Source organism: Prionailurus viverrinus, chromosome A1 (genome assembly GCF_022837055.1).
Source record: "Prionailurus viverrinus isolate Anna chromosome A1, UM_Priviv_1.0, whole genome shotgun sequence".
NCBI classification, from domain to species: domain Eukaryota; kingdom Metazoa; phylum Chordata; class Mammalia; order Carnivora; family Felidae; genus Prionailurus; species Prionailurus viverrinus.
Genome location: NC_062561.1, coordinates 25,637,156 through 25,881,410, shown reverse-complemented (window position 1 = coordinate 25,881,410; position 244,255 = coordinate 25,637,156). Strand labels below are relative to the sequence as shown.

At 40.4% G+C, this 244,255-nt stretch overlaps 2 protein-coding genes and 1 long non-coding RNA gene across 3 annotated transcripts; 2 read left to right on the top strand and 1 right to left on the bottom strand.

The window, feature by feature from the left end:
• The first annotated feature begins 11,406 nt into the window (after positions 1-11,406).
• LOC125173458 (uncharacterized) lies at positions 11,407-28,026 on the top strand. The gene is made up of 3 exons (XR_007155028.1): positions 11,407-11,491; positions 19,416-19,517; positions 27,799-28,026. It is a non-coding gene; the product is annotated as an uncharacterized LOC125173458 (long non-coding RNA).
• Positions 28,027-75,785: 47,759 nt separating this feature from the next.
• GTF2F2 (general transcription factor IIF subunit 2) lies at positions 75,786-231,489 on the top strand. Its single transcript, XM_047872605.1, has 8 exons — positions 75,786-76,084; positions 89,674-89,747; positions 99,717-99,735; positions 101,084-101,228; positions 161,122-161,203; positions 203,711-203,810; positions 216,952-217,095; positions 230,820-231,489. The coding sequence occupies exons 1-8, from the start codon at positions 76,019-76,021 to the stop codon at positions 230,937-230,939; spliced, it is 750 nt and encodes a 249-aa protein (XP_047728561.1). The 5' UTR covers positions 75,786-76,018; the 3' UTR covers positions 230,940-231,489.
• Positions 143,790-144,569, bottom strand: KCTD4 (potassium channel tetramerization domain containing 4). Its single transcript, XM_047872592.1, has one exon. The coding sequence runs from the start codon at positions 144,567-144,569 to the stop codon at positions 143,790-143,792; it is 780 nt and encodes a 259-aa protein (XP_047728548.1).
• Positions 231,490-244,255: the final 12,766 nt, after the last annotated feature.

Genomic DNA, 244,255 nt, shown 5'->3' with positions numbered 1-244,255 from the left:
AGCCAAACAGAAGGTCTTTGTGTCTTAAGGGTGGACAGGAGACAAAGGAGCAGAAGGCTTGCCTTCCTGGTTGAAGGTTGTTTGAGCTTCGAGGGAGAGCGAGCCCTCATATTTGGATCCTGATATTGAAAGCTCAGGATCTGGGCCTTCTGATGGTCTTTACTTGGGGGGGTGAAGGGTGACTCAGCTATCTACCCTCTCCTTGGGGACAGGGAAAACTGAGTACTCCCCACCCTGTCCCCAGGCCAGGGTATATGAATGCTAGAGCTGGGTATTGAAATTAAAAGAAAATTTTTTTTTAATGTTTACTTATTTTTGACACAAAGAGAGCATGAGCAGGGGAGGGGCAGAGAGAGAGGGGGACGGGGATCCCAAGTGAGCTCCGCACTGACAGCAGCGAGCCGGACGCGAGTCTCGAACTCACGAACCGCGAGATTATGACCTGAGCGGAAGTCGGTTGCTCAACTGACTGAGCCACCCAGGAGCCCCTGAAATTGAAAAATGTTTTATCTCCTAAAAAATAATAATTTCTAGGGAGGACTTGGCTTGGGTCAGCAGCCCACCCTTGGATCAATGAGCTGTAGCTGGAATGGAGGAGACACTTCTGTTCTAATCTGTGTTAGGTGCTCACTAGGCTGGATTGGTTTGAGGATGTCAATTCAAAATAACATGGCAGCTTCTTCAATAAACATGGGGGGGGGGGGCAGTTGTAGAAGAAGGACCAATGTTGAGCAGTCAGTCCCATATGTCCACTACAGGCCTTCACAGGTGTCTTTTTGTCTACTTCCCCCTTAAATACGGTTGTTCCTCATAGGTGTCCTCTCTTCCCATTCTGCTTATTCTCCTATGATTTTGCTTTTTGTCTCGATACCCATGACCCTCAAAGCTAAATCTCCAGGCAGACTGCTTTCTTTAATTCAAAATCCCCTGCTTGCTGGACATATCCATGTGATGCTCCTAGGCCCTACATGACCAAATAGAATTCATTATTGGCTTTAAATTGAAATATGCTTGTAGAAGCAAAGAATATCTCTGGGAGAATACACAAGAGACCAGTAGGTGTAGCTTCCATGCTCTGATTCCCTCTTCCATGCTTCCATTCCCTCTTTTTTTTTTTTTTTTTTTTTTGAAAGAGAGAGCAGAAGAAAGGGAGAGAGAGAAAACCCCAAGCAGGCTCCTCACTGTCAGCATAGAGTCTGATGCGGGGCTCGAATTCACAAACTGTGAGATCATGACCTGAGTGGAAATGAAGAGTTGGACACTTAACTGACTGAGCCACCCAGGGACCCCTAGATTCCCTCTTTCTGTGAACAGGCACCACCATCAATGAAGTCTCCCGATCCAGACCCCAGGAGTCATTCTTGAACTTAGTTATGAACATAACAGCATTAGAACAACCTTTGTAATTCATAAATTGGATTATGTTTCTCCCCTACTTAAAGTCTTTCAGTGACTCCCTAGCCTTCAGACTCAAGTGCCCTGTCTTCGGACTAGCTCACGAAGCCTCTGCTGCAGATGGGGGTATGTCTGTGCCTCCCTCCCAGCCTCTTTTTGTGCATCTCTGCTCACTCACACACCCCACCTTCTGCCCAGGGAACAACCTGGTCCTTGCAAGAGGTGCCTACCAACTCAGCCAATGGTGCTGTGCTGGATTGACTCTACTACTGACCCCTTCTCAGGTTTTCCCACCAGCACTGTCTTTGTACCTGCTTCTGACCACAGAGTAGCAAGCATATGAGCCCAGATAAAGGTGGGTGTTACTACATTTTGTACTCCAGTTTATTTTGAAGACAGAATCCCCTGCTTAATGGAATATTGTCTTTATTTCATCCTTCATCTTTGAGGGACCGGTTCTTTGAACATCCAGCTCAAAAAGGCGCTCCGGTTTCACAGCTTCCCCGGCTTCCCCAGCTGGTGGGTCCCTCCCTCTGTCATGGTCCCATTTGCTTTTTTTATTACCGGGAGCTATTCAGCTGTTTTGCCCCTTCCCCACACCGCATGGCGAACTCTGTGAAGGCAATATCCTCTTCTTTCTTAGTACTATTTCTAGGGCCTAGCCAAAACGTAATGGATACCCTGTAAGTTGGTGAGAAGGAAGGAGAGAAGGATGGGTACGTGAATCCATGGAAAAAGACAATTTTTCCTTCCTAGATACTAACAGGAAAACATTGGGGGGTGGCGGGGGGGGAGCGGTTCCTACAGGATAAGGTAGAGCTAGAAATGTTAGAGATGCCACAAGGAGGCACTAGAATTCCACCTGGGCTCCCTCTGTCAAGAAAAGCCAGCTCCGATGACAGTGTCTTGACCTGGACTGGTGCCTTGTAACAGATGCCTGCCTGGTTGAGCCAAAATGGTCCAAGAGAGATGATTCGAAATGAGGAGCATGGGGGAAATCAACACAAGAAGGCTACAGCGCTGTCATGGCAGAGAGATGAATTGGTCACTCTAAAGGGACTCTAATGTGGAAGAATTCCCCCTCCACCTCTGGCCAACGTCCCCTCTGCCCCCAGGGAGCCAGATCCAGACAAGAGCGTATTGTTCCCTTACCCCAGTTTTCCTCCTCCACTAATTAAGCAAAATGCTCACGCTCATAATATAGGGATATCTATCTACCGCCACAATAGGTCCCCATTGAATCCTTTCTTCCTCATTCAATGATAGATTGCAACTGTCGCAAATATTATTACCATTTCCCCCTTTCCTTCCCAAGAGGTCACTGAAACTTTCATCTCAGACCTTCAGACCCTAGATTTCTGTGTAGGCTGGCGAGAGAGGGAAAAAAAAAAAAATCCTTTGAAATTTCACATATATCTAACTCTTGCAAGGGACTGGGATATGTAACCATGGAAACCAGAGCATGCCTGTAACCATGGAGACCCATTTAAACCAGCTGGGCCATTACCGCCTAGAAGCTGGTGGGGCTTGGCTGTTAGAAGGATAGTTAATATGGTCGAGTGATTTCAATTGTTTAGGTGAGAATTTTACAGAAATTTTAAGCAATTTCTAGGTAGTGCCAATACTTTAAAATGTTCGAGAAAAAGCCTCTGTTAGACTAATTTCTAAAGGATCCTCCAAATGTCTTCTCCGCCCTCTTACCACACCTCCAGAGCCATCACTTAATCAGACATTCATTCGGCAAACACATGCTAATCACCATGGTGTGCTGGGCACTCTGCTGGATCCCACCATATATGTGTCCCAGATAATATACTCTGTCTGTTCCATCAGCTTTAATGCTAAGCCAAGTCCTTGAATAAAGGGTCTTTTTATCAAAAGCCTTCTTTACCAGAATGCATCAGAATTTGGCTTTGTGGGAAGGCTGGGTGGCTCAGTCAGTTAAGCACCAGAGTTCAGCTCAGGTCGTGATCTCAAGGTTCGTGGGTTTGAGCCCCACATCAGGCTCTCTGCTTTCAGCGCTGAGTGCACTTCCTATCCTCTCTGTCCCTTGCTCGCTTTCTCTCTCTCAAAAATAAATGAACATTGGGCGCCTGGGTGGCCCAGTCGGTTAAGTGTCTGACCTCGGCTCAGGTCATGACCTCACAGTTCGTGAGTTTGAGCCCTGCATTGGGCTGTCTGCTGTCAGCACGGACCCCCCTTCCGACCGATCCTCTGTCCCCCTCTCTCTCTGCCCCTTCCCCACTTGCTCTCCCCCATAAGTAAATAAATAAACAAACAAACAAGCATTGTGTTTCCAGTGAGATGTGAACTAGCCTTTTGTCACTTGGAGGAAACTTCCACTAGCCATTGTCACAGAAGTGCTTCACAAAGCCAGATCCTTCTGTCTGTCCTATGTCTTTTGTTCTTGCCCTGCACCACGGATAACCCCATCGCTGCCTGGCAACCACAGCTTCTAGAGCCTGGTGACAGTTTGGTTTGTGAGCTGCTTCGTGGTGTGTTTTGTACCCCATTGTGGTTAAAAGACAGAGCCGGAGTCAAATCACTTGTTCCTGCCAGCTTACCGGTGTGTGACCCTAGGCAAGTCACTGGAATTCTCGGAACCTCAAGTGTCCTCTCTAGGAAGAGAAAACAAAGCCTGTCCCTTTAGGTTGTTTGGGGACAAGGTCACACAGGCTAACAGTTTTGTCTCCTGGTCTTAGCTGCATCCCCCAGTATCACTCAGCAAACTTTTAAACTTTCACGTTCTTCAGTCCCTATTTTACTCAACAGCCGGTCCACATCTTTACAACCTCCAACCGTGCACCAGAGACCTTTTGGCTCAGCAGATAGCGATGGTGACAATGCCAGCAGTAACAACAGCTATTACACGCCGCCTGTTGTACACCTGTTCTAAGCCCTTCGCATATTGTAACTCATTTGATTCTCACAGCTATCCATTGCGGATTCTTGTCCTATCCGTTAGGCAGATGAGGAAACTGAGGCACATGGTGTTTGGGCGTTTGCTTCTCAGGGTCATAAGCTAGTGAACGGCAGGAAGAGAACGTGAACTCCAGCCGTGCCTCCGGAGTCTGCCCTCTCCACCATTATGTGGTAGCTGCCCTCTCTCCAGTGACTGTGTCAAGCCCTGGCTCACTGGGAATAGAGTCCATGGGCACAGACCTCAGATGTCTCCTGTTCAACCCCTGCACTCACCACACTACCCACATCTTCCTCAGCACCTGTCCCGACAGCCTTCCTCAATGTTTCTGAGGAAAGGATCAGCCTTCCTCTAATCGTCCACCCGCCCCGCCTCAAGTTCCTTGCTCCCCTGATTATTCCCCTTTTCCTGACCCCCAATCCTTCCTCTCATCTGGCGCTTGCCTCTCAGTGGGTGGGTCAGTCCAAGGCTCTCTTATCTTATTAACAAAGAAAGAAAATGTGTCTCTCTCTGCTTGTCATCCTCTCCTTATACAGCCAAGCTCCTGGAAAGTTTCTACCTCGTCTAGGCTTCCTGACTCAACGCTCTACTGAAACTGCTCTCCCAGTGGCCCGTCAAACTTCTAGAATAAAGCACCTTGTTAAGGTGCTGATCCTGTTCATCCCTTGTTATATTCCTTACATCTGGAGGTCTTTAACCTCTGTCACCTCTCTCTGGGGACTGTCCATGTCATGTCTGTATATTTAGCCATAACTTTTTCTGAGTCTCAGAGCAGTTAATGAAAATGAAGATGGATCATTGTGACCTAGAGGATCCTCAGGCTCCTCATGGTCGACGGCCCACTGCCATCCACCCAGGAGGCCATCCCCAAACCGGAAGTCGTCCTCCAGTCCTCGCCTCTCACCCATCTCACCAGGACCTCTTACATGTATATCTTAAATAGCTCTTCTTTCTGTTCCTCGTCTCATCCCCTCCACCATTGCCTTGGGCCGGGTCCTCATCCTTCGCCGCCATATTAAAGTCACCTCCCTACCTTATGCCTCAAGTATAATGATATCAGCAAGGTCTTTCTAATATCAATCCATTGCTCAAAGTTCCTCAAGGATCCTCAATGACAATGTAATGAAAACGAATTCCTTATGCCTAACAAGGGAGGCCCTTCATGACCCTTCCTCTCTCCAATCTCATCGGTTGTCTCTCTGCGCCCCTAACCTCTGCCTTTCTAGCTCTGTGGCTACAATGCTGAACTCCAAATGTAGTAATGGCCCCAGGCATTTCACGCACACTTCCTTGCTTGGCGCATTCCACCCCTTCTTTCTAGAACTGCTTTCTCAGTTTGTTTATCACCACCATCAACATGAGAAAGCACCTGCCAAATGCTGTCAATAACTGAACAAAAAGAGTTGACCATGCAGCAGACTAGCGCCACAGGGATGCATTAGTACAGATACCCATGTGTATGACCTAACCCAGTGGCACAGAGACATCCCCAATTCACATACCAGGTGACGGGTTGTACTCAATGATTTCTAGGGTCTCTTCAAATTCTGACATTCTGTGAACAGAGGCATGAAACCAAGACATCCAGTCAAATCAACCACCACACGAGCGCCTATTATGTGCAAGTTGTTTCACTAAATGCTATCATAAGTGGGTAAGAATAAACCCCGGTATTTAGATCAAAGATAAATCTAATTAAAGGCCATTTACATGTGAGATCGGGGTGGTCAAACAGGGAAAGACAAAGGAGGGAGCTCATTCCAGTGTTCGGCTAACACTTGTTAGGGCCCAGCTCCGTCAGGTTCCATGTCAGGAGCTGGGGCATAACAACAAAACCATGTGCTTGCTGCCCTCAGTGCCTGGCCTGGTGAGGCAGACAGACATCCAGACATCAAACGCAAAAGGCAGGGGGGAAATGGTGTGATTGCTTCTTCCTAGAGAGAGAGAGAGAGAACACAGGATGGGGCATAGACCAGAAATAAATTTCCCAGGCGTGGCATTTGGTATGGCTCTTAAGGGGCTAATGAGTTTTTTCAAGTGGGGAAGGGAGAGTTCCACAGCGAGAGAACAGAATGAACAGGAGAAGCACATAGAGTTCGCAGCTGTGGCGCCTTGGAAACCATTGATTTTCTCCAGGACGCGCACAGCAACAGCTGAGCAACTTGCTCCGAACTCCAGGGGCTCCTCCTCTGGGGCCCGAGTGGAGGGGTAGCGTGTAGTCCTGTGTGGCTGGAGAACACAACATTGGTTGCAAAGCAAGGAAATACAGCAGGGTCACAAAAAAGCCAACACAAATTTCTCGGGTATGCAGAAGGAAAAGCAATTTTGAATTTAATCTCTCACTGATCTAGCCTTCCTTCTCTGCCCTACCCACACCTTTGCCAAGAACAGAAGTAACTAAGTAGGTAATACAATAATTTCACCATCCATGTAGGTAACATGTGTCTCTCAGTAGCTCACCTTGCCCTCTGCTTCTCTATCCAACAGAGCGCTGAGGGCTATGGTTTTTACAACCCCATGATGTCCAAAAAGAGTTGGGGTCTTTTTTTTTTTTTAATTTTTTGATACATTGATTTATTTTTGAGAGACAGAGAGAGATAGAACACAAGTGAGGGAGGGGCAGAGAGAGAAGGAGACACAGAATCCGAAGCAGGCTCCAGGCTCTGAGCTGTCAGCACAGAGCCCGACGCGGGGCTCGAGCCCACAAACTGCAAGATCATGACCTGAGCTGAAGTCGGACGCTCAACTGACTGAGCCACCCTGGTGCCCCAAGAGTTGGAGTCTTAAGAAGCTATGATAGCACCTCTTTCCGCTTGGGTGCTGCCTGCCATGCTGACATTTGAGGCTGAAAGTCCATGGTTACTCTGGTCTAACTTAGCCGGACCCAGCCAGCCAGCAGCACTCTCGACTCTGGGCCCCCCACACTCAGAGGTCTGGGATTTCCAATCAAGTCTGGCTTGGGTGCTCTTCCCTGCACAGGTCTTCGCTGTAGAACAACCTCCTCACCACATCTTGAGCTCCTCAGCTAAACTCTACATTTCACCTGTGCCACACTGGAATCAAGGACATCTCTGGCCATTAACCCTCAGAGATCCCCTCTCCTTAAGCAAGATGAATAGTTGCACCCAGGAACAATTTAAAATATTTACATTTCTTAAATGTTTATTTACTTATTTTGAGAGAGAGAGAGAGCATGAGCAGGGGAGGGGCAGAGAGAGAGGAAGAGAGAGAATCCCAAGGAGAGATGTCAACACAGAGCCGGATGCGGGGCTCAATCCCACGAACCACGAGATCATGACCTGAGCCAAAACCAAGAGTCAGACGCTCAACTGACTGAGCCACACAGGCGCCCCGCAACTCAAAATATTTCAAAGCCCTTGAAGAGATATCTGCACCCTCATGTTCATAGCGTTTTTCACTACAGCCAAGATGTGGAAGGGACCCAAGTGTCCATGGATGGATGAATGAATAAGGAAAATGTGGTATGTACATACAATGGCATGTAATTCAGCCTTTAAAAGGAAGAAGATCCTGTCAGGTGCTGCAAAATGAATAAACATTTAGGGTATCGTGCTAAGTAAGACAAATGCAAACGGACAAATACTCTAGGTTTCTACTTACACGAGCTCTCTAGAGCAGTCAGATTCACAGAAAGAGAAAGGGGCTGGAGGAAGAAGGAAAAGGGGAGTTTTCTTTAATAGATACAGAGTTTCAGATTTGCAAGACTAGTAAATTCTGGAGATCTGCTGTACAACGATGTGAGTACTTAATACTATGGAACTACACTTAAAAAGGTTAAGATGCTAGGGGCACCTGGGTGGCTCAGTCGGTTAAGTGTCCGACTTCGGCTCAGGTCATGATCTCGCGGTTTGTGAGCTCGAGCCCCACGTCGGGCTCTGTGCTGACACCTCAGAGCCTGGAGCCTGCTTCCGATTCTGTGTCTCCCTCTCTCTGCTCCTCCCCTGTTTGCCCTCTGTCTCTCAATAATAAATAAACGTTAAAAAAAAAATTTTTTTTTTAAAGGCTAAGATGCTAAATTTTATGTTATGTGGGGTTTTTTTTTACCACAATAAAAAAATCCCAAAATATTTTTTAAAAATTTAATGTTTATTTATTTTTGAGAGAGAGACACACACAAAGCACAAATGGGGGAGGGGGCGAGAGAGAGAGAGAGAGAGAGAGAGAGAGAGGGAGACACAGAATCCCCAAGCAGGCTTTACCAGGAACGGTGAGATATGACCTGAGTCAAAGTCGGATGCTTAACCGACTGAGCCATGCAGGTGCCCCCAAACCAAAACATTTTAAAAACCAGTAAAGCGTAAGCACCACACAATCCAAATGGACACTGGTGTTTACTAACCGGATCAGGCAATCAGAATGGGCTGTGAACCACCAGGACAGCTCCACCAGCGCAGACTGGCACAGGAGCGCCCTCGAAGGCCTCCGGCCCCCGCAACTTACCTACATTCCATCTCCTGTCCAAACCCATTCCCGCCCACCCTCCTCTCCTAATCTCCCGCTCCTCTTGTTCTCCTCTCCATAATTTCTCATGCCCGAGAAGACTTTTCTTTCATTTATCGCTCATAGTTTTTAGGTGCAAGGCACAGAACCAACTCTGGCAGAGTGAAGGGGCAAAGGGACTCATCAGAAGGCACTGGAGAGCCAGCAGGATCCCTGGGAGAGCCAGAACCAGGCGCCGAGGCTCTGCAGTGGGGAACAACGCTCACAACAAGGCTTTAGAAACACTGCTGTTGCTATGGACACTGGACCCCGCAGGTTCCTCCACTGACAACACTGGACACCGTATGCAGCCAAGGTCCCTGTCATCACCCAACACCAGAACACCTGCTTCTTCCAAGTCCCAGCTTCCTAATCAATGTCAAAGTACATGTATATATCTGACTGGCACATGCCTCACTTATATTCAAGGGAAGCTAGGAAAGCAAATATCTGTGATAGTCTCGTTTCTTTTTTTTAAAGTTTATTTATTTATTTTGGAGAGACACAGAGAGAGCACAAGCAGGGGAGGGGCAGAGACAGAGGGGGACAGAGGATCCGAAGCGGGCCTCCGCTCTCTGACAGCAGAGAGCTCAGTGCAGCGCTTGAACCCACAAACTGTGAGATCATGACCTGAGCTGAAGTCAGAGGCTTAACCAACTGAGTCACCCAGGTGCCCTGTGTCTGATATTTTCTGATTCCATAGCGGGTGTGGTCTCTGGTCAAATAGAGAAAAGGGCTTCAAAGTTTGTACAATCAGTATGACTATCATGCTATAGACTCCCCTCACATCTTATTTTCCTACTTTATGGTATTATTTGCCCCTCTGTCCTGGAAATTAGGCTTGCCAGGCTTAGCAAATAAAAATACAAGATGCGGGGCGCCTGGGTGGCGCAGTCGGTTAAGCGTCCGACTTCAGCCAGGTCATGATCTCGCGGTCCGTGAGTTCGAGACCCGCGTCAGGCTCTGGGCTGATGGCTCAGAGCCTGGAGCCTGTTTCCGATTCTGTGTCTCCCTCTCTCTCTGCCCCTCCCCCGTTCATGTTCTGTCTCTCTCTGTCCCAAAAATAAATAAACGTTCAAAAAAAGAAAATTTTAAAAAATAAATAAAAAAAAATACAAGATGCCCAGTTAAATTTGAATTTCAGACAAACAAATAATTTTTTAGTGTCAGTATGTCCCGTACAGTATTTGGAACACACTTATGTTTAAAAACTTTTCATCGTTTGCCTGAAATTTAACAGGGCAACCTGCATTTTATCTAGCAACCCTCCTTGGGGTTCTTTTCTACATGACGCTACACTTTTCTACACTATACCAGGGCCTGGTTCCTAGGTATGCTAAAGATGTTAACGTGCAAAATCCATATTCAAGACAGGCCTGACTGCCTAACCCTGGTTTTAAATGCCAAAAAATGGAAATTACCCAGCCTTTCTCTTTGCACCCATAACAGATTTTCATCTCCTTCAAATCAGATACATGCCTAGAACCAACTAAGGGGAAAATTATGTCCTTGGGAAAGCAAAGGAGAGAAGCACATTAATATTCTAAAAACAATCACCCTGTTGCAGTAAGCAAAGGTGGAGTAAGCAGTGCAGAAAGATGGGCTCTCTCAAATTCTAGGACCTAAGTTGGCTCTGACTCGCATTTAACAGGGCTTTAATAGGAGGTGAAACTATAAAGCAATGAAACTGGTCTTCATGTGCTGTGTATGGAAATGCGTCTTGTGACTCAATGCTTACTGCAGCTCTCACCTCCCACGTGGCAAGGTGGATCCGTTACCCAACTGTCAATTTGTTCCTTTGATGTGCAAAGGCAAATGATTTTCAAAGCCACCACATTTCCATTTCCATATATTACAGAAAATTACGGGACGATTTTGTAACGTTACCTAAAATCATAGATAACGCAAATAAGGGGCACAACTTTGTCAAATTCTTCTAAAGCAACACACACAAAGCTCCTTCACTTGGGTCTCACTGAAAGAAAAAATTAGACCTTCCCAAACCAATATCAGCTTTCTCTGGGCTGCCAGCTGAACCACAGTGGGATAGTTCCAAGCCCCCCAAAAATAAATGGTGTATCTGAGGGCTGATGCACATGTTACAATATATTTTACTAGCCAGCCTGGGTCCTTGGGAAGAGAACTGATTTACGCATTTGCTTAAATTAAACCTTTTTTGCGATTCCTCTATTTCGGAGTTTTTTGCACGTTGTTCCCTCCTCCTAGAACCCTCTTCCTTGCTTCTTCTAGTGAATCCCTTAGACCTCTGCCTCGGGAAAAAGTCAATCTTCTGACCCCTCAGACCGGATCAGGACCCCTCTTTATAGTTTCCCAGTTTGCTCTACCCTTGTATCACAGTTTATCAGGATATAGTTCTGAGAGTTGGGGGGTAGTGTCTTATCTCCTTGTCTTCCTCAGCAATGACAGTTTTAGCTGCTCATATACCAGCCCCAGACCATTTTTCCCAGCCTCCCTTGCAGCTAGGTGTGGCCATGTGACTAGCGTCTAAGCTAATAAGAAAAGTTCACCTTCGAGTGAAGTCTCCCCTTTCCTTTTTCTCTCTCTCACAGGCTGGAAGGCAAGTAGGTGAATGGTCTTCACCTTTGCAGGGATAAAGGGATGACAAGAACTTGAGTCTCCATCACCAAGAGCCATCAGACCAGCCCTTGGCTGACGGTCAGGATTATTACTTGAGAAGTTAAACTATTTTCTTATTTAAGTCACTGTTTTGTGTCTCTTATTAAAGCAGCTAGCTATAACCAGCAAATGCAGAGTTGAACCCAGGGCCACTTGACCCCAGAGACCAAAACCTGAACCACCACAATATGATGTTTTTTTGTTTTTTTCTTTAAGTGTTTATTTAGTTTTGAAAGAGAGAGAGAAAGAGAGAGAGCACACACGCATGAGCAGCGAGGGGCAGAGAGAAAGGGGGACAGAGGATCCAAAGCAGGCCCCCCGCTGACCGCAGTGAGCCCAATGCGGGGCTCAAACTCACAAACTGTGAGATCGTGACCCGAGCCAAAGTCTGCTCAACGGACTGAGCCACCCAGGCACCACAACAACATGGTGTTTTTCCACACCACCTATATACCTTATAATCATCTATCATACACCTTATGTTATATATCACAGATCATATAGTGGAACACTTTGACAGAGGTGGTTCTCACTTCCTGAATTTATATTAGATCCCAAAGTGAATAAAAGATGGTACTGTATTTTTTTTTAATGTTTTTATTTATTTTTGAGACAGAGTGAGACAGGGCATGAGCAGGGGAGGGGCAGAGAGAGAGGGAGACACAGAATCCGAAGCAGGCTCCAGGCTCTGAGCTGTCAGCAGAGAGCCCGACGCGGGGCTTGAACTCATGGACCGCGAGATCATGACCTGAGCTGAAGTCAGACGCTTAACCGACTGAGCCACCCAGGCGCCCCAAAAGACGGTACTTTATTTTTTTTTTTTCAACGTTTATTCATTTTTGGGACAGAGAGAGACAGAGCATGAACGGGGGAGGGGCAGAGAGAGAGGGAGACACAGAATTGGAAACAGGCTCCAGGCTCCGAGCCATCAGCCCAGAGCCCGACGCGGGGCCCGAACCCACGGACCGCAAGATCGCGACCTGGCTGAAGTCGGACGCCCAACCGACTGCGCCACCCAGGCGCCCCGTAAAAAGATGGTACTTTAAAAGACTATAGATAAGCAATTTGGCTCCCCACATGCCAGGCAGCAGGCCATTCCTCCAGTTAGGAGAGACGGGAAAGCCAGCCACGACCAAGAGTCTTCATGTCTCTTATGGGTCAATATTGCCAAAGGATGTCTTGTCCCTCTGCCATTAACATGAGTTGATGGCCTCAGAGGTGAAGAACCCTTACCCAGGGAGGAGACTAGTTAGCTTTCACTGCATAATTTTGAACTTAATTTTTTTCTACGCCACACATAACTTTATGTAAATGCAAATCGTATGTGCTTTTATCATCTCTACTCTGTTTCCTCCTTCCTGTCTTCTTCTTCCTCCCCTCCGACACCAGACAGTCCCACAACAACTCACCCGACAACTATGCGTGCTCTCATATTTTCCTCCATGCTCACAAAATTGGAAATAGAGATTTGAAGGGCTTTTTAACTTTTTTTTTCCTTGCAAAAGTGGAATATATGTGTGTACATTATAGACACTTTTCTGCACCGTTCTCTTCTCACTCAACAACACTTCATGGAAATCTCTCCAAGTCCGTTGATTTAGATTTAATTCAGCCTTGTTAATGCCTGGATAATAACCGATGGTGTTGTATACTATAAATTATTCAGTCACGGGCTTTGTTTCCAGCTTTTTGTCACAGCAAGGAATGCTGCAATAGCATCCATGTACTTGTGTCTCCGTGAACTCGTGGTTTTGCCTCTGTGGGATATTCCCAGGTATAGGCTTTCACAAGATATATGAATTTTTAATTTTAATGAGTATTGTTTTCAGTTGCAATTGCTCGCTTCCCTAGAGCCATCTTTTTTTTCCCTCCCCTCCCTACAGGTCTCTTTCCCCACTTGCCTGTTATATCCTTCCTTTCTTTTATTTTCTGTAACTAAAAGGCTGACATGTTTATTTTAGGTCAAATCTAATAGGCTAAAATGTAAACGACTTGTGCTAATCTACGAAAATACAATAAGTATTATTTCTAAAATTCATCAGCATATTAAAAGGCTCAAAAGGGAGAATCCCTCCTCTGCAAGGGACAGAGTGATTAAGAATGTAGCTATAGGTATGGGCTGCCTGGGTGGCTCAGTTGGTTGGCTGAGCATCTGACTCTTGATTTTGGCTCAGTTGGTTGATTGAGCATCTGACTCTTGATTTTGGCTCAGTTGGTTGGTTGAGCATCTGACTCTTGATTTTGGCTCAGTTGGTTGGTTGAGCATCTGACTCTTGATTTTGGCTCAGGTCGTGAGATAGAGGCTTGAATCAGACTCCACCCTGAATGTGAAGCCTGGTTGGGATTCCCTCTCTCCCTCTCTCTCTGCCCCCCATGCCCCCTTTCTCTCTCTCTCAAAATAAATAAATAAGCATAAAAAAAAAAGAATGTGGCTCTAGGTATGTAACGTGATACTCATTTTTCCTCTCTTTCTATATTTAATCAAGATACGTGTTCACAAATGCCCAATTACTATGACAACTAAATATTATCGGTAGCAAACTAAGCAGTAATCTGCCAATGTTTCTTAGGTAATTCGTTATATGGGGTATTGCTTTCCTAAGGCATAACCTTTCCCCCAAATCCCACTCCCAGGACTATTAATGCCTTTGACAAGTATTTGTGAAGTTACTGCTACATGCTAGGCACTGTGCTAAATCATGGGCACATAGCAGTGAATAAGATCCTACTGGGACAAGATCCCACTCTTACAGAGCTTATCTTCTAGCTGAAGAGAAAGATGTTAAACAACTAATTACACATGTGTTTGGATAATATTTTTTTAAGTTTTTATTTATTCATTTAAGTAATCTCTACACCCAATGTGGGGCTCGAACTCACAACCCCAAGATCAAGGGTCGCATGCTCTTCCCATTGAGCCAGCCAGGCGCCCCTGAATAATATTTTTATTCTGATAAAATATACATAACATAAAAATTATTTAAGCCACTATATTGTGTCTCGTATTAAAGTTGCCTGTATCCAATGAATACAGATTTAAACATTTTTAAGTATACAGTTCAGTGGCATTAGGTACATCCACATGGCTGTGCAACCGTCAGCAACTTCCAGCTCCAAGTAACTGTTTTCATCTTGCAAAACTGTAACCCTGTACCCATTAACTACTAACCCCATCCCCTCCTCCCCAGCCCTTGGCAACCACCATCCTGCTTTTTGTCTCTATGAATTTGAGTGCACTCGTGGAAGTGCATCATACAGTGTGTCTTTTTGTGAGTGGCTTACTTCACTTATTATAATCCTGTCAAGGTTCTTCTAGGTTGTAGCATGTGACAGAATTGCCTTTTTTTTTTTAAGGCTAAACAAATCTTATTCTCTGTACAGACCATATTGTGTTTATCTGTTCAGTAGTGGACACCTGTGTTGCTTCCACCTTTGGATACTTTTAAACTTTCTTTTCTTGTCTTCTCTTTTTAAACTTTCCTTTCCTTTCCTTTCCTTTCTAAGAAGCTTAAGCTTCTCACTAGACTGGTAAAGATTGGAAAATTATTTCTCCCATATAACTTTCACTACTCATTCCCAGACGGAGTAAATATGTGTGTGTGTGTGTGTGTGTGTGTGTGTGTGTTAATACTATTTTAAAAATATTAACCAGGGGGCACCTGGGTGGCTCAGTCAGTTAAGTGTCCGACTCTTCGTTTTGGCTCAGGTCATGATCTCACAGTTCTTGAGTTTGAGCCCCACGTCAGCTCTGTGCTGACGGCTCAGAGCCTGGAGCCTGCTAAGGATTCTGTGTCTCCCTCTCTCTCTGCCCCTCCCCTGCTGTCACTCTGTCTCTCTCCATCTCTCAAAAATGAATAAAATTAAAAGAAATAATAATAAAAGAAATAAAATAGTGAAACTGTGTTCATTGTCCCAGAGGAGGTGTGGCAGGGCAAAAAGCTTTTCCAAGGGTTTCTCTGGCTGCTGTTGCCCAAGAACCTAGGTACTTAAGGAAATAGAACCAGATAGGACTCTAGGTATCTTAACAGTCAGCTTCATGGACAGATAACAGTAAGACAAAATGGTCACCCTCTAATAACTTCTTTTCCTCCTCTTCTCCCTTCAATTACAGAAACTTACTCCTGGGGGGCCTGGGTGGCTCACTCGGTTAGGCATCCGACTTCGGCTCAGGTCATGATCTCACGGTTTGTGGGTTTGAGCCTCATGTCGGGCTCTGTGCTGACAGCTCAGAGCCTGGAGCCTGCTTCGGATTCTGTCTCTCTCTTCAGATTCTGTTCCTCCCCCACTCATGCTCTGTCTCTCAAAAATAAATAAACGTTTAAAAAAATTTTTTTAAAGAGAAACTTAATCCTACATCTCTATAGAACCCTTTGGGACCCCAAATTGACAAAGTATATTTCTACCACCATGATTGAATGTATAAATTAAATTACATTTCTTGCTCACCTAAGCTGTGGACTAGGATCTCTGCACAGTGAATGGTGTAATTACGGTGCTGTTACATGCTGTCAGAGAAGGGCTATTTTCTAGCTCCAAACTCATATCCAATGAGATTCTAGGACAGGGACCTCATATGGGGGCGGGGGGGGGGGGAAGCAGATGAGCAGGGTGGGCTCCCTTAAATTTGAGCTAAGATCTCAAGGATGAACATGAAGCAACTTGACCAAGGCTATGGGCCAGGAAGTGGCGTCTTACCTTCAGTGCTGCTGGCCCACAAAATTCCCGTGTCCTCTTCCTCAAAAAGCAGGCCCCACCTTTGCTTTGTTACCAGGGAAACTTGTCCAGCACTCCCCCTTGCCATAACCCTATTTTCCCCATTCTTTTTTATTTTTAATGTTTATTTTTGAGAGAGACAGAGAGAGAGAGTGAGAGAGAATGTGCAGGGGAGGGGCAGAGAGAGAGAGGGAGACACAGAATCCAAAGCAGGCTCCAGGCTCTGAGCTGGCAGCACAGAGCCTGATGGAGGGCTCGAACCCACGAACTGCAAGATCATGACCTGAACTGAAGTCGTACACTTAACCAAGTGAGCCACCAAAGCGCCCCCTAATTCTTATTAGTATTGCTGAGGCATCGGAAACTCCATGTGGACGTAGTCATTTTCTAGGAGCTTTAAATTTTTTTTTAATATTTTTATTTGTTTTTGAGACAGAGAGAGACAGAGCATGAGCAGGGGAGGGGCAGAGAGAAAGGGAGACACAGAATCCGAAGCAGGCTCCAGGCTCTGAGCTGTCAGCACAGAGCCCAACGCAGGGCCTGAACTCACGGTCTGTGAGATCATGACCTGAGCCAAAGTCAGACGCCCAACCAACTGAGCCACCCAGGCGCCCCTTTAGGAGCTTTATATTGAGAATTCTCTAGACATTTTAAGATACTATCTTAGTGATCTTTGCAGCTTATCTTCTTTTTTTTTTTTTTAATTTTTTTTTTTTTACGTTTTTATTTATTGTTGAGACAGAGAGAGACAGAGCATGAACGGGGGAGGGGCAGAGAGAGAGGGAGACACAGAATCAGAAGCAGGCTCCAGGCTCCGAGCCATCAGCCCAGAGCCCGATGCGGGGCTTGAACTCACGGACCGCGAGATCGTGACCTGAGCTGAAGTCGGACTCTCAACCGACTGAGCCACCCAGGCGCCCCTGCAGCTTATCTTCTGAACATCTGAGCATTCTTCGTACAGCACAGGCATTATCAGCTCACATGTGTTTTTCCTAGCAATCTTCATATTCAATCCTAACACTCTATCCCTTATCAGAGAACCGTCATGTTGAGAAGCAAATAAAAGAAAACTATTTTTCCCCACATCATTAATTACTCCATTTTTAAGCAGACACAAACACTTTTCCTCTTTGGATTTGGGAACAGCTACTATGGTGGCCAGCTGGGACTCCTGGGGGCTTTGAGAGCGTTGATCATCACCAGACTAAAGCTTTGTTCTTTTTTAGACTTTTCATAAGACTAAATTAAAGGCCCACTCAGATATCTTTCCCCTAGTTAGAATAGGCACAAAATTTGGTGACGAATTTCTCATATACCCACCAATGATTCTTTTTTCCAGTTACTTTAATTTTAGTCAATTTCTACTGAAATATAAGCAAATTATAATTTATTTAGTCTAAATCTATTTTCCAGCTCCAAACTCATAGCCAATTATCTATTACATCTCCCTTAAATATCTCACAGGCATCTAAAGAGGACAAAAAGGGGCACGTGGGGGGCTCAGTCAGTTGAGCGTCCAACTTCGGCTCAGGTCATTATCTCGTGGTCGGTGAGTTCCAACCCTGTGTCAGGCTCTGTGCTGACAGCTCAGAGCCTGGAGCCCACTTTGGATTCTGCGTCATTGTCTTTGCCCCTTCCCTGCTCGCCCTCGGTCTCTCTCTCTCTTTCAAAAATAAATAAGTGTTAAAAAAAAAAAATTTTTTTTAATTAAAAGGAAACAACATTTCTACACTCAGGATTCTGACACCAAATGCGTGGGGTTTTCTCCACACCCAGAACTTTCCTAATTCTCTATGGACACCAGCTAAGTGTCCTACAACTCAATTCAGATCTGACACTCTCCATCCAGAGTGAGCCTCCGATGCCACAGGTTAAGGGCTGCCCCACAAGACTGCTCCCTCCTCAGACACCAAACAAAAGTTCTAGGCTGCTACCTGTACTTCTGACTGAGGGATTCTCCTGACCCTCTTCTCAGGTTTGATGACCGGCCAGAATGGTTTGCGGAACTCAGAGAGACATTTCACTGTTCGCTGTTACTGGCTTGGTATGGAGGGATACAACCCAGGAACAGCCAAAGGGACGAGATGCATAGGACATGGTGTGGGGGAGGAATGTATGGGGGCAGAGGTTCGGGGCCCTCTCTGGGCATGCCAGCCTCTCAGTATCTCCCTGTACTTACTCACCAGCCCAGAAGCTCTCCGAATCCTGTTGTTCAGGGTTTTTTGTGGAGGCCTCATTGCATTGGCGTGATTGATTAATTCTTTTTTTTTTGGGGGGGGTGTACGGGGAGCTTTGAAAGTTCCAACCCTCTGGCAATCAGCCCCCGTCCTCTAAGTGTTATTGTGAATAACCTCCTCTCACCCTATGTATGACTCAGGAAGCTACAAGGGTTTTAGAAGCTCTGTGCCAGGAACTGGGAGGAGAGACCAAATGTGTATTTCTTTTTATGTCACAACATCTCAAGGTAATCATGTCCCAAACTGAAGATTCGTGATCTTTCTTCCAAAATTGTTTTTAAATGTTTATTTCTTCTGAGAGAGAGAGGGAGCGCACGCTCACCAGCAGGGCAGAGAGAGGGGGAAGGAGGATCTGAAGTGGGCTCTGTGATGGGGTGCCTGGGTGGCTCAGTCGGTTAAGCGGCTCAGGTCATGATCTCGCGGTCCATGAGTTCGAGCCCCGCGTCGGGATCTGTGCCAACAGCTCAGAGCCTGGAGCCTGTTTCAGATTCTGTGTCTCCCTCTCTCTGACCCTCCCCCATTCATGCTCTGTCTCTCTCTGTCTCAAAAATAAATAAATGTTAAAAAAAAAAATTAAAAAAAAATTGAAGTGGGCTCTGTGCTGACAGCAGAGAGCCCAATGCGGAGCCTGAACTCATGAACCGTGAGATCATGACCTGAGCCAAAGTCAGATGCTTAACCCACTGAGCCACCCAGGCACCCCTCCTTCTCCCCAAATTACTCAATATTGTCAATATCCACCCACCCAGTATTATCTGGACCCTGGGAGGCATTTACACACGCCATCCTCCTGGTCTAGAATGCTTCTCCCTACTCAATACCTGATTGGCTTCCCCTCATCTTTCAGACTTCAGCTGAAATGTCACTTTGTCAAAGAAGGCTGCCCTTTCCCGATCTAAAGACCCTTTCCCAGTCTAAATGATATTCTCACATGTTCCCTACACTTCTTGATAATACTTATCTCAGTTTTTAATAATGTTTGATGATGATTTGTTTATTCTCTGGCTCCACAGCTAGTATGAAGTTGTGAAGATACCGTGGTTCTGACTCTTCCTATGAGTGCCCAGCACAGCACCTGCTGCTAAGTGGCCACCCTGTGTTTCCTGGAAAAATGAGTAAGTTGTCTATATATATATCTGCATTAAAAAAAAATTTTTTTTTAATGTTTATTTATTTTTGAGAGGGAGACACAGAGGATGAGCGGGGAAGAGGCAGAGAGAGAGGGAGACACAGAATCCGAAGCAGGCTCCAGGATCTGAGCTATCAGCACAGAGCCCAACACGGGGCTCGAACCCACAAACTGTGAGATCATGACCTGAGCCAAAGTCAGATGCTTAACCAACTGAGCCACCCACGTGCCCCTATATCTGTGTTTTTTAAAGTAAACTCCCCAGAAATTGTTCTCCTAGATGATAAGATATGTTTCCTCCCAGAATGGTTGTGTGGTCAAATAAATTTGATAAATAACGAGTTAACGTTAAGCAGGTTTCTATACTGCAGGATTTCACAGAGTCTATAACTTTTACACAACATTATGAATATAGTACTTCAGAGGGGAAATGAATATGAGGTTTCTCCAACAAGTCAAATTATAGAACCCTTATTTCACAGACTTTCAAGATGAGTGTTCTGTGGACCATATCAGGGGAAGTTCTAGCAAACAGTAATTTACCTTAATAAATATTCTTTTTAGGGGCACCTGGGTGGCTCAGTCAGTTAAGCGTCCGACTTCAGCTCAAGTCATGATCTCACTGTTCGTGAGTTCGAGCCCACGTTGGGCTCTACACTGAAAGCATGGAGTCTGCTTGTGATTTCTCTCTCCCTCCCTCTCTCTCTGCCCCTCCCCAGCTTGCTCTCTCTCTCTCTCTCAAAAAATAAACATTAAAAAAATTTTTAGTAATAGAAAATAAATAAAATATTCTCTTTAAAAAGTATAGAACTGTGAGCTCATAAATGAAGGTTGTTTTAAGTTGCTAGGTTTGTGCTAATTTGTTACATAGCAATAGAAAACTACTACATGCATGAAAAGGGAATAATAATAATACCAGAAAGCTTTCATGTCAGACATGCTGCCGGATTGCATGTGGAGCTACATCTGTCTCCACGTCAAGGTATTTTTATATATGCAGATAATGTGGAAGATTCTGGAAGAGACTGTAATACTGCATAGTAAAGAGCTCAGTTTGGAAATTTAAGTGACCAGATTTAAATCATGACTCCACTTCTTACAAGTTGTTTGATATTCCATAAATTACATAATATCTAGGGATATTGTGAAAAGTAAATGGAATATACATACCTATTAGAATGGCCAAAATCCGGAACACGGATAAAACCGAACATTGGCAAGGATTTGGAGCAACAAGAGCTCTCCTTCATTGCTAGCGGAAATGCAAAATGGTACAGCCACTTTGGAAGACAGTTTGATTGTTTCTTACAAAATGAAACATTTTTACCATGCAATCCAGTGATTGCACCTCTTGGTATCTACACAAAAGAATCGAAAATGTCTACACCAAAACCTGTACATGGATGTTTTTAGCAGCTCTATTTGTATTGCTGAAACTGAGAAGCAAGGTGTCCTTCAGTAAGGTGACTGGGCAAATAAACTGGGGTCCATCCAGATACTGGAATACTGGCCAGCGCTAAAAATAAATGAGCTATCAAGCCATGAAAAGACATGGAGGAACCTTAAATATATATTACTGGGTGGAGGAAGCCGATCCGAAGAGGCTACATACTGTATGATCCCAACTATATGATATTCTGGAAAAGACAATATTGTGGAGACAATAAAAGGATCAGTGGCTGCCAGAGTTGAGAGTGTGGGAATTGATGAATATACAGAGCAGAGAGGATGTTTAGAGCAATAAAAATACTCTGCTCTCTGGGACGCCCAGGTGCTCAGTCAGTTGAACATGTGACTCTTGGTTTCGGCTCAGGTCATGATCCCAGGGTCATGAACTCAAACCCCGTGTTGGGCTCCTTGCTGAGCATAGAACCTTAAGATTCTCGCTCTCCCTCTGCCTCTCTCCCCCACTTGTGCTCTCTCTCTCTCTCTCTCTCAAAATAAAAAAAAGCAAATAAATACTCTACACTGTATGATATTATAACAATAGATATATGTCATTAGACATTTGTCTAAACCCATAGAAAGTACAATAGACTGGAGCAAGGTGGACATCTTCAGTACCATTCTGCTTCTTGGGTCTATTTTTGTCCTGCTGAGGAATAACAAAGAACATTAACATTTAGTGGGTTAGTGGAAGAAGAGGAGTCCGTGAAAGTATCTGAATAAGAACAAACAGAGGAAAAGCAGTTAAAATTTTTTTCTTAACTTTGGAAGAGAGAATTTTTTTTTTTCAACATTTATTTATTTTTGGGACAGAGAGAGACACAGCATGAACAGGGGAGGGGCAGAGAGAGAGGGAGACACAGATACGGAAACAGGCTCCAGGCTCTGGGCCATCAGCCCAGAGCCTGACGCGGGGCTCGAACTCCCGGACCGCGAGATCGTGACCTGGCTGAAGTCGGACGCTTAACCGACTGCGCCACCCAGGCGCCCCGGAAGAGAGAATTTTAAAGAGGGAGTAATTACTATGTCTAGTGCTACACTGAGTGCACCAATGTGTCCTTTGCATTTGGAAATTGCAGCATTACTTTCAGTAAGAGGAAATCACAAAGAGATTAGAAAATACTTAGAGATAAATGAAAATGAAAACAAATTTGAGCTTGCATATTTGTTGCAAGGGGAATTAATAGCTTTAAACACCTTTTAGAAAGAAGAAACCTAATAAGCTAGGCTTTCACCTCATGACACTGGGAAAAGAAGGGCAAATGAAACCCAAAACAAGCAGAGAAAGGAAATGATCAGAATTAGAACAGAAACTAATTAAGTAGACAATAGAAAAACAATAGAGAAAAGCAATGAACTCAAAAATTGGTTCTTTGAAAACATCAACATAATTGACAAATCTTTAGCTAGAGTGGCCAAGGGAAAAGAATGGAGATTCAAATTACTCGAATCAGAAATGAGAGCGCTTGGGTGGTTGGATCAGTTAAGCTTCCAACTCTTGATTTCAGCTCAGGTCATTATCTCCTGGTTGTGAGATAGAGCCCCATGTTGGTGCTTGAGATTCTCTCTCTCTCCCTGTTCCTCTGCCACTCCCCAGCTTGCACTCAAGAAAGAGAGAGAAAGAGAAAGAAAGAAAGAAAGAAAGAAAGAAAGAAAGAAAGAAAGAAAAAAGAAAGAAAGAAAGGCATTATGGGGCACTTGGTTACCTTCGTTGGAAGACCATGCAACCCTTGATCTCAGGGTTGTGAGTTCAAGCTTCACGTTGGGCATAGTTCTTTCTTTTTTTTTGGTTCTATGACCAGGTTGCAGAAACTAACATTCTTTCTTTCTTCCTTTCTTTCTTCCTTTTTTTCTTCCTTCCTTCCTTCCTTCCTTCCTTCCTTCTTTTCTTCCTTTTTTCTTTCTTACTTTCTTTTCATTTTAAGTGGGCTCCACACCCAACATGGGGCTTGAACACACAACGCAGAGATCAAGAGTTACGTGCTCTGCCAACTGAGCCAGCCAGGCACCCCTAGGATGCAGAAACTTGAACATAGTTGGATAATAAAAGACCAATGAAGAGGAGAGGTTGAGGACACAAGAGGAGAAAGAGGAACAGGAGGTGGCATGGGGTGGGATGGTATCCAGAAGGAAAAGTCAATGCCCTGCCTGCCCTCAGCCACAAGGACCAGCTGCAAGAAGACAAATGGCCTCTACCTGGAAGGTCCACAGGGAGGCCACGGCTCCAGGAAGAGTCAGGTTTCTGGTAAGGCAAGAAGGTGCCGGGCGTACAGACTGAGACTGTGTTTTCGGATAAATAGATGTCTCAGAGGACATAGAGAGAATGATTAAAACAGAGGCCAGAAGTAGCAGCAGGTGGACGTACACTTGGGTCTCGGTCATCATCGAAACCAAACAGAGCTATAATTCATGTCCACTCTGGGCAGAGTGCTATTCTCCACATCTTTCTCTTTCCCCGATACTCCAGACTAGGTTGAGTGACCCTGGCCTACACATATACTACCCTGCAATACTTCTATGATAGAGCTTAATCGCATTGTATCATAATTGCATGTTTACTTTCTTATCTCCCCTACTAGACCATGACAGTAATTAGTATAATCTTTACATAACGGCTTTTGTAGTTTTCTTTTCTCGCTTATTTTTTTAGATCTCCAGGTCAGTAATTATAAAGAAGAACTTTTAAAAAGCTCTTACTGTAGAAAATTTTAAATATATACAAAAGTATAGGGAATAGTATAATGACCCTTCTCATCACCCCGATGTAACAATTATCAATTCATGACCATTCTTCCTTCATTTATGCTCTCATCGACTCCCCTACCCTGATTATTTGAAGCGTATCAGGGACGTCGTATTTCGTCTGAAATGTTTTAGTGTCTGTTTCTAAAAGATAATTCTCTTTTTAAAAACATAACCACATGGGGGCGCCTGGGTGGCTTAGTCCGTTGAGCGTTGACTCTGGATTTCTGCTCAGGTCATGGTCCCAGGGTTGTGGGATTGAGCCTCGCGTGGAGCTCCTCACTGAGCATGGAGTCTGCTTAATATTCTTTCTCTCTCTCTCTCTCCTTCTGACCCTCTACCCTGCTCATGCTCTATCTCTCTCTAAAATAAAATAAAATACTGGGGCGCCTGGGTGGCTCAGTCGGTTAAGCGTCCGACTTCAGCCAGGTCACGATCTCGTGGTCTGGGAGTTCGAGCCCCGCGGCAGGCTCTGGGCTGATGGCTCAGAGCCTGGAGCCTGTTTCCGATTCTGTGTCTCCCTCTCTCTCTGCCCCTCCCCCGTTCATGCTCTGTCTCTCTCTGTCCCAAAAATAAATAAACGTTGAAAAATAAAATTAAAAAAATAAAATAAAATAATAAAATAAACATAACCAAATGTTATTACTATATGTATATTAAAATTAGTAAATTCTTAACTTCACCAAATATCAGATGAATGTTTGAATTTCCTCATTTGACTCATAAAAAATTGTAAACTTTTTAAAAATCTGTATTTATTTGTTTTAAAATATGACTCTCTCATTTTTTTTTTTAACGTTTATTTGTGGGGTGCCTCGGTGGCTCAGTTGGTTGAGCGACCGACTTCGGCTCAGGTGGTGATCTCGCAGTTCATGGGTTCAAGCCCCGCGTCGGGCTCTGTGCTGACAGCTCAGAGCCTGGAGCCTGCTTCGGGTTCTGTGTCTCCCTCTCTCTCTGCCCCTCCCTCTTCACGCTCACTCGCGCGCTCTCTCTCTCGGTCTCAAAAGTGAATAAAGATTTTAAAAACATTCTATAAATGTTTATTCATTTTTGAGAGAGAAAGAGTGAGAGAGAGCACACACTCGTGAGTGGGGGAGGGGCAGAGAGAGAAGGAAACAGAGGCTCCAAAGCAGGCAGCAGAGAGCCTGATGCAGGGCTTGAACTCATGAACACTAGATCATGACTCGAGCTGAAGTCGGGTGCTTAGCCGACTGAGCCACCATTTTATGGTATAAAAAATACCTGTATTTTTATTATGTTTTTTAAGATTTTATTTTTAAGTAATCTCTACACCCATTGTGAGGCTCAAACCCACTACCCTGGGACCAAGACTCACATGCTCCACCAACTGAGCCATCCAGGCACCCCTTAAGCATCTTTTTAATATAGAAATTCCCTCTCCTCTGCTTATTTCTCCATGCAATTTATCTTTTGAGAATATTGGACAATTTATCCTAAAGCGTTTCCCACTTAATGGATTTTGCTTATTGCATTTCCATGGTGTTTTACATATTCCTAAAGAGGATTTTTTTAAAACATAGTTTACCCTGTTAAATTATACAGCTTAATTCTCATATTCAATTGTGAACATGTTGTTTTAGAACTCTGTGTCTACAAATAATGAGAGCCAACCCAAGCTGTCCTAAGCAAAAAGATGGAACTTTGAAAGTAGCAAACTAGCAAAGGCTGCTGGCTCCCTCCCCTCCTCTGGCCCTGCCCTAATACAAATGGGTTATGATAATGACTGAACAATTTCATATATTTGCTAAAATTTATTTATTTATTTTTAATTTTTTTAAAATGTTTATTTTTGAGACCGAGAGAGACACAGCATGAGCAGGGAAGGGGCAGAGAGAGAGGAAGACACAGAATGTGAAGCAGGCTCCAGGCTCTGAGCTGTTGGTACAGAGCCCAACGTGGGGCTTGAACTCACGAACTGTGAGATCATGACCTGAGCCAAAGTCGGATGTTTAACCGACTGAGCCACCCAGGCGCCCCTATTTGCTAAAATTTAAAAGGCTTGTGTTCTAGGGGTGCCTGGGTGGTTCAGTCGATTAAGAGTCCAACTCGATTTCGGCTCAGGTAATGACCTCATAGTTTGAGGGATCAAGTCCCACGTGGGGCTCTGCACTGACAACGGAGGAGCCTGCTTGGGATTCCCTCTTCCTTTCTCTCTGCCCTTCCCCGACCCCTCTTTCTCAAAATAAATAAATAAACTTTAAAAAAATAAAAAATAAATCAAAGGCTTACATTCTAACAGGGAAAGAGAAATAATAAGTAAAATATATAGAATGTTTGATGGTAAAAATGCTACAAAAAAAGTGTATGAATCTGGATATTACAAAGGCTATGGAAGAGAGCTTTTTCCTCATCTCTTTCAGAGAGAGAGAAAGGGATTGTGATCTGGTGCTGGGGGCAGGCTGCAGGGGGGCTCTTTTCTTTCTTCCCGTGATTAAAATCTAGAGCTAAGCCAAGATGATTCCTAGCATGTTGAGAAAGGGAAGCAGGGTTGGCCAGAAACCAACCAGAGGTCAATGAGGATATACTTATACTTGTCTTATGTGGGGAGAAGATAAAGATCTAATTCATGTAAGAAAGTGATACAACTCAACAGTAAAAACAAACAAACAAACAAACAATCCAATTTAAAAAATGGGCAGAAAAATAACAGATAATAAAGAATAACATGTTCTAGATATGATGATGATTGAACAATTCTATAAATTAACTAAAACTAAAAGAACTCACATGATAATGCAGGGAAATAGGCAATAAAAAATAAAGAATATGTTTGATGGTAATAAATATGCTATATTTATTATAGCTATAGCTATTATTAATGCTATAGAGGAAAATAAAAATAAAGCAGGGAGAGGAATGGAGAGGGTTTGGAGAAGCTACAAGTTTCGAGGGTGTGGGCAGGAGCCGTTGGAAGAGGAAGACTGGCTTTGTGGAACTGAGGGAAGATTATTCCAAGCAAAAAATAAGAAAACAACCCAACAAGCAAAAACCAAAATACTATAAACAAATGAGCTGAAGAAATCAGAAAACAAGCAACAGGTCATACCCACGGAAACCCGAAGAAAGCAATAAAAATAAAAGCAGAAATTAAGCAGAGAAGATCAACGAATCACACAGTAGAGAATATCAATGAAGCTAAAAGCTGTTTTTTAAAAAATAACTGGAGGGGCACCTGGGTGGCTCAGTCGGTTGGGCGTCCAACTTCGGCTCAGGTCATGAACTCGCAGTTCGTGAGTTCGAGCCCCGTGTCGGGCTCTGTGCTGACAGCTCAGAGCCTTCCTGGAGCCTGTTTCAGATTCTGTGTCTCCCTCTCTCTCTGACCCTCCCCCATTCATGCTCTGTCTCCTTCTGTCTCAAAAATAAATAAACGTTTAAAAAAATAAATAAATAACTGGAAAAACTAATGAAGAAAACATCAGACAAGAAACAATTACAGACTAGAAAACAATAATAGAGTTTAAAGTAATAAAAAAATAAAATGAGTATTGGCAACCTGGATAAAAGAGATACGTTCTGAAAAAAAAAAAAACAACACAACAAAACATAAAATGCCAAAATGGATACAAGAAGGAAAAGAAACACAGAGACTACTAATAAAGAAATTGACATGATTATTAAGGACATCCTCAAACTTGCCCCCAACAAAAAGGCCCCGCTCCTAATGATTTTACTATTGAGTTTTGACAATTCTCAAGGAACAGAAAACAACTATACAAATCATGCCAGAAAACAGAATTAGAGGGATAACCTCATTTCTTGAAGCTGGTGTTTCTTTGACTTCAAACCCAAACAGTGTCAGGACAAGAAAAAGAAATTATGAGCCTTTTCACTTCTAAGTATGAATGCAAAAATCTAAAGAGACTATTAACGATCTGAACCCACCAGTATATTACAAATAAGAATCATCATGACCAAGTACTTATCCTAAGAAGGCAAAAACAGGGCAACATTAAACTATCAGTGAGTGACTACCTGGCATATCATAATGCTTTGTAAATATTAGTTATTTTTTGGCTATTAATGACGGTGCGCATATAAACTTGTACAATTGTTGTCAGGTGAACTGGGGAGATCCTGGGCCCTGGGGCCTCTAGCCAGACAGAGCCAAAGGACTCGCGGACGGTTTTTGGTCAAGGGAACCGATTCAAGGACAAACACACAGCACAGCGCATGAGTGACACAAGCAGGCAAGTTCATTAAAGCAAAAAAGCACACTCTCGAGATATGAGAGCCGGCGAACTAGAGAGGGAGGCGGGGAGCGGGAAGGACCGAGGGAGACCTAGGGAGCATGCGCAGGTGCGCAGGCGCGCAAGCGGGCGGAAGAGCATGAGCGAGCTGCACACAAGGTGGGGATGTTTCTATCTTTTATTGACAGTTGTTAACTAGCGGGCGGAATACGTATTACTTGGGCGGCAAGCAGCGTTTCAAGCTTTTTCCTCCTAATTTGGTCAGAGGTTGCTTGTCGTGGCACCTGCCATCTTAGTTCTGCCTGGGTAGATCCGGCTTCTTGGGGAGAGCTGTCAGCACCCGCCTCTGACCTTCCCGATAGCTGGCCATGACTTCCTCGTGCTGGCCTCCAGGTATCGTGTTAGAACCTGACTAACTGCCTACTCTAACACAATGACTTTAGAAAACGATTTGATATTGTCTTGTAAAGTTGAACATGTGTAGTGGGTAACTTCCAGCTCCGCAATTCCACTCCCAAGAAATACACCCTAAGGATCGTTACTTATATGCAGTTGTAGATATATATAATATTCTTTGTGGGTTTTTTGGTGAAATATTGAAACAAGAAAGAAAAAAAAGGAAGCAACTTACGACTCTATCCATAGGAAAAGAGATAAATCACGTGTGCAGTAATCACACAATGGCCTGCTATTCAGCTGTGGCTTGGAGATAAGCAAACGGAGGTGGAAGGGTTGAAGATGAAAGAGAAAAGTAGTCACAACTGTAACCAAACCAACGCGTGTTGGCTCCTTGGTGAGTCATAGAAACTGCACCAGGTCAGTCGTCCCTTAAAGGAAACTTTATTTGCAGCAAATAAGGAGTCCAAGCTTCCAAATAAGGTTTTCCTTGTGCGACAACTCACTTGGTGCAGTTTCTGTGACTCACCAAGGTGTAAACGCCTGTTGGTTCGGTTACAAATTTGGTGACCCAGATGGGACAGCTGTCCTGAGGTTCTGCCCTCCAGTTCCCTGGGTTCTGACAGACGGAGCAGCAGGCAGCAGAAGCTTGCTTGGGCTAAACGGTTCAAGCTATCAGGACCAGAGGCAGATTCCTTGGAGGAGATTCACCCTTTTTTGGTGCTTGTGACCACTGGCGTGCCATTCTGTCCTCATTTGAAATCCAGATCTCATTTGAAACTCTGATTATATTTACCTGAAGGATTTCTGTTGGGATAAATTATGCCAGGTCCGGGGCAGAGATCTTAGAAGTAAAACTAAAGCTCTCTCACAAAGTCTGGGCAAGACAGCAGAACAGTCAGAATACACTGGGTAAACAGGGCCTTTCTGGTAAACACTCTGGGAGATTGAACACTGATTAGGGTCCAGTGTTGAGTCTAGACATCCCCAAGTGACAAAGGATCACACGACCCAGCCATTCGGAGGGTTGGATGCTCCAGCCTGGCGAAATGGGAGTGATCTAACAGACTGATCTAGGATCTGGGAGATTGAAGAAATCACTCTCCCACTTGGTTGTTTGGTTTGTTTGTTGTTGTTCTGTTTGTTGTTGTTCCCTGTTTAAATCCACCCTGGGGGTGCCTGGGTGGCTTAATCCGTTAAGCATTTAAGTGGTTAAGCGGCAGACTCTTGATTTTGGCTCAGGTCATGATCTCACAGTTCGTGAGTTCAAGTTCCGCATCTGGCTCTGTGCTGGCAGTGCAGAGGCTGCTTGGGATTCTCTCTCATTCCCTCTGTCTGCCCCTTCCCTGCTCATGTGCATGCACGCTCTCTCTCAAAATGAATAAATAAAATTTAAAAAATTATTGGGCCAAGTTTGTTAAAACTGGACTTGTTTTCCAAACACATTAATACTCGTTTTGGCTATCTTTGATGGAAATGAGGGTGATTTTAGAGAAAAATTATGTTCCAATAATATATCTTTGTGGATGTTAGATTTAATTCTGATTGTCTTAGTGTTTGTTGTTTGCCTATAAACCTGGATCCTGAATTCTGGTTTCCTTGAATATCTGACTATGGCTCTCCAAACTAAGGTTTCCAGTTTTCTTTCATTCTCTTGACTTGGAATCAAGTCAAGACTTGAACTAAAACTGTCCCCCCCCCCCTTTTTTCCTGAAGCCCTGCAAACTGAAGCTAGGCAAGTAAAGCCCTATTTATGAAGCTCCAGCCTTAGCATTTCCTGATTTTGACAAGCTGTTTGATTTGTCTGTACATGAAAGGCAAGGAATAGCTGTAGGGGTTTTATCCCAAATGCTGGGGCCCTTAAAGAGAATGGTAACTTCTTTTTCTGAACAATTGGACATGGTGGCCAAGAGGAGCTGTGGCAGCCAGTGCCTCTTGATAAAAGAAGCGAAACAAACAAAAACTCCCCTAGAAGTCAGCCTATGCCTGTTTGGACCATGTTTCCAGGGTTTTTTTTTTTTTTTTTTTAACCTAGGAACTATCCCAAAACAAAATGTTACAATCTCAGGCCATGCTGACAGATAGATACTCCCAGATACAGCTGCCACCCTACCCCCCAATCAGGAAGTACTTGATCACATTCACTCTGGCTACAAAGATCTCCAGAGTGAACCTCTGTCCACTGCAGAGGAAATCTGACTTCTAGACAGCAGCGGTGTTGTGGATAATGGACTAGGAAAGGCAAGATATGCTGTCGTATTCCTAAAGGCTCTCATGGAGGCCAAAAGACTGGGCCCACACACCTCAACCCAAAAGGCAGAAATAATTGCACCAACCAGAGCATTAGAATTGAGTGAAACAGGGGCGCTTGAGTGGTTCAGTTGGTTCAGTGTCCGACTTTTGACTTTGGCTCAGGTCACAAATCTTATGGTTTGTGAGTTCGAGCCTCTCATCGGGCTCTGTGCTGACAGTGCAGAGTCTGCTTGGGATTCTCTCTCTCCCTCTTTCTCTGCCCCTCTCCCCCCACTCAAAGTAAGTAAATAAACTTTAAAAAAAAATAAAAGAAAGGAACTGAAATTAAGGTCAGCCAAGCCTCCAGGTGTCTTTCTCCATCTGTCACCTCTGCTTCTCCATGTAGATTTGTTATACGCTTTTCTCTCCGTGGACTTCATTCCTCTGCATCCTCTGCAGGTTCACAGTGAAAATGGCTGCCTCACAGTTGTTAAACTTAAAGTTGCAGTTCCAGACACATAATGAGTATGACCTAATTCTTCCTGGGTCCCAATTAAAAATTTCCAGAAAAGAGAATTTTACAGGGTGTCAAACACTAGCTCTAAAATCTGTGGATCCTGTGATACAAATATAGCTGCCAGAGGTCCATTTTTGTGTCCACCAAGAAAAAAAAAATCACTGAAAATTTAATCAAACGGGCATTTAAAAAAATTTTGTTTTTGAGAGAGAGAGAGAGCTTGAGCGGAGGGGGCACAGAGAGAGAAGGGCCAGAGGATAAGAAGCAGGTTCTGTGCTGACAGCAGTGAGCTCAAACTCACGAACTGAGCCGTGAGATCATGGCTTGAGCCAAGGTCAAATGCTCAACCAGCTGAGCCACCCAGGCACCCTGAATCAGATAGCCTTTTGGTTAGGCGGTTAGGATTGCAACTCTGGAGACGAAGATATAGGTAGGAACCTGACTTTTTCTGAGGAGGACAGAGAGGGGCAGGGTTATAAAGGCAGAAGTTCACAAGTGCAGTTCTCATTTAGGCCCTCTGTGCAGAACACAGACGGAAAATATGTGACCTGGGATTGACTGAGTTAACATTCAAACGAGGGATTGAAATTTGTCGAATCCTCTTGGCTCCTTTTGGAGTGAAGAATGCTAACAATTCAGGTGTCCTGGTGAGGAGGAGTTAAGTCCAGGCCGAGGGCTTGCAGCTGGCACAACATTTATGGTTCCTCCGATGAGGGTGGGCATAAATTCTTCTTGGTTTATGGCCTCCCGACTGTATTTCTAAAGAAACTCTCTTATGTAGGCTTGCTTCCTCCTATTACGCCTGAGACAGGTGGATCAAGGTGGCAGTTCCCAAAAGAGGGGAATCCTTGTGAGCTGGGCAGGTATCTACTTGCAAAAGACCGACGTTAGAATCAAACTAACATTCACATACAGGTCAAAGGACAAGGACACTCTGACTCCCAAAACCTGGGTTTCCAAGCAGAGTCATTTTTTTCTACAGCCCCATCCAATTTGTTATTTAAAGTGATCCAGAAAAATTTGCCAGGTAGAGTGTAGGGAGAGCAGTCTCGATGGAAGAAACAACACTGTTAGAAATAAGGAGGCATTGGGGCGCCTGGGTGGCTCAGTCGGTTGAGCGGCTGACTTCGGCTCAGGTCATGATCTCACAGTCTGTGAGTTCGAGCCCCACGTCGGGCTCTGTGCTGACAGCTCAGAGCCTGGAGCCTGTTTCAGATTCTGTGTCTCCCTCTCTCTGACCCTCCCCCGTTCATGCTCTGTCTCTCTCTGTCTCAAAAATAAATAAACGTTAAAAAAAAAAAAAAAAAAAAGAAAGAAGGAAGCATTAACATGGGCATAAGTTATATGGACTGGCAGGCCCCTGTTGTGGCTGTTACATGGCTTCCATATCAAGATCCCAAATGGGGGAAGAAAAGCAGGCAGAGTAGGTGGTATTAGATTGTGAAAAGCTTTGTATGCCAGACCTTTGAATTTTATCTTGAAAACAGAGGGAGCCACTGAAGGTTCTAGAACACATGATGTCATGTGTCATCTACAGCTTAGAAAAATAAATGCAGAGGGTGAAGCCTTAGTGTTGTTACTAATGCTAAACTACTGAAAACAATCATGGTTGCTGATGGAAATTATTTCTTGAATTTATTCTGGTTTTCAATTTAATGTATATGTATCTGCAAGTATCTCCAGGATAAACCAGAGAATTTGTTAAGCAATCGCTGACCTCGGCCAGTAAATACGCAGTTTATTCACAGAATCCTCCTCCTCACCACCTGCAGAACAGAAGGCACAACACTGCACCTTCACCCTCAGCGTGGTTGGAGGACATTATAAATAAAGATCCCATGGAGAAGGTTCATCGTATCCCCCAGGAAGTCAGCGTATTGTGAATTCCAGGCAGCCGATTTATGGACTATGAGTAGGAGATGCTCTGAAAGTAAGTGATATTAATGTGAAAATGTTGGGGTTTGGCGTGAACAGTAAAGAAAGAATTCTTGAGGCATCTTTGGTGCAAAAGGGTGGTTTTATTAAAGCACGGGGACACGACCCTTGGACAGAAAGAGCTGCACTGTGGTTGTGAGGAGTGGCTGGTTATGTACTTCCAAGTTGGGAGGGAGTTAGGGATAGCGTAAGTCTCTGAAGAATTTGAAAGTAAGGTTTCCAGGACCTTGAGGGGGTTAGCTATTATTGTTAGGAAAAGGTCACTTACTACTGTCTAGTAAAACCTGAGTCAAGAGACCCTTCAGATGTATATCAGGGAGCCATATACTTGGGGGATGATTGCTCACCTGTATCTCGGGGAGTAGAGATAAAGGAAGTTCCCAAAGGAATTTTTATATGTTAAGAGAGATTTACAGGATCCTGGCGGTTGGGCTAATCTTAAGCTAAGTTTGCCTTTTGGCTTTAGCAAAGTCTTAACATGAAGGCAGTTGAGTTCCCAGAAGATCACTCTGCCTGTCTCAGAACTTGTCAAAGGGCTGTAAGTTGTAAGGACGTTTAATTCTTTTTATCTTTGTTCTCCACATCAATATGAACGAGCCATACCGCAAATGAGATGTTCTTTCTAACTGTGCTGCACTTCTCTCTGAATGCCAGTATTTCATCCTAATCCATTTATGAAGGCAAGCTGTTCTCTCTCTGCTGCTCATCTTCCCACACTTCCGTATTTAACTAACATCTGGTTTCAGTAAGGTTTCACAGCCCATTGACTTTTGACTGGTTGATCACGCTCCCATAGGGATAATACTGCCCCTTGTAGGTATGAACTCTTCTTATAGTTTATTCTTATTTCAACTAATATCACAATTTATGTGCAGCCGGTTGCCGAAGCAGAACTTGATTTAATTGTGTGATTCTAAGTAGCTGATGCGTAGCCAAGGTTCATCAAAGGGAAAATAACCAGAGCAAAGCCAACACATTGGTGGTTGGCGGACAAATAGGGCAATTAAGACCCCTCTATGCCGTTTTGCCACTTCTGCGTGTGAAGCCGGGAATGCACCTCTTATTTCTCTTTCCTGGTTCCCATATTTCCTCCCGTCGTAGGCAGGAGGGCAGCTTATGGCCCCTGCGTAGTGAAGACAGTCAAGACATGCAGATGTATTTTACAAATAGAAATAATAACAGCCCTCCTTCCCTCCTCACTGAGTTATTGTGAAGATCCACTGAGAAGTCGTTGCAATTCCTTTGTAAGCTGTAAGGGGCAAAACTCTGCTGCCGCAGCCTTGCCTAAAACCCTCCAATCTCTCCCCTTCAGGCCCTTGAAATGAAGTCCAGAGTCTGTATGTACATGGCTTAAAGATTCTTCCTGAGCAGGCTCACCTCTGCAGCTGCCCCCTGTCTCTGAGCCACCTCCTGCTCTAGGCTTCACCCTGTTCAGATCCCCCACTGGCTGTGCCCCACAGGCCTTCACTCAGGCCGCACTCTTTCTTCCTGGCTCCTCCCTTTCACCCTCATGTGGGCTGGTGCACCTCCCTTTAGCAACATCGGCTTCTGCAAGGAAGCATTTCTTTTTTTTTTTTTTTTAACGTTTATTTATTTTTGAGACAGAGAGAGACAGAGCATGAACGGGGGAGGGTCAGAGAGAGAGAGGGAGACACAGAATCTGAAACAGGCTCCAGGCTCTCAGCTGTCAGCACAGAGCCCGACACCGGGCTTGAACTCATGAACCGCGAGATCATGACCTGAGCCGAAGTCGGACGCTTAACCGACTGAGCCGCCCAGGCGCCCCTCCAAGGAAGCATTTCTCAACAGCAGCACAATTGACAACCGGGCCGAATAGTTTTTATCGTGGGGGGCTGTCACCCTAGTCTTTTCTGGCTTAAAACCATCTCTTTCATTGTCCTCCCACCGCGTGAAGGGTGAAACATTCTCGGAAATCTGATTCCATGCTTACTCATGACTAGCAGCGGCTCACAAGTTCTTCACTTATTGAGTAAATCGTAAGTTCGCTTCTGAACAAATAAATATCCTGAAGGTTTCTTTTGTCTTGTGCCTCAGAAGAAGAAAGTGGGACCAAATGAGCTGGCTGTGGATAAGATTGCAGACAGCAGAGCTGAGCAGGAGTGGAGGAGGAGGGACGGGGATGCTGTCTCTGATCCTCCCTCTGCCTAGATCCACAGTTTCCTGCCTCAGCTGGGTAGGGGCTGGATTTCGCATTCTTTTAAGGACACTTGAAAATTTCCCAGTATTTACCCATAGAAAAAAGGAGCAATGTCCCCTTACTCTAAAATCTCCCCCAAATTTCTTTTTTTTTTTTTAATTTTTATTTATTATTGAGAGCCAGAGAGACACAGAGCGTGAGCAGGGGAGGGGCACAGAGAGGGGGAGACACAGAATCCGAAGCAGGCTCCAGGCTCCGAACTGTCAGTACAGAGCCCGACACGGGGCTCGAACCCACAAACTGTGAAATCATGACCTGAGCCGAAGTCAGTTGCCTAACCAACTGAGCCACCCAGGTGCCCCACCCCCCAAACTTTCTGGTTATTTAAAACCTCCCTCCTCTCCCAACTTGGGGGAGGAAGGTGAGGGAAGACAAACCCATGGTACATCATCCCCTCTTTCTTCTTCCTCTGCCTTTCCTCTTAGAAGCAAATGGACTTTTGTTTTCCCTTCCCTCCCTACCTGGAAGGGATTCCCCCCCTCCCCCTCCCCCACTCATGTCCTCCTCCTTCGCACATTCTCTGTTTCCCCTTCCCAGCAGGCATCGTGGCAGCAGACCTGCAGTTGAAGAATCCTGCTCGTGATGGAGTGGCAGAAGCACTTAAGTCAAGCACTTAATTCAAAGTACTTAACTCAAACGTACTACTCCTTTATTCGTTCGTCAGATAATAGTTAGTCGTCTATTTCCTTGTTTGTGTTCCTAGAGGGCAGGGTTGTGCTTGCCTTGTGAACCATTGCATCCCCAGCACTCAGCATGATGCTGCGTAACATATTACCTGGAATATAATAGCTTAAAATAATGCACATTTATTATCTCACAGTTTCCACGGATCAGGACTCTTGGCGTGGCATAGCTGGCTCCTCTGCCGAGGGTTTCACAAAGCTGCAACCACAGTGGCACCGCCATGAGATGGGGTCTCATTTGAGGCTCCAGGTTCTCTTCGGACCTTCTATGGTTGTTGGCAGAATTCATTTCCTTGCAGTTCTAGAACTCCTAATGACCTGCTTCCAAGCCAGCAAGAGACTGTTGCTGACACTTTCAGGGCTTTCATCTGATTCAGATCCACCCAGGATAATTTCCTTTTTGCTTAACTCAAAATCAACGGATTTGCAAAATCCTTTCAACTTTGCCACAATACACAACTTCAGCAAAGGAGTAACATTCATCATAGTCACAGATCCTGCCCACCTTCAAAGGGAAGGATTACACAAGGGTATGGGTCATTGGAGGTTATCTTAGAATTTTACCCAAATCTTGCACTCCAAAATATTGGTTGAGTGAGTGTGTGAAAGAAGGCAGGCAGGCAGGCATCCTGTTTGTCTTCACAATAACTCTGGGTGTAGGTAGTATCACCTTTACCTTATGGAGAAAGACATTCAATTCAGAGGCAGCAAATGATTTGCCTTCGTTCAAAGACGTGAAATTGCAGGATGAGGCTCCAGACTGAAGCCTGTCTGAGTCCTTACCCTTTATGCAGCAAAACACTCTCTGAAACCTCAGTCCTGCCACCCTGTCTCTGGCCAGAGCCCTGACACCAGCAGGGCCAACCTCTCTGCTTCTATTCACCTGGCAAGAGCAGGCCTTGAGGTGGAGACAGAGGCTCACGGGGCCAGGACACTTCCCGTCCTTGCCATAGAAGGATTCCCTGGGCATCCGTCAGCCCAACAGACTCCAGAGGCCAGTGTGGGCCACGCCAGGGGTTCTGTGCACTGAGGGAGAGCAAAGATCAGTTTGCTCCTACCCAGAGGTTTTGGCCCCAGTCCATGCCCAGACCTTGGCACGTGTAGGTTCTTTTTGTTCCAGCATTCTCCAGGGGCGGAGAATGGGAAGCTGGTGAGGGATGTTTTCTGCACTGCCTCCTCCCTCTCAGAGGCCTAGTAAGCTGTTCCCCTTGCTCTAGTGGGAACGGAGTGTGAACAGTGATGTCCAGACCACAGAGGACAAGAATCTGGGGAATCCCTGGGAGAAGCTATGGGGTTAGTTCAGACAGCAACGATATACAGTGTTTTATACAAGTGAAGAATTTGTGCAGTGCGTGGCTGGCTCAGTTAAAAGAACATGCGACCCTTGACCTTGGGGTTGTGAACTTGAGCCCCCTGTTGGGTGTAGAGATTAAGCAAACGTAAAACTTGTTAGAAAACAGCAACATATTAGGCTTCTCTTTTCATCTGCTTCCCATTCACTCCTTTGCCCTTTCCCTCTGACTGTGCACCAGATATTCAATACCTTCTCTGTGTCAGGGCCACCGTGGCTTATTTTCTTCCCTGCCTCTTAATTTTTCCTAGTCTACTTGTGATCTTTAATAAGCAGTACCCTTTCATCTGTCTTTGTGTCGCCAGACTTCACATTTTTACCACATGGAAACACCGTATTATAAAATCTCTCCACTATAGTAAAATCTGCATAATGCATAGGCAATCATATCCCGCCTTGTGGAACCTCACAGCACGCCAGGCATAAATCCAAGGTGGAAGATGTTTGTTTGTATATTTTCATAATCCACTTTAGGCTTTAATTACAATGAGACAATAAAAGAAAGATAGGAAGGCATTGCTCTTGTGGCTGGCACCTTTGTTATTCACTTCATGTTGACAATTCCCATTGAAATTCAAGCATTCCTCCTCCTTAGCCACTGTGCCTCAGTCTACGGAGAGCATTCAAAACAAATTATCTGCAACCTTATGAATATCCAGCTCATTCTGTCCCACTTCCTTCTCCTGAGACACAAAACAAAATAAACCTTTAGGATATTTATGTGCTCAGAGGCAAATTTATAATTTACTCAAAGGTGAACAACTTTTGCAAGCAGCTGCTACTCATGAGTAAACATGAAATCAAATTTCAGAGAGGAAATTTTTACATTCCACACAAATAAACCTCCTAACTGCTACTTACATAAAGCCAGACAGAATGGTAAAGGGGCTTCCCGAACAGGGCTGGATAGTCCAAAAGAAGCTTTTATTGATGAAATACAAACATTTGGAGCCAGAGAGCCTGTTTGTCCTATCCACTAAACCTATTTCCAACCACGGCTCCATCCTACTGATTTCCTTCCACCATCCAACTTGATTCAAACTGAAAGGGGGAGCTGCATATACAAAAGCATGGAGGCCTGGAAAACCTTTCATTTGTGGAAATGAAAGCAATTAATTCCACCTTTGAAAGATGGTGGGGACACCATTATCAAAGGCCTCCGTTAAGAAGTTTGCTCTCTCCCAGGGGCACCTGGGTGGCTCAGTCGGTTGAACGTATGACTTTGGCTCAGGTCATGGTCTCACGATTCGTGAGTTCGAGCCCCACATCGGGCTCTGTGCTGACCACTCAGAGCCTGGAGCCTATTTCAGATTCTGTGTCTCCCTCTCTCTGCCCCTCCCCTGCTCATTCTCTCTCTCTCTCTCTTTCTCTGTCAAAAATAAATAAAAACATTAAAAAGAAGAAAGAAGAAGTTTGCTTTCTCCCAGAGACCCTCTGAATGGGTTCAATGGTAGATCTCCAAAAAGATATGCTCACACCCTAACCCCTAGAATCTATGAATGCTATCCTATTTAAAAAGACAAGGGACTCGGGTGCCTGGGTTGTTCAGTCAGTTAAGCCTCTGACTTCAGCTTAGGTCATGATCTCACAGTTTGTGAGTTCGAGCCCTGCATCAGGCTCTCTCTTTGCTGTCAGCAAGGAGCCAGCTTTGGAATCTCTGTCTCCTTCTTTCTGCCCCTCCCGCGTCTTTGCATGCTAGGAAGTTCAGGGGCGCCTGGGTGGCTTAGTTGGTTAAGCGCCCAATTTTGGCTCAGGTCAAGATTTTACTGCTCGTGATTTCGATTCCTTCATCAGGCTCTGTGCTGACAGCTCGGAGCTCAGAGCCTGAAGCCTGCTTAGGATTCTGTCTTCGTCTCTCTCTGCCCCTCCCCTGCTCATGCTCATGCCCATGCTCATGCTCTGTCTCTCTCTCGCTCTCTCCAAAGTAAATAAACATGAGAAAAAGAAAGATAAGGGGCACCTAGGTGGCTCAGTGGGTTAAGCATCAAAGTCTTGATTTTGGCAGCTCATGATCTCACAGTTTCCTGAGTTCGAGCCCCACACGGGGCTCTGTGCTGACCTTGCGGGGACTGCTTGGGGATTCTCCTTTGCTCTCTGCCCCTCCCCCACCTGCACTGTCTCTCACAAGATAAACTTAAAAAAAAAAAAAAGTCTTTGCCACTATAATTGATTTAAGTATCTTGAGGTGAGATCATGCTGTGTCATCCAGGTGGGGCCTAAATCCGAAGACTTGTGTCCTTAAAAGCCACAAAAGAGGAGAGGGCCGCGTGAAAGTGAAAGCAGAGGTTGGGACGGTGTGGCACAGGCCAAGGGAGCCGGCAGTCATCAGAAGGAGGAAGAAGCAAGGAATGGAGTCTCCCCAGAACCTCCGGGTGGTGTGCCAACACCTTGAGGTCTTCTGGCCTCCAGAACTGTGAGAGAATACATGTCTGTCGTTGTAAGCCACCCGGCTTCGGGTCACTTGTTACTTCAGCCTAGGACAGATCCACCTGTCCACACCCTGGGCTGCGTGGAGATCTACTCTTCGCCCTTCAGACTTAGTTCAGGTGCTGTGCTGTCTGTGGAGGCTCCCCTGGGCGGCCTGGATAGAGTCAGGCCCTCCCTGCCCTCAGCTCGCGGCTGTCACCCTCTGCCTGGTGTTTCTCCTGTGGCTCTTGTTTCACTGCCTGGTGACACCCAGCCGTCCTTGGCCTGCTCTTCAGCACGACACCGAAACCCTTCAGGGACAAGTCACCCCTCACCCCTTTCACTTGCTCACATGGGTCTTGAAGTGAGAGTAAAAACGGATTTAGATCTGTTACCTAAAACAGCACCTAGAGCAAGCCCTCGGCCGTGCTTCGTCATCCGTCCGCGGCCGCCTCCCCTCACCTTCTCCCCCTCTGGCCGTCAGAAACGGGCTTCCCTGGTTTCTCTTCACTGTGTTGAAACAACTCACGGGAGCTGTGCAGCCGCCTTCCTGGGAGAAAGGCCAGAACGAATTGACTCACAACATCTCTAATAAGAGGTTAAACACATATTCTGAGGCACAATTAAAACAAAGGGGAATTTTGTGAACTCTAGGAAATGGTACATTCGTTTCCAAAATCCCTTTCTTTTTTTTTTTTTTTTTTTAATTTTTTTTTTCAACGTTTATTTATTTTTGGGACAGAGAGGGACAGAGAGAGACAGAGCATGAACGAGGGAGGGGCAGAGAGAGAGGGAGACACAGAATCGGAAACAGGCTCCAGGCTCTGAGCCATCAGCCCAGAGCCTGACGCGGGGCTCGAACTCACGGGCGCGAGATCGTGACCTGGCTGAAGTCGGACGCTTAACCGACTGCGCCACCCAGGCGCCCCCTTACCAAAATCCCTTTCTACTTGCACTGCGTCTGGCATTTAGCTCCCTGTCCTTCCCCATCCCAGGCTTGTCGTCACTGGCTTCTGGGTCTTCCTGTCGGGCTCCCCATCCCCCCTGCCAACTTGTAGCTCTCCCCTCTGTAGTGCAGAAGGTTCCGGTCCGTGTCAGGGCTTATTCTGAAACATGGGCTCGGCGAAGCCAGAAGCCCATCCTCTCTGGGGAGTTACTCACCTGAACATCATGTCAGACGATAATCGCCCCTCACCAGAAGCAGCCATCCATGTACATGAATCAAACACCCACAGTGCCTTCCTTAATAGGTCAAGTGAAAGACATTTTCTCCATCTCCCAAAACATGTCAATTTCATAATCAGAAAAATAACCAACAAAAACTAGATAGCGTGTGTCAAAGCGTGAATATCCTACTCAGAAAGAAATCAGTGTGCTTAAGAGACGGGCTGACTGTCTCTCTTTTAGGGAGTTTGCCACGATCTATCAGTGTTTGAATATGCTTTCTCTTAGACCTAGAAATCCTCCTCCTAAGACTGCCACAGAAAAATCTCTCCGAAGTGTACTTGGGCACATGTTCAAGATGCTGGTGTAATAGCAAAATACCTGGGAGAGATTGTTTACCAAATATTAAATCAGGAAATAGTTAAATATACAGCACAGGGAAGATAGTCAGTGGTATTGTAATAGCATTGTACGGTGACGGATGGTAGCTATCACGTAATGTACAAAGTTGTCACATCATCATGTTGTACACCTGAAACGAATGCAACATTTTGTGTCAGCCATACTTCAATAAAAAAGAAAGAAAGAAAGAAAGAAAGAAAGAAAGAAAGAAAGAAAGAAGGGACGAATGACAGTACACATACAAAGAGGGCAGCAGCTGTTACAAAGAACCCCTTAGGTGGGTATATTCTGACCCAAAAGGATGTTTAAGGTACATTGTGGAGCGTTTGGTTTTTTCTTCACTCATCAGGCTTGTGAATTCACCTACACTACACTCAGGTGTATAAATAGAGTGTTATATTATTATATCCCATTATAGATCTGATCTGATGAGCTCTCATCATTTGGGGTAGCAAGGGTAAAAATTTAGTCCAAAACCACAATTGTAACCCAATCCAGTGATACCTTTACTCTTTAGTTACTCTTTCTCTGCTTGGGTAACTCAGGCAAATGCTCAGACCTACTTCTCTCCAAGGGGAGTCTGGGTCTATGGGGAGGGATGAGGGTCCTGGCATGAGGGTCAAGGGGCCTGGCTTCTTGGTGGCTCTCGTGGGGTCTCATAGAGTGTTTGCAGAGGTGTGGTGTGTTCATTCCTAATCCCTGGACCCTCTTCGGGCATCAAACCCCTTCCTTCCAATTTGTACCTTCATTGCAGCCACAGTGATCTTTCCACAACTACAAGTCTAATTTTGCCATCTCTTTGTATAGGAAAACTTAACCACCGCCCTCCCCTGTTGCCTTAGGAGAAAGACACAAACCTGAACACCATCTAAGAGCCCTTGCATGTGTCACCTCTCACTCTCCTGCCTCAACCGGTACAACCCCCCACCCACACCCCAGTGCGCATGAGCCTTCTTTCAGTTCCTTGAATATGTAAGGCCTTTGTACCTGCCATCTTCCCTTCTCTTTGTTAATTCCTATCATTCCTTCAGATCCTTTCCTGAGATTCATCTTCCTTGAACTCCTTGATGTCCTCAATTCTCTGGCTTAGGTGCCACAGTGCCTCTCTCTGCAAAGCCCTGATCACAATTGTGATTTTATATTTGTGACACGTACGGTACCTAAAACACATCAGACGCTCTATCAATATTAGTTTCTCCTCCTTCCTGATTTATAATTTAGGCCTACACACCAGGTTGGTGCTCCCTGAGGGAAGACCTGTTATCCTGCCAGACATTTCTTACTGTAGATGAATAAATTGAAATCTGAGTTTATAAAACAGTTTGTGAATTTTGGTTAGAATGAATCAGCTTCCCAAAGCTCAGTTGCACATGAGACTGCAATGTCGTGGTAGTATCCTGGGGCCGTGTAGCAAATTACCACACACTTGGATGCTTAAAACAACAGACATTTATCCTCTCACAGTTCTGGAGGCCAGAAGACCAACATCAATGTATCAGCAGGGCATGCTTTCCCTGGAGGCTTTAAGGGAGGATTCTTCCTTGCCCCCTCCCAGCTTCTTGTAGTTCTTGGCTTGAAGACACATCACTACAATCTCTACCCCCATCATCACGTGGTGTTCTCCTGGTGGGTCTGTGTCCAAACTTCCATTTTCTTATAAGGACATCAGTCGTTAGATTACCACAATCCATAATCACCATAATCCAGATGACTTCACTTTGATTTAACTAATTATGTCTGCAAAGACCTTATTTCCAAATAAGGTCACATTCTGAGGTTCCGTGTGAATCTGATTTAGAAGACATTATTCAACCCAGTACACACATCCATATGTCTCATTTTTAGGCTTTTTAACATGCTTAAAACCAAAGGAGTAAAGATTCCTTTCCCTAGGCCCAGCACATGTGAGATAATAGGAAATAATAAAGTCATATAATAAACCCCCAAACAAACTTAACTCTTCTTTAATAATTAAAAAAAAATTTTTTTTTTATTTATTTGAGAGAGAGAGCAGGAAAGGGGCAGAGGGAGGGAGAGAGAGAATCCCAAGCAGGCTCCATGCTCAGAGCAAAGCCCAATGCAGGGCTTGATGTCATGAACCATGGGATCATGATCTGAGCCAAAATCAAGAGTCGGATGCTCAACCTACTGAGCCACCCAGGTGCCCCTGCACTCTCCTTTAGAAGTAATGGCCATAGCATTTTGTTGACATGGAAGAATGTTTATGAAACATTGCTCAGTGTTTGTTCTCCTGTGTCAAGGCTGTACATCCACTCCCGCTACACTCAGATCTATAAATATAATGTTATTTTATTATGTCCTATTAATGTATCTGGTCTAATGAACTCTCACCTGCTGCCACTGTGATATATAAAAAAAGAAAGCACTGAAAGAAAAACATTGAAAAATAAATCAAAAGAGAAAACATCTTCCAACAGCAGACTTTCCTTCCTTTGTGTGAGTTGAATGTTCATTGTCTAATTCCTATGACTTGAGTTTTCCTGTTCGCTTTAGATACAACTTTTTACGACAAGCATATGTGTATTTAATATTTTATATTTGATCAATGATAAGCTTTTTCTTACAAACCCCTGAGACTAGTATTTTCTTACTTGCATTGCTAAAGAGAAAATCAAAGCACAGAGAGGTGGTGTAGCTTGGGTAGAGCTTGGCTAGAGTGATCTACCTGAACAGCCAGGTTCTGAGTCACTTGTCCCGCTCTACAGAGGTGAGGGCTCTTCCCCGCGTCAGGCTCTGGGCTGATGGCTCAGAGTCTGGAGCCTGTTTCCGATTCTGTGTCTCCCTCTCTCTCTGCCCCTCCCCCGTTCATGCTCTGTCTCTCTCTGTCCCAAAAATAAATAAACGTTGAAAAAAAATTAAAAAAAAAAAAAAGAGGTGAGGGCTCTTACTGCTGACATAAGAATGACTTCTGGACCCTTGAAACTTCAACCAAATCATTATCATCATCATCTTCTTCTTCTTCTTCTTCTTCTTGTTCTTCTTCTTCTTCCTCCTCCTCCTCTTCTTCTTCTTCTTCTTCTTCTTCTTCTTCTTCTCTTTCTTCTTTTTTTAATTTTTTTAATGCTTATTTATTTTTTAGAGAGAGAAAGACAGAGTGTGAGTGGGGGAGGGGCACAGAGAGAGGGAGGCACAGAATCCGAAGCAGGCTCCAGGCTGTCAACACAGAGCCCAACGCGGGGCTTGAACTCACAAACTGTGAGATCATGACCTGAGCCGAAGTCAGATGCTTAACCGACTGAGCCACCCAGGCACCCCAATATTTCTTCTTAACAGACTCCTAAGGACAGTTTTAAAGCCTGGTGTTTTCTTAGCACACTGTTTCTTATCATTCTTATTATTCAACTGCTCAAGATAAAAGGAGAGTTATGGGACATACCAAGCAGTAACAAAGGTCTGATTCTAGATTGAATCTTGGTATGGAGAAATTAACTGAAAAGGGCATATCTGGAATAATTAGGGGAATCTGAATGTGGACTGGGTGTTAGATAATGTTAAGGAATTGTTATTATTTTTAAGGTGCTGATGTTATTTCAGCCACATAGGAAAATGTTCTTAAACTTTTAGCAATGTATACTGAAATTAAGAAATTATTTTTATTCATTTATTTTTTATTTTAAGGCTCCATACCCAAAGTGGGGCTTGAACTCATGACCCTCAGATCAAGAGTCATGAGCTCTAGCAACTGAGCCAGCCAGGTGCCCCAGAAATAATTCTTTCCTCCTTTTTTTTTTTTTTAAAGTAAGCTGTAGGCCCAACCTGGGGTTTGATCTCACAACCTCAAGATCAAGAGTCACATGCTCTATTGACTGAGCCAGCTAGGCACCCCACAAAGAAATTATTTTTAAGCAACATTTTGAAGTTAAAACTTAAATGTTAACAATGCTACGCTTAAGGAGTTGGAGAAGAGGCAAATTTTACCTATACTTTTATGTACTTCTCAGTTTGAATTCTTTGCAACATATGTGATACATATGTAAAACTATTCCCTCAAGAAACATCCAAATAAATCTAGATTGACATTTTATTTTATTTTATTTTGATGCTTTTTTTAAATTTATTTTTGAGACAGAGAGAGACAGAGTATGAGCAGGGGAGGGGCAGAGAGAGAGGGAGACACAGAATCTGAAGCAGGCTCCAGGCTCTGAGCTGTCAGCCCAGAGCCCAACGCGGGGCTCCAACTCACAGACCGTGAGATCATGACCTGAGCTGAAGTCAGACGCTTAACGGACTGAGCCACCCAGGCACCCCTAGATCGACATTTTAAAAACAACTGGCTTGTATCCTTCGAAAATGTTGAGGTTATGGAAGATAAAAGACAGACTGAGGAGCTATTCCAGTTAAGGGAGACTAAATTGGTTTGACAACTAAATGCAACTTGTGAGTCTGAATTACATCCAGACCAGAAAAAAAAATATTTTTAGTGTACTATTGAAAAAACGTTATTGGGGGGGCGCCTGGGTTGCTCAGTTGGTTAAGCATCTGGCTTCAGCTCAGGTCATGGTTTCATGGTTCGTGAGTTCGAGCCCCACATTGGGCTCTCTGCAGTCGACATGGAGCCTGCTTCGGATCCTGTCCTCTTCTCTCTCTGCCCTGACTCCACTTGTTCCTTCCTCTCTCTCTTTCTCTCTCAAAATAAGTTAAACTTAAAAAAAAAAAAAAAAAAAAAAAACAAACCATTATTGGAACAATAGGAAAAAGACAAAGTCTGTAGATTAGAGGATAGTGTGGTATCAGTTTCAAATTTCCAACTCTGATCATTGTACTGTAATTGTGTAAATAATGTCCTTGTTCTCCGAAAATACACATCAAAGGGGCATCATGTCGGCAACTTACTCTTTAATGGATCAGAGAAAAAAAATTGTGTGGAGAGAGGGGTTACAGAGAGAGAAAGAGACACAGGAAGGGATAAAAGATAAAGCAAATGTGGTAAAATTTTAACAACTGGGGGTCTAGATAAAGAATACACCAGAATTCTTTGTTCCATTACTGTGACTTTCTGTGATTAAAAACGTTACTCCCGGGGTGCCTGGGTGGCGCAGTCGGTTAAGCGTCCGACTTCAGCCAGGTCACGATCTCGCGGTCCGTGAGTTCGAGCCCCACGTCAAGCTCTGGGCTGATGGCTCAGAGCCTGGAGCCTGTTTCCGATTCTGTGTCTCCCTCTCTCTCTGCCCCTCCCCCATTCATGCTCTGTCTCTCTCTGTCCCAAAAATAAATAAACGTTGAAAAAAAAAATTAAAAAAAAAAAAAAAACGTTACTCCCAATTTTCCTTCTCTATCTTCAGAAAAGATTGGAAAGTCGCTTCCTCATCTGGTAATAGATATAAATAATAGTAATTATTTCTTGGCCATGTGATGATTAAATTAGGTAATGTACATAAAGGGCCTAGGATGTTACAAGACAAAAATTGAACTTCTGAAGTAGTTTAGAATCCTCTCTAACTAGTTTAAGTACAAACAGATTTATTGAGGAGTAGAAAGAGCTCCCAGAACTGTTGAGAGGGGAAATACAAAACCAAACCCAAAAAACCAAAAAACCTAGACCCACAAACCAAACCACACTAACCAAAGAACTGGTCTGCCAAGATGGCTGCTGCTCCTGCGGCCATTAGGAAGCTGCAACTTAGGGGCACCTGGTGGCTCAGTCGGTTAAGTGTCCAACTCTTGGTTTCAGCTCAGGTCATGATCTCATGGTTTCGTGAGTTTGAGCCCTGAGTTGGGTCCAGGCTGACAGCACGGAGCCTGCTTGAGACTCTTTCTCTCCCTCTCTCTCTGCCCCTCCCCTGCTCTCACTCCCTCTCTAAATAAATACATACATACATACATACATACATACATACATACATAAAAGCTGCAAACTCATGAAGCTACAAGCACAGCTGCTATCTGACTATACTGCCTCCACTATCATTCAAACCAGCCAAGAGATGATTCATAGCCTGCCTGTTTCTCCATGGTCTTCATTCCAAGTGAACATTTTATTTGTGTTCATCTGATTAGGGAAGCCTAAAATGTATCTAGATCCTAACTGCAAAGGATTCTGGGAATATGGTTCTTTGTTTCCCAGGCTTGTGGTATAGACAGCCATACCAGCAGTTGGTTGGAAAGGGTGTGGAAAGTACAACTGAAGCTACCTAACTAACCTCTGAAACTTCTCATTCTTGAATTTCCACACCACAAAATACCTGCATAACCTAACTCTGTCTCCTTCTCCCTACAGTTAGAAGCCCAAAGCCACATGAGTCCCTGCATCTATCCCTAGAGGATTTTTATTCCTCTTCTAGTTTAATCACATACCGTCTTGATATCCTGTAACCCGGGAACTAAATTAAAATTCAATCAGGGCAGCTGGGTGGCTCAGTCGTTGAGCATCTGACTTCATCTCAGGTCATGATCTCACAGTTCATGAGTTCAAGCCCCATGTCGGGTGAGCTCATGCCCCACTTCGGGTGAGCCATGCTTTCTCTCTCTCTCTCTCTCTCTCTCTCTCTCTCTCTCTCTCTCTCTCTCATTCGCTCTCATTCTCTCTGCCCCTTGCTCACTTGCACCCTCTCTCTCTCAAAAATAAAATAAAATAAAATAAAATAAAATAAAATAAAATAAAAATTTAACCCAAACCAAAACATTTATAAAGCAAAAAGGGAAATTGGTGGCAGGAGAGGAAGTGGGACAGGACAGTGGAGGGAAAACCATGTTAATAGGTATGAAAATATATACCTAACAGATAGAGTTAACAGATAAACTGGCTGAATGCTTAGTGGCCAAATGTTAAAATAAATACTTTGACAAAGGCAAGACCAAAGCTAAATATTACCAGCATAGGATGGACTTCTTGGACATAAGAATCAATCTGAAATATTATCAACATGTTTATTTTTATAAACTTTGGTGACCCTCTTGAGAGTTATCACAGGGCAGAACAACATTCTCAGGTCCTGGGTACCTCTCATGGTCACCATACACACATTAGGAATAGTAACTCATCACTTGCTTTCTCAACAATAGCCAAACTACGGAAAGAGCCCAAGTGTCCATTCACTGATGAACGGATAAAGATGTAGTGTATATATATATATATATATATATATATATATACACGATTGGATATTACTAACCATCAAAAAGAATGAAATCTTGGGGCATCTGGGTGACTCAGTCAGTTAAGCCTCCGACTTCTGCTCAGATCACAATATTGTGGTTCATGAGTTCGAGCCCCATATCTGGCTGTTTGCTGTCAGCACAGAGCCTGCAGTGCTTTGGATCCTCTATCTCCCTCTCTCTCTGCCCCTCCCCTACTCACAATCTCTCTCTCTCCCTCAAAAATAAACATTAAAAAAAACGAAATCTTGCCATTTGCAATGATGTGGATGGAGCTAGGGTATATTAGGCCAAGTGGAATAGTCAGAGAAAGACAAATACCATATGATTTCACTCACATGTGGAATTTAGGAAACAAAACAGATGAGCATACGGGAAGGGAAAAAAGGAGAGAGAGAGAAGCAACCCAGAGGGAACAAACTGAGGGTTGATGGAGGGAGGTGGGTGGGGTGGGGGAGGACTAAATGGGTGATGGGCACTAAAGAGGGCACTTGTTGGGATGAGCACGGGGTGTTGTATGGAAGTGATGAATCACTGAATTCTACTCCTGAAACCAGTGTTACACTACATGTTAATTAACTAGAATTTGAATAAAAATTTGGAAGGGAAAAAATAAATCATCACTTGCTTTCAACTGTAGTCGGAAGAGCAGCAAGAATCTTTTCTAGCTTTACCAGTAATCTTTGCCTGATGGGATATTACCACTGAAGTGGAAGCTGTCCTTCTCTAATCACAATTGACTCAAGTAAAGGCTTCTTTGCAACTCCTGGTCTTGAAGCACAGTAGATCATGACAATGCACTTTGCCTAAAGCAGCCTCACAAACTGAAGTCCTTTGTACTGTTTGGATATGCGTTCTGCATATTTTTAGAAGTAGAATTAAGATTGTAGTAGTGATTTATGCTCTTCTGTTTCTAATATTTCAGTACGCACTTTCAGCTTCAAACAATCCCTTGAGAAAATTCTGTCCTTAAATATTGGAAGTAGAAATTTTTTAGTGGAAAGTATAGTTCATTTGAGTAGTGAGAACAAAATGTGTTTTCTCCACCCACTTTCTTCTCTTCCTCATACTTTTTCTGTTCGTTATTATTCATGGATCACAAATGATTGTCACGCTCCATGTGATTTTGGAGGTCTTTTGCTTGTGAAATTTTGAGGTGGCAAAGTTGATATTCTATTTTAAAATTAAAATGCAAAGGGTGCCTGGATGGTTCAGTCGGTTAAGCATCCTACTCTTGACATCAGCTCAAGTCATGATCTCGTGGTCATGAGATTGGGCCCGAGTTGGGCTCTGCACTGAGTGTGGAATCTGCTTGCGATTTTCTCTCTCTCTCTCTGTGTCTCTCTTCCACTCCCCCATTCTCTCTCTTTTTCTCTGTCTTTCACAATAAGTAAATAAATACTGAAAAATAAAATTAAAATGCAGCCTCACAGGGGCGCCTGGGTGGCGCAGTCGGTTAAGCGTCCGACTTCAGCCAGGTCGTGATCTCGCGGTCCGTGAGTTCGAGCCCCGCGTCGGGCTCTGGGCTGATGGCTCAGAGCCTGGAGCCTGTTTCCGATTCTGTGTCTCCCTCTCTCTCTGCCCCTCCCCCGTTCATGCTCTGTCTCTCTCTGTCCCAAAAATAAATAAACGTTGAAAAAAAAAATTAAAAAAAAAAATGCAGCCTCACAAAATGTGAAGAAATCTCTAGTAGAACTTAAAGCAAACAAACAAGAACCATGGCCTAAACTTAATTAAATACAAAAAAATTATATACATTCTTAAAGGAAACACATCCTACTGCCTGCCATTATGCATCAGCCCATTATAAGGGGAATGTGAGAAAGTGGCAGTAAAGACAGAAGACAGTGAGACAGGTGTGGGAGTGGCAGCTGGCCAGACATCTATCCATGGGGAACTAGATGCTGGGGAGCAGTGAGGTGCTGAGCTTGCACTTGAGAGTGCCTCCTTCAGTTTTGAGCCCTGAGCCCCTTGCTTGCCTCACCCTAGGTTAGCACTTCTGAGTATCCATTAGTATGCAGGCAGCAAGGACATAAGTTGTGAGACGGTGGTCCTCTGTGGAGTTGTTGTGGGCCGCGGTGACCCTACAGCCGAGGCTCGGGATGCACTACCGGGAAAGTGTGTAGAACAAAGGACTTTGCAGAAATTCAGGGACTGAGAAGGTGGAGTGAGCCAATGCTCCCCAAGAGCACGTATTTCTCTTATTATTCCTTCTAGCAGCTCTGCACCTTCTGTTCCCGTACGGACTAGTCTGAAGCCACACGTAGAGTTGTCACTGTGTGATTTTCAACACCCTCTCTCCTGTGTTGGGCCCCTTCTATCTCATGGGTTTCTTCTTATTGGTGTACTACTAGAGAATTTTAGAGAATATCCTCTAATAGCTTTCTGAGAAAAGGTGCATGGCAGGTTCCTTTCTGAGACTTTATACGGCTGAAATGTGTTTTATTTCATCATGAAGTCGTATTAATCATTTGGCTGGGAATAGAACTCTGTATTAAAAATCATGTCCTAGGGGCGCCTGGGTGGCTCAGTCAGTTAAACATCTGACTTCAGCGCAGGTCATGATCTCCCAGTTCGTGGGTTCAAGCCCCACATTGGGCTTTCTGCTGTCAGCACAGCAGATCCTCTGTCCACCCTCTCTTTCTGCCCCTCCCCCACTGGTTCCCTCTCTCACAAAATAAATAACAAATAAAATAAAATACAAATTATGTCCCCCCAAAAAGAAAAGAATGTCCTTATGGTATGTTGAAAGCAATGCTCTTCTGTTTCCAATGTGGTTGTTGAAAACCCAGAAAGCATTTTTGTGTCTTATGTTTTATTTCTGGCCTATTCTCCATCCCAGCTTTCTCCAGAATCTATTATTATTTTTTGTTAGAATTTACTCTTGATATGTACCATTTCATATTTACTTTGCTGTCCTCTTTAAAAAAAAGTTACTTGTTTAAGTCTGTTTTTCATGTTGGGGACTTTAATCAAATACTTGGTAATCCCAAGGTATCCATTCGTGATAAAGAGTGGAGCACTAAAAATCTGACTGCCTTCATTCTGGCCACAATGTGGTGACAGTGACCAGGGTTACTCTTTTACTTGAAACAAAGACTCGCATACAAATGTTCATACCACTTTATTTTTTAAATGTTTTTTATTATTATTATTTTTGAGGGAGAGACAGAGCGCAAGTGGGGGAGGGGCAGAGGGAGAGGGAGACGCAGAATCTGAAGCAGGCTCCAGGCTGAACTGTCAGCACAGAGCCTGACGGGGGGTGGGGGGCAGAACTCATGAACTGCGAGATCATGACCTGAGCCGAAGTGTGATGCTCAACCGACTGAGCCACCCAGGTGCCCCTAGCACTTTATTTTTAATATCCCAAATGTCCATCAGTCAGTACATGGATAAACAAATTGTGGTATATCCATATATTATAATGGGATCCTACTTGGAGATATAACAGGGCAAATTAGTAATATATGCAACAATTTTGATGAATCTCAAAATTATTATCATGAATGAAAGAAGTGAGATGAAACCTGTCAGAATGGCGAAAATTAACAACTCAGGCAACAACAGATGTTGGCGAGGATGTGGAGAAAGGGGAACCCTCTTGCACCGCTGGTAGGAATGCAAACTGGTGCAGTCACTCTGGAAACCAGTGTGGAGGTTCCTCAAAAAGTTAAAAATAGAACTATCCTACCACCCAGCAAGTGCACTACTAGGGATTTATCCAAAGGATACAAAAATGTTGATTGCACTCCAAACATTTGCACTCCAATGTTTATAGCAGTGCTATTGGTAATAGCCAAAGTATGGAAAGAGCCTAAATACAAAGTATGGAAAGAGCCTGTCCATGGACTGATGAGTGGATAAAGAAGATGTGGTATATATATATTATATATTATATATATATTATACATATATATGTATATATCCATATATACAATGTATATATACATATATACATAATATATTATACATATATATGTATATATCCATATATAATGTATATATACATTATATAATATAATAATATAATTATATATATAATGTATATATGTATAATGTATATATACATTATACATATATACATATAATATATTATACATATATTATACATATATATGTATATATCCATATATAATGTATATATACATTATATAATATATAATAATATAATATATATAATATATATATAATGGAATATTACTCAGCAATCAAAAATGAAATCTTGCCATTTCCAACAAGGTGGTTGGAACCAGAGTGTATTATGCTAAGCTAAATAAATGAGAGAAAGATAAGTATCATATGATTTCACTCCTATGTGGAATTTAAGATACAAAACAGATGAACATAAGGGAAAGGGAGCAAAAATAGTATAAAAACAGAGATAAATCATAAGAGACTCTTAAATACAGAGAACAAGCTGAGGATTGCTGGAGGGATGTTGGGTGGGGGGATGGGCTAATGGGGTGATGGACATTAAGGAGGGCACTTGTTGGGATGAGCACTGGGTGTTATATGTAGGGGATGAATCACTAAATTCTATTCCTGAAGGTATATATATAATTAAATAAATCAAAAAAAGAAAAAGAAAGAAAGAAGTGAGACTGGAAAAAGTACATATTATGTAATTCCAAGTATATAAAATTCTACAAAGTACAAATTAATGGAGTGGGAATTTGGGAGAAGAAATAGGAAACCTGTAGTTTGATTAGTATATGATTAGTCCTTCAGTAAAGCTCCCTGCTCCTAGTGTTCCCCACCTGGTCTATATTCTAGTTTTAGAAACCTTTCTAAAAAAAAATCTTGGGGCGCCTGGGGGGGCTCAGTTGGTTGGGCGTCCAACTTTATCTCGGGTCATGACCTCAGGGTTCCTGAGTTCGAGCCCCATGTCGGGCTCTGTGCTGACAGCTCAAAGCCTGGAGCCTGCTTCAGATTCTGTCGCCTCTCTCTGCCCCTCCCCCACTCATGCTCGGTCTCTCTGTCTCTCTCAAAAATAAACATTAAAAAAAATTTTTTTTAATCTTTCTAAATTACAAATTTTACCATGGTTCTCATGTACTTATGTTATGCCCAGAATTCGTGATCCCCAAAGACCACTAGGGAGCCGAGTCCGATGCCAAAGCAAAAGAGCCTTTATTCGAGCTAGCTCGAGCTCAATCCCCTACCTGCCCCAAAGCAGCGGTGAGATATCAGGGAGAGAGAGCGAGTTTCAAAAGGACAAAGGTTTTGTGGGGCCTAGGGGCAATTGGTGAGGTAATGGCTATGGCCTCAGCCGATTGGCTGGGGAAGGGTCCGAGTCCTGTTAGGCAGGTGAGGGGGGGGTGGTTACTCAAGGGGAGGAGGTGTGGTTAAGGTGAAGGACACAGAACAAGACAGAGTCGACCGGCGTAGGCCCGCCCTTTCACTTAAATCCATTTGTTTTTGTTACAACACAAAAGAGTAATTGTGAGTTGCCCTAAGACTTGAAAATAAGAGCTTACCTCCACATGGAATGGATGTGATTAGCAATTTGTTCTAGGATCCTCATATATTGCCCTGAGAGGAAGATCGAGCCCATCATCTCAGAGTGCCCACCTTTGGAAAATCACAGGTGCAGAAAGCCACCTTGGCTAATAGATGTGTTTTGTAACCCTGGATATATTGCAGATGAAAAGGTGAGTGGCAATCACTGTTTAAAGCGGTTTGTGCAAAAGGGGAGAGGAGTGGAACCAAGAAGAGGTGAACAAGTGACATGTGAGGTCAGTAACGAGCTTGTTTTTTCACATGACAGAAAACGGCTGGACAGAGTGAGGTTTTTCAGTAGCGAAGAGTGAAAGGTAATAATAGTGATTGTACTGTTCACTGTGATGTGTACCAGAGACAGCCTCAAGCTGATTAGTTCCTTCAAGAATTACCTGAGCTGCGTAGAAAAAGGTCATGCACCTTCTTGGGGCAGCCCAGATCCAGTAACTGACGAAGGGTGTCTTAGCCTGGACTGTTATAACAAATGCCGTAGACTGTGGGGGCTTGAACAACAGATGATTATCTTCTCATAGTTCTGGAAGTCGAAGTCCAAGGTCAGTGTGCCACCACAGGTGCTTGGTGAGAGCTCTCATCCTCACTTGTACATGACTGCCTTCTCGTGTGTCAGTGGGGAAGGAAAGAGCTGTGGTCTTTTCTTCTTTTTATAAGGACACACTAATCCCATCATGGGGCCCCACCCTTGTGACCACATCTAAACCTAATTGCCTCCCAAAGCCTCAGCTCCAAATACCATCCAATGCTGGCGATCTAGGCTTCAACATAGGAATTTGGGGAGGACACAAACACTCAATCCGTAAGGGGTTGGGGGGAAGGCCTGGCCATGCCAGCCCCGTTTGGGACGATCCTGGAGCGCCACGCTAGCCTGGGAATTCATCTGAGGGCTGGCTGCAGTCGTTGTTGGAGCGCATCTATTCACAACTAGATGTCTCCCTATACTCAGCCTGCTTTCTTCTGCAGGTGCTGATCCTAAGGGCTCCTTAATAGACAAGCTGGCAGTGAAACTCCTAAAGTTGGCCTGGGGGAACCTCCCCTGGGTCATGAACTTAGCCCTGCTTTGCAATTTACATGTTTTCATGATCTCCTCTAATCCTCATGAACAACATTATGAGGTATCATTATTTTTCTGCTTTAAGGATAAGGAAACTGAGGGTCAGAGAGCGGACTTGCCCAGGGTCAGATGTTAGAAACAGGGCTGGAAAATAAGCGTCGTCTACCGACTCTGACGTTTAACAGGGTGAGTAGCTCTGCAGAAAAGAAGGAAAGGAAAGGGAAGGGAAGGGGGAAGGGGGAAGGGAAGGGAAGGGAGAAAAAGAGGGAGGAAGGAAGGAAGCAAGGAAAAAGAAGGAATAAACAACAAAACAGGCCTTTGTCACAGGCCAGGTCAGAGACTTTGGTACCCACAGCCTAACTATTCATGGTATTTTCTGTAACAAAGCTGCACTGTCATTTCTGAGGCTGTACTCATTTAGATGCCAACGTGTTCACAAGTTACGCTCCAGGGCCAAAGGCACTCCAAACATTAAAGAGACCAGTAGAATCTTAAAATGTTGGCTGCCTTAATGAGTTTTCAGGTTTTCTCTCTGGGAAAGTAACAGGCAAAACTGCTGTAATTCTTTCCAAGCAATATGGTACCTAGGACATAGAGATGCCAGTAGTCTCCTTAGCAACCAGGAGTTGCTAGAAGATGAAATCCTGATCTTTATTCATGCAGCAGATCACATGGGGTCAGGTACTATTTATCGCTCCAGCAGAAACCACAAGTCACTGGGATTTTAATTGCATCCTTAAGATCAGTAAGAAAAGAAGTAAATGGGAGAAATGAGAAGAGTTACTAATGAGCATGTAGTGAACATAAAACATTCAGTTAGCTTCTTTGAAGCATGTGCTTTTGTTAAGTGTGCTTCAGAAGCCATTGCTTACACACACACACACACACACACACACACACACACACACAGAGGCTTTAGGGCTTCAAACACTGCCTTCTCTTCATTAAAATTCTAAACTCACAAACCGAGCTCATTATGTGAATGTTTGGTTTGGCAGGATTTTCCAGCTACATACCACTTGACCATTATATGTTTGCCTCATCTAGCATTGCTTTTAACAAACTTGCCTCCCAAAAGACCATAATATTGAGCAATCCTGGAGCCGAACTGCAGCTAAAGGATACAAATCAATGTTATCCCTTTTCATTAAAATAGCCTTGTTGAGGTAGCAGGTGGTGACTGGTCATAAAACCAACTGCTGAGTCCTTGACAGATGGGGTCTAAATTACATTTTTCGTTGTCTTTCTGAGTTCAATTCCATGTATTTATTTAACAAATATTTATTGCTGTGTTCTTGATATTAATATGTATCAGGCACTCATTAAGACTTAAAAGTACTATACACAATGGCATAATTAGCTTACCAAAATTTCTCCACCAACAAATAAACGAGCCCTATTGATTAATCACGTTTATGTAAATTTACAGGACTAGAGAGTTTACAGCAGAATAGCACCCTGTTTCTCATATGCATAAAAGGAGTAATAGTATTTTCAAGAGTCCCAGAGAGAGCGATTTTATAAAGTTGACAAAGTATCTTGTCTTACAAATCAATTTTTCCCTTCAACCTTTGAAAGGAGCCGCTTTTGAAATCTGACCTCTGAAGGAAAGGAAATGACATTTAAAAATAATAGCTGTAGCTTTTTCTTTACTGGCTGCTAAATGAAGGAGCCAGACCAAAGGCAGGCAGCCTAAGGCACCAAGGACCACTGAACAGGAATAAGAGGTTAGTCCTAAGGGTACTATACTTCTCTCTTTCCTCTTATTTTCTTTTCCTTTTATATATTCTTTTATTTACTTCCCCCATTTTCTTTTCTCCTGCCCAAGTTCCTATTAATGGAATTTAAAAGATAAAAATCCTTCTAGCTCCATGGCCAGTGGCAAATATTTTAGACAACCTCTGTCACCTTTTCTAGCATGCCCCATGGGTTATTGTTACAGATGCAACGTGGGAAGACACAATAGTGGGTGCTTGACATGCTGTCAGAATCTGTTTCCAAAACACTGTGAAATTTCCCAGGGATTTGTGGAGCAATTTTGAAAGTCAAGTCAGAGAACCTTGGAATTCGTATGCAGGCAATTTGTACCAAGTTGTCAGCACCAGCAGTGGATGTTTTAATGTATGTGCACATAATTCTCCCATTTTAGGTAAGTAAAGTTCTGATCTTAAAGGAATATTCCCCCCCATTCTCTCTGGCACCTGTCTTCCTGTTTGAATGATTCTGTAACTACTATCGCATAATGATAGCAGAGAAGCCAGAGAAAAATAATTCTACCTGTCAAGGAATTAGATTTTAAAAATATAAAGCTCCAGAGCTGGAAGGGAATTGCAAGTTATTCACTGTTGTATTCCCAGTGCAATGCATATTCAAGGAATATTTATTGAAGAACTGAATGTATGAATTAACCATCCCCACTCCCACCCCCATCCTCAGAGTTTCATGTGCATATGAATCACCTGGAGATGTGAAAGTGCAGATTCTGATTCAGTAGGCCTGGGGTGGGGCTCTAAATTCTGCGTTTGTTTTTTTTTTTTTTTTTTTTTTTTTAAGATTTTATTTCTGAGTCATCTCTACACCTAGCGTGGACCTCAAACTTGCTCTACCAACTGAGCCGGCCAGGTGCCCCTAAATTCTGCATTTCTAACAAAGCTCTTAAGTGATGTGACCTTGTTCTTTGGAGGGCCACTTTGACTAGCCAGGTTCTAAACCCTAGATTTCAAACTTCCCCTTGGTTTTTCCATCTTAAAACATAGACAACTGAATTTTCCTTCAGTAGCAGCTATTTTGTTTTTTAGACTGGCAATGTAAACATTGGATTGTGCTATAATTGGCCTGGTTGCACTACACATGAGCATTTTGGGGACTGTAAACGAAATAAACAGACTTCTCTAGTTGCTAAGAAGCACGGTGAAGAGTTTTTCATCGCTTCCATTCATGAAGTTGTCATTTCTTTCATACTCAACAAAATCATGGCTGATTTAGGTTTCCCTAGGCGCCTACTGCTAGAGGCACACTTATTTTCCCAGCGATGACCTCGTTCGCATTTTGGGTGTTAAGAAGGGATCCGGAAGGGAGCACGGGGCTGTGGGTGTTTTTACCAACATCGATGCATCTGCACGTTGAGAGGAGGAGCCTGTATTAGTGATCTATTGCTGTTTGCCTCTGCTTAATGGTATCTGGGGCCGCAGCTGGAGGATGCAAAGACCTGGAGGCTGAAACCATCTACAGGCCTGATGGAGGTGGGAGGAGCCGCCTCAGGGAGGCCCACTTGGGCTGCTGGCTACTTGGTGTCGCTGCACCTGAGCCTCTTTATACAGGAGCATGTCGACCCGGGACACATTCACCAGGCTGCTGGAGCGTCAACATGGCGCTTAGCTTCCCCCGGAATGAGGTTGCTGACCGAGACAAACACAGACCTCTCCCCTTTTTCCTGAACCTGCCAACAAGGCAGGCCCTCCAACATGATCCTTCGACTTCCTATTCTTTGCCTCATATTTGATTAGGTAAAATTAGAACTGCTTTGTTCCTTTGTAAGCAGCTCATCAGAAAAAAACTTTTCCTCTTTGGATAACTAACTGAGGCTTCTGCTGGCAAATAAACCACACCCAGACTGTAAATCTGTAACTTGTTACCCCTCCGTATAAAAGTCTAAGATAAAACCATCTTGCTGAGACGCTCCCGATCTTCAGCTTTAGTTTCCACTATTGCAATAGCCTGAATAAAATAATTGGGAAAGAGAGAGGGAGAGGGAGGAGCAGGTGGAAGGCTATTCTTGTTATGACCTAGTCATGGAAATCATAGAACTACTTCACTTCCACCACATTCTATTTGTTTGAAGTGAGTCGATGGGTGTGGCCTATATGCTATATGGAGGAGGAGCCTACTAGGCTTCACATTTTGTAGGAAGGAATATCAAAGAATTGGAATATAAGAAAGAAAAAGAAAAGGAAGGAAGGAAGATGTATTTTAAAACCACCCCAGAATATCAAAGAATTGGAATATAAGAAAAGGAAGGAAGGGAGGGAGGGAGGAAGGAAGGAAGGAAGGAAGGAAGGAAAGATGTATTTTAAAACCACCCCAGAGTTGTAGCCAATGGCAGTAGTGGGAGTTGTCCAAGAAGGAAGGAAGGAAGAAGGAAGGAAGGAAGGAAGATGTATTTTAAAACCACCAGAGTTGTAGCCAATGGCAGCAGTGGGAGTTGTCCAAGAAGGTAGGTAGTAACTCACACCGAATAGTAGATTAGTCAGGGATTCTCTCAATGTAAGTTACAGTTTTAATTTTTCTTGCCTGGTGGAACTTAAATAACACATAGAAAGTTCATCTAAATTCAAATAGTACTATAGCAGGTGCAACACATTTCTTCTAGTCTGCCGCTTCACACAAGAGGATATTGGTTACATCTGTCTGGATATGGAAAGGAATTTTTATCCTAGCATTTGTCTCTCCACCACCTGCGAACCCCACCACCACAACCAATACAGAAAGTCAGGACTGTTAAGTGCATTTTGTAAATCATCAGTGACCCACACTTTATACTGACAAGAGAGAGAAGGGTTTTAGTCATTGAAGAAACATTTGTTGGAATTGAAGACTCACATAGTTAACCAACATAATGAATAAGCTGAATCAAAAGATTTGCAGTAATTATTTCATTTAGAAGATGTCAGAAGAAGAGAAAAAATCTACTGAAAACAAATTTTCTTTAGAGTGAAATAAATGCTCAATTATAACTCTTGTAATACTAATGGTCAATTCTTCTTCTGGGTTCTTAATGGCTATTGGATTTGCGATTTACAAAGAGAATGTCTGACCCCAGGGAAAGCAGTTAACATCCCTTTCACCACAAAGTATTCATTGCTTAAGGTTTCTGAAAACTGAATGGAATTGTAAATGGATCACTGTAATAAAATCAATTTTAAAATGTGATTTACATAATACCCTTTGGATTCAGGTAGTAGGCAAATTCTGATTATCTCATTAATGAGAGGTACATAGAAACAAAAGAATATACAATGATAAGTAACTGCTAAGGGTTTTTTTCCCCAGCTGTAGTTAAATCTAAGCATTGAAGCCAGAAAAATAGATAGCAATGGAACAGAAATATCACTACCTACAGTCTCCTCTCAGAAGTCATTCCATATTGATCAGTTCTGTCCTCCCAAGTATAGTTTGTTTACCAGTCCTGAGGAATTACGGAAATGTGTCCACATGGGCCAGCTAGTTACAGAACAAAGACTTGCGACCCAGCCTCCTGTATCCCCACACAGAGCTGAACTTGTGTGCACCCCAAATGGGCACTTAATTCTCTTAGTTTAGCAATCACAGAAGAAAGGTGGTGCCTTTCTTTCTGGATGCTGGACAGACAAGTTCTGTAGAAATCCATTATATCTAGGAATAAAAACAATGAGGCAATCAGCCGGTTGCAAATTTGGGGTTTCCAATTTTCACGGGCCATGTAGCTCTTCTTGACAAGTGATCAAAGGATGTTGTGGGAAAAATTAAACAACAGCAACAAAAAACTATGGCTTTGGGAATGAGAGACAAAGAGGATGTGAGCCGGGGAATCAGAGTATTGCAGATGGAGTGCAAGCTGCTCTCCCTGGGGCCCTCTTCCAGTGCTCAGGATCTATTCTTTTAATCCAAATACCCATTGGCCTTTTACACAGCCTTCACATGATGAAAACCTCACTCACTGGCCTTCACTCAGATCTGTGCCAGAATCAAGTTTTGATCTTTCATCTCATGGGAATGATGCTGGAATTTTTTCCCAAAGAATAAATGACAAGATTTGAATATAACAATTTTGTAATCCTAATGAAATGCTGGGTCTACGAATAATCAATCATCAATGGCTGCCAACATCACAAAAAGAAAGAAACCTAGACATGATGCATCTCATGCTGACAGTGCACAAGAGTGCATATGAAGGAAATAGTCTTCACTTCCACCAACATAGAACCTAGGTCTGATTATACTTCAAAATCTAAGTACCAATTTGTAGGAAATCAAAGGGAAGGAGGCACATCAGAAATGACACCCTGAGGATACAATCAGCAAAATACAGAATGCAGAAAAGTATACAGGAAAATGAATCTAATTTTAAAAATTTGTTTAAAGTCTATTTATTTTTTAGTAGTCTGTACACCAACATGGGGCTTGAGCTCACGACCCTGAGATCAAGATTCACATGCTCTTCCTGACTGAGACAGCCAGGTGCCCCCCCCCCCTTTTTTTAATAGCAATGAGAGAGAAAGAGACAAAGTGGAAACTAGAAGATATCTCAACCAATCACAATGCGTGTGACCCTTGGATCCCAATCGGAACTATAAAATTTTTTTATTTTTTTAAATATTTTAGGTGTTTTTAAAACTTGTGGTAAAATACATATAACATAAAATTTACCCTCTTAACCATTTTCAAGTGTATATTTCAGTGACATTAAGTACATGCATATTGTTGTGCAACCATCACCACCATCCATCTCCAGGAATCTTTCATCTTGCAAATCAGATTATTCTTTGCTCATTAAAGAGTAATCCCTCATTCCCTCCTCCTTTAACTGCTGGCAACCACCATTTTACCTTTTTTTCTACCATGTTTTTATGAAGTTGACTACTCTAGATACCTCATATAAGTGGAATCACACATACTTGTCCTTTTGTGACTTGCTTATTTCACTTAACGTAATGTCCGCAAGGTTCATCCATGTTGTAGCACGTGTCAGAATTTCCTTCCTTTTTTTTAAAGCTGAATAATATTCCACTGTGTGTGTGTGTGTGTGTGTGTGTGTGTGTGTGTGTGTCTGTGTGTCTGTGTGTGTATACCACATTTTGTTTATCCTTTCTTCCTCCCATGGACACTTGTGTGTGTTGCTTCCACCTTTTGGCTATTGTGAATAATGTTGCTCCGAAAAAAAAAAAAATATTTTTAAGCTCTAGACAAAAGGAGGTATAAACCTTCTTCCCCTTTCCCTTTTCCTGCTGGTTGGAACATGCAGACATCGTGGTCCACCGTGTAGAAAAGGGGAGCACTTCAGTGATGGTGAAATAGTAAAATGGAAGCACCCTTGGCCCCCAGCCCCTCCATGGAACAGAGCCATTATCAACTCAGCTGTTTATATGAGACAGAAGTGAAGGTTGCTTTGACAAAGCTGTGGCAAGAGCTCTCCTTACAGAAAGCAGCCTTCAACTGAACTTTTCTCAACTCTACCCACTGATGGGTGGGTGTGGGGACTGTGCTTGGTTTAGCTAACATTTTCACCTAACCCTGCCTGTGAAAATTAGCCTGCCCATGATGTTTGTGTACTGGGAGTAAAAGTCTGATGCATTCATAGGGAAACCCCTAGATTTTGCTCTCGGCAGGAATGTGGACATGATTCCTCATCGATATTCAGCACGTGTGGCTTCTCTGGCTTTGAAATCTGGGCATTAGTGAGGATCCATCTGTTTAATATGGTATTTTAGGACTTACTGTTATTTGTGATTTTTACCTGGGTCCTTTGACCAAGTATTTCCATGCTGTTTCTTCGCTACAATTTTATTTAATATATAAAATGTGATATAAAAGTTTTGGTAAATTCTATATGAAAACAAATTGGATTTCATGACAGCGACCACAAATTAAATTTTCCAATGCTTTATTTAACACTTTACTTCCAGACTAATCCCTAATGGACAATTCAATTGACTTACTGACAATGAGGGCTTCTTGTAGGCCACAGCAGCCATATGTTACATCATACATAAGATACTTAACAGAAGCAATTCAACTGCTTTGTGTCATCTGGTCGGGCAAAATACATCCAGAGCCTTGTCTGATCTCCCAGAAGGAACGATACTGTGTGCGTGCTGACAGGTGTGTTTTGTTTCCTTGTACTGAGTTATCACTTGTCAGATGGTCCTATTCTGCTACGCAGCGAGGAATCACAAAGCCCTGTCAACTCTACCTCTTGAATCTATCTATATGTGTCCAATTCATTTACCTCTCTTCGTCTCCACTGCCACCTTCCTAATCCAAACCACTGTCCTCTTCCACTTGCATTAGTGCAATAATGTCTGAACTGGTATCTTAATTTCCTTTCTGCCCCCCCCCTTTTTTTTTGCACATCTACTAGAGGAATCTTTTTTTTTTTTTTTAATGTTTATTTATTTTTGAGAGAGACAGAGATGGAGTGTGAGCGGGGGAGGGGCAGAGAGAGAGGGAGACACAGAATCCAAAGCAGGCTCCAGACTCTGAGCTGTCAGCACAGAGCCCAACGCGGGGCTGGAACCCAAGAACGGTGAGATCATGACCTGAGCCAAAGTCGGACACCCAGCCTACTGAGCCCCCCAGGTGCCCCTGGAGGAATGTTTTTAAACACGTAAACTGAGGAGCCTCTGGCGGGTTCAGTTGGAACAGTATGCAACTCTTAATCTCAGGGTTGTGAGTTGGAGCCCCATGTTGAATATAGACATTATTTTTAAAAATAAACTTGGGGTGCCTGGGTGGCTCAGTTGGTTAAGTGTCTGACTCTTGATGTTGGCTCAGGTCATGATCTTCTAATTCGTGAGTTCTACATGAGTTTGAACCCAGATCAGGCTCTGCACTCATGTGGAGCCTGCTTGGGATTCTTTGTCTCTCCCTCTGTCTGCTTCTGCCCTGTTATCACTCTCTCAAATAAATAAACTTTATTTATTAAAAAAATTTTTTTAATGTTTATTTTTGAGAGGGAGAGAGAGAATAAGTGGAGGAGGGACAGAGAGAGGGAGACAGAGAATCGGAAGCAGGCTCTAGACTGTCAGTGTAAAGACCTACCTGGGGCTTGAACCCATGAACTGTGAGATCATGATCTGAGCCGAAGTCAGAAGCGCAACCGACTGAGCCATCAAAATAAATAAATAAACTTAAAAAAAAAAAAAACTTAAAAAAATATGTAAATCTGATTATTTTGTACTCAAGTTTTAAAATCTCTTGCCAGTTTATTTTTTCATTTTTTAAAATATTTTTAAATGTTTTTATTTATTTTTGAGAGAGAGAGAGAGAGAGAGAGAGAGCGAGAGAGCGAGCAGGGGAGGGGCAGAGGATCTGAAGCAGGCTCTGCACTGACAGCAGAGAGCCTGATATGGAGCTCAAACTCCCAAACCGTGAGATCATGACCTGGGCCGAAGTCAGCCGCTTAACCGACTGAGCCCCCCAGGTGTCCCTCTTCTGCCAGTTTATATTTGATCGGAAAAAGGCCTCCGGGGCCTTGCATCATCTGTTTACCGCCCCCCCCCCCCCATTGCCTCTTCAACTGATGGCACTGGCACTGCCTCCCCATTCAGTCATTGAACCCTGCCCATGGGCATGCTCTCTGTTCCACAGACACAAACAGGTCCTTCTCCCTTGAGGGTTTACAGAGCTACCCCCTTTTTCCAGAGCACTAAACAATTAAATGTGTTACACACCAACCTAATAAAAACCCCAAACTCATCACTTCCTATTTTACTATCATGTATGCTCTTGAAGTTATTTACGTCTAATGAATCCATATGGTGAAATTCTGTACGATGGCATGCTTCAATGTGTCTCATCCGACTCTACAACTACAAATCAGGCAAACACAACCAACTGGGGCTTTTCCTGGGGCTTAGTAGAAGCCACCTGTGAAACATCCACCAGCACACCACTGCCTGTCATAAATCTTTTGTGTTTCCTTCCCATTATTTGACCCAGTATAATTAATGCAGTTACCAAATAGTTTTCACATCATAGGGTTAAATCCTTTTGATTTGTTTTCTCATTTAGTCAAGTAAGAACCTTACGAGGCAGGTATAGTCACCCCATTTTATAAGCTAGGAAATAGGTGTAGAGATGATGAAAGAAGTAGGCTACCATGCAGCAGGGCTATGACTTGAAAATATGTTTGACTCCAAAGCCATGCTTAACAATATGGAAGCTATTTTAGGGAGCGTTTCTTTTTGATCGTGCATGATGGAAAAAAGAAGGAAGGAATCTCCCAGGGAGGAGGGGTGAACTGATGTGGGCAAGAAAACGGATGAGGCAGAGGGAAGCACTGGGGGAATTTAGAGATGGGGTTTTACAGCCTTGGTGTGAAACCAAAGCAAAATGATCTACCTATGACATCACTAACATATGGGAAATCTAATTAATTGCCACATTTCAAAATTCATTTGTAAATTTTGAATGAAAAGCTTTTTAAAATAATGTTTTCTCGGTTTTTAATGTTTATTTATTTTTGAAAGTGAGAGAGCACGCACGCACACACTCGAGAGGGAGGGGCGGAGAGAGAGCAGGAGAGGATCCCAAGCAGGCTCCACACCATCAGCAGTGACCCTAATGCAGGGCTCAAACTCACAAACCATGAGATCATGACCTGAGCCAAAGTTGGATGTTCAACCGACTGAGCCACCTAGGTGCCCCTGAATGAAATCTTTATATTAATAACTGATATATAGTAAGTCTAGCTTTCTGAGAAGAATTCTATGGTGGTGTTCTTGCCATGCTAGAATGTTTCTGAGTATGAACAGACTCTCTGGCCTAAAAAGCTACTGGGCCCATGTGGGATGGCCAAGGACAAAATCTGAGAGTGGACTTATAAGCAGAAAGAGTTAGGGTCCGCAGAAAAAGGAAGTGGAGACATCACTTTTGTGACACAAGTCATTTTAGGTCCCCAACTGTTTCTGTTAAATATGCCCTGCCGTCTCTACTTGCTCTGGCACACTTCTTGCAGAACATTCTAGTAGATGTCAAAATTACAAAGAAATGCAAAAACCTCACCCAAAGCAATCTACATATTCAACGCAATCCCTATCAAAGTAACACCAGCATTCTTCACAGAGCTATAACAAATAATACTAAAATTTGTATGGAACCAGAAAAGACCCGAATAGCCAAAGCAATCTTGAAAAAGAAAACCAAAGCAGGAGGCATCACAATCCCAGACTTCAAGCTATACTACAAAGCTGTAATCATCAAGACAGTATGGTATGGGCACCAACGTATGGGCAACTAATCTTTGACAAAGCAGGAAAGAATATCCAATGGAATAAAGACAGTCTTTTCAGCAAGTGGTGCTGGGAAAACTAGACAGCGACATGCAGAAAAATGAACCTGGACCACTTTCTTACACCATATGCAAAAATAAACTCAAAGTGGGTGAAAGACCTCAACGTAAGATAGGAAGCCATCCAAATCCTCGAGGAGAAAGCAGGCAAAAACCTCTTTGATCTTGCCCGCAGCAATTTCTTGCTCAACATGTCTCTGGAGGCAAGGGAAACAAAAGCAAAAATGAACTACTGGGACCTGATCAAAATAAAAAGCTTCTGCACAGCTAAGGAAACAATCAGCAAAACTAAAACAACCGACAGAATGGGAGGAGATATTTGCAAATGACAGATAAAGGATTAGTACCCAAAATGTACAAAGAACTTCTCAAACTCAACACCCAAAAACCAAATAATCCAGTGAAGAAATGGGCAAAAGACATGAATAGACATTTCTCCAAAGAAGACATCCAGATGGCCAACCGATACATGAAAAAGTTATCAACATCACTCATCATCAGGGAATACAAATCAAAACCACAATGAGATACCACCTTACACCTGTCAGAATGGCTAACATTAACAACTCAGGCAACAACAGATGTTGGCGAGGATGCGGAGAAAGAGGATCTCTTTTTCATTGTTGGTGGGAATGCAAGCTGGTGCAGCCAGTATGGAGGTTTCTCAAAAAACTAAAAATAGAGCTACCCTACGACCCAGCAATTGCACTACTAGGCATTTACCCAAGGGATACAGGTATGCTGTTTCGAAGGGACACATGCACCCCCATGTTTGTAGCAGCACTATCGACAATAGCCAAAGTATGGAAACAGCCCCAATGTCCATCGATGGATGAATGGATAAAGAAGATGTGGTGTATATATACAATGGAGTATTACTCGGCAATCAAAAAGAATGAAATCTTGCCATTTGCAGCTACGTGGATGGAACTGGAGGGTATTATGCTAGGTGAAATTAGTCAGAGAAAGACAAAAATCATATGACTTCACTCCTATGAGGACTTTAAGAGACAAAACAGATGAACATAAGGGAAGGGAAACAAAAATAATACAAAAACAGGGAGGAGGACAAAACAAAAGAGACTCATAAATATGAAGAACAAACTGAGGGTTGCTGGAGGGGTTGTGGGAGGGGAGATGGGCTAAACGGGTAAGGGGCATTAAGGAATTTACTCCTGAAATCATTGCTTCACTATATACTAACTAATTTGGATGTAAATCTTAAAAAATAAATAAAGTTAAATTATATAAAAAAAAAGAAATGCTAAAACCTCAGTAGTTAAGAATTTTAATGTTACAAAACAAATGTAAAAAATGAACAGTCTCTACAGAGCCAGAAAATAGCCTAACCACACGAATGACAACTAATCGATGGTAAAACTCCCAGTGCTGTTTCAAAAATAAATAAGGCCCTGCATTCCTTGTCTGAGAAAAGGAGTCCAAGAACCCCATCCAGTTTATACTGCTCTCAGAGTGTGTCCATAGCCCCAGGGTTTCCTCTGCTTCATTAAAATGTTAAAGTCTCCGCCCAAGGGGGAAACACAAGCTCTATTGTCATTAACACAGGATGCTCAAGTACGCCTGCACGAGCTAATGCCTGCCTTTACAAATCTCCCCTTTCTGAATGAATATTCATCCCGAACCTAAATAAAAAGAACCTGCTCACCCCTCCCCGCCCCCACTTGGGGAGTCACGGCTTTGAAAGTTACTCTCCTTGATCTCCATATTTGTTGCAAATAGAGCACTTTGTGTGAAAACTCCACCTGATACGGTGTCTACCTCTAACTCATCAAGGCGCTCAGGATAGTTTGGTTACAAAACTCAGCTACAGTTAATATTCTCATTCCCTCAACCCACTCGTTGCATTTCCTCTAATGACTATGCTGCTTATACTCCAGCGGCTACAAGATAGAATTGTGGTGTTCTGAATTACAAGCCCTGGGGGAGTTCCCTGCTGACTTCTTGGAAAAATTTCAACCAGCAGTGAGTTGAGTCCTCTCTCCTTGGCTTGCATCTGTGCCTTAAAAGATTTAATGAGAACTTGACGAGTCAATCATCTGGGAGAGCAGCGAATTTTGGAGTTAAGGGTACCTGGGTGGCTTAATCGGTTAAGGGTCCGACTCTTGGTTTGGGTTCAGGTCATAATCTCATAGTTTGTGAGAACGAGCTGTTAGTGTACAGCCTGCTTGGGATTCTCTCTCTCCTTCTTTCTCTTTGCTCCTACCCTGCTCAAGAGTATGCTCTTTCTCTCTCTCTCGCAAACAAATAAATAAACTTAAAAAAAAAGTTATCTTTTGGGGCACTGTATACAGAACCCTGTATCTATGATGGTCAGGTTTTTTTTTTTAAGATTTATTTTATTTATTTATTTTTAAAGTTTATTTTATTTATCTTGAGGGAGAGTGTGTGCCTGTGAGTTGGGGAGGGGCACAGAGAGAAGGAGAGAGAATCTCAAGCAGGCTCTGTGCTGTCAGTGCAGAGCCGGACCCAGGAGCTGGATCTCACCAACCGCAAAATCATGACCTGAACCGAGGTTGACTCAGATGCTCAACCAGCTGAGCCACCCAGGCGCCCCTTAGGATTTTATTTTTAAGTAATCTCTACGCCCAAGGTGGGGTTCAAGCTCACAACCCCAAGATCAAGAGTCACAAGCTCGGGCGCCTGGGCGGCTCAGTTGGTCAGGCGTCGACTCTTGATTTCACTCAGCTCAGGTCTTGGTCTCGGGGTTGTGAGTTTGAGCCCTTCCTTGGGCTCTGCGTTGGGCGTGAAGCCCACTTAAAAAAACAAAGTCACACACTCCACTGACTGAGACAACCAGGCGCCCCTGTGATGGTCAGTTTTATGTGTCAACTTGAGTGGGCCTCAGGTTGCCCAGATGTCTGGTCGAACGTTCTTCTGGGGGTGTCTGTCAGGATGTTATTGAATGGATTCACATTTGAATCAGTAGACCACGTAAAATACATTGTCCTTCCCCTGTGAGTGGGCCTGATCCAATCCACTGATGGCCTAAATTAAAAAAAAAAGATCAGGAGGGGAGAATTCTCTTTCTCTGCCTGTCTTCAAACTGGGACATTAGACGCAGACTGGTACTTACACCATCAGTCCTCCTGTCTCTCAGGCCTTTGGTCTCAGACTGGAAGTTTACCATCAACTCTGCTCATTTCCAACTTGCCAGCTGCAGGTCTTAGAACTTCTCAGCTACATAATCACATGTGCTGATTCTGTAGAGTGGGTCTCTGTCTCTCTCTGCATTAAAAAAAAATTTTTTTTTGAATGTTTATTTAGTTTTGACAGAGAGAGACAGAGCATGAGTGGGGGGTGGGCAGAGAGAGAGGGAGACAATGAATCCGAAGCAAGCTCCAGGCTCTAAGCTGTCAGCACAGAGCCCAACGCGGGGCTCGAATTCAAGGACCGCGAGATCATGACCTGAGCTGAAGTCGGACAATTAACCGACTGAGCCACCCAGGTGCCCCTCTCTCTGCATTTATATAATTCAAATAAAATTGCAGGCCCAAGATGGAGTCACTTTGCCAGGCCAAGTTATCAAACCAGGGTTTAATACACAACCTACCTGCAGTTTCGACCTCCCTCAGAAATGTAGTTTTAACTGATCAGTCAGGAATTTTTTGGTTGGCACCAATGAGGTAACTGTGGTGTCTAACTGGTGTCTCTTGATCAATTGGATGGTGGCCCCCACATGTGAGGCGACGATCAATCAGGTGGAAACCAGTGGGATGGGAGGTCAAGAATTCCCCTGAAACCCAACAAAGGAGATAGAATACACCAGAAGGGAGGGCGGACAGGACAGCAGAGGAGAGGCTGTCTACAAGGAGGCAGTGGGAGGGGGTGGCGGAGGAGGGAAGGTGAAGAGGCTTGGCGACCGAATGGAATTTTCCCTGTTTGGGTGACTGTGCCTGGTTTAAGTAGCCCATTGGTCAGTTAGGGCCTATGGATCTTTTGGGGTGGGTCGCCTGATGGGCGTGTCTGTATTCAGCCAGGTGGTCACTCTGGCTCCTTCCGCATTCCATTGCTCAAGCCTGTTTGCCTAAAAGTGGCCTCCACAGCAATCTCTCTGTCCCCCAAAGGAGGATCAGGTCTTCACCTAATAAGACCTCCTGCGCTTCCCTCTAAGGAGAAGTGAACTTGCCTGGAACAATTCTTTTTTTCTTTTGCCAAAAACGTCCTTGTTCTACCCTCCTTCCTATAAAAACCTTCCATTTTGTGCAACTCCTGGGAGCTCTTCTCTACTTGCTAGATGTGATGCTGCTCATGCTGAATTCATGAATTGCTTAGTAAAGCTGATTTTTTAAAAAAATTTTTTTTTCAACGTTTATTTATTTTTGGGACAGAGAGAGACAGAGCATGAATGGGGGAGAGGCAGAGAGAGAAGGAGACACAGAATCGGAAACAGGCTCCAGGCTCCGAGCCATCAGCCCAGAGCCTGACGCGGGGCTCGAACTCATGACCCCGAGATCGTGACCTGGCTGAAGTCGGACGCTTAACGGACTGCGCCACCCAGGCGCCCCGAAAAGCTGATTTTTTTTTTTAACCGTGTGTGTGCACGCTTGTGTGTTTCTCTGGAAAACCTCGACTAATGCAGATTTTGGTATTGAGAGTGGTTCAAGAGGAACTGTATGTTAAGGATGAATTTTCTTTCTTTTTTTTTTTTTTTTTAATTCAAATCCGAGTTAGTTAACATATAGTGTAATAATGATTTCAGGAATAGAATTTAGGGATTCATCACTTACATATAACACCCATTGCTCATCCCAACAAGTGCCCTCCTTAATGCCCATCACCCATTTAGCCCCTCCCCCACCCCAAGCCCCGCCAGAAACCCTCAGTTTGTTCTCTGTATTTCAGAGTCTCTTATGGTTTGTCTCCCTCTCTGTTCTTATATTAGTTTTGCTTCCCTTCCTTTATGTTCATCTGTTTTGTACCTTGAATTCCACATATGAGTGATATCATGATATTTATCTTTCTCTGATGGATTTATTTTGCTTAGCATTATTCACTCTAGTTCCATCCACGTTATTGCAAATGGCAAGATTTCATTCTTTTTGATTGCCGAGTAATATACATATGTATATATACCACAATCTTCTTTATCCATTCATCGGTGAATGGACTTTTGGGCTCTTTCCATAATTTGGCTATTGTTGATAGTGCTGCTCTAAACGTTGTGGTCCACGTGCCCCTTCGAATCAGCACTCCTGTAAGGGATGAATTTTCTGAATTGGTTCTGGGTTTCCAGAATTGGGTCTCTAATCTGATTAGATTTAAAGATGCTAATGACTCTATTCACAGTAGTAAAGAGAGCACTGATAGTCCATTGTGTCACTGGGCTATGTTGATACATAAAATAACTACCTGTGCTATGCCTAACTGACCACTTATAAGAAGCAAGGATCTGGGTGACTGTGACTTTTGGAAAAGTAGCAAACATAAAGAGATTGGCTGGTTGCTCCTAATGTTGCTGGACAAAGTGGTGATAGAAAAGGGCAAGCAAGCTCAGGGATTTGAACTCTCTCAGCTCAAGCACTGCATACGTAACCCGAAAGCTAAAAAGTTAAAGACCTTTATCTCCTGTAGCTGCTGGGCTAAGATGGCTAGAAATCAAACACAGATGCTCCTTCTGGGACTCAGTTACAGCACAGGTTGAACTCCCAGCCTCAAAGGGTGTCTACTGTTAAAGTAAGGGCATTGGTTAGGAAAAAATGAAATCCTGTGTGTTGGAATGGGGATGTGTGGGAAAACCCTGATGAAGCTGGGAACGTTGAAGTCCTAAATTCTGCTGAATCTTCGTTGTCAGTAGAAGTGGCCTTCCCCCCCACTGCCCGTAGAAGCAACCCCCCAACCTCAAGTGGTAGAATGCCCTAAATTCCCTAACCTCCTCTGAGAAAACTAAGGAAGAAATTCTAATAGCTTTGCGTAAGGCAGTTGTCTTGCTCCACAATCCTAATTCTCCTCCACTCACCACCTCTCTTTGCTCCCAGACCTGTAACTAGACACAAGTTTCAAAAGACCCCAAGGGTGAGGAACAAAATGTGACTGAGGAGGAAGTGCACTATACTTCAAAAGAACTACTTAAGTTTTTTTTTTTTTTAATGTTTATTTTATTTTTGAGAGAGAGAGAGAGAGAGAGAGAGAGAGTGACAAAGCATGAGCAGGGGAGGGGCAGAGAGAGAGGGAGACACAGAATTTGAGGCAGGCTCCAGGCTCTGAGCTGCCAGCACAGAGCCCGACGTGGGGCTTGAACTCACAGACTGCAAGATCTGAGCCGAAGTTGGCCGCTTAACCGACTAAGCCGCACAGACACCGTAAACTACTTACGTCTTACAGACACCACAAACTACTTATGTTTTATACAAGTAGAAATCCAGGGCACATGTGTGTTTGAGAGTGGATATTAAGGATGTGGGATCATGAAGGAAGGAGCACAAAGTTAGATCAGGCCAAAATTATTGCTGTCTGGCATATAATGGGCCCTCAGGAGGGAGAAAAATCTCACTGTGATACCTGATACCCTGCTGGTCACCACAGTGAATCTGTGAATCTGGTTCGCAGTGTTAGAGGCAGTTAGTTAGGTTCTAACAGGATGGCTGGAGGCCAGCAAAGGGGGAGTCAGGGTCATTATCATGAAAATCAGATACCTTTCCTGACAGCACTCTCTAAAACAAAACCACAGGGGCACCTGGGTGTCTTGAGTTGGTTAAGCATCTGACTCTTGATTTCAGCTCAGGTCACAATCTCACAGGTTTGTGAATTTGCAGTTCTGTGCTGACAGCACAGAGCTTGCTTGGGATTCTCTCTCTCTCCCTCTCTCTCTGCCCCTCCCCACACTGGTGCACGCTCTTGTGCGCGTGTGCTCTCTCTCTTTCTCTCTTCCTAAAATAAATAAACATTAAAATAAAAAAAAAAGAGCCACACGAAGCCGAATCAAACCAGACAGGCCTGAGAGGAGGAAGACCAGAGACCCTAATCAAGTAAGGGAGAAAAGGTGTAAAACCCTGCTCCCAAAGAAGTCCATCCACTTGGTAATATTCCATCCCCTTGGTAACAACTGTCAATGAAAGATAGGGACCCAAATCCCAGGGCACACAGCTCTCCCTTGAGCTCCCCTGCTCTCACATCTCGAGAGTGGACTCTCATTTTATTTATTTTTAAAGTTTATTTATTTATTTTGAGAGAGAGAGTGAGATCATGAGAGGGGGAGAGGTAGAGAGAGAGAGAGAGAGAGAGAGAGAGAGAGAGAGAGAGAGAGAGAATGCCAAGCAGGCTCCTCATCAGCAAAGAGCTTGACTTGGGGCTGGATCTCATGAACCATGAACTCAAATCAAGAGTCGGAAGCTTAGCCAACTGAACCCCAGCAGGTGCTCCTGGACTCTCTAATCAACTCTTCATTTGCACAGTTCAACTACTGTTTCTGGTCTGGTCCTGATTTCTTTTTTGCAAAGAGACTAAGAGCCTCCAACAACATCCCAGGGACAGGCTGGAGGGGAGGCTTCAGTGCCTGGTGATCTCCCCAGTCCACCTGGCAATGACAGAGCCCATGTCCTCCTTTTCTCTCACAGCTCATCAGCATCCCTTTTCAAGCTGGGAGTTTGAAAAGGAGAGATGAAACTTTAATCCTTGGGGATGCCTGAGTGGCTCAGTCAGTTAAGTGTCCAACTCTTGACTTTGGCTCAGGTTGTGATCTCACACTTGGTAGGATTGAGCCCCCCATAGGGCTCGGCACTGACAGTGCGGAGCCTATTTGGGATTCTCTCTCTCTCTCTCTCTCTCTGCTCCTCCCTCTCTCTCTGCCCCTTCCTCTCTCTCTGCCCCTTCTTCTTTCTCTCAAAATAAATAAACTTAAAGAAAAAAAAGCTGGGGCACCTGGGTGGCGCAGTCGGTTAAGCGTCCGACTTCAGCCAGGTCACGATCTCGCAGTCCGTGAGTTCGAGCCCCGCGTCGGGCTCTGGGCTGATGGCTCGGAGCCTGGAGCCTGTTTCCGATTCTGTGTCTCCCTCTCTCTCTGCCCCTCCCCTGTTCATGCTCTGTCTCTCTCTGTCCCAAAAATAAATAAACGTTGAAAAAAAAAATTAAAAAAAAAAAAGAAAAAAAAAGAAAAAAAAGCTTATTTCTTGTTCAACAGTGTATGGGGAATGGGGTGCTAAATAGTTTTTTTTACCCTTCCCTATGTAATCACTGTTTGTTTGTTTGTTTGTTTGTTTGTTTGTTTAGCTCTACACCCAACCTGGGGCTTGAGCTCACAACCCAGAGATCATGAGTTGCATGCCCTACTGATTGAGCCAGGCAGGTGCCCCGCCCTATGTAATCATTTCAAATTCTTGCACTTTTTTCTTCTCTCGCCATTTCTTCTTTTCCCATTTGTTCTCCCTCATTCCCTGTACATGCACCCATCCACACACACAAACTCATATTAAGTCTTCCTGTGACCCATAGATCAAGGTCTTAATCCTTTTAAGTCCATTACTAGGGTGTTCCAGGCTCCATTTTCTCATGGTCTCATATCTCAATCTATTCCTTCTATTTGATCAAGATCAAAGCTGCAGGTCTCTTGACCCTTTATATGTTTTAAGACCCTTTTGTAAGCTGTGACACAAGAATGTAACCTTCCTTTTCAACCCATGCCTGGTCTCCCATCTTTCCTATTAGTTTTCCCAGCTGATTACAGAAACCTGATAACTTTTCCTGGCTCTGTGCTGCACAGACACAGAATTTCCTCAATTGTGCACATGGCTCTGATGCATGATTCAATATATTACTTGCCATTCTTACAGTGTTTTACTGTTTGTTTCTCTTTCAGCAAATGTTCATTCGGCTAAAGCCTATTGAAATCTGACAATGTGTCAGGCATTGTGTTAGCTGTTGTGGATATAAAATGAATAAAACATTATTTCCACCTAGGAGGAGTTCATAGTCTAGAAAGCAAAGGCAGCATGTAAACATGTATACATAGTGCAGGGTGATAAGTATCACACTGTGATGTGAAGAAAAACCAACTTCCTCTGGGGAAGTTAATAAAAGGTTTCATAGGAAGTGACATTTCCATAAGTCTTGAAACCCAAGTAGGAGTTTGCCAATCAGAGGACACTGGTGAGAGTGAGCGTAAGGGAAGAATAGGGCATCTATTTATGAGTAAAGGGCATTCAGTGTGCAGAGGCTATGAAATAGTTGAGGAAGAAGATCCTGACCTGTTTGGGAGGTCTGATGATTGCATGTGGTTGGATGTGTGATAGATCGAGTGGCACAGATCAAATAAGGAGGGTCTTTGTAAACAGGATTGAATTTTATGCTAGAGGCGAGAAGACAGAGAGGAAACTCTTTAAGCCGGGTATTTAACAATCAGGTTTATCTTACATGTCTACTGTAATTGACCTAATTATTTAGACTTGGGGTTTTGAAATCTAAAAGAGCCGCTCTCTGCTTGTTTAATTGGAAGTGCTCAGGGTAGCCTCTCACTTGAGACACTCTTACTTTATTTTATTTTTTGCGGGTCTACAAACAATGTTTTCAGTATACCCAAGGCTACACAGTCCTATCACAGTGCCCACGTGTGCTAATTAACTTATTCTTTTTATTACTCCGACCCTGGCCTCCAAAAATGTTTCTTTTTCCTTGACCAGGGTTGGACATAAATTTACAGCCTTTGTCTCTTTGAACCCCATTTTTCTGTTTTGATGCTGTCTTTCTTCACTTATGCTGACCTGGTCTTTAAATGTATTGTGGACATTTTGTCTCCTCCCACCCTGTGTCTTCATCACTCAGACACAACCAGCTACCGTAGCCACGCCCACTCAAGAAGGTGCCTAATCAGCAAGTTTGTCCACACCGGCGCGCCGTATTGGCGGTGGCAGTGCGCAGGCGCAGTTCCCGCCTCCCAGCGGCGTGTTTCTTTTTCCGGGGATTCCCAATATCCTGGCGGGTGGACTCGGCTTCTTCAGTCAGCGCCTGGCCGCGGCGTACCGGGTTCTCCAGTCCTTCGTGCCGCAGGACCCCAGCTTCCCGGGCCGCTGCTCTGGCCGGTTCGCCTCTGCCGTCAACAGACCCATGGCCGAACGTGGGGAACTCGATTTGACCGGCGCCAAACAGAACACCGGAGTGTGGCTCGTCAAGGTGTGTGCGCGCGGCTCCGGCTTGCGCTCCTGCTAGTTTAAGTAGTTTAAATGACTTGAGACTGTCCCACTCCGTCCGCCTTTTAAAGTTCTCTACAGCCGTCTCGTTAGAGCCACACACATCTTCGGAGGCAGGAGTCGTTGTGCTAGTTTGCAGACGAGGAAGTTAATTGAGGGACTTTTTCGGTGTCTTTGCGACTTTGGAGTCCGAACCTGCCTGGTACAGATTCCTTTTCCCACCATGTCGTTTTTATGGGGTCCTGTCCTGGTGTTCTCCGACTTGAGTGGTGTATTGTACCCCAGACTGAAGAATTTCTGTATCTTCTTTGGGTGAAAGTGATTTTAGTCACGAGTCTGCATAGAGAGGTTGAGTGAAAGCTTCTGTACAGTTTTCTCGTCCAGAAAGTAGAACGGGTCCCTGTTGGCCCTTAACGTGTTCTTTTAGGTTGATGGCCCTTATTGGAGTTCCCAGGAGAGCTGAGAGAGCTCTGAACTCACGGAAGCAGAGGCCATTGAATTGGAGTGTTCTTCTAGAGCACCGCCGTCAATAAGTGTTTTGTTTTTTTTTAACAGCAGTCTTGATTAGCCCCGAGTGAGCACAGTATTTGTGCTTTCCTTTTCCTTTTTTTTTTTTTTTTTTTTTAAGATTATTTATTTTGAGAGAGCGAGAGCGCGCGTGCAAGCAGGGGAGGGGCAGAGAGAGTGGGAGAGAAAGAATCCCAAGCAGGCTCGGGGCTGTCAAGCGCAGAGCCGGTGGCAGGGCTGGAACTCAGGAACCGTGAGATCAGGACCTGATCTGAAATCCAGAGTCCGGCGCTGAACCGACTGAGTCACCTAGGCGCCTCCCAAAGTTTATTTCTTTGCTTTACTTTTACGTATTGAAGAGTGTTGCCTCTTAGGGGAGCTTTAGACACATGTATGTTCAAAATGTGATAATGATGGTCTTTGAAGTGTAGGACCTTTGGTTTAATTTTTTTTAACTTTTATCACATGGCTCGGTATTCATCGGTTAAATCAGGCGCTTCCTGTCCACCTCTCGAAAATAGCTCCCTTATGAGCAGTTGGTAGCATGTCAGACCTGTACTATATTTTTCAAAGCACTTGTCACAGCCTAAAGTGATTGTGTACTCATGTGTTCGGTGTTGGTTACCTCCTTCTCTCTAGTGCCGGTGCAGGGTGCACTCACACAGTCACATTCCATGAAAACGGAATCTTTTCTTGTCTCAACCAGAATTGTGTTTGGCACATGGAATTGCTCAACATATATGTAATGAATGAATGAACAGTCTCTTAGTTTTTATTCCTCAACTCCAGCTTTACTCTCTGGTGCTCATTTGATCTCACAGCTATATCAGTATGACCTAAAAGGCCAGGGTAAATTTCTCCTATTGTATTTCTCCTGTTGCATGCCCAATGGAGGAGAATCATTAAGGAGGAAATCTCCCTTGCAGACTGAAAGAGCTTGAAAAAATAGTGGAACTTGAGATGATGCATTAGTTCTTGGAGCACAGTAAATGCTCAGTGAATATTGTTTGCCTTACACGATTTGGATGGGTGGCCTGAGGCATTAACATAGTATATTATGGAGAGTGGAACAGAAGTGCAAGACTGAAAATGCATGTTAACATGGTGTGTCCTGTAAAACAAAGGAGATTATTATGCCTAGACAAGAGGGTTTGTGTAAAGAAAGTTGGGACCATATACTTATCCTGTTGTGAAATGGGGATGTCTTAACTTTAGTCTACAGGAAGTGAGGAACCTTTTGGAGGGTTTTGAGTAAGGCAAAGATGCAGATAATTCAGGGGGGCAGGGGAAGCTTGAGAGGAAGATTAGCAGAGTCAAAATTTAAAAAAGTCACATGGGGCGCCTGGGTGGCCCAGTTGGTTAGGTGTCCAACTTCGGCTCAGGTCATGATCTCATGGTTTGTGAGTTTGAGCCCCACGTTGGGCTCTGTACTGACAGCTCAGAGCCTGGAACCTGCTTCAGATTCTGTGTGTCTCTCTCTCTCTCTCTCTCTCTCTCTCTCTCTCTGCCCCTCCCCCACTCATGCTCTGTCTCTCTCAAGAATGAATAAACTTTCAAAATAAAATTAAAAAATTAAAAATTATCACGGCATCATAGGTATGTGATAAGTCTGAGGAGTTAGGGAAACTTTTTCAGTAAAAATTGTCGGGATATGGTGACTAACTAAATGAAGATGTGAAAGAATACAATCTAAAATGAAATTTAAAAAACATTAGTATTTTCTCATGTATGGGTATTTGAATACCTTTTATCTGTTTAAAAAGAACTCAACAATTTGTACTTCTTTTTTTTTTTTTTAATTTTTTTTAACGTTTATTTATTTTTGAGACAGAGAGAGACAGAGCATGAATGGGGGAGGGTCAGAGAGAGAGGGAGACACAGAATCCGAAACAGGCTCCAGACTCTGAGCGGTCAGCACAGAGCCTGGTGCGGGGCTCGAACTCACGGACTGCGAGATCATGACCTGAGCTGATGTCAGACGCTTAACCAACTGAGCCACCCAGGCGCCCCTCTTTTTTTTTTTTTTTTTAATGTTTATTTATTTTTGAGAGACAGAAAGAGCACGAGCTGGGGAGGAGCAGAGACAGAGAGGGAGACAGAATCTGAAGCAGGCTCCAGGCTCTGAGCTGCCAGCACAGAGCCTGACATGGGGCTCGAACTCACAGACTACAAAGTCATGATCTGAGCCGAAGTTGGATGCTCAACCGACTAAGCAAGCCATCCAGCCATCCCTGTTCTTGTTTTGTAAAGTTAGTTGTTACATTACTTATTGTTTGCAGTATCACAATTTCTTCCTGTCAACTTGGCATACAGTATATCTTCTTTTTCCAATCTTATATATTAAAGAAAATAACAGGCTTGCACATAGGTCTTTCCAGGGTGTGAAAGGACTTTCTTGCCAGTTCTTGTCCTTTACAAATTTATCTCTGAAAGATGATGAGAATTGGTAGCAAATGCTTTCTGCTCTACAGTCTACTCATGTTCTTTCTTTGACAACTTTAAAAAAAAAAAATATTTTTTTATTTTGAGAGAGAGAGAAAGCAAGCAGGGGAGAGAGAGAGGGGGGGAGACAGAGAATCTTGACCAGGCTCTACACTGCCAGTGCGGAGCCTGAAATGAGGCTCGAACTCACGAACCATGAGATCATGACCTGAGCCGAAATCAGGAGTCAGATGCTTAACTGACTGAGCCACTCAGACACCCCCTTTGACAGCTTTTGTTTCTGCTCCATTAAAGGAGACCCAGTAGACAGTGGGGTTTGATTTGAACAGCTCTCAGGTATTTTGAACTTGTTTCATTTGCCCCGGCCTTAGTATCCAGTGTGATTTTCATGCCCATACTTGAGCATACTTGGATTTTCATCTCTGAATTATAGGAATAAATTATATGACTACATCAGATTGTAATGGTCAGTTTCATTTTCAGCTTTCCTTGTGTGATATTAAAATATAACCTATTGATTAGAAAGCGTGTCTTTGTTTTTATCCAGTCAGAATTTGTGAATAGAATTACACACCAATTTCAGGTCTGAGGTGCCTGGGTGGATCAGTTGGTTACGTGTCTGACTCTTTTTTTTGTTTGTTTGTTTTTACTTTTTTTTTTTTAACGTTTATTTTTGAGAGACAGAGACAGAGTGTGAGTGGGGGAGGGGCAGAGAGCTAGAGAGAGAGACAGACAGACAGACAGACAGTATCCAAAATGGGCTCCAGGCTCTGGACTGTCAGCATAGAGCCCATTGCAGGGCTCGAACCCACGAACCGTGAGATCATGACCTTAGCTGAAGTCAGCTGCTTAACTGATTGAGCCACCCAGGTCCCCCGAGCGTCCAACTCTTGATTGTGGCTCAGGTCATGATCTCACGGTCATGGGATTGAGCCCTGTGTCATCAGGCTCTGCACTGACAAGGCAAAGCCTACTTGGGATTCTCCCCCCTGACCTTTCCCCACTCATTCTCTGTCGCGCTCTCTCTCTCTCTCTCTCTCTCTCTCACTCTCACTCTCACTCTCACTCACTAAAAATAAACTTAAAAGATTTCAGGTCTTTTCTCTTTATGTTAATATTTTCACTATAAGTAATACTTTGAGTTCTGTTCTTTGAGGATCATTTGTTGCAAGATATGTAAATTTCTTTCTAGAGGATCTCAAAGTTTATGGGCCATCTTGTACCTATTAATTCCATCACTAGAAAGGCATAAAACAGGATAAATACAGTAAGGTATATACACCTAAGATCTCTGACAGTTTTGAGCAGGAAAATAGTTGTTTTTCTGGCTGGAACAGGGGAGGCTTCATGGGGAAGTTTACATTTAAGAAGAACTTATGAAATTGATAAGTTTAGGAAAAACTTCCCAACACTGCTGGTGAGAACTAGAGTGTGTTCCGGAAAAAGCAAATGTAGTAGAATGTGTCCCAGAATATCCAGTACCTGTACTGTTCTGGCTTCATGAAATGCCATTTCTGGGAGTTTTGAAAATCTTCAAAGACTGATGATCCAAACAGGTTTTGATAGGTAATAGACACGATTGAATTTAACTTTATGATAGATGTCATCTGCTAAAACATAAAGTCACAGTTTTTACCTTGTCAGGAAGCTAGTCCTTTGTAGTTTGCATTACCCTGTTCCTGTCGCCCAGTCTGTGCTGTTAGGTTGGCAACTGGTCACAACACTGTTACACACCTTATACCAAATCATGATTTAAAAATTATAGGATGTTTAAAAATATTTTAGCCTAGTTGTTTGGCTTCCATATTTAGACTTCTTGAAAAATCATCTCTAGTTATGGTTGGCTGGAGGGTAAGGTACATGATGGGAAAAAAGGAGATAAAGCTAGCAAGGTTATTAGGAGTGGTGGGATTTTCATAAGTAGTGAATATCATACCGAGACCTGAGTTATAACAAATGCGACCTCTTTTTGGGGAAAGAACAAGTGGAGGTATTTAGAAAGTTTGCAATAGGTCTAAGCAACAGCTTTCTAGCCAGGAAAAGATGTGTTTCTAGCATAATCAGTCTTTTCGGCATTTTGACTCATGTTTGTTGGAGAAGAGGATCAGGACAGAAGGGATGGACATCATCCCCAGTGAATATTATGTCCTTCATTCAACAACTGAAATGCCAGCAAGTACAGCTTCTATTTTTTTCATAGATAGGTAAACCATTGGACATTAGTGGCCAGAGAGAAAGCTGTATACCAGAGAGAGATGCTACTGGAATGGGTGATACCCCTAACCCTTGCAGGAGAAAAAGGAACTTTCATATATGCCTAATATTTTATACAAAGCAAACCTGGGAAGTAGATACTTACTGTGTGTTTTTCAGACGATGAAATTGAAGCTTAGGGAGGTTATTTTACTCAACCATGGTATAGTGATTTAAATTTAGAGATCTGTTGGGGTGCCTGGGTGGCTCAGTTGGTTAAGCAGCTGGCTTTTGATTTCGGTTCAGGTGATGATGCGGTTTGTGAGATTGTGTGTGGAGCCAGTTTGAGATGCTCTCTCTCCCTTCCTCCCTGCCCCTCCCGCACGCACTCTCGTGTGCGTGTGCACTCTCCATCTCAAAATAAATAAATCAACCTAAAAACACAAACAAATTTAGGTCTGTTTATATGCTAAGATGGGAAATGTCCTTTTTACAGCTTAGGGCTCTTTTATGAGTTATCTCCCTGGGGAATAGAGGTGATGTGGGGATTTCATATCTGTGACCTTGGGTCTTGTCAGCTCCTTATGGTGATCTTCAAAAAACATGGGAGTAAAAGCTCCTGTCATAGATTGGATTTCCTGGGAAGCTGATTCCAAAATGATTAGGTTTAATAGGGAGTGCTCTTGGGATCATCACCTTGGGAAGGAAAAAAACAGAATTGGGCACAGGGTATAATGCAGTCTGTAGGAGAGCTGAGGAGGATTCCATAGGGAGCCCTCCAGGTGTCATGAGTTGGGGTGAGGTATACCCTGTATTGACCAATCATTGCATGTGGTTTGTCCCAGGAAGAGTGCATGAATTTGGCAAAAGGGCCTCTCTTCAGTGAAGGCAATGTGAAAGAGGGCTAACAGCTAAGGGCTAACTTGTGGCCACACTCGCAGTAGCTAGGAGGATAAGGCCTTTGGTCCTAAATGGGGAAATGGTTGTACTTACAGTGTCCATTGCAATGCCCTTAATTTGCTTGTATTCTGGGAGAAACAGGGTTTGGAGACTAGTAGTTGGGGAACTGGACATTTGCTGAAGCAAAGTTGGCAGAGAACCTTAGGGGAGTAATGTCTATACATGTCACCTTAGCACCTTGGCTCCAAAGTCATGGTTGACCTTAGTACTCTGCCTGCCAGGACTGAACCGGTGGGCGAGTATATTCATCCCACAAGCTTTGATTGCTGGCCATTGTGCCAGGCTCCGAGTCTTTTATGGTGAGCAGAAACAGACATGGCCCGTGCTCTGTGAACTAGGATTTATAGTCTACCGCAGGAGACACACATCAATCAAATATTAGTCCTAATGAAAACAGTTACAGACAGATAAGGACACCGAAGCCCCGAATACTGTTCTGTGGGTGTGGATAATAAAGGAATTTGACTTAGTTTAAAGGGTCAAGGGAAATTTCCCTGAGGAAGTATTGCTTAAGTGAACCATTTTCTGTCGCTGTTTTTGGAAATCTGAGAAAACATTTCCTTTTGTGCCTATTATCTTGTCTCCATCTAATTATCTTTAATGACTGTGGAGACGGTGGAAACAACACATATCTCATACGTGACATGTTGACAAGAGTGTTTTGGGAAAATGTACAAGAGAGTAGAATTCCGGTGTTCTTATAAAAGAATTATGTGAGGACATGATATGTTAATTAGCTTGACTCTAGTAACCAGTTCACTATGTATATCAAATAATCATGTTGTATACCTTAAATATATACAATTTTGTTAAAACATAAAAGAAAAGAAAATGTTTTAAAACTTCAACCCTTCAAAAAAAAAAGTTTTTTTTAGAGGCTTGGGACCATATCAGTTTTTCTTCCCCGTCTCCCTCCCTTTTTTCCAGACTTAATGCTGATGGGCTGGAACTCCTGGGAAGCTCATTTCCATAAGTTCTTGCTTTTGAGTTATGTGTATATGATTGACATACTATCCTCATTGTGTTCTGTTTTTCATCAAAAGGGTATAGAATTTTGGCAGCCTTTTGAATTAAATAAGCTGGTGGGGTTCCCTGGGAATTTACAATTTTATTATAATGTTGACAATGTAGTATGAGTTCCAAACTTATTTTTATCAATTAACTTCTGAAGCATATTCTTTTTTTAAGTTGTCAGTTGCTCCGTATTAGATACAATGTATTGTAGTGAATTTGATTTCTTTAAGAGAGAGAGTGATGCAAATGGGGTAGAGGCAAAAGGGGAGAGAGAGAAAGAGAGAGGGAGAGAGAAAGAGCATATCTCTAGCAGGTTCCACCATGCTCAGCGTAACCCTGGGATCATGACCTGGGCAAAAACCAAGAGTCGGATGGTCAACTGACTGAGCCACCCAGTCACCCCTGAATTTGATTCTTAATTTGTTTTAGTGTATGATGTATATTGTACTTAGAACTTCTGGTTGTTTGGTGGCCTAAATTGTCATCTTTAGCAGTTTGATCAGAGGCTCTTCTGACCTGGTTAATGTAGTAAAGAAGTGTGGTCCCCTCAGGTGTTTCTGTGCTCTAAAATATTTTTGTCTTTTCTTTATCTTAATAGCATTTCAGAGAACCAGCAATAAGGGACAGAGGCAAACTGGAAAATGATGTACTTCACTATTGGTGTCTTTCTTCCTTCCCCTTATTCTAAGGTAGATCTCTGAAATAGGTTTCTCTCTGAGAATGCAGTGAGGTATGTTAAAATTAAATTCTGTATCGTAGATGTATCCCAGTAATGCCACCATTGTTAACTGCTGTCATTTTTATTACATTAACATTAGCTCATGTTTCTTCAATATTCAGTTATTAAAATAACTCCTTCTGCAAAATGCCAGGCTATTCTAGCTGCTAGGGATATAGCAGTAAACAAACAGACAAAATATCTGCCTTCTGTAGATTACATTCTAATGGGGAGGGAGAAGAGATGGTAAACAAATACATATATAGCAGGTGATAAGTGCTCTGAAGAAAAATAAATAAGGTAAAATGTATAGAAAGTAGCTGGGGATGCTGTTTTAAATAGGGTGGGGAAAGGGCCTCACTGATAAGGTGGTCTGTGATCAGAGACCTAAAGGATATTATGGGGGCATGCCCTCCAGATATCTGGGGGAAGAGTTTTCCAGAGATAACAGCAATTCAAAGGCCTGCAGACAGGAGGTGCTGGTCCGTGTGGTTAGAGTCAAGGGAGTGAGAGAAAGTAGAAGGAGATGAGGCCATGGGCTAGCAGGGGCCTGAAACATGCAAGACATTATAGGATTTTTACTCTGAGTGACATGGGGAGCCAGTAGCCGTAGAGCTGGCAACGTGGCACGGTGATTATGGAGCTAGACTGCCTAGGTTAGAATCCTGGCTTCACTAGTAATTGTGAGAACCTTGGCAAATAATAACTCTCTGGTCTCATTTTCTTTATCTGCAAAGATGGGATAATAATAGAGTTGTTCTGAGGATTAAGTGAAGTAACATTTGTAAAGTGATTAGAAAAGTACCTGGCTTGTAGTAGGCACTATGTACATGTCTATTAAATAATTGAAAAGCTTTGAGCAGAACAGTATCATTTTACTTAATGTTTTAAGATGATGACTCTGGCTGCTGTATTGAGAATAAACCAGGTGTGGACAAGAGTGGAAGGTAGGAAATCGGATAGGAGGCCAATGTGATTATATAAAAAGTGATGGTGGCTTGCATTAGGATGGTAAGCCTGGAATTGGTGAGAAGGGGTTGGAGTCCTAATACAATTTGAAGGTATTGCTGACTGGATATGTCATTCAGTTGGATGTGGAATGTGAGATAAAAGGAGCTATTCAGTGTAACTCCACGGAGTTTCAGCCTGAGTACCTGGAAGAATGGAGCTTTTGCTGAGACATGGAAAACTGCATGAGGAACATGTTTATGATGGAGAAATTAGAGTTCTGTTATGGATATTTTAAGTTTGAAATGTCTAGTGAATATTCAGATGGAGAGTTTGAGTAGGCAGTTAGATATATAAGTTGGGATTTGGGGGGAGAGCCTGGATTTGCTCTAAATTTGGGAGTTGTCATACAGATGGTATTTAAAGTCACGAGACTGGATAAGATTACATAAAGTTGAGTGTGGGTAGAGAAGAGGAGTGGTCTGAGGACTGAAACCAGAGCCTTTTAAAGGTGAGAGGCCAGGGAGATGAGAATCTAGATGTGTCGGGACCTGAAAGGAGAGGCCAGAGAAATATGAGGAAAATCAAGAGAGATTGTGGTGACTTGAAGCCAAGTGAAGAAAGTGTTTGAAGGAGGAGGAAACAGTTCTCAAATATTGTTGAGTGGCGTTAAAGATGAGGATTAAACATTGACTTGGCAGTGTGGAGATACTTGGTCAGTAGGGTCATCAGTTTCAGTGGAGTGGTAGAGAGTAGAGCCTGTCTATAGTAAAACAAAATGGCAAGGGGGGAACTGTAGTCAGCCAGCAGAGACAATGCTTTCAAAGCGCTTTGCTGAAAAGAGAGGCAGAAAAATGGGACAGTGTATAGAAAGAATTATAGATTCTGCTCTTAATAGATGTGTGATCTTGAAATTAGCAAATTTGCTCATCTTCCTGTGCCTCAGTTACCTCATTTGCAAAATGACTCTGTGGGTCAGGAGTCTTGGCAGGGCTTAATTGGGTCTCCTGCTTCAGAGTCTCTCCCAGGTTACAGGCAAGGTGTCAGCCAGGGCTGGAGTCTCATCTGAAGTAGTAACTGTGGAGAGATTGTTTCCGAGTTTTTCTCTGGTTGGCAGAATTCAGATCCTCCAAGGTTATTGGTCCGAGCATTTATGTTTCCTGCCTGCCTGTTGGCTGGAGCCTCTCCTTAGTTTTTTGCCACCTGGGCCTCTCTAGCTTGGCAACTTACTTCATCAAAGTGTGCAGACTAAAAAAACAAGGAGAGAAGCAACACAGAAGTCACCATCTTATGTAACCTAATCACAGAAGTAATATCCCATGTAGAGAAAAATGAATCCTCTTGCACTGTTGGTGGGAGTGGCCACTTTGCAAAACAGTATGGAGGTTTCTCAAAAAGTTAAAAGTAGAACTACCCTATGACCCAGTAGTCATGCTACTGGGTATTTACCCAAACAATACAAAAACACTTACTCAGAGGGATACATGCACCCCTTTGGTTACGGCAGCATTATTTATAATAGCCAAGATATGGAAGCAACCCAAGTGTCTATTGATTGATGAATGGGTAAAGATGTAGTATTTATATACACAATTCAATATTATTCAGCTATAAAAAAAAGAATGAAATTTTGTCATATGCAATGAGTGACATGGATGGAGCTAGAGAGTATAATACTAAGTGAAACAAATCAGTCAGAGAAAGACAAATACCCTATGATTTCAGTCTGTGTGGAATTAAGAAACAAAACAAATGAGCAAGTGGTGGGGGGGGGGTGTGGAGAGATAAACCAAGAAACAGACTCTTAACTATAGAGAATAAACTGATGGTTACCCAGAGGGGAGGTGAGTTGGAGATAGAGGTGATGGGGATTAAGAAGTGCACTTGTTTTGATGAGTCACTGGGTGACTCTTGATCTCAGGGTTGTGAGTTCAGGTCCCATACCGGGTGTGGAGCCTACTTAAAAAAAAAAAAAAAATAGACATGAACAAATTTTGTAGCCAAAAAAATAAAAATGAATGGAAACAATTAATTAAATAAAAGAATAAAGGTATCCTAGCCAAAGGGGAAGGGGAGTAACATCCCATCACCTTTGCTATATTGTATTGATTAGAAACAAGTCACAGGACCCCTTATCACTCAACAAGAGGTGATTACACAATGGTGTGAAGGTCAGGAAGTGAGTATCATTGGGGGGCATCTTAAGAGTGTTCCTGCCACATGTGGTAAGCACTCTAGTGTCAACAGTCATCGTCGTCGTCATCATTCTGATGGGGGGATGATTAGAGGAGAGAGGAAAGAGAGGGTAGAATTGAAGAAAAGATGTCCTTGATCAGACTACAGGGGAAGAAATTCAGGGCACAAGTGGAGGGATTGGCCATTGTTCATGTATTGTTTTTAGAGGGGAAGTCAGGATAAACGGCACCTGCTTTGGCTACCTGGTAGATTTAGAGGTGCTCTGGATCCTCTTTCCCAGTTGGTAGAGGAAGTCAGGTTATCAGCACAGAGAGAGAAGGAAGGGAGAGGTGTTGTGGGTTTAAGAGTGAAGAGAACCTGTGACTCATCTGCGGTGGGAGAGTGAACTGACTAGGCAGATGGAGTTAAATTGCCAAGCATCTTGAAGGGCTAACTTGATGTTAGTGGCCATATATTTCAAGTGAGACTATTTGGCATCACTGTGTTTTTTTCCAGTTGCTCAGGTGCAGTGTGGAGAAGTAACACAAATCAAATCAATAAATTAATTAATAAAATAAGTAGCAGATAGATTGGCTTTAATGAGGATTAAGTTTCTGCCAGGCCAGTATGATGGAGGAGATAGGGGCAAGGAAATGATTGTAATGATGGGCTGTAAGTCCTTTAAGGAGCGAAGACGGGACATAGGCAGCTGAGGAGCAGTGTTTAGAGTCAGTGATTTGAAGGGATGAAAGAACTGTTGAAGTACTGAGGAGAGAGCCAGGAAGATAGGAGATAGTGATTAGAGTGATTGCTTGAAATACAGATTGTGGAAGGGACACTGTTACGGTCAGGGAGGAGGTCTTATGGCATCTATATATGTAGAGGGCTCATTTGAACCAGGAACTTGGAATATGATGGAGAAAAGACACCAACTTTCTCCTATGGACTTTATTAAAGAATATGGCTGGTCTTCGATAAATTTTGGTGTAAAGAATGCATTCATAATTGAAGAAATACCATTAGGATCTTCTTTTGACCCTTTTGTTTCTGATTTTTTTTCTACTGTATATCCAAACAAAGCACTATAATTTGTTTGATAGTTAAGTGGTTCTTGTTGCAAATGAAATCTTGGTAAATAGAATTTTTTTTCCTTTCTTGTTTGGAAGCTCTGACTCAGTTATGCATTGACGTCCGTGTTATCATTCCAAGATTACTGGGGGAAATAACAGTGACACCTGACACCCATTGAGTACTTGCTTTGTGTGAGGTATTATGCTTCATGTGGTATCTCATTCCTTACAGCAGGCTAACCTTGAAGGTGTGTACTGATTCCAGAGTTTAAATTACCTCTTAGAAGAAATAGTAATGATTCTAAAAAAAAAAAAAAAAAAAGGGGGGGGTGGGGGGGCCGCCTGGGTGGCTCAGTTGGTTAGGTGTCCAACTTTGGCTCAGGTCAGGATGTTGCAGTCTGTGACTTCCAGCCCCACATCGGGCTCTGTTCTGACAGCTCAGAACCTGGAGCCTGCTTCAGATTCTGTCTCCCCACCCCCCGCCCCTCCCCCACTCCTGCTCTCTCAAAAATGAATACATGTTAAAAAAAAATTTTTTTTTAGAAATAGTAGTGATTCAGCATGTATTCTCTTAACCTTTTTGGGAATTAACCCCCCCTCCCTTTTTTTAAAAATTATGTTTATTTATTTATTTTGAGAGGGCAAGAGCGAGCGCGTGCATGTGAGCACAAGCAGGGGAAGGGCAGAGAGAAGGAGGGACAGAATCCCAAGCAGGTTCTGTGCTGTCAGTGAGTGCAAAGCCTGATTCAGGGCTTGAACTCACAAACCTCGAGATCATGACCTGAGCTGAAACCAAGAGTCAGACACTTAACCAACTGAGCCACACAGGTCCCTGGGAGTTAAATATATATCTAGTTACAAATAGATGCTGGATCCAGACTGCCTGGGTTTGAATCCTGACTCCATCATTTACTAATTATATAACCTTGGCTAATTTATATAATCCCTGGGTGTCCCAGATTCATACTCTGTGAAATGAGGGTAATTAACAGTACCTACCTTATAGAGATGTGAGGATTAAATGTGTAAAGGTATGGAAAATGCTTATAACAATGTCAGGAAAGTAGTAAGTAGTATATAAATGTTAGTCGTGATATTTAATCATTTATTTCAGCAGATCCTTTATCTTTGGTCAGAGTTATAGTCTTAAGCACAATAAAATTTGATTTTTGAACTCATCTTGAACTTGGTGGTATCTCTGAATAATATCATGTTAGAGTGTTATGCCCCTCTGAGAAACATTTTCTGGTAGCCTTTCTCATGTCTGAACTTTAGGACTTACTTGGGAACATAAGTTAGCACTTTGTTTTGTTAAGTTTTTTGACTAGCTTTAGTTTTGTGTCACCAGCTTGACTGACTTCAAGCTCTTTGAGAATTAAGATGATTTCTTAGTATCCCTTATAGTGCAAAATGTATGAGAGTGTGATACTTAATGATCAGTTATAACAGGCAGAAAGTAACATAGAAACATTATATCATTTTATGTTGAAGAAGTTTGTTAGCATCTAAAACATAGTCTTATTAGTGTTTTATTTATTTTTGTAGGTTCCTAAATATTTGTCCCAGCAATGGGCTAAAGCCCCTGGAAGAGGTGAAGTTGGGAAACTGCGGATTGCTAAGTAAGTTATTTATTTTTGACATCTTAAAACGCTGGTTTTTGAAATGTTTATAAATGCTTTTACAAGTGATAACAGTTCTTTTTCAGATGGGGAATTTACCTGGAAAATGAGAATGAGCACATCAAGGATTGTCAAGAGATGGTTAGGTGCGCTGTGAGGAGTTGTGTGTGCACATGTGTATTTGTGTGCATGTGTATAGATGTGTGTGCACGCACACACACACACCCCTCTCTAGTGATAGGTGTAAATATAAAGTCAGATTTATTGGTAAAACTTACTGGCAGTGAAGCAGCAGAGTATGTAGTTCCCTCATCCCTCCATCTTCTCCACATCTTGTGAAGATGGATGCTTGGGTTGGGCATAACTAGATGTACCCAGTAAGTGCTTCAGTAGAAAGACTTTGCCATGGTGTCACCGTGTCTATCTATAGAGGTATTGGAAGAGGGTAGGGAACACCTGGAAAACAATGTAAAGGTTTAGTTTCCTGATTAAAGAAATGACCTTGTTAGAAAGGGAAGCCTTTTTCAAAGCTCAGCTGGTGTCAGCCAGAGGCCTTGCATTCCACTCTGTTCATTCAGTCTTAACTCTAATCAGATTTTCCTGCCTACTACTCCATTGGAAGAGCTCTAGTTGGTCTCCAGTGCCTTCCTTTTAGTTAGTTAGTTAGTTAGTTAGTTAGTTAGTTTAGTTAGTTTTTGCTTCACTACAAATCACCCCCAAATTTAGTGGCCTAGAACAAAAACCTTATTATTTGCTTATAATTCTGTGGAGCATTTCTGTTTGGGACTGACCTGGCCTTCCTGGCTAGAGTGGCTTCACTCATGTGTCTAGTGGTTGGCTTGCTCTCAGCTGGGACAGTGGCCGTGTGTGTTTTATCTGCGGCATGCTCGTTCACATGATGGTGAAAACTCCTAGAGCAAAAGAGAGAGAAGTCCCAATACACAAGCACTTAGCAAACCTGTGTTTGCATCATGTTTGCCAGAGTCCTCAGGATGCAACTCATAGCCAAGCCCAGGTTCATGGGGAGAGCAATACAGTCTACCTCCTGGTGGGGGTCACTGCGAAGGATTTGTAGTCCTTTTTTGCAATCTGGCACATCTACCTTCCGAAATCTAATAAGAGTCACCTGTCAGCCTTCTTAATTGTCCTTCAACAGAATTTTGACATAGTGATTATTCCAATCCTCCAACCCTTTTTTTCATTTCACTTCTGGGACACCACTCCTGATTGTCGTCCATAGGGGACTGTTCCTTCTCAGTCTGATGCTGGCTTCTTCTCTTCATCTTCTCAATCTCTAAATGTTATTTGACCCCAGGGTTTTCTTTCTAGTTTTTTTTTTCTTCCTTTGTTCTGACAGATCTTTTAACCCTTCATTTTGTTTTAACAAGATGTTGATTGGAAACAGGCATGGTTTTATATCCAAAGTTCTAAAGTTAGGTAAGGACAAGTAATATCTTATTTTCTCAAGAGATGGTTACACATTTAATAGCAGAACGAGGCTTGAATTCAGGCCTTGAATTGTAAGAAAACTCCAGTAGGTTTCTGTTGTGGCTCTGTCACTTACTATCAGTGCGATTGTACAGGCCACTTAATCTTTTGAGTTTAGGTTCCTTATGCCTAAAGTTGCCTGTTTTGCAAGGCTTTTTTATGAATCCAGTGAGATAGTATGGAAATAGTTGTCATTTATTTGCATATGTAACTAGAAAATTAACATATTTCTGGAAAGTTGTAGATAAATAACATTTTTTGGTGAGTTATCATACTTTTATTGAAAGTATAAGGGAATGCAGACTTTGCATACTTTTAATTGAAATCTGGGGTGATCTTTTTTCTTTTTCAACATGGAATCCCTTATAACGCAGATAATTACCTACTATTTCAGTTGTGGACTTCAGAATTTCTTATAATTGGCTTTACTGAAAATGGGAGCCACTATCAAGATTAAATCTCAGCAATATGTCACTGAAGAAAGGCAGACTACAGGAAAAATGTATTTTAATGGTGGACCATGTTGTTTTATGTAATAACTATACTAGAGCTCAAGACCTGGGTTCTAGTCCTTACTGGCTATTGATAATTATTTGGCCTTAGCTATCTAAACCGTAGCTTTTTTGTTTGTAAAATGTGGATAATAATGCCTTACCAACCCATAGAGTGTTTTTGAGCAAAAACAGCTTAGGGTTTGTTAAAATGTTTTGTAAACTCAAATGTTGTCCTTTTTCTGCCGTGAATATTGTGTTCCTCAAAACCTCTGTGGGAAGAAAATACCTGGTTGAAGAATGTAAATTTTTTTTGGGGGGGGGGTGTGTGGGGAAGAAGGGACTAGTATGGGAAATGGGATAAAAGCTGAGGTTCAGGAAACCTCTGCGAGCTCTTTGCTCCGTGAAGTAAAGGCAACATGCTAAATCAGCAACGGTGGGTATGTTGCAGTTTTATCAACCTTTGCTGGGGAGAAAATTTCAAGATCTGCATGGTGCAGTTGTTCATTCATTCCTTAATTTAGGGCAGACAGTTTACACAGTTGCATCTAGTATAGGGTGGCCATACCCCTGGGTTTGCCTGGAATAGTCCCAGTTTACATGTTTTCCCTATGCAGTTATTAATAGTGTCCCCGCTTTTACTCTCTTGAGTATCCTGGTCTTGACAATAAACTCTTTGCTTTTAATGTTATCAGGTGTGCATGTACTTTTTTTATGTTAGCTAAAGGACCTGGCAGATCATCTACCTAACATGAAATATAATCAGTCTTGTCTTACAGAGCTAAATCCTTTTAACGATGAGAACAGCTTTATGGTAATTACTAACATTGCTATAGAAATGCTTAAAAACACCTTGTTCCATGGTAGGTCTCCTGGCTGGCTGTCTTGTTTGTGCTATTAATTCTCTTAGTTTTCATTCCTTATACTGAGTTACTAAATTCACTATTAAATGTAGGGTGATGAGGAATGGCTTTGCAGTGCCTGTGACTAGGTTATCAGGATTTTAATTGGTTTAAAGTAGATATGAGTCATAGGGTTATGTGGCTATAAACAAAAGGCTCCCTTAGTAGATGTTTGTTGTTTAGGATGAAGTGGGATGATAATCTCACTCTTCTCTTTGCCACTTAGCATATGGTGCAAATATTAAGTTCAGTTCTAGTGCTGTACTTAGAGACATGGACAGATAAGTTCCTTTAGTAGAGTGAGACAAGGACAAAGAAAAAACTAAAAAACTCAGTGTCCTTTGAGGAATATTTGAAGGTACTATGGCTGTTGAGAGAAGATTTAAGGCAGACCAGGTGAAACCATCTTCAAATATTTTTAAGGCTAGGAGATACATAGTCAAGTATGGATTCTTAGAGGAAGATTAACCAGTTTATGGATGATCTGTGTGACAAAAAAAAAATATATATATATATTTGGGTAAAGCATGAAAACAAGGTTTTAAAGAGCCAGTGTGACATAGTGGCTATGAGTATGGACTCAGGAGTCATTCAGCTCTGGGCTTTATCTAGACCTTGTTAACTTACTAGCTGTGTGACTTTCGGTAAGTTGCTTACCCTCTCTGTTTCTTCATCTATTAAAAGGTTGTGGTATTAATACTTCAGGGGTTCAATGCATGTAAAATAGCCAGTAGTGTTTACCTACTGTTGTGCCACATACTGCATAGTACAGACTCTGTGTTGTGTATGATGTGTGGGTATGGACCTCCCTTCCCCGGCACATCTCCCAAAGGTAAGCAGCAGCAGTTTGCAGTGCCTTAGATAGGCCAGAAGCCAGGAAGGTCTGTGTGGTGCGGTTGTTCATTCCAGCAGAGACAGTGCTGTGGAGTAGAGGAATTGGGAGAGGCAGAGGACGGGGAGAAGACATGCAGGTGGGAGTGCAGCTCTCCCCAAATTGGTTCCGTTTACACCTGAAAACAGGAGAATCCAGCCTGTTGTAACAGCTGGCGACATTGGGGCCATTTCTCTTAGGCAGTTTATGCAATGTTTCTAAAGCATTGTACTTGGATTATTTTTATACCTTTGGGCGTGTGATGTGTACTGCGTTTCAGTTAGCTTACGGTTTTACTTTAGGTTAAGTTTTGTTTTTTTTTTTAATTTAAAAACTTTTTTTCTAATGTTTATTTTTGTTTTTTTTTTTTAATTTTTTTTTAACATTTATTCATTTTTGAGACAGAGCATGAACGGGGGAAGGTCAGAGAGAGAGGGAGACACAGAATCCGAAATAGGCTCCAGGCTCTGAGCTGTCAGCACAGAGCCCGATGTGGGGCTCGAACTCACATACCGCGAGATCGTGACCTGAGCTGAAGTCGGACGTCCAACCGACTGAGCCACCCAGGTGCCCCAATGTTTATTTTTGATAGAGAGAGAGAGAGAGAGAGGGAGTGTGAGTGGTGCAGGGGCAAAGAGAGAGGGAGGCAGAATCTGAAGCAGGCTTCAGGCTCTTGAGTTCTAGCTTTATTTCTAAACACATTTAACAGTTAGGGTCATATGGGGGCCCACTAATAAAAAATATGTGGACAAAAAAATCAATGAGATGTAATTTTTCTGTTATAAAATTGACTAAATTTAGAAAACCTTACTGTTGATAGGAGTTTAAATAGGTGCAAACTTTCTGAAGGCCAGCCTGGCAACATATATATGTGTACACACATATATGACACACTCACATGTATTCACACACACATTACTGCCCAGAACAAAGTAGAATAATAATCCTGCTGTTTTCTCTGCCAGTTAGCTACAGTGCCAACAATTCAGTTCTTGGTGCTGCCCTTATAGAAAGACACAGACGAACTCATCCAGCAGTGTGGGACTGGGATAATGAGAAGGCTAGGCATATTAATAATAAAATATTCATGCTCTTGACCCAGCATTTTCATGGCACATAGCTTCTAAAAGAAATAAGTTAGTGATGCAGAGATTGAGGATATTCATTTCATCATTGTTATAGAGAAAAATTAGTAACATTCTCAAATTCTGTAGCAAGGAATTAATGAAGTAAACTGGGGACATTTTGAAATTATTTAATACTTTTTTTTAATTTAAAAACTTTTTATTTAAAAACATTTTAATGTTTATTTATTTTTATTTTTATTTAAAATTTTTTTTTAATGTTTATTTTTGAGACAGAGAGAGAGTGCAAGTGGAGGAGGGGCAGAGAGAGAGGGAGACACAGAATCTGAAGCAGGCTCCAGGCTCTGAACTGTCAGCACAGAGCCCGACATGGGGCTTGCACAGACCGCGAGATCATGACCTGAGCCGAAGTCGGATGCTCAACTGACTGAGCCACCCAGACGCCCCTAATGTTTATTTTTGAGAGCGGGACACAGAGTGTGAGTGCGGGAGGGTCAGAGAGACAGGGAGACAGAATCTGAAGCAGGCTCCAGGCTCTGGGCCGGCCACACAGACACCAACGCGGAGCTTGAACTCACAAATGGTGAGATCAGACCTGAGCCGAAGTCTGATGCTTAACCGACTGAGCCACCGCCCCCAAAAACTTTTTCATTAAAAAAATTTTTTATTTTAATTTTTAAGTAGGCCTATGCCCGGTGTGGGTCTTGGACTCATGACCCCGAGATCAAGAGTCCTGTATGTTCCACTGACTGAGCCAGCCAGGCACCCCAGTATTTTCATTTTAAAACAATGTCAAGCTACAGAAAAGTTAGTCAGAAGAACAGTATAAAGAACTTTTGTGGTTTTTTGGTGACTACAAAAAGGACATTCTCCTACAGCAATCACAGCACACCCCTCCAAATCAGTAGGTTAACATCATACGGTACTGCCTAATCCTTAGACTTTATTCAGGGTTTGCCACTTATCTCCAGACTGTTTTATAGCAAAAGGATCCAGTCCACAACGTTGAATTACATTCTGTTGTCCGTTCTCTCAGTTTCCTTAAATCTAGAACATTTGGAAGTCTTTGATCGACTTGTATACTGTATAAGTGTCAACATGCTTGATGTTTACAAGGCTGTTATTTTATGTAATTTGAGTTTGATGTTTCTTCATGATTAGATTGGGGTTATATACCAGGTGAAACTGGGTTCTTACTGTATTTTAGCAAGGTTTATGTGTTTTCATTTTGTCCCATTACTGGTAGTGGTAACTTTGATCACTTGATTAAGGAGCGTCTTCTATGCTTTTTCACTGTAAAGTTACTCTTTTCCCTTTTATAATTAATATTCTGTGAGGTGGTACTTGGAGACTATGTATATATTCCATGTCTTTTTTTTTTTTAATTTTTTTTTTTTAACGTTTTTATTTATTTTTGGGACAGAGAGAGACAGAGCATGAACGGGGGAGGGGCAGAGAGAGAGGGAGACACAGAATCGGAAACAGGCTCCAGGCTCCGAGCCATCAGCCCAGAGCCTGACGCGGGGCTCGAACTCACGGACCGCGAGATCGTGACCTGGCTGAAGTCGGACGCTTAACCGACTGCGCCACCCAGGCGCCCCTCCATGTCTTTTTTTTTTAATGTTTATTTATTTTTGAGAGAGACAGACAGAGTGCAAGTGGGGGAGGGGCAGAGAGAGAGAGATAATGAGAGAGACAGAAAGAATAGAATCCAAAGCAGGCTCCAGGCTCCAAACTGTCAGCACAGAGCCTGATGTGGGGCTCGAACTCACGGACTGCAAGATCATGACCTGAGCCAAAGTTGGACACCTAACCAACTGAGCCACCCAGGCGCCCCTATGTATTCCTTTCTCATCAGATTTTCCACTTTATTAATTTAGCTATGTTAGTGTGAACTCATGGATTCCAGTTTTAGTCAGTGAGTCACAGTTTGTTACTATCATCATTTATTCTCGTGTTCAAATTGTCCAAAATGCAGCCACTGGAAGCTCCTCCTAGCCCGGTTCCCATGCCCCTTTGTAAAGTGTGCAGTTCAGTAGTGCAGCCCCATGGCCTTTTGGCATGTCTTCATCATTCTTTGAGCACTTACTTTTTGTCATAGAAAAACGGTTTTGGACTCACCTTGCGTATTTCTGTCAGAGCCTGGAGTCAGGCATTTCTCCATGGAGTCCTAGTTCTTCTTCTTCTTTTTTAATGTTTATTTATTTATTTTGAGGGGTGGGAGGCGGGGAAAGAGGGAGAGAGGGAGAATGAGAATATCCCAAGCAGGCTTCACGCTGTCAGCACAGAACCTCCATCTCTCGAACTGTGAGATCATGACCTGAGTGGAAATCAAGAGTCAGACGCTTAACCCACTGAGCCACCCAGGCACCCCCCCACACCCCTTTATTTCCTGACCCTGCTAGGTTCTGACACACTTCTTGTTGAAGCATTCCTCTATAGGGATGCCTTCCTTACCCTCCTGGGCGCTGACACCTCGCCCCAGGCTATCCCCTCAGCCCCAGGCACTTGCTTTCCATCCCATTCGGGTTATGCTGCCTCTTCTCAACCCAGTCTTCAGATACCCACCTTCCTTGGCTCCATCTAATGGTTTTTGAGCTGACTTTTCAAGAAGGGAATGTATGAATAGGAATTAAAACCAACAAAAAATCCTGGAGCACAGTTAAAGACTTGGTATTATTTGGTTGCTTTTTTTTAACCTTCAAAAAGGGGGTGTTTTATTGGCTGTCAGTAATTAGTGAAAAGTCTCCTCCCATTGATGTCAAATCTGAGAAGTATTTAAAAAGTGTAAGAAAAAGACAATTTTCTAGAAAGGCCAGAGGAACTAGATTGGAGTGTAAAGGAATAGTGGCGGGGTATTGAGAAGTGGACTCAGAGTGATGAAGGACTGACTGCACAGCATTGTGAGGCATTCAGTGAAAGGGTGGGCTACATGTTCACTGCGTTCATTTCTGAGGATATTACCGTGTTTTACAGTAGTTGATGTTTATAATTTTAACCACAGGTTATCATGAAAAAGATATATTTTATTGGTAATATTGAATGACAAAAGGTCGTGTATACTTCATACATTTATATGCCAAGACAAAAGAATATCTAATCCTTTAAAAATAAGTCTTAAGTCTTTTTTATTCTAGAAAATTAACTCATCCAGAGTTCATCAATCTCTTATCATTCCAGCCAAGATGATGTTATAAATAAATATATGAAAATAAAATTGTCATCCCCTGTTGTGTTCTGTAATTGCATCTGGGTGATTTTCTATCCCCCAGACTGGAAATGTCAGCATGATCTTTAATCAGTCCTTTTCCCCTTGCTGCCTACTTCCAATCATTTCTTCTTCTGTCAGTTCTGACAGCTCAGATATCCTGCCACACACTCCTCCTCTTTGCATTCTGCCATTGCCTGGTTAAAGCCTTCATTACTTTTTTGTGAGTTTTTGCATTAACCTCAATTCAATTCAGTAAACATTCTGCAAGTGCTTTCCCTGCATCTTTGCCTTTATTTTGATTGCGGCACCTCTGTCTGAAAGGTTAGCTTAATTAAATGTCCCTAGAAGCCAGGTCCAGGAGTAATAGGGAAGGGACTGCAATGAATTCATTGCCTGTCTGTGCATGTCAAAGGGATTATTGTCATACTGAATTGAGGGGTGGGTGAGGGCACTATCGCTGCCAAATCTTCCAGTCTTTTGAGAGGAGCTGCAAATGCATATTTTTACATGAAATCTTAGAATTTTTTCACTTCTCTTTTAGGTGCTTCCCAACAAAAGGGTGATCAACATTGCATTTTAATACGTGAAAGACTCTGAGGAGTCCTGCAGTAAACAAATCTGTTTAAGATTCTGGATTCCTTAGTCTGGCCCAAGAGGCTCTTTACCACTTGACTCAAGCCTACCATTCACTGATGTTAGAAAGAATGTGCTAGATCTTCTCACTTCTGTGTTTAATTGGATTACTCTCTTAACCTGGAATGCCTCCGTGCTGTTGACCTCATCTCTCATTTAATTTGTCTTTTGCTAGCTTTCTCATCTGCATTTTCCTGACAGCACGTTGTACCTGTCATAAAGTTATTATCCTGTTTATGTTGTTCATGGATCGAATCGTTTTGCATTAAACTAGGACCTTTGAGGACAAAGACCTGTGTTCATACTGTATACCATGCACTTGGCACAATGCCTAATGTTTGTAGACACTTCATCACAGAATGAGTGGTTGAGCCTCTGAGTGAAGGCAGGTTGGAACTCAGTCTGGTGTTATGGAGAAACAGTAGTTTTCTAACTGGTCTTCATATCCATTTTATATATATTTTCTGGTGCAAGTTTCTAGGAGCATATTTTATACTGTATTCTTTTGTTCATGCAATACATGTGGCTCTCCATTGCCTAAGGAATAAAGTCCATGCTCTGCACTGTGATATTCAAGATATTCTGTGGTCTAGCCTCAGTTCTCCTTTATAGTTCATCTCCCACTATTCCTTAGTTTGTACTCTCCGAGCCAAATGTGACTACATTTTCATGATCAGACTCTTTGTGGCTTTGCTCAGCTGATACGTCTGATACTATTTTCCTGTCTCAGCCTGTTGAAATCCCAGTACCCTTCAAGACTTAGCTCAGGCTTTCTCTTTTGTTAAGCCATTCCTCAACTCCTAGAATGGAAGAAATGGTCTCCTATCTGATCCTGGCACATTGGGATTCTCTTAAACATTAATTAAAATTTATCTCTTGTAGTTATGGATATAGCTTTTATTATCTTCTGCCTGGGAACAGATATTACATCCAGTACTTTGCTTAGAGTAGATATTTAATACATGGTTTTTAAAATTAGACTATTATATAGTATGCAGAAATAAAGGTAACAGTAACAAGATCATTACTTGGATAAACTGTTATTAGGACAGGTTGCAATAGTGTTAAGTGATATAAACTTATAACATGTACACAGGGGATTAATGTGGTTTTTATTTTTACCAAATGATTACAAGTAGGTTAGTTGAGGAGAGCCAAGGGTAAATATTAGTTGATATATGTAAATGCTATATTTTATGTAAATATGAAATAGTGTTATTTCTTTTAGTTCTTAACATACATTTGAAGAAAACATGAAATCTAAATAAAATTCTTTCCTTTCTTTTAGGAATCAAGGAAGGACAGAGGTAAGATTATTTCTATGAATATTTTATTGAAAACGTGAGATTATTTTACCATGTATTAGTAATAGTAAAGAGAACGTGGTGTTTGCATTCTGGAAAACTACATCAAAACACTGGCTGATGGTGAGGAACACGTAACAGTATAAATGTCACTTTTGTGTGAATGAATGGACTCCTTTCTAGTCGTTCATTCTTAGCATTTTTCTGCTTTGACCCAAAATATCCCTTCACTGGGTACTATGAGGCTTATTCTTGCTTCAGTATTACTCGAATATTATTTCAGTGTGGCAAAGGCATTTGGTCTGGATTTTTCAGGGCTTTAGGTTTTGACCCATTAAGTCCAGGACATAATTATGGTACCTATCACATACTAGAGAAGTATTTAATAAATGCTTTATGGCCTTTCCTTTGTGGTTGGGAGATTAGTATTTTATGTTTATAAATCCCTTTGATATAAAATGTGAGGTTCCTTTGGGGAGAGCTGGTATGTAGTAAAAATCCTTGTGAAAAAACGTCTACTACGTCTTTTTTATTCTAAACCTCAATATTGAATTGCCTTTGTAAGTATTTATTTGTATTTTTTAAAGTATTCAAAAATAAAACAGCACCATGTACTCCTACAGCAGTCATTAAGACCTAAAAAAGAAATACATCCCCTGCTTATGGGAATGTTTAAGCTTTCTAGTAATAGCTCACTTTCCCCCCCTTTAAGTTCAGTCACCTTTTAAATACTCTTATAATATTCATTAAGCAAATACTGTTTTCTTTCTATGTGCCAGGCCCTTTGGTATATATTTATTTATATTATATATTTAAGTATATACATTTTGTAAGGATATAAATGTAAGAAGATAAAATCCCTTGACTTCAGAGACCTTAGGGGAAAAAATTTATTCCTGTTTTGGAGCTAGAGTTTCTTCAGCCATAAACCAGAGAAAAACATTTGAAAGCTGTCACCCATCTTTATAATGGTAGATTAGCCCCATTATTCTGACAAATGGGAATAGATTCCCTTTTTATGACTAAGTATTAAGGATTTTTTGATAAAGTTTTAGAAAAATGTTGAATAAAACTGAGGGCTGATGGGGGGTGGGAGGGAGGGGAGGGTGGGTGATGGGTATTGAGGAGGGCACCTGTTGGGATGAGCACTGGGTGTTGTACGGAAACCAATTTGACAGTAAATTTCATATATTAAAAAAATAATAAAAGAAAAGAAAAATGTTGAATAAAATGACTAGAAATTGAGGTTCATATTTTTAAAAAGGTATTTGATTTATAATCAGAATTTCTGTGAAAGATACTTTGAATACATAAGTCTGTTGTAATAAGCTTTTGTTAATGTGTCTGTTAGGTGTCATTTACTTTGAATGAGGATCTTGCAAATATTCACGATATTGGCGGAAAACCAGCTTCTGTCAGCACCCCTAGAGAACATCCATTTGTCTTACAAAGTGTTGGAGGACAGACATTAACAGTCTTTACTGAGAGCTCATCAGGTAAGTGGGAATAGAATTATTTAATGTGATTCCAGTACTTGTTATATAGATGATGTGTCTCAAATTACACTTTAAGGTCATTATCAAGGCTGCTTTACCTGTTGTTCTGTCTACCTCTATTATTCATTTCATGCTATTTGTTTCTGTACTTTCCTGTGATTAATGAAATTTTGGCTGTTACTCGAAGGGTTTAATTTCCATTTGGGGCATGAGGAAATAGAACAAAGCAGATGGAAGAGTCTGGTGCATCAAGCTGTCTTCTAGGATGTTGAAGAAACAGTATTCTGAGTTTTGCCAAGATAAGGTCATACTTTCCTGTTTTGGTAAATTGATATTCAGCAACTATAAGTTGTGTTTAAAAAAATACTGCTTAATATTAGGGAATATTTTAGTCTGAATTTTTGCCTTTGTAGGTTTCAGTTCTAAGAGAGCCTTTTTAGTACCGAGATTTGAACTGTTTTTACTTGGTTTTGACACTCAAGAAGCTCTGTGTTAAGTACAGTTTGTAAATTTTGTGTGTTTGCTCTGATATTCTACCAGTTCAGTAAATCAGGAGCAAGTGTTTCAGTTTGTGCATTAGAGAGGGAGATTTTTTGCAGCATATGTATATGTTTATTTTCATTGTTTCTTGATTTTTCACCTTCTCTGAATGTAGAATATTACTATTAATGTAGCAGGGCAACTCATTTTAATGGAGCTAATTTCCTATATCTAATTTAAAAAGTTTGTTGGTTGTGTAAGGAAAATGATTTGTGATTTTGTCATATCTGCATTAAACATTACAAAGAAGGCTATAAGAAATTATAGTATGTTAAGGATGTTATTGTTATAAAAAAAGAATATGTTCAGATAAATTTTTTGTGATGTCTTAGAATACCAGTAGCTATAAAAACTGATCTAAAAAATATTAGTATTTTCCCCCACTTTTAATGTAGAATGTAACACAGGGGTAAAATAACTTTTCTGCATGTGGTTTAGGGTAAAAGTTTTGTTTTATTGCATTATTCTGATGCTACAATAATATTGATACTATAATAATGTGTAGTATTATGGGAGGTAGAAAGTGTTAAATACTTGTATTTTCTCTTGGAGAGGATTCAGTCGTTCAACAAATATTTATTGTATGCCATGCAGGGCATAGCACAGGTGCATCCAAGGAATCTTGTGTTTGTCTTGTGATTGATAGGATTTAATAATACCTATTGAACCTGTGGGTTTTTTCTACTTTTGTGTTGTCCCTGGAGTAGAAGAGGCATAGTACCAAGATCGTAAATAGGAGGCAGAACCGTGAAAAAGTTGAGGTAGGAAAATTTTGAACTACTTTTGTAGAAAAAGGTATCCTATTTCAGCCTTTTTACATTTTACTAAATTGCTAATTTTTTCAACATGTGATTTATTACTTATATAAAAGACAGTGATTTAGCAGGCTCTGTGCTGACAGCTCAGAGCCTAGAGCCTGTTTGGATTCTGTGTCTCCCTCTCTCTCTCCCCCTACCCCGCTAGTGCTCTGTCTCTGTCTCTCTCAAAAATAAATAAAACATTAAAAAAAAAGTTTTAAAAGACAGTGATTTAGAATGATAAGGTTTGCTATCCTCAAAATTTATCTTCCATTAAAAAAATTTTTTTTTAATGTTTATTTATTTTTGAGAGAGAGAGAGAGAGAGAAAGCATGTGCAGGCAGGGGAGGGGCAGAGAGAGAGGGAGACACAGAATTCGAAGCAGGCTCCAGGCTCCGAGCTGTCAGCACAGAGCCTTATGTGGGGCTCGAACTCACAAACTGCGAGATCATGACCTGAGCCGAAGTTGGACACTTAACCGACTGAGCCACCCAGGCACCCCTTTATCTTCCATTTTTAATCTCGTAAATTCTTTAGTTAGTATTGTTCTCTTTTTGAACATTTTGTGTTCACATTTCTGGTTACAGTGTACTCCAAAGTGAATATGGTATTATAAGGATTATCTTGGCAGGGATATGGAAGTGGATCAAGATTGTCATCCTTCTTCTGGAGTTTGGACAATATGTTCTTGCTTTGTAGAGCTGTGGTAATACAAATGCAAGTCTAAGTTGCTGCTAGATGCTGCACACTATAAGGAAACTTTTTTCTTATTAATAGCAGTCATTTCGGTTTAAGTCATTGTTCCTTGGTTCTCCTTGCACTTTTCTGGGCTTTGTTTTCCTTATTTGTGAAATGGGATAATTATTATTTATGTATAAATAGGAATATATTTAAAACACAACAACACTCTACATAATAAATGGTCAGTGACTATTAACTGTTATTATTAGATTTTTTTTTTCTTTTTAAGCTCTATCTATAGATGTATATATTTTTTTAAGTAAGCTCCGGGCCCAATATGTGGCTTGAACTCAGCCATGACCCCAAGATCAGGTGTTGCATACTCTACTGACTGAGCCAGCCAGGTGCCCCTATATTAGATCTTGTTTTTAAACACTTTAGGTTTCAAGTTTATTTTAAGCCATGTGCTTGCAGTTTAGCTGTCTGTGTGTATACCATTTGATGAACTTCAGCCAATAGAGATTTTTATTTATTTATTTATTTATTTAAATTTATTTTTTTACTGCTTTATTTATTTATTTATGAGAGTGAGCGAGTGCACATGTGTGTGCAAGAGCATGAACAAGGGAGGGGCAGAGAGTGAGGGAGACACAGAATCTGAAGCAGGCTCCAGGCTCTGAGCTGTCAGCACAGAGCCTGACACGGGGCTCGAACTCGTGTACCGCGAGATCATGACCAGAGCTGAAGTCGGACGCTTAATCTACTGAGTCACCCAGGTGCCCTCGTTCAGTATTTTTGGATTGCCTCAATGACCGAGGGGGGGGGGGGTTGGGAGAAACAACTCCATAGAGTTTTTTAATGAACCACTGTTTTTAATGATTCAATTTTATATGTTAGAGTTTTTTTTTTGTGTGAGGATGGAATTAGAGGGGACTGATATGTTTTACATTGTCTTCTTAATTAAACCATTCTGCATTTCTTGAGTGTTCTGTGACCACAATTCGTTTCTAGTTGAGTATTCCTGTCTGAGGGAACATGTTTTATTTTTAAGACTATTTGGGGTTTGACTCTTTTTCTGCCTTCACATTTCTCTGTGAAATTCTAAGTCTATTTCTCTATTAAATACATTTTTAGCTAGTCTTCTTATCTCTGTACCAGTATCTAGAGAGAAATGCCTGTGTTCAGTCTTCACTTTTTCCTGCTTGGATCTTTGGTTTAGTGTTTTTATCTACTATTTGTTGGAAATTAAATAACTTATGTTTCTTTTATAATTTACGCCCTTATGTTTGTTTGAACTTAGGTTTTATTCTTTATAATTGCAAATCCTAGACTAAAAGTTGCTATTCATTCATCTGTTCAGTAGATATTTAATTCTAAGCTCTGTTAGAGTAAGACTAGACTTTTGTTCAGTTGGGCAACTGGTATGTGGAAAAAACAAGTGTTACAGAAAGTACTGTCATAGAGCTATGTATAAAGAAGGAAGAAGAGTATGCACTTTAATTGAAGGAACTGGGAAAGACTTCAAAAATGGAGATAATATTTGAGCTGTACCTTAAAAGTATATGAATACTTATATGAATAAGTGTGCCTTGAATAGGAGGAGGGAAAGTAAAGATAAAAAGCATTTTTCTTGCCTTCAGATACCCTATTCTTCTTCACTTTGCTTTCTCCTACCTGTCATACTTTGTCATAATCGATCTAAAATCCATTAAATAGTCCTTGTTGGATCAAAGCAAAAAACTCAGTTGTGGACCTGATAGTCTACTTTACAGACAAAAAAGTTTGAACTGGTGCCGTGGGAGTGGAAAAGAATATCCTCTTCGAGAGATAACAGAGGTAATTTTGACAGCTTTTGGTGATGAATTGACTCGGACAGTTGGATGAGTGAGAAGTCTAGAATGGTTTCTAGGCTTTTTTGGCTTGAGCATCTGGATAAATGGTGAGATCATTACGGAGATAGAAAATATTGGAAGAAATGGGTAGGATTAGAGCTAATAGAACCACGGTGGCATTTGGTGTTCTAAGTTTTCATTACCTTTGACCCTTCTGCAGCAGTTCATTAATTCAACAAACTGATGTTTGTACCTGTTGTTTGCAGGACCTCTTTTATTTAGAGTTGGGGTACTTCAGTGAACAAAATCCCAGCCTTTATGGTGCTTACATTTTAAGTAAGAGGAAATAGCAACAAATAATAAACATAATGAGTAAATTGTATCTTAGTCTAGAAGGTGGTAAATTATCTGAGAAAAAGGCAGAGTGGTGTCAGGAGTACTGGGTTGAGGGTGGGGCTTGCAAATTTAGTGTGGTCAGTGTGGGTCCATTGAGAAGATGGGATTTGAACAGCCTTGAACTCCGTCTGGAAGACGTAGCCATGTGGTGTTAGTAAGCCAGCTAGGAGTTCTCAAGGCAGAAGCAACAACACATTTGCCCTGAGGTGGAAGCAAGCCTAGCATGTTCCAGGAGTAGCAAGGAGGTCAGTGTAGGGTGGAATAGATGGGCCAACGGGAAGAGTAGTGGGCTAGTGGTAGTAGGAAGCTGGAGCAGAAGGGAGTTGGCAGTGACCGGTCATAAAGGAACTTGTAAACTAGTAACAGTTTTGGATTTTATTCTGAGAAAAGTGGGGAGCCACTGGATGGTTTTGAACAGAATAGAGATTTGATCTGATTTACATTTTAAAGAATGACTCTGGCCAGCAAGTAGAGAAGAGACTCTGAGGGCAAGTGTGGGAGCTGGAGGCTGCTGCAGTAATCAGGGGAGAAATGACAGAGGACTTGGACCTCTCAGTGGTAGCCGTGACAAAGGTCTGGGCTCTCATCTGATGTCCAATCCCATCTTTTTTTTTTTTTTTTTTTTTAGTTTTTTTTTTTTAATGTTTATTTATTTTTGAGAGTCAAAGCATGAGTGGGGGATAGGCAGAGAGAGAGAGGGAGTCATAATCCAAAGCAGGCTCCAGGGTCTGAGCTGTCATTGCAGAGCTCAGTGCTGGGCTCGAACCCACAAACCATGATATCCTGACCTGAGGAGAAGTCGGACACTTAACCGACTGAGCCACCCATCTTTAGTTGTCTGAACAGATAATCCACTTGGATTTTTTTGTTACAAAAGTCATATTGATTTTTCCATTCGTTTATTCTCCAGATATTCATATTTCTGTCAGTGATAACATCATCAGTCTTTTATTCTCTTGGCCATGATAATTCTTAGACTCCTTTTACTCACACATTTAGTCAGGTGTCTCGTTTCATCATTTCTGTTGGAAAAATCACATGTAAATGTTTGTGTGGTCCCCTGAAGCAGTCCTGTGAAAGCTTCACCCATCCTCTCTACCCTCTCTGGTTCAGTCTGCTGGAATCCCTTTTACAGTAGCTTCCTGGCACCTGCCCCTGCTTTTCCCCTTTGTGCCCCCCCTCCCCTCCCCACCAAGGATTTGTTTGCCTTTTTTAGTTGAAGCCACCTTCCTTCACTGCTCTAGTCTTGCTTGATTCTTCTTTCTTGGTAGTAAGGTTTGTTTTACTCATTTTGCCCCTGAATTAAACCTTGTGGGTAGGATACTGTGTCTCATGCTTATCTCCATAGTGTCTGGGCTAGGATCGAGCAATATAGTGGGTGAGCAAAGGTGCTAAAATCATTTATTTTCTCTTAAGAATTACTACTCCAAAGGTACATTTTAGAATGGTTTTTAAGGGAGATGACTTATTAGTGACAAAGGATGGGCTTTCTTCTTCAGAGTTTCTTAAGACGTTTGAGGTTCAGAACTGAATATTAAATTCCTTTGTTTCTCACTTTATTTCTTGCTCGTTATATTTTAATTTTGGCACAGCTCATTCTTTTACTTTTTTTTTTTTTTTTTTTTTTTGCTAATCAGAGTAGTTCAGCACTGTGTGCTGTAACACTTGGTTAACCACTGCACACATTATAATAAGACCTATTCCCTGGATAATATAGCAGCTGAGATAATTGGAAGTATGAGAATTTACTTGGTGGTGGCTTATTTTAAGCTTGAGTTTGGTAACGTATACCAACACATATTTATCTTAGAATGTATTTGAATTTGAAGTAAAATGTATATCTGTGGGAATGCTCCTTGAAGATGGAGAATTACTAGTCATGTTGGAAATATTGTAGGATTTATAATCTGCCTTATATGGACTGTCCCGCAAGTATGGTAAGTGAAGCCCAAATATAGGTAATCTTTTTATTTGAAGTTGAATTTTTGACTGTTAATGAGAAACATTAACTTGGTGCATTTCCCCCATTTGTTGAGGATGGGATATTGTATAATTTTCAGAGGTGTGAATTAAGCTTTATATAGTGTATATGTGGTTGTTAGCACTCAAACTACAGCTCTTTTTTGTTGAATTTTTTTCTCATCACTGCTTTTAAACATGACTTACACTGTGTTGCCTAAATCATCACCATATGCATATTACTGATTGCCATGCAATGGGACTCTGAGGTTTTATTTAGCCTTACCTGTCATAATTGTAATGATTTTATATCACTTTAGTGCAGTGGTTCTTGAACTTTTTGGTCTTAGAGCTCCTTTATACATTATGTGTTAACATAAATCACATATATATGTGAAAAAGCCTTGTTTTCAAAAAAAAATAGGGTGAAATGTGGCATTTTGTAAATCACATTAATATCTGGCTTAAAAGACTAGCTGTATTCTCCTGCCCACTTCTGCATTCAGTCTAGAGCGGTATGTTGATTTTGGTTAAGTATCTGAAGAAAATCTGACCTCTGACAAATTATGCAGTTAGAAAACAGAGGAGTAATTAATGACATTTTCAGATAATTGTGAATATTCTTTTGATACTACACCAAAATTTTACTAAGTGGTAGTTTCTTAAAGGTTTGTTGCAGCATAGAATTTGAAATCGGATCAGTAAACTTTTTATAGTCTGTTACATTGAAATCCACAAGGTTTATTCAGTAGTTTGAATGGATCTTTTACCTATGCATGATTTTGTAACATCACATGTGCATCATTTTGAGAATGTTGGTTCACTGAGTTGTGCACTTCTTCCGCATGTTGCCATGTTTCCTTACTCAATATTGAAATTTTGCATTCATTAACATCACTGTGTTAATCAGAAGATCTTTAGGTATTAGAGTGCTGTCAAGTTTATGGTGATGGGTATAAGTTTTTAACAAGGGCTAATTTTCATTTTAAAGGTTGAATTTTAATTTTTAAAAATTTTTAATATTTATTTTTGAGAGAGAGACAGAGCACAAGGGGGGAGGGGCAGAGACACAGGGAGGCACAAAATCCAAAGCAGGCTCCAGGCTCTGAGCTGTCAGCACAGAGCCCGACACGGGGCTCAAACTCATGAGTCATGAGATCACGAGCTGTGAGATCATGACCTGAGCCAAGACTGGACGCTCAACTGACTGAGCTACCCAGGTGCCCCTGAATTTTATTAATGGTATCAGATACTCTCAGTTGTTTCTTTGAAAGGATGGGCTTATTCCATTCATTTTTGAGAATTTCTTCCAGATACTTGAGCCTGATAACCAGAGTTTGTGTGGCAGCCACCTCTAAGTGTCGTCCGCTTTAGCAAGTGCACCGGGCTTTCCACTCTTCCAGTGAGTTATGTGCAAAGACCCCGGTGGCAGAAGTCGGGAAGCCTTATTTTCTCCTTACTCTTGAGTAATGGCCATGCTACTGAACACTTGGGATCATATCAGTTTCTGGCACTTTTATACTTGTCAGGAAGAACAAACTGAAGCCAAAATATATGACCTTAGTGTTTTGTATATTTCGCGAGCTGCCACCAAGGTTTGTGGCTGACTGCAGAGGTTCAGCTTTGAGATTTCTGCCAACTGCCTGAGTCAGGCCTACTCTCTGGAAAGTTAAACCTAATAGCAGAAAATGTCCCTTTATTCAGTGGTTGGAAAAGAGAGTAAAAGGCATGTTTATACTCTTTTCATGTTCAGGTATTCATGTATAGATACATGGTTGTTATATAGTGTGGATTTCATAATTTGGGGATGAGGGTGAGGAGGAGAAAAAGGAAAACTTGTAAGAATAACATTAAGGTTTGGAATCACAAGTTAAATCCATTAAAGCTGATTTATTTTTTAATGAAATATTTCAAGCCTGTAGTAAAGTGTAGAGAATAGCGTAACTTGTGTGCAACATCTCTATTTCATAACTTGATATTTGCCATATTTTTTAAGGATATAAAACATTTTAATTTTTTTTTTTCAACGTTTATTTATTTTTGGGACAGAGAGAGACAGAGCATGAACGGGGGAGGGGCAGAGAGAGGGAGACACAGAATTGGAAACAGGCTCCAGGCTCTGAGCCATCAGCCCAGAGCCTGACGCGGGGCTCGAACTCACGGACCGCGAGATCGTGACCTGGCTGAAGTCGGATGCTCAACCGACTGCGCCACCCAGGCGCCCCTAAAACATTTTTGATACAGTTGACAGTCCATTTTCTTTTTCCTGGTCCCATTCTACCTTCCTTTCCAGAAGTAACCATTGTCCTGGAGTTAGTGTATATTATTGTGAGAGTTTGCAATTGCTTACGACAAATTCTTCACAATATTAATGAAGAAAACAAAATTCTTTAGGGATGGTTTAAGCAGTGTCATCTGAATTTCTAACAATTAGGGAAATTCAGTGTTTAGATTGAATAGAGACTTTTTAGTGTAGAGTATTTCTTGACAAGCCTTTTTTTTTGTTCTTTTGTTTCTTTACTGCATGAATTTTTTAAATTTCCTAGAATTTAACATAAATTATGTGATCAAGGAGCACCTGGTTGGCTCAGTCAGTTGAGCATCTGACTTCGGCTCAGGTCGCGATCTCACAGTTTGTGGCTTCAAGCCCCACGTCGGGCTTTGTGCTGACAGCTCGAGCCTGGAGCCTGCTTCAGATTCCGTGTCTACTCTCTCTGCCCTTCCCCGCACGCTTTGTCTCACTGTTTCTCAAAAAAAAATAAATGTAAAAAAAATTTTTTTTTTAATTATGTGATCAAAAGTAATTATTAATGAGAAACTTAAAAACTCAATCCCATGTTTTCTGGTGAGAAATAACTGATCGGTGAAAACTATGAGGATAAAAGAAAATATTTGAATTTTTTGTTAGCCTTGCCACTCATGCATTTTTTATTTTGGTAATGCAGTCTTCTGTATCTGTATTGTGATAAGCACACTGTCAGTGTTTTGAGTATGAGTTAGGTAATATAGTATTATTTCTCAGAAGAATTGATGTATAATTTATGCTAGGAATATTGGCATGTTTTTTGTCAGTTTTAGTCATTGCTATGAATTTGTTAAAGTAACCTAACTTTAGAAAGCATCTTCAAGTTTTTATCTTTATTGTATGTTGTGTTTACTCTTCCTAAAATTCTGTGATGCTCAGTTTTTATCCTCAAACCTCTCATTTCCTTTTGGTAAAGCAGCTGAGAAGAACTTGGAAGGTTTTTATTATGCCTGGATGTACTGATAGGCTGTACAAACATGTTTCTCCTTTTTCCTTTTAGTTTTCTATAGCTTCCAGGTTATAAAGTTGGCTCTTTGTTTTGATTCATGTATACTTAGGAAGAACCTGGCTTCTTTACAGACATAGTAAAATCAGTTTTACAGTGCATATTATATTACTTTAAGTATTAAAACTAGGTCTTGAGACAGTGTTAATTTAAAACTACCAATGTATTTCAAAAAAAGTAAAACCATCTTAATTTTTAAAAAAATCGTTTTCTTTGGGTGTTTCAAATAACTTTATTGCCATTTAGTACAAGCAGGAGAGGTGCAGAGAGAGAGGGAGACACAGAATCTGAAGCAGGCTCTAGGCTCTGAGCTGTCAGCACAGAGCCCAACATGGGGCTTGAACTCATGGACCGTGAGATCATGCCCTGAGCAGAAGTCAGATGCTCAACCGACTGAGCCACCCAGGAGTCTCTATTGCTATTAGTTTTTTAAACCTTATGCAAGACTGTTGCTCACAGACATGGTTTTGTCTCTGGTTCTTTGAGCATAAGTGTATTATTCTTATATCAATATTTAAAATGGAGAAAATGCCTTACAACTGATTTTTCTTTTTCTGCCACACAGCCTTTCATTATGGAAAGAGAAGACACATTACTTGGTTGGCTTTATACTTTGAGTGCTTAAAAGATAGTACTAATACAGTAATTCCTTACAGAAAAAAAGAAGCTAAGACTTTAAATTTGGTTTATTACTTTAAAAAGCAATTCATACTCTATTTATTTTATTTATTTAATTTAATTTTAATTTTAATTTTAATTTTAATTTAATTATTTTTTAAGTAGGCTCCATATCCAGTGTGGGGCTCAACCTCATGACCCCGAGGTCAAGAGTCCCATGTACTACCAACTGAGCCAGCCAGGCACTCTTCACGTTCTTTTTTTAAATTTTATTTATTTATTTTTTATGTTTAATTATTTTTGAGAGAGACACAGAAAGACAGAGTGTGAGTGGAGGAGAGAGAGAGGGGACACAGAATTTGAAGCAGGCTCCAGGCTCTGAGCTGTCAGCACAGAGCCCAGTGCGGGGCTCGAACTCATGAACTGTGAGATTATGACCTGAGCCGAAGTCGGCTGCTTAACCGACTAAGCCACCCAGGCGCCCCTCACATTCTTTATTTATTTGTTTTTTAATTAAAAAAATTAATGTTTATTTATTTTTTTTTTTTTGAGAGAGAGAGAGACAGAGTGCGAGTTGGGGAGAGGCAGAGAGAGAGAGACACACACAGAATCTGAAGCAGGCTCCAGGCTCTTAGCTGTCAGCACGGAGCCCAATATGGGGCTCAAACCCACGAACTGGGAGATCGTGACCTGAGCCGAAGTCAGATGCTTAACTGACTGAGCCACCCAGTCGCCCCCACATTCTTTATTTTATAAAACGTGCATGGGGCACCTGTCTGGCTCAGTCAGTAGAGCATGGGACTCTTGATCTTTGGTTTGTAAATTTGAGCTCCACAGTGGGTATAGAATCTTTAAAGTGCTGGGGCGCCTGGGTGGCTCAGTCGCTTAAGCGTCCGACTTCGGCTCAGGTCACGATCTCACAGTCCGTGAGTTCCAGCCCCGCGTCGGGCTCTGTGCTGACGGCTCGGAGCCTGGAGCCTGCTTCGGATTCTGTGTCTCCTCCTCTCTCTGCCCCTCCTCTGCTCATGCTCTGTCTCTGTCTGTCTCAAAAATAAATAAAAACATTACATTAAAAAAAAAAAAAAGAATCTTTAAAGTGCTGTCCAATAGAAATAAAATGCAAGTCACATACATATTTAAAAAAATTTTTAAAGATGCATAGGACACCAAAGGCTTTCATGTAAAAAAGTAACAACCACTTCTCCCACGGCCTCACTAGTCCCACTAATAGGATACCAGCCCTGGTAAAAAGCTACATCACAACAGAATAGGAAGGGCTACCAAAATGAATTTGAAACCTACATTTGAACTATATTCTTTTTTTTTTTTTTTTTTATGTTTATTTATTTTTGAGACAGGGAGAGACAGAGCATGAACAGGAGAGGGTCAGAGACAGAGGGAGACAGAATCTGAAACAGGCTCCAGGCTCTGAGCTGTCAGCACAGAGCCCAGTGCGGGGCTCGAACTCATGGACCGCGAGATCATGACCTGAACTGAAGTCGGACGCCTAACCGACTGAGCCACCCAGGCGCCCCTGAACTATATTCTTGACTACACAGGTTGTGATGCAAAGTGCCTTGTGTCATTTTATATTCTTGTAACTATTTGGTCTGGAAGAATTGAAGGAGGTTTTTATTAAGGCATAAATATTTACAACATTTACATCTTTCTTACCATTAAACAGTGAAAGGTAACAGAAATAGGTAATCTCCAAGCACGTATTTTGTTGACTATGGTGAGCACTTTACATGAATTATTTCCTTTATTTCATGCAGCAAGCCTGAGGTGGGTACCATTGTTATTTTATTTGATTGATGAGAGAACTGGGCTTTACGTAGGATATAGCTTGACTAATATCATGCAGCTTATAAGCTTGTGCCCTTAATCCTCATACTAGTGGTTTTCACCGTGACTGCAAGATCAGTTTCCTGATTAAAAGGTAACATTAAAAAAAGAAAGGGAGAAATAGAATAGAAGAGATTTAACTTTTTATTTTGTATTTCACACATACACTGGTGTAGAATAATAAAAAGAATCCTGTATGTCTTCACCCACTTTTAGGGATTTATGGTGCATTTTGTAACATGCTGTCTGTGAAAAGAGCTACTTCTATAAACAGGTATAAGTTGACTTTATTCATACACATTTGCACTCCTGCCCCATCATTGCGCTGCTGAATTTTACCTCCCAAAGTTCTATAAGGCTATATACCGCTGCTTTTGTTTTGGTTTTTTATCACAGTGATAGTTTTACCTGTTGTAAACCTCAGTTCCTTCTTCAATTCCCTATTGGATTTGCCTTGCAGAATCAAAAATAACCTGTCTGATTATCGTCTGTAGATTATGAATGTATTTTTAACCTGCCACCTTCAGGTATATATCTTTAATAACTATCTAGTGCAGTGGTTCCTACCTGGGGACAACTTTGGCAGCTTTTAGAGATGTGTTTGGTTGTCACAGTTGACTTGTTACTGGCATCTAATGAGCAGGAATGCCACCAGATATCCTACTGTGCACAGGACAGCCCCTTGCAACAAATAACTACTGAGCCCAAAATGTCAGTTAGTGCCAAGGACAAGAAATCATGGTCTCATAAGAGAAACTGTTATTTTTAGCAGACAAGCTATTTGATGTAGCTAATGATGATACTGAGGTCATGAAATAATTTTTTTTTTTTGAAGGAGCCAGCAGCAGTGACCAAAACCTGTTCACCTCCCAGTAGTTGCTTTTGTTCTCTGCTTTCCCTTCTCCTCCTGCTGCTCCTCTTGCCGCTTTTCTTCTGTTGTGTCAGAAGAAATTTGTGTGCTTTTAGGGGACTGCCCTTGAGGTTTTAGCTTTATATGGATGTTTAAGAATTTTCTATTTTGTCCTTAAATTTTTTTTTAAAAGTTTATTGTTTTGAGAGAGGGAGAGTGCCCGAGCCTGATGGGGGGAGGGGCAGAGAGAAAGGGAGAGCGTGGATTGTAAGCAGGGTCCACCCAGTCATCACAGAGCCCTAGATGGGGCTTGATTTCAGGAATCAGGAGATCAGGACCTGAGCCAAAATTGAGTTGGATGCTTAACCTGCTGACCTACCCAGGTAACCCCAAAATATCTACTCTTAAGCACCATATTTTTTTCATTAGCCATTGTTTATCAGATTACTTCTTTAAAACACTTTCGGGTATTTACTATGACCACAAAAGTACATTTTTCTTTGTGTAAGTTCTAACTGATGAAGGATCGTAGAGCAAAAAAACATGGTGATTTAAACATGGCTTTTTATTGCCCCTGAAAAAATTCTTACATTTAAAGGGTTGTCACCTTCTACCTCATCCACTCTAATTCAAGCTTGATTTAATTCTAAAGGTTTTTTTTAACGTTTATTTATTTTTGAGACAGGGATAGACAGAGCATGAACAGGGGAGGGTCAGAGAGAGGGAGACACAGAGTCTGAAGTAGGCTTCAGGCTCTGAGCTGTCAGCACAGAGCCCGACGTGGGGCTCGAACTCACGGACCGCGAGATCATGACCTGAGCCGAAGTCGGGCGCTTAACCAACTGAGCCCCCCAGATGCCCCTCAAGCTTGATTTAATTCTTAAATTTCAAGCTTGAAAGTTTAGGTTTAGGAAGGAGAACAAAGCAGTACAAAGTTGAAATGTGGCAGATTTCTCACTTATATATTAGTGTATTAGTAGAGAAGAATTATCTATAGGGCTTTTCATGATAAAAACTTACCAGGAAAGAGGGGCGCCTGGGTGGCGCAGTCGGTTAAGCGTCCGACTTCAGCCAGGTCACGATCTCGCGGTCCGTGAGTTCGAGCCCTGCGTCGGGCTCTGGGCTGATGGCTCAGAGCCTGGAGCCTGTTTCCGATTCTGTGTCTCCCTCTCTCTCTGCCCCTCCCCCGTTCATGCTCTGTCTCTCTCTGTCCCAAAAATAAATAAACGTTGAAAAAAAAATTAAAAAAAAAAACAAAACTTACCAGGAAAGAAAACTAAACTTGTTTTTCTCTTCCCCACCCCCATATTTTCTTTAACTTTTCATTGTGGAAAAATTTTAAGCATATACAAAAGGAGAGAAATAGTATAGTCAGTCTTGTTTCAGCTGTACTACAGCCACTGCCCTTTGTACCTCACAGGACTATTTTATTTATTATTTTTATTTTTTTAATGTTTATTTTTGAGAGAGAGAGAGAGAGAGAGAGAGAGAGAGAGAGTCAGAGCACGAGCTGGGGAGAGGCAGAGAGAGAGAGAGGGAGACTCAGAATCTGAAGCAGACTCCAGGCTCTGGGCTGACAGCACAGAGCCCAATGTGGGGCTCGAACCCATGAACCGTGAGATCATGACCTGAGCCAAAGTCAGATGTTTAACCAACTGAGCCACCCAGGCACTCCAATGTTTATTTATTTTTGAGAGAGAGAGTCAGAGCACGAGCGAGGGAGAGGTAGAGAGAGAGGGAGACACAGAATCTGAAGCAGGCTCCAGGCTCTGGGCTGTCAGCCCAGAGCCTGATGTGGGGCTCAAACCCACAAACCATGAGATCATGACCTGAGTTGGAGTTGGAGTCGGACTCTTAACTGCCTGAGCCACCCAAGCACCCCAGGAGTATTTTAAAGAAAATCTCACACAGTATATTATTCTCTTCTAAAATTCTTCAGTATGTATCTCCATGAGGATTCCTTTTTTTGTAAATAAATAACCACAACATTGTTAGGGTACCTAAAAAAAAAAAACCAACAAAACCCCAAAAAACAGTAATTCCAATATCATTATAGATCTAGTCATTGGGAGCTATAATGCTCAAATTCCAATGTTTCCTGATTTTTCTCCTCTTCTGATACATGGTTCAGTTCTATCTGAAGGCACAGTGATTTGCATCTGCACAGCTCACAGTGTTCACTTGTAAAGGTACCACTGGAGAAAATATAATTCATCAAGTCATTTATATTACTGTGAAGGCATGAAGCACTCTCTGTAGAACTGTCTAAGGAATTTGGCTGATAAAGAAGTGACAGAACATTGTGTGTCAACTAAAATAAAAAGAAATGACAGAAAAGAAATCATTCTAAGTTGTACTGAGGTACTGATGTCTAACTTGCAACATTGTTGCTGGGGGGTATACTTAAGCAGTGTTTATTGAATGTGTTTGGGTTATTTTCAGATTGTATATGGTTAAAGTTACATACAGTTAACCAGATACATTTAGGAAGAAGGAAATCTTAATTCAGTCTGCCCAAACTCTAAAGAAAGAGGGCTTTTAAAACAGGTTAACACTAAAATAGGGGTGCCTGGGTGGCTCAGTTGGTTAAGCGTCCAACTCTGGATCTCGGCTCAGGTCATGATTTCACGGTTCATGAGTTCAGGCTCTGTGCTGATGATGCAGAGCCTGCTTGGGATTCTCTCTTTCCCTCTCTCTCTGCCCCTTCCCCTGTTCATGCTCTCTGTCCCTCAAAGTAAATGAATAAACTTAAACACACACACACACACACACACACACACACAAAATAAAAGCAGGTGGTATAAGAATTTATGTGATGAATGGAATAAAAAAATATTCGTTAATTTACTACGTATAATATGGATAGGGAGTGTATCCCTATCTGTCAATATAAACAATGGGGATATTATATTCAGTTTGTATATAAACCTTGATTTAGAATATTTCTTGCAATATAAAAGAGATTGATGAGGAACAGAGAAACCTATTTCCTTTAAGTTGAATTTAAGTTTAAAATCTCTTGAAAGTAACTTGAATTTATGTGTCTTTAATGCAAAACAACTCAGTAAAACGTTTTTAAGTTCTGAAATAGAAACTCCTTCCTCTGTGTTCTTACCAACTGTTAGAACTCGACAGCTGTGGCCTGGCCAGAGGTGAAACACTGATAGAGAGCCAGCATGCTCTAAAAGACTGCTGTGTTTGAAAAGACATGTAGCTGGTGATTATTATTTTTTTAAGAACTCTATGTATGTGTATTGGTCCACAATTTCTTGCTTACACTGTACCATTAGCTCTTCCAGAAGAAAAAGGGGGGGAAACCCTACGGACACATTCAGTGTTCACATTTTCCCCCCTTCCCCCTCTAAAAGACTCTGTCTTTCTTGAGAATATTTTATGGTTAGAAGTTGTAGCCTTCTCTGCTCATACAGAAAAACAGCACACTGCGCAGGATTGTTTACAGCTTCGGTTTCGTTTTCATAACTGAGGCAAACCTTAATGACTGTGAGGATCTTGCAGGTTTTTCCTTACTATGTCACTTGTCATGTACCATAGCTCAACAGTTTCTTGAGAGGAACACCTATACTGTTTAGCAGAGGAAAATGTCTGGTGATTTAGAGCAGTGCACAGTCCTTTTTCTGCAGCTTCTAGGTGAAGGGTGATTTTTCTTACATTCCCAAATTAGGGGCAGTGTCCCACGGATTGGGGATTATGGCATAATACCATGACGCTCAGTGCTTGCCCGTAGTCTTTCTTCCCTTGCCATTTCTGTGCACACTGGCCAACTTCTAGATCTCAACATCTGTGTGTCTTCCTGAATGTTTTCTCTACTGCCAGCCACTCTGCCTTCATGGAGGGCTAGTCAGAAATGCTAGGGTGTTAACACTCACTCTGAGAACCGCTCTCAGCCAGTATCTGACAGGAACTGGTGGGTAAATACCCAACTCCCTTAACCCTCAAGTGGGGTAACTCTGGACACATGTCCTACAATGTCTGTAGCAAGATTAAACAAGTTTTCCACAGTGATACGTAGTTGGTACCAATTTTCTAGACTCAACTCTTAAGTAATTTCTTTCCTCTTCCTGTCTCTTTTCCCCAGCCATCTTTCAAAGTTTCTTGGAATCATCTCACAAATAAGTTACCGGAACTTTAAAACCGTGTCTTAGAGTCAGCTTCTGGAAGAATCCAAATCAGGATTGAGAGAATAAACTGTAGCTTTACCTTTATTTAGAAATTGGAAATTGTGTCTTTATAGAGATGACCTTGACATATACCCCACCTTTGAAAAAATCATGGACCAAACGTGGTATTACAATTTTTATTAAGTTACTTAGTGCCATACTTCACAACTTACCACTTACACTGGTAAGTGTAACTTGCTGTATAACTGTAACTGTATAAGTGTAACTCACTAGTATAACTGGCACTGATGTGTTCTTTGACCCTCAGCTTTTTGAGTGTCTGTGCGCCCAAATGGCTTTAAACCCTACTGTGATTCCTAGGGATACTGCACATAAAGCATACTTTAATAGACCCAAATATCCTAAGACTGAGGTTCAGGAAGATGTAAAGGAGGAAGCCGAGATGTACTTTTAGAACACATTGTTGTTTTTCATGCTGTGTCCTTGCAGACATTTTCTCTCCCCTACTTATTGCCTGTTTCTGCTGCCCTCTCAGTCAGCTGCCTATTCCCATTCTGACCGACCGTCTTCCTCACCTACCTCTGCTCCCACCCGGTATGACTGACTCTGCTTCACTAGGCTTTCATTAGTTCCCCTAATGGGACTCAATCTCGCTGTGTGATAAACACGTCCTTCCCATCCCTACCCTTCTATTCATTTGGACGTCTCCAGTGCCTCCGTGAACTGTTGTTACGACCTCAAGAAGATGCTCTCGGATACCACCTCTGATTCTTTTTCTGACTTCAGCCCCTAGTCTTTTAGATATGCACATTCTCTGTTTCCAGCTTTTGGAAATAACTACTTCAAAGTCATAGAACTGTCCCACTGAATATACGTTATTCAGGAAGACAGTTGCAAGGGGAAAATATGTATACACAGTACCTCATTAGCTGAAGAAACTATCATTTGTGAGAAACTGTCTTATTCCAAGACTATAAAATTCATGAAAATTAATTCACATAAATTAACTGCATCACTGATTCAGCTGACATTCACCTTCCAGCAAAGCTTTTACTTGCTTCTAAGTCTTGTCAGAAAAAAAAAATATTAAAATATGTTAAGTGGGAGAAAGAAAAACTAATTGGAAACTGTGTAATGGTAAGTTTACCAGACTGTCTCACAGAGATAACTGTAGTCTCTTTGTGTTAAAGAAAAATCAGTAAAATCTTCAGTGCTAGAACCATGATTCTGGTTTGCTTGTTTTTAACATATTAGTCCTTATGAAGTTTAGTATTTCTAATACTGCAGTATTTCTAGATGGGTTATGTCCACAGTAAGACTTATGCTTGAAAGTTAAACAATTCTATTAGAAAGGAAACAGTGTCACTCATGATATGTAAGAGATTGTATAGCAAATTCTGTAATGAATGTATGAATTCAGAATCAAAGCACAGCTTTCAGTGTTCTACATTTTGATCTGAGCAGTGGTTATAGGAATGTGTTCACTTTGTGAAAATTCATCAAAGCTATAAACTTATGACTCGTGTGCTTTTTTAAAATTTAGGTTATATTTCAGTAAAATTTTTATTAAAGCAAAGCACAAGAAGAAAACACATTTTTCTTTTTCTTTTTTCTTTGAGAGAGTGTGTTTGCGAGCAGGGGAGAGGGGCAGAGGGAGAGAGAGAGAATCCCAAGCAGGCTCCATGCTGTCCCACAACCCTTGGATCATGACCTGAGCTAAAATCAAGAGTTGGACACTCAACCGACTGCGCCATCCACGCACCCTGAAAGCACATTTTTGTAAAAATCTGTGAACCAGATATCCTAGTTGGTTCAGAAAATTAAATTACAGGTATTAAATCACACTGTATGAGTTTGCTAGGGCGCCCTACAAAAAGGACAGACTGAGTGGCCTAAAGAACACATTTATTTTCTCACCGTTCTGGAGCCTAGAAGTCTAACATCAAGGTGCCAAGGTGCCTGAGTGGCTCAGTTGGTTAAGCATCTGATTCTTGGTTTTGGCTCAGGTCTTGATCTTATGGTTTGTGAGATTGACCTCGGGCATGGAGTCTGCTTGGGATTGTTTCTCTCTCTCTCTGCCCATTACCTCCTCGTGCTCACATTCTTTCTCTCTCTCTCTGTGTCTCTCTCTCTCAATGAATGAATGAATGAATCTTGAAAAAAGTAAAGTGGCAGCATGATGGTTTCTTCTGAGGCCTCTCTCTGTAGTGTGCAGATGGCCACCATCTTGCTGCTGCTTCACGTGGTTGATCCTCTGTGCACAGACGCCCCTGGTGTGTGGTTCTGTGACCAAGTTTCTTCTTAGAAGATCACCAGTCATTTTGGATTAGGGTCTACCCTGCCTGCAGAGTACAGTAAAACTGTAGAGTTAACATCTTACTATCTCTGATTTGATTTGGATTTCCCTAGAAGCTTACCATGTGATATTTGATTGGGAACCTGAGATTGACTCTGTAGCACAAGATGTGTCTGTCCTGTGGTTTACATATCATTGGAGAGTGGTACATCCATGGCTACTTCAACCAGTAGAATCATCTTGGCTAAATGTACAGAATTAGAAGGAGTGCTGTTTAAATAGTAATTTGCTGACATTAGTGGAGGAGACTTGCCTTTTGACCCAGACCATTTCCGAATAGGAGGATTTTATATGTGTGTGTGTGTGTGTGTGTGTGTGTGTGTGTGTGTGTGTGTGTGGTAGGATATTGATCGGAAGAGAACTAATTTTACTAATAATGGTAACTCAGACACTAAAGATAGTGGCCGTGCTGCACAGATAAAAGAGTATATTGGGAAAATAAAAAGTCATAGACTGTTGGTGGAGTTTAAGTACTAGACCAAAGATGTTTTAGGACAAAATATTCAAAGTTACTGGTTCATTATTCAGAGTAAAATAGGGGCTGGCAAACTCTGTTCTATTGAAAATGATCTCTCCCAGTTGTAGTGTTCTCTAATTTGGAAAACATGGCTCTTATGGTTCTTTTCTTTGAGTTTAATTTTAAAGGTAGAGGAAGTGCTTAAGCGTTACCGAGTTCAGGGGTGAATTCAGCAGTATAACACAAGAGTTTATGTGTGTTATAGCTCCTAAAATAGTGCTGGGGTAAGAAACTGAATCCAACCTGTAGGCCTTTTTTATCTGCTTGCTTTCTGTTTTGTTTTTAATGAACTTTGATGATTTTAAGCAGGGCAATCATTCTCAGGATGGTTGGACTGGTAGCCATTATTCCTTATTTCGTACTCACTTGTTTCACATGCTTCTCTTACCTGCCCCACACCTGACAACTTGTGGGTTTGAGATAGTTTCCTTTTTCTGAGGTAACAGATTACTTTGAATGATTTTGAGAAATAGAACCAGAGACCAGTTTCTTTACTTCACGCCCATGTCTCTCCTGAGATGGTAAGAATAGCAAAAAAGTGAAGAGGTGAGTAAAAAGACAAGTTATGTATCTTTGGACACAGGACAGAATGATAATGGGCTCTGTAGTTCTTGCTTTAGGAGTCTAGACAAAACTAAAAGAAATAATTGTAAGTAATTTGGCGGTCCTGAATGACTGTTGCAAAGCATTCTGATATTGTGTACCTCTTAAGCAAATTATAAGGAACCACTTTGGAACACTGTAGATTTTCCTATCCATTTGAAGTTAGAGGAAATTAAAAAAAAAAAAAATTCCCAGATGGAGAAGCTTAATATTCCTGAAGGTTACCATACCCATCTTAGGAATGGAATCTCATAGCTTATTTGGTTAGGGAATTAAGAAATTAAGTGGTAGAGGGGCACCTGGGTGGTTCAGTCGGTTAAGTGTCTGACTGTTGGTTGTGGCTCAGGTCATGATCTCGCTGTTTTCTGTTTGAGCCCTGCTTTGGGCTATGCACTGTCAGTGCAGAGCCTGCTTGGGATTCTCTCTCTCCCTCTCTCTCCCTGTCTCTCCATCTCTCTCCCTCTCTCTCCATCTCTCTCCCTCTGTCTGCCTCTCTCTCCCTCTCTCTCCGTCCCTCCCCCGTTTGCACTTTCTCTCTCTCAGAATAAATAAATAAACTTAAAAAAATTAAAAAAAAAAATTCAACGGTAGAGACCAGTGGGGTGTTTGGTTTTTTTCAACTATAGTTTCAGATAAAAAGCAGTGGTTTACTGTCTGAAAGATAAGTTTAGCCTATAAAAGCATCATTTGCACAGTGCTTTACGAAATACTTTCTGAATAAACTATCACGTGATCCTCAAAAATTCTGGGAGGAAAAATAGGTACCATGATGTGGGGTGAGCAGATTTAATTTGACCACCCTCTATGAGATCGCTATTACCCCCGTGTCCTGAGAACCAACTGTCTTGAAAAGATACAGTTCCCATCCTCAAAGAGTTAGTGTCTAAAAATTGGGTGGGAGGGGGAAGAGGTTCCATGGGAGCAAGAGAGGAAGCAGCCAAATTATCTTGAATGAGACGGAAGCTTCACTGAGAACCTAGCGTCTGAGTTAACACCTGAAGTATTAGTGTGGGTATGCACAAGCAAGCACAGCATGCCTGTTGCGTGCTGAAGCAGCCTGTGCAGAGGCCGAGAGCATGATGGATCTGGAACACTGCCAGAGTGGAAAGGCTGAGGCACGGAGCGAGGAGACATGGCACTAGATACAGGTACGCATTGGAGAGTGGATCAAGCTGTGATGATGACTGCTTTCTGCTACTTTGATAAAGGAAAATGGTAGCTCTTGAAAGTGTGTCAATCTCGGCGAACACGCTTTGGGAGTGTTGAAGGGTGGCAGCGTCTTCACAGTCTAGGAGGTAGGGGCTGCTGTACAGGGCGTCTCAAAGACTGGCAGTGCTATTAGAATGAAGGTTTGGAAAAAGAAGGGGAGAAAAGTACTCCCTTGGAGTTACTTCCAGTAACCCTTGGGATCTGCCAGGCCCTCATGCTTTTTTGGGCTACCATGTTCTCATAAGAGACTCAGTTTCATTTTGAAGTTAATTGTCATGCAGCTATAAATATTTTATGTACATTTTATTTCATATTTTATTGCTCATACTGAAGAATGAGGAATGTTTTGATCACTTTTGGGTATAGTATTTTTCGAAAGACGGCTATAAGCTTTGTTCACTCTAGCAGGCAAGTACCTCATTCGCTACTAGTGACTGTTTTATATTCTCTCCCATTACTTTTATTCACACAATACACAGTACTTCTCATATCTTAGCACTTAAATATTTGTCATTTAATTTAAATTTAATTTGCTTTGAATACATTTGTGGAGGATTTTTTGCATTTTAAGATCATTGTTCCATGCGATTACTCTTAAGTGAAAAGAATTAGCTTTAATAGTGTTTATAATTCTGTATCAGTTCCTTTCAGTTGTATTAATTAGTAGCCCTTACTTGGAGTCAGTTTTTAATTGTCTTGGTTGGTATATTGTCTGATTGACTATGCAGATTTTTTTTTTTAAGTTTATTTATTTATTTTGAGAGAGACAGAGAAAGCATTAGGGGAGGGACAGAAAGAGAGAGAATCCCAAGCGGGCTCCACACCATCAGAGCACAACCTGATGTGGTGCTCGAACCAATGAAACCGTGAGATCATGACCCAAGCCAAAACTGAGAGTCGGACGGCTTAACTGACTGAGCCACCCAGGTGCCCTGACGGTGCAGATTGTTACCTGAGTGTAGTGATGTTTTATAAATAGTAAGAAACAAATCTTAGTCTGTTTTAGATTTAATCAGACAGCGCATATTTGATACAAATTGTTAAGAATTTCCATTATAAAGTGCACTGTCTTATTTTGAGGGATACTCTGGTGCTGTGTAAGGCCTTCAGAACATCAGATTTATTAGAAAATTGATTTTTATGCCATTTCTATAGAACCATAGATATCTTTGTAAAACTGATTTTCTAATATTTTAAATAATTATTTGTCTGGAAGTTTGGTGCTTAAGGTTATACTTTTAATTTCTTTAATGGAAAATTTCAAACATAGTAGAGAGAATAGTATATGAATCTCTGTATACCTTTTACTCCCTTTTCTACCTTCTTTATCAACTGCTGGATTCCTTTAAAGCAAATTCCACATCTGTTACTTCATCTGTGCATACCTTAGTATGGTTCTTAGATCCTACTCTCTCTTTATGGATTGCTCTTTTCTCTCCCATTAAAAAAATAATAATATAAAAGCTCCAAAATGAAAACTGTCTGTTTTCTGCTTAAGCATAATATTTCTGAATTTTTCATAATTTCCTATTTCATCTGTAAGTAAACTTAATATTATTTGTCTTAAAAATGAAAAGGAGTATTTTCATTATATTGTCTTTTTTTATATAACAGCTTTATTGAGGTATAATTCATATACCATACAACTTACCCATTTAATGTCAGTGTTTTTTAGTATATTCAGAGACATGTACCCAGCACCACAGTCTTTTTAAGAACATTTTTATCCCCCCCAAAAGAAACCCCATATATAAGCAGTCACCTGTTATTCTCACTCCAGTCCCCTAAGCTAAGGCAAACACTAACCTACTTTCTGTCTTGCAATATTTAACTGTTCTGGACAGTTCACATAAATGGAATCATACAATACGTATTTGGTCTTTTGTGACTGGCATTGTTCACTCAGCATAATATTTCCAGGTTTCATCCATGATTTACCATTAATGCTTCAGTTTTTTATTGCTGAATAATATTCCATCATATGGATATGCCATATTTTATTTATCCATTCATTAGTTGATGGGCATTTGGATTGTTTCCACTTTGGGGCTATTATGAATAATGCTGCTTCAGAGTGTACAGGTTTTTTATGAACTTATGTTTTTGGATCTCTTGAGTATATACCTAGGAGTAGAATGGTAGGTCATATAGTAACGTTATGTTAAACCTTTTGAAGAACTGCCAGACTTTTCCATGGCAACTGTGCCATTTTTCATTCTCACTAGCAGTGTATGAGGGTTCTGATTTCTCTACCTCTTCACCAACACTTGATAGAGTCTGTCCTTTTTATTACAGCCATCCTAGTGAGTGTGAAATAGTCTCATTGTGGGTTTGATTTGTATTTCCCTGATAGCTAATTCCATTTCTATAATTTTATCATTTAAAAAATTATGTAAGTACTTTTTTTTCCCCACTTAAATTCCCTGGAGATTCATCCAAGGTTTTACACGCTTCAGTAGTTCATTTCTTTCTTTCACTGGGTGTTCCATGGTATGGATGCACCGCAATTTAGTCACTCATTGAAGGACATCTGTGTTGTTTCCAGTTTTTTGCTACTACAAATAAAGCTGCTATGAACATTTGTGTATAGATTTTTGCGTAAGCATAAGTTTTCATTTCTCTGGATAAACGCCCAAGAGTGCATTTGCTGGGTCGTATGGTAATTACGTGTTAAATTTCATAAGAAACTGCCAAAATTTTCCTGAGTGGCTATTTCTAAAAATAAGAATATAGATAATTTAACAAACATTAGAAAAAGCAAACACTAACACATGCAGAAAAGATACATTAACATAAACAGTTGGAATAGAACAAGACCAGTTCTTCAGAAGCTGCTGGGTATCCTTCCTCCATCATAGTACACTCCTTCCTCCGCAGAGGTATCCGTTATCATTGACATTTATGATAATCAGTTTGATTTTCTTTCATGATTTTAGCATTTAAGTCTTCATCCCTATTCTGTATATTTTACTTTGTTTATGATTGTTAAAAAGGAATCCTACAATATGCACTCTTTTTTAGTTGGGCTTTTGTCACTGAACATTGTTTTCTAAGACTGATCTACATTATATATATATATATATATATATATATATAGCAGTAGCCCCCCTCTCTCTCTCTTTCCCTCCCTCTCCATATATATATATATATATTTAGCATGTGTATGTGTGTGTGTGTGTGCGCATGCTGTATTCCAAAGTATATATTTAACGCAGTTTATCCATTTTTACTATTAGTGGATATTTGCCGTGTTTGTAGTTTGTGGCTCATTATCAGTGCTATCATATTTTTGTATAATTGCCCTGGTGCATACATTTTTAAAAGGCATATTCGTAAGTGTGGACTCTGTTTGGTCACAGGGTATATTTATTTTTTCTTCTAGTTGATAAGCCCAAACTGTTTTTCAAAGGAGTCATACCAGTTTATATTCCTGTCAGCAATGTACGTGAGTTCTTTTTGTTTCAACTCTTCTCCAATAGCATTGTCTAATTTTTGTTTTTAATGTTAACTGTTACAATGAATGTGTAGTAATTTCTCATTGTGGGTTGATTTGACATTTCCCTGATTTCTCTTCTTAAGTTTATTTTGAGAGATCATGCACACTTGTGAGAATGCAAATAGGGGACAGGCAAAGAGAGGGAGAGAGAGAATCCCAAGGTTAGCACAGACCTGTATGTTGGGCTCATGAACCCTGAGATACATGAGCTGAAATCAAGAGTCTGACACTTAAGTGACTGAGCCACCCAGGGACCCCAACGTTTCCCTGATGTCTAGTGGAGTCCTTTTCACATGTCTGTTGTCTATTTGGATTTCCTGTTTTATGAAATGCTTGTTTAGATTGCTTACCTAGTTTTTACTGGGTTGACTTTTTGTTTTTTTGAGTTGTGGTTCTTTATATGCCCTCAGTTATATGGGTTACAAGTGCCTTTTATTCTGTGGCTCCCCTTTTCATTCCCTTAAATGTGTCTTTTGATGAGCAGAAGTTGTTATCTTTGGTACATTCCACTTTATTAGTCTTTTATGGTTTGTGCTTTTTGTGTCCCATTGCAGTATCCAAGATCATGAAGGTATTTTTGTATCACTTTCCAGAAGCTTTTCTGTCTTGTCTTTCACATTTAGATCTACAGCTTACTTGGAATTGTTTTTTTCTCTATGGTGTAAGATAGTGGTCAAATTTTATCTTTCCTCCATATGGAATATCGTGTACCTTTTAAAAGACTATGAGTTTTTGGGGCGCCTGGGTGGCTCAGTTGGTTGACTGTCCAACTCTTGATTTCGGCTCAGATAGTAAATTCACAGTGTGTGAGTTCAAGCCCTATGTTGGGCTTTGTGCTGACAGTGCCTGGTGAAGATTCTCTCTCTCCCTTTGTATCTGCCCCCCCCCCCCCATAAATAAATAAAACTTAAAAAAAAAAAGAATATCATTTTCTCAACTGTTATGCCATGTCACCTTTGCCATAAGTTATTTATTGAAGCAGAGTCTGTTTTTAGACTCTGTATCTGTTCCATTAGTTGATTCACTTATCTTTGTGCTTTACTGAACAACTTTCTTACCCTATCATATAGTAAGTCTTGATATCCAGGAGAGCCAGCCCCTTCCCCCCTTGTTCTTCAGGAGTATCTTATTCTTGGCCCTTCTGCATTACTATGTAAATTTTAAAATCAGCTTGAAATCTTCCATAAACACTTGACTGATTTATTTTTTTATTGGAATTGTATTGAATCTGTATAGCAACCTAAGAAAAATTAATGTCTTAAAAATGACCCTTGCAATATATGAATATTTGTGAGGCCTTTAATTTTTCTTGAAAATTTTTATAGTTTTCTCTATAGATATCTTATATATTTTTATTATTTCTAGATATTTGATTATTTTTGACACTACTGTATTATGTATCTCTTTAAAAAGATTGTCATCACTTTGTTTCTGGTATATAGAAATATAGTTGAATTTTAATGTTGACCTTGTATTCATCAACCTTGCTCAACTGCATTATTCATTCTAATAGCTTATCTATAGATTTACAAAATTTTTATATCCACATAATCATAAAAATCTGTGAGTAAAACCTCGGTTTTGTGTCCTTCCAAATATCATACCTTTTATTTCTTTTTCTTGCCTTATTGTACTAGTTGGGGGTAGTAATGGGGTCATGTCTATTTAACATTTCATTTTTAGGTATGTTTGCTGTAGGTTCTAGATAGTTTGTTGTTTTGGGTAGGTAGTCTTCATCAGATAAGGGAAATTCCTGTTTCTTCCTAGTTTTGCTCAGCGTGTCAATGAATGAATGATGAATTTTATCAAATATTTTTTCTGCATTGAGAGCTAATGAAATTATAAAATTTATCTTATTTGGAAAACTGTGTTGATTTGTAAAATTGCTCTTTCATTCCTGAAATAATTCTAACTTGGCTTTGATTTATTATACTTTTAAATATTGCTAGATTCAGTTTGCTTATCTTTTGTTCCATATTTTTACATTTGTATTCATGAATGAAATTGCCCATAAATTTCCTTTCTCCTAATGTTTTTATTAGGTTTTGGTATCAAGGTTACACTGTCGTCATAAAATGAGTCAGGAAAGTGATCTTTCTTTATTCTTGTAACCAAGAAGATTTTTTGTAAGACTGTAAGATTTTTTTTTTTTTAATCCTTAAATATTTAGTGGAATTTGCCAATTTGTCTAACTAAGAAATGGAATTTTTTGGGGGCACCTGGGTGGCTCAGTCGGTTAAGCGGCTGACTTCGGCTCAGGTCACGATCTCGCGGTCCGTGAGTTCGAGCCCCGCGTTGGGCTCTGTGCTGACAGCTCAGAGTCTGGAGCCTGTTTCGGATTCTGTGTCTCCCTCTCTCTCTGCCCCTCCCCTGTTCATGCTCTGTCTCTCTCTGTCTCAAAAACAAATAAATGTTAAAAAAAATTAAAAAAAAAATTAAAAAAAAAAAAGAAATGGAATTTTTTTGGTGGGCAAATTAAAAAAAATTTTTTTTTAACATTTATTTATTTTTGAGAGAGAGAGAGAGAGAGAGAATGAGCACGGGAGGGACAGAGAGAGGGAGACACAGAATCTGAAGCAGGCTCCAGGCTCTGAGCTGTCAGCACAGAGCCCGACATGGGGCTCAAACCCGTGAGCCATGAGGTCATGACCTGAGCCAAAGTTGGATGCTTAATTGACTGAACCACCCAGGTGCTCCTGTGGGCAAATTTTTGATTATGGAATTGGGAAGCAATTCTTTATAGCATTTCTACATATCATGTGATCGTTCTTGTGTTAGGCTATCCTTTTAAGGATGTTTGTATAACAAAAAGCCTTGAAATCCAGAAATAGGGTCTCCCTACAGGGCAAAGGTTTGTTAGGCTTGCTGGCAGCCTCCATGAGATCGGTGATTTTCTAAGCTTGGGGTTCCTCAGCGGTGACACAGACCCTCTGTGTGCATATTATCCACCTGAGCCTCTTGTAGGTTGCTGCCATGTGCAGATAGCAGGAATAAAAGCAACTGATAAAAAGTAAGAACCATGCTGTTTTGTGGTTAATAATAAAGTCCTTTTCCCTTGGCCTAAGAATGTCCCCCTGCTAGCATCTATGAAACTGTGGCAGGATAACTTGTTAGTTTGCAAGTAATTTGGGTGAAATGTCAAACCCTCCTCAGTTCTCGACGTGAAGTCAGTTTATTTGTAGGACTTTTGGGATCTCCTATATCTTCTTGTGTCATTTTGGTCAGTTTTGACTTTCATTTTATCTAAATTGTCAAATTTATTTACATAAATTTCCACTTGTTTTCTTTTAAAATGTCTATAAATTTGTAATAATGCCTTCATTTTCATTCCCGATACTGGTAACTTGTGTTTTTGCTGAGTATAGAATTATAGGTTGGCAGATACTTTCACTCAACCATCAAAGATAGTTGACAGCCTTGAGTTGTTTTTGTCATGGAGAATTCTGCTTAGTTTTACTGCAGCTTCTTTGAAGGTAATCTTTTTGTTCTCTGTGGCTACTTAACATTTTTTTCTTTACATTTAATTTCTAAAGTTTTAATATATATCTAAGTCCCAATTTCTTTTTATATAAGGTACCTGAGATTCATTGAGACTCTTGTATCTACTGATTGCTAGTTTTCTTCTGTTAAAAAATTTCAGACACCATCCCTTTAAATGCTGCCTTTGTTCCATTTCTTTTTTTCCCCTCCTTCTGAGATACGGATTGCACTACTAATATTTTAAACATACGCTCAGCCTTTTCGCTCTACATTTTATATCCCTCTTCTGATTTTTCCACCTGTATTCTTTTCATGCTATGTTGTGGAAAGTCTATTTTTCTTATATTTCAGCTCACTAAAGTTTTCTTCAGTTGTGTCTGGTCTGCTGTTTAAACTCATCCAGTGAGGTTTAAATTTTACTTATTGTATTTTTTGTTTCTAGATATCCTATTTGGTTCTTGTTGTTGAATCTGTAAGAATTTTCCTTATTCAGAGATGGAGGACTTGATGTCGTCTTCAGAGACAGTCCACTACAGCCACACTTACACCGTGTTTAATTAAGGCTTGACATTTTTTTGATAGGAGAGCCAGAGGATTGAAACTAGAGCATCGTTAGGGTGACCATGTAACATACCATCCACCTGGAGCATTTTTGATAGTAAATACAAGTGTCATAAACGAGAATGTCTTTGGGATACTAGGACTTGGGGGTCATCCTGGTTGTGGTTCATCATGGATTTTTCCACATCCTATTTACCCTCTCCTTGAGGGTATGGTCCTTTGGAATTTTAATTTTTTTTTATGGTAAGAGACCCCTGTTAGGCTTTCCACCTTGTGCAGCTCTGGGTTTTGATTTCTGTTCCTTCCTCCTGCTGCTTTCTTTTGGAGATTATCTAAACACAAGGTTTCATTTTTTTCTCTGGATTGACCCATAACCTCATGGATTCTGATTTTCCCTATATTTGGAGATGACCTATTATCTTGTGGTCTTTTTGATACTTTTAAGATTTTATTCAGCTTTTGTAGTTGTTTTCAGTGGGAGCTTTGATTTAGCCCATGATTATAGGGAGTAAGAACAAGTATAGTTAACTTACTTGAAGTGAGAGAAGAAAGAGAATGGAAAGAACTATTGAATGTCAAATAAATGCTTCTTTCCCATAAAAAATCAGAGTTCCCGAGAGCTGCTTCTATAGTTGGAGGGTGGGGCTGTAGATTTGAGAAGGGAGGACCTCGGGGATTGGAGTCATTGTGTTTGTTTGTTTCAACTCCAGGTTCCACTTTTTGACAAACTTGTTAAGTCTCTTTTATGAAAAATTAGGAAGTTATTTTTCTCAAAACACAATTTCTCAGTATTTAGTGGTTAATTTTCATTTTATTGAGGCTTTAAAGGTTAACATTCTGTTTTACAGCTAATTCCCCTGCTGTTTAACCTTAGTATTAGTTGTAAAATCCATTATGTTTTTTTCTAGTTTTCTGATCATGCCATCTTATTCCTGAATTATTTTTCAGTTATCTCTATATTGTCTAGATTTCTACATTAGAGCCCTTTATTTTTTTTAATGTTAATTTATTTATTTTGAGAGAGAAAAAGAGAGAGACAGAATCCTAAGCAGGCTCCACGCTCAGCGTGGAGCCCGAATGTGGGTCTCAGTCCCACAACTCTGGGATCATGACCTGAGCTGAAATCTAAGAGTCGGACACTTAACCACCTGAGCCACCCAGGTGCCCCAGAGCCCTTTATTTTTAAAACTGGTTCATGGGTGACTTTTACAAAATACGCAGGTTTTTTTTTTTTTTTTCCCAGTTTCATTGTAGAATGTTTGTCTCTATTTTAGACTCAAGATTATGTGTCTATTTTAGGTGTATAGCTAAAATTTTATATATGTAGAAATATATATATGTTTTATTCCTCAAAAAGTTCTAGGCAATTGATGAATGTTTATTTTTAAGCTGGCTAAATACTTATGCGGAAGAATTGATCTACATATTGAACCACACTTTTCTCTCCATGCTTCTTTATTTCCTTTGATGTTGAAATCTAATTTTTTTGAAATCTAATTTTTAATAAGTACATTTTCTCTTAATGATACACTGATTTAATTTAGTCAGTATGGTTTATTTCCTGTGAAAAGTGGCCATTTTAGTTGGGTTTTTTGGTGGTTTTTTTTTTTGTTTGTTTTTTAGTTTTGTGTGTTTGTAGTGAAGTGGATTGAATTGTTATTTTGTATGTGTGTTGTTATTGAGGCCTATTAACTTTTTTAATGTACTACTTGAACAAATTTTTATTCAATAAAATTATTCAATTATTTTTCACATGTCTTAATATTTTCTTTAGAAGGATATAGTTACATGCAGAAAACATGACTTTTTTTTTAGAAATACATTTTTGTATTGGTGGATTGTCAGTCTCTTCAGTGATCCTTGCCATGGATAGTCATCAAAAAATTAAAATGATACGACATCAGTTCTCTTTATGTACCTCCCTCCCTTCTTGCTGGCTGCCTCAAAAAGGAAAGGGTCACACGTTTCATCTAAAGGCAGCTTGGAATTTATTTTCTTATTCATAGTGGTTTTAAGAAAAGTCATTATTATTACTTCAAAATAAGAAATCAGAGGAAAAAAACTTGGAGGTTTTTGGGGAATCTTTGAGTGAATAGCTGAAGAAGTTTTAGATGTATCAATTACTTACATATATAAACATTTTGTCCTACTGTTTCTTAAAAAAAAAACCATTTTCAGGTAAGTTAAACACTTTGCCTCTGAATCACATTCATATTATAAGTTTGTTTGATGAACACTTTCTCACAGATGGAGGGGAAAAAACAATTTTCCAACTTTTCAAAATGGATTGAAAAGAGAAATAGAGATTGACGATGTTAGGTTGTATTAGTTGAGAGTAGGTTCTGGAACCTGGCTGTTCAGTTAAAACCCTCCTCAGTCTCCTGTTAGGAGCTCTGGAACCTTAGGCATACTTTGCCAAACTTCAGTTTCTCCATTTGTAAATTAGATACAACAATAAGAAAAGTGCCTGGCACAAGTTAATGCTTAGTAAACGTTAGTGACTTTTCATTCTTCTTTATTTTTACGTTTATTATTTACCATTATTATCATTTTTTATTTGTAATATGAGCCAGTAATTGTGTGGGTTAGGATTTTGAATAGAGATGAGCAGTAGACTTAAAGGTGAGGGTCTTAGGCTACAGAGACGATTTTAAATAAACGTCTGTTGCAAACGTGTTTTTTTTTTTTTTTAATTTTTTTTTCAACGTTTATTTATTTTTGGGACAGAGAGAGACAGAGCATGAACGGGGGAGGGGCAGAGAGAGAAGGAGACACAGCATCGGAAACAGGCTCCAGGCTCTGAGCCATCAGCCCAGAGCCCGACGCGGGGCTTGAACTCACGGACCACGAGATCGTGACCTGGCTGAAGTCGGACGCTCAACCGACTGCGCCACCCAGGCGCCCCACAAACGTGTTTTTAAAAGAAGGATCTAAGATGGCCAACAGGCACATGAAAAGATGCTTAACATCGCTCCTCATCAGGGAAATATAAATCAAAACCACACTCAGATATCACCTCACGCCAGTCAGAGTGGCCAAAATGAACAAATCAGGAGACTATAGATGCTGGAGAGGATGTGGAGAAATGGGAACCCTCTTGCACTGTTGGTGGGAATGCAAACTGGTGCAGCCGCTCTGGAAAACCGTGTGGAGGTTCCTCAAAAAATTAAAAATAGACCTACCCTATGACCCAGCAATAGCACTGCTAGGAATTTACCCAAGGGATACAGGGGCACTTGTACCCCAGTGTTTATAGTAGCACTCTCAACAATAGCCAAATTGTGGAAAGAGCCTAAATGTCCCATCAGCTGATGAATGGATAAAGAAATTGTGGTTTATATACACAATGGAGTACTACGTGGCAATGAGAAAGAATGAAATATGGCCCTTTGTAGCAACATGGATGGAACTGGAGAGTGTGATGCTAAGTGAAATAAGCCATACAGAGAAAGACAGATACCATATGTTTTCACTCTTATGTGGATCCTGAGAAACTTAACAGGAAACCATGGGGGAGGGGAAGGGGAAAAAAAAAGAGGTTAGAGTGGGAGAGAGAGCCAAAGTATAAGAGACTCTTAAAAACTGAGAACAAACTGAGGGTTGATGGAGGGTGGGAGGGAGGGGAGGGTAGGTGATGGGCATTGGAGAGGGCATCTTTTGGGATGAGCACTGGGTGTTATATGGAAACTGATTTGACAATAAATTTCATATAATAAAATAAAATAAAAGAAGGATCTAAGAAAGTGAATTGTTTTGGTAAGTATATTGCATTTTAACTTAAAATGTAAAAGAAATGTATCATTAATGTGAAGCCAAGCAGAAGATATTGTTAGCTTTAGTTAAGTGTGTGTTCAATTCAGAAAGATTGACCAAGCAGTGCCATTGGTCCGATTCTTCTCTATTTGATTTTGTAAAAGATTGGTAGGAACTAGGTTAGCAGGCATCGTCCTTGAGTGCTTTAGAATAAGAACATTTCTCAATCTGTCTGCATCCTGTTTCATTACATTTAATAGCTATAAGTGACCAGAAGCTAAAAAGATGCCTGGGTTCCAGGGCAACGTTCAGGATTGTTTAACTGTATTGGTCTTAGTTAGGTGACATCTTTGACATCTTTTGCTTATCAGTTTGCCAATTTTCAAAATACTTTTCCTTTCTAATGGACAATTCCGTGTGTATTCTCGTGTTTAAGTCTTCTAAGGATTTATAAGTAATTTGGCTCTCAGCTGTGTAAAATAAGGTTTTAAGCAACAGTAACTTCATATTTTATCTTTTAAACCTGTGTAATACAAAAACACTACATATTTAGAAGTAAATGTAGAATCTAATGTGTGGATGAGTGAGTGTTGTTCTTAAAAGATCATCTGTTTCGAGTTGTATAACCAGAACAACAACAACAAAAAAACCTCACCTGTTGTCTTTTGGGTCACTTTTTATCTTATTATTAAGAAAAAAAAAAAAAACAGCATGTGAGCATTAGCATCAGTGCTCCAGTATTTTAACTTAAAGTGTAAAACAAGCCAGCAGTTGTTTTTCTTGATCCTTCTGTTGACATGTTCTTGGGGAAAGTGTCTAATTATTTGAGTAGTTTACCACAAGCTTATTAATTGGGAAAATTGAAGATAATACTGGCTACTTAGGAAACAATTGGCTGTCCTGCTGGTTTAGAGCCTCAGGCCCCTCTGTCTGGAGATAGCTTCTTACGTAAGGAACTCTTTCTGCATCCATGCCTTGCTTTACTAAGAAATTGGCCATGTCCATCTGCCATCTTCCACCAGTTCAGTTTTTCAGACTGCATTTCTTCTTCCCAGTTTTCTTCCTCTCAGAAAACTCTAAAATGGAGCAAAGAAGATGCTTTTTGATCCTATGTATTTTTTTCAATTGTTTGATATTACTGGGAAACGGAAGAGAATTATGCTCTTTTTGGCCTACACTCTTACTCCTCCTCCACTCCCAAAGTGGAGGGCGGGGGGTATAGTACAAAAAGTTGACTATATCGGGCGCCTGCGTGGCTCAGTCGGTTGAGTGTCTGACTTTGGCTGAGGTCATGATCTCACAGTTTGTGAGTTTGAGCCCCGCGTTGGGCTCTGTGCTGACAGCTCGGAGCCTGGAGCCTGCTTCAGATTCTGTGTCTCCCTCTCTCTGCCCCTCCCCCACTCGCACTCTGTCTCTCAAAAGTGAATAAATATTTTTTAAAAATTTGGTTTTAAAGTTGACTGTGTCTCAGAAATATGTAAAGTTGTTTCTTTGTTTACTTAAAAACTTTTTTTTAACATTTATTTATTTTTGAGAGAGAGCATGAGTGGGGGAGGGGCAGAGAGAGGGGAGACACAGATCCAAAGCAGGCTCCAGGCTCTGAGCTCTCAGCACAGAGCCCGATGCGGGGCTCAAACCCACAAACGGTGAGATCATGACCTGAGCTGAAGTCAGACACTCAACCGACTGAGCTACCCAGGTGTCCCTCTTTGTTTACTTTATATGAATGCTGTCTCCCCCCCCACTCCCCTCCGTTGTGTAAAGATATTCTACTTTTTCTTAGATGTTCCCTTAGAAGAATTTTTAGCAATCAGTTTGATGGTTATTCCCAGGGAGCTAGTTATTCTTCTGGATTATTTAATAATTATTCTGTACCTGAATAAGGAAAATCTCCTTGGCTCACAGAGGTTTCTTTCCTGGTTAGACATACTCTTTGACCTGTCAGTCACCCCTTTTCCTTAATGTGGTTGTGGTTCAACATGTCTCAGAAATGGATTCTCTATCCTAGTTTTTTCTTACAGCAAACTCACCAGACTGGCTGGATTCCCTTTTGGTTAACCTCGACATCTTCCAGTATTTGAAGCCAAGTCTTAGCCTACCCAAATGAGTGGAGGTACTCACCATCTTACATTATCTTGCCCATTTTCAAGTCTCTCACTGAGTTCTCTGTGTCAGGTCCGAAAGTGGTATCGTGTAAGTGGTTAGGAGCTTGGCACTTGGAGGTTTCTTTCGAGCTGTGTACCTGCAGCAAGTTGCTTAACTCTGAGTCTTGTTTCCTCATCTGTAAAATGGGGATTGGACCCACATCCATCTGTTAGGATTAACAGACATCCCAAAATATCAATGATTTAAACACACTTTTCTTCTTTGGAAAGGAATTCTGAGATAAGAAGTCCAGGTCTAGTATGATGGTTCCATGGTCATTATCAACCATCTGCTATCATTAGTTCGTGGCTTCCATCCTCAGCATGATCCAGAATGACTTCTGCACTTATAGCCACCACGTCTGTATCCCAGGAAGCAAAATGGGGTCAATAGGGCAAGCCTAAAGGTTCACCTGACTTTGTAACCTTTTAGAAGACATTATCCAAAAGGTTTTTTTTGCTTACATTGCTTACGAGTTTTGCTTACATTCCATCGGTCAGAACTTTATAGCTTGTACACACCCAGCGCAGCCACAGAACACTGGAAAATACAGCCTTTGTCTGGGTACAGTTGTCATCTTGAATCAGGACTTGATTACTAACAGAAAGAAAGAGTGGGTATTGGGGACATAAGTAGCAATCTTTGCATTATGTTTTAAAGGAGACAATGCACATAAAGTACTTAGAACTGTACCTTATACTTGGAATTTTATTTATTTGTGTGTTTATTCTTTACTTCGAATTTTAAATCCTCAACTGCTCTTCTACTGTCTTGAACCCCCAAAGACCAGTGTTTGATACATACTCATTATTTAAAAGTTAAAAGGGATTAAAAGTAATTCTACTTTAAAATACTTTATTACATCCTTTAGTTAAATGGAAAGTCTCAGGGTGAGATTGGGAATGAGTTTACTTAATGCATAGCCTATGGTGTCGCTAAATATGTCAGTGTTAACTGCCAAAATTATTTTTTTTTAATTTTTTAAAATGTTTATTTATTATTGAGAGACAGAGAGAGACAGCGTGATCAGGGGAGGGGCAGAGAGAGAGAGGGAGACACAGAATCTGAAGCAGGCTCCAGGCTCCGAGGTGTCAGCGCAGAACCCAACGTGGGGCTTGAACTCACAAACCATGAGCCAAAGTCAGACACTTAACCGACTGAGCCACCCACGCGCCCCTTAACTGCCAAAATTTAAAAAAAAATTTTTTTTAAATGTTTATTTTTGTGAGAGAGAAAGAGAGAAAGCGTGAGAAGGTGAGGGACAGAGAGAAAGGGAGACACGGAATCCAAAGCAGGCCCCAGGCTCTGAGATGTCAGCACAGAGCCTGATGTGGGGCTTTAACTCATGGACTGCAAGATCATGACCTGAATTGAAGTCGGACGCTTAACCAACTGAGCTACCCAGGTGCCCCTTAACTGCCAAATTTTTATATCAAGCTTTGTTAGTTTTCTACAAACTCATTATCTTGTGAGTTTTTACAACATAAAAAATTTTTGTTCTAAAATAGTAAGAGACACAGTACCCCATTTTCTTGCCTCTTGTAAGTATGATCTGCCTTATATCCAAATAATTTAAATTTGATAAGGTAGAAAGAAGAGGGGAGGGAAATATAGCTGGCAATCAAAATGGCATTTTAATAAAGCCTGCTTCCAGTTTTCAAGGTAGCTGTATATTTACATACTGAATCCCAATGTGTTCTTTTTGGGCTGCGTTGTAACAAGTAAAGGTGTATGTATCATAAGTGCAAGTGCCTGTGGTTGTATAATTTGATTTTGTTGTTTTATAGATTAATCACCTATGACTTTTAGATTCTTTTGTGTTTCTCTCCAGTAATCACCCAACGTTTACTAATAATTTATTCCTGCACGTAGCTATATATAATAGTCTTTCCTTTTTCTTTCTACATGGGTTTCTTTAAAAATATATATGGATAGAAAAAATATGCAACAGTCAAAACAGATATGAGATCATGGGTATCTGCATTCATACTTATTTTTAATGTTTTTTAAAAATGAATAACAATTCAGCAAATGATCTATCTAAAGTAAATGCTAAATAGTCTCATTTTTTGGTAAAACCTCATTAAGTCACAGAAGGTTATTAAATTTAAATAACCACTGAGATTAAAGTTAATATCGTTCAGTAATTCTTAAGAACCTTAAAAATTAGTTAATATCTGTTATAACAAGACAAAATCAGTGGAGTGGAATTAAGAAGAAATCAGGGGGCGCCTGGGTGGCGCAGTCAGGTTGGGCGTCCGACTTCAGCCAGGTCACGATCTCGCGGTCCGTGAGTTCGAGCCCTGCGTCAGGCTCTGGGCTGATGGCTCGGAGCCTGGAGCCTGTTTCCGATTCTGTGTCTCCCTCTCTCTCTGACCCTCCCCCGTTCATGCTCTGTCTCTCTCTGTCCCAAAAATAAATAAACGTTGGGAAAAAAAAAAAGAAGAAATCAGACTTGTTCAATTTTACACTAATAATGTAGAATATATGTCTAAACATCCTTGAAGATAGTAAGCAGAATTACTTTTTGAAAAGTTGAGCCTGTCTTCAAAACGGCATTTTCCACAGTTAATGAGATCTTTAAAGAAAAGAAAAGAAAAGAAACCAAACTACTAAATGTTGCTTTTAAATGTACCTAAATACTCTGGAATCTTGGGTTTGGAAAAACTCGTTGTGCTATTAGGTTGACTGTTATATTTTATGCTAGGGAACAGTTTTTTTAAAGACCTACAATTATTTCACTCTTTCATATCCAATTCAGTATTTTTTCTAAAATAATTAGTGATTAAAATTAAACTAGAGTTTCCACATTGCACATTTTTTTTTGCATTGTTGGAAAATTTTAATTAAATGGAGGTCATTTATAGTCGCTTATGTGGTGCATATCAGTGATTTTTGTTTGATAGAAACTTTTGTGCATTTTTTAAATATATATGGATGAGTGATTTATTATATAGTTGTCTGTATTTATTATTTTAAATGTTTACTTTGACACACACACACACACACACACACACACACACACACACACACACACACACACGGTAGTGCAGGGGAGGGTCAGAGAGAGAGGGGGAGAGAGAATCCCAAGCAGGCTCTGTGCTGTCCGTGCAGAGCCCTATGCAAGGCTCAAACTCACAAACCATGAGATCATGACCTGAGCTGAAACTAACTGAGCCACCAGGCACCCCCTATTGTATATTTTGTTCAAGAAGTAGAAACATAGTCACCTTTTCATAAATTATTTTAGGTAAATTTAAAATTTCATCTTAGATATTTCCCTCTGCCTGGCACACCTCCCTTTATCACCACTCCCTTGGTAATTGTTCACTGAAGCAAATTAATTTTAATACTAGCTTAAGCAAAATATGATTAGGAAGATCAGTCTGCTACAGAAGTAGCCATATATATTTCAAAGCTAAATACAAATAATTTCTAAGTTGCATGCTCTCTGGGATAGTCCATACTACACTTCTGCTTTGTTAGCAAGGATAATTATGATTCAGATGCTCTGATTTTAACCTTGACTGACATCATTGTAGTTTAAGACATTTAACCAGAATTTATTAGATTGGGGTATCTCTGGGATTGTGTTATCACATATATTACTGCTGACTGGTTTTATACTGCTGATGAAACAGCTGCAATGATTATTTGGTTCTCGTAGATTTTGTACATGAAGGTAGACTAAAAGTCCCAAGAAACTCGTATGTATTTTTAAACTAATACCAATGAAAACTATGTTTGCCGGTAGCAATTTAAAGTATATTCTTGTATCTTATAGCATTCATCAAAGTATTAGGCATTGCATTTGTTAAAAGTTCTGCCTTCTGTTTATGTCTAAGTTGAAAGCCTAATAATGGTAAATGTACATTTTTGTGCATGTTATTCATGGTTGTGTCATGAAGATATCTTTACACTGGATAATAACCAGTGCTTATTGAAAGTCTACAGTGGGTGAGGCCCTTTACATGTAATTTAATTTAAGCCTTATAAAGGGTCTATCAGCTAATCATTATCTCCATTTTGCTCAGAGGATATTGAAGTTCAAAGAAGTGAAGAATCTTGCTTACATTATGTAGGCAAGTTAGTGGAGGCTAATTGGATTTGAATCCAAGTCTGACTTCAGAGCTCATGTGCGCTATATTTTTTTCTTCATAATATGTCAGTTCTGTGGACTGTACAGGTCATAAAAAGTTAATCTCCTTTTCCACGAACCTGATATGTGAAGATCCAGATTTGTCAATAGACAAATTTAGGCTATCCTTTATTGTTGTGAGATGATTCATCTCAAGTTCTTTAAATGACCCAACATGACATTAAAAATTTTATTTGCTTTCCCATTAGTTCAGTTTTTCACTCATTTTACAAGAACCTGCATTGTGAGATTTTTTATCAAGTGAGGCAAACCTGTATTTTGGTATTCTCTGTTGAGCCCATACTTCAGGAATGCCTGTTTTATGCCAGGTTTTAAGTGTTAGAGATGTAAGTGGCCAGCAAAAGCACACACAGTTCCTGGGCTCTGAAGTTAATGTACCTGGCCGGTTTTGAATCCGGCCTTTGATTCAGGTTTTGAATCCTCTTTTACCTCTTAATAACTATATGATTGTGAAAGAATGATAGTACCTTCCTCAATGTCATTGTGAGGATTAAGATAATGCATGTTCATAGTGCAGTATCAGGCATGTAATAAAACAGTAAGGGTTATCTTTTATTATCTTTAAAATAGAATTGAACTGTAATTAATTTTCTTTAAAAAATAACAAGTTTCATTAGTATCATTACCTTCAGTCTGAGTTGGTAGTCATCTTTCATCATTTGAAAAGTCTCATTAAGTGTTTCATTTGCTCTGCACACAGCCATATACATTTTACAAGTATAGTACACTATAAGCTGTGTTTTTATTTTTCATATTTTAAGGACAGTGCTAGAAGCATTGTGTGGGTTAATTCCAAATATGGGACTATCTATGTTTGGCTTGCGGCAAGTATAGTAACCTATTTTTTTTTTATTACCTGTCTTCTGAAAAAGAAGATAAAGCGTCACTTTGTGACTTACTCTGTGGAGCAGTGAGAAAAACAAGAATTTTTTTGTGAAAAATTTGAGGAAGAGATTCTTCATTGACTGCAAACAAAAATATGATATCACCCTGACTTATGATTGGCATTTTGTATGATTTCTTGAGTTTTTTTTAATGGGAGGCATTTCTAAATATTTTAAGAAATGGTGAGATTGAAAATGATATTACAACACATTATTTATGCACTTGATGTATAAACCCAAGTGCAACTGGCTGAATTTAAAAAGCTACACTTCTAAAAAGTTACACAAGAATAATCAATCTGGTCAAATATCCTTCCAGATTATTAAATTGTTTTACAATACTATGGTTTATCAAAAGTTTGAGGATGAGTTAAATGCATCCAGATACAATTATTTTAGAGACATTTATCAAAATGATTAATAGATTTCTTTAAGTACTGGTTTCCATCAGTAATGATTTGTTGTAACAGTTAAATTCTCTTTTTGTGAATTCATGCAAAAACTTATAATACTTCTAAGGAGATTTGTTCAGTGATATCTCCTGTAATAAGATATGTCAAGGCTATATTCATTATCTGTAATGAAATCTTGTTAGAGAAAATCTTGCTTTGACATTAAATCACTATCATTTTTTTCATTACCAAAGTCCAAATGCCAAGGAAAAGTCAACTCATAAGCTGGAGATGCATGTAAACAGTTCAATTATAGTAACAGCTAAAATAGATTTTACTGTATTTTTCTGTTTTCATAGTTCCTTTAACTCTTAATTAAGCCATGTTAAAGTATGTAAGAGATAATTTGATGTTTTATTAGAAGCATCTTTTTTCTTGTTATATATAAAAGAAGATTGTGTGGTTGATATGGAGTTTTGAGGTGTTTTTTTTTTTATGTGCATTTTTTAAAGGACTTTTTTGTATGATAGATTTTAAAGTATTTCCCTTAGTATGTACAGCCAACTTTTGCATTACCTTTGATTTTATAACTGGAAATCAGAGTTCTAAGAATGAATTAGCTTTGCTGCTAATTCCAAGTTTTTATGTTTAAGCAAACTTTTGGCATTTATGTTAATTTATGTAACCTCAGTCAAGGTTTTCAGAAACTTTTGTTGAATTTTATTAAAATCAGGATTTAGTTACCTGTTTTAATGGTTAAATTTGTTTAATAATGGTTAAATTTTAAAGGAGCAAATTTAAGATCTAATTTGTTCTTAGAAGCCAAAGGAAATGAGAGGCATATTAATGATTTAGCTGTTCTTTGGGAGGAAAATGCACTCTAACTTAGCACTTAGAGCTAAGTTTCTGCATTATCTCATTGAGACAGCCATATATGAAACTTAATTTAAAAAAATAACTTCAGCATGAGGTTAAAGAAATTAACACAATTCAGTGAATCTGAGATTTAGCATCAAAATAGGTACTGAAATGAATAAAGTTCTTTCATAAGAATAATGTCTAGTGATGCTCATTTAATATTTTTGAGCTTGAAGAATGAATAGACAGGGTGGTTCTGAAAATGAACTCCTGTATTATTTTGATACCACATATTCTGTTGAGGCTAAGTTATGCAGGTTGTGTTGGAACCCAGCCTGCAAAGAAATGAATTTGCTGATTTTTGTCACTTGGAAGACCAGCCAGGGTTACTGTAGCCTGCCAGTTGACTACATCAATAGGTAATATTGTGTGAAATCATCAAGTGGTACACTTTGTTTTGAAAGTGACACACATAACTTTTTATTATAATTATTAATACAAACAAAGAAGTTAATAGTGCTTTTATTTATTTTTTATTGTCATCAAGCAGTTTTCTAGGAATGTTCAGCAATATGTCAATTCAGCTATAATTCTAGTATAAAATACAGGAACTATGAATAAGCTTTTAGTGCCTGCCGTTAAAATGAAGTCAATAGCTTTAATACCTTCTTACAGTTACATTTGGTTTCACTGTAGCTCTGTTTTAGTACATCTGCACATCTCTTTTTCTCTCAATGTTTAATTTTACCAGTTCAGTTTCTTTGTAGATTGGTAGAAAGGATTTTAAATCTTACAGCCCCTTAAATATTGTATTACCATTTACTTAAATGAATGATAGATAATGTACATGCTTGTTCATTGTGCAAGTACCAAAGACATTCTGATTGAAAGACAGTTTACGGAGAAATAAACAAATAGCAAAAGCATTCAGTCTTTATTTATAATATATAGAACATCACTGTTTTCATTTTAAGTATAAGAGTCTGATCAGCAGGAACACCCTTGAGAAGGACATCTTTAGCGATAGAATTTACATACCGTTAGCTCACAGTAATTGATTAGCAGCAGGGCTCTGAGTACAGAGCTGATTGGGCACACGTTATTTGGGATGCCTTTGATGCCGTGGTTTTCCGAAGCTTGCTGGCTGCATGCTTGTTGCCTTTGTTCGTGACACAGGTAATTACTTGATAAAATGAAGTGCATCGCTGTGAACAATTGACCCTTTGGAACAATCCAGGCTGGTCAGCAGTCTAAAGCCACACTTTAAAGCCATCATTATAGCTTCAAACTTAAGAGTTTCCAGGGTACAGACAAAGGTGTTGTCTTCCTTTAGTACAAGTCGAGTGCCATTTTCAGATTTTATGAAGTATTTAAATTGAATGATGTTTGATGATATTGAAAACTCCTCTGGAAATCCATCCAGCCTGCTTTTGGACACCAGAACAATGCGAGATTTTATTTTTGATATGAAATCAGGAGCATTACAGAAAATTCTCAGTCCTTGGGAGCGATCATGGTTATCTGTTATTTCCAAGAAAGTAGTCTCTCTGGGTGTTAGCTGTTCTTTTTCCCACCTGGCTTTCACTTCCTCCGCCAGTCCCTTGAGCTGAAAGAATTCTGCTTCTTGTGCAAGAAGTTGATTTTCTCGAAAGCCTTCAGGCAGTAGAAGTTCTCCATTTCGTAGGAAGTTCAGGACATGCCTGAAGAGGAGTCCATCCCTGTCTATGAAATAATGCCCATCAGCATCAAACGGGCAGAGGATTTTTCCATTTACTATACCTTCAAGGAAAGTGTCTGGGTACTTGGTCAGTGTTTGTTTTTGAGTAATGTATAAATATCCACCAACGTTGAGGGTCATCAGTGTGGATTTGCAGTTCTTTCCTTGGTCAGCGTCTTCCAAGCTGTTGTGTTTCCCTTCATACTCCTTTTCTTTTTCTCTTCTGTTTATTTTACGCTCCATTTTTGAAAATGCTATTTCAGCCTGTTCTTCTTGGCTCTGAGATTTTTAAAAAAGAAACACTACCACACAAGCACGCCTTTATTCAGCCCCAGCCTGGTGATGGAATGGAAATGCTGGCAGCGCCGCCTGCTCTGTCAGCTCGGTTTTGCAGTAGGTGGCGCATCAGCTATGCGTGCGGGAGATTTCTGGAGTAAGAAGACAGGGAAAAAAAAGATAATTTGCATTTAACTGTATCAGGGAAGGAATTTGTTGTTTAAGATTTTCATGTGTGTTCTTTGAAGTAATAAAAGTTCCTCAAGTTACTCAGTAAATTGAATTTCCTCTTAGCAGTTAAGCAGTTACAAATATTTAATTCTCCAGCTAAGTTGAGTATGTTTCCGTTTCTAAATGTGTTTTAAGTTATTGTTCACACAGGCAAGCTTAATATTGAATAATATTTTTAGTTTTTGAAAAATAATGCATATTGAATCTGTGTCATTTTTTAAAGTAAATCATAAACAGGAAACCAAAAGAGAAGGGAAGGAGGTGTATAGAATCTTTTCTCTTGTAAAACACACGTTTCACAGTGGTGAAGTCATTTTTAAAGACCCAAATGAGAACATTTAAACCTGTTGTTTATGATGTGGCACTTGAATTTAGTTTGATTTGCACGTGATTGTGATTTAGAGATCTTTAGCACAAGAGAAGAAATTTTCTTAATGCTCTTAATGCTTAACGAAAGGTTCTATTATTTTATTTTATTTGGGTTTATTTGTTTGTTTTACCCTAAGGTAAAGCGTCAAACGTACAGGCTTTCAGTAGTCGTTTACATGTCTTTTTGGTTAAGATATCCTATGAAAAATTCATAAGCTTGTTCTATCCCAAACCCGCTCCATGTGGAACAAAGACTTGGGCTGCTGTAGAAAATACTATAACTGTGTGCGCATGTTCACATACCCACGTGCACGTGTTTCGGAAGATAAAAGATTCAGAATACCTGCTATAAAATAGTGCCATGGTAAATTTCACGGTGTTTTTTTTATGGTCCTCCCCCCCCCCCCCCCCCCCAACAGTGTACACAAAAGGCAAAAGGGCCAAAGACAACTTCTTATTTTATTTTCTGGTAACTTGGGAACTGGAACAGTGTTGAGTCTGGTGTCCCCTCCACCCCTGCCCCTTTTTTCTTCTTCCCCTCTAACTTGCCTTCCAAGGCATTTTAGAGATCTGAGCTTTCATTTCTAGAGTTTAAAGGCCCAGGGGTAAGAAATGTGAACATTGTCCCCAGTACACTATTACTTGACTGGTCTATCTGCTAAATTATTCTGAGGAGCACATTATTCTCAGAGTTAAATTAGATTTAGATTTAATATTGAATTGATTTATATTTCTATTACATTAAAGGCATTTTTAAATTATTCAACTGTATGTTGGCGGAAACATTGGAGCAGAGTCTTCTAAAAAATGCTTTTTGTATTTTCTCTACAAAAAAGCATTTTGTATTTTCTCTAAGCAATGTTAGATTTTCTTCAGATATAAAAAATTATATCTTTTTGTATTTTCTCTACAAAAAAGCATTTTGTATTTTCTCTAAGCAATGTTAGATTTTCTTCAGATATAAAAAATTATATCTTTAATTATAGCAGATAACATGTATTAATACTTAGATTATCAAAAGTCCATTGAAATTAAACTAGAAATCTAATGCATAACATTTTTAGAGCTGAGTTTTTGCTTAGAGACCATAAAATTCAACCTCCTCATTTTACCAAAAATAAAATTACATTCTGGGGAATTTTTTTAAATGTTTGTTTATTTTTGAGAGAGAGAGAAAGTGAGAACGAGTGGGGGAGGGGCAGATAGAGAGGGAGACACTTTAAAGAGGCTGTAGGCTGTGAGCTGTCAGCACAGTGCCCGACGCAGGGCTCGAACCCACAAACCACGAGATCATGACCTGAGCCAAAGTTGGACGCTTAACCGACTGAGCCACCCACGCGCCCCTAGGGAGCTTTTAACAGTGTTTTACCTAGAACTTTACAGCTTGTTAATAAGCCAACACTTGAACTAAAGCTTCCTCTTAGTCCTGTATCATTTAAGAAGAGTTTACTCTTATAACTAACAATTTCATGTCTGTGTTGATTTTGTTGTTTTAGAATCAAGTCTTGTCTATAGATCTGACTTTTTAAGAAATATAGAGGTGCCTGGGTGGCTGAGTCAGTTAAGCATCTGGTCATGATCTTTCAGTCCATGGGCTTGAGCCCCTCATTGGGCTCTGTGCTGAGAGCTTAGAACCCAGAGCCTGCTTCACCTTCTGTGTCTCCCTTTCTGTCTTTCCCTCCCCCACTTGTGCTTGCTCGCTGGCGCTCGCTCGCTCGCTCTCTCTCAAATAAACATTAAAAAAATTTAAAAAATATATTTAATAGATTTTTTTAGCACAACTTTGGAAATGTATTCATGGGATTCATATGTTTGTAGTCACTGTATGCTAGTAGCACCATGTAATAAGCAGAATCCGCAAAGACGTGATAATTTCGTTGCTGGGTCTGGTCCTCTTTAAGTGAACTTTATGGGACATCAGAAGCAGCAGAACAGAACTGTAGTGTAGTGATGGAACCTGGGTTTTGTATGATTAAATGGAGTGACGTAGGAGATGATCACGTAATCCTAGGCCTTCTTCCCTACAGCCTGTTTGGCCCATTTGTAGATGCCTTCATGGGGAAATGAAGCTCGTGCTGCTAGAAGGTGGGCTTCCTCAGGATGGGAAGGTGAGGCGGGGCTGCCTCTTCAGCCAGCGCACCGGGGCCCCGTTACACTTGCCAACTCACTTCTGTTTCTGCTGCCTGGGTTTTAAGACTATTTGTGTTCTTTGTTTCTGCTGGCTTGCCTTGACAGACTCTGAACCCACCCCAATATGTGCCTCTGACCGTCGGTCGCTTTTTTTTCACTCTTGACTTCACACCGGCGTTCTTGGCTTCTGCACACCTGCCATGCATGATTTGCTTGCCACCCGTGGCCTGGCAACAATAGTGTGACGGAAGCTTTGTCTTAGTGCCTGACTGGAAGTTGATATGAATCCATAGCACTTTTCTTTTGTGTCCTGCTGCCCCCAACTTGCAGTCTTGAAAAAGAAAAATAGCTCCCGGTAGGCCTCACTTTATCCCCATTACACCACATTATCCCCTTTAAAGTAACATGATTGGGTTTTATAGATGTTGCAGGGGGTTGTAGATCATTGCTACCTGTTGTGGCACACCTGCCCCTTACGAGACAGCCAGGTTGTTTTCTTCTTTCTGTTCTATTCTAAGTTTGTATTTGCCTGCTTGGGTGGATGGAGGGTGGGGAAAGCTTGTCCTGGATAGTGTCAGTCAGGTCCACACAACCCTAAAACTATAAAAGTGGTGCTTCGTATGCCAAGAAAAATATGGTGTGATTCTGTTTCTCCGCCTCACTGCAGATATAAACTGCAGTTCAACAGTTTCAGCAAAAAGCTTAACCCACATGTCAAAGATTAGCTTACTTAGATCCACTTGATCACTAGATTTGAGGATTTCATCTCCTTTGCAGACAGAATGATTTTTTTAAGGTAGGGGCCCTGTTTTCTACTCATTACCCTAGACCTTTATTAGAGTTAGATCACCTCTGTCTTAGACATCTGTACTCACACATACAAAAGAGCCCTTTAGCCAACTTTTAGGATTTAATTTTTTTTTTAACGTTTATTTATTTTTGAGACAGAGAGAGACAGAGCACGAATGGGGGCGGGTCAGAGAGAGGGAGACACAGAATCTGAAACAGGCTCCACGCTCTGAGCTGTCAACACAGAGCCCGACGTGGGGCTCGAACTCACGAACCGCGAGATCATGACCTGAGCCGAAGTCGGCCGCTTAACCAACTGAGCCACCCAGGCGCCCCAACTTTTAGGATTTAGACAGTGCCATGTTAGGTTCTTGGTATAGGTATATCCATTAGTTAGGCCCAGTGCCTAATCAAATTCTAGCAAAACCTTCCACTAATATGATGATGCTAATCTTCCAGTATCTGCATTAGGCAGAACTTCTTCCAGGCCAGTGGGAGGAGTTCCCATCTTATCTACTAGTTCCTGAGGGAAAATGAGGTCATTGTCGTCGCCATGATTGACACGGGATGTCATCATAATATATGCTTGCCCTATTTATGTGCCATGGAAGGAAGTAGAACCTCACCAAGAAGGTATCTCTTTTGGTTGGAAGATAAAAGATTTGATAATTCCCCCAAACTGACCATATCACTCTGTGAAATTCAAACACTCCTTTTCAAGGAAAAAGGTTGGTTTTAGGAGCTGCCTTTAAAATTAGAAAGAACACTGCTTCTGTCTCCACCTATACCAGATCTTTTTGGTTGTTTTTACCTCCATGTTTTCTGCCTGTCTTTACAAAAACAAAACAAAATAAAACAAAGATGGGTTCCCATTACCTTAGAAAGAAGGTAAAAGCAACTGTCAATTTTTGCTTGAATCTGGCACTTGGTCTTAGCTCCGGACTTGCCACATTTTTTCAAGCTTCTTGATCTGTTTCCTCACTTGAATTTGATGCCCACCTACCTGACTCCATAATGATAGCTTTATCTGTTCATTTTCTCAAATCTGGCTAACCTTTGGCCATCTTACTTTTATGTCCTCTGATATCTCTGCTTTGAACCGTGTCTTTTGCAAACTAAGTTTTCTCTCTCTCTTTTTTAAGTTTAATTATTTATTTTTGAGAGAGTGAAAGAGAGAGAGAGCGTGCATGTGAACAGGGGTGGGGCAGAGAGAAAGGGAGTAAGAGAATCCCAAGCAGGCTCTGCACTGTCAGCATGGAGCACAATGTGGGGCTCGAATTCACAAACTGTGAGATTATGACCTGGGCCGAAATCAATCGCATGTTTAACTGAGCCACCCGGGTGCCCCAAGTTTCTCTTTTTTAATGTGTGGTTTATCTCTTCTTTGTAGCCTCCTGTTAATAGCATTTAATGTGAGAAACATTCGTTTTGATATTCAGCTATGACTAATTTACTCTAGCCTCTGTGTTAAAAAATAAAAATAGGGGTGCTGTGTGGCTCAGTCAGTTAAGCATCTGACTCTTGATTTCAGCTCAGGTCGTGATCTCAGGGTGGTGATATTGAGCCCTGCATGGGGCTCCATCCTAAGCGTGGAACCTGCTTGGGATTCTTTCCCTCTTTCTCTGCCCCTCCCTAGCTCTCTTGGGTGTATGCTTGCTCTCTCAAAAAAAATAAAAATAAATTACACAATGTAATGTATTAATATAAGAATCAAGTATTTTTCCATGTTAATCTAATTATGTTTGAATGTCAAACCTTTAGTTTTGACGTATAAAATTCATCTGCATTAAATGTTGTCTGGTACTGGGATTGTACTAACACAAATACTGCCCCAGCTACCTTATGCTGCTGACTGGCCACAGTATCTAACCAACTATGTAGAATGCTTGAATCCTAGGACTCACTGGATATATCCTCTGGCAGGAAGGTGATGTGGATGGGTACTTCCAGTCAGGTGAACGTGTTTGAGAATGTTTTGCAGTGTTGAACTGAGTCTTCAGAGAAGCCCAGGAATCTTTGCTATATTGGCAAACTTAAGGCTTATTTGAGGAGTGTAGAAAAGAGTAAAGCACTGTGTATTAAAAGGAGCACAAATAAAAATGACAGATTAAATGAGAACTTCAAGCAAAATTCCATTCCACATTCTTTGCTTTTCATTAATTATACAGTTGACTATGAAAACAATTTACAAATCATATTAATTCATATTTTAAATATACTTTGGGAGATGAGTGCTTCAGGGAAAGCAGTGTTTTATAATTCTGTGAGAAGTCATTTATGTTTTTTAAAATGAATTTTCTCTTTTTTGAATTGTAGCCTATGCATTATTATTCACTGGAAAATTCTATTGTAACCAGATGAGCAAAGCACTTTCATGAGCCATCAAATGAACATTGAAATTATATTATTATATAGAACTCATTTTTATAGTGCTATTTGGCAAAATGGAATTTTGCCTTCTCTTTGGGAAGAAGATATTTTTAAAATGTTAATAACCATTATGTACAATCTCAAAATGAGGGACATGACTTTGAAAACTTGTAAAGGTAATATTATTATGAAATCTGTGATGAAAAAAAATCTTTGCTCTTAAGTACTGTCCCCTACCACTGGTCCTTCTGTCATCCTCTTTTCTTTAGATCCTCTTGTGTCCTTCCTTAGTGGTGACATGGTGTGGAGGAAAGAGAAGGGAGCCTGAACAGCAGGACAGGATATATGATGGTTCATAGGAGCAAATGCTGTTTCTTAGTATATTGATTGTAAATTAGGGACGGAGGACTCTTTCATGTTGCACATTTTTCACATTAAACAGTTCTGAAATCAGGGTATGTCTTAAAATCATGGTAGAGTTTTGTCTTAATGGCTTATAAGATGATGTATGTTATAGTTGATGCTGTCTCAGATTTGATGAAATATTTGAGCAGTTCCGTGAGCTGCTACCTTCATACCACCAGAAAATAAAATTAACAGAGATACAGGGAGAGGAAGAAAGGGAGCCTGGGGTGAGGAGCCATATTAGGCAGCAGTTTTAAGCTCTGGCTACTGCATATTAGAATGATCTATTGAAGTTATAAAGATACCACCATCTCTTGCCCCCATAAGCCACTTCGAGTAGAATCTCTGGCTTTGGGCCCAGTAGTTTTTGTTGTTGTTTTAATTAAAAAAAATTTTTTTTTTGTTTATTTTTGGCAGAGAGGGAGAGACAGAGCATGAGTGGGGAGGGGCAGAGAGAGAGAGAGAGGGAGATACAGAAACCCAAGCAGGCTCCAGGCTCTGAGCTGTCAGCACAGAGCCCAACGCGGGGCTTGAACTCACAGACTGCGAGATCATGACCTGAGCCAAATTCGGACGCTTAACTGACTGAGCCACCCAGGCGCCCCTGGGCCCAGTAGTTTTTAAAAAGCTCCCCAGGTGATTATTCTAATGATCAAGCAAAATTGAAAAACCACCATATGAAGGTATTCGTGAGTTCAGGAAAGGGAATTTATCTCAGAGGAGTTCTTAATGATGCGGACATAACTTCTACCCTGTAGTTGTGGAGATAACTTTGTTAAATTATCTTGAAAATCATAAAGAACTAGTGTATGGCATCCACTGCTGTTACCAATTAAGCATGGTGAAGAGAACAGGAGGTACTGAAGTTGAAGTTAATGAAATACTTGAATCCTATTGACTTGATTTGAAAATAGGTGCCGTTGGATTGTCTATAAGTATTTCATTAATATTGTATCCCTCAACTCTCTTGCAGTCTTTTCTATGTGCAATGGTCTGTATTTTTCTTCCTTGGTATCACTCATCATATCAAGCACAGTGTTTGGCACTATTTAATAATACTATAATATTGTAGTGAGAGTCTGTTCTCTAGGAGACTTAATCTTTCCTGGAAGGATTTGTTTTTTGTTTTAATTCATTTAATTACCTTTGCTATTGTTTTTTTTTTTAATGTTTATTTATTTATTTATTAGTGTTTATTTTTGAGAGAGAGAGAGAGACAGAGTGCCAGCAGGGGAGGGGCCGAGAGAGAGGGAGACACAGAATCTGAAGCAGGCTCCAGGCTCCAAGCTGTCAGCACGGAGCCCGATGCAGGGCTTGAACTCACAAACCATGAGATCATGACCTGAGCCAAAGTCGGACGCTTAACCAGCTGAGCGACCCAGGTACCCCGCTTTTCCTATTGTTTTTAAGTCATTTCTAATTTCAAGTGCAGCAGCCAAAGCTGGATTGCACCCTTTGGTGAAGGTCTAACTAAAACAAACGATTATATTATCAGGATTTTCCTGCCTTATTTCGTTTATTGTTAAACATAGCATTACTTTATGTTTTTTATAAAGCTGTGTTTTATTTCTGGGTTTTATCCAGCCTCTTATTCTTGAAAGCAGCTTTGAGGTTAGAAATTATGTCTGTTTACAAGTCAAAACATCATGCCCACATCTGTATTCAAGAGACTTTTATATTGGCTAATTACATATATGATGTAACAAGCATAAAAGAGACTGTAGTCTGAAGTATAGGAGGAATAATAACTTGTGGACTTCATTTGTTAACATTAAAACATACAAATATTTGTTTTTAAAAAGCTCATTCACTAAGTTACTTCTTTGATCTAAAGTCTGTTACGGCTCTCGACTGATAGAACAATCCAGATTCCTTTGTGCCTTTAGGCCTCCATCTTTGATTTTGTACTTTAGCTAGCTACTTTTCTTTGTACTCCTGGGCAACCATTCTTGTCATTCACAGATGCTATTTGATCATCATTACAGTGTCCTTTTTTTTTTCTTTAAAGTTTATTTATTTTGAGAGATAGAGAGTGTGGGAGAGGGGCAGAGAGTCGGGGGGAGAGAGAGAGAGAGAGAAAATCCCAAGCCGACGTGGGGCTCAAACTCACGAACTGTGAGATCATGACCTGAGCCAAAATCTAGAGGCAGATGCTTAACCAACTGAGCCACCCAGGTGCCCCTCAATTTCCCTTTTATAGGAATGTATATACAGCCTTCTTTCTTACAGTCCATAGGTGAACAGTTGAAGAGCAGTGCTATGCATCAGGAGCTTGAGATGTTTTCTAAATCTTTGGTCTAGTCCTCAAATCTTGTTTCAGTATTTGTTTAAAATTGGGAATTTCCAGTGCATTAGGTGTATTTGTAATTTGAATATTATATGAAAACATATTACATAAATAGATAACTTTGGGGAATATTTATATTACTGCTCCTTTGTTACTTTTGAGGTAAATAATCAAATGCTAACTCTGTAGGTTTACTGAAATCTGAACATGATCTTTCATTCCTGAAAATTTTTGAAGGTTAGAGATCAGAACATCCGTTGCCAAATTTGAATAGAATAAGGATCACTTTCTTAATAATATAGAGATTGCAAGTTTGCCTAACTGGTTTGTTAAGATAGTAGTTTATATTGATTTGCCTTACCCTGTGAACCACAGGCAAAAAACTTCCATGAAAAGATTTTAAATGAGAAGAATGGAAATTAATAGGAATATTAAAAATGGTTTACCTTTTGGGGCACCTGGGTGGCGCAGTCGGTTAGGCGTCCGACTTCAGCCAGGTCACGATCTCGCGGCCCGTGAGTTCGAGCCCCGCGTCGGGCTCTGGGCTGACGGCTCAGAGCCTGGAGCCTGTTTCCGATTCTGTGTCTCCCTCTCTCTCTGCCCCTCCCCCGTTCATGCTCTGTCTCTCTCTGTCCCCAAAATAAATAAACGTTGAAAAAAAAAATTTTTTAATAAAAAAAAAAAAAAAATGGTTTACCTTTTAAATTCACCGGCTCTGTGAAAATATTTTTTCTTCAGTCCTCTTCTGATGATAGACACAGATGTGATATAAATAAGAATCAGGAAAATAGCTTCAGAAGTTATAGGAACAGTCCAAAATCTTGGTTCTGGCTCACTTACTTGTGTTTTAACTGGAATTGGAAGTGCTCTTAAAGGCCTCCACACTGAAGTGGATCTGGAGTGGCCTTGTGGAAATGAATGCCTATAACTTCCTGATGCCTAGCATCTTCCTAATATACCTGGTATCATTAATTACATGCCAATGCTAATAAGCACCCTCCCTGCTTATTACTGTAACTTGTTTAAACTAGGTATGCCCTTAACTTGTAAAAAGTGCCTGTCGGTTTTCTTGAGTTCTTTAACATAGAGTCTATCTCAGTTGAGATAAAGAGCCGGAAGGTCTTGGTTAGAGCTGAAATTTCTCAACATTTTGTTGTTGTTTCAAGAAAGTTTCTAATTTCTCCTCAAAGAAAATTTGATTATATCTAGGTCTTATTAGAAAGTTATCAGCGCAGGGGCGCCTGGGTGGCTCACTCAGTTATGCGTCTGACTTTGGCTCAGGTCATGATGTCACGATTTGTTTTGTGGGTTCGAACCCTGTGTCAGGCTCTGTGCTGACAGCTCCGAGCCTGGGGCTCGCTTCAGATTGTGTCTCCCTCTCTCTCTGACCCTTCCCGTGCTCGAGCTCTCTCTTTCACTCTCTCTCTAAAAAGAAAAAGGAAGGAAGGAAGGAAGGAAGGAAGGGAGGAAGGAAAGAAAGAAAGTGAATCAGCCCACACAAAAGAAACACTAATGAAATGATAAAACATCCCCAGTTGGAAGTGAAGGCCAGTTGTTGTTGTTCTTGTTGTTTTCTTTGTTTATTAAGTGAAAGAGAATTGGAACTAGATCTCAGAGATCCTCGTCACTTCATTATGTACATGCTGAGGCCCAGAGATGTGAAGTAGTCTTGCCAAAGTGACATCACTATTTACTGACAGAATCAGAACTGGAACTCTTCAGTTCTTCTTTATGGCATATATTTTATATATTTACCCTTTAAATTTTTCTTAATTTTTTCTTATTCATTTATTTTAATTCTTATTTTTGAGAGAGAGAGAGAGCGTGCGAGCAGGGGAGGAGCAGGGAGAGATGAAGACACAGATCCAAAGCAGGCTCCAGTTCTGAGCTGTCAGCACAGAGCCCGATGCGGGGCTTGAACTCGTGAACCGCAAGATCATGACCTGAACTGAAGTCGGACACTTAACCGACTGAGCCTTCCAGGCGCCTCTTTCTCAATTTTTTTCTGAAACTAGGTGGTAGGATATAGATAAATAAAACCACTATCAAAGTTGTGTGTTCATATTCTTTAAGATTCTTTTGGTCACAAGTAACAGAAACCAGGAAGTAAATGGATCTTGCAAAAAAGGATTGGGGATAGGTGATGAGGAGAAAATATAGGAAGGATTCTGGAATATTACCCAGTATCTAATTCTGGTGTGGGTCCCTTGGTTTGAAATTCAGAGAGAGACAAAAACACACACAGGAAGAAAGAGAAAGAGGAAGGAGATGAAAGCCATTGTTCACTCTATTCCTACCACCTTCAGTGTCTTTCTGCCTTACCTCCTGTCTAAATTCCACCTGTTTTTCAAGATCCAACATAAACAGGGTGCCTGGGTGGCTCAGTCAGTTAAGCGTCCGACTTGAGCTCAGGTCATGATCTCACAGTTCATGAGTTCAAGCCCTCACGTCGGGCTCTGTGCTGACAGCTTGAGGCCTGTAGTCTGTTTTGGATTCTGTGTCTCTGTCTCTCTCTCTCTCTCTCTCTCTCTCTCTCTCTCTCTCTCTGCCCTTTCCCTGCTTGGGCTCTGTCTCTTTCTCTCTAAAAAATAAACAAACATTAAAAAAAAATCCAACATAAACATTGTTTTCTCTATCAAACCTTTTCTTGAACCTCAGCTAGGCATAATCTCTTTGTGTGTTTTAGTCTCTGTATTCTGTGTGTATCTGTCTTATAACTGTTAAAAAAATTCTGCATTGTGCAGTAGAGTCCCATAGCCCATAGGGAAGGACCGGTAGTCTGTCAGGTAAATTCAAAGGTAGGGAACCATAATGTGCATTCTTAGTGCCTTAAACATTTTACCTTAAGGGTTAAAATGTACATTTAGCTACCAGTGTACATGTAGGACAAGGCCTTTGATTACAGTATAGTATGCTGATTGAGCATCTGCTCTCTGTTTCTTGGGAAAATTCAACTCATAATCTAATTTAGATTTACAATTTTGGCTTCTTAGAAAAGAGCAAGAACTTAGACACTGAAACAGTAGGAATGCAGAATCCTTCTAGACTTGCATGTTTCTCTTCTAGTCTCCTGTTAATTTCTCCAGTGTCCAATTTGACAGTAGTTTTTTTTAGCAACTTACTTTTATATCATGCCTTGCCAAGGCACTAAACCTGGTTTTCATAGAAACATCTCCTTCCCCCATACTCATAATTAATAGGATTATATAATATATAATCAAATTGCATAATTACTAACAGTAACACTAGCATAAACAACTTCTAATATAGTTAGAACAGAAGTGTGTGGGAGTACCAGAGATGAACCTAACTGCCCACTATGGGCAAGCTATGGGCATCTGTCACTGTATTTAAAAGAGGGGACTTGAGAGCCTTGGTAATCTAGAAGTGGGTTAAGTGGAGGTCTATTAAAAGTGATTCTGGTGTTGGGGTGCCTGAGTGGCTCATTCGGTTGAGTGTGCAACTCTTGGTTTTGGTTCAGGTCATGATCTCATGGTTTGTGGGTTCAAGCCCTGTGTCAGGCTTTGTGGAGCCTGCTTGGGATAAGTGATTCTGGTGTATTCAAGATGATTTATATACCTGTCTTAGATTCCCACTAGACCAGCAACTCTCAAAATGTGATCTGGAAACTTTTGGGTAGAGGGATTCCTGAAACCTTTTCAAAGGGCCTGTGAAATCAAAACAATTATTCATAATAATACCAAGGCTTTTTGTCTTTTTCAATTCTGATTTTCTAAACATTTCTTAGTTTAATTTCTAATATCAATAGCAATAGATAAAACCCACATCAAAGCTCTTTGGGGGGGTCCTCAGTACATTTTAAAAAATATATGCCACAGAATCATTTGAATGGCTGCACTAGACTCTACTCCTTGAGGACAGGAGTCATGTTTTATTTATTTTTGTTATTCCTGATGCATTGCAAGTATTTATGGTCTTTTAAATTGGTTTTGTTTTGTATTTTTTTAGAAAGGGAGAGGGAGAGTGTGCTGAGCTGTGTGGAGGGGCAGAGGGAGAGAGAATCCCAAGCAGGCTCCCTGCCCAATCTCTCAAACTCGCAAACCGTGAGGTCATGATCTGAAGAAACAAAATCAAGAGTCAGTCACTTAACTAACTGAGCCACCCCTCACCCCCAACAAAGTGGTTTTAAGTAATGGATGAAAATGATCTGTAATAAACAACAGTGGTGTGCAAGTAGGTGCTTTCAAATGCCTTTAAAATATAATGCAATATTTAAAGCATGGTTAGTGAAAAGAATATGAAAACATTTTCCTATGAGGCTTTAAAATGTGTGTGAAGGCTTTAAATCCTGCTTCGGAGGCTTTCTCATAAGTAATTGGCTTTTTAAAATTTATTTAAGAAGAGAAGGGGAATGAGCTAACAGAGATGTGGGGTTATTTAAGAGCAGCCAATCAGTGGGAAAATTCATTGCTGATGATTAAGACTTTTCTTTCATTTGAGAATCATTGGAAAGCTATTTTAGGTTTGAAAAGGGGATATGATGGACAGGAAATTATGGTTTGGGAAGTGAATTTTGTTGCTTTATGAGAATGACCTTGATTGAAGAATAGTGATGAGAGTAGTGGCCAAGGTGAAATGGGCAGGTGCTTTGGATGCTTCTTACCCTTTCAAGTATTATATGGGGAACACGGACAGCAGAATCCTTTAAAAATTAAATTCACCCTGTCTACGTGGTATAGATACTGCTAAACACGTGGGGAACATTAACAGATGGTATTAACAGGTAGCTCCTTTAGTATTCAACATTAATAGACACATGGATATAAAAGTAAATTATTTTCAGGAGTCATGTGGTATTCTAAATTTGTTTTTTAAAAAGGATTGATTTATGTTTCAATAGAGGACTTTCTCATGCACTTAAGATACTTTATACATAGGAATTTCCCAAATCTTGTTCTTGTTATGACAGTAATTGTTCTAGATAGACTATTCATTTTCAGTGGAGAGGCAAACTCAAACATAAGATTTGGGAAATTCAGATTTTTAATCTCAATCTTACTAAACTGATTAACAACAAGAAATTATTTCTAGACATTTAAATTTCATATAAAATATTTATGGCTTTATTTCCTTCCTGACATATTTTGATGTAAGATAGGCATGCTTCTCATCATTGCTTTTTACAGACATCTGTTAGTCTGTACTTGAGATTTGTTGTGTATCTCACACGCATTGAGGGACTCTTCAACTACTGAATTACGCATGTGTTCACAGGTTAGGGACTACAGTAAGGAGTCTTCTGGAGTTTGGAGACAAAATCAAGAAAAGTCACCATAAAGAAGATTTTCTAATATAAATCATGTGGGTGTGGTACTATCTGCACCCTACATTTTGGTCAGTTTTTCTGCCCCCCCCCCCCCCCCCCCGTGAACTGTGTGTCTCTTGAAAAGAATACCATATCTTTTGTTGTGTTTTTTTCACATTTTAAATTATTTTTTAAATTAAATTTTAATTTTTAAAATTTATATCCAATTTAGCATAGAGTGTAACAGTGATTTCAGGGGTAGATTCCTTAATTCCCCTTACCCATTTAGCTCATCCCCCCCCCCCGCCCCCCACCCCACACACAACCCCTCTAGTAACCCTCTGTTTGTTCTCCATATTTATGAGTCTGTTATGTTTGTCCCCCTCCCTTTTTTTTAATGTTATTTTTGTTTCCCTTCCCTTGTGTTCATCTGTTCTGTGTCTTAAAGTCCTCATATGAGTGAAGTCATATGGTATTTGTCTTTCTCTTGACTAATTTCGCTTAGCATAATACCCTCTAGTTCCATCCACGTAGTTGCAAATGGCAAGATTTCATTCTTTTTTTGATCGCCAAGTAATACTCCATTGTATATATATATATCACATCTTCTTTATCCATTCATCTATTGATGGACATTTGAGCTCTTTCCATACTTTGGCTATTGTTGATAGTGCTGCTATAAACACTGGGGTACATGTGCCCCTTTGAAACAGCATACCTGTATCCCTTGGATAAATACCTAGTAGTGCAATTGCTGGGTTGTAGGGTAGTTCTATTTTTAATTGAGGAACCTCCATACTGTTTTCCAGAGTGGCTGCACCAGTTTGCATTCCCGCCAGCAGTGCAAAAGAGATCCTCTTTCTCTGCATCCTTGCCAACATCTGTTGTGGCCTGAGTTGTTAACATTAGCCATTCTGACTGGTGTGAGGTGGTATCTCATTGTGGTTTTGATTTGTATTTCCCTGGTGATGAGTGAGTGATGGTGAGCATTTTTTCATGTGTTGGTTGGCCATCTGGATGTCTTTGGAAAAATGGGCCCATTTCTTTTGCCCATTTCTTCACTGGATTATTTTTTGGGTGTTGAGTTTGATAAGTTTTTTATAGACTTTGGATACTAACCCTTTATCTGATGTGTCATTTGCAAATATCTTCTCCAATTCTGTCAGTTGCCTTTAGTTTTGCTGATTGTTTCCTTCACTGTGCAGAATCTTTTTATCTTGATGTGGTCCCAGTAGTTCATTTTTGCTTTTGTTTCCCTTGCCTCTGGAGACTTGTTGAGTAAGAAGTTTCTGCAGCCAAGATCAAAGAGGTTTTTGCCTGCTTTCTCCTCAAGGATTTTGATGGCTTCCTGTCTTACATTTAGGTCTTTCATCCATTTTGAGTTTATTTTTGTGTGTGGTATAAGAAAGTGGTCCAGGTTCATTCTTCTGCATGTCACTGTCCAATTTTCCCAGCACCACTTGCTAAAGAGACTGTCTTAATTCCATTGGATAGTCTTTCCTGCTTTGTCAAAGATTAGTTGGCCATACGTTTGTGGGTCCATTTCTGGGTTCTCTATTCTGTTCCATTGATCTGAGTGTCTGTTTTTGTGCCAGAAAATAGTACTGTATCTTAATCATCTTTGATTCCAAATGCCTAGATGGTGCCCTTTACCTAGTACGCACTTAGTTCATATTAGTGGAATGCATGAAGTCATTCACCCTGACGAGATGAATCATAAATACATTGCTGATGAGCCAAAGGATTTCCTGAATTTCTTCTCAAAACCCGGGTGAATTTGCATGGAAATAAGACTGGACCATAACTTCCTAACCATAGACATAAATCTTTTCAGACCATAGGAAAGCTAGTGCCATCATGGGACAGTCATATATGTGCTATCAAATAAAATAACGTCTGTAAAGTGACTTCACAGCAATGTTTGGTGCCTGGTAGTCATGTTGGAAGTGCTAACTTTTGTTTACTTTTTCAGTTTCTCTCAAATTTTGTGTCAGGGTCACCATAAGAATTCTTACTAATGGTAGGAAAAATTGCCCTTTTGTTTGAACAGATGTCCATAGCAGTTAAAGCTCTTATTTGGACACACCCAAGTTAATAATTCTGCTTGAAAATAGAAGTCAGAGCAACTGGCAGGCAGAACTGGTACACAGCATAGCCTAGACAATGATCTGTTCAATTTCACAGTTTTCTAGTCATAGTGTATTCTAGAATTTTATTTGCCTACATGTATGTGTGAGTGTGCACACCCACACATGCAAATATATATTATCTTTGATTTTAGTGGTTTAGACTAGCTGAGTTTTTAGAAGTTACTTCTCTGCCAAAGATGAGATAGCCTCCACACCCTTCAGATTTTTTAAATTTGATTTTATGCCCTTACATTTAAGCCACCCTCTCTAGAAAAAATAAATAGAAGTTGTTATTGGCAAGCAGCTGCAGCAGCCCCGTAAACCTGACAAGCTCAGTTTTTCACTAGCCAAGAGTAAGGTTGTTCTCTATTCTGACTAATGATGGTACTATAAACTTACCAGTATTCCTTTTGTTTCATTGATTTTTATTATTATATTTGATGCTGATCATTATTACTGTGGTTAGGATGTCAAAGTAAAATCTTAAAAATAATCCGTGTAATCTCTGAATACATTTGTTAATTTTTTTTCTTTCCATTCAAGATAAACTTTCATTGGAAGGAATAGTCGTGCAAAGAGCTGAATGCCGACCTGCTGCCAGTGAAAACTACATGAGATTAAAGAGGTTGGTGTTTTTTAACTTTAAAATAATACCTGATATTTCCTCTTGGGGATTGAAATACATAGATTACTTATTGACTGCATGAAGACTACAGTTATGTTAAAAGTGTTTTCTTCAAAGGCTGTTTGGTTTTAAACCTAAGAACAAACTTCTAGTTATAAAATAAGTCCTGGGGATATAATGTACAGCATGGTGACTATAGTTAGTATTGCTATTTTGCATATTTGAAAATTGCTAAGAGAATAGAGCTTAAAAGTTCTCACCACAAGAAAACCTGTAAATATGATGAACAGTTAACTAGGCTCATTGTGGTGATTATTTTATAATGTCTGTAAAGTTTGAATCATTATGTTGTATACTTGAAACTAATATAATGTTATATGTCAATTATATTTCAATTAAGGAAAAAAAAACCCAGGTAAGAGTTCCTTTGGTAAGAGAACTTTCACAACTTGGGCTATTTGGGATGTTTTAAGCTACTCTTTTAATATAACCTGAAATCACACTTTTTATGCTTCTTTTTTCTAGTCATCTTTATAGATTTTGATTCTCTAAAGATATGTAATAAGATATTTGTACTATTTTATTTTCAAAGGCTATAATTTTCCCATAATGAACATGTCTAAAATACTATACAGGATAAAGCAAGTAGAGCTGCTAGAATATCATCCTTTTCTCTTGATTACAGAGAACTTTTTGTAAACTTACTCATTAGAGATTTTTCATAAGGTCTTCCCCACTGTTGTATATGGTTAACATTTTATAATTAATATTGGAAGATGACTGCAAATTCTCGATAGTCCAAATTTGGACTTTCAAAGAGCAATTTTTTAAATGCTGAGAAGTGGAATATACTTGCTTTAAACTTTTTAAAACATTTTTTATTTTAAGTAAACTCCATGCCACTCGTGAGACTCGAACTCACAACCCTGAGACCAAGAGTCGCATGCCCTACCAACTGAGCCAGCCAGGAGCCCCTTGGTTTATACTTTTTGTTGAATATATTTCAGCTCCATGTAGTTTAGAATTATAACTTTGTTCATTCATTCAGCACTTACTGTGTGAAAGGGTAGTGAACAAAACAGGTAAAACTCTCTGTCCTCGTGGAACTTCTATTTCAGCCAATGATAGCTGTACAGAGCTCATAACGGGGAGCACACTGTTCAGGCTATAGTGACAGCCTCTCTGAAAATAAGTGTTCTCATACTTTAAAGTGGCTGCTTGAGCCACATCCTCTCTAATGTCATGTCATCTTTTTAATTTCCCCACCTTCTCAATTAAATTATTGTGTGTCTCTCGGGAATGAAACAAAAAGACTTATTTTTTTTGTGTCCAATAATTCTTCTCATTTAAATGCCTCCCCAGGGCAAGTAAAAGGATGACAACCAAAATGAAGACTTTTTATAACAGAAAATAACTTTCATAACAAAGTAACTTTGGAGAGGTGTTTCTCTCTTTGGGTGTAGCCTATAAAGTTGATCATACAATGCAAGTCTTTTTTGTAGACTTCTCTTCTTCAAGTACTGAAATGGAAGAATGCAAAATCTGGTTATTGAGCGGCCTGACAAGATCTTTTTTTGTGGTTCTAATTTTCTTTAAAGGTTTCTAAACCTTTTTAATGATGCGATTAGGCAAGTCACCTGTTGTGTTAATGAAATGTCTGCTTTTTTCTGACCAAAAAAGATATGAAAATTGTTTAGCCTTTTGACTCTTGCTAAAAGACCAGCCATTACATATTTCAGTTACTTACATGACTTAAGGACACAGAGTGATTCAGGAGATGATAATCATGTGAGTTTCATAAAATAGGCGATACATGATGCATCTTGAATACTGAGATTGTTTTGACCAAGTAGAAAAAGAGAGGAGTAAGAACACCCTCAGCAGAGAGACATGCATGCATAAAGACTTGAGGCCTCTTTCACACCTCAGATCCAAAGTGTCAGAAAAATTTTATTGACCGTTCCTTCAAAATATTACACATCTGCATTCTGACCATCTCCCCCCCACCCCCATGATGTGTTGTCATCTCTCACCTGGATCACTGCAGTAGCCTCCTATAGCAGACTTCCTGCTTCTGTCCTTGCCCCACTGTGATCTGCACAGCTGTCAGACCAGTTCTCAGATCTGTTAAGTCATGCCATTCCTTTGCTCCTGGGTCACTTGCAGTGTGTCCTTTATTACTCAGAATAAAATTTGAGTCCTTGGAATCATCTGCAAGGATCTACATGATCACCCTCCTACTCCTTCCCACTTCTCCCTATCCTTTGATCCTCCCCCTCACTCCCCTCACTCTGCTTTCCCCACCCTGACCTCCTCTAACAGTCATGAGTACTCTAGATACTTCCATATTAGGGCCTTTACACCAGATTTTCTTTCCTGCCTGGAATGCCCTTTCTGCAGAGAGCAGCATGGCTCACTCCTTGCCTCTTTCAAGTCTCTTCTCAGATTCTACTTTTCCAATAGTGCCTACCCTGACCAGCCTACTTCTTTCTATACTTGTATTTTCTTATAGACCATATCACCTCCTAATATACTGTATAATTTATTTATGTTTATTGCCATCTTCGCCCTTGTGTGATTTAAACTTCCCTGGTTGGTTCTTTGGTGTGTCGGCGTGCACACACACGAGCACACAATCATCTATTTTGCTCACTTATACACACGTATACCCAAGTGCTTAGAACAGTTCATGACATGTAGTGGGTAGTAAATATCTGTTCAGTGAATAAATGGCAGAAGATAAGGTTTAAAATGTTAAATACCTTTACGTTCTTGCTAAATTATTTGTTAAAGAGTCTCTGTTGTGGTAAGAAATTTGGACTTTGTGCTGTGGCTATTAGGGAGGCACTGAAGAATTCTAAGCAGCGTGGAAAGCAAAGTTTTGGATAAGCCTTTCTGTCCACAATATAAGACTGAAAGCAGGGAGATAAGCTAGAGGCAGATGTGATCTGAATGGCTAAATGTTAAAGTGGTTCTAGCCGGAAGGGAGATGAAAGACTAGGTTTTGAGGATATTTGGGGGTAGAGTCGATAGGATTTAATGAACTCATCTCCTACTTAAGTGGTTGCGGGACAGGAGATTTCGCTAGAACCAGACTGATGGTGGCCTGGGTGCACTTCTGCTACGAGTCCTCAGACTGATTCCATGCCAACCTGTGTGTGGCACAGGATGGGCAACACTGATGAGGGGGAGGGGTGAGGCTTTATAGACCCCATGTCCGTTTTACTTTAAATCCTGGTTGACAGTTTACATAAAAACTTAAAAGAGCAGAAAGTACTTAAACTGCAAGAAGAGTACTGATGGGTAGATTATCAAAATAGGAAAGTAATGCGAGTCATAAGTTGTATCTCATGTACAGTTGACACTTGAACAACGAGAGGGTTGGGGTGCTGACCCTTTGCAGAGTTGAAAATCTGTGTAGAACTTTTGACTTTCTCCAAACTACCAATAGCCGACCATTGACTGGCAGCCTCACCAATAACATAAACAGTTGATTAAACATATTTTGTATGGTCTGTGTATTATTACTGTATTCTTATGATAAAGTAAGCCATAGAAAAGAAAATGTTAAGAAAATCATAAGGAAGAGAAAATACATTTACAGTGCTGTACTGTAAAGTATCCATGTATAAGTGGACCTGTACACCTGAGACTAGTGCTGTTCAAGGGTCAACCTGTACTTTGTTTATCGCCATTCAACATTTTCAAATGCCAAATGTGATCACTGAGGTAAGGCTCAGTTTAAAGAAAATCACTAGATACTCTTCTTGCTCCAGAGAATTTACAGTTTGTGAACCTGAAGGAACACACACACACACACACACACACACACACACACACACACACACACACAAGATTATCTAAAACATCTATTTACTGATGATATAGTAGGAGGCAGAGAATGTGGTGGTGCTGGGGCGCCTGGATGGCTCAGTCGGCTAAGTGTCCAACTCTTGATTTCGGGTCAGGTCATGATCTCACGGTTTGTGAGATCGAACCCTGGGTCATGCTATGCACTGACAGCACAGAGCCTGGTTGGGATTGTCTCTTTCTGTCCATGTAGAACTTTTGACTTCCCCCAAAACTACTCTCTCTTTCTCTCTCTCTCTCTCTCTCTCTCTCTCTCTCTCTGTCACACACACACACACACACACACACACACACACACACACACACACTTAGATAAAGAAAAGAAATGTGGTAGAGATCAAATGGAAAGGCAGATTTCTAGATGTAGGTGACATCAAAGTAGAACTGTTTGAGAGCAGACCTGGCAGTCCAGTACCTAAGATACACTATCCCTCATATTTCACACATATGCTCAAAGTTTTTCAGGGCCTACTGACTGCTTGGTCCTTAATGACATTCAAGTTTGTGGATAATCTGGCTTTGTTTTTAGCTGTTTTCCTTTTGGCAGACATCAGCTAGTTCTGCCACACTACACATGGTTACCCTGGATGTGCTGGGCACTTTTAAGTTTTTATGCCTTTGTTACATGCTGTGTCCTATACCTAGAATGCCTCATCTATCTACTGCCAAGATCCTCTGAGCTCTTATATCCAACCCAGGTGTCACTTACTCAGTGAAGCCTTCTCATGTCTTCCATTCCCCAGTCCAGTTAGGATCTGCCATACCCTTTTCCACATTCCCACATACTTACTTATTCTTTTTTAATGGTGTGTATGAATGTCTATGTGTTCTTTTTTCTTTCTTTCTTTTTTTTTAATGTTTATTCATTTTTGAGAGAGAGTGTGAGCTGGGGAGGGGCAGAGAGAGAGAGAGGGAGACCCAGAATCTGAAAGAGACTCCAGGCTCTGAGCTGTCAGCACAGAGCCTGACTCGGGGCTGGAATCCACAAACAGTGAGATCATGACCCGAGCTGAAGTCGGACGCCTAACCAACTGAGCCACCCAGGCGCCCCATAAATGTCTCTGTTTTCTGCTGTTTAAATGTGCATGGTTGTATCTTCTACAAGATTATGAACTTCATAAGAACAGGGGTTGTAGGTTTTATCTTCTTTCTTCCTCAGTCTCTCTCTCCCTTTTTTTATTCTGAGCACTTAGCGTAGTGCATTACAAATACTAAATACCCAGAAGTATTTGTTGAGTTGAAATAAAAAGGAATGGCAAAACTAGGTGCAGAAACTTAGGAATCAACAGCATCCAGCTTTAATTTTTTTTTTACTCAGAACTGCACTTGAAACCTGGACTTGATTTTTTAGTTAATTTACACATGTGTAAGTGGACCCGCACACATACATACGTATCTTCCTTTCAAAAGGGGAAAGTGATGATAAAGCAAATATAGAAGCATTTCATCAACAACAAAAGGTTTTCAAAATATAAAGTAAGAATTAAATAGTTTTCCATTTGCAGAGGACTGGAAGAGAAAGCCTTTTTATCGAAGAAGACCTTTCCTTAAGTCAGTGAGGTTTTTTCTTTAACCATGCGTTTTTACTGTATTATATTTGCAAATAGTGGCTGAACTACACTTTTAGTAACATAAATAGATATATTACAAAGTATATTTTATATTTATATATAATACTCTTTAAGAATGTCAGTGCTACTTTAGTGGGAATTTAGTTTTAGTAATAAAATTAAATTTTAGTGGATAAATTAGCTACATGTGATGAGAATTACAATTGCCATATTATCACATGTAAGTAAGATTCTGTCAGTTTGTAAGATGCTGTCAATTCATTTAGATAAAGGTGGAGAGAAATATTTTTACTATTTATTTATTTTGTGTGAGAGAGAGAGCATCCCAAGCAAGCTCTGCACTGTCAGTGCACAGCCCGACGTGGGGCTTGATCTCACAAACTGAGCTTATGACCTGAGCCAAAATCAAGAGCCAGATGCTCAACTGACTGAGCTACTCAGGCACCCCATGGTGGAAATAAGTATTGCAGTAAACCCAAGGAATATGGGAACCCCTCCAGTCAATAAAATTCAAGCCAAGGAAGAAAAATTCATCCTATGCTGTAATTTTCTTTTGTCCAGTCCCATCACATAATATAAAATTCTGCGAGCATCCATTTAGCCACCAAGAAAACACAAAAGGGAAAAAGAATTCCACTGCTTCTATTACTTTCTGTTTATCTGACATAAATTTGGATGGATCTAAGTGATATTTTATTAGGAGGAAGTTTATTTTGAATTAGTAAATGTGAATATATTTGATATCAGTTCACATTTGGTTTACTAATTTAAACTTAAATTGTGTTTTATTAAGTATAACTTTAATGATCGTGAGGCTTTTTAAAAAAACTAATCTCTGTGCCCAATGTGGAACTTGAACTCATGACCCCAAAGTCAAGAGTTACATGCTTCACTGACTGAGCCAGGCAGGCACCCCTTAAGGCTTTTTAAATAATCAAATGATAAATTAATACATTCACCCTGCTTATAATTCATGTTGTACTTTTTAAAATATAATGGGGACATAAAGATAAGGCAGTCACCCTAATGGGTGTTTTCTTGTAGGAAAGTCATAGTAATAGGAAAAAATGTGGCTTTTTAACTTGTGCATGTTTATGTCACCAATTCATCTAAAAATACTTGTCTCAAAAGTTTTTATTTTTAATTCTTTCAGTGTTTGTGGGCTTTCTTCAAAAACCTAAGAAAAGCCTTTCTCTTTGGGAACAGAACATTGGCTGTGGAGAGGTGGAAAAGAGAAAAATCAGAGTCTTTTTTTCTGTGCTAAGACACCAGATAGTAGAAAGCAAGTTGTGATTCTCTTTCTTTCCTGGGGAGAGGTTACCAGGCTGTAGCTGCCTAGATTCCTGATGTCTCATATTATGATAAAAGATGTCTTAGAATGTCTTATTATAAGGGAGGAAGAAAAGTACCCCCTCACTCAGTAAACCTTTATGTAATTTGTGGGTGATGTGATTCATATGGGTGAACTAGATTCATGCCTGAAGAAGTTTCTGCAAATAAAATTTTTGCTCAATGCAATAATAACACCGAAGCATTTTCTTTTCTTTTCATTTAAACTAGTATGTGGATATATTTAGTACTTGTAATTTTGACTCTTCTCCATAGATAAATTTCATAAAGAATAATTACTTTGTAAGTGGTTTTTCTTACATATTAGGATGATTATCTTATAGCTGTGTCCCTTTATATTTAAAAAAGAAATACAAGGTGAATTATAAATAGGATTATCACATCATTTATCATTCAAAACAGGATACTTTTGAGAATGAAAGCAGGCACTAACCAGAGAAGATGCCACACTGGGACATAGGAGTGTAAACTGCCAGATAAAATTGGGATATAAGGTCACCCTTATTATGAATAGCCCAGATACACTGAAATACTAACCTTTTAAAATGAGAACTGAAAGGTAAGAGTCAAATAATGAAAGTGCCAGCAGTTAGGAAATGTATACAGTACCAGATGTCCTAGACTAGGTAAAACTGCTATGACTGGGGGCGCGTGGGTGGCGCAGTCGGTTAAGCGTCCGACTTCAGCCAGGTCACGATCTCGCGGTCCGGGAGTTCGAGCCCCGCGTCGGGCTCTGGGCTGATGGCTCAGAGCCTGGAGCCTGTTTCCGATTCTGTGTCTCCCTCTCTCTCTGCCCCTCCCCCGTTCATGCTCTGTCTCTCTCTGTCCCAAAAATAAATAAACGTTGGAAAAAAAAAAAACAAAAACAAAAAAACCGCTATGACTGAATGTAAACCTTGTGCGCTCCTCAGTAGCCACAGCAAGTTGGGCATACCATAGTGCTGGGTTAATGTCTCCATGTAAATTTTTAGATGAAGTTTATTAAAACAGCAAAATCAGTAATCATTTTTCTATTAATCCTCAACAAAATTTGAAGTCATAACAGCAGCTCAGAATTCTATAAAGATAACTTTATGTCCAGGGAAACATAGTATTAGATTTTAGCTTTATGATAGTCTCATTTGAAACACAATTTTTGGTGAACGTTGAGGTTAATGATTAATATATTTATATCTGTTACGATAACTTTCATTTGCTGGTATCAGAAAACCCAGGGCAGACTGGCTTAAAAATCAAAGAAACTCATTGACTCACATAAATAAAACACAGTGGTATTGTGGGCTTTAGCCATGCTTTATCAAGAAGTTCTCCACATCATCAGTGCTTGAGCTGTCCTTCTAATGTTCTTGGGTCTTTCTTCAGCTTGACTGTCTTCAGGCTGGTATTTCTCCTGGTAGCAAGATGGCCACCTGCAGCTGCCAGGATTATCTGCCTCTTTATTCATATGAAGCCCCGAGAGTTAAGTGACCTTGTCTTTAACCAATGGTTAAACAGATAGACCCTTCACTTCCTTCTTTGGGCCAGCGTGGGTTCTGAGTCTATCCCTGAATCAATAAATGCAACGGTGAAGATGGAATATGTGGATTAACAGTTGGGAACCACCTGTGAAAATGCGTAGGTGGTGGGGTCAGTTCCATCTAAAACATGCTCCTCAGTAGGGAGGTGGTAAAGTGGATGCTAGGGAGACAATCATGAGGTCCACAGTGAAACCATTTTTATCAGAAAGCATCTTAGGGACCGGAAACATTTGCCAAAGACATTCTCATGCTTGATTGCTTCCTTTGAGGAATGACCATTTTATCCTCTAAAGAGGATCAAGAGTTTTATTAGAAAGCAAATCTGTATCTATGAAGATAATAGTAGGGTCAGGTAGTTAAGAGGTTGGACTCTAGAGTCAGACAACCTGGGTTTAAAAACTGGCTTCGCCATTTACTGGCTATGTGACCTTTCTGTGCCTTTGTTTCTTCATCTGTAAAATGGGATAGTGGCATTTATCTGTTATGATAAAGACAAAATTATATAGTATGTGAGGTGTCTGCCACAGAGTAGGTACTTGGTAAGTATTAACTCTTACACTGACAATAATTACCTGAGTAAGAACTCTTGCCCTAAAACTCTGCTGGAGATACTTCCAACCCTATCCAGTCTGTCTTAGTTCTCATGGTAAGAGACTTGCAACAAGGATTCTTTTTGAATCCCTACCTTGAGGTAGATCAGTTACTTCAGTCAAGTGTAAATTAGAAGTAGAGCAGAAAGAGAACTGTTGCTGAGAGAAAGAATCTGAAGATTTTGTTATAGAGTCCATGATAATCTCTTTTCAAAATAATCCTAAAGTGGTAGTTTAGAACTATCTAGATATTAACCAGATTCAGACACAGGGAACTGCGTTAACTCTCTCTTCATAGTCTTTTCATCTACTTTTTTCTCTGTCCTCAGGGAGTCCTTAATGTGGCCACCATAAATTACATGTGTATATTAGAAACCCATGGGTTTTTAGTTTATAAATCTGGATATTCAGAATCTTCGTGAACAGCGTGAGGGGTAATAATCCTGACATTTTCCCAAGGTTTCTTTGGAAACAGTCCTGTCCTCCTCTCCTGCAGTGATGCTTGGGCTAAAGACTCTCCTAAGGTACCCAAATGTAGGATTTTTAAAATGTGGAACTATAAATCTTTTTTAATCAAAGATATTTTTTAAGTGCCAGGGAACAGGAAGTCCTTCTGAAGAGCTAATCCAAGAAGGCAGCTGGCCTTCTTTGCCTTAAGCATGCTGTTGTTCTCACATCCTTTCCCTTGTACTGCTCCTTTTTAGTTACCACTTTATTTTATTTTATTTTATTTTATTTTATTTTATTTTATTTTATTTTATTTTATTTTATTTTATTAAAAAAAATTTTTTTTTCAACGTTTATTTATTTTTGGGACAGAGAGAGACAGAGCATGAACGGGGGAAGGGCAGAGAGAGAGGGAGACACAGAATCAGAAACAGGCTCCAGGCTCTGAACCATCAGCCCAGAGCCCGACGCGGGGCTCGAACTCACGGACCGCAAGATCGTGACCTGGCTGAAGTCGGACGCTTAACCGACTGCGCCACCCAGGCGCCCCTTTAGTTATCACTTTAAATGAAGGAGCTGATGTATAAGGAGCTGGTGTCATCATTAAAATACAATTTTTAAATGTATTATAAGTAGTGTAGTAAAAGTACAAAAATATCAGTGGGATAAAACTACCATAAGAAACTAGGCAAGGTGTTTTACTTAGAATTTTTAAAAAGACTAAAACAGCCCCTCATAGGGAATGCTATTTGGTGCAAGGAAGACATCTTAGTCCATAATAAGAATTGTCTTTTATTATTTTTTTTATAGATTTATTTATCTATTTTGAGAGAGAGAGAGAGAGAAGAGCTCAAGTCCCAAGCAGGCTCTGTGCTGTCAGTCCAGAGCCTGTCTCAGGGCTCACATTCACAAACCATAAGATCATGATCTTAGCTGAAAATCCAGAGTTAGATGCTTAACTGATTGAGACACCCAGGCACCCCAACAATCCTTTTTTCAAAAAAAAAAAAAAAATCTTAGGGACATTGATGGTGAGGATGCCACCATTTCCTCTGAAGAGCCATAGCAAGCTGTCCTCCATAGCTCTTGAGCTATAGACTACACCTGAAGATTTGGTATTTTGATGAAAGAATGGTTTCTAAAGGATTGTAAAAAGCTATTGGGAATATATATACATAAAGAATTAAAGTGGGGCGCCTGGGTGGCTCCGTCAGTTAAGTGTCTGACTCTTGATCTCAGCTCAGGTCTTGATCTCAGGGTCGTGACTTCAAGCCCGGTGTTGGGCTCCTCACTGGAGCACTGGCATAATTATCAACCAAGTTTTCATTATGATTTCCTTCTTCGGAGTTCTCTGATATTTTTACTGTAAGATAGGAATAGGAGAGGAACTTTTTGAGTACCTGGGAACTGTCTCACCCTAAGCGGCTCTCGTCTTTGGAGTTTCACACCTCCTCTGCCCTTTCTCTTGGTCTTCCTTGGGGTTCCAGCCCCTTCTTATTATACTGCTAATTCCGACTCAAGTGTGCACTGTATCAAAACCGGTCACTTTCACTCTTCCCAGGTGTGTCATGTCATAGCCCTCTGCTTGCTGTGCTCTGTTCTTGGGTTTCTGCTTGCCAGAATCCCTGTTAATCCTTTAAGATTCGCTTCAAATGTGAAATGTCGCCAGCTATTTTTCTCCACACAGGATAATCACCATCATCACCAAGCCCCTGCTACACTTTTTCTAATAAACTGCTAATCACATTTTTCTTTTTAGTTTGTTTTTTATTACTTTTGTTTATCTCTACTAGATCGATAGTGAGCTTCTTGAGGTCAGGGAATAGATCTAGTTCATCTTTGTGCTAACAGCTTTATGTTCAGTAAATTCTCATAATTGACCAAAACCCAGCATTTTGAAGTTAAGGATTTATAGTTCTAGTATGATTAATGAATCTCTTCAGGATTAATACACCTTTAACAATGCACTTAGCTGTGCCTAAATTTAAATTAGAAGTCCAAAGAAGCCGTACTGGCATGTGGTGGTGTTTCTACAAAGCCTCACAGCTTTGTAGGATAAAAATACTTCAGTATACAATTTCTCTTTGTTCACTCACAGTTGAAAATCAACAGGGCTAACCTTAGGTAAAACTGTGAAGTATGGAAAGTTTATCTTTATTATCCAGGCATCTCCTTTTTTCACCCCTTTCCCCCTTAGTAATGTCTATCTTTAGGCATCTACTTTTTATCATGTTCTGATCTTTTCTGTTCTCTCAATTCTGAATACACTCCGAGAATGAATAGGTATAAGTCAAAGTGGGTATTTGATTTTAGACCATTTATTACCACATGTGAAATAATAGCCATTAGAGTACCTGTTCAAGGTATTTGAGTAGGCAGATTTTTTTTTTTTTTTTTTTTTTTTTTTTTTTAATGGGAGAGGAAGGAAAGTCATTGAAATTACACTGAATAGGTTGGCCCTAAACACAATATTGAGTAGTCCTTTTTGTTTGTGGTGAGACTTGTCACCAGGACAACCATCTCTGCTTCCTGGGCCGAGTGGGTAGATCTGGCCTGCCTGCATTTGTTGGAGGTATCTTCTGAGAGTTTAAAACTTACTGCTGAATGTGAGCCACAGAAATGGCCAAGTTGCCTTATGCAGGATCAGGACCATCACTAGTCCATATAGTGTCTTTGTACAAATTTGTAAAAGGTGATCCTTCGTTAAGTGTTTTTATTTTATCGGTCAGAAAATTATGGCAGTTTACATATTTTGTTAAATGACGTTATTGTCATCTGCCAGAAGTCACAATAATCATACAAATCTTTGCTGTTTCTTTGAATGTGCCCCTTCAGTGGGACCCTACAGTGCGCTGCGAACTGAGCAAACCTGGGGATGCGCCGCACTCTGTCTGGTTTGCTGCAGGCCCACGTGTCCTGTTTACTTACCAATTGGCTTAAAGTGTAAGTTGCTTGTCTGGTCCTTGTAGGCACTGAAATTTTTGACCCTTAGGCTGTAATTTCCTGAAGTACTTAAGGAAAGATCATATGTTCCTTTATTAGGGAACAAGGGTCCCATTTACCATTTAGTACCTTGAATCAGCAGTAACGATGATAATCAATAGTCTCTAACTTACTACTAGGAGGGACTGATGTAGACTTTGGAATGATCAGGTGTTAAGTACAAGAAGACCTTACTCATAAACACCTTACAGACTATCCCTCTTGCTTGAGACTCTAATGAACTTGCCATCAGATAGATTGTAAACAAAACTTGAATTTTAAGCAAGAATCCTAGATAAGTTGAGAAAGAGAAGATAATGTTTAAAAAAACATTTAAAGTCTGCCTAGGAGAATTGATTTTCAGGCCAGACAGCTTAGCTTAGCCCACATGGTAGGTCATGTACTCTTAAATGGCTTCATATTATATGAAATGTTCATTTTAGTTACTTTTTAAAAAAATCTTGTTTCCATTTTCACAAATGAAAAAATTGAGTTGTAGTTAAGTGATTTGCCCAGGCTCAATTTTGTAAATGGCAAAACTGAAATTTGAACCCACATTCTGTTGATTCCAGTGCATTAGACGACAGGATACCTCTTCTGGCCGTAGTGTTTTCAGAAGGTTGCTTGGCTTATCAGTAGGAAAAGGGAAGGGAGTTTGTTCTCTTTTTCTTCTCTCTTGTATAGGATGATCTTCACCCTAATGCCTTATGATTTACACTAATACTGTTAGTATTGTGGGTCTGTTACATTATAAAATAAATAGTAGGATAACATTTATAGGATTTATACAAGCTATGTAACTGCTTCATTGTTTCATTTTAGAATGCTTATCTAATTTCAGATCCTGCGACTTAAAAATGAACTTTGATAGCATAACTTAATTGAATTTCAAAGCTCCATATATCTGCAGGGGAGAGATAGAATATTAAATAATTTTACATGTCTGTGAAGATTATTATTTTACTTCTGTGAAGTTTATGTGAAATCTTTAATGCTTTGGGTAGTTTTGATGCACTTAGTAGTTATGCTGTTTTGAAGATGTGCTTCTCTATAATATATCCTAATATGACAGTTGTCACATACCATGTACTGATTTTTTTTTTACAACATTGAAGGCCTACGAATGTGTAAAACCCTTTTCTTATAATGTGTTATATATTCGAGAAAAACTGAAAGCATGGAATTACTACTACTACTATTAATGTTCAGGCAAAAACTTCTCAAACTGAAAAATAGTAGGCATGTAGGGAAAACAGGAGAGGAAAGTGCGGGCTTAATAAGCTTATGCAAAACATAACATGCCAGCGAATGGTATTTCCACTAAAATGTCGCTCCATGAGGGCAGGACCTTTTGTCTACTTTATTGGATGGTGTATCTCTAATAACTGGAACGGTGCCTGGCACCTAGTAGGTGCGCAATAAATACTTGTTGAATGAAGAAGGAATGAAAGGTATGAGACTTAGCCTTTTGTCTCGCAGGCTGCCCAGGACTTAGATCATAATGAGTCATTTCTTTTTAAACTGTTACATGCCAGGTTGATTTATCTACTTCTGTTACTTCCCCATATTTCATAGCTTCAAGGTGTTATTTATTACTCATTTGTTCAACAGCTGTATATTAAGCATCTGATGTATACTACACAATATAACATTAAAAGTGAACTAGAGCTTATCTGTTTTGGGAAATGGATCATAGACATGTATTAAATAATAATTTAGGGTAGTATATTATTATATGCAACATAGGAGGTTGACACAGGTATTAAATACTGAGTTTCTGAAGATGCTGATTTGGTGAAGTCAGGGAAAAGAATCATGGGCTTTGAATAGATAAAGAGTGGGAGGGAGAGATTCTAGGAGGAACGGGCACATCACAATCTGGGGTACCTCAATAGGAGTGCTTGAGGAAACATAGTAGATCATCCTGGTAGGTTGAGTAGACAAAGGGCTGATTATAGTGTATTGCAGTGTTGGGTTGAACAGGTAGATGAACCAGTGTGTCACAGATTGAGCATATTTCACTCTGAAGGAGGTTATTAGGTATCCTTCAGGGCTCTGTCCTTAGCACATTCTCTTTCCTTGGTTACTGTGACCCTCTTTAATTTTCCTCTGGCCCTCATAGTCTCTGTAGCTTCTGCTTATGTCTTGAACTCTATCCCTCCTATGTTGCAAAGTGATCCCATCCACGTTAAGAATATATACACGACGACTCTGGAATTTGTATCTCCAGCTCAAAACCTCTTTTTGGGCTTTCATACCCATATATTTACAACAGTTCGCTTGAAAGCTCCCTTTGGATGTCTGAAAGGCCTCTTAACTTCACATTCCTAAAATTGAATTCTTGGTTGTTACCCACCTTCCCACCCTTAATGCAGTTCTTTCTCCAGTCTTCCCCATTTTCACTCACTCAGGCAAAACAAAAACAACCTAGGAGTTTTCCGTGATTCCTCTTTTCTTGACAAGATACATCCAAACCATCTTCAGGTTCTGTCAGCTGTACCAACACTATAGATGCTGCCCTACTTATCACTCCTGCCACTCTACAGGTCTAAGCTGTCTGTATTATTTAGTCACCTATATTTAAGACCAACCACATAATTTGTAGGGCCTGTTGCAAAACAAAATTCTACAGCCCCTTATTGATAAATGAAGAACTTCAAAACAGTGACAGCATTGCATTAAATCAAGTGTAAGACCCTTCTGAGTGCAGGACCAGTGCACTGGAGAGAGCTCCTGCCCCTGCAGCTACTACTACAACCGCCTAGTAGTAACTGGTGGCTGCCTGCTAACCCCTGTGGGCCATTCTTCACATAGCGGTCATTAGCCTGGATGACGTCATACCACTCCCATACTTAGAATGTACAGATCCTGTATGACCTACCTTCTGAGCTTTATGTGCTCTGACCCTGAAGCTTCCTCATCCTCCTCTCCCACCACACTCCTGTTCTCATGCACTAGGCGACAGCCAAAATGGCCCCTTCTTTGTCTCTCGGAACAAGTCCGATCTTTCAGTGTAAGCACGAGTCTTTCAGGAGGTCTTAGTCAGCCTCCTTTCCATCAGGCAGTCCTCAGGCCATATGCCACCTTTTCAGATAGGCCTCTCCTGACCACTCGTGAATGAAATAACGTAACCATCTCCCCACCACCACGGCCTAGTTGCTTGTCATGCCATTACTCACTTTTATCGTATTTTTTAGCACTTACTACTGTGTGGCACTATCTTTCTCGTATTGACTTATCACCTAGCATGGTGCCTGTCATTTGATAATGATCCAATAAATGTTTCATGAATTAATTTTTTTTATAATTCTTTGAGCCTCTTACATTTTGGAGATTTATCTGAAGAGTAACGGGTTTATTTTTCCTTTGTTAAAGTTCAATAATCTTTTATTTGTTGAATTCTCATAAAATTGAATTACTTATGTTTAATTTACAAACATTCCAAAGTTAATTTAAAATATCAAGTTATTTTCTCTTTAAAATGGACATTTTTGGTGTGACACATACTTACATGTATTGTACTTGGACAAAGACTTACAGATGCTATTGCTCACTGAAACTGAAGTTAAAAAATACCCCGGAATAGGGGTGCCTGGGTGGCTCAGTCACTTGGGCGTCTGACTTCAGCTCAGGTCATGACCTCATGGTTCATGAGTTCAGGTCCTGTGTCAGGCTGTGTGCTGACAGCTCAGAGCCTGGAGCCTCCTTGGGATTCTGTGTCTCCATCTCTCTCTCTCTGCCCCTCCCCTGCTCACGCTCTGTCTCTCTCTGTCTCAAAATAAATAAACAGTAAAAAAATAAAAATTAGAAAAATACCTAGGAATAAACCTAACCAAAGAGGTGAAAAATCTATACACTGAAAACTATAGAAAGCTTATGCAAGAAATTGAAGAAGACACAAAAAAAATGGAAAAATATTCCATGCTTCTGGATTGGAAGAACAAATATTAAAATGTTGTTACTACCCAAGCAGTCTACATATTCAGTGCAATCCCTATCAAAATAACACCAGCATTCTTCACAGAGTTCGAACAAACAATCCTAAAATTTGTATGGAACCAGCAAGAGACCTGAATAGCCAAAGCAATCCTGAAAAAGAAAGCCAAAGCTGGAGGCATCACAATTCCAGACTTTTAGGATGTATTACAAAGCTGTAATCATCAAGACAATATGGTACTCGCACAACAACAGACACTTAGATCAATGGAACAGAATAGAGAACCCAGAAATGGACCCACAAACGTATGACCAGATAATTTTTGACAAAGCAGGAAAAGTATCTAGTGGAGAATAAAGGACAGTCTCTTCAGCAACTGGTATTGGGAAAACTGGACAGCGACATGCAGAAGATTGAACCTGGACCACTTTCTTATGCCATACAAAAATAAACTCAAAATGGATGAAAGACCTAAACGTAAGACAGGAAGCCATCAAAATCCTTGAGGAGAAAGCAGGCAAAAACCTCTTTGACCTCACAGCAACTTCTTATTCAACATGTCTCCAGAGGCAAGGGAAACAAAAGCAAAAATGAACTCTTGGGACCTCATCAAGATAAAAAGCTTCTGCATGGTGAAGGAAACAATCAGCAAAACTAAAAGGCAATCAACAGAATGGGAGAAGATATTTGCAAGTGATATATCAGATAAAGAGTTAGTATCCAAAATCTATAAAGAACTTTCAAACTCAACACCCAAAAAACAAACAATCCAGTGAAGAAATGGGCAAAAGACACGAATAGACTTTTTTCCAAAGAAGACATCCAGATGGCTAACAGACACATGAAAAGATGCTCAACATCGCTCCTCACCAGGGAAATACAAATCAAAACCACAATGTGATACCACCTCACACCTGTCAGAATGGCTAACATTAACAACTCAGGCAACAACAGATGTGGGTGAGGATGCAGAGAAAGAAGAACCCTTTTGCATTGCTGGTGGGAATGCAAATTGGTGCAGCTACTCTGGAAAACAGTATGGAGGGTCCTCAAAAAATAAAAATAGAACTACCCTACAACCCAGCAATTGCACTACTAGGTATTTAATCAAAGGTTACAGGTGTGCTGTTTTGCACCCCATTGTTTATATCAGCACTATTGGCAATAGCCCAAGTATGGAAAGAGCCTAAATGTCCGTTGACAGATGAATGGATAAAGATACGGGTTGTGTGTGTGTATATACATATATATATATATATATGTATATACACACACACACATACATATAATGGAGTATTACTCAACAATCAAAAAGAATGAAATCTTGCCATTTCCAACAACGTGGATAGATCTAGAGTGTATTATGCTAAGCAAAGTTAGAGACAAATATGATATGACTCCACTCATGTGGAATTTAAGATACAAAACAGATGAACATAAGGAAGGGAAGCAAAAATAATATAAAAACAGGGAGGGGGACAAAATATAAGAGCCTCTTTTTGAGAACAAACTGAGGGTTACTGGAGGTGTTGTGGGTGGGAGGATGGCTAAATGGGCAAGGAGCATTAAGGAGAACACTTGTTGAGATGAGCACTGGGTGTTATATGTAGGGGATGAATCACTGGATTCTATTCCAGAAATCATTATTGCACTGTATGCTAACAAACTTGGATGTAAAATAAATAAATAGAAAAGAAAGAAAGGAAGAAAGAAAGAAAGAGAAAAGGAAAGGAAGGAGAAAGAAAGAAAAGGAAAGAAGGAAAAAGAGAGAAAGAGAAGGAAAGAAAGAAACTGAAGTTAATACTATGGAGTGAGCAGAGTTCCCCCACCCCCATCAGTATTTTACACCATAATACCAAAGGCTCACAACCCAAGCTTCACGAATGTATGTAAACCTATTCATTCAGTAGACTGGGAGTACCTGTTATGTACCCCACACTCAGGAACAAAGGATGAATAAGATGTTTTTCCTGCCCTTGAGTTAGTTGCTCACTGTAGATAATATGTTCTTTGATATGCAGCATTCTGTGTAGTTTTGAAAAATACTAAGTCGGCTTCATAAACTATATGCGATCTGCTAGCTTTTAAAACTTTAATGCACAACTCAAAATAATGCACTTGTTATGGGAGTATCACTCACACACATATACACTTTATGAGGCTAACATGAATGTGAAATATTTAAAATTACTTTACAAATCTGTTGTTTACCAGTACTGTCTGGTACACACACCAGTTTTGGAGAGGGTGGGTGTGGTGATGGCCAAATGCTATTGTTCACAGAATTTGCAATGCTTATTATATAATTACATTGAATGCCATATGGCGTTTTATTGCAGCTCATTAAATTACTAGGAGTTTATACTTCTATTTGCGTTATCTTTAGTGACTTTCAGTACTGCTGGGGTTTTTTTTGCAGATTTATTTATTTATTTTTAAATATATGAAATTTATTGTCAAATTGGTTTCCATACAACACCCAGTGCTCATCCCAAAACATGCCCTCTTCAATACCCATCACCCACCCTCCCCTCCCTCCCACCCCCCATCAGCCCTCAGTTTTGTTTTTTCTAATATATACTGTAGATACCCTTTTTATTTATTTATTTTTAATGTTTATTTCTGAGACAGAGAGAGACAGAGCATGAATGGGGCAGGGGCAGAGAGATAGGGAGACACAGAATCAGAAGCAGGCTCCAGCTCTGAGCTGTCAGCACAGAGCTCGACGCGGGGCTCGAACTCACAAACCGTGAGATCGTGACCTGAGCCGAAGTTGGTCACTCAACCGACTGAGCCACCCAGGCACCCCTAGATATCCTTTTTAAAATCATAAAAAATTATCTTTCAAGATGAACATAATTTATAGAATACAGCACCATGACTTTTCCAGAAATAATCCCCAGGTGGATTCTAATGGTGACTGAGTGGCAGTGTATGTGCTATATATACACTGTCACTCAGTCACCATTAGAATACAGAAAATAAGAATATTGCTAACCACATCAACAAAGGTAACTGAAATTACTTTTTTCAAGAACATATTGTTCTGAAAATTACCTCTTATTGGTTTGGTACATTAGTGTCTTTTTCCTTCCTGGAACTCTAGAGGAATGAGTTTTTTCTAATAGTTCAGTTTTCCAAAAAGCTGTTACTCAATTCTTTTTTAAAGTTTGTAGCTTTAAACAATTTTTAATTAACTTTAATGAATGAAAATCTTTCTGAAATGTTACCTATTATGCCTGCATCCATACCTGGTATACAGAGTTTATTGGGATCGTAATTTAGCCTTCTCTCTAACTTAATTTTTCTTTTGAACATGTGTTTTTGAGTTATACTATAGGAGATGCCTTCAGATCCCATGAAAGAGTAGGGTTATTTACCCTTTCATAAGAGGGCCACAGAGTATTAGGCTTTTTGGGTTCTTTTGGTTATTTTATATAGTTCTTCACTCCCCTGTTAACAGCTTTCATTTTGTCGTGTTGATGGTGTTACTATCTCTTGCAGCCCCTCTCTTCATTCTGATTTAGTGTTTTTAATTTCCTGTGAGCTAGGAAACCGGTTTTAAAATTCTATTAAAATGAATAATGTGTGCAAAAGTAGACTGAATAGACTCTGAGTGAAGGTCTAATGGGCTTGCCTGTGAGTCAAGTGCCCAAAGCTGTCATGCTTGGCCTTGTGACATCTGTTTTGGTTGCTGAGATGTTCTTTTTTGCTTCTTTCCTAGTTCTGTTTAGGGCAGATGTCACTACTTAGAAAATATGTGGAATATCTCATTTTGTAATCTTTCCTTTGGGTCACTCGGTCCTTGTTAACATGATACACTTGTAACATCGATTTCAAACTCAGATATATAATAAAGTATTGCTAATTAAATTCCCTGACATCTTTCCGAGTGCTTTGCTATGAAACTGAGTCATGCAACTAAATGAACTCTATTTAAGCTGTTGATTGCCAAAGCTTGTTTCTCTGCTCTTTATTCAAATTTCTGTCATCGATGAAGCATACAGTTTCAAAATCAGTTGAGTGTTAATAACAGAGTGAGGTATTCTGCAGTCAGTCCCAACGTACACTGATTAAATCTTCACCATATATTCTGGGATACTTTCTTTGTCAGGCATTGTGCTAGGCACTATGCCTACAATGAATAAGAAGGACAGGGTTTTGGGGTGCCTGGGTGGCTCTGTCGGTTGAGCGTCCCAACTTTGGCTCAGGTCATGATCTCACAGTTCGTGGGTTCCAGCCCGTGTCTGGCTCTGTGTCGACAGCTCGGAGCCTGGAGCCTGCTTCACATTCTGTGTCTCCCTCTCTCTCTGCTTCTCCCCTGCTCACACTCTGTCTCTCAAAAATAAAGATTAAAAAAAAATTAAAAAATAAAAAAGAAAGACAGGGTTTCTGTGATTATGGCTTTAAATAGTACCCAGTGTTTTTATTATTGTTATTGTTTTATTTTTTAATGTGTACTTACTATTTTTGAGAGAGAGAGAGAGCACGCGCACATGCGAGCAAAGGAGGGGTGGGGGGGGTGGAGAGAGGGTCCACAGCAGGCCCTGTGCTAACAGCAGAGACCCCAACACAGGGCTTGAACCCACAAACCACAAGATCATGACCCGAGCCGAAGTTGGACGCTTAACTGACTGAGCCACACAGGCACCCTATTTTTATTTTAAAAGAGAGAGAGAGCGAGCGAGAGGGTGAGTAGGGGAGAGGGGCAGAGGGAGAGAGAGAGAATCCCAAGCAGGTTCTGCACTCAGTGCTGAGCCCGATGCCAGGGCTTGATCCCATGATCCTGGGATCATGACCTGAGCCAAAATCAAGAGTTATTCACTCAACCTACTGAGCCACCAGGCACCCCAGTACCTAGTCTTTCTTAAATTTTAACATGTATGTAGATTACCTGAGAACTTCATTAAAAATATTGGGCCTAACCCCAGAGTTTTTGACTTTGTAAGTTTTGAGTTAGGATTAGAAATAAGCACTAACAGGCAACCTGATGATTCTGATGTAATGGTCCTCAGAACACATTCTGAGAAATTCTAGTTTGGCAGATAAGAACGTTTTCAAATAACATGGATAAAAACAGTATAATGCTATATTTAACCTGATTGCTATTTCATCTGTAAACTGTCTCAAAATTAGTTTTTAAATCATTGGATTCTGTTTCTACTTATTACCTTTATGTTGAGATGAAAGGACTGGAAACTGTGATTAATAAGCATCGTAATTTATTATCTCTTAAATAACCCACCAACAAATTACTCTTTTCCATAAGAATAACATTGCCCTATGGCAAGCTGTCTCTAAGACGGCGGTTATTTGACAGAGCAAAGGCAAAACATTTCCTCTCAACAACTTCTTTAAAAATGAAATGTCATCGAATGCACACGAAATCATTGTCAGAGGTTGCCTCCAGAGAGAAAGATCTAGATGTCTGGAGGAGACTTACTTTTAATCATGTATGCTTTTGCACCTTAACAGTTTTTATACCATGTGACTGCATTACCTAATCCAAAATAAATTTGAGAAGTTATGCTGTTACCTTAGGTCTAAAAGTATACTCTTGGTTACTATTTCACTATAGAAATCTCTTTTTGACAGCTTTCCCGGTTATTATATACTAGAGGGTGGAGCTTTTCCTCTGCTAAAGCGCTTCATTTGAGTAACTCTTCCCTTCTTCAGAAGTTTGTGAAACCACTTTATCATAAACTTCATTTCTACACATCACAGAGTCTGTTTCTACTTCATTGTTCTAGTTTTATATCAGAAAGGTGCCATTTTAATTATTGTGGCTTAGTAATATAAGTTAATGCCTAGAATATCACGAGCTGCATTGTTGTTCTTTAAGAAATTTTTCTGAATTCTTAACTCATGTGTTCTTTCTTGTTAATTTTAGAACTTTTTTCCCAAGCTCAAAAAATTCCAGTAAAGAGTTTTTTATTTTAAACCTGTTATTTGGGAAGAATCAGCTTCTTAGCATAGTTAATCTTCCTGTTCAGAAACACAGTTATCTTCTCCATTCATTCAAACCTTCTTTTATATCTTTCAGTAATAATTTTTAGTTTTCTTCATAGAAGTTTGAACATTTTTGGTGAGGGTTGCCCTGTGTATTTATATTTTTGTTGCTATGGTAAATGCTGCTTCTTTAAAAAATGTTATGTGTCTGTGGCACCTGGCTGGCTCATTCGGTGGAGCATGAGACTCTTGATCTCAGGGTCGTGAGTTTGAGCCCTGCGTTGGGAGTAGGGCTTACTTAAAATAGAAATCTTATAAAAAATGTTACATAGCTACAATATAGGAAAGCTACTTTTGTAGCTTGCACTGTTTCTAGTCTGTCATTGTTGAGTTTTTCCTTTTTTTTTTTTTTTTTTTTTTTAATTTTTTTTCAACGTTTATTTATTTTTGGGACAGAGAGAGACAGAGCATGAACAGGGGAGGGGCAGAGAGAGAGGGAGACACAGAATCGGAAACAGGCTCCAGGCTCCGAGCCATCAGCCCAGAGCCTGACGCGGGGCTCGAACTCACGGACCGCGAGATCGTGACCTGGCTGAAGTGGGACGCTTAACCGACTGCGCCACCCAGGCGCCCCTCCTTTTTTTTTAAAGTATATAATTATATTGTTTGCAAATGTATACTGACATTTAAAAAAGTAATTAGCATATGAAATTTAGAAGTGTATTCTACAAATGGACTTATCCATAGTTGTTATTCTATTAAAAATAAAACTTATGTGTCTTTAAGTTCCTGAGATTATTGATCAGAGACAGACAATAACTTATAAAAAAATATATCCAGTTTCAGTTTGTTGATTCTTTCATGGAAAAAACAAAATTGAGCATTGAAGAACCCAGGTTGTAAGGTTGGGCAGTTTTCCTTTCTTTCTTTTTTAAATGTTTATTTTTGAGAGAGAGCAAGAGAGCGCACAAGCAGGGGGCAGGGGAAGGGGGGGTGACAGAGGAGCCAAAATGGGCTCTGTGCTGACAGCAGAGAGCCCACTGAAGGGCTTGAACTCAATGAGCCATGAGATCATGACCTGAGCCAAAATCAGACATTTAACCGACTGAGCCACTCAAGCACACCATGCTGAGCAGTTTTTAAAAACAAGTATCACACAGTTGTATAGGCATATGCATTTGTGAAAACTTAACATCTAGGGGTGGCTAGATGACTCAGTTGTTTAAGTGACCAACTCTTTTCGGCTCAGTACATGATCTCACAGTTGTGAGATCAAACCCCACATTGGGCTTTGTGCTGGGATTCTCTCTCTCTCTCTCTCTCTCTCTCTGTCTCTCTCTCTCTCTCTCTCTCTCTCTCTCTCTCTCTGTCTCTCTCTCCCCCCCCATCTGTCCCTTTCCCCCTGCTCACACTCTCTCTCTCAAACAAACAAAAAACTGATCAAACTGTACATGATAAAGATCAGCTTCTTTTATATCAGTTATACCCCGGTAAAACTTTTTAAAAAACAGATAATCAGGGAGCCAGGGTGGCTCAGTCTTTTAAGTGTCTGACTTCAGCTCAGGTCATGATCTCTCAGTTCATGGATTCGAGCCCCGCCTTTGGCTCTCTGCGGTTAACATGGAACCTGCTTCCGATCCTGTCTCCCTCTTTCTCTCTCTCTCTCTCTCTCTCTCTCTCTCTCTCCCCTTCCCCCACTCATGCTCTCTCTCTCTCTCTCTCTCGCTCTCGCTCTCGCTCTCTCAAAAAATAAACTCTCTCTGCATATACATAAAACTTTTGCTTGAGTTAGGTTTCCTGTGTGATAGTCTTGCCTTTGTTTGCTTTCATTGAAGATTTCTTTAATAGTTTCTGCTAGTAGACTAGATCATTAGTTAACATAGTCCCTGACAGGTCATACATAGACACTCTGAATGTATTAGATGGACTGTAATTGAGTACCATTGGGTCGTTTTCCTTCTTGAACACCACGACGCTTGCAGCACTGGCTTTAGCTAGCTGTGGGAGTACTGGAGTCTAGTGAGAGTTGCCAGAGAGTGGGGAGTAAAGGATGAGGGAAATGGAGCGACCACTCATTTCAGTACTAAGGGGTTGCTCTGCTTGGGAGAGGATAGCCCAGGGAGGAGTTTGCCAGGCAAACTGGGAGTGAAGGGTTGAAAAGAAGGTGATAAACTCCAGGAATAGTGAGGAATCCTTGGAAGTTCAAGAAGCTCTTTTGTTTGGGTATTTGTCTTGCCCACTCCAGCAGCTTGTAGCTTTTTCATGTTGGTTTCTCCTGGCTTGTATTAGGTCTCCAGAACTCTCTGGAATTCAGCATCAAATGTGTACCTACTGAATTCACATACCATTCTGCCCGTCCACTCAGTCCACTCACTCGTATGTGTAGCTTCTCTTCATCCCTTGTTTATTGTTCTCCCCGACATCTCTGTCTCCTTATCCTGATTCATTCTCCTTATTGTGGTCAGAGTTAATTTTCATTTTATTTTGTTTTATTTTTTAATGAAGAAGATGTGTTTATTTATTTTTATAAGCAATTATTTTTCTTTATTTTCTTTTCTTTTTTTTTTTTTTTTTTTTATTGTTTGTTTATTTTTGAGAGGCAGAGAGACACGGAGCACAAGCAGGGGAGGGGCAGAAAAAGAGGGGGAGACACAGAATCTGAATCAGGCTCCAGGCTCCGAACTGTCAGCACAGAGCTCAACGCGGGGCTCAAACTCATGAACCACAAGATCGTGACCTGAGCTAAAGTCAGACGCTCAACTGACTCAGCCACCCAGGTGCCCCGAGTTAATTTTCATTTTAAAGTGAGCCCTTTCCTGGGGCGCCTGGGTGACTCAGTCAGTTAAGCGTCCAACTTCGGCTCAGGGCATGATCTCGCGGTTTGTAAGTTCGAGCCCCACATCAGGCTCTGTGCTGACAGCTTGGATCCTGGAACCTCCTTTGGATTCTCTTTCTGCCCTCCTCCGCTCATGCTTTGTCTCTGTCTCTCAAAAATAAGTAAATGTTAAAAAATAATAATAATAAAAATAAATAAAGTGAGCCCTTTCCTGTAGTTCCCTGTTTCAACAAATGACTAACAGCTAAGTTTGGTTAGAAGAGCTTCTGTAGCCTGACCTAACAACCTTTAAACACTTATTTTTCACCACTTTTCCCCTCCCTCCCTCCCTTCTTTCCCCTTTCTGCCTTCCCTCCTTCTTCTCCCTCCATTATTTCCTCTTTCTCCCTCCCCCCCCTCCATTCTTGGAATTTGCCACCTTCTTTCTGTCCCACTTTGTACAACAAACTCCTAACTAGGCCTTCACCTCCCCAGAAAAGCCTTCCTCTACCCCTCCAGGCAATTGCCCCATCTTCCCCATGTACTTTACTCATCTCTCCATTGCAGCTTTTCCTGTACACTGTTATTTACCTCTTTGTATGTTTGTCTTCTCTGTTAATTAAGAACAGGCACTTGTGGAATACAGCGTGACTTGCCTCTGACAGTCTGTTGAGAGATGGTAGAGATGTGATATCCCTTTGAAATAGTGGCTTTTGTTGGGGTTGGAAGGTGGCTGGTGAGAAGATAGTGTCAACATACAATATTTAGAAGAAGCTGGAGGTACTGTTTATAATACAGTGTGAAGAAGAATGAAGATGGGGTGAGAAAGAGATTTATGTGTAAACATCAAAATGTTGAAGGTGAGATGTTTTGAGAGCTGTTGGCAGAAAGGAACCTGGTCAGAAGAGCAAACATAGTGATGTATGGAATTTTTTTTGGTCATCTCTTTGTTTTAGAAATAGAACAGGGCATCTGGGTAGCTCTCAGTCAGTTAAGTATCTAGCTCTTGACTTCGACTCAGGTCATGTTCACAACTTTGAGCCCCACATCAGACTCTCTGCTGTCAGCACAGAGCCTGCTTTGGATCCTCTGTCTCCCTCTCTCTGCCCTTTCCCCGCTTGTGCTCACTCACTCTCTCAAAAATAGAGAAAACATTTAAAAAAAAATAGGAATAGAACACGTAATTAAGTACTGTTTTGAACTGTACATTTTGACAAGGAAGGTAAGATAGATACATTAATAAATTGTAGTAAAAGTTTAATAATGGCAATGTGTGTGTGGTTGGGTGCTTGAGTATGGTAGGAGAGGTAATTCTAATATGCATTTGTATGTCTTAAGCAGTGCTGATGAGAAAGCCTTTCAGATAGAAGAGAAGAGTCTATTGTGTAGTGTGCCCAAGTCCCGAGGATTAGAAGATCCTAATAGAAATTTGGGAAGACAAGTTGAGGTGCTTAGTAAGTACAGCTTTTACACACTGATGTTTATACTGATCAAAGCAAGACAGAAACAAGCATCGCATTTAATATTTAATAGAAGTCAGACAGTTTTGTATATTGCTTTTTTACTCGTAATGGTAATTTTGCTTAAAAACAAAAAAAAACAAAAGCAAAAAACTAAACTAACTTGAGCCAGTATTGCCAATGTACTTGTCCGTCTTAAGCTGCTATAATTGTTCATAACAATGTGCTATACATAATTAGCTAAATGTCTTACAATTGTAATACCTTACTTTGAACTAGGACTTTTTTTTAAATGTTTGTTTATTTGTTTTGAGAGAGAGCAGGAGTGGGGCAGAGAGAAACGGAGAGAGTCTCAGGCAGGCTCTGTGCCATTAGCACAGAGCCTGACACGAGGGTTGATCTCATGAGATCATGACCTGAGCTGAAATCAAGAGTCAGACACTCAACCAACTAGGACTTTATTTTTGTGGTAATGTGTCATCAGAAGATCATAATGTGGAGCATGCACACATGCTCTCTCTCAAGATAAATAAATACAAATTTTCAAAAAAGGTCACAGTGTAACTAGCATCATTTATATAACTAATGTGATAATGTACCATAACTGACATTTTTATAACAAGATGATATCAACATAACTAATAACATTCAGTAGATACTAAAATATAAGCATATATTTGGTTAGTCCGTATATAGTTAGTGTTAACTAAACGTTCTTAGTGGAGGTGTAAATTTATGAGGGGAGGAAAAAGTATTTGGGGTTTTTTTAGTTTATAGCCTTTGTTTTCATGAGGTTGGAGTAAGAGTAGTTTGAATTCTTCCAAGTTGAAGCATGTGCAGAATTCTTTCAACCCCTCTATTCATCCTCTTGATGGAGAGAAAGTGAGACCATATGGCCTGCAACCCCACTCACAGTGGAAAGTCTCCTAGAGTGAATCAATAGGGAGTCCTTCTTTCTCGCTTTGCTGTCCTAAAGGACAGTCTAAATGACTCGCAGTCTCTAATATCAATATCCGCATCACAGCAGCTGGTCCTAAATGGAGCACTCTCCCTTGAGCCTTACCACTCCTTCTGTAATCCGCCCCCCCCCCCCGCCCCAGCTTGATTTGGTTTTAATTAGCACCAGAATCTCTCTTCTTAATTTTTTGAAAGTTGCTAAAATAGCGTATTGAAATTTACTTTATCTTTTCAAAAATTCTGAGTCTCAGCACACGTTGGTGGCCACATACAGTCAGACATTTCCCATCTATTATTCCAGCATTTATAGTTTCATGGAGTCGCTAATGAAGTAGCCATTTGCTATATTTGCTTAGTCACCATAGCAACAGTGTTTTGGTTAGTGTATGCCTGGGTAGTTTCCTACAGCTTGACGTGATACGCAGCTAATAATGCTGATTTCTACTTAGAGGCAACTGAAATTTTGCAGAATGGAATTTTTAAATTTGCTGAATAGAAGTTGTTTGATCCCACTGGTGTATTCTGTTGGCACTCATCACGTAGTCATAGGATCATAGAAATTTTAATTTGGAAGAATGATTCATACTTGCAGTATATATCACAGTGACTGGCTAGAGAAACATTGCTTCTATCACCATAAGCAGCTTATTTAATCCCTAACCTAAATATTTTTAGGAGTCAAAGGAATTGATCTGAAGGTTAGCAGTTGGGGCTACTTGATAATCTTGGGTGCTTAGCTTTAAACTATTTTAAATAATTCTGGTTATAAGCCTTAAATTTATAGTATAACAAATATGAAAACTGGAAAGGACTTCTTGTCCCAGTCATTTTTTCCCATCTTTTATTGTCTGATTTCTGTTAGGTCAGCCTCTTTGAACTACATTACTTCATTCATTTCCCCTTCTACACATCCACTTTAAGTTCCTTTAGTCACTACTTAAAGTAACAGTTACATAAATTTATTTTCAGTTTTAAAATGTGTTTCCTTCAGGGGTGCCTGGGTGGCTCAGTCGGTTAAGTGTCTGACTTCAGCCAGGTCACGATCTCGCGGTCTGTGAGTTCGAGCCCCGCGTCAGGCTCTGGGCTGATGGCTCAGAGCCTGGAGCCTGTTTCCGATTCTGTGTCTCCCTCTCTCTCTGCCCCCCCCCCCCCCCCCCCCCCCCCATTCATGCTCTGTCTCTCTCCGTCACAAAAATAAATAAACGTTAAAAAAAAAAAGTGTTTCCTTCAGAAATCACGTAGTATTAACTTGCACCTTACAGAAAATACACATTATCTAATATACGTTATTTGGAGAAAATAGTGTAGCTTGTTCGTGGTGATAGAGTTCATAGTTTCAAGAATCTGATTTAATCTTAAATGATGTAAAGATTGTTGCTGTACCATCTGTTATAAAAGATGTAAAGGCTCACTTAAACTACCAAGTTCATTTCACATCTAAATTGCTTTTATCAAACATACTCCATACTTTAACCCCTACTTCGTGTATGAATTAAACCCACAGACGCCCACTTCCCTTTAGTCATCTATAGTCTCATTTTGATCTGTATAAAAATACAGCAAGCTCAGATCCTATTAATTTCTTTCTTGGCTCTAAATATTGAGCTGGGAGGAATATAACATGGGTGTGTTTTAAAATGTGTTCATCCAAATATGTATGTACATATATGTACATACCTACATATTTTTTCATTTGTTCCTGCCTAACACAGTGCTAGGAAACCAAAGTCATAGGATTGGTTGCCATTTGAGTGTGTTACCTTGGACTGTTCCATGGACACAGCTGGCTTTCAGATAGCAACACTAGAGGGAACTGGGGAAAACAGCTTGTATAGAACCATTACCACAAAGGAAAAAATAATAATAGATAGGAGTTTATGATTTCTTACTGGTATTCATCCTCATCATCCTTTTACTGATATTCCCCCTCACCAAAGAGGTCTACCAAAGTGACATTTACAAAAATAAATTGCCCAGCTTATCATATCAAAAGAAGTGGATTTTGTGCATCACTCTCAAATAAGCATCATGGCCTGTGTAGTAATTTGTATTATCTCTGCACGGTGATGATGCAGAAAACGTTTTTATATATTTGTTTTGGGCCCATAATAGCAGTCGTTCTGTGACTAACCAGAGCTACATGAAGAATATCCTGATATCCCTAATATTTTGTGGGAATTATAGGCTATTAAATAGGTGACTATAAGATGAAGCTGCTTTCAAGTAGAGCTAACAGTGCAAATAAAATAACACACAGAGTCTAAATCCATAAAGCATCAGGACTGTTTTCACTCCCATGTTGTTTAGAAACCCTTTTCCTGTATGCAAGTGTGTTGTCTTTGTACTGAGACCAGTTATAAAAATCCTAGGTATAAATTGAACCGGGTGGTATTTTATGTATTTAGAAAAACCAGATTAAAACATTTCTATAATGCTTTCCTCCCTCTATTAATAGCAAGAAAAAAATTTGTGTTATACTCATAAAATGATAGACTCGGTTCTTAGTAAATCTGTCCATCGGTTTTATGTAAAAGAAAATTTGTATTATGGACAGGGAACTTTCTGTCTATTGTAGAATTCCCCACCAAATAATACCAAACCCGAATCCTATTTATCAGTCAGTGGATAAGCAGTTTGGGGAGCTTTCAAAATAGTAGATGGAGTTGAATGTCTACTTGAGAGGACTGGCAACATGAACAGATAAAGTTGTGAAAAGAGAAAATCTTAGTGTAATAATTATTCCCAGCACTTTATCAAAATGGTGAACATAAAAGCGTTATTAGTTTTTCTGTTATGAAATGGAGTTGCTTTTATTATATTAATGGCAATTTCTAACAATTTTTCTTTTAGTTTTTTGTCTTTTTTTTTTTTTATATAAGGCCTCTGTAACTACTGCCTTTTTTTTTTTTTTAAAGCTTATTCATTTTAAAAGAGAGAGCACACACATGTGCGTGAGTGGGGGTATGGGCAGAGGTTGGAGGGGAGAGAAGCTGAAGCAGGCTTCATGCTGTCTGCACAGAACCTAACACAGGGCTCAGTCTCCTAAACCATGAGATCATGACCTGAGCTGAAATCAAGAGTTGGAGGCTTAACCATCTGAGCCACCCAGGTGCCCCTTTCTTTTAGTTTTTAAAGAATTTTATCCACAAAAGTAAAACCTATGTGAGACTTGAAGGTCTTAAAATCACACTGTGGCCTTAAATTAATAAATACATTTCAGTCTTTAGTGAAAAGAGAACTTTTGCATCCTATTAAATACTTTCTTTTTAAATATTTTCAATCAAAGGGGCGCCTGGGTGGCGCAGTCGGTTAAGCGTCCGACTTCAGCCAGGTCACGATCTCGCAGTCCGGGAGTTCGAGCCCCGCATCAGGCTCTGGGCTGTTGGCTCACAGCCTGGAGCCTGTTTCCGATTCTGTGTCTCCCTCTCTCTCTGCCCCTCCCCCGTTCATCCTCTGTCTCTCTCTGTCCCAAAAATAAATAAACGTTGAAAAAAAAATTTTTTTAATATTTTCAATCAAGATGTGTGTGATGTGGAGCGCCTGGGTGGCTCAGTCAGTTAAGCATCCGACTTCAGCTCAGGTCATGGTCTCACGGTTTGTGAGTTCAAGGCCCGCATCAGGCTCTCTGCTGACAGCTCAGAGTCTGGAGCCTGCTTGGATTCTGTGTCTCCCTCTCTTCCTCTGCCTCTCCCCCGCTCACGCTGTGACTCTGTCTCTCAAAAATGAATAAATGTTAAAAAAAAAAAAAAGACGTTTATGATGTGATTCGAGAATATTCAAGGGCTTGGCAGTTCCCTAGTATATCACACTGAACTGCCATGGTGACTGCTTGGCCTACAGCTCTCTCATCCAGTCATTCCTCTGAGTCATTCAACTCTGTACGTGGGGAATCTGCAGGGAAGCAGAAGGCTGAAGTCCGTTACTTAGCTGGTAGGGGGAGCCTTTAAGCAGCAGGACTCTCTAGAACTAGTACTTAGGCAAAACTCATGTTCTGTTTTCCTAAGTAATCTGGGAGAAGAAATAGATGGTGAAACCCGAGCTGCATGAGTAAAATGGTGGTGTCAGGAAGATTGCTAAATGCTAAATTAACCCACTGCATGCACAGAAGTGTATGAGGGTCATTATAGGTAAGTGTTGGGCACAGCATTCTTTCAGATATGAAAATCTAAATGAATCCTTAGGGGTTACAGGGTAGAAAGGGCCTAAGTGTTATTGCTTAATATTTCCTGAAGCATTTGCCTATTTGGTCATTGGGGTAAAATAATGTATTTGAAATAATAATCTCTAGATAGAAGATAGAAAGACAACTAAAAAGGTCAAGGAGGAAAAACAGGGACACTAGCCAAAGTAAAATAGACACAATGAAGGGAAGGTGAGGAATAAAACAGTTACTCCATGCATTTGTACCCACCTTGCAGTTTTTCTAAAGATGGCCCTGTCCTCTGGGAAGAAAATTATAAAACCTCCTTGAACCATATTTTAATATGATGAGGAAGACAGGGAAAGATAATTTTTGAGACTTAGTTTAAGAATGGTTATGAATTTTCCGTATAACTTAAAGCGATGTTCTGCTCAAATGTAGTTTTCTACTTTTGTTCAACTTAGATACGTGTTCTAGTCACTACTGGTTGGAAGTCATATATGAGACATTGATTTGAGTGCCCTAAAGATGAAATCCAAAAATATTTGACTACATCTAATAATTCAGTGAATCTTAATAGTTTTTTTTTTAATGTTTTTATTTATTTTTGAGAGAGAGAGACAAAGCATGAGCAGGGGCGGGGCAGAGAGAGAGAGGGAGACATAGAATCTGAAGCAGGCTCCAGGCTCTGAGCTGTCAGCACAGAGCCCGACTGAGGGCTTGAACTCACGGACTGTGAGATCATGACCTGAGCTGAAGTCAGACACTTAGCCAACTGAACCACCCAGGCGCCCCTAATTCAGTGAATTTTAAAAAACAGATGCATAGTTACCCAAAACTGTAAGCTACAATATTTTTATGTCTTTTGATGCTGTGGTTAGGTTATAATTAGTTTTTTATTTTTTTATTTTCATTTTTCAAACGTTTATTTCTTTTGAGAGAGAGAGAAAGAGAGAAAGAATCCCAAGCAGGCTCTGTGCTATCAGCTCAGAGCCAGATGCAGGGCTCAAACTCAGGAAGCATGAGATCATGACCTGAGCTGAAGCCAAGAGCCACCCAAGCACTCCTAATTAGTTTTTTTAATTAGCACTTCTGTGAGCATTACATATGTTACCTGCAGCCGAATGGCATTTAGGAAGAAATTTTCTTATCCTTTTTTTTTTTTAATTTTTTTTAATGTTTATTTATTTTTGAGACAGAGAGAGACAGAGCATGAACGGGGGAGGGTCAGAGAGTGGGAGACACAGAATCTGAAGTAGGCTCCAGGCTCTGAGCTGTCAGCCCAGAGCCTGACGCGGGGCTCGAACTCACGGACTGTGAGATCATGACCTGAGCCGAAGTCGGCTGCTTAACCGACTGAGCCACCCAGGCGCCCCGAAATTTTCTTATCCTTGAAAACATCAGAGGAGATCAAAGAAAGTGCTTTTAATCTGATGTAGCCAAATGTCTCCTATTAGAATAAATAAAGGATAAACACAGATTCCCTAAGTCTTGGCTTTAAATTCAAATTGGTAAATCAGATAATTATTAAAAGTTGTCTTCAAATAACTCCCATACATTTCTGTTCAGTGTAGTTACTTGAGTAATAACAGTAATTACAATAATAGCTACCATGTACTGAATGCATACTGTGGAATGGCTATTCGGAGTGTTTTGTAAAGATTATCTCCCTTATTTCTGTTGTTACAATCCTCAGTTTTTCCCCACAAAGTCACAAAGGTGTCAAAGAGGTTGACTAACTTGTCCTAGGTCAGACCTGGTGGTAGGACTAGAACCTAAAATCAGAGTCTGGTTTCAGATCTTACCATATCATGCATGGTATGGTACATTCTTTTTAGGCTAAGCATTGTTCAAGGTCTTGCAAATGCCAAAGATTTGATTTTATTCTCAAATTTTTTTTTAATGCAAGATATTTGTATGAATCTGAATACAAAAGATAGTTCTTTGTTGCTCTTTTGAATATTGAGTTATAAATATTAGTGGACCTTTTGATAGATAAGCTTTTGACCACACCCCTGGGAACTGTACCAAATTATTTAGGCTTTTTACTTTCACTTGAGTTGGAAGAAGGGAAATACAATGAAAAGTTTTGGGTTTTTTTAATGTTTATTTATTTTGAGAGAGAGAAAGAGAGAGATGCAGAGAGAGGGGGAGAGAGAAAATTGCAAGCTGGCTGTGTGCTATCAGCACAGAGCCCAATGTAGGGCTCCATCCCACAAACCATGAGATACGACCTGAGCCAAGATCAAGAGTTGGATGCTTAACCAACTGAGCCACCCAAACGCCCCTAAAATGAAAAGTTCTTTTAAAAAAAAAAAAAATTTTTTTTTAATGTTTATTTCTGAGATAGAGACAGAGCATGAGCAGGGGAGGGGCAGAGAGAGAGGGAGACATAGAATCCAGAGCAGGCAGCATAGAGTCCAACGTGGGGCTCGAACTCACAAACCGTGAGATCATGACCTGAGCTGAAGTCGGTCACTCAACCGACTGAGCCACCCAGGCGCCCCTAAAATGAAAAGTTCTTGAAGAATGAAGTAGAATTATTTTTGTCACTCACCATCCATTGAAGTTTAGGATAATTTCACTTCTACCATAGGAAGAGTAGCTAGTTTTTGATCTTGTATTGAGAAGTAATAAATGGTCCCTGCTTAGGTAACCTTTTCTTTTCCCCTCATGTATTTCTACTTTTTGCCTGTACTAAAATAGTGACTAGAGTATATGATTAAAAGGAAAAGTATAAGCAGGGGCACCTGGGTGGCTCAGTCAGTTAAGCGCTGACTTTGGCTCGGGTCATGATCTTGTGGCTTGTGGGTTCAGGCCCTGCATCGGGCTCTGTGCTGAGAGCATGGAGCCTGGAGCCTGCTTTGGGTTCTGTGTCTCCGTCTCTCTGCCCCTCCCCCACTCGCACTCTGTGTGTGTGTCTTTCTCTCAAAAATAAATAATCATTAAAAAAAAAAAAGTGTAAGTAGCAGAGGATTTCTCCCAATAAAAGCTATCCTCCCTTCTGTCCCCTCTTTCCTTTCTGCCTGCTTCCTGCTTCCCCATCACATGCTTAAATTGAAATCCAAACTTTCCATGGTGAAAAGAAATTTACTTTCATGAGATGGTATTAAAAAAGCATGCCTAACTTAGACAAAAGGAAAAAAAAATTATAATGGATAAGTTGCAAGTGACCATAATTTATAATTATTTGAACAAAATCTTCAAGCAATGCAAACCTTAGACATCCTATTGTTTTCTAGACTCATAAGAAGTTGTTGTTGTTGTTGTTGTTGTTGTTGTTGTTGTGTGCGCTGTCTTCCTGGCCCCCTTCCTACAACAGTTTGGGTGTCTTTTGTACTTGCATTCAACCAGAGCTCTGGTGACTTAGAAGTAATGCTACTGCTTAAGTTAAAGGTATCCCCTGGATGAACTTGCCTTCAAGTTTAAGATAATAAATATATTACATAAGGAAAGAATATGAAAGGATAAACTATGTAAGATAGTGGAAATGTTTTGGCAGGAGGCAAGATACTTATATTTTGGACTGTCGAGTGGAGACTTTGTACTGTTTAGCAGCGATAGATACCCTCTGAAATGCTGGTGACACACTCTTCCTGGAGCAGTGAAAATTTGATAATAGATTGACAGTCTTGTAGTGTTTCAGTGAAAAATAGAAATTAGGCAGTAACTTAGAAAACAAGAACAAGACACTTACAAAATGTCTTCATTACACTAACAGTCGTTTATTTTACCTTACTCAACACATACCAAAAGCTTGTCAGTGACTGTTGTTTCTAACCAGAATCTAGGAGAAAACAAAGTCCAGGTGTGAGTCATCATTCCTTGAGGAGTGTAGGCCCCTTCTGAGTACCTTGCTAGCTAATGTAATGGACATATTTTGGGACATAGGATATTTTCTCAAATAGCTATAAACAGTTTAAATTGGGACAGTATATGCTTATCAACTCGAAAAGACATCTGGGTTGTTTCCTTATATTTAAGATGTAATTGTGATACAGGTGAAGAGCCCTGGACAAGGTATCATACATTCCCCCCTCCCCCCCGCCCTGCTTCTGACAAACTGTATGATCATGGGTAAGTCACCATTATGCTGGGACTTAATTAGCGATTTGAATTCTTTTCTCGTGTAAAAGAATTCAACTCAGTGTTAAGCCTGTCATTTAGCAGGAGCGGTTAGGTTGAATCATATGAAATTGCTAGTTTTATAAAGAGCCGAAAACTGTCTAATTTCTGTATTGTTTAGGAGATATTTTTCGATTGTTAGTCTGCTTACTGGCTGGAATGCACTCCCTTAGCAACAATCTAGGAGAGCATCTCAGCCAGCTCACGGATTCTCCTTAGGATAGGGGCGTGGGATTGGAGGTGGAGGGAATGGCTGGTCCTTCAACAAAACTGGTGTCTTTATGCAAGTGGTTATTACTTGTGTCATGACTTTCTGGCTTCTAGTAAAGAATTCTTAATTCTTTGCTGCTGCTTTGCTTCCAAAAAGCAAACAAAACCCCTGAGATATAGATGTTTGAGGGTTGCTAACTAGTGGCCTGGTAGAGCTAGTATATGTGTTTTTTGGTATTGAGAGTTTTGTTTTCGTTTGGGGAGGGGAAGGGTTTGCCCTTTATAAAAATTGAATTAGTTGGCACTGTTTAATAAATGCTTTCACTTAAAAATCTGACTGCGTTTTCTTGAGTAATTGGAAGATCTGGTAATACTCTGCTTGTATTCCTACAGACTAACAAGTAAGTGCTAAGGACTTACTGCCCACTGAGGATGGAGCATGTGCTCTATTTCCAGTTCACCACAGCCCCTAGCTCTCACTGGTGCTTCCTACTCCACTGAACAAGCTCCTGTAGAGATTTGACTTTGTGATTCTCCAGTTGAACTTTCTGCCGTGATAGAAGTGTTCTATCTCTGTGTTGTCCACTATGTAGGCCAACAGCCACATGTACCTATTGAGTGCTTAAAATGTGGTTGGTGTGCCTGGGGAGCTAAGTTTTAATTTAAATTAATTTAAATAATTGTATTTTGCTAGTGGCTACTATATTAGACAGTGTAAGTAGATATGGAGTGTCTGTTTCCTACAGAGTGAAAATTAAACCTATTAAGCCTATTCTCTTAAATGTCAGATCTAAATGTTAGATATATTCCTGCAAATCTCATGATTTGACAACCAGATTACCATTCCTGATTGAATGCAGCCTAAAACTTTTATTGTCATCTTTTATCTTCTCACTTATTATTCAACACAATTATCCTGCAGGCCTATTCTAGGCCCTAGGAACACAAGGAAGGTTTGTGTTTTCATAAAGCTTACGAATAGTAAATATTTGTAAGGGACACTTAAATTATTTAATTTCATATTTACTCTCTTTAATCCTTTGAACAGCCCTGCCAGGTAACGATATAACTCCATTACTCTGGTCCTCCAAGAAGCTCTCCCTCTCCTATTCTCAGAATATTTAAAACTTCCTATAAGTGGACTGTGTTAAATGTCACCAGAACCTTTCATATTAGTAAATCAGCTCAGTGTGCACCTGGTTATTACCTCACCTGGCCTTTCTCCCAGCCTTCTGTTTGCCTGTTCCCAAGCTGGGCTTTCTTCTGAAACTTCCCTTTGGTTATCTGACTTTGGGCCAAATGTATGTGCTCTCGCTCATAGACGCTTCTGGTGCTCCACTGCTATTCCTGCTTCTCCTTGCCTTGAGATCTTTCTTTCTCTCACCCTGCAAATGTCAGCCTCCTTCTCCCCCTTAGAGGCACTGTTTACCTCTTTCACTGCTTACTTTCTCCTTTTATTTTATTTTATTTTATTTAAAAAAGAATTTAATCTTTATTTTTGAGAGAGAGAGTGTGTGAGCTGGGAAGGGACAGAGAGAGAGGGAGACACAGAATCCAAAGCAGGCTCCAGGCTCTGAGCCAACAGCAGAGTCCAATGTGGGGCTCGAACTCACAGACTGCGAGATCATGACCTGAGCCAAAGTTGGATGCTCGACCGACTGAACCACCCCGGCACCCCTTACTTTCTCCTTTTAAAAATGAAATAAAAATCTTAGAAAATACACCTCCTTTTATGAAACCTGTCATTTTAAGAATAGCATAAGTTGCAATCAAATACAGCTGTAACACAAATGACTCCTACATTGGCAGCTGCTGGTGGAAACACTTGTTCAGTGTTTGTTTTGTTTTTTTTGTTTTTTTTGTAGTTGTTTAATTCTACAGTTGATAACCAGATTAGCCAAGGTGGTGTTACTTAGGGTTTTCCACTTAGTCATGAAAATAGTCTGCATGTATCAAATCAAGCATTAATGTGGGATTTCTTAATGTGGTTCTTGCCCTGCATGATCTAACTGTCCAATAATGGTGTCATTTCTTCATTTGCTTAACAAATATTTATTGTTACTTTAATAAGGGAAGCACTGTACTTCCCAAGGAAAGTGAATAGAGGATCTGTTGACTAAAATTTATAGACTTCTCTTCCCCAATCTGCCAGTGTTCATCTTTTAAATTATTTTGGAGATGCTTATGCTACTATTCTTATTTTTTTAACATGGATTTTATATTTCAGAAATACACTAAATAATGTGAAAATCGATCCCCAGCATAGTACATAAATCTATATAAAGTATAATGAAGGAGATCTTTAAGTGATTTTGATAAGAGTGATTGATTATGGACCATGATTGTAGCCTAATGACTTGTGACATTAACTTAATAGGAGTCTTTTTTTTTCAGTGTTGAAAAGGAGCATGTGCGCGCGCGTGCGTGTGTGTGTGTGTGTGTGTGTGTGAGAGAGAGAGAGAGAGAGAGAGAGAGAGAGAGATTGGGCTTGTTGCAGGCAGGTTGATGAGTGTCAAGGAGAATTACTTATTTTGAACTAAACTCAACAAAATTTTGATTAGAGATTTTATTCTGCTATCTGGCCTTTTGGGAGACTGTATAGAAGGGACTGTATACTGTGAGGGACTATAAATTAACTGCTTGAAACCTGGAGTAAAAGAAAAAAAAGGATCTGAGTTCCAGTTCTATTTTTGCATACTATGAAGAAACAGTGAGATGGAGGTGATGTAGATAAAGCTTTTAACACTGTTTCCAGTGCGTAGTAAGCACCTTTTAGGTGTTTATTATTACTTGTTATAGTTACTACTGTTTTGTTAGTATTTCAGCTCTTAGGTCATGTGGCCTTTGACCTTTTAATTTGATGGGGAGAAGTAAGAGATAAAACTGGCTCTTTAATAATTCCAGAAAGACTAGTAATTGAGCTTTCTAAGAATGGAAGTACTATATTCAAAATTGTCCTGAAGTGGTGATAGTAATTAGCACTAATAAGTATTTTTTTAATGGTTTATAAAACAAAAGTAAAACAAGGCCTGCCTGCATCTGAATGATCACAGGATATGCTTTTTCTGTTACAGTTTCTTTAAAATAACACCATATTTAAAATTTTCCTGAAAAAAGTTAACACCCATTTTTTTTAAGTCTCTAGGACATTGAAGCTCTTACTTTGCTCTCAGTCCAGCCCACAACCTCTGTGTGTACTTTGCTGTTCAGCCTTGCAAACCAAATATTTCCAAATTATGTTATTTTGTGCAAACCCAGATAAACCAAGACTTTGAAGGCATGTTGAGGTCCCTGATGTTTAATTAAGTGCATTGTTCAGTGGTGAAATGGAGTTGCAAATTGTTTCAACACTTCATGAGATAATGTTAGATGAATTTATTTATGTTAGGTAAAGAACCTGCCAACCTATTTTAAACTATTCGGGTTTATTAAAGTATTTTAAGACTTAGTTCTTTAAAAATATGTTATATTTTCAGTGCCTAGATTAACGTTTTGAGTCTTAAATCATAAGATACCCCCTGTTAATTAAAACCCTTGAAGTTGACATTTTAAGTACATAATAGGAAGGTTAAGTTTTTATATGAGTTCTTTATTTTTAAAAAGTTAATTCACTGTTTTCCTTTCTATATTTAAGAGATGAAATACTTTGAGGATAAAAACGGCATGACCCTCTGTGGATGACAGCATTGGCTTTTAGAGCTGTTGCACTAGAATTGAAAGGAAAGTATGCCACCTGAACCTGAATCAGAATGCAGTGCCTGCAAATAAATTCAAGTGTAAGAGTATGACAGGAATAAGTTACCACTTATAAAGACACACTTACCTAAACAAACTGAAACCCCAAGGAATTTTCAAATTGTGAAGTAATGGGAACAATCATTTAATGTGGGAGGAAGGAGCTAGTACATGCCTCCCTCCTTGAATGTCTCATAAGATCAAATTATGGAGAGCAATGATTGAAACAGGGAAGACAATTTAGTGGCAGCATAACAGATAGATTACCATTTAACAGAGGCCAAACCCCTGAGAACTGATTCCGGTAAGGATAGGGCTAGGATTAGAACACAAAGGTTTTCAGAAACAGGCTGCTACTTGATTTCCCCCCCCCCCCCCCCAAGGGGTAGTACATGCCTAGTTCTAACCCTTTGTAAACATCCCTACACCTGTCTTCAATCATTTTTTTCTCTTAGTCACTTCGAGACTTCTTCTGTGCTCGGAGGAGTCATTTCCACCCAGTCTTTTTGCCTCACCTCTTTTTTTTTTTTTTTTTAAGGTTTATTTTTGAAGGAGAGAGAGACTGAGTGTGAACAGGGGAAGGGCAGAGAGAGAGCGAGACACAGAAACCAAAGCAGGCTCTGGGCTCTAGGCTCTGAGCTGTCAGCACAGAGCCTGACATGGGACTTGAACTCAAGAGCCATGAAATCATGACCTGAGCCGAAGTTGGATGCTCAACCGACTGAGCCACTCAAGTGCCCCTTGCCTCACCTCTGAAAAGCATGAGCAGTCCTGCTCTAGTTTAGCCTCAAGTGCACACACTGGGGTTAATATTTACTTCATAGCATCATGCAATCAGCTGTCATAATACCAGTCCCCTGCTCCATTTTAGTACTGCAGTTAATGAGTTATAGGTAAGCATTTGTTTAATGCTGGTCTTCCACTGTAGTAAGTCTGTTCTTTACTGCAGCATTCCCAACCTCTAACCCGGCGCCTGGCAGAGATAGGCACCCAGTAAACACTTGCTGAGTGATTGCCAGCCAGAGGCTTCTACTAAAATCTGGTCATGGCACAGCTGCATGCTGTCAGATGCAGATGTGAGAGAATGTGGATAAAGCTGGAGAGATAAGCAGGGACTAGATCCCAGAGGGACATGAACTCCTATGAAGGAGCTGGTGCTTTGTCCAAGAGCAGTTGAGAGGCTACTGAAGGAATAGAAGTCCAAGTCCATCTTTGGGTGGACACCCCCCTTCTAGACTTCTAGCTAGTACTTTCTTCCTGGTTCATAGAAAGTATATTTGGCTCATGAAAAGCAAAGTAACATTGTATGTATGATTTATGGTACATATACAGTAAGTTTCTAAAGATATTTGTAGAGTACTTTTCTTACGCTTCATAAAATAATCATTTTGGGGTGCTTGAGTGGCTCAGTGGGTTAAGCATCTGACTTTTGATCTCAGCTCAGGTCTTTTTTTGTTTTTTATTTTAGAGCATGCAAGTTGGGGAGAAGGGCAGAGGGAGAGGAATCTTAAGCAGATTCCGTGCCCAGTGCGGAGCCTGACACAGGCAGGGCTTGATCCCATGACCCTGGAATCATGACCTGAGCCAAAATCATGAGTCAGATGCTCAACTGACTGAGCCACCCACGTACCCCTCAACTCAGGTCTTGATCCCAGTGTCATGAGTTCAAGCTCCACATTGGGCTCTATGCTCCATGCTGGGATTTATAAATAACTGGTAGAATTTAAATATGTGTGTTTGAACACAGGAATTACTATATCGAATTCAGGAATCACGGTAAAATCAAAACCTGTAATATTTATAACTTTTCCACTTAAAAAAGCAACTGGTATATATCTAAATTCCTCTGAGTAATTAGGTGTTATATACCTAAAACAGGCAGAAGCAAATAGATAACTGCAAGAAATAAAATAATAAGAATTTTATAAAAATAGGTACTTTTTATACTGTGAGTTGTGTTTTTAAAGATATTTTAAATGAAAATTATTTTTAGTTCCTGCTCTATTAAACAAGAGTATTTAAAGTCATGTTTATAGCTTTTCCCAAAAGTGGTATTTTGAGTTATATTTTAATTTAGATGGAGGTCTGCATTCTATACCAGTGTTGTCAAAGAGAAGTTTCTTTGATGGCGGAAATGTTCTATATCTTGCTGTCTAATAAAGCAATCATTAGACCTTAGTGTCAACATATTATCTTTCTGTTTATCTTTATCTTTTATCGAGTGAATAGAATTTTGAATTAATCACTTGATTAGTTTAATGCCATATAATTAAGATAGTTCGTTTTTGGGGCGCCTGGGTGGCGCAGTCGGTTAAGCGTCCGACTTCAGCCAGGTCACAATCTCGCGGTCCGTGAGTTCGAGCCCCGCGTCAGGCTCTGGGCTGATGGCTCAGAGCCTGGAGCCTGCTTCCGATTCTGTGTCTCCCTCTCTCTCTGCCCCTCCCCCGTTCATGCTCTGTCTCTCTCTGTCCCAAAAATAAATAAACATTGAAAAAAAAAAAAAATTTAAAAAAAAAAGATAGTTCGTTTTTACAGGTAGATTTTTTTTCCCCAGAAATTTAAAGCTGGTTAGTTTCTTTGGTTTTAGTAGTTAAGACTTGACTATACAGTGTAAAATTAGAAGCAAATTGTAGAATTATGAGATGGTTTATATGTTTAGCCTATGTTCAGGTTTCTGCATTATTGTTATACACATTCAGTGTGTTTTTGAAGTATTATATTAAGGCTTAGTACATCTTCTGAGGTTACTTTTTAATATATTAAGTATTCTTGAGTAAGAAGAATTGTAGAAATAACTCTTCAGGTTTCCCTCTAATAAATAAGTTTGTTGACAATGCCTTCTTTTTTTCAGATTGCAAATAGAAGAATCTTCCAAACCTGTAAGGCTATCACAGCAACTGGACAAAGTGGTGACAACTAATTATAAGCCTGTTGCTAATCATCAATACAATGTAAGTGTTCATGTCTATCTTCATTCTGTTATATCTTTGTTCTTAAGTTTTGTAGACTCTTAGGTTTTAAAAGGACATTAGCAGTCATGTACCTGCTATTAGGTGCTTGAGTTATCTAGACTGAGGAAAGAATATGACAGTTTGGCAAACATGGAGAAGATGTTCACTGTGTATCCTAAGTTAAACAATGAGAAGAAGGCAACCACTGTTCAAAATACTCTTGATAAATTTTTCAAAGAAATAAAACACTTCATTTTTCAGTGTTTCCAATGTTTTAAATTACAGTGTACTTAATATTAGTTTGATTTTTCCCACTTTTCTATACCTTTATGGGACTTTTTAATGTATCGAGAAGAAATTTTAAGTTTGCAACAATGGTAATTGCTCTCATTGATTATTAAGATTACTTTGCATAGTTTCCGGGAGCCTGGGTGGTTCAGTTGGTTAAGCGTCCAACTCTCAACTTGAGCTCAGATCATAATCTTGTGGTTTGTGGGTTCAAGCCCCGCATCAGGCTCTGTGCTGGCAGTGTGGAGCCTGCTTGGGATTCTGTCTCCCTCTCTCTCTGCCCCTCCCCTGCTTCTTCTCTCTCTCTCTCTCTCTCAAATAAAAATAAACTTAAAAAAATTTTTTTAAAAAAAGATTGCTTTGCATAGTTTCAGCTATTATGGGCATTTTTATGGTCTCACACTACATGGAAAGTGAGGACTGCCTGTATATGTTTTTAAACCATTTATATTGAAGTATATCTTGTGTATACTATATATATCATGTTATGTTATGCTATGCTATGCTATGCTGTGCTATGCTATATACACACATGTAATATGCATATTGTGTACCAGGCGCTGTTCTGAGTGCTTCGTAATAACGCATTCGGTCTTCATACCTGCCCTAGAAAGTAATTACTGCTATTGTCCTCATTTTAGTTGAAGTAACTAATACAAGCTGAGAGGTTAGCTTACTTGAGGTCACACAAGTCACTAATTAACCAGTTCAGGTGTTGAACCCAGGTAGTCTGGTTTGGGAGCCATGCTGTTAAATGTTGTTGCAGGTCATTAACAATACTAAAAGGGCTAAGGATTTGGGGTCTTGAAATACTGGAGATGTAAGGGAAAATATAATGATTTTCTGAAAATACAGTAAAGCCTAAGTTAAGGGCAGTAATACTTAACAGTTGATATCTTGTGTCCTACTTTGTTGCTTAACATTTGTCTAGATATACAGTATTTAGGAAGAAAGAATCCCTTTTTAAGACTGGCCTTAAGTATACAGATTTAGGTGTCACAGATTAGTATCTGTCAAACCATTACTTTATGATATTTGAGTTATTTTACATGAGAGGTAGCAAATGCCTACAGAGCCAACTAGGCATCTTCAGTGAGCAGAATGCTGAAATTGAAGGTGAAATGGTAGGGACTGTGATGAACTGGAGTGCACATGCCTCTTCTTAAAGACATTCAGACTTTAAAAATTGCTACACTATGTGGATTAAGTAAAGCAAGTCAAAGTTCATTTGCATCCAGCCAGGCTTTCATTTCACAGCCTCTGGTTATGCTTTAGGGGAAACGTAAATTAAAAGAAGAGAACAGGCTGAATCAGTGTCTGATAATCCAAGAGGGATATTTTATGTTGTCTCTTGATTGAGACACGTAAATAAAAGTCTACTTTTCTGGCTTCTTCTTTATCACAGTAAGGACAACAAAAGACCATACTTTCCATAAGCTATAAGGAGATCTAACCTTTCTGGAGAGAAGTTTGATAATTTGTGTAAAAGGATATATTGTGTATAAAGGATATATCCTTTGACCCAGCAGTCTTGTATCTAAGGATATATCATAGAAACCCAAAGCTAGATATACAGTAGTGTTTCTCTCTATTGTTTAAGACAGGCAAAGGTTGGAAACCAGTGTCCAATCTTAAGATTAAATACTTTAACAGTTGTTATTTTTGGACGGTAGGAGCTAGAATGATTTTATTCTAATTTTCTTCTGTATAAAGTCTTTTTGAATTGTTGGAATCATCATAATGAGTGTGAATTGATTGAATTGTTACAGTGGGCAGTAAAGCTTTTCATTGGAATAAAGGAAAGTAAAAAAGCTAGGAAGGAGTGTTAGTACCTAGCCATGATGATCTCCTACCAAAAGAAAAATCAGTCAGAGCTGGCACTTTGCTAGTGTCAAAGTTCATATTCTTAGCAGCATTGGCACTATATCCACCTGGTAGGTATAGAAGACATATTCCTAATTTCATGTTTTTAGGATGTTTTTTTATTATTTTCTTTTTAGTACAAGTATGAATACATTGTATTCTGAACTTCTTATTGGGACATAATGATAAAAAACATCTACCTTAAGACTTTTTAACATTAAGTGGCAGTTCATGGTGTCAACCTTCATTAAGGTTGTCATAGCATTGGTGAGTCATTGTACTAATGTAGTTATAGTAATGAGCCATATAGTAATCTTTGGAAAGATTTTGTTCATATAAAAATAAAGATTGACTATAATCTATCACATTGCATTATTTGAATATTTAGTAATTCTTTTCCCCCATGGGAGTATATCAGATTGAATGGAGGCACCTATGTAGATTTTAAAAACATCCTCAGTATTATAGTATAAGATCAACTATAGGAGTATAAAGCTTTTGTCGGGCACCTGGGTGGCTCAGTCAGTAAAGCGTCTGACTCTTGCTTTTTGGCTCAGGTCATGATCTCACCATTTGTGAGATTGAGCCCCTAATGGGGCTCTGTGCTAACAGCTCAGAGGCTGCTTGGGATTCTCTGTCCCTCTCTCGCTGCCCTTCTCCCCTACTTGTGCTCTGTCTCTCAAAATAAATAAATAAACTTGAAAGAGTGTAAAGCTTTTGTTATTTTTATTAGAAGGAGACTTTGACTTTTTAGAAGATTGAGAAACATTAACATAATTCAACAAGAATGACTTAGAGGGTATATAATCAAGACATTCAATAAAAATTTTAAATTCAGTATAATGTTGAAATGTTTTCAAACATTTCAAGCATAGTGAACTACATAAACATGAAGTCTGGTATTTCATTGTAACAGTTGAGGATCTTTGAATAAAATTTTAAAGATAAATGTAAGGAAAAAATTTTCTACAAAACTTAAAAAGAGGTTGGAAAATGACATAGATATTTTTAAAACTATATTACTGCATTTGATCAGAAAGAACCCACCTTGCATTTACCCCTGGAACCTTTTCCACCCACCTATGGCACATAGATAAATTTACAAATACAGTTGACTTTTGAACAATGTGGGGATTAGGGGCACTGACTTTTCTCCCCACCTCACCCTCCACACTCAAATCCATGTATAACTTTTGACTCCCCAAAAACTCAACCTACTGTTTATTGGAAGCCTTCCTGATCATATAAACAGTCAATTAACACATATTTTGAATGTTATATGTATTATACACTATATTCTTACAATAAAGTAAGCTAGACAAAGGAAAATGTTATTATGAAAATAGTTTCTCTTTTATAAGGAAGAGAAATACATTTACAGTATTGTATTTATTGAAAACATCCATGTAGTCCGAACCTGGTCAACTGTATGTAGAACACATATGTAATCATTTTTTTTTTTAATATAATTTATTGTCAAGTTGGCTAACATACAGTATTATACAGTGTGCTCTCAGTTTTGGGGGTAGATTCCCATCATTTCCAAATATTTGAGCTCCCACTTTGTACATGGAGCTATTCTAAGCATTAAATTCAAATTTATTTCTTTAGTTCACAAACTATCTGGGATATAATACCTACCATACTTGCCATTCAGGAAGCATTTACTGAGCCAAAAAGAATATATGATTAGAGTTATAATTTAAAATGTTCCTTCCTTGAAAGACTTGGCCCTGAGAACTCTTGCCTTACCTGTAAGGTATGACTTGTTAGGTTTCACTATAAGTGGTTTCTTGTACCTTACATCTTCATTACATTTCTGAAACTTGAAACCAGTTCATGTGGGTCAACATTTTTCAAAGTTTTGAAACACCAATTTTGTGAGAGTCTTCTGGGGGAAAAAAAAGAGTTGTGTAAAATGATTCTGTGTTAAAAGAACTTGTAGATTCTGATTATGTTATCCTCTTCAAAATGGACACTGTAATATATTAAAATTAGGGACCTTGGAATTGGTTTAAGTCTATATTTTGTATGCATTTGAACATTAAATTTATCTTCCCCCATCCTCTGAAGTGTTTGTAAAAGCAAACTTTGGGAAATAATGGCTGGTCAAAGTAGGATTTACGGGAGGGCCCATTGAGTGAGGGGAGAAATATTGGAGCTTGTATTTATCTTGTTTTTCATGTAATAAAGGAAAGAAATTGAGCTTTAGAAATACTGTGGATTGACCCTTGCACCCTCACACAGTCCCTGTGCTAGTCATTTTTCAGCAGAAGAGTAGGAATTTTATAACACTGATGGTTTGACAGTGGTACTTCCAAGCACCTCACATTTTCATTTGCTTTCAGCTTCTTAGGGTTGGTGCTAAATTCAGAGGTTTATATTATAGTACCTATTATTAGTTAAACTCAGTCTTAAAAAATGAACAAATGCTTTTAAAGTTACCTGTAAAGATAATATACTAATAAAGCACATATATGTGAACAAGAAAGTGGAAAAACTGATGCTTCTATCTAAAATGACCTCTTTATCAGTCACTGTGTGAGGTAGAAACAATGATGATGTAATCTGACGTGACAAGAACTTGGCCCTGGAATTCCAAAAAGGAAATTAGCAGTATCATTTTAAATGTGACTTGTCATCCCTGTCTTCAGTGATGATTCAGTTAGTGTCTATCACGGAAACAAAAACAACTCCAGATATTCCAGCAGGAAGGGATTTAACGTGGGGAATTGGTTACAGATGGTTTACCAAGACAACGTGGAAGGGCTGGAGTTGGAAAAGGGGGAGGGGCATCGATTACCAGAGACGAGGAAGCTGCTGCTGCTGGAGGTGTACAAAACGCACACAAAAAAGCAAAAATCTCCCCTCCTCCTCCTTTCATTCTCCCATTGGCAGGCCCCCCAGCTGGAAACCAGCTGGCAGGGGACTCTTGGAAGTGTAACCTGTAGGTCCCCTGCTGCCACCACCCCTGAGGCCTGGGGCTGAAGGCTTGTTGAAGATAGCTGACATAGTGATCCTTACCTTTGCGTGTATATTGGACCTTAAGTTGTATTAGCTATTGCTGGTACAAAGCTACTATTTAAAAGAAAAAACAAGTATAATTTGGAATTCACCTAAAAACAAGCATCCAGAATGTGAAGACTGAATAGTATATTTTCAGAACAAAACCAAAATGTATTTTACAATTTTGAAAGCTTACTCTTAAAATAATGCTTGTTTTTATTTCATGTCCTTAAGTTTTATTTGTGTATGCTTTAAAATATCCATGCATACTAATATAATAGTACATTTTACAATTTACAGATTGACATACATAGAATGAGTTGATATGTTAGATTCCTTCCAGCTCCCTCCATCTCTGCAAGTAAGGATGCTTCTGTATGTGGTTTCGTTGGCTTTGTGGACATCATCTAGCATGTGTAAATTTCACAGCCTTCTCACATGTAGTCTACACTTTTCAGCCCTTTCTCATAAGGAATTCTGTCTTCTGTTGTCTAGATAATAGTTCTTAGTGCTAACTGTACACTAGAATCCCCTGGGAAGCTTTTTAAAAAGAAAAATACCTCCAGAGATTGATTTTAATTGATCTATGGTGGAGGCCAACTATCTTAAAATTTTTCAGGTTTCCTTGGTAATTGTAGCATGCAGCCACCAACTCAAAGAGACAGGAACTTTATAGTTTTGTCTGCCATCTATCCTGTTGGGGGTAGGGCCAAAAATAATACCTGAGAGGAGACCAGGAAGTCTCTTTCCAGCAAACCTAAGGTTTTTAAAAAGAATTAATATTTTCTTGTCTTTATCATCCTCTCTGGCCCCAGCTTCAAAAAATATTTTTCTTTCCCTTCTTTTTCTCAGTGACAACTCTTGGTCAGAAAGTGATAGAAAATTAGAAAAACTTAACTAGAGAATCATTGTTGGAGGGACTTGAATGATTACATAAGATTTTGCGGTCAATCCCCAGGAACTAGGAAGAAAATTTATTTTTATGCACATTCTGTTTCCTTCAGTGTGGCAACTAACTATGTTACGGTTGTTGGGTTTGTTTTTGTTGTAGTGGTTTTGGTTTTTTAGTTTTATGTATAAATTTGGAATTTCGCTAAATGAATAATAGATAATTGTAGGACCGTATCATAAAGGCTTATCAGCAGTATTTGCCTAGTATTAGTATAAGTATGCTACATGCTTTGTCCATTTGAATTTGCATACCAAGAACTCACAGACTCTAAAGAATTAATTTCCTCCCAAGAGATAAAAACACACTCTGCAAAAATAGAAGCATTAGGGGTGAGGAGGATCTTTGTAAGAATTTAAATGCAAACCATGATATTCAAGGCTGTCATGCTCACTTCAAAAGTTAAAAGCTTCCACAAAGACTGCCTTGACAAAGCAATCAAAGTATTTCTGCAAACAACAATCTAGAAATTTACAGACATCTGTATTATAGTATTTTAATTGGCAGTGGGTGGCTTTTATAATTGTTGTCAGTGATTAAGGTTTCAGTAATGATGGTTGAGTATCTCTATACCATACCACAATGGATTTTCTACACGTGGTTGCATTTTAGTCTTGAATAATTTATTTTCTGTTGTGAAAGAAAAATTGTGTATAATAGATTTGTTTGGATTATAAAATGTTCAATTGGAGACTAAGTTTAAAGTCCTTTATGAATTGACATTTATTTCCATGCAGCTGGTTGTGCATTGATCTATGGCCACTGGAGCAGATATAATATCGGTAATTAAAATGCACATAATAGCCATTTCTGGTCCAGTAACTATCCTACCAGTATATTGTGGTGGCTGCTAACAAGTTAGATATGCGACTGTTTTGAGTGTCACCATTTTCTTACAGTGCCGGTGTGCCAGTATGAAACAAAATGCCCAAAGAGAAAAGAGCTAAAAAGAGAAGAAATAACATTATGTTAACATTATAGTCTTCTCCTTAATAGACTAGTTCATATCATTTGTCGTTTATTTGTAGAATTAATTGTATCTGTACAACATACAACATTGTGAGTACTACAATATTAAGATTGCCATTTCTGTGCTGTTCAGTTTTAAAAAGAAAAGTTACCTCAGGACCTTAGTTTTGTCCTGGGTATAAGGTTAGTCATTAATAACTTAATGACCATGGAAATCATTTCAGTCCCTTTTTATAATTTTACATACATCCACTGGAACTACCTGCTACCACAGAGTAAAATTTAGATTATAAGCCTGTCTTGGAAATTACCAAGCAGAGATTTAACTAATGCTATAGTACAAAAATTTTGTTTCAAAACAGTCTTTTTCTATAAGTTATCCCACAGTACAGACCCTGAGGACATTAAAGGCATGTTCTGTTTTGCTTTTTGTGTTTAAATAAATTAAATTTCTGTTATTTTAGTTTCTCTGATAAGGATTAATATTGCCAATTTGTTGCTGTTATTATTTTATATGCCTGGGTTCTCAGATTGCAATTTTAAGTGTTTTTATTTCACTAAAGATCGGTTGCACTGCTCATAGATACTGAGCCATCAATAGACACCATTAACACAGCACATTTCTAGTCTCTTTTCCCCCAGATCTAAAGTAGGAAAGCACCAGCGCTGAATACAGTAATTTTGAGGTTGAAGCATGTAAATCAAGATTTTCAAAACGATCTATGTAGAATTTGGTACTTTTCTCACTACTCATTAACATTGAACCACAACTTAATTTGACCCTTACTCTGATTCTAGAATTGATTTTAAAGTTCTTTTCCAACTTACTCTAAATTCTTACCTTTGATTCAGGCTCTCTTGGATCTGTCATGTGGCTCTGGGGTTGGAACAACTTTGATGACAAACATGTACGAGGTTTTTCTCTCTGCTACCAATTAGAGTATGTGCCCTCTCTGAAGTGGACCATCTTGCTTTATCAGCAGGTTTCTTTTATAGCTCTTCCTCAATTTTTGATGGGGTTTCAGTCCAAACTGAAAATGCGTTTAATACGCCTAACCTACCAACACCATAGTGTAGGCTAGCCTACCTTAAATGTGGTAAGAACACTCGCATTAGCCTCCCTGCATTTGGGCAGAATCCTCTACCGCCAAATCATAATGAACTGTCGACCATCTCGCGTAATGTATTGAGTACCGTACTGTGGCTGTGAGGGTAGGGGTTCTTCACTCTGGTGATGGCGTGGCTGACCTGGAGCTCCAGCTGGCTGCCGCCGCGCAGCACCGTGAGAGAGGATTGCACAGCATGTTGCTAGCCCTGGAAAGGATCCAAATTCAAAACTCCACTTAGAGTGTCTACTGCATGCATATTGCTTTCACACCATCATTAAGTTGAAAAATAAGTCAAACCATCGTTAAGTTGGGGATTGTCTGTATTTGAAAACATTTTTCCTGTTAATCTTCCTCGCTTCTCCAGGCATTTCACACAAGGAAGAGTCTCCTAAGGGTGGAAGCTGAATGTACCATCGCTTATTTTTACTGTCTCCTGAATTTAACTCTTCCACCTTCTCGACATAAATTAAAGCTGGGACAGGAGGGCACACAGAATATCATGCAACTGTGGCTGCACGCAGAGAGTACCGAAGCCAACACTGGACCTTCACTCAGTCCTCACTTCCTTGGTAGTATTTTTCTTGAGGACCTGTGGCCTCCAGCTAAATGAAATCCCACATCCCACTCAAGCCTATGAGAAGGCAGTAGGCTTTCCTCACCCTTTCTTAATCTGATTATGTCTCCCTTTATTTTTCTAGATCCAAGTTAAGTTTTTTTTATCCCACGCTTGACTAGAGTAAAGGATTATAACAACTTCATCTCCTAGTCCAGACTTTTCTTTTTTTTTTTTTTTTAAGTTTATTTTGAGAGAGACAGAGACAGCACAAGTGGGGGAGGGGCAGAGAGAGAGAGAGTATCCTAAGCAGGCTCCGCACTGCCAACGCAGAGCGGGACCTGGGGCTCAAACTCACAAAACTGTGAGATCATGACCTGAGCTGAAATCAAGAGTCGGACATTTAACCGACTGAGCCACCCAGATGCCCCTGGATTGTTCATCTTAATACAAAACATAAAACCATTCAAATGAGGTACAAGAGTGGAAGGGGGTTTCAGGATGCAAACTAAGTACAATTGTAAACAGGGAACATAATATATTTTAGACATTGCTCAACAAAGCAGGACTTAAAATAGTAATCCCTTAAGGCATTCCATGATATTTCTCTATTTGACCCGAAGACACTCCTGCTTGGATTTGTGTGTTTTGTCCTGGTGTGTCAAGCTTACTTTCTCCATGATGTGCCTATTCTCTTGCTTCTGTCCTTCATTTTCTTTTGTTAAGTAAGCTCTACACCCAAGGTGGGACTTGAACTCATGACCCCGAGTTCAAAGGCTGCGTGTTCGACCAACTGAGCCAACCAGGCACTCCACTTTTGTCCTCCTTTTGATCCTAGAGAGAGAAAATTTTTTAATGGACCTCAGGTCCATCCCTTTGGGGCTTTGCTGTCTGTTCATCTCTCACTGAATTGGGACAGACACTGTATTTCTGTCTTTGCCCTTAAATGCGTGTTTTCATCCGTTTTTTACATCTTACCCATATTGGGAAGACTTGGATCTTCTCCTTGGTCATATGTGGATGTGGTCTATATCTTCTCCAGTCTTGCTTCTGACTCTTCTAGTCACACTGCTCTTCTCTATTTAACATCAATAAAAACTAAGTTTTATCTCTCTTATAACAAATCTCTATTGTAAAATACAGAGAGTAAGCCTAACTATATGAGGGTGGCATTTATGCAGTAATTAAGCTGTAGGTTTTGAAATAAGTTTCTTTCTTCCTTCCTTCCTTCCTTCCTTCCTTCCTTCCTTCCTTCCTTCCTTCCTTTCTCCTACATTAATTCCAGTTGATGCACAGGAGAATGTTCTCTGCCAGCTTTCATCGAGCCTGCCTTTATTTACTAGGTGGGCTGCTATATATGTGTGTGTGTGTGTGTGTATATATATATATATATATATATATATATATATATATATATATATTTCCTCTAATATGCTTTATGCTTTATCACAATGCCTTATTAAAATGAAATGTTTCTTTAAAAAATTAAAAGCTTGAGGGGCGCCTGGGTGGCGCAGTCGGCTAAGCGTCCGACTTCAGCCAGGTCACGATCTCGCGGTCCGTGAGTTCGAGCCCCGCTTCGGGCTCTGGGCTGATGGCTCAGAGCCTGGAGCCTGTTTCCGATTCTGTGTCTCCCTCTCTCTCTGCCCCTCCCCCGTTCATGCTCTGTCTCTCTCTGTCCCCAAAATAAATAAACGTTGAAAAAAAAATTCAAAAAAAAAAAATTAAAAGCTTGGTCGTCTGGGTGGCTCAGTGGGTTAAGCATCCAACTCTTTCTTGATTTTGGCTCAGGTCTGATCTCACAATTTGTGAGATTAAGCCCTCTGCCGGGCTCTGTGCTGACAGCATGGAGCATGCTTGAGATTCTCTCTCTCTCCCTCTCTCTCAAAATAAATAAGCTTATTTTAAAAATAAAAAATAATTAAAAATTAAAAGCTTAACCAGCTGAAACGAGTGAATATAAGTTGCATGTTTTCAATGAAGAATACGTTTTTAAAAATTCTTTTCAGTACAGCTGACACACAATGCGATTAGTTTCAGGTGTATAGTTTGATAGTGATTCCACTTCTCTGGACATTGTGCTGTGCTCACCACAAGCATAGCTACCATGTCACCATACAGCACTATTAGAGTATCATTGACTGTGTTTCCTGTGTCCCACCTTTTTATATATATATAAATGTTCAGTTACTCATTTTGAGAGAACAGGTGGGGAAGGGGCAGAGAGAGAGAGACAGAATCTCAAGCAGTCCCCTCAGTATCAGCACAGAGCCCGACTCAGGGCTCAAACCCACAAACTGTGAGATAGTGACCTGAAGTGAAACCAAGAGTCGGACCCTTAACCTGTTGAGTCACCCAGGCAGCCCCCCATGTTATACCTTTTATTCCCGTGACTTACTCATTCCATAACTGGAAGCCTCTTATCTCCCACTCTCCTTCATTCATTTTGCACATCTCCTTTCCCTCTTCCTTCTGGCATTTCTAGGTCTGATTCTTTTTGTTTACTCATTTGTTTTTTTAGATTCCACATAAGCAAAATTACATGGTATTTGTCTTTCTCAGTCTGACTTATTTCACTTAGGATAATACCCTCTAGATCCATCCATGTTATCACAAATGGCACGATCTCATCATGCATAATGATGTGACTTGGTGACTGCATAATATTCCATTGTGTATATATTTTTCTTCTTACCATTTGTCTGTTGATGGACTCTTAGGTTGCTTCCATATCTTGGCTAATTGTAAATAATGTTGTGGCGAACACAGGGATGCATATATCTTTTTGATTTAGTGTTTTCTTTTTCTTTGGGTAAACAATAGTGGAATTATTGGATCATGCAGTACTTCTATTTTTAATTTTTTTGAGGAACCTCCATACTGTTTTTCACGGTGTACCAATTTACATTCCCATCAGCAGTGCATTAGAGTTCCCTTTTCTCCGCATTCTTGCCAACGCTTGTTGTTTCTTGTCTTTCTGATTTTAGCCATTCTGACAGGTGTAAGGTGATATCTCATTGTGGTTTTAGTTTGTATTTCACTAATGATTAGTGGTTTGAGCATCTTTTCATGTATTTGTTGGCTATGTGTATGTCTTTGGAATAAATGTTCAGATCTGCTTCCCATTTTTTGATCAGATTGGGGGTTTGGGGGATTATTTAAATTTTTTTTTGGTGTTTTAAAAGTTCATTATATGTTTTGGATATTAAGTCCCTATCTAATATATCAGTTTCAAGTATCTTCTCCCATTCAGTAGTTTGCCTAATAAAAAGTAATTTTGGTGGCCCAGTTAGTTAAGCCTCCTACTTCATCTCAGGTCATGATCTCACGGTTTGTGAGTTCCAGCCCCACGTGGGGCTCACTGCTGTCAGCACAGAGCCTGCTTTGGATCCTCTGTCTTCCTCTCTCTCTCTGCCCCTCCCCCACTTGCACTCTCTCAAAAATAAATAATACATTTAAAAAAATTTTTTAAGTAATTTTTTTTTTTTTTTTTTTTTTTTTTTTTTTTTTTTTTTTTTTTTTTTTTTACAACTGATGAAATCTCTAGAGGATAACATGAGGAGAAAGTTTGTACCTTCTCTTAGTGCCACTGCTTTCAATCTAGCGTGAATAAAGGTACATAGAACTACAGGACAAACACACCATTTGATCCTAGAGTGTCATTTTTATTTGAATGAGAGGTATTTTATTTTTATGTTACAAATGAAGGTGTATTATACAGCTGAATTTAGAGTTCACATGAATTAAGATAAAATGGGGATTTGGGGAAAATAGTTTGCTTGTGCTTTGACTACTGAGTATGTATTATTACCATTTTCTGTTAGTAAGCTTACTTCATTTTATGTGTTCAAGGAGGTCACGCAGTGTCGGGAGGAGAAAAGGCCTCCTGTCACTGCCTACATTCTTTTCTCTTTACCACTGCTTTTCAAACTTTTCACTTGCTAGAGAACCTCTTCATAATATGCCTGCTTTTTAATCTTCTGTCTGTCCCAAAAAACCTCAATTTTGAAAGATGTTACCTACCAAACTGTTTCTATGAGATAAACTATTTTACTGTATTTTGGGTAATAAAAACAAAGGAACTGCAAGTTGGACTTTCTGATCACCATGAGCAAATCAGTAGCCACACTGATTTCTAATTTGGCACAGGAAGGCTATTTGGGGGCAAATGGAGGCATTATATAAAGCTTTTGGAAATAATGAAAGTGGTTTACAGATAGCATGTTGATACCTCTTAGAGCCTTCAGGTTCTGAGGAGCCCCAGAAGCAGTCTGAACTGCTCTTTAAACCGTAGCCTAACAGCTTGAAATTAATCATATTTTTGGGTGATAAAAAGAGAATGCCTATATTTCAGAGTGAGAATGTTGGATTGATGCCTTTATTACTTTTGCTTTTTGCACCTAGATTGAATATGAAAGGAAAAAGAAAGAAGATGGAAAACGAGCTCGAGCTGATAAACAACACGTTTTAGACATGCTATTTTCAGCATTTGAGAAACATCAGTATTACAATCTTAAGGACTTGGTGGACATCACAAAACAACCTGTGGTATGTATATGCTCACATTGATCCTTTAAATATGTCCTGCTTCATTTAGATGACGTTTCTGAAGAGAAGGGTATCATATATGAAGAAGTTCACTTGCACCTATGCTAATGTCAGGGTTTATTTCAACACTCAGGAAAGATGTCTTAATACAGGTTATTTTTTGGTGACATCAACCTCATTATTTTAGATTTCAAATACATTAATGTTAAAAGTTCCATATGAAGATAAAGTAGATATACCCTTCTTTTGACTGATCCCTTGACATCAAGCCTAGTCTTTCATTTGTTCCCCTACCTCCCTCCAAAAGCGCTCAGCTTCTTTCATATATTTGAAAATGTGCCTTCTAGAAGAACTGCATTCCTTTAAGAGCCATACTGATTTGTCATGATGAGAGTGTTCATCTCTGTCTTGCGGGTTTTTTTTTTTTTTTTTAATCAAAATTTACCTAGCACTAACATTAGGTCCTTTTACACTTGAGCTGTGTACTACCCCAGTGTTGGTTGAGGTTGTGGTTGGGTTGGTCTGTTCTCCATTTTTAAGGAAAAATTTATTAAGTTGATGTTTTAGAAAGTTTGTACTATAAATAATCATTTTTCCGTCCCTGCTCCAGACTTTTGTGCCTATTTGCTAACAATTTGTATTTCTAATCCATTAAAACACTGGTAACAAATAAGGAATCCAAATCCCTTTTCTCCAGTCTTTGAGCCACGTTTCCTGCTGTTTCACTTTCTTACACCTAACATTAGCAAAGCAGAGAATTGAATTGTAACAGTATTTATTTATAGGGTTTTAAAAATTAAATGGAATCTCTTTTATTTTCTGTCCTTTTACACTCTGACTTATTGAAAGCTTTAGGAAATACCTTAGGAAATTTCAATATTGATGGTAGTTTTCCCATTTCTGCAGATTTCACTGTTACATTTCAATCTTTCACTTTTTTATTAAGAAATTAAATTCCAAAAGATCTAAATACTTTTTTTTAATAGGAGGCAAGTGCTCATGCTGCCATTATCAGCTCCTCTTAACGACTTCACTCCCTTCACCATCAAAGCCTTAGACACAGCATTTCAAACTAGATTTTTAAAAATTGAAATAGAATAATTCATTAGCTAAGCTGTGTTTTTTATACATTTAATGAAGTTTATCCTTGTGTCATATATATATATACACACATACATACATACATACACACACAAAAAGGCCATTCCAGAAGCTGAATGCAGACAGTATATTCTCATGGAATAACACACACACACACACACACACACACACACACACACACATTAGCTACAGGAAAATAAGTATTTGTATGTAGAAGGACATTTAGATGATACTAGAGAAAACAATTTCTTTGCTTCCCAATTTCTTAACGTGGAACAACATACTGTTTTTTTTATCTTTTTTACTTTTTTTAATGTGTATTTATTTCTGAGAGAGACAGAGGGTATGAGTGGGGGAGGGGCAAGAGAGAGAGAGGGAGACACAGAACCTGAAGCAGGCTCCAGGCTCCGAGGTGCCAGCACAGAGCCCGATGCAGGGCTCAAACCCATGAACTGTGAGAGCATGATCTGAGCCAAAGTGGAACTCTTAACCAGCTGACCCACCCAGGGGCCCCAATATACTATTTTTAAAATTCATTTTGTGTCAGAGAAAAGGAATAACTAGTATTTCTCTCAGTTTTGGTGTTTCAGATAATTTTTATGTAGAGGTGCTCAGTGAATCTCTTAAAATAGAGCTACTTAGGGGTGCCTGGGTGGCTCAGTTGGTTAAGCATCTGACTCTTTGTTTTGGCTCAGGTCATGATCTCATGGTTTGTGAGTTCCAGCCCCATGTCGGGCTCTGTGCTGACAGCTGCAGAGTCTGCTTGGGATTCTCTGTCTTTCTCTGCCCTCCTCCACTCACTCACTCTCTCAAAAATAAACATAAAAAGAAAGTGAGAGAAAGAGAGAAAGAAGAAGAAAGAAAGGGAAGGGAAGGGAGAGGAGAAGGAAGGAATGAGCTGCTTACCTCATGGTCAGTAGATGGGCTTTAGGAGATCCAGCAGTCTTCTGAATATGTGCAAAAATATGTGGGTTGGGGAGCAGATCATAGTTAATATCAGATTCTCATAGAAGGTCTGGGAACCTCAAAGAGCTTGTGAACCACTGATCTAGAAACTAAATTATTTTATAATTGTCTTATTGTTTAGAGGCAATTTGCCTCAGCAAGCATAAGGTTCTTAAAGGAGGGTTGTGTATTAGTCATATCCCTAAATATTCATATGTTCTACAATGTAAACATAGTACAAATCCAGTAAATATTAGATGAATTGGTGGATTCAGATGGATTCGACAGGCCTCATGTCATTTTTGGGAAGAGAAGGAAGACAGAGAGCCAGTCTCAACTAAGTGTAGAACGCCAGGGTTTTAGCTATCTCCGCCTAGAGGAGGGGGCAGGAAGGGGTCAGCTTGGGTTGGGTTCTGCCATTTACCTACTACCCACTGGGATCTGGGGGAGTTACTTCCTTTCCTAAAATTGAGGAACACTGGATAGTCACTGTGCTCCCTTCCAACCCGATATCTGTGACTCTCTCTCTCTCTGTCTCCTATTTTATCTCCTCTCCACCTCCCTCTCGTATTTGAATTGAATTAGCAAATCCCATTGACCTGCGAAGTGGCCCAAGTTCAGCTTTCCTCTGTATAGATAACTATCCCCTTTAAAAGGTTCACCGGACATAAGTGAGTCTATACTGATGGTCATCAGTATACCCTTACTAATTTGATCTTAATCTGAGCAATTCCAGAAGAATGAAAGAACCCAGTATAGCATGAAGATTAGTGATCCAGGAAAGGGGCTTCCTGGTATGATGGAAATAGTGGTGGATTTGGAGTAATGGCATCTCAGTTCAAGTCCCAGCTCTGCCATTTAGCCTGGACAGGGTACTTAAATACATTTGATGTTTAACACAAACCAATTTTTGAGTCCCTGTGTAAAAGAGGAGAAAAGAGATCTTGTTTGTGTTAATCACCTCTTTAGTATATGCATTTAATGACTTTCTCTCATTTTCTGATGGCCCCCAGTGCCCCCTTTGATAACAGATTTCCAGCCATGAACTCTATTACTTTAACACATCCTCTATTTCATTAACACTGCTACCATATTCTTAAGTTCCCATCTGCTTTCTGACCTTCAGAGTGTAATTTTTGACACATTGAGTGGACCCGAGATATTGTTCTTGTTTTTGCAGTTCTTACTCTCTGTATTCTTCTTCCTAAAAACTTTCACTTCCATGAGCAAAATTATTGATCAGAGAAACTGTCCTTATGGCCAGACCTTTTCTGTCATTGGCTGGCATGCGACTTGCATGAACAATCAAGGAGTTAAAGTTACTCATCAAGGGTAAATAAGCCAATTTTAAAAGGCCAAGCTCTGGTAATTGATGTAAAGTCAGAAACATGATATCCATTTAAAGGGATGTTTTTATATGATTTAAATTTGGGCTTTAATGTGAAATACCAGAGGAAGCCTATTATTTCTCCCATGCAGTATTTGATCTTTCACCTTGAATTTGTTATGTCTAGCCTTTCTTCATATCTTATTATATCTGTAAAATAGAAATACACAGCATTTCCTTCAAAATTTAAACCATTCAGAGCTGTACCTAATTGCTCCCTTTGAAACACCAAACTGCCAAGACCGTTTTGAGCCTTGACACTGTGTTCTCTCTAGCATAGCAGCCATTTACCAGTGTTCCTTGAATCGTACTTTTCTGCCAAAAGTATCCTTGAAAATCAGCTCTGGTTATGACCAAACCTCTTTAATTTTCTTGTTCTGTATCCACCCAGTTTCCAGGCATGATCTAGGGAAGTTGATCTTTAATTATTGATGATTCCTTCTGAATCAGCAGTCCCCAGTCATGTCAGTCCAGCAGACCATTGTTTAATTATACAATTTGCATGCTTTTTACTAAAGTAAGTTCAAATTCACAGGAAAATCTAGGAAAACATTTGTGTGGCTTTGACTTTGAAGGAATTTGGTGCCCATATTTCAAGGTCCCAGCACTAAACATTGCTCAGCAGGCAGTTGCTTATTCGCACAAAGTGGGCTTTCAATAAACAAAGCCATTGCAGCAATAAGGCAATGTTAACCTAATCCTCAGAATTTGTTTCTAGATAGACTTAAAGTGTGAACAGAAGTAATTGAAGCAAAATTTGGATACAAGAAGGTAGGCTTGTTTTTAAGGATAAAATGTCTGGAAAGTATGACCTGAGTATTTCTCCTGTCAAACAAATTTTTTTATTTTTTTATTTTTTTTTTTTTTAACATTTATTTATTTTTGAGACAGAGAGAGACAGAGCATGAATGGGGGAGGGTCAGAGAGAGGGAGACACAGAATCTGAAACAGGCTCCAGGCTCTGAGCTGTCGGCACAGAGCCCGACGCGGGGCTGGAACTCATGGACCGCGAGATCATGACCTGAGCCGAAGTCAGCCGCTTAACCGACTGAGCCACCCAGGCACCCCCAAATTTTTTTATTTATAAGTATATGCTGTTATAGGGGCACCCACCTGGCTCATTCGGTGGAGTATGTGACTCTTGATCTTGGGATCTTGAGTTCAAGCCACATGTTGGGTATAGAGCTTACTTAAAATAAAGAGTTTGTATATGCTATTGTAGAAACGTGAATTAGTTGAGACTCTTCTAGTTGCAGAGAATAGAAACTCAGCTCAAGGGGCGCCTGGGTGTCTCAGTGGGTTAAGGGTCTGACTTCGTCTCAGGTAATGATCTCACGGTTTGTGAGTTCGAGCCCTGCATTGGACTCTGCGCTGACAGCTCGGAGCCTGCTTGGGATTCTCCTCTTCTTCTCTCTCTCTCTCTCTCTCTCTCTCTCAAAAATAAATAGACTTTAAAGAAAAAAATAGAAACTCCACTCAAACTAACTTAAACAAAAATAGAATTTTTTGGCTCATGTAGCTGGGAAGTTCAGGAATGCATCTAGCTTTAGACATTACTGGCTACAGCCACTAATATTAGTTAGAACTTTAGAACTGTCCCTTCCCATCTTTCCACATTTGTGCCCTCATTATTCTTTCTTATTTGTTATCTTTACTCTTAGGCGGGATCTTGCCATATGATAGCCAAAATGGCCTCCTCAAACACCTCACAGCTAACAGCCTCTAAGAAAAAAGGGAATATTTGCCCTAATTATTTTATTTTATTTTTTTTTTTAATTTTTTTTTTAACATGTATTTATTTTTGAGACAGAGAGAGACAGAGCATGAACAGGAGAGGGGCAGAGAGAGAGGGAGACACAGAATCTGAAACAGGCTCCAGGCTCTGAGCTGTCAGCACAGAGTCCGACGCGGGGCTCGAACTCACGGACCTTGAGATCATGACCTGAGCAGCAGTCGGACGCTTAACCGACCGAGCCACCCAGGCGCCCCAAAGACCACCAATTTCTTAAAAGAGCATGTTAACAGCCTTTTTTGAGACTTGTGTTTTAAAAAATAATTATTTGCTAATTAATGATGTAGAACCTAATATATTTTAAGCTTTAGAATATGAAATGTCATACTAAAATAAATCAACTATTTGAATTGTATTGAATATAAATGGATGAAATTTAAACACATTTATGAAATTTTAATATTTATTTGTAGAAGATTTTAATAACTTCTAGATCTACCAGAAAGTTTATCATAGGTAATAGCATTTTCTCCTTTAACTTATATGCTTTGTTTCAGTCCCCACCCCACCACCCCTATTTTTTACCATATTTCTGAATGAGGTAAAATTCGGGGTGAATTTACTAACATAACCAATTGAGTCCATATTTTACGTGAAATATTATGTAGATAAAAGCAGTATTTAACACAAGCACCCAGTAAAGAGAATTGGGCATTTTTTATATGCAAAATTTACATAGAATTTTTAATTAAGCAATGGACTTTAAAATTTATATTTAATCTGAAAAATATCATTACTTATAAAATCTCCTTCCCCACTCTTCAGCACCATTTGATTTGAAGGGAAGTTAAAGTAAGTTTTTAAGCTTATTAACTGCCTTCTACTGATTTCTTTATTTAGTCTCTGAACAAGCTAGAAGGATTTGCTTTTAGGCTTATGGTCCTTATGGAAATTGTCTCAGGAAAGGAATTTCACTGGTCTGTAGATTGGTCTTAGCATTAGAGAGAGCATGACTCTGTGGATTTAGATAAGTGTTCACAGCCTCCCAGTTTCTCTATCTGACAGGAGAATTGAGATACCAGAGGATAAGCCTGTTGGCAGAAGACCTTGTAGTGTCAGTTCTGTATTGCAGCTTTGTAGAGCCATTCCTTCTACAGTGTCCCAAGACCAATATTCTGATGCCATCATATTTTCCAGTACATACGGACTAATGCACAGAGCTAGCTACTGTTGATTGGCAGTGTTACTGTACTCATCATAATTTGGTAATAAAAATGGTGTTCTCTTAATTTGTTGTTAGGAGCTAGATAGGTCACTCGCCCCCCACCCCAATTTAAAACCTTTATTTTCAGTACAAATTATATTTGTATTTTTTTCAATTACAGTTCAATGGATTTTAATGTATTCACAGACTTGTGTGACCATCACTACAATTAATTTTAGAACATTTTCTTCATCCCAAAGGGAAATCCCATACCTATTAGCAGTCACTCCCCTTTACCCCACCTTCACCCCCCACCCCCCACCCCCCAGGCAAACACTGGTCTATTTTCTATCTATCTGTATAGATTTGCCTACTCTGGACATTTAATACACATGGAATCATATAATATGTGATCTCTTATCACTGGCTTCTTTCATTTAGGCATAATATTTTCAGGTTTCATCCATGTTGTGGCTTGTATCAGTATTTCCTTGCTTTTTATTGCCAACTAGTATACCATTATATAGATCTACAACATTTTGTTGTTTCTGCTTTTGGCTATTATGAATACAGCTACTGTAAACGTTTATGTACAGGTTTGTGCATGAGCATATGATTTTATTTCTTTTGGGAGTGGAATTGTTGAGGCACTTCATAGCTTTGATAACCTAAGGAACTAACTGCCAAATTTTCATCAATCCTTTTTTAATCTTTAGCCAGCAAAAATTTCTATCTTATCCTATTGCCCTTAAGTACAACTTTACTCTCTATTCCAGATATCTTAAGGGTGAATAATACTTCATGGTTGCAAGTGCTAGCTAATGTACCAAAAATTCTCTGTTGGTAAAATATATACCTATAGTCTCTTTGCTTGTCATTTAATTTCTAACAGTATTTTCAAATAGACTAAAAATAACTATGCCAATTGATACCTTCTTATATTCTGTACATTTGAAACTGCACTTCACACTAAATGCACTAATAGATAGGTTCTAAAATGCAAGAATTCATATTTAAATTTCAAAAGGAATTTTAGTTTTTGCTACTTTGTTAAGTTTTGGATTTTTTTTCTTTTATTTTTTTCTCTTCTCTTCTCTTCTCTTCTCTTCTCTTCTCTTCTCTTCTCTTCTCTTCTCTTCACATTTTATTTATTTACATAATCTCTACACCCAACATGGGGCTCAGATTCGCAGTCCTAAGATCTAGAGTAGCACACTCCCCTGACTGAGCCAGCCAAGTGCATCTGTATATTTCTGATTATATTTTCCTAATTAACTATAACCTAACATTAACTATATAGGTATACATTTTTTTCCCAATTGGAAACCATCATTTCTCAGCCTTGGAATACCTTGCAGTCAATATTTAAGGTTAAGTTATGTTTAGCGTACAAATAAACAAATACAGTTTAGAAAGCACATCTTGAAACACATAGTTAAATTTAAAAGTTTTGGCCCAAAGGAGGTAAACTTTGTTTATTTGAAATATGCAAACATGTGAATCATTTGCTAGTGCCCGGCACATGAAGTGTTACTAAGTTGATTTATGGGAATGCAAGCTGGTGCAGCCACTCTGGAAAACAGTATGGAGGTTTCTCAAAAAACTAAAAATAGAACTATCCTATGACCCAGCAATTGCACTACTAGGCATTTATCCAGTGGATACAGGTGTGCTGTTTCGAAGGGACACAGGCACCCCAATGTTTATAGCAGCACTATCAACAATAGCCCAAGTATGGAAAGAGCCCAAATGCCCATCGATGGATGAATGGATAAAGAAGATGTGGTGTGTATGTGTGTGTGTATGTACACACACACACACACACAATGGAGTATTACTCGGCAATCAAAAGAATGAAATCTTGCCATTTGCAACTATGTGGCTGGAACTGGAGGGTATTATGCTAAGTGAAATTAGTCAGAGAAAGACAGATATATGACTTCACTCATATGAGGACTTTAAGAGACAAAACAGAGAAACATAAGGGAAGGGAAACAAAAATAATATAAAAACAGGGAGGGGGACAAAACGTAACAGATTCATAAATATGGAGAACAGAAGGTTACTGGAGGGGTTGTGGGAAGGGGGGACAGGCTAAATGGGTAAGGGGCTAAGGAATCTACTCTTGAAATCATTGTGGCACTATATGCTAACTAATTTGGGTGTAAATTTTTAAAAAAATAAAATTTAAAAAAAGAAAAAAAAGTGAGTTGGTTCACCAGCACACAAATATTCATGCAATAATAAAGTTGCTTTTCCAGAATTTGGATTAATCCATAAGGTAGTGCTGAGGTGGGATAGGGCTTGTGCCTTGGCCACTTTATTATGCATCATCTACAAAGGGAGGAATGCAGCCTATGTGACCTGAGAGGAAGACAAGGGAGGGGAGTGTCTAGTAGGAAAGTGGGGGTGAAACCAGAAGGAAAAGAGGATAAAAATACTGACATGGCCCATGTCCCAGAGAATTTGCAGCATCACCTTCCCAATCCTGTTTACAGTTTTCTCTATGTAAAGGAGGGAAAACATATGTTGCCTTCATTCACAGCTTATGCCTAATGTGTTGTGTGTTTTTTTAATCAAACAATTTTGTGCCTTGGAGCCACTAACATCTTCATCAGTAAGCCCTCTGATTTATCACACAAATCATTTGAAATGATACTTCGAAATTATCATAGAACTGATAATGTCCCTCTTGCCTTGGATCACTTTGTAAAAAGCATATAATGATTTTCCGTGGCTGTCTGCATTAACCAGTACCATCTTTGGTATAGACTGCATATTGGATATTCATTCCAACCTTTCTGGGAAGATTTTGTGACCAAAAGTCTAATAGGGTCATATTATTTGCTTACCTAAAGCATTAATTCTTGGTGATCAGCTCTTTGTTAAAGATACATGTTCTTGACCAATTTCTAGAAATTTAGATATAGTTAATTTATTATTATATATGTAATGTTTAACTGAAATTCCTGGTTTGGGATTGGTTCGCAGAGCAGTAGAGGAAAAGATGATATGAGAAATGAAGGGGGGCGGGGTGGGAAGAGGGACAGAAGGAGAAAGAGACTGCAATAGTAAGCTCCTGTGCCTTGCAACTCCACATCAGTTTGTCTTGATTTGGGGGAAAATAGGAATTTGGTCTGTGGATTTCTGCCTTTTGGCCTACCACAGTGTTATCTTGACCCACAGTTATGCAAACCACATCCTAATCACTTGACCCCCTCCCCTTTTTAAAAAAAAAAAAAAAACTTTTAAGTGTTTATTTTTGAGAGACAGAGCTCAAGTGGGGGAAGGGCATAGAGAGAGGGAGACAGAATCCATAGCAGGCTCAAGGCTCCAAGCTGTCAGCACAGAGTCAGACGGGGCTTGAACTCACGAGCCTCGAGATAATGACCTGAGCTGAAGTCCGATGCTTAACCAACTGAGCCACCCAGGTGCCCCATCACCTAACCTCTTTGGTCCAGTATTTGCTTTGCCTTTTCCTTCCAAGGAAGCTGTAATGTTCTATCCCTTTTTTCTCTGCAGTTCAGACTTCCTGTAAATAGTCTCCCACACATCCCTTTGATGAAAAGTTTCTAGATCTGAGCCAGTTTACTTCAAATCTTGTTTTGTAGCACTGCACATAGCAGTAATGAGAAATCTCTCCAATCCTGTGTGACATAAAGGTGATCTAATTAGTTCTAGAATAATTTGTTTAAAATGAAGGGGATCAGGCAAAAGATTAAATTGGAAAGTCAGTGTTTAGTATAAGAGGAGAATTAGTATCTTTTGATCTGGGCCCAGAATTGCCATTTAATTCAAAGGATCAAATACACATCCTCAAAACCTAAGATCATGACTCAAGCTGGGCTGAGTGCCCTTCTCAGTGCTCCCATAATATCCTGTATATATGTCCTTCTTACTATGCTTTAACTTAACGATTGTCTGCTTCTATGCCTTTGTGTCCCCATTCACGTACCCTAATATTTTTTTTTAATTTTTTTTTTTAATTTTTTAATTTATTTTTGCGACAGAGAGAGACAGAGCATGAGCAGGGGAGGGGCAGAGAGAGAGGGAGACACAGAATCGGAAGCAGGCTCCAGGCTCTGAGCTGTCAGCACAGAGCCCGATGCGGGGCTTGAACCCACAGACTGTAAGATCATGACCTGAGCCGAAGTCGGACGCTTAACCGACTGAGCCACCCAGGCGCCCCCACATACCCTAATCTTAGACTGTGAACTCTTGGGGATGAAAATGACTCTGTTGCCATTCTTCCTGTCACACAGGAGGTCTAAAATAAATACTTGTGCAAATATATGAATTTTTATAAAAGGAGAGTTAGATTGCCAAATGATCTTCAGTCCTGTTAGAACTTTTAAAATTTCCCCCAGATGGCTTTGTCCCCATCTTATAATACAAAGGTTAGTAATAAATATAATTCAAATTCAGGTAATACAATTTAATCAGTCAACTTGTATTTCTCAAACCTGGTCATAACCCTATAAGTTAATTAGAGCCTGAGTTCTAAAAATGAAAAGAAGTAGAGTTAGCATAGTTTTAGTCCATAGGACCTTCTAAATGATCTCACCTCAAACACCCCACCCCTGCCCAAATCCTTGTTCCCTTATTTCCTTTTTTTTTCTCCCTGAGAGAGAGAGGGGGCATGAGGGAGGGGCAGAGAGAGAAGGAGAGAATCCCTAGATCTCTCCAACTAGGAGAACATGACCCAAGCCCAAATCAAGAGTAGGACGCTTAACCAGGCACCCGAATAGTTCCCTTGTTTACTCTTAAGCACTGCCTATTCATTCGCACCACTAGTGGTTTGATGGGAGAGAGACCTAGAAGTAAAGGGTTATAACGTGGTATGAGGGCGATCACTGAGGTACATACAGTGTGAAATGTAAACCTAAGAGGTAGGTGCCAAGTCTTCAAGGCTGAGGAGTTCAGATTTGAGGGAAGGGGGTAAGTATGACGGGAAAAGGAAACAGCATATGGAGAAAACTAGAAGCATGTAGACACACAAATGGTAAGTATGTGTTCAGGGAATTCTTAGAAGATGAGGCCAAAGGGAAAAGGCAGGCCTGAATGGATGCCTGTGAAGGGGTTTAGAATTTAACCTGTAGACCAAAAGGGAAGTCACTGAAAATTTTTCAGCAGAGGAAGGACGTGATCTCGCTGTTCCCTACCTGTGTCTTTCCTTCAGCGACTCTTGTGACCTGTGTTCCCCTATCAGTACTGTTACTTTCTTTACTAATAGGTTGTGGCCAAGTTAATTCATTTGGTTAGAGTAAAATAGCTTTAGGTTGTAGTTTAGAACATTCTAAAGCTCCAGAAATAGGCTCTTTCCCACCTTCCACCAAAACAGAATTCTGTACCAGGGCTAGATATTGTGATCCTAAATCAGGAAAGCTTCTGTCTCACAACTGTAGCGCTCCTAGCAATTGCTCTCTTCAGTTTGGACCCATTGCAGTGCGTCCACATTTGTCTTATTGTTTGTGTGCAGGTTCGTAGCCAGTATCACAATAAATCATTCTTTGGAATTTTACAAAGATGTCGTCCTTGGCATCTAAGCTGAAAATCATTTATGCCCAGCACATCAGTTTCCCTTTGTGAATACTGTCTAATTAGAAAGTAGTTTATGAACAGTGTCTCCTTTTAAAAATGTAATTTGAAGTAGCAGATAGCAGATGTGCATGTTACCTGGATGTCTCAAGCCTTTATGCTTACTCATTCGCACAGATCGTTCAGTGGAGGCAGCTGCAGAAAGTGTGGGAGGCAAGCAGGCTCCTTCCTGGGGAAACCCAGGCCTCATTTGATTCATTGCTGCCACCTGCTGGGGCCTGGCTGCTGGAACGGGAAGGCCACACTGGTAGTAGAGCTACGTCATCCAGGGCCACATAAAGAGCCGTATGTAGTTCCAGTGCTAATCAGCCACTGTTTCTAGGGGACGACCTACCCCAAAGTGAAAGGATCTTCTAAGCAGTAGAACATTATACCAGTCAGTGTAAGGTGGTGGTTGATTATGTTGGTTAACACATCTCCAGCAATTGTGAGGTTCAGAGAACTAAGCAACACTTGGAGGACTCAAGATCCTAAAGTGTTAGAGCTGGGAGAGTCCTTCCCACAGATATTGTGGAGCTTTAGTGTAGTTAAACCAGTCTCCTAGAGGCATGTGAAAATGCAGATTCCCAGGCCTGGCCCCAAAGATTGCAATTCACTAGGCCCAAGATGAGGCTTCTTTAACAGGTTTCCCATAAAGTTCTGATACAAGTGGCCCAGGACCATACTCCGGAAAGGCACTGCCTTAAACATGATCTATGTAGGAGCTTCTCAACCATTTTTCAAATCAGTGCCTCATTTCACTTTTAAAAAAATTACATCTATCCACAGGGTGAGTTACTAATACTGTAGCAGGTTCTTTGAAGCATATACACAAAATATTATGGGATTGGTTCTGCAGGCGAGAAAAACACTTTTAAATAATTAACTTTCCTCTCTTACTCCAAGAGACAAGTACTCTAACTTAGGTTCGTCCTTTTATAATGGGGTGTTTTTTGGCCTTGGGCATTGGCACATAAAGGTGGCGTTTGGTATTATATTTATCACAGCCACCAATTCCCTGAATATAGTAATCATTTGGTTAACGTGTGTTAAATTTTCAGGGACCTAAAATAACATAAGACGGAGTTCTGCCCTGCATCATTGTTACCTCTGTCCTTTGGAGGAGCCAAGCACCAGAGAGCTGCAGGCCTGGGCGTTTAGCATGTCTTATTATCGCTTCGTAGGCCTTACATTGCCTTGGCAAGCTTGGCCAAGATACAAACAATACTAATCACAAATAATAACTTTCCTTATCACAGAGGAGGAAAAATAAGTGGCCTGTAGCACATATGAAGAGTCACTTAGAACTGAGAATTCTGGATGCCTGAATATTTGTTTTGTTTTTTTTTTTTTTATATATGCTACTGCTTCTGAAATGCTGATTGTAATCCAAGAATAACCCTATCCAGCTGTGAACTGAGGCCACTGAACTCGAGGGAAAATTACATTTGGTATACTGCATCATCTTAGTAAACATCGAGACTAGTAACATTCTAGTGTATCTTCAGCCAGACATCTTTTCTTTTTTTTTTTTTTTAAGCTCTCAGGTTGTTGGAATCCCGGACTTCCAATCCCTTAATGCAAATGATCTTACATTTAACACAGTTACCGTGTATTGCATAAATAAAACCAAAAGGCGGTTTATTAAACCTCTTTATAGAGAAATCTTGTTGTGCTTTCAAAATCGTAATTTTTATTAGTTGTGAATGTAGTTTGATGTGTATTTTAAATTTTGTTTCTTGCCTTCATAATCTCATCTTGGGGATTTTTGTTTTTAGGGCTACCTAAAGGAAATCTTAAAAGAAATTGGTGTGCAGAACGTAAAAGGAACCCACAAAAACACATGGGAGCTGAAGCCAGAGTATAGACATTATCAAGGAGAAGAAAAGAGTGATTAAGAAGACTTTCAACCAGCATGCTAACAGAACAACTAAAGGGTGATGTGCTAAGGAAACACCATTGATGCTCAAATACTTGAGGTCCATCTGTTATAGGGGTAAAATGACTGGAACTATAATTTGCCTATGTAAATTTTTTAAACAATAATTCTTGTAAAGTTACTTAAGTGTTTTTTGACGAACGAAATTATTTATAGGCTTGTATTAAACTAGATTATTCAGGAGCGGGTGTGGGATTGGGGCGGTTAATAAGGTTTTTTTCTTTAAATATTGACTTTTAAAATGTAAAATTAGGAAATGATTTCTCAATAAGGACTCTCTGTCCTTGTCTTATGTCTGAGGAGCTGAGGTAGTGCAAATCCAAAGTGAATGGCAAAGCAAGAAAAAAGTCAACTACAGAAAGTCTTCAAAGCAATAAAAAACCAAAGTTCCTTTTTCTGAAATTGTCAAAAACCAAAGCTGTCTTTATTTTATTTTATTATTTTACAGATGATCATGTTTCATATTCACACCCATTAATAAAAAAAGAGAGCGTTTATTTTGTACCTAAGACAGCAGTTTTCACCATTGGCTTGCTTATTTTACCCTAGTGTTAGTGACATGAAAAAATACAAAAAAAAAAAAAACCAAACCTGGCCAATGGGTATTATTTCTTTAATTTGCTTTTAAAAGAATTAGAAATTAAATATTTTTCCAACAATTCAAGATATGTCTCCCCCATCCAGATTATAAGCTTCTCAGAAACTGACTTTGCCCTAGAATTTTACCGCACACCCATCAGGGAGGTATTGACTATCCTACGACCAGTGATGTTGGGGGTGAGGCTGGTATGTATTAGGCAGTCACAAAAACAAACATACTCACAAACAAGACCACCAAAACAAAAGAAGCTTTAACAAATTAAACACAAGAAAAAGTTGCTTTTTACTTGTTCATTTTGTCAGCTGCATCATGTGTGCTCGCAACCAAGAAGTAGCAAATGCCAACAATTTAAGAAAATGTTACATAATTAAAGCAAATCAAGGGAAAACCTGTCCATGGAGATGAATATTTTTCTGTGTTTGATATTCAGCAGGAGAACACCAGCATGCTGAGGCCGAGTACTACCGCACTGAGAAAGTGTTAATCTATGCATTCCCACTGTCAAATAAAATTCTGATGAGGGAGGGTGGTCCCGTTCCCTGCCTCACCTCTTATCCTACTTTGTTCTGGTGCAGGAACCAGGTAGATCCCCATTACCTTCCAGTTTCTGATTACTTGAGCCTCAGCGTCAGGAAGCAGACGGATTACGGTGTGAGGAGTCTGTATAGCACTGAGAATTCTGGATACCGGTCATGTGCTTGCTTCATAGCACCTGTCTTCCCCCAAACCTTGTCTTTATTTCATATTTGGTCTGCCCTGAAACAGACCTGTGTCTCCTCTACCTCTGTCTTTCGTTTTTGTGGTGATAGTGGCTGCCACATAGAACTTTGTAGCTGCTGATAGGGCTTCCAGGCAAGAGTAGAGTCTCATCTGAAGCTATGCTTTGGTATTTCTGCAAAACTGGTTTCCTCAGCTTATCTTAGTTACCTTTTACCTCATCACACCTGTCTGTATCTGCTTGCATCTCTTAAACACTTGTCATCTGTTCAGTGCTATAGCTAATCTAGGCAGCAGACTGGTACCATTTGTGATTAGGTTTTTTTAATTGCTTTAATACTAAAATGTAGCTATTGATAATGGAGGAGACTCTCCCTGGGTTCATTTTTTTATTTCAGGACTCTCTTGCTCTATAAACATGCTTTTGACAGTCAAAAATCAGGAAGTAGGAATCCTAAGCCCTTACAACCACTGGGAGATTGAGAGACAGGAAGGCTAATAAGAGATATATATACATCTGGTAAGATACCACATCGTAAGAGCACAGGGGGCACCTGGGTGGCTCAGTCGGTTAAGCATCTGACTTCAGCTCAGGTCATGATCTCACAGTTTGTGGGTTCAGGCCCCGTGTCAGGCTCTGTGCTCACAGCTCGGAGCCTGGAGCCTGCTTCGTATTCTGTGTCTCCTTCTCTCTGCCCCTCCCCTGCTCACACTCTGCTCTCTCTCTCTCAAAAATAAACAAACAAAACAACACAGGAAGGCCTTGTTTAATAGATGACTTAGTTAAACTCAGTACACACACTTAAGGGATGTTTTAACTGACAAAATGTAATAAGTATATTTTGGTTGCTGGGCATTGGAAAGATTTGAAATTACATGTTGCCACAGTAACTTCTAAGGAAGAGATCTTAAAAAAGAAAACCATTTTTGCTCTGTTGTATCATAAGCAGCCCTAAAAGAGTTTAGCAGAGTTGCAGTTGTTCCCAATGGTCTGTGAACAAATTTTCTTTGAAGCTTATTTTCATCATCTTTGGTACTTATCAGTGAAATAAGAGTAAACATCATGCCCTTATGTGCCTGGCAGTGTGTTAAGTACCTAAAATACCTCATTTAATCCTCAGAAATAGTTCTCTTAAGTAGATAATGTCCATTTTACAGAACCATTTCCTGCCCAACACGCTATGATGAGTCCTGATCCCTCTTTCAGGGGAATTCTGCCCTTGGGGCAAAGTGAATACCAGAGTGTACTTTTGTAAAAACCTTCCCCCCACACACAATCTTCCCTGCAGGACAATGGTACAGACCCCAGAAAAAGCTGTGTGAGAGATTGAGAGTTTGTCTTTGGCATCCCCACTTTAATACAAACACGCAACCTCCCTACTGATGGGATGAAAAGTGAACTCCCTCCTTTAAATATTTTTTAAATTTATTTTTTTTGAAGTTTTTAAAAAGTATTTTTATTTATTTTTGAGACAGACACAGAGCATGAGGAGGAGAGGGGCAAAGAGAGGGGAAGACACAGAATCTGAAGCGGGCTCCAGGCTCTGAGCTGTCAGCAGCTCGAACTCACAGAGTGTGAGAGATCATGACCTGAGCCGAAGTCGGACGCTTAACCGACTGAGCCGCCCAGGCGCCCCTTTAATTTATTTATCTTGAGAGAGAGTGCAGAGAGAAGGAGAGACAGAACCCCAAGCAGGCTCTGTGCCATCGGTACAGAGCCTGATGCGGGGCTCGAACTCACAAACCATGAGATCATGACCTGAGCTGAGATCAAGAGTCTGATGCTTAACAATTGAGCCAACCAAGGCACGCTTGAACTCTCTCTTTTAAATTTTTTTTTTTTTATGTTTATTCATTCTTGAAAGACAGAGAGCACAAGCAGGGGTGGGGCGGAGAGAGGGGGGGACACAGATTCCAAAACAGGCTCCAGGCTCTGAGCTGTCAGAACAGAGCCCGACGCGGGGCTCGAACTCACGAACCGCGAGATCGTGACCTGAGCCGAAGCCGGACACTCAACTGACTGAGCCACCCAGGTGCCCCTGAACTCTCTCCTTTAAAGTCAAGATCCTCTTGCTAAGATTTTATTCCCTGCTGCACTTCTAGTACTCAGGTAGGGGGCACAGCTTTGGAGTGGACTCTCTTAGACAGTAGGCGTTAAGAGCCCCCATGGAATGTGACAGGAGGCTGGGGCACTGACTGAAGGGGCACCACCTTATGTTCCGACTCCACCTGCCGTGCACCCACCTTTCGCCCCAGCACACCGGCCATTTTCCCTGGCATTGGCGTAAGAGTCCAGGAGATGATGAGCTGGTCTTTTTGACTTAGTTTTCTTTCTGACATGAGTACAGAGCAGACTCCTGGGCCTAATGTTTTCATAATGTGTAAGAGGAAGAATCAGAGATTGCTTTTTAATCTTCCTTTTCTTCACGTACTCCCATCTTTTCTTCTTCCTACTTCCTTGTCTTTGAGCAAGTGTCACCATTCACAGTACAATAGTATGATGTCAATCTTCCAGACAGCAGTATGAGCCTTTAATAGTTTATTATAAGAAAATTAACAGTTTTTATTGGACTTTGTTGGAAATCTAAATTAAAAGGGACATAGATTCTGTCACATCATTTAAATTTTAGAGTTTTAAAGAAATGATTTAGAATGTACTGTATTTTTAAATGTTGAAATTTATATTTAAAAATCTTAAAGACATGAGGTTTTGATTGTTTTATGGAGATGTAGGTACACCAAAAGAATATGTTCCCAGGCTAAACGTTTTACTGTGGTGTGCTCACGGAGCACAGTGGCTGTTATTGGCAAGTGTGTCCTGACCATGATTATATCCCCGGCACAGTGGATACTAAAGTGCTAGACATAAGAGGCGTTCACAGTCTAGTGAGAAATAGAGAATGTAGACGGATACAACAGCGTGTGGGTAGAGAAGTGTGAACTAAGTGTTGCAATCAATCAGAATATTCCAGTTAATTCATTGTTGCCATTTTTGCTCTACATGGATTTCCAATTTTTAAAGCGTTTGAATGCAGTAATATATACTTAATTTTAAAACTGCTTTGAATGTAATTTAACCATTGAAAATTCCTAAAACACAAGAGGATTTATACAATGTCTAAGGATCGTTATTATGAACACATACAGTGGATGTCTGTAACACGTCGATCTTGTTAGTAGAATGCTAAATTGATGGGTTTACCGGGCTAGTCCTCGTGACATTCAAGCCTTATTTCTGATTGCCATTCTAGTTTCTCTCCTTGAACAAAAGCCTGGGAAGCACTTGGGCCATTCATTCATTCATTCATTCAGTGAAAACCCACTAGATGCCGACTGTGTGCCAGGCACCAGGAGCAAAGGTGATGGCTGTAATAATGTGTCTTCCATGCCAGTCGTTCTCTGCCTGTGTTACTGAAGAAGCAGGAAGGTAAAAGGTTCTGTTTATTGTACCCTTCATGTGTGCCGGGCACTGTGCTATAAGCATTTGGTTCATCACTCATTTAATCCTCCCAACAACCCTAAAACATGGGTTCTCTTTTTAAGCCTTGTTTTATGGGTGTGGAATGTCAGGCACCGAGAGGTTGAAGAACCTACCCAAGGTCATACAGTAGACTGGGGCAGAGCCACATTGAAATTTCAGGTAGCACTGGGCAGCGTAGGCTCTTAGTTACTATTCTGTGTATTAACTGTGCTTTTATGGGTGCTATGCTGTTGATTGCCCACAGCTGTAATTCACTGGCCCAGAATCTTCCATTTGGTTTTTTGTTGTTTGTATTATTGTTATTAATACTATTGGGGTGTAATTGATGTATAACTCTTTTGTGTTTGACCTTGCACTAATGGGCCGCAAAATCTCAAGAGTTACCTTTTCTGAATCAAAAAGAGTTAATTCTGGATTTTGTCTGAGTTGTTTTGCCTTTAAAGATTCAGTTTCCAATTTTTGTTGAGGTTCTGGAGTTTCTTGTGGAGTGACGTTCCTTTTTTTTTTTGGCTCTAGATTCAGATGAGGTATTTCCCAGGGATGATTGCAGATGGCCAATGTACTTCATTTGCTTACATCCTAGGCCACCCAGTGAATGTTCAGTTCCAGGCTTATTTAGAAAGTTGGTGACTTGGCTGGTCACAGTTGAGGGTCTCTGTCATGGCCTGGTAAGCACAAAGGAGGTCCATCAGCTTGGACTGCCATGTAATGGGGATACAGAACTGAACAAAGATGAACAGGTCCTTGCTTTCAGAAGCTCACAGTATTGAAGAGGACTTGGAAACAAACTGCAAAATAGCGCATTAAGTGCAGCAGTATAAATACGTGGCAGAATGTTTTCAGAGCTATGTGGGTTCAAAGCAGGTCACTTAGAGCAAGTTGTTTGCTTTCTGTGCCTCTGTTTCCTCATCTGTGAAATAGATATAGTAAGAGTACCTACCGGAGAGTTGTGGTGAAACTTAAATGAGTCAATATATCAGCACTTTATTTCCCACATTCTTGGTTACACTGTAGAGTGCAGAAAAATTGCTGGTTCTTTCCGTGGCATGGCTGATTTTGTGCCATTCTGCTGTTGCTGTATGGAGTTAAGAAACATAACTATTTTTAAAAAGTCAGTATGTGTAAAGCACTTGAAACACTATATGATATCATATCCAAAAGATGTAAAGATGTAAAATACAAAATGTGTATCCTATACAAAAGATGTAAAATATGGAAGTGGCACAGAGAGAATTACATCCTTGGGGAGTGAGGAAAGCCTTCCTGGAGCAGTTCCTGAAGTGGATTTTGAAGGGGTTTAGGAGTTCAGTAACACTCGCAGCCTTACTTCACGAGGTGATTGGAGTGAGAACCCACACACACCTTCAGTGTACTAACAGATACAGCTTGGTAGTGAGGGAGTGTGGCTCGACACACTGAGTCCAGTCTTGGTCTGATAGAAGAATGTGGAGGTCACATCATCTCTCCCTGGGATCGGGTGCGATGGATGAGCAGCCAGGCAGGACTAGCCTGCTTCAGGTGTACCCCCAAGTTCAAAATGGTGCAAACAACCTAATTACTCCCATATGTGCAGCATGCTTTTCCACTTTGACTCATCCCTGAACACATTTCTTTAATTTGGTCCTACTGAAATGGCAGTTGAAACCAACCATAATGAATTATATCATAGAGGTTTGAGATCTCAATCCTTTATCTTTCCACCACTGCAATAAAGATAAATAGGGAGCGGGAGCTAAATAGGGTCAAATGATTCACTTAAGTAATGGAGGCCCAGTAACTCCTAGCTGGACTAGAGGACCTAGACAAGAGCTGAGGCTAAAGAGGGAGTCCCTTATCCTTGTCCTCTGTTGGTGATGACTGGATGGCCACTGGTGGGTGGGTGGCCTGACTTAGCATTTGCAGGTGAAATCTGGAGCAACTGGAAGAAGACGTCCAGATGGCCAGCAGGTACATGAGAAGATACTAAGCATCACTAATCGTCAGGGAAATGCAAATCAAAACCACAGTGAGATCCCACCTCAGACCTGTTAGAATGGCTAAGCTCAAGAAGAGAAGAGATAACAAGTGTTGGCAAGGATGTGGAGATGAGGGAACCCTTGGACACTATTTACGGAAATGTGATTGTTTTAGTCGATATGGCAAACAGTATGGAGTTCTCTCAAAAATTAAAAATAGGGGCAGCTGGCTTGCTCGATGGAGCGTGTGACACTTGATCTCAGGGTCATGGGTTCAAGCCCCTGTTGGTCATGGAGACTACTTTAAAAAAAGAAAACACACCATGCAAAACAGAACAGATCTACCTTATGATCTAGCACTTCCACCTTTGGGTACAGACCCAAAGGAAATGAAAACAGGATATCAAAGAGGTATATGCATGCCCTTGTTATTGCAACATTATTTACGGTAGCTAAGATAGGGAAACATCCCGAGTACCCATCAACAGATGAATGGATAAAGAGATGGGATCTATATATGAAATAAATTTTCAGGAATTATTGAGCCATGAGAAAGAAAAAAATCCTGCCACTCGCAACAACATGTATGGACCTTGAAGTCCATATGCTAAGTGAGATAAGTCAGGGAGAAAAATACAAATAGTCTTAAATGTGGAATTCACTTTCACATGGAATCAAAAAGGTCAGATTCATAAAAAGCAGAGAGCAAAATGGTGATCACCAGGGACTGGGGGAAGGGAGGGGTAGAAGAGATGCTGTTTAAGGGTACAAACTTAAAAGTGGTAGTAAGTAAGTCCTAGAGATTTAATGCATAGTGTAACATTGTAGACAACAGTATAATAGTCATCAAATTTGCTAAGACACTGAATCTTAATTATGCCAGCCACAAAAATGATGCAGTAGAGGTGCTAACTGATGCTACACTGACAGTCATCTCACAATTTGTAATATATCAAAGCAGTATGTTGGATACCTTAAATTAACATTTAGGTGTCAAACATGTCGCAGTTAAAAGAATAGTAAAAGTATTTACCAAAGGTGGATCTCCAAAGAGACACCAGTACAGCATGGAACTACTTCAGAAATGATGATCTCTTATCAGTGATGTTGAAAGGGAGCCTTTAAACATCCTACAGAAGAAAAGATATTTATAAAACACATATAATGGACTTGTATCTAGACTGTATAAAGATCTCTCCTATTTTAGTAACAGCACAACAAGCCAATTTAAAAATGAGCAGCAAACGTACACATACACCTCACCAAGAAGATACGGATGGTCAGATAAACACGCAGAAAGCTACTCCACATCACTGGTTGAAGGAAATGAAATTAAAACCACAGGGGATAATGTTACATACCTACTAGAGTGGCTAAAATTTCAGCAGGCTGACAGTTCCATGTGCTGACAAGCATGCAGCACAGCCTGAACTCACGTTGCTCTTGAGAGTGCAAGGTTGAAAGCAGCTGGGTAGCTTTTAGTAAACTCGAATATACCACCGTACAACATAGCAATCCCACTGATAGGTATTTACCCAAGAGAAATGAAAATAACATGCGGACACAAAAACCTATACGCAAATATTTATAACAGCTTTAATCCTAATTGCCAAAAACTAGAAACCACCCACATGTCCACCAGCTTGTGACTCCGTAAAACTATGGTGTGGTCTTGTGCTAGAATACTCAGTAATGAAAATGAAAGGACCATTTGGATGAATCGCCTATGCATTGTGCCAGGTGAAAGAAGCCAGACTCCTGGAGCTACATACTGTATGCTTCATCTGTAGGACATTACAGAAATGGCAACACTCTAGGGGTAAATACACAGGTCAGTATTTGCCTGGGGTTGACTACAGAGACCGGGGAACGTCGTACAGCCCAGGAGTCTTCAGAGATCTCCAGTCTGGGAAGGTCGGAAGCTGGTCGGGACCTGTTGGCCGTGTTAGAGGTCTGCTGTGTTACCCTGACAAATTCTCCAGGCATTAACGAAGGTAAATTCCATCTCCAAAAGGGAAGAAAATGCCTAGTGTGTACGATGCTAGAGGCCTTGAATTAAATACACTGGGAGAGCGTCCTCAAAAAGCCAGCAATGGACTGAGTCATTTATATATCCACAATAAATTTGAGAAAGGAGTGTCACTGGGGGATGAGAAACCCATCACTTCTTTGATTTGCTGAATGTTTGAGAAAGCAAGTTTGAGCAATGATTTCTTACTGTAGTAGGAGAGGTAAGAAATGTGTTGTTTTTAAAGCAGAGAAAACCAAGATGAGTTCAGAACCGTGTGACAGCAGAACTGTGGAAAAGCTGAGGCTAGAACTCAAGTCAGCTGAAGCTGAAGCTTTTGCTGATGTCGCTAGCCGCACGATGTCCCTGGTCTCAACCTCATGCCCTTGGATGAGGAGTCTTACTCCTCATGGAGCCAAGGATCAGAGAAGAGGACGAGCATGTCTTTCCCTTGCCGTGTGCTCTGCCGGGCATGGGCCAGCCTCGCGCTGAACTCAGGCAAATGGACCTTTTCAGTTGCAGCTTCTGGAGGTAGTGTGTCCTTACCACTCATCGAGCTTTACATCCTCTTAGAAAATAAAACTCTTAATCACCTTCAGCCAGCACTGTCAAGTGAAACCTTAAGGGCGTCAGTCATCTCAGATCACATTCTGTTAACCACCTACACAGACTCATCTGTAAGCCCACAAACCTTAGCCTGCAAGCTTAGTCCGTTGAAATGAAAACATCTCTGCATGAGGTCTCCAGTTGCATGCCGATGCCAATGGGTACCAAGTAATCAACTGAGAAAGGGCAGAAAAGAAAGATCTTTTTTTTTTTTTTAACGTTTATTTATTTTTGAAACAGAGACAGAGCATGAACGGGGGAAGGTCAGAGAGAGGGAGACACAGAATCCGAAACAGGCTCCAGGCTCTGAGCTGTCAGCACAGAGCCCGACGCGGGGCTCGAACTCAACGGACCGCGAGATCATGACCTGAGCCGAAGTCGGCCGCTTAACCGACTGAGCCACCCAGGTGCCCCAAGAAAGATCTATTTAAACAACTTTCTGGAAAAACCCTTCAGTTGGGCCCAGCTGGTTGATTTCCTCATGAAAAAATCGAGTATGTCCATCCGGCAAGGGCATCACATGTGTTAGAACTGAGTTTGGTATTCCCTGGCGTACCCGATACCTAATTTTGCCGGGTCTTTTTAGGTCACTGGCTGTCACCAGTGATCCGGGATGGAGAAATTTGTGGTCTAGAGGAAGTGGCTGCCGAGAGGCTGGGCAGCAGAAAAGAGTATCTGTACTTAGAGGTTGGCAAAGATGAACGCTAACATCCTTTCTGGTTTTAAGATTATGTAATATAGGGGCGCCTGGGTGGCTCAGTCGGTTAAGCGGCCGACTTCGGCTCAGGTCATGATCTCACGGTCCGTGGGTTTGAGCCCTGCCTCGAGCTCTGGGCTGACGGCTCAGAGCCTGGAGCCTGCTTCTGATTCTGTGTCTCCCTCTCTCTCTGCCCCTCCCCCGTTCATGCTCTGTCTCTCTCTGTCTCAAAAATAAATAAACGTTAAAAAAAATTTTTTTTTAAAGATTATGTAATATATAACATTATATATAAGTTGATAATTTTTTTTTTTTAAGATTCTGTAATATGTAATGTAAGCCGTGGGCCTGACAAGGCTTGCTCCCAAGACCGGAGAGGGGTTTGCTTCACTGTTCTCACTCAGAGCTTCTGCACCTGGCACAGACCCAGCTACGACACACACGCCGAGTTGTACACAGAAGCTTCCCGCTGTGGACAGGCTGGCGGCCCCAGACAGGCATGTGTGCTCTGCGGAAAGACCATTCGGTACTCGGCTTCCCAGCATCACCTGCTCCCTGCTGCAGGCCCACTTGATTGTGTACACACTCTTGCCTGCACCCAGAAATACTTGTCTATCACCCAGTTCTCGTTCAGCTCCATCCTACTAAGGGCTCTTCCAGTTGTAAGAAGGAGAAAGCCACTTAAGTCTGCTTAAAGGCAGAAAAGACAGCCCTCCAAGGGACTGTCCCTTCTTCCCTTCCTCTCTCAGAGATCCGTACTGTTGGCCTGCCTCTGTGCCTCTGCTCCACCCTGTTCTCTGCAGATTGGCTTCCCTAGTTCCACGAGGTCATGTTCCCTGGAACTTCGGCATGCACTTTGCTCTGCCTTGACACAGTGTTGGCTCTGGCTTCAATTCGACATGACTTTTCACGTCAGCTTCTTACAGCTGACTGACTCTAATCCTGGGTCCCATTTCTGGATTTCCCAGAAGAATGTGATGGCTGCCTGTTTTGGTCAGGCGTCCACCCCTAATCTGATCGGTGGGGAGAAGCATGAAGGGCCACAGAGGCCCCCTCCAATGGCAGCCATAGTTGCAGGGACAGGAGGGTTCCGACGGAAGGGCTTATGTGTAGCTGAGCGCTCCAGAAAGCAACCACAGTACCCCCAACTGAGTCAGTTATTCGGGAATGCACATCTAGGAATAGAAGATCCTGAGGTCTTGGAGTGCCTGGATGGCTCAAGTCGGTTGAGTGACGACTCTTGATTTTGGCTCAGGTCATGATCTCACAGTTTGGCGGTTTGTGGGATCAAGCCCCATGTCAGGTTCCGGGCTGATGGCACGGAGTCTACTTGGGATTCTCTTCCTCTCTCTCTCTCTCTCTCTGCCCCTCCCCCACTCGTGCACATGTGCTCGCTCTCTCTCTCTCTCAAAATAAATAAACTTTAAAAAAGAATCCTGAGGGGCGCCTGGGTGGCGCAGTCGGTTAAGCGTCCGACTTCAACCAGGTCACGATCTCGCGGTCCGTGAGTTCGAGCCCCGCGTCGGGCTCTGGGCTGATGGCTCGGAGCCTGGAGCCTGTTTCCGATTCTGTGTCTCCCTCTCTCTCTGCCCCTCCCCCGTTCATGCTCTGTCTCTCTCTGTCCCAAAATAAATAAAAAACGTTGAAAAAAAAATTAAAAAAAAAAAAAAAAGAATCCTGAGGTCATTGTTTCATTGTTATTTCTGTAAGATTCTGTGCCCTGAGTTCCACAACTAAAGAAAGAAGAGCCCTGGGGGGCGGTGGGGAGCTCCACCAGTGAATTTAAAGGTAATGGTGAAAATTAGGAGGAAAAGGCCCTTCAAGTTCTAAAATTTCTAGGATTCACATGTAAAGATAGAAAACTCAACCTATGGAAGAAACAACGTGTATAGTGTGCTTACACACAAACCCGGCTGTATAAAGGACTCCTCTATCGAGTGCATGAGAAGAGGGAAAAAACCAACATGGCGGTGGGAGCAACGTGACCTGCACTTTACACATAACATCAGCAACAAATCAGAAAGCTTTGATCTCCAGTTCTGAGAAAGTTAACGTGATGCTTGTACTTCTTGTGCTTCCACGTTGCTAGTGAGCACTGAAGAAACACCCTCAGCATCTCGAAGAATTCAACAGCTATTTCTGCCCCCATTCTACAGACACAGAAACAAAGGCACAGAAAGGTAAACGCCACACCGCAGGGCCCGACAGTGACGGAGCTTGGGGCCAGCGTGCCCTCACTGCCAGTGCCACAACCTCTCTCCAGCCCCAGGATTCTCGAACCTACCTAGTCATCAGAAACAAAGGGGAGCAGGGGAGTGAAAATATGGATGGCAGGCATTACCTGCGAGAACTGAAACCTATCCCTCGGGGAGGGGGCCCTAGCTCTGTATTTTTATAAAGCTCCACGGTTACTGCTGATGACCAACCAGGTCTGGAAATAGCCGCACTCATCAAAATTTTCAACTACAAAATTAATTAAAAGGGTGGTGGTGTTTTCCTGGCCGTAAACAGCTTGTAGGAAGGGTTCAGGCTTTCCTGTGTTTCAGGAAGCTCGGTGGTATCTACCTATCACGCATCACACCCCACAGCCTACCCTGAGAACCCGAGAGTGACTCCACGCTGAGTGTGACCAGATGCCTTGTGAGACCACCCTGCTGTCACCTGAAGCCTGGGGGTGAGGATGCCTGTACCCAGCAGGGGCTGAGAGGGTTAAGTGAGAAGCGTTTGTAAAGCAGCATGGTGCCTGCCACATAGTATATGTTCAATAAACGTTTTTGTTGAAAATGTTTCCAGAGCTGCTGTCACTGAATGGTAAAAGTGACCTGCGTTTCACATCTTTCATTTCTAGCCATCTCACGGGAAATGGCCAAAAGCTGCTAACAGGGATGAAAGGCTGAGGACACAGGAAAACCAACGGCAGTTGTTTTTATCCAGCAGACCAAACGGTAACTCCAGTTTGGGAAAAAAAACAGAGAAATATTGACCGGCTCCACCAGCCCTTTGAACCACTTCAGACCTTGGTTCAGGTGCCCCAAGACCAGGTCTCCACCTGCCCCCGGGGCCACCAGAGCTGGCAAGCAGTTCCATCCTGCCTACGCCTAGCCAGCCCTGGATTCCCTCCCCTCCTGTCAGTTTTCCTGGTTAGGTTCCTCCTTAGGCTGAGTGTCCGGATGTAGACAATGAGAGGAGGGGGCAAGCACTTGTCGCCCC

Excerpts from the sequence above, each read along its gene's own strand:
- GTF2F2 (XM_047872605.1), top strand. The coding sequence starts at position 76,019 with ATGGCCGAACGTGGGGAACTCGATTTGACCGGCGCCAAACAGAACACC. Across the intron at positions 203,811-216,951 it reads TTGCTAATCATCAATACAAT|ATTGAATATGAAAGGAAAAA; the intron begins GTAAGTGTTCAT and ends TTTTGCACCTAG. Across the intron at positions 217,096-230,819 it reads ACATCACAAAACAACCTGTG|GGCTACCTAAAGGAAATCTT; the intron begins GTATGTATATGC and ends TTTTGTTTTTAG.
- KCTD4 (XM_047872592.1), bottom strand. The coding sequence starts at position 144,569 with ATGGAGCGTAAAATAAACAGAAGAGAAAAAGAAAAGGAGTATGAAGGG.